This window comes from Micromys minutus, assembly GCF_963924665.1.
Source record: "Micromys minutus genome assembly, chromosome: 13".
Classification (NCBI taxonomy): Eukaryota; Metazoa; Chordata; class Mammalia; order Rodentia; family Muridae; genus Micromys; species Micromys minutus.
The window spans coordinates 11,525,769-11,795,043 of NC_137982.1; the positions used below are offsets into that span (position 1 = coordinate 11,525,769).

Below are 269,275 nucleotides of genomic sequence, written 5' to 3' on the forward strand. Positions count from 1 at the left end.
AAACCCAGAAGCAAGTGCTAAGACAAGCAAACATCCCATACTGTATAAATACTTCTGCATTTACCATGACTTTTGTTGTCTTGCCTAATCTTTCTTCCCAAGACACGGAGAAAGGGTATTTCCCAGTGAGGTGGTCGAGGACCTGGAGCCTTAACAGTCTGTGTAATGGAGGAATAAGTCAGAGGGCCCAAGTCCCTAGAATTCCCAGGTATCCTCTGATGGAAGGGTCAGCTTCCTGGAAGCATGGGCTGCCACGTCTGCCTGACTGAGCTTTGGGTGGGTGTCAGGAAGACTTGGTGATTGTGTTAGGGTTTTACTGCTGTGAACAGACACCATGACCAAGGCAACTCTCATAAAGGACAACATATATTTGGGGCTGGCTCACAGGTTCAGAGGTTCAGTTTATTATTATCCAGGTGGAAGCATGGCAGATTCCAGGCAGGCATGGTGCAGGAGGAGCTGAGAGTTCTATATTTTCATCTGAAGGAAGCCAAGGACAGATTGGGCATCCCATCCTCAAGCAGCTAGGAGGAAGATATCCAAGCCCACTCCCACAGTGACACACTTCTTCCAACAAGGCCACACCTTCTAATAGTGCCACTCCCTGGGCCAAGCCTATGCAAACTACCACAGTGACCATCCTCATCTTCCATGGTTGCTGGGAGGACCAGACAAGAAAACAAATGTAAAAGTATTCACAGCAAACTAACTTCTCTGAACAGGAGACAGGGTAGATACCCACTAGGATCGGGGCCAAGGTCATCCAACCCAGCAGTTCTTGGAGTCCACAGCTGAAGGAGAGGGGTTCTCCCCAGGACCTGAGCTGAAGAACGCATGGAATCTGGCTGTGGAAAGGTTCAAGGGTCAGCAAAGCCATTGCCTATTCATGGGCTCATGGGACAGCCACCATGCTTGGGGTCGCAATCAGCCAATCTAAGGATTTTCAGCCAGTTACCTCAGTGAAGCTTAGAAAGTCATGATTCTTAAGGGCATTCAGAGCATATGCAGAGGTGAATGTCTCCTGCTCAGTTTCCATCCACTTCCACAGGCACCTGCTGGACCAGTGCTCTGTGTCCTAGCAGCTGGCCTGGGTCTGACAGCAAGAGCGTGCCTGACCCTGTAGAGAAGGCGCCACACTTGAGTTCCCACAGGTAAGTTTGACCAAGAAGGTGTCCGGGTTCCTGGACATATATGGAAGGAGCTCATTCTAGGAGGGATGGGAATGGGGTGGGGCCATGGCAGGGTGCTTGAACTGAACCTTGAAAGTTGTTTTCTGTTGTCCAGAGGGATCTGACTGGATCAGGTGACAGTGACAAGCAGCAAGGGTTTGGAGGGGAGTCTGGAGCGGGGGCCTGCCAGTCTTCCCACTTACCGTTTTCCTGACAAAGATTCTAAGGCTTCTAGGAAGCCAGGGAGTCCAAACCAGGACCGTGGGCTCCTCATAGAGAAGAAAGGGGGGGGTCTTGATCAAAGGGCAGTTTCAGCAGAATTTGAAGGCTCTCTGGTGTTCTTGCCCCCTTCAGGATGTTTGGGAGGAGGGGGAGGGGTCTGGGAGCATATCTGAGAGGGACTTGCTTAGATCTGAGCTAGGAAGAAGACATACAGTTCCTAAGATAATATAAGGGGGACCTCCTGTGCCCCAACACTTCTTTGGGGCATGGAAGAGCAGAGCTACAGGAGGCCCTGTTGTGCTGGGATTAGGGATTGGGGTGGGCATTTTGTAGGACCAGCATTGAAACCACTAAACTCAATTCTGTGTCCTTGTAGGTTCCCTTCTGGGACAGGGAAGGGTGGGGGGTGTTGCAGCTCCAGCCTCAGGCCGATGAAAAGTTGAGTCTTGTCTGCAAGCTGGGATACATCTCGAAGGTCCTTGTAAAGAAGGGACCTAGGCCCACAGGCAGTCGCAGTGCATGCAGCACTTGCAGAGGATGCCTGGGTCTGCCTGGGTTCTCTGGCTCAAATCCTTCCCTGCTAGGAGCCATCTGTGTGGTTCTTACTTCCTTCTCACACCTTCCAAAAACCAAGGGCTGGTCCCCAAAGCAAGTAAACACAGTGGTGCCCCTGGGAGAAGAAAGTGGGGGCTGAAATCTATCAGAAAGGTGTTCCCTCTCCCAGAAAATCTATCCAACCGTCCTGGGGCAGGGGCCAACTTGTCAGTGACAGGCTTCTGTAACCTCAGTGTGTGCAACCCACCAAGGTCACGTGCAACAGGCCAATGGGCTCGCTCCCAGGACAGAAAGGCTCTGACACTGTGCGACCCCGGTGGCCTACCTCCGGAGGACAGGCACGGTGTAGAGGCCAGCTCTCACCACGAGTGCTGACATTTTTATATGGCCTCGGTGTGGCTGTGTTCAACCTCTTAAAACCATTCCCCCCTGCCCCTCCCCCAGACTCTGCTCCATGCTGGCGAGCACTTTCTAAAGACTCACTTTGAGAAACAGTGTCAAGTCAAAGCTTTATTTAATAGTTTTCTGCAGCTGTACAGCTCGAGGCTGGTTAAAGAATGTCCCCACACACTTCTCATTTGGGACTTCTGTGGAACCAGCCCACTTGGGTCCCGAGGAGCAGAAACCAAGGCCTTTCACCCCTGCCCCTCGGAGTACACATTTGAGAACACTGGTTCTGGTCCAGGTCACCACATGCTCTATACACACTCCTGCTCGTCCTGGTTCTCATGGGGGCCTTTCCCTCTCCCCTCACTCAGGACTGACAGCACTGTGCTAGGAACACAGTAGCTCTTGGCCATTGGGTCAGTGCCCCCACCATTGCAGGGGTCCCCTGGAACCTGGTCAGGGAGACTAAAGAACCTTACCGTGTTATTTCTTAATTATTTCTTGATTAGTAATAAATCAGACATTGCAGCAACAGGCAAGTTACAAACAAGTGGGGTCAGTCTGTAAAGGACACCCGTGTAGCACATGATCGGGGGTGTCTGCCTTCTTTATATCTCAACTTCGATTCAGGGAATGGGCGGAAGGAACGGCCATGCAGTGATGCTAAGCTCTGACCAGCAGGCTCTCAGGGTCCCAGCAGACCCCGGTGTGACTGCCCTCTACATCCACAGCCTTCGGATGCTCTGCCCTTCACCCTCCCTGCCCCTCTGTTCCCCTGCGGCTCCAAGCACTACAGAAACTGCTCCAGTTGGTGCCTCCCAGGAGCCCAGAATAGTAGGTGCCATCTGTCACATCTTGGATGTCATATGTCCACTGATGATTCCCAAACAGGAGGGGTCACCGTAGGGTGCTGGGAGGGGAGCAGGCAAGAATTGGCCTGTGAGGCCAGAGCCCTTCGGAACACAGAGAGGATGCACAGGTAACTGCAGCTGGAACCCTAGTGGCCCCTTTCAGGTGGGGGGGGGGGAGCCCAGGATACTCAGCCCCCAAGGGGCACACCTTCTTCCAGTGGCCTTCAGGACAGAGTGTGTCAGGAGTGAGAGAGCTTGCCAGCCCCGATTACTCTGGGTGCAGGGCTGCCTGCAGCTGAATGGGTTGGGCGGTTGATCTGGGGGGCGTTTCTTTGGTGGGGTTGGGGCTGGCCCCGACGGCACAGCAAGCGCTTTTCATCCAGCAGGGACAGGTGGTATTCACACAGGTCAATCAAGGACGCCACCTGCTCGTGGAGAGGTTGCAGCTTGAACTTCCTCTGGGCCAGGAAGAAGAAAGCTTCAACAAATGCCTGCAGACACATCCCTGTGGACAAAGAGATGCTGTCAGAGAGCTCATGGTAGCCCAGGTATGCTCAACCCAAAAGCACAACCACTAGCAACAGTCAGACCCGTCTCCCCACCATACCTCTATCCTGGAAATGCCACATGAGGTCAGCACACAGGCTCTTCCATGCTCAGGCACCTGATCTTAAATGGCCCCAGGAAGCAGGTTTTATCTCTCAGAGACGGGGAAACAGTTTCAGAGCAGTGGCTGATCTGAGTAGAAATGGTGGTGCTTGGATTTAAAACTCACCCCAGATCTTATTCCTGGGCACCACAATGAAATATGTTCCCATGAAAGCCCTGCTCCAAAACTTTCGCCATTAGAGGAATCATATCAGCTAAATTATTGACCACAGAGCACTCCACTCTGATGTGGGTCTATGCAGTCAACTTATCTTAAGGGTTGCTTCTTGTAAAACTTACCTCACCGAGTGAAGTAAACCCAACCCCCTTTTCTTTGGCCGTCATGTGAGCCCCCTCCCTCCCCACACACAGCAGACACTTGTGTTGAGTGCTTGGTCTCCAACTGATGGCACTGTTTGTGCAGGTTCTGAAAACTTCAGAGGGTGGCGCCTACTGGAGGCGTTTGTCACTGGAGGCGTTTGTCACTGGAGGCATTTGTCACTGGAGGCATACCTTTGAAGACCATACCTGGTCCTCAGTCCCTCTGCTCCTCCTTTACTTCCTGTCTTCTAAAAGACAGCCTCTGCCACGCACCCCTCCCACTACCACGATGCTTTGCTCACGTATGTGGGACTAAACAACCATGGACTGGTCCCTCTGAAACCGGGAGCCACTCCTTCTCCCTCACCCATCTCAGTCACGGTGACTAGAGGGTAAGAAACACACCAGTGGCGATTATGTTCAGGACACACCGTGTTCCATCCCCACTGAGCCACTGGGACACTCTTCCCGGATGTATTTCATAAGCTCCTACCCAGTTAGAATTAGACAGGACCCCTGCCATTTATGGGGTTTCAGTGCTGGCATGAAGCTTAGGATCCCGGAAGCTGTGAACGCGCCACAAGCATTCTCTCAGAGAACTACATCTTGGCTTCGGCATCCAGCGACAGAGGAGAATTTTGTGAGGTTTCAGATTTATGGACAAATAAACTCAACGCTCCATAGGCCCATGTGTCACACAGCTTGCCACAGTGTGGCCCACTTGTCACAACTGGTCAAACATCCCTGCCCTTGAGCTCCCTGGCTTCCACCCACCCGTGCCTCCTGCACTCAACCTCCATCATTGCCAGAGCTTTGCCTTTGCCGCGATGGCAGGCAGTGTGGCTTGTAGTATTTTTACAGTGGCTTCTTTCATGCAGCAGGCTCATCATGTTCCAGCCTTGTCTCCCTGTGCTCTGGTAGCCCCCTTCCCCTCTTGCAAATTACTTTTTAAGGTTTCCACACAAAGTGATGGGCCCTCTTCAAGCATAGCTTCCATTCTTGTGTTTTGTTCTCAGCTGTTTCTCTCCCTGCACCGCCCTTGCTCATGCTCCTCGCCTCTGCCTACTCCCCTCCCCCAGTTCCTGCTTCCTTCTGCTTTCCATCCATTGGCTCTGTTTCCCATTTCCTTTAAGAATCTTCCTTCATTCTCAAGATGCTCTGTCTAGTTCTGTAATGTCTAAAGACACACACACACACACACACACACGTTTTAATTTTAAATTTAGGTTCTATACGTAAGAGGAAATGTGAGTTCTCTTTCCAAGTCGATTGAATCCATTTCCTTCATATGTCACTGTTTTATTTTTTCTTATCCATCCATCCATCCATCCATCCATCTATCCATCCATCCATCCATCCATCATCATCATCCATTTATCTATCCATCATCATCCATCATCATCATCTATCCATCATCCATCCATCATCATCCATCCATACATCTATCATCTATCCATCATCCATCCATCCTCATCCATCCATCCATCTTCATCCATCCATCAATCCATCATTATCCATCCATCCATCCATCCATCCATCATCATCATCTATCCATCCATCCATCCATCCATCCATCATCATCATCTATCCATCCATCCATCCATCCATCCATCCATCATCATTATCCATCCATCCATCCATCCATCCATCCATCCACCCATCCATCCACCATCATAATCCATCCATCCATCCATCCATCCACCCATCCATCCATCCATTCATCCATCATCATCCATCATCATTCATTCATGGACATCTAAGATGCTTCCATTTATCCACACATCTGTTGATTGACAGCTAGGCTTCGTCAAATTCCCAACTATTTTAAAACTTGAGAGTACAAGTATCTCTGTGTTCTGAGTTAGGGTCCTTTTGGGCTTGGTTTATGGAAGAAGCTCTACACTGAATGACATAGTGACTGCCTCAGTTTACACCCCACTACACCCACTGCAGGGAAGGAGCGTCTTTCCAACATCCTCACCAGCATTTGCTGTCCCACTTCTTTACTTAGAGACAGGGTTTCACAGTGTATCCACCTGCCTCTGCCTTCCAAGTCCTGAGCTTAAAAGTGTGTGCCACCAATCTGACTGGAGGGAGACAGAATCTCAGAGTATTTTTATTTTTGTTTACTTACTGTTTTTGTGTACTTTCATGTGTGTCTGTATGAGAGTGTATAATGTAGTATGCAGGTATGTGTGACTGTGAATATACATATGTAGAGGTCAGAGGTCAACCTTGGTTCGTGGTTTATTTATTTATTTATTTAATGTATGTGAGTACAGTGTAGCTGTCTTCACACACACCAGAAGAGGGCATCAGATCCCATTACAGATGGTTGTGAGCCACCATGTGGTTGCTGGGAATTGAACTCAGGATCTCTGGAAGAGCGTTCAGTGCTCTTAGCCACTGAGCCACTGCTCCAGCCTGCTCATGGTTTATTTTTGAAACAGGGTTTCTCACTGGGACTTAGGATTCACCAATTTAGGCTAAGGTGACTGGCCCGGAAGCCCCAGGAAGCCCCTGTCTCCCCCTCCTCAGCTCTGGGATTCTGATCCTGCACCACCATGCTGGCATTTCCTATGGGTGCTGGGGAACTAACTCCGGTCTGCATGCGTTTCCAAAGGCTAAGGATACCTCTTCAGATACTTCACTTGGCCATTCATGTTTCTTCTCTTTAGATCTGCTGATTCAGTTCATCATCCCATTTCCTGATTGGATAATTTGGGGCTTGGTGTTTTTGTTGTAATCAATAAGTCTTTGTTCGATATTAGTCTCTGTACAGTAGGTGTAGATTCTCTTCGCTCTGGTGATTGTTCTGTGCTGAGCAGAAGCTTCTTCATACCTGCATGGAATCCCAGCTGTCACTTCCTGGGATTATTTCCTGTGCTGTTGGGAGTCCTGTTCAGAAAGTTCTTGCCTGAGCGTCTTCCTTCCAAGCCCTCCTTGCCCTTTTCTCCGCGACCTACTGAAACTTGCTCTGGTTTGTTTTGTGATCCTTCGGCTGCTCTGTGTCTAGCTCATCACTATCTCTGTGTCACTGTCTCCCAGTGACAGGAACCTAGAAGGGGCTTGGTAAAGACACACTGAGGTCGTGAGAAGATGCCTGGCTCACCGGCTGAGCGGACGGAAGAATGATGTGTCTGTCTGTGGTGTTTTAGACAAACTGTTACTGGTCCCCTTGGGGTCCCAAAGAGGCTATCATGATTGCTATACTCTACAGATGAGGAACAGGACAGAGATAAAGTAACTTCATGAGGTCACCGAGAGAGAATAGTGCCTTAGGGGATCAGTTTTAAAATCAACTGTATTGACTTCATGTGTGTTCCCCAGGGATTCTCAGGGAGGTGACGACTGTGACCAGAGACAGTGGGACAAAGTGTGCTAGCGGACACTGTCCCTGCCTCTGCTGCCCCACACCAGCCGATACTGAACTGTAGTGATGACCTGGGACCTGAGGACACCTTTGACTTGCTAACGTGAGTGGGGTAGAAAATGCTTTGGCCTTTTCCACTCGGCTGCTCTTTACTATAGATGCCACACGCAAGTCCCTAATTCCACAGGAGGAGACAGCAAAAAAACATGGGAGTCTTGTGGAAAATCCTTTCTATGTAAACAAAGGCCTGTAGTGGACGGACAGGGAAACAGGAAGCAGAGATGTCCCAAGTTCCAACTCTTGGCTAGGACTTGTTATGCTGTGTGTGTGTGTGTGTGTGTGTGTGTGTGTGTGTGTGTGTGTGTGTGTGTGTTCTGTGTATATGACCATGTATGTGACCGAGCATAAGAGTATGTGCATATGAATCTGTGTGTTACCATTGCTGGATGGAATGATACCCAGCTTTCAGACAGAGAAATTCAATCACCCTCCAACCTCCCAGCTCTGTGGTCTAAACATTTCTTCTCAAAGCCTGGGCCACCATGGGGTCTGTCAGAGACTGTGAGTCTCACTGGCGACCAAAGGTGGTGTCTGAGACAATGCATCTCTGGCATATGGCAAGATAAGGAGCTTAGACCAGAATGTCCTCAGTCACCTCGTGATCATGTTGCTGACTTGAGCTGGCAGTTTTACAGCCAGTTTCGGTCAATAAAGGAAGCAGCCGGCAGTTTATACTCTGGCCCAAGCATATCTCAACTCTCAGTACCTCCAGTGTCCACACACAGCAGTGCTACTGGGCGTTGTAATCGCTGCTGGCTTGCTAATAGGTGAGTTCTGGGATGAGGCTGGAGATATTTGTGTTGTTGGGTCTGGTGGCTGCTAACCTCCGGGCCACTCTTAGCAGTAGGATAGAAACATACAGCACCTTGTAAGTCAGTAGGGATAGCTTTTGTCCCCTCACTGAAGACTGCCTGTGGCTCTAGCTGTCATTCACAGAGGGAATATGACAAGGAAAAGAGCTTGGCTGACTTGTTTGGATGAGGGCATTTGGAAGGAGGAGGGGTGTTTGATCCAGTACCCTTGGCTTCTTTTTTGTCTGTCTTTCCCCATTTCCTAGAGTGAACATGGATACAAAACTATACCCTAAAATGAATTCTGTCCTCTGAGGCAGGTGGGAAAGGGTCTTGGCTTGTAGTCCAGGCTGACCTTAAAATCGTACAATCCTCCTGCCCAGTTTTGGAGTGCTGTGATTGCTTGTCTGCACCCCTACACTTGACTTGCAATGGGAAACTCTAGTGGGCGTGAAGGAGTGACTACAGGAGCATCTGCTTCCTAACGCTGACCCTAACCTCAAAGCTGGGTACATGTGTTGCTTTAAAACAACATTGCAAACACACACACAAACACACACACACAAAGAGAGAGAGACTGAGACAGAGACAGAGAGACAGACGCAGACAGGGAGGGAAACAGAGAGAAACAGAGAGAGACCAGTTACTCTAATTATCTTTGAGGGTGTGTTTCAAGACTCCCCAGAGAATTCTTGAAGCTGAAGCCAATACAAAATACTCTACTGTACATCCTCTATTTCCCTCTACCTGCCCTGGAGCCATGCGACATAGCACCAGAATGAATTCATCTCTCCCTTTTATATCCCCGATGCTACCCTTGAGTCACTATTATTGAGGCATCATCTGTTGGCCCACGGATGATGAGGCACCCGATACCGATGGCTGCTAAGTGACTAATGGTTGGGTAGTCTGTATGGCGTGGGTACACTGGACAGGGAGACGATTCACGGTTCTGATGGGAAGGAACAGGTCATCCTGGGATTCTATCATGTTATTCGGACACATAATTCACGATGTAAGAACTGTTTGTTTCTAGAATCTTTCTTTAAGTATTTCAGGCCCAAAGTTAATAGCAGATAATGGAAGTGGGAAAGCAACACTTGAGGTAAGGGGGGCCGCCACATAAGAAAAACAGAAGCGAAGGATCACGGGCATCAGTGACTCCCACAAGCATGCTGTCCTGACATGTAAGCCAGTAAGGGAAGCTCACAGCCCTCCCCTATAGACCTGTTTACCCCACAGGACTCTTTCTTGGCTCTTTACAACCCATAAGGGCACTGCCATCACTGTGGAGTCCTTGCCCAGAACCATCATGTTACCCAAGAGCTGGGTGTACATGACATCCGAGTCAGTCGATAAGCCACAACGTCAGGACTAGACTCCAGCTCCACCTGTGAGCCCAGGGTACTCCAAACCACACTCACCCCACTCCCAGGAGAAAAACTGAATAAGCCGAGCGTGTGGTGCATGACTGATGATCTCAGAACTTGGGAGGCAGAGTCAGGAGGATTGCTGAGATTTTAAGGCCAATCTGGCCTGTCTGGTGAGTCCCAGGCTAGTGAGGGCTACATAGAAAAATCCTGTCTCATAAAAGACAGACACACAGAGAGAAAGATGGTGGGGGTTGCACACGAGAAAATTCAAGGTTGGAGTCAGGGTTGGCAGGGATAGGGTGCTGATGTTCCCACCAGCAAGGGGGACAAACCTGGGCTCAGGAGGAGTAGCAATTCCTAGATGCTGGAAGACTAGCTTTGTTTGGGACCTTCCTAACCAGCCTGGAAGCAGGCAGAGCCTGTCTTCCTTCTGCCTTATTATTCCCTACATAGAATGTAATGTCAGCAGTAAGTGTAGTGATGTTCCAGCCTATGTTTGTGATGTGAATCGGGGTTGCTTGTGCTCTCTCTCTCTCTCTCTCTCTCTCTCTCTCTCTCTCCCCTCTCTCCTCTCTCTCTCTCTCTCTCTCTCTCTCTCTCTCTCTCTCTCCCCCCCCCCCTCTCAGCAGGGTCTCACTCTGTAGCCCACTCTTGTCCTAGAACCCATTATGTAGGTAGCTCATAGCAAGCCTCCTGCCTCCGCATCCCCAGTCCTGGAATACAGGTGTGAGCAGATGCTTTTGCAGGTGGCTGTGCAGGTGTCAGGACTGGTGTTGTAATGTCAGCACAGCGCTCCGCCAGGTGAGGCGGTGCACACCTGTGGTCCCAGCACTCAGCAGGCTGAAGCTGGAGGCTTGGTTGAGCCCTGGAGTTGTTGAAACAAGCAAACAGCCATTAAGACTGTGTCTCAATGCATCGTTTCTCCACCACTCCCTCTCGAACAATGACTTCTCATACTCGCTGGCTCTTACAGAGAATGTATAATAAGCAATTGATACATAACTGCTTTTATTTCTCATTCATTTTCTAACAATACTCCCCTATGTCAGAGTTGTTGAGGATACAGCCCTATGAAAATCCTCCTGAGAAGATTCACAGATGGGTGAAGATGGTTCTGACTAGTGAATCCTGAACTTCACAATCCCTTGGAGGGGCCAGGAGAGGAACACTGAAACAGATAGAGCCCCCAAGCCAGAACTTCAAGGCAGGGCCTAAAAATCTGTCTTCATAAATTCCAGGGTGAGGCTGGGGACCCGGGACCTCATTTGGAGGCAACCCCTCCCCCAACTGAGCCCTGTCTGGATGAACTTTACTCTGACTGTCCTGAAGTGAGGAGCTTGACTTTGGGCTAAAGATGTTTTTAAAAAGATGTTTATTTTAAGACACTAATCGGAAGAAACCCAACCTGTTGTTTTTAAAGCCTAGTGACAGATCTGAGGACGTATGAACCTCTTCCAGGATCGTCCTGAACCCTCCCCTGGATTCTGAGAGATTGCACACTCTTGATTCCTGTGTGCTTACGGAACTACCACCAAGTGGGAAAAGTTCCATGACCCCCCTGGTCCCCCGATCCCCATCAGACTTACAAGGTGTAATAGGCTAGGAAATTTCTAGAAGACTAGACCAAAAATGGCCCTATTTACCCTGACAGAAGATTTCAGGCGGAAGAAGACGTGAGGCCAGTGGGGAGTTGCGAAGTAACAAGATGGCTGGGTCTCTGGGCTGAGAGCGAATGGTATACGGCTTGAGTGGAAGAAGACAAAGATACCGCACCAGTCCAAACCAAGGGGCTAGCGCTGCCTGGGGCTGCTATAGTCACGGAGGGATGAAGGTATGAAGAACAAGCAGAGTCTAGATACAGTCTAAATACAGCTCCAGTGTGAGCTGAGATCTGCCCAAGGGCTACGTGTAGGTGTGAGGGAAAGGCAAGAGTCCTGGGAAAGCAGAGCCAGGAGCAGGCCTTCTCTTGGTTTTCAAACATTTTATGAACAAGATTATTGGAGGACCTTGTCAGAGATGCAGTTTTTGGCCCCCTTTTCTGGAGGTGGTGTCTGTGGACGGTGAGCATCAGGAGGTGCGCTTGTCACAATGGATTTGGGGGCCTTTTGGGATGAACACTCCTATGTGGCTATGTCTGGAAGGACTCCTCTGGAGGTGTAGTGAGGAAGCTCAGAAGATGCTGTGTGGGAGAGCTAGGATAATATGTACTGGACAGTGATGAGCCCTGAGCATGCTGGGAAAGCTCTTTCCTTTAAAGTCTCACTGCCCGCCATCTCTGTCCTCAGCTGGCCCAGGCTGCCAGCATGGTCAGGCTCTCAGGAGGCCACCTTCTTACTGTGCCTTCATAAGTTGCGGTCAAACTTTTTTGCTGTCTTTTCTGATGAGGGAACTAACTAGTTGGAAGAGGACTCATTCAACACCAGCCATCTCTTTAGAGACAGTATCTCGTTGATCCTCTATCCATCCCACACGAGGTGGGGAAAGGTGTTGCGATCCAGTTAGTCCTGAGCTTCAGTTCAGAAGTCTTCAGTTCAGCTGAGGCGGCCCTGCCACGTGGGAATACTCTCTCCATATCCCTAAGTCTCTGAGTCCCAGAGCCATGTAGGAAGAAGTTAAAACCACCTCACCTCTCTCCCTGCCCCTCCACCTGCTGCAGGGAGGCGTCAAGGCTGGACGTGGGCACTGGAAACATCTCATGGTACTGTCTTTACACGCCTGTTACAGCCGAAGTAACAAACAGCATTGGTTCTTGTTATTGAGTCTTTTTACATTAAAACCCTTAGATAAAAACTGCCTGTATATTATTCAACCAGATTGTGCCAAACTCTTATAAAGCAGGTGTGTTGTTTAAAGCCATTTTACATTCAAGAAACACCCTACAGTCACAGGGCTGGCAGGTGTGACCTGAGCCAACAGCCTCTCAACATTTTTCTCCATTGCTGTTTGTAGTCTTCAAACATCTGGCAACATCAGAGTTGCCCAGGACTGCAAACAAACAACAACAAAACAATTAGTGAAGAAAAGAAAATTCCAGAAGCGAAAAAAAGAAAATTCCAGAAGCGCGACCAGTCTTGGAATGAATATGGGTTGGGTACCATTCATCTCTGCCAGGGAGAGGCAAGAGACACGGGCAAGAGACTCCGGTGTTTGCTGACACGTTTCCGCACACCCGCAGATAAGCTGCAGAGTGGGGTTTGAAACTTCATTTGGGTTGACAGATGTCACTGGAGAAAGCAGCCTGTGAAAGCCTCGGATTGCAGACTCACACCTCTCACGGAAGATGGCTGTTGGATATTGAGCTGCCGCCACTGACAGGACATGGCCTTGTTCTGTCAGTCAGCAGGTGATGGAGGGCCCTCTAGCTCCTGCTGGTATATGGTTGATCCTCTCACACCCAGACAGGCCTGGGACACAACGGAGCTGAGGGGTGCGTGGCCGCCTCATGGCTGGCCTGAGGGGTGCACGTCTTCTAGGCTTAAAGGTAGAAAGAAGCAAGGCCAAGGCCTTCATGTTGCTTTCTGGGTCACGCAGTGGCTCCTTCTTGTCGTCTTTCCTAGAAGTGTTCAGAAAAGGCCACTGGCACACGAGACTCCATCTGAGGCTGAGGGACACATTCCAGGGGCCAAGCAGGCAGACAGGGTGAGTCTCTGGCAGAAGAGGTAGCATTTCAGCCCAGACCTATCTTACAGTCAAACCTGTGCCCCTCCCAACCCGATTAAGCTTTCTCTCCATTTGATGGCTATGTATTATTTTACAGTTTCCAGAACACATTTGCATATTTGATGTAATTAAATCCAAATCATTGTTGACAGCCAGAGCTATCATCCCACACTGAAGATGAGATCGATTTCCCCTCTCCCTTTCAGTCACTGCCTTCACAGTACTCAAATCTTTCTTCATACTCAAGCAGACTGCACTATTCTGTCTCACAGAACTCCTAAGTGGCACACACACACTCCTGTTCTGTTTACATCATTTCCAGGTAGTGAATCGGGATGACTGGGCCAGAGTCACTACAGTGGCCCCTCCCTGCACACCACAATGGCCCCCAGAAGGGCTGTCTGCTAGGAGAGAGAAGTACCAATGTGGTCTGTAACTTCAATTTTTCAAAACTTACTTTTTATGATGGTTCTTAAAAGCTACCATCAGAGATAGTAGAAAAGAAAGGATGCCAGGGTTGAGGGGAGTGGACCTGTTTAGAAATGGTTCTTTGCAGCAACTCCCGTATGTGCTGTTTGGAAATCAGCCCAGGTCAGCAGCGGCGGCTCGACCCACTCACAAACATCCACAGATACACCAGCAGTCAGTTTGGTAGAGTTGGGTTAGCAAACAGATCAGCAGCGGCACTACCCAGCAGCGACAGCCAGGCCTCAGCCTCGACACAAGTCAGACCTTCTAAGCCTCTCTCAGTGAAGCAGAGATCAAGAAAGACCAAGTGTTGTACAACCAGCTCTATAAGCAAGCCAAGCCCGGCCTCTGTCACTGCCTGTGGAGTCCTTCATACCCTCCAAATATCACCTGTCCTCCTGGACTCTTGCCTCAGCGTGTGTCTTTCGTCAGCATGTGCCTCTGTCTTAGATGACATCACTCCACCAATCGGCCCAAGTCTGTTAAAGTGGTACACTACCAGAAGATTTTTGGTGCAGTTCTTTCTGTGAAGTCCCGACAAATGCAGCTCAACTACAAAATGTGAGGCGGACCAATACATGTGTGTAGTTAGCAAAGACTCCTTCATCATGCGTCTTTTCATGTGCTTGCTTTAACAGAACATCGTTTCCCCTGTGTCTGCTTCAGCTAAATGTTCCTTCGAGCATCTGCCTTAGCCTTCCACCTGTGTCTACTTCAGGAAAACAGTCCTTCACGTGTGTGCCCCAGTAAAACACCATCCGGCACAACTGACTTTCCAAAGAACCCTTAAGTTTCCATTTCAGTGCTCCATGACCAACTTCCAGCCTTCTTCCTGTTCCCGTGGTGCCCGGAAGCCTGGCCTTTGGTTTCATGGATCCACCGGTTCCCACCGTAGTCCTTCAGGTCTAAAGCTTGGATCTCATGCTGGGTAGATCAAATCTAGGCAGTTCCTACGAGATGGCAAAGGGCCCAGTGAATGCTGATTGACTCTGGTCCGTATCCCGTCTCTGACACAGCCAAGCTGTCAAAGACTTACTTTTCTCTGTGCCTATGTCTCTTCATCTATAAGGGTCAGTGACATCTGCCCTGAGTGACTTTACAAGGAGCCACCCAGATGAAGGCAACAAAGGACTCTAGAAATTGGACATGGGCCTGTCTCTCTACTTTCCACTTGCATTTCCTGCCTAGAGTGCTAACTCCTGACTCTGGTTTCTCCTTCTATGGCTGGTTGCCCATTGTCAGCCTTCCTACTCATCTGAGCTTCATGAGATCATAGAGTCAGGTCTTCTGGCCAGCCTTTCTAGTGGTTTCTGTCCATTATATATACTTGGTGGCTTTGAGCTGGTCTCTTCTGTTCCATGGGCTGTATGTGCCCCTTCTGTAGATGAAGGTCTCTCTGGATTCTAGAAATACAGGTAGTTGACTATCTTCTGGATGTTTTACAATGGTGAAGTGGTGGTTAACATTGTCAACCTGATAGAATCTAGGATCTCCTGGGAATTATAATGCCATGGGGAATTATCTTGACAGCATTAACTAACTATGCCCACCCACGGTGGGTGGCACCATTCCCTGTGCCAGGGGTTCTGGATTGAACAAGTAGAATGAGCTGAGATCTAGCATTCAGCTGTGTCTTCTGACTGTGGCTGCTACACTACCAGCTGCTTCAGGTTCCTGTTGCCTTGGACAGTGAGCTAAGATAACCTTTCCTTTCCTTAAGTTGTTCTTCTCATTGTATAATAGGAACAGAAAAGTAACTAAAACAAGCAACAGCTAGAAAACCACCAAATGCAATCCTTAGTACGTTCTTCCTGTTAGGACCCCCCATCCTAAGCCCTTCCAGAGGTCCCGTGATAGTCCAGAGAGGTCAGCATGACTATTCTTCATATTGAGGAGGCTATAGTGCTCAACTTAGAGAGGTCACATTCTCCTGGCCAGGGTCACATTTCAGAGATGAATAGTATATTAGTTTGGGTTTCTATTGCTGTGATTAAACACCATGACCAAAAGCAACTTGGGGAGGAAAGAGTTTATTTCAGCTTACAGTTCTTAGAGCAGGAACTCAAACAGAGGCCATTGAGGACCACTGCTTACTGGACCTTCTCGTGGAGCTGCTTGCTTTCTTGTGCAATCCAGGACCATCTGCCCAGGGATGGCAGCACCCACAATGGGTTGGGCCCACACATCAATTACATCAGCCCCTGCCCGCAAATACCCTACAGATTTTGCCTACAGTCCAATCTGATGGAGGCGGTTCCTTGATTGAGGTTCTCCTTCCCGATGGGCCTAGCTTGTACCAAACTGACCCAAACTAACCAACATAGGGTTGGTGCTGGGGTTCCCACTATTGTCCTTTACTCATTTTCTCTCAAGTTGGGATGGGGAGGAAAGCCCCCAAGGCCCAGCCACAAAGGAGGTAAAGGGTGGCAAGCCTGCAAGATCCCTACCAGCATCACAGCAGAAGATGTCCTACCACCGTTGTCCTTGTCCCGACAGAGAAATGAGTAAGCGTGGAGTCAGAGCCATAAATAGACCTTGTAGAAAAATCACTATCTCTTGAAGCCCACGGCACCAATGACAGACAATCAAGGGTGAGAGTAAACATTCCATCTCTCATTAATCACAGGTCACAGGCTGGCCCTGGCAGACTGACCCAAGGTCCCGGTCTCCTTCCATCTGACATCACCCGATTCCACTGTAACAGACGAATGTTTCAGACTCCCTGGGAAGATGGTACATCAGAACTGATCATCCTTCCTTCACTGACTCATGCCATTCCAGAGATCATTTATGTGACCAGTGGCTTCAGGGGTGCTCCGAGGCGCCATACTTATTTCTCAGCAAGTTGTCGACGTCTTTGGCTTAGAAAGAACAACGGAGACAGCATATCCCAGGACCTTACATGGCAATTATGCCTCGAAGGGGAAATACAGACTTCTAGCACTCGGCACAGCTCACTTAACTATCAAAGCAAAATTCTAGGTAGGAGGTGCTCTAGGACCCCCACCCTCTCCCCTCTTTCTTTGGTTGTTCCCCTTTGGTTTGGAGTCCAATTTGTTAGTTGAAGGGATGAGAAGCTGCTGACGGAATGCAACCCTCAACCCACTACGTAGGTGCAGGCCACCTCTGGGACCTGCCTGCCGGAAAGGCAGGGGAGAAAGTGCCTGGGGCAAGGGTAGAAGGGAAAAAAAAGCCTGTGACTTCTTGTATTGCCCTTCGAGGTTCTGAGTCACAGACTATCCTCTCTGACACTGTCACCAGTGGTCATCTAGAAGTGTGTGCTGATTGCTGTCTCTGATATATCCGTGTGGGACGGAACTCACAGGGTTTTCTAGACATCAGTAACATTTCTGTATGATTCTGTGTGTGCCGAGTGCTGCACTTTACTTTTCCTTTTTTTCTCTCTTCCTTCCCTTTCTTCCCCCCCCCCCTTTTTCTTTTTTCTTTCCTTCTCAGACTTCTACTGTGTCACCTAGGCTGGCTTCATTTCTACCTTCCTGCTTCAGGCTCCCCAGTGTTCAGGTTCTGAACAAGGACGGCCACACTCCTGTGCTCTTGGCACCTCCCTGTATCTGCATATACGTGTCCAGTCAGGTTTTTGAGACTGCACAGAAGTTCCTAGTGTGCACATACCTTAAGCTTTAAAGCCCCTCCCACTACAACGGGACACTTCAAATGTTCCTTTTTTCTTCTGTTCTTGGTGCTATGCTCACGTAATGTTGTAATGAACATCTTTGCACACCTATCAGAACACGCCATACTTGAAGGAACCATGCCTTCCATCTGACACTTCTGAGTCACATCCTGCCAAACTCTCCTGGGATTGGGACCCTGAGTGAACAGTTGGGAAACACTGCACAGGAAGGTCTTCTCTTTATTTGCTCGTTTACTTAGAGACACGTTCTTGTGTGGCCGAGCTGGTCTCAAACTTTCGATGCAGTTGAGGATGACCTTGAAACCTACCCCTTGAATGAAGGTTCCCGCCTAAGTCTTCTCTGTCGGCCACCAGCCAGCCTGGGCCCTCTGGAGTGTAACTGGCTGCCTGAGGTTCCATCTTTCTCTCCCTCCTTCTCTCTCTCACACCCACCCCCTCAGCCAAACCTTGAAGGCATGCCTCTGCAATGCCCTCCTTTCTGGATTCAGGAGAGGACTGCTCTGGGCCATTCCGGTCTAGCATACTTTTTGAAGGAGTGGGTGCCTTCCTTCCCCTCCACCTTTACCTCTTCTCAGCTTCTCTCTGCAGCATCCACTGAGTGGCAGCTCCTTATCCCTGTCCCTCGTCACTGCCACTTGGCTCCCTGGTCCCCTTGTGCTTGGGTCCTAAGGGCTCTCACCCCATTGAGTCTCCCTTGTCCCTTTCCCTGTCCTCTCTGAAGTCATTTATTACCAGAGCTTTAAATACCTTCAGTGACTGTGAGGAAACGATGTCTAAATTCCTCCCAGTCCTTATCTGCAGGCCACAGGGGGTTTTTGCCTCCTGGATACCTCATTAGCATCTCAAAGAATCAGTTGAAGGCTTCGCAATCCTGCCTTTTTGCCTACCTAGATAAATGACACCTCCACCTACCTACTTTGGGGAGCCAGAAGCCCGGGGTCAGTTGTGAAACTTCTCCTACATCCCCAGCTTCCTGCAACACCAGGCAACGCCAAGCCCTGCTCTCCACCTGCTGGGCTGTGGGGCACCTGCACCCACCTTCTCTGCCCTCCTGCCTCCACGCACCCCCTCACTGAAACTCTGCAGGGAATCCACTGTGCAAGAGCTGCTCCCAAGCCCCTCACCCCCTCCTCCAGACATCCCAGTCACCAGCACTACCCACGGCTACTACAATGCCCCATCCCTGCATCCCCCATCTTAGCTCAGTTACTACTGACTGGCACCCCCCTCACTGGCCCACCTCCTGTGAGAACCCACTCTTTGTTACTCACATCAAAAGGTATTTTATTTTACAGAATTATCAACAAATGCGTTGATTACAGGAATGTTTCTGTGTTACTTGTCTGCCTGACTGCTCTGAGCAATGCCGCGTGTGACACAGAGATGTCACAGCCACCCAGCCTGGGCTACCAGTCACTATCAGTGAAGGTGGGAAGTGACTCATGCCGGCTGTGTAGCTAGCTTGACTTGTTCGAGAGAGTGAGTGTGTGTGTGTGTGTGTGTGTGTGTGTGTGTAAAACCAATCTGTCTGGCCTGGAGAAGACACCTGTGAATTAAGCTTCCTTCCTAATTAACCCAAGCCAGGTGGGACAGTGGGTCCCCCTGGTCCCCCTGCAGGGCAGCTGCATAGACTCTACGTCCCCTTGTGGTGGTCCTCTATATCCCAAAGATGGCTGGTGGTGTCCTGTTACTCAGCTGCACTTTTGAGAATTTAGAGAAGCTGAAGGCTGGGCCTCCAGTTAAGAAGGTGAGCTGTAGGGGTGATGTCCACTCCCAAGGGGACACAGCCCTACCCTCAAGGAACTCTTCTGAGCCTGCCTGTCACTTGGAGAGGTGAAAGGAGGTAGATCGGTGTCAGAAAGAAGATGGAGCTGTGGGTTTCAGCTTGACTCGCATTACGAAGGAACGTCACATTAGAATACAAAAGCGGGGGAGGAGAAATGCTCCTTTATGCCGGAGTTTATTTTTGTCACCCTGTCAGAGAAAAATTGCAGCCCTGGGGGCATTGGAGCTGCACAGAATTACCCAAAACATTAACATGCAAATTGCCTTCTTTAGAGAGGGTAATTTTATTAGTGCTTGAAAATCAGAAAAACCAGTTTCTTTCTTGTACCTTGCCTGGGAGCAATCCTATCCTGGTTAGAGCCAGCACACCGGGGAAAGTTAAGGAGAGACTTGAACTGGTTAGGGTTTTGTCATCTCCTCTAGTCACACCCTTAGCACAACAGCTGGTGGCTGCTGGGTGGTGCTGCCCGGGATGGAGAGAGCAAGTGACTAACTACCTCATGATTCATCAAACAGCTTCACTAGAACAAGAATCAGCAAAGTGAAGGCCATGTGCCTCAGAGCCCGATGAGCAGCAGGGGACCACTATGGGACTTGGAAGCCTCCGCTCTGAGAATCAGGGGCCACCTGTTCCTGTGGACGCTTAGTCACGTTTATTCTAGAGCACATTTATTCCACTGAGCTAAGTTACAGACTCCAAAAGAGAACTGGGATTGGGCAGGAAGGCACTTGTGGGTATCAGAGAAGAGGGGGGGAGGGGAGGGGAGGGAAAAGGAGAGGAGGGGAAGAGGAGAGGATGCTGGGGGGCGATGTCAGGAATGGACACAGCACTGTTAGGCAGGAAGGGGTTCACAAGGACTGAGCAGAGGGGAAGAGGTGGGAGCCGTGGACAGGAATAAAGGTGCCTAGGGCGGGGGAGGGAAATGGGGGAGGGATGGGAGTGGGGATGCAGAGAGTGAAGACAGGTCAGCAAAGGTGCCTTCAAAGGCTGCAGTGCTGGCTCTGATTCACTCTGCTGTTTGTAACTTGTAGGGCCTGCTTAGAACAGAAGAAACCACGTGCCCCATGGGAGTTTAGGGGGGAGGGGGTTTCCCAGCCCCAGGATGCCAAAATGACAGAAGGTTCTATGAGGCTGCGATTACATAAGGCTGCCTCCTCTTTCTGAAGCAGTGAGCAGGAAAAGCAGGGGCAGAGACGCCCACGGCCACCAAGAAGCTTCTGGGTGATGTCAGGTCTGCCCCAGCAGATCTGTGCTCTCTTCCTGGGAGGCTCCACATCCTTCCTCATCCTTGCCTGGATGGCAGCTGTGGCATTTAGCCATGGTGGGGGTACGAGGAACGTCTGAGAGATGCAGTGGTTGTCTTTGCAGAAGCCCAAGGGGAAGGGGGATTGCTCTGTGCATTTGGAGCCGAGTAACTCTTTGCTGGGGATTCCCAGGGCATCATGGGAGTTTATCGGCACCCCCAGCCACTGCCTGCTGAATGCTGGTGACAATTCTTCCCTCATTGGTGACCACACCCTGATGCTCACACACCAGAGAACCTGGGGTACTGGCTTTAAGCCCTGTGACTTTCTGTGGCCATGAAATGAAAGCACGTTTGAGAAAGGCACCTTGACACTGAGCTTTCTGCTGGGTGAACCTGGCCTGGCTGGGACGCCCAAGACCCCAGCACAGGCTGACCAGATGGATGCCCAGATTTACCCCCAAGATTTCATAGAAAGTCTCTGCCAGTAACACGTATGACATACGCACAGTAACTGCTGGCTGATGGGAGCTGAGTGTGAGCAAGTTCCGGTGGGGGTGGGGTGGGGTAGGGTAGGTGGGATGGGGGTTTGGTGGAGGGTCATGCATTTATGGATGAAGCCCCAGGCCCCCACTGTATCCCAGACTGGCCTTATACTTGTGATCCTCCTGCCTCACCATCTCAGGTGTTGGGGCTACAGGTGTACACCACCAAGCAAAGCAATTCTCAGATGGCCATTGTGCTGGCATCTGCTGTTATCTTCTCTGGCCAGGATGTGGTCTGGATGTAAAATAAACCTGGCTTGTGACCTGACACAAGCCAGAGTCCTCAGAGAGGAGGGAACCTCAATTGAGAAGATGCCTCTGTGTTTTGAAAATTAATGATTAATGTGGGAGGGCCCAGACCATTGTGGGTAGTGGATTTCGGGTCCTCAGCTGGTGGTCCTGTTGATTGTATTTCAATAGTTTATTTAATTTTATGCCTATTCGTGTTTTTGCCCACATTCATGTCTGTGTGAGGGTGTCAGATGTCCTGGGCCCGGAGTCTCAGACAGTTGTGAGCTGCCATGTGGGTGCTGGGAATTGAACCTGGAGGATCAGCCATGAGCCATCTCTCTAGCCCTGGCTCTGGGTGCTACAGAGGGCAGGCTGAGCAAGCCGGTTAGCAGCACCCTTCATCCATCCTGTCTGCAGGTGCCCGCCCTGTGAGAGTCCCTGTCCTGACTTCCTTCAGTGCTGAACTATGAAGTCAAAGCGTAAGCCAGATAAACCCTTCCCTCCCCAACTTGTTTTTGGTTTTGGTGCTTCTCTATACTAATGGTGGTCAGGGCCTCAGTAAGGCAGGGCCTCGGCCTTACAGGGTCCGGCTTCACTGGAGAAGGAAACTTTAGGTAAAGCCAAAGGCAACGGGACAGGGGTGGGGGAAGGGAATAAGACCAAAGACATGTGAGGAAACCCCGGGCCTCTGGCACTGGCAGCCCCAGCAGTGAACACAGCCTGGGCCCAGGCAAGATAAATATAAAACTCTCAGAAAGGAGAACTCGCAAGAAAGTTAAAAATATTTTGAACTAAATAAAAGTGCAAACAGAACACAGTGGAATGTGTGGGACACGGTGTAGTCAGATTCACAGAATCAATACATGGATTAGGCAAGAAGTTCTGAACTGGAAAAAAAAATGTTTCCAGGCCGGGTGTGGTGACTCACACCCTTAATTTCTGTGCCCAGGAAGCAGAGGCACATGTGAATTTGGGCCCAGCCTGGTCTACACAGTGACTTCCAAGCCAGTCAGGGCTACAGAGAGATCCTGTCTCACAGAAAAAAAAATTAACAAAAAGGTTTTATTTTAGGAAATGGAAAAAAAGAACAAATTCAAAATGGCCAAAGAAATAATGGAAATCAGAAAACAAATTGATGAAATTAGACAGGAAATCAATGAGAAAAATCAATAAAACAGAGGAGTTTATCCTTGGGGGGGGGTGGGGGGAATCAATAGAATTGATAAACCTCTAGCCAGCTTAACTGAGGAGAAAAAGGAGATCATTAACTACTAATTATACATTACTAATATCAGCAACTCGAGATTCCTAATGTTAGTATCAGAAGAGTCCCCCTGACTCCAGGACCGTATTAGGTAATATAAATATCATGTATGACATCTATGCCTATAAATTTAGTAATTTAGATGAAATGGACCAGTTCCTTTAAAGATACAGTTTACCAAAATTTATGTAAGGAAGCTTGTGATCCGACGAATGTAATAGCTACTAGAGAAAGTCAGTAAATATTCATAGCTTCTACCCCCAAAAGCACTAGACCCCAAAGGGCTCGCCGGTGAGTCTCCCAGATGTTTAAAAGGAAATGAAGTTAAGTTCGAGTGTTCTGGAACATAGACGGAGCACAGGTTGTTCAGGTGTGTGCTAGCATCCTAGGAGCTTCCTGGCTTTCTTTGTTCTTTCTTCAGTTTAATTCCTTTGTGGTCTGAGATCACCTTATCTAATTCTCTGCTTTCTGATGCCGCAGGTCTGTAATCCCAGCCACCCAGATGCTTTGCTAGTTAGTCTGGGCAACTCAATGAGAGTCTGTCTCATAAAACAAAACAAAACAAAACAGGGGTAGGAGTGTGGCTGTGTTGTAGAGAATTTGTCTAGTATGTAGGAAGCAGGTCCTGGATTCAAGTTCCAGTCTTGAAAAATGTATACACACACACACACACACACACACACACACATACACACACACACACACATACACACACACACACACACACACATACACACACACACACACATACACACACACACATACACACACACACACACACACACACGCACACACACACACACACACACACACACACACACGCACACACACACACACACACATTACTGGAGATTTTATGGCATATAACACAGCACAGTTTGGTTAATATTTCATAAGAAACATGTTAAACACATCAACCAGATCAAGCCCATGAACCAAGTGTTCGGTCCTGTATCCTGACTTGCTTCCTGAGCACTTCCCGAAGGGGCTGCATTCATGTGTGGCACTGTGACGTGAGGGAGAGGACTGACCTTGGGTTTCCTGCTCATTGCCATCTCTGGCCATTTCCCTTGTTCTAGAGCCTGCTCTGTCCAGAGTTGACAAACGCCCACCATCCCAGATTTGGTTTGTGTGAGTGAGTAAATGTCTGTCTTCATCCCTTTTCTTGACTATCTGTGTTTTTAAGGCTTAAATGGTTTTTGTTTTTTTATTATAAATACCATAGAGTGGTTTGTATTTTTATTTTGAATTATCATCATGATCGTGATCATCATCAGTAGAAGCCCTGGCTCTCCTGGAATTCACTCTGTAGACCAGGCTGGCCTCAAAGTCAGACAGAGATCCACTTGCCTCTGCTTCTGCCTCCCAAGTGCTGGGACTGAGGGCAAGGGACACTATAGCTAGTTTGTTTTCTTGTTTTTAAAATCTTCTTGAGAGGTTCCACATTTTAATTGATGTCTTTGATGTGGGATGTAAAACCATGCCAGGAAGTTTGGTAAGGTAGAACAGGTTGAAACCTGGAGACTTGGTGGGCACACTCCTGAGACTTAGGTGACTTCCTGCTCCCTGACAGATTCCTGGCCTGGAACATGTACCGCTCTCCTCACATAAAGAAATGTGTCCTGTGGTCATGTAGGCCCAGAACAGAGTTCTCCATGCTAATGAGGTACCTAGAGGTCTGGAGAGCTTAGCCAATAAGCTTCCCTTCCCAGACATTCCTCTCTCCAGAGGAATTTAGTCTCAGGTCTACCCGGAGAAGGGGTATTTTCCATCATGAACAACCAATAAACTGTTTAGAACCATGGACTGTCTCTTTTTATCAAGATCCGCATGGGGAGCCATGGAAAGGCATTGGACTACAGAGCCACAGCTAAATTCTCTCAAAGAAGGCCTCTGCGCTCCCAGCCACAACTGCCACCAAGCCTGCCTCTGCCAAGCTAAGGACAATCACTACTGGGATAAGCCAGAGCTTCCCTTTCCCTGAGGTATCTCCAGCCCATGGGCCCCAACTCTGTTTTCAGCTCTGCCGAGACTCCCAGCAGAGCTGGATGTCCAAGGCTGTCATGGGATGAACAGTCAAACTCCTCGAGTTTCGACCCCCAAGAGGCCATGCCCAATGGTGGGGCAGATGCGGACTCACAATCTGAGGCTTTCACATTTAAACCCTTGGCTGATATAATTGGATTAATATCTGTCATGGTTGCAACTGCTTTCTATTGATTGCCTCTGATCTTTCTTTTCTTTTGGAATCTTGAAATCAGCCACCTTTGGTTTCAAGCAGGACATTTTATATGGATATTTTCTTCACTTTCTCTTTCTTCACTTTCTCCTTTCTTTCCTCCTTCTTTTCTTCCTCCTCCTCCTTCCCTTCTTCCTCCTCTTCCCCCCTTCTTTCTTCTCTCCTCCTCTCCTTCCTCCTCTTGTCTTAAAGAGAGTAGACCATAGGTGTGTGATACCAGGCTAGTCTAGCTTAAGATGTATGTTTAACTAATAACTCCATTTTCAAATACCAATACGTCACTTCATAGAGAACTGAAAAACATCTAGATGACTTTGCTCTAAAATTTTTGCTACAACTCCAAAAGCAAATCTATTAAAGAAAAAAATGAAACAAGGAAAGTTGGACTTTTTAAATTAAAAACTTGTTTTGATAAAGATATTATTTTAAAAGTGGGGTTGGGAGTATAGATCAGTAGATGAGCACTTGCCCAACATGTACAAGATCTTCAAGTTTAAACCCAACATGAGAGAGGAAAAAATAAAGCAAAGTTAATAGACAAATCATAGACTGGAAAAATATTATATATATATATATATATATATATATATATATATATATATATATATATATATATAATGAAAAACTTGGGTCTACAATATGCAAAGAACACTTAAAACTCAACAATAAAAAAACCTCAAATTTTAAGAAAGAACCAAAGATCTGAAGAGATGCCCCCACACACAAATGTATACAAAAGGCAAAGAAGCATATGAAAATGTGCTCAATATTAAAAATTTGTACTGAGGGCTGGAGAGACGGCTCAGGGGTTAAGAGCACTGACTGCTCATCTGGGCGACCACATGGTGGTCTGTACCGGGATCCGGTTCCCTCTTTCGTTTGACGTTCTCATCTGTTGTGTATGTTATCATGTGAGTGTGGAGGTCAGAAGACAACTTGCAGAAGTAAGTTTTCTCCCACCCTGTGGGTCCCAGAGGTTGAATTCAGGTCATTAGGTTTGGCAGCAAGCCACTTTAACTGGTGAGCCATCCTACTAGCCCCTCACCCTCCATTTTTTATTCTTCCTGGGTCCCCAGCTGATTAGATGGGACCTGCTCCCATCAAGGGTGAACCTTCCCCACTTAGTCCACGGACTCACATGCTAGTCTCCTCTGGAAACACCCCCACAGATATATCCATATCAAGTGTTTTACCAGCTTTTTGGGTGTTCCTTAGACTAGTCAGGTTGACAGCTAAAACTAATCATCATGACCATATGGTCGAACAGCTACATTGGTGGGTATTTGTCTATCCGTGTAAAACACCTCTGTCCACACAAAACCTGCACATGAATATTTATAGTTAATTCATCCCTCACTACTAAACAGGGGGGCAATCAAGACACTCTTTACAAACTGTGATTGTGCCCACTTAATGGATGGCGATTCCAAGACTCAAATGATGAGCTATCAAGAGAAAAGGCATAGAGGATCTTAAAAGCACACTGCTGGTGAAAGAAGCCAGTCTGAACAGGCTAGGCACACTATGATCCCGACAGTCACAACGTTCTGGAAAGAGCAGAATTACACGGAGTCAAAAGCTCACAGTGGATGCCAAGGGCTCCGGGAGTGTGTGTGTGTGTGTGTGTGTGTGTGTGTGTGTGTGGTAAATAGGGCATGGAGAGGCTTGGGGAAGTACAGTTCTCTTCAGTAATGCAGGGCTGATGTCCCAGGTCCTCATGCAGTTGTTAAAACTCATAGGATGTGGGCTGGACAGAGATGGCTCGGCAGCCAGGAGCACCAGCTGCTCTTCCAGAGGACCTAGGTTAGATTTGTAGCACCTGTTTGGCTGCTCACCACCATTTAGGTTTGAGACTCTCTTCTGGCCTCCATAGGGACCAGGGTCTCACGTGATACAAAGACATGCATGCTGGTAAAAGACACATACAAATAAAATACAAAAAAATATGAAGAATTAAAAGAATAGTAAATAGAACGTGCAATGAAAGAGAGCAAACCATCATGTAGAGCCACTGAATTTTATCACTATAGAATAATGGAATAGGATGGTGCTTGTTCATCAGTGGTCGTGTTTGGGGACCTGTGTATGAGGGAAGGGAGGGGAGTCTGCACTGTCTGCTCTGTGCTTGTAGAATCTGGCCCATGGGCAGATCGCTTGTGGTCAGGTTAGGATGTGGCCCCTGGCAGAATCTTTAGTTAGACCTAGTGGGTCCAAATGCTGCTGTGGATTAGGTGGGTGACTGTGGAGGTGGCTCCTCAGCTGTCCGGTCCTTCTTCTCCAGCTTTGAACCGAAAAGAGGAATCTCAGCATATTGGGCACATACCAGAGAGCATTGGTCACAGTAACAGCAATGCAAACATTCCACTGGCTCCTCTGGGGACTGAATGACAAATGACAGAAAGGAGCCCTTATAGTTGAGTGCTTTCTACATGTCTGTCATTGTCACCAGCGGCCTTTGCCAAGACCAGGAACCAGACTGTCACACCAGACTCTGCTCTCCCATCTCCTGCACTGGGAATGTGTGGGGGTGGGGCTGGTGCTCATGCCTTCCAGGGTCTGGGAACTAAACTCAGCCTCCTTCCTTGCTGTCCTTGATGGCCCATGTGAGTGGCCTCTGTTCCCCAAGGTCCGTGTGAGTGATTTCTGTCTTGAGAGCTTTACTCTCGACCTTTTGGAACTTCAGTTCCCTCCTCTGGAACAGGAATAAGACAGAGATTCCTGGGAGGGGGGTATCCTGCTGACAGCTTGGACGCCATCTTCTCATCTGCACAGCACACCTATATCAGGAGTGATGCCAGTTGGAAAAGAAAGAAAACACATCGGATCCACGCGTCCTTATAAATCTTGATACCACCTTCCCCAGGTAGATGTCCAAGGCCCTGTTGCAGGGGCTGCTGAGAGGTGACTCTTCTCAGAGATCTCTGACAGTGACTCCACGGCCTGTTGGCTTGTCCCCTGATTCTGAGCACTGCTGTGGTGGCAGTTCCCAGGAGATATGGGAACCGAGGTGTGAGGCATAGGGAGGTGGCGAGAGGCAGTCAGCTTCCTCCCTTCTGCCCAGTTCTGGTGCTCAGATGCAGTGTTTCCTTTGTGGCCTATGTGACTGAGGATGAGGGAGGCCAGAGACAGTGGGTACGAGCACACATCACAGAGCGGGCAGCTCACGGTGCACCCTGTGTCCCGCAGACCTTGAAGACCCACATCTGAGCCAGGGAGAAGTCAGGCTGGCATTCTCCTCTCACTTGCTTTTATTAAGAATATGTCAGCTACTTTGTGAGTGTGTTGGACATCTATCCAGAGAGAGCTTTTGAGGTAATTTTGAGGTAACTTCAAGGCTGAAGAAAGTGGTCGGTCCCAGGACACCTCCAGGTGGGGTGGGGCAGCCATGTATATGCATGCGGGAGGTCTTGCTGAACATGCCAAGTAAAAATACTTTTAAGTATTTCAGTACATCGTCGACTAAATACGTTTCAGTAGGAGCGCATTCCAGCTGAACAGAGTACAGGCGTCACAAGATTTGCATAAGTCAGCTGAGGAAATTTGGTGAGAGACTGCAGGGAGCTGCAGACGCCCACAGGATGGGCGGGCTGGCAGGGTCTGATCCATGCCATACATGTGTGTGGAGCGTCAACCACGCGCCAGGCACAGCAGTAGGTTTCGGTGGGACACAAGAACCGCCAGCTGTAGCTGATTGGTTTACCTGACAGCAGACACCGCACGGAGGCTCCGTGACTACACACACAGGCTGAGTGGAGCAGAGAGGGGGGATTATCCCTGGCTTTGTGCATGACAGGAGGGGATCTCTGGGAGAGGCAAGGACCCTGGTGAAGAACTTTGAGGTGGCTGGCACTCTGCCTAGAGTGAGGAAGTGAACCCCCTCCCTAGAAGTGGCATGCCCGCAGGGAGGAGCTAGGCAGGTACATGACTGACTTCCTTGTCTGAGCAGAAGGTATTAGCTGATCTCACCCAAGTGAGAGGCCTGGACTCTTGTTGGGCACTAAAAAAGCCCACTGCCATTGTGTCCCACCCTCTGAGCAGACGACTCAAGGGAAGCTTTTCTTCCTACTTGTCTCTAACACCTCGGGGACCTGGTGCCTGGATTAGTTTTCTGAGCACAGAGGCAGACCCTGTTGGCAGCTTCATTTCATAACGTTTTCTTTTTGGCGAGGCAGGCAGCAGGGCCCTGCTCGCTTCACAGGTGTTGGGCAGGGCCTCGGAGGAAGTCAGGCAGCTTGCTCCAGGCCACGGAGCTGTCAAGTTACCATGCCCAGGGTGAGTCCCCCATTCGTCTGACTCTAGAGGCCAGTGGCTTTGAGTAGATTGTCGCTCAAGGGCTCAAGAGATGGCTCAAAGATTTAGAGCACTTGCGGCTCTTGCAGAGGACCTGGGTGATTGCCAGCATCCACATGGTGGCTCACAACCGTCTGTATCTTGCTCCAGTTTTAGGGGGATCCGATTTCCAGTTCTGACCTCTGCAGAAACCAGGCACATGCATGGTTGACATATCTACACACAGGCAAACCACTGGTACACATAAAATAAACTGAATAACTCTAAAAAAGGGAAACGATAGCCACTCGCTCCAGGCCTGCCTGAAGGGTATACGCAGGGACTCCGAGGGCGGTGAAAATCGTGTATTTCATAAAAAGGTCCTTAGCCACACATCAGATATTAAAGTGTGCATTATTAGATTTCTGCCTCTAAGTCTCAGTATGTATGTATGTATGTATGTATGTATGTATGTATGTATGTATGTATGTATTACGTTTTATTGAGATTGGGTCTCCCTGTTTAGCACAGGCTGAGACTCAGGTGTGTGCTGTGAGGCCTGGCATCTTAAACCGGAAACAGACTGTGTTAGAGGGTGGATGCCCAGCTGCTGGGACCCAGTGTGGCTCCTGTGATGAGGACACATTGTATTGCCCGGTCTGCATGCTGCCTTCATCTCTCACCACACAGATGTGCCGTTGGACTCTGGACTCTGAGTGCAATTGATGTGGAACCACTGCATCTCCATCCACAGACGTTTCCTCACTTGGCCCTGGCTGCGGCATCCCGGCCTCGCTGAGACTTTTGTATTCTGCTAGAAATTCTAAGCTTGGAAATTAAAATCCTTCATTTGGGGAAGGGAAAAAAAAAAAAGACAATTACACTGGCAAGCTGGGGAGTGTGAGCTGCACACTGTTAAGTTCCACCAAGCTCCCGAGCAGACTTTGACATTCAGAGAGAATATTTACGGAGGAGAATCCAGGGCACAGACTCCTCGGTGGGGAGAGGAGGGAAGCCAACCAAGGTGGGGAGCCACATGTCTGAGGATGTTACTGTAAAGCTTCTGTTTTGGGTGAAGGGTCTTCTGGATGTTTATTGCATTACTAAAAATAGCTCAGTGCAGGGGCTGAAGTGATCGCTCAGCCAGTGAAATGCTTGCTTTGCAAACAGGAGATCTTTGAGTTTGATCCTGCAGAACACATCTCAAACAAACAAACAAACCTACCAGGTGGTGGCATATACTTGTGAGCCCAGTGAGGGAGGAAGAGATTGGCAGATAGGTGGGGTTCGCTGGACAGCGTACTCTAACCTGCCCCCAGAAATGCAGGCATACTGTATTCTGAAATCAGGGTGGGCGTAGGCTCCAAGATGACAGCTGGGGGTCTCCTTTGCTCTCTGAATTCATGTGCGCACAGGGTACCCCAGCTGCCCACCCAGTACACCACACACACACACACACACACACACACACACACACTATACACAAACATGCTACACAACACACACATACGCAGCCAATATACAACACACACAATGAACAACACAACTCACACACACCCAATACATATCACGCACACACACACACACTACACACACACGATAAACAACACATACCTGCACACAGGTGTTAATACCCATTACGAAGGCCAGATAGGAGCAGGGTGGGCACAGACGTGGCAGAGGTGACTCAGTGTCCAGGGACATCGCTGAGGCCCATTTCCAAACACCAGAGGCACAACAAGGAGAGAATGGCTTGAGGAGCTCTCCTCACAGGAAGTGCTTTTTCTCACTACTTTGGGCTTTTTCCAAGCCACGTTTCCAGTAGCACTTTCTTACTCCTCCGCATCAGTAGCAGAGTCACCTGATGTATGTGACCTTTGTTCCTACGGCCTCAAGTGCCAGAGATGTAGACTGAGCATAGTCTCACGGAGTCTGGGTGAGCTCTGGGGAGGAGCTGATAGGACTTGTGTCCCACTGTGGGTGCTGGGGTGGTGGGCAACCTGTGTCACTGGCTGCTGCACCACACTGACCCAGTCAGCGAGGTCACGGCTCCCACGGGCTGTGCTCTCCTCCCAGTTCTCTGTTCTGAGTATGTGGTAGCCTTAGCTTCATTTGTCAACTTATTAGATACTAGCCAGGACACGCAGACACAGGCACACGCAGAGACACTGAGCTCCAGATGCAGGGACACACAGACACACAGAGAGACCTGGACATACAGACGTACACTGGCCAGCATGTCCTTGGACTAGAAGGAGGCCTGAAGATTCCTTGGCTTCACAAGAGGAAGGGAAGGGGAAGGAACCGAAGAGATGGACAGATGGGAAAGAGAGGGGGAAGGAAGGGAACTGAAGGAGGCAGGGAAGAAGGGAGGGAGGACAGACAGAAGGACTCACTCACTCTCTGGCATTTCTGCAGCTTTCCCGCAGAAGCAAGAACCACACCCAAGCACAGACTTCTGCTCTCTGGGAGCTTGCTGAAATGCCCTGTAAGGCTTTAGCTGTCCTTTCTTGTTCGTCGGTGGGGGTGGGGTGGGGGCTGGGCAACCTTGAGAAGGAGGCAATAATGGTCTGATAACAGGGGCTCCATCTCTACAGCACAGAGTAGCTTCCATCCCTGCCTTTAATTCCCACCCTATTTCCCAGGCCCCCAGCCCCCGCCGCATCAACGGAGACAGGAAAATAAAGTCCAAGGAAGAGGGTAGGGAAGAGGGGAGCTTGGAAGGACAGCCACAGCTCACACACTCCGGTGTCCTTCCGGTAGGTTCTGTGCTGGATGAGGTGACACATGACAACACATTCGGGTGATTAGCGTATCTGTCAGGTTAACATGTCACTTCTCTGTTGTGAGGACCGTACGGCTCTTTGAAACATACAGCGTTATTGTTACTACCCCTCCCTGCCTCCACATCACCTCAGACTCCTGACACACAAGCCCTGTCCCCTCTCTGGTCATACAGGGAACAGACACTGCTTCTAGGTTAGAAACAGTACTTGGGGTAGCTGAGACCCGAGTTCAAATCTTGCCTTTGGCACTCATTGCTTTTGAGTGCCTTTTGCTCTCGGAACCTCAGGACCCTCATCTGCAAAGCTACAAGAAGAGACCACAATAAGCACCTACTTGACCTATACAGATGCAGACACTTGGGGGATCCCTGCCCCAGCTTCACTTGTGCTAAATATACAAATATTTCTCACCTAATTGGCTTGCTCAGCAAAGTAGAGAGACCCTGGCAGACCCCAGAAGCCCTTCGCAGAGCTGATATCGTGGACACCGGCCCTCCCCCTTCCACTTACAGAGAGCGATTTTAGGAGCAAACAAAACACGCAAAGCTATTTGGGTCGAACAATGGGCCAGATGGTAATGCTGGTTGGAAGCAATAGAACATGATAAATAGCTTCCTGCTGCGACTCCTGATCAATTTCAATATTTAATAATTCCACTGCCACCCCTCCCACTGCTCTGGCCCGCTCCACGGGAGCCTGCGACACACAGCTTTAGGCTGAAAGAGCAGGCACTCCTTCCCTTTCTGAGGGTGTCAGCAAAAACGTGATGACACAGCTCAGCTACCACATGGGCTCAATCCATCCTCGAAATGATAATTAACCTGCCTACGTGTCCTGCAGGTGTGCCCTCTTCGGACCAGGGAGGCTGGAAGGCGCTGCCAGCAGATGTAGGCTCACCTGGCTGACTCAGTGACTGCTGGCCTTCCTGGCCTTTGAATTAAGGGGATCAGCAGGTAGACCAGCCATCTTAAGAACCCCTTACCCCCACCCCTGCCGCAAAAACGGGTAGGAGGAATTGACCCAGACAGGAAGCCCAAGTGCACTGATGGTTGAGTATCAGTCTGCCATTCATGGCCTCTTGGCCTCAGTTTTCTCCTCTGTACAATGGACGCAAATTAGACCTGTCTCCAGAACTGTAGCTGGTGTCACACATTGCAAAGCATGCAGCAGTGCTCGGCACGGTGGTAGTATCGGGCATCGTTACCAAACATGACGCTAAAGAGCAAATGGATTCCTGAGTCAGCACTGTGCAGGATGGGCTGGGCTGGCAGCACCCTTGTGGTTGGCATTTCTAGCCCACATGAGGGTGTGGGATGGTCACATAGCCTGTCCAGAGAGTCTCTTCAGCAGCAAGACAGAAAGAATCCACTAATAGAACTAATCACCCTGAGTGGTCGGCAATGACCCCAAATGCATTAGTAGCCACTGGCGCATGAGACCTCAGAGCCGTCCAGGGAACACATGCATTAGTTTTATAGCTGAGGAGCCCCAGGGTTGGAGGTGACATGGCTTTGAGGTGATGTGCAGGAGATGGTAAAACCAGTTCTCATCCAGGTCCCTCAGCTTCTGACTTCAGGCCCTCTCCATCTAACACCAGCAGGTGTGGCCCTTCCGTGTCTGGGGGTGCCTGTGTGCACCCTGTTCACTGTCACCTTGCAACCTCGGTCACTGGAGTGCTGGTCACTGTCTGTGAAGTGAGGCCCCTAATGCCTCTGTGCTGGGTCACGGGGACCCTGAATGAGAGACACTTTACAGCTTTGACCTGTACAAAAGTCAGCTACGTTAACCACACTACTCAGAGGACGGGGATGGGGAAGGGAAACCCGTCCTCTCAAAGGGAGATTCTCCTAGCGGAAGAATCAAAAGGACAAAGAACAAAGCCCGGGCTACCACAGTTACAGCCTTTGGTGTGATGTTCAAAGTCTACCACAACCCCATTTCCTTGCCCATTTTGCTCCTTTGAATCTGGTTGGAGGTAGCTTGGTGTTCATGAATAAGAAGACGGACACTCCCGCCCAGGTCCATCCTCTTCCTGGACACTGGTTTATCCAACGGGTTCTTCCTCAAGAGGTCCTTTGTCCTCCTGGGAGGGTGCACACCCTTCCTAGTCCACTCCCAACCCCTGCTACACCAGCATCACTTCTCACATGGCTCTCAACTCCTCAGAGCACCTTCCGGGCAGGAGCCAAGCTTTCTAGTCCACCCGAGGCCTGGCTGTGGTGATCGGCAGCCTACTTCCAGCAGTGATTAAGCGAAGAAAGGGGAGGCTAAGGGTGGGACTGGGATTTGGGGCCTTGGTAGCACAGTGACTCAGGGTTTAAATTCCGCTACATCCCTCTCCCTCCTCCCCGTGCCTGTCAGGCAAGGTCGCCATCAGGTACCTGTGTCCCGCTGGTCCAGGCTCACCGAGTTCCACCTCCTTGTGATGTCGATGTAGAGGATGTCCACCGCTGCCATGGACAAGCTGCTGCTACTCAGCTTGCAGTTCCTGCCGTGACAGGAGAGAAGGCGCGTTACTCCACGGTGGGAATTCCCTCAGGCTGTGCACCTCTGGAAATCCACAGGTAGGTCCTTGGAGGCGGTCATCTGTGTGGGGCACTAGCAGCTCAGTTAGTGCCCTGTACAGAGAGACTAAGGCAGGGGGAGCTTGCACGAGAAAGCAGCCAGGAGCAAGCCCTTGGCAGGCACCCATGACCTCCCAGCCTGACTGAGAGGGGTCAGCCCCTGCTGTTTAAGACACCCCAGCTGCTCCAATGGGGAACTTGTCTTTGCTCAGGGCACCCTACCCCCATGCCCGGAACTGCCGGAGGTCAGCGGAGGAACAGTGGGATGAAGGTTTCGAGTGGGAACTGGGGATAGAGGCCGTGGCTTTAGTCTGGAGCTAATGAGTGGGCTGTAGAGAGCAAAGCTGTACAGAGAGCCACTCTCCAGTGGCTCTGCCACTGATGGTCACTGAAAAGCCAGGCCTGGGCAGGTCACACCCCTTTCTGCCCTGGGGCTTAGGTGTTCTCTGCGTCAGCTGGACCTCAGACAGCCTGGAAGACCCTGCCCACTCCACTCCCAAACAGAAACCGGACTCTCTTTTTCTTTTGTTTTTCTTTTACACCTGTTTCTTTAAGTGGTGCTGGGAATGGAACCTCGGGCCCCATCCATGCTAGCCACACCCTAGCTTCCGGAACCACCTAGCCAAGAAATACTCCTACGTATGTGTCTGCATCCTATGGATTATATCCAGGGTGTGAGTTCTGCCCTCTCCTGCCAGTGCAGGGCAGCTAGCTGTCTGTGTCGCATTTGCACCATCTGGTAATGAGAGCTCACCGCTGAAGCAGGCAAAGCCATCACTGTGGTACGGGAGCCTTTCTTCCTGGATCTCGCCAGATGAATCCTTGAGATCCAACGTGAAGACAAGGGGCTTGGTGTCTCCTTACTTCACCTCTCTTATCTTGTCGCCTGATAGTTTTATATAAGTACCGAATCAGCCACTCACAGGCCCAGACTTGCAGAGTAGAAAACACAGGCTGGGCCCACTTCACTGGAGAGGCCTTTCCACACTGAGCTGCATGCTTGCTCCTGACCATCTGGAGGCGTCAGAGGGCAGATTCCTCTGGTGCTTCCTCTGCTTAGGTGAGGGGAGTCTGGTGTCAGCAATGGTCCTTTCTGTCTAAGCCACAAAGGTGGCCTTTGGAGCCCTCTCCCCTCCACGGGCTTATTTGGTTGGGAAAAGTGGGTGGGTGAACAGCAGCTAGATGCTCACTTTGGCTTCCTGACTGCTAAAAGGAAACCAAATACCTGTCCACACAGCTACTGAGGATGCGTGTGATGCCTGGTACCCAGGGTCCTGTGAGTCCTGAGTCCTCAGTCCTCACTTTCCATCCCCTCGGGCCACAGACCAAGCTTTCATTGTCCCTTTGAGGTAATGAAACCTAGGTCAAAAGAAAAAAAGCCTAGGGTAGCCATTGGCCTATCTGCCTCCATTAACCACCCCCCCCCCCAATAGACTGTTCTGGAAGGCAGGATTTACCTAAGAGTCCTTAAGAATGGACTATGGGCCAGCTGCCTGGGTGTTGTGGCTATATCTAATGCTCTATGGGCAGTTCTGGTGTATCACATCCATGACCCCAGTTGATGATGAAGTGCTTCTCTGATGTCCCATTTGTCATTATTCCCTGTGTGAAAGTCCCCACGGGTTTCACTGATGAGGTTTTGATTGACAAGCATGACTGGCACCCAGAGGCCCCTCTCCAAATCCAGGTCCACTCCTTAACCACGGTGGCTGGGAGTATGCCCAGCATGGTGTCTGCCTTGGCATACTCGCTTGCCCCTCCCTCCCCTCCCTTCTTACCACCCGTCTGCATTTTCCAGACCATCAATTCACATCCTGCTCGGTACTTCAATCACAAGCTGCCACGGCAGACTTCAAAGCACATCAGCACTCAGTTATTGAGCCTTAGTAACAACGTGTCAGCGGACGCCAAACCTTTCCTGTCACCTGTCACCAAGATGGCCATCTCTATTGGGTTCTGCTGGGGACAGTGCTCCAGTCTCTTGAGTCACACTGTCAATGTATGCTGCTAATTTCCAGAGCTTCATTAAGAAAAGCCCATCGCCTTCTCCTAGTGGCCACACCTGCGTCCTCAGCGGAAGGATGGTGGGCTGCCTGGCTTGCTCCATGGGTTAATGAGGGATAAAAGCAGAAACGGAACTGACCACTGGTATATAGTTATTTTTTTTCCTGACAGGAAGAAAATAGAAGTGTCAAACCTTTAGCAGAAGCTGTAATTTACCAGGGAGAATTCTCCATTTATTTCCTTTCCAAGGTAACCCATCCTCCCCGGCAGTACTGCCAAATGCAGTTGATTACGATGTCTTCAGTTGCAGCAGAGAAGGGATGGCCTGTGTTGGCTGTGGCGGATGGGAAGCGCTTTAAGAGAATTGAGATCCTGTGGGTATTTCTTGGGCAGGCGTTACCTATCTGCAAAGTCCTTTCCTGCCCAAGGTCTCAGAATCCCTCCAAGTGCATGTAAGGGAGGGATCCCTGGTCTCATTTCAGTGTGTGTGGAGAGGATGAGGCACAGAGAATCAACACTTGCCTGGGACTTCAGGTCCCAGGGCACAGTCTGCACCCCATTTCCCCTTGGAGATAAAGGAGCAGGTAGAGGAGCTATGGCCCAGCAAAGGGTACTGGGAGGAGCAGGAGGACAGAGGCACAAAGTCTCAGTTTACTAACCACAGGCCCAGATGCCTGTTGGGGAGTTTTGGGACAGAAGGGTTCTGAGAGATAAGCAGGGCCTCACAAAGGCAGGGTCTCCCAGGTTTGTTCTTTGGTTACCAGATATTCTCAATGAGCTCAAATAGAGTCTTTAGAATGAGGGACTTCAACTACCGAGCCACTAAATAGAGAACTTATCTTCTGCCAGGGTGGGCAGCAGTGTTCAGGGCCCAGTGACAGGGCAGCACAGCTCTCAGGGGGACATGGACTGTGACAGCTAGATAGTTCCCACCATGGGGCGCAATCTCCCCTTAAGCCTGGGACATGGTTTGTCCAATGAATGGGTGGAAGGACAAGCTCTTCAGTGGCGAGAACTCCGAGAAATGGGGCCTGTGCGATGCTGGACATTTTCTAGAAGAAGGACGAAGGTTTGGGACATTGGTTTTGTTGCATGTCCTTGGTAACAGCACAGAAGTTTGTTATGTTCTGTTGGATGGAGACTCCCCACCGGACAATTCCCTAACAGTGATGCTCCACTCGTGGCACATGTGGAGAAGCCTATGACGACGGAAGCCTTCCCCAGTGATGGAGAATCAGCTGAAAGAATTAAGCCCTGTGCGGTTCTTGTTTTTTCCCCCCTCAGAATGGAAGGAATCTGAGTACCTATGATGGGAGAGAGTACAAATCATTCAAGCTCATTAGGAGCCCGAGTAGAGCAGGATTTGAAATGATCATCCCATTTGCCCCTAACTGCTGATGTCTCATGGGAAATTTAGGGACCAACTTTTTCCACTCCACAAAATCCTATTTATAGAATTTCTTTTATGTTCATTCTTTTCTGTGGAGAGAGAGAGAGAGAGAGAGAGAGAGAGAGAGAGAGAGAGAGAGAGAGAAACAGTTTCCCCAGCCCAGAAGCAGTTTCCCCAACCCAGAGAGGTTTCTATAAGGTAAAAGGTATTCAAACAGCCATATTTGTTTATTACAAGAGGAGTGGGCAGCTATCTAAGCATTTGGGAGTCGGGGAATGAGGTGTTTTAAACCATCCATGGTTTTTAAGACTACGGAGCAGTGCACAAGACTTTGGGAAGGAGCGGCCACAGAGGGACAGTTTCAAAGTCACCAAGGAGTTAATGAGAGAGGGGAAAGCTGCCTTCTTACGCTTCTATTCTAGAACATTCTAGTAGACCGTGCCTTTCAGAGAGAATCCCCCCTCCACTGCTGCTCTCCACTATGAAGCACATTAATATCTCCATACAATAAAGGGGAAGTGGGAAGAAAGCAAGGGAAGAACGTGTCCTTTAGTTCAAAAGAAGACACGGGATCAGAGGCATCGGGAGTGGTGGAGCGGGGTTTCAAAGCGTGGTCTCACAGAGCGGGGGGCTGCAGTTTCCCGGGAATGGCCCTGGCTGGGGCCAACTGTTGATTCCCCAGCTGCGTCCAGTGGGAAATGCAGGGCACTATGGAAAAACTGCCTGCCATCTATTATCGGATGTCTCCCCGCTGATCTATCCTCCCACTGATCTACCGGGAGCCTCATACAGATACATTTCTCCCGAAGAAGGCTGCCAAGCTGAAGTATCAATTAGACAGCTTTTATTTCCAGGAGAAATAGGAGCTGCCACACCCTGGCAATTATTATAAAATACATTTTCCAGAAATAAAAAAATAATAATAAAATAAAAGGAGCTCAATTCACGGCGGTGCTATGTGCGATTATCACCCCCCCCCCCCGAGAAAATGGTGCTCCCGGCTAGTTAGAGCATCTAGACAAGAGAATGGCGGTTCCTTATTTCTCATTCTCGGAGGAAGAGAGCGGGAGAAGGTGGCCGGGCGGACATTAGCATAATTCGCCCTGAAAACTGCTGATCTGTGCTGCAGGTTCTGAGAGACGGACACCGGAAATAAATCCCGGCGACTGTTTATTATTATTTTTTTCCTTCTCCTCTTTAAGGAGTGCAGAGAGAGAGTAGGTGGGATTCGAGGGCGAGTTCAACTTTGGGCGTCTGCGGGAGCCGTGAAAGAAGCGTGTGGCGCCCCAGGAATATGTCTGCTTCGAGGCTCTCCTGTGAAGGGCACTTGGTTCAACTCGGCATATGGCATAAATATTATTAATTCATAACGAAGTAACAGTTAAACCGAAGTGGAAAGGAGAGAGATAGAGAACAGTCGTTAGCAGGTGGTGAAATGTAATCCACAAGACTGAACATACCCAGATAAATTGGAAAGCAGAGAATTATCATATTTTGCTATTAAGTTGCCATTGGGGTTTCCTGGGAGGCCGTTAAAGGGGGCGTCTGTGACCTAGTGCAGTTTCACTGCTCCTTCCAGCATCCTTCATTAGGGCAGGCGTGTGCTGGGTAGCCTTGTTGTCTGGGTCCATCTGCTTGAGCTGCCTCTTGGCCACCTGAAGATGCTCTCTTCCTGTCACATTCTGCTGCAGCTCACTGATGGCCCGGGCTGCCCACAGATGGGAAGTGGCGGCTGCAGAACCTGACAGTCCCTCATGGTGAAAGAATCTCGTGCAAACGTGGTTGCTGATGGTGGAGAGAATCACAAAGCCTGTCATGCTTTGCGGGGATATTTTTGCCATAGGCCCATTCCGACCCGAGAGCTATTTAGAAACAATTTTAATTGTTTTCCCTTCGAGATTGTGTGAAATGTGGGGTTTTTCTTAAAGGTGTGTCCTGGGCGCTCAAACCAAGTGTCTGTCACTGGAGGCCTCTCTGACAGCCCTGCTTTGGTGGGGTCCACGAATGGTTAAATTTGTTCTTTCAATACTGAGATTTTACATAAAAATAAATATGCGTAACTTCTTTGGGAGAGGCCCAAAGCTCTGGTGACATTAAGTGTGCTGCTGATGGTCCCCTGAGACAGCATCTCCAGCCACAAAGGTCACCGTGTGTTTGGGGGAAGGGCAGGTGAGGGGAAGTTCTTCATCTCGTGTGCTCCAGAAGCAGCTGAGTCTGGAGCTGCCTGGTGTCTCCAAATCTCTTCCGCGTCTTCCGGTTGAGGAAAAGTTCCCCAGGAGCGGCCAGGAAGCCTCCCAGAATCTATCCCATGTCCTCTCTCGGATCACAGAGCCTCAGGTCCAGCGCAGCCTGAACGCAGCATCTTTCTTCACTTCTCAGCTTGGGCCACAGGAAATCCTTCCGCTGGCTCTTCCTGCTGCCCTGGTGTTTGTTTACTGCTCACCCAATGACAGTAGTAGGGCAAACCCTGCTTCCGCCAGGCCATCGTGGTGGGTAAAACTTCACTGTTCTTCAGTTGTTCGCAGCTTCAGCCGGGAGCCCTTGCTCACAGCCTTAGACGTTGCCGAAGGCTGGTTCTGAAGAGTCTGTTTCTCGTGCGCTGTTAGTTGGGGAGTCCCCGGGGAGGGAAGGGCTTCTTCATCTTGTCTTTGAACGTCCTAGACAGCTTCTTGGGAGGAGATGGGTATGGGACAGATGTCACAGGATCTGTGTTCCTCACGTATTCTGACAGTTCCCCAGATGAAGCTCAGCTAGCACTTTGGTCCCTTCGGTTTTCAATGGAGACTTCTGTGCCGTGGTGCAGAAGCTAGGCAGGCCCAGAGTGTTCTTGTCTTTGCTTTGTCCTTATGCACTTCAGATTAGGGTCCTCTATGTTCTACAGCTCAGATAAGACTCTCCAAGAGGTGGAGAACGCCTAACTACGTGTCTTCTCTTTTGCAGTGTGATGAAACAGTCGTATTTATACATTTTAAAAGAAACACACACACACACACACACACACACACACACACACACACACACCCCTCTCTAGGGCCAATAAGATGTCTCAGAGGACGAAGATGCTTGCCACCAAGCCAGACAACGTGAATTTAATCTCTAGGATCTGCATGATAGAAGGAGAGAATTGACTCCCGAAAGCTGTCCTCTGACTCCCACAGACATGTGTGGTGCATGTCCTCTGACCCCCACAGACATGTGTGGTGCATGTGCTCCTCTCACCTCCACAGACATGTGTGGTGCATGTGCTCCTCTGACCTCCACAGGCATGTGTGGTGCATGTCCTCTGACCCCCACAGACATGTGTGGTGTATGTTCTCCTCTGACCTCCACAGACATGTGTGGTGCATGTGTTCCTCTGACCTCCACAGGCATGTGTGGTGCATGTCCTCTGACCTCCACAGACATGTGTGGTGCATGTTCTCCTCTGACCCCCACAGGCATGTGTGGTGCATGCACTCCTAAACTCACACACACAGAATGAAGGAATGAACAGATATAATACAAAGTTGATTTCCTGGCTTCCCACGTAACTAGAAGTAGCCAGCAAGATGGAGGCAGAAATCATTGCATGTGGTATCCAGGGCATCTTTTCAGGACTCCAGTTCACCTGGTGGAGACCGGTGCTCCCTTCCTCCTTCTTCCATTCTAGGACTCAGCCATGGTGGGTAAATATTGAGCAGCCATCTTGTGACCATAAGGTAACCTTGAAGCCATCAGAACAGGCTTAACATGGGGTGAGCAGAAACGAGGTGAAACACTTGTGATCTTGTGGAGTCATTGACCAGCCCTAGAATCCCACTGCTGGCTTTTGTGTTCTAAGTCACTTGAAGGCGGCATCCTCTGCTGAGCATCCAAGACGAACCCAACAAGAGGCAAAGGCTCACATTTAGCAAATAGCTCCCTTGATCTAGGCCTTGGACCAGGTGTTTTAAGATTCATTATAACCCAGACTCATAATAATACCACCACCCAAGGCAGGAATGCTGCTCACACGAAGGAAGCGGGACTCAGAGACTAATGGGGGATTTTCCAAAGCCACATGGCCAATGAACAATATATATGCTTGGTTGCAAAGCCAGGACTATTAGACCCCAAAGCCTATGTCATCCCTTCCCGAAAGCTCCCACCTCTGAAACAAATGCAATGACCCTCTCAAGCACCTCCCTGCAGCCAGAACTTCATGTTTGTTAACTTGGGAACAGTGGCTGCCAAGATTTGGGTTTGCCATCTTACCAAGAACACCAAATGACTGATGGCAGTCTTCATAAACCATGTCTGGAGAATCCTTGGACAAAACACGGCTTCTAACTCACTGCGTCTAAGTATTTGCCTTCGTGAAGCAAAATGAGGAGTGTGGCCTTGAGATGCAGGACAAGGATGTTAAAACCAAGGACAAGAGGTGACAGCAATGCTGAGGCCTGTCAGAGACGTTTCCTTTTGAGGTGGCAATGCCAGAGAGAACTGCAAATGAGTAACTCCCTGCTGGAGTCAGATCATGTTTGTTGAAGCCATCTAGGGTCAGTGGTTTGGCATAGCTGTCAGGTTTGTACCAGAGCCTGTGCAGGAACTGGCTGTATATGTGTGTGTGTGTGTGTGTGTGTGTAAGAGAGAGAGAAAGTTTATAGAATATATGCATTTTTAATAACAATCTTTAACCACCATTGTAGAAAGAAACTAACACTCATCAATCATCTGCCATATACTAGATGTCTCTCTGTGGTCCTGATTAATCCTATATAACACACACACACACACACACACACACACACACACACACACACACACACGGATAAACACTCCTCTCCAGGTCTATAGGATAAAGACCCACAGGTCCAGGGATAGTAATGATTTTGCCCCGGTTTCTATGGCTGGTGCACTCTCCTGAGTTGTCCCACAGTGCTCCACAGGGTGGAGGCAAATTGAATGAACCATAAACAACTGGCAGTGAGAGGCAGCTGCTTACTGTAGGTTACAGCAAAACCCCCTTTCTTGTTTTATGTTTTACCTTTAAAATTCATGCAAGTTTTGTACAGCATGCATTATAAACATGCTATTTTAAAATCAGAACAAATGTACTATATAATTTATCAGATTAATTATTGAAGTTTTTACTCCAGAAACCCATTATGGAGTGATTTGCCTTTGTGAACTCAGCCACGGCCAGGTTGTTCCTACTGGGAAAACACGCACTAAGAAGCATAAGGCTGGTCGGAGCCCAAGAGCAATTGCTACTGGGTGTTTAAGGACCTGGTTCCAGGTAATTGCTGCATTAGAACAGGGTTTGAGGATGTCGCCCGGTTCTAGTTTCACTGTTGCTGTGATAAAACCCTCTGACAGAAAGCAGCTCAGATAAGGGAAGGGTTTATTTCCTCTTACACTTCCAGGTCACTTCCATCATTGGGGGAAGTCAGGACTAGAACTCAAGGAAGAACTCGATGCAGAAAACACAGAGGAATGCTGCTTACTGGCTCTCTTACTGGCTTGCTCACAGGTTCTGGCTCAGGTAGCTTCTTAATACAGCCTAGGACCACTTGGCTGGGGATGGAGCCCCTTACAGTGTGTCAGACTCTCCTGCATAGATTAATAGTCAAGACAATCCTCCACAGACATGCCTACAGGTCAATCTGATTTAGGCTCTCCTCTCAGAGGACTTTGGGTTGTGTCAAGTTGATAAAATTAGCTAGGGCGTTCCCCCGAGCACTCATGTGTTGGAAGCATGGACCTCGTGCTGCTGAGGAGGTAGCATCTTTAGGAGGCTGAGCCTGTAGATCTTTAGGTCACTGGGCATGTGCCCTAGGAGAGCACTAGTTCTTGTGGGAGCCTGCCTTGTTTTAAGGACGACCTGACTCTTACCTGCTTTCTGGCATCTAGCCACTCTGGACACGCTCTCTTTTTTCTGCACATGCTTCCCTGTGATATTATCTGCCATTAGACCCTTAACCAAGGATCTAACTAATCGGGCTACTTGATCTGAGTTTAAGCTGCTAACTTAACTAAAACTACTATAAGTTATATAAACCCCCTTTCTTTATAAAGTTATCCAAGTTTAGGTATTGTGTCATAACCACAATAAAACATGACTAGTATGGTAGCACATATTTTATTTTGGTGTGTAGGGATGGGTGCAAACACGTGTTTTTTGAGTTGATTTTGAGTGTCTCCCTCTACTGTAATCCTACCTTATTTTTGAGACAGGCTCTTCACTGAATCTGGAGTTTTGTACTTTTGCCAGATCAGTTTGCTAACAAGCTCCTGTCTTGTCCATTCCCCATCCCTGGTGCTGGAATTACTATTGCATGCTGCCACATCTGGCTGTTGTGTGGGCACTGGGGATGTGAACTCAGGTCCTCATGCTTGCACATGAAGCGTCATCTAATCCTGAGTCATCTTCCTCAGTCCCACAACTGCTTGTTTTTAACAATGAACCTGTGGTTTCAGTGTCATGGTCAATATGCGAGGATCATACACATGCTTGCACACACACACACACACACACACACACACACACACACAGATAAAGACTTGCAGGTCTATAGGATCAGTGCCAGCCCTGACATGACTACAGCCTCCTCAAACAGTGTACCAATTCAATACCATGGTCTCCCAAGAGTAGTCACGGGCCATGTGATCATCCAAAGGAGTGACTGGGTTCCATCCTCTCCAAAACTTAAGCTGGAGGAAGCTGGTCTCCACTAACCTTATGAAGGTTCGGAAGCCAGTTGGTCCCAACTTCATCGTCCCCTTGATTCCCAGGAATCGGATAAACAAGTTGGCCATCCTGTCTACCAGACGCAGGTAGTTGAACTGCTTAGCATACTTGGGGAACACCTGCTTGAGGCAAATGGAGGGCAGATGGGCTTCAGGGTTGGAGTCGGAGTCACCGGTTAGCTCACAGTTCAGATCTTCTTTTGAAGTGAAAGGCTTTTCCATCTCCTGAGACCTGAAATACACAAGGAACTCATGACTACTGCCTTCCTTCAATGGCTTCCTTGCTTTAGGATGTACAGTCCCCCAGGGGACTGGCGTTTACAATAGAAAACTGGCTTCTGAGAAGCAGCCTGTCAAGGCTCACACAGCCTCTGCAGAGTGAAGCCAAGACTTGAACCCAGAGTAGAGATAGGATTGGAAACACCGGCTTCCTCCAACTCACCAGCCTGGCTTCCAAGATGGGAGACATCCTCTGCCCTGCTCATGATTCAAGGGAATACCCCATTGTGAGCAGCCTGGGTCTGATTTCAAACTCCTACTTATGTGTAGTAATTGAATAATTAAGAAATAAAAAAATCTCATTGAGATTTTTTGGCAAGGAGCCATAGGCGCAGTTCAGTGAACAACTCGGGAAGACACTTCCATTCTCCGGTCCCAGGGACACAGTTGCTTTTCTGTCTTAACTGCTTCCTTGGAGCTCATACAGAAACATGACGAGAGTTTTGTGACTCCTTAGCCTGTGCATTTTATTCTGAAATTACTCTGATAATCAAGAAAATGAGCAGCTACAGACTTTTACCACCTCTAGCTGGGGATGGTTTTGGTCCCCTCCCCTTTAGCGTGACTCAGCACTCTCCCAGGTGGGAGAATTTAGAATAAATGCCAACTCTTCCTCTGCCTCCATCTCTACCGCTGATTCCCAAGCCAGCTCCTCAGGCCGGTGCTCTTCCACTCTTCCCTGCCTGGACCAGAGTACTATGTGTCTTAGTCACACTTCTATTGCAGTGCAGAGACATGACCACAGCAACTCTCATAAAGGAAAGCACTTAACTGGGGCTGGCTTATAGACTGGAGGTTCAGTCCATCATCCTCACGGAAGAAAGACAACACACAGGTAGACACAGTGCTACAGAAGGAACTGAGAGTTCTACATCTGGATCCGCAGGCAGCAGGAAGAGAGCAGGTGACACTAGGCCTGGCTTGAGCTTTGGAGACTTCCAAGTCCAACTTCCCAGTGACACACCCAGCAAGGCCACACTTCTTGGCAGTGCCCCTATGGGCTTATGGGGCCATTTTCATTCAAGTCACCACACCATATTTCTGGCTTTTCCTTTCCATGGGGGCACCTGAGTGGCTTTCATTTTTTAAATTTCAATTTGAGACAAGGTCTCACTGTGTAGCCCTGGCTGACCCCAAACTTACCATGTAGCCTAGGCTGTGCTAGAATTTTCAGTTCTTCTGTTGCTTTCTCTCAAATGCTGGAATTATGGGCGTGTGCCACCGCGTGTGGCCCCATGGCAACCAGCATACCTTATTGGGATACTTCCTCCCTGACTTTGCCTGAGATGCTGGCCTCTTTACAAGGGCTTCATCCTTCCTGTTTTCTTCTCAGGCTTCCTTGTTTCTAGCTCCCAACTGGCCAGGCACTTCCAGGCTTTGAACGCTGCTATCTATCAGTCGGGTCTGGAACCCAGGCACTTCCAGGCTTTGAACGCTGCTATCTATCAGTCGGGTCTGGAACCCAAGGCTCACTGCTCGAGTTCCCAGCTCCTTCTCTCACTCATTGCCTCTCTCTCTACCCTTTCCTGGCTCTATCCCACCCAGAGCTAGGACTAAGTAACCACCTTCTGTGACCATTCCTCAGACCAAACCTCGAACACACTGGGCGTGAAGATCTGATCCAGGGAAGCACATCTCAGGCTGCTAGGCTCTATCCAGACTTCTGATGTCTCCTTGGCCACACCAATGATACTCTTTCACATCCCACTCCGCTCCCTGGACACGTCTCTGTTCCCCATATATTGCTATGGTTCACAGGACAGCTCCTCAGAGTTCTGCAGGCTCACTGAAGGCACACGCCAACTCACATCTGTAGGACGTGGTGTGTGTTAGGTTCCTAGTGCAGGGAATGGGAAGTGGGGAGGCAGCTTTCGTTCAGTTTCTTGCACTGTGGGGTGGGTTGCATGAAAATGGCCAACATAGGCCCATGGGGAATTGGCACAATTAGGAGGTGTGGCCTTGTAGGAGTAGATGCAGCCTTGTTGGAGGATGTTTATCAATGGGTGTGGGCTTTGAGGTTTCAGAAGCCCAAGCCAGGCCCAGTCTCTCGCCCTCTCTCTCTCCCTCTCCCTCCCTCCCTTTCTCTCCCTCCCTCCTTCCTTCCCTCCCTCCCTCCCTCCCTCCCTCCCTCCCTCCCTCCCTCCCTCCCTCCCCCCCTCCTTGCTGTCTACAGATGCAGATGTAGACTTCTCAGCTACCTCTAGTCTGCTGCATGATACCATGATTCCCATCAGAATGATGATGGACTAAAACTCTGAACTGTAAGCCAACCACAGCTAAATGTTTTCCTTTTTAAGAGCTGCCATGGCCATAGCGTCTCTTCGCAGACTAAAGCGCTTTGGGAGTTTGCTTTTAATAATGACGTGAACTGACAAGGAGAGTGTCAAAGCCACGGTGCTTCATATCCCGTTAAGTGGCCTGGAAATGGCTTGGGAGACAACCATCTTGTTGGAAAGCTCTGTCTAAGCAGTCCCGATCTTGTACCAGCACAAGGAGCCAACCTTCAGGAAGGCATGAGTAGAAAGTTCCAGAAGGCCCAGTCACAGTTTCTTTCAAGTGGATCCTAACACTGGACTCAAAGCAAGGACAGGCAGGAGAACAGAACCAGGACACAGTGAAGGAAGAATCTCTGTAAAGTTCAGTGGTGTGGAGGGTCTGGGTTGCGACCTGCGCCCCTCCTGCACGTGCAGATCGGCTTCCTCAGGAGAGTCGGGTACTCCTGGGATGTGCGGTTAGGCAGAAACACTTAGTCACTGTCACCTTGAACTTCAGACAGTAAATAAAAGCCTGGTGGTGATTCTTCACTGGAAATGAAGTGTGTTCTCTGAGACAGGTGTAGAAAGAGAAATGACGGGGGAGGGGTGTAAACTGACACTCTTCCCAGAAATCAGCTCTTAAATCACTGAATAAGGGTCTGTGGCTGACGTTAGAAGCGCTCAGGAAGTTTTAGGGGACGTGTGGAGGACTCAGTCAGCAAGCCTGAGGCAGTCATCTCCTTTGCTCTCCATGCTCCTCTGAGGAGAAGCCTGTGACCACAGCCTTGCTCCCGATGGGGAGACTGAGGCTGAACACAACAGAGCATTCATCTCTGAGAAATCGGGGTTACAAATCACTTATCTATCACTCTCTGTGTCTAGTGTACCCTATTCTAAAGCACACTATAGTTCACTCGGGGGGCCACAGAACTCTAATACTATTGAGTTTTAAAGAAGATGTTTTTAAAAGAACCATTGCCTTTTATTTTTTAAAAGCAAGGTCTAGTGTAAAAGAATCTGAGGATGTGCTTGAACGTGGGATCCTCCTGCCTCCGGCTCCCCACTGCTGGGATTCTAGGCATGCATCACCACATCCAGTTTTATGTGGTGCTGTGGGATCAAACTCAGGCCCTTCTGCAGGCCAGGCAGGCTGTCTGCCCAATGAACCACATCTTCAGCTGGGAGCTTTACGTTTTAGACAATAATTGTAGACCTTTGGAGAGAAATATGAAGGAATCAAAATGATTCCTAATTTCACAACTTAAATGTAGACACTAATAATGTGCAGACATCTGTATTTAGAGTTAGGATGACAGAACATATAGTTGATACTCTTTTTGCACACCCCAAGCATATTTCTCATGGACATACACATATGTGTGTATTAAGCTAAACTGTAACGGAGTTAACAGTTCCTCCTTGGTTAGAGATTTAGTGGTCACATGACTCACTGCCAAGCGGAGCCAACTATTCAGCCTCCTCCCTGGATGATGTCTCCCCAATGTCAGGGGCTATACTGTGCCAGCGGCAAGTGGCTTTGGAGACCCTTCCATCCAGGGATTTTTGTTGTTATTGTTGTTGTTCTTGTGTGGAACATATCAGAAGCTGCTATTTAAACCATTTTAAAGTGTACAGTTGAAAGGTATTTGGAAGGTTTTCATGAGGCTTTGTCACCATGGCTGCCATCTAGTTCCAGAACATTTCTCGTCGATGTCATTTCAGAGAAGAAATCTTAATCCAGGTAGACAGTATTGGATCTATGTTCAAAGCTGCACATGGCCGGGTGGAAGCCTTCATTTGACCTTCCAGGGACACCTCTGTGGCATCCTGCTTGTCCCACTGTCCAGCATGTGCCCTTCTCCAGCCCTCCAAGGCTCTGTGTACCTCAGATGGCTGCCCACTTATGTCCCTTCCCAGACCCAGAATGGCAGCTTCCCAGGAGAGTGGTTCTCCTCACCGGGGACACAGTAAAGGTGCAGCTGACGTACAAGAGGAAATGAAAGGATGAGCAATAGTGTCTTTCTGGAGATAATTGCAATTATCACACCGAGATCCATGCCATCACAGACACCATAACATCCCGTTTTTATTTAATAGCATTTTAATGGAAATATGAGGCTTTTGGAATGAAAGTGACTGGTGAAGAAAACATAAATCAAGCTTACTAGTCCTTTGGGATCATTTCTGGAAAAAAATATGAATTTGGTATATCCTCGGTTCATTAAAACAGGAGAAAGAATCCTGGAATGTTTTACCTATTATCGTTTTTCAAAGTGGAGTTCGTTTTCATTAAAACTCTTGTGAGAAACCACTCATCTCTATTTTGTCTGGAAACCTCATTGCTAAAAAAAATCACCACCAATGATTGGGGGCCCTTCTACATGTCAATAACTGAGCTAACCAATTTACCTCAGTAATCTCTTTTGTTTCCAATAAACAGGTCTCTGAAGTAGGTGGGAACCATCCCCACCCCCAGGGCAGCCAGGTGACACTTGTCCAAGTCACTGAGGGGTTAGCATCGACAGTGGGCCACCTCCCTCATGCCGAAGCTGAGCTCACTAGACAATCCCTATGCTTATCTGATTTAAATCAAACCAGAGACTTTTCTTCCTCTGTATAAGCTATACACGGTCCTGGAGGTTAACATAAATGGGGAAATATATGGCAAGATCAGATTCTAGCTTCACAGGGGTTGCTTAAGTTCTCTCTAGAGGAATAATTTCCATCTCTTGTTAAGTACACCTTCAATCATTTCCCATTTCTCAGAGACATCCTACACACTAGTATGTCCCAGGTAACTAGGACATATAGGAGGAGTGGACAGAGTCGCTGCCCAGAGGCACGTGACTGGGTGGGGACAGGAAGAGAGTGGTCTGTACATGAATTGAACCACACTGGTAATGTCCTGTCCGGTCAAGTCATGACCCGAATCCTTAGGCAGACATCCCTAGGCAGCATGGGTCTGACTTCTGTTGGATCTAGTAGTGCAGGAGAATGTGGGATGTTTTAATGCAAGGGAGTCAGAATCAGAACTGACCACGGTGAAGGTAACCAGCGATTAGCACAGATTATTGATAAAGTGCTTAGAAAACTCCTGAGATACTCTAGGATTCCTGGAATACTATTCCAGGAAGTCCAGCCTTTTTGGCTTCTCTGAGCCACATGGGATAAGGAGGAATTGTCTTAGGGCACACATTAAATCTAAGTTGTTCGGCTCATGGCCCATCTAGGTTTTGAATATATGTATTTATATGTTTAATTCTTATGACTTTGTCACTTTTGTGACATGCTGTTACATGTACAGAGTTCATGCTTGAGACTCACATAATAGAGTTACAGAAAGATGAAAATAATCTTGTGATGTCTTAAGTAAATTTACAGTTTTGTGTCGGGCCACATCCATAGCCATTCCAGGCTGCATGAAGCCCTTAGGCTGTGAGTTGGAAACCCCTGAAACATCAGCCATCCTGAAAGTGGAGTTGTTGGAGTTGCTGCGATTGTGTTTCCTTGCACTTGATGGAAGTGCAAACTCATGGAAGCTGGCCCTGCCATAGAAACTTTGCATGGGCTGGACCAGTAGTACTCTGGGGGGTTCAGACTCAATGCAGAGTCTGAGACTCTCTATCTAGACAGCACATGAGGTCTATCTAAACCAGGAGCACTGGGTAAGTATGGAACTAGGGAGCTGCTGCAGGGGGCTCCTTAGGCAGACACTGAAAACAGAGAAAAAAGAGGCAGAGAACAGCCAGGTCACATGCTTCTGGCAAAGCTGTGGTCAGACAGGATGCCCTGGGACCTTGGGGGTCTTACAGGACAGAGGGATGTAAGCAGGCCTCTTTCCCTGCTATTCATCATGCCTCCTCCAGCACCGGATTTCAAATGTGCACGTACCATTGCTCAATGAAGAAATGCTAACCATGCACCACAGAGTGCCTTAAATTAGGAGCGAAGCTAATTTAAAGTGTCTCAGGATGAAGTTGCTAAAAATAAATGTAACTTTCAGAAAGCCCAGCTCTGTCAATTGACAAATCTCTGCTGTGACAGAGCCACATTTGCTTGATGGGTGGAATGATGCAATTTGAAGAAAAGGCAGAGATTACAGATGAGCCAGGCAGACCAGGCCAGCGTTCCCAAGAGATGAGGACAGAACTCAGAGAACCCTCTGCCTGATACATTCAAGTCCTCTTCAGAGTCAGGCTGAGGATGCTCCTACCAGAGGTCCAATCCTCTTCAAGCCGACCCTTCCTCCTCCCGCCCCTCTGAACCCATGTCTGGCCACCCCCACTTCATTCGATCGCTTTATTCTGAGGCAGAATGTGGCCTCACCAGCAACGAACACACAGGTGATGCCATTACTGGTGGCCAGTAATTCAGCAGGTTTTAAGTATGCACTCTGTGTAAAATCTCACAAACTGGATATTTCATTCCTACTTTAGAGAAAGGGGATTCAAGACACAGAAAGACAAACCAATTCCTGGTGGCAACAGGATAGAAAAAGAATGCACGTATATCTACGTATATGCACATGCATGCAAAACTAGATTCCATAGGAGAAAAAAATATCATGATATTTTAGGCTTCATTTTAGATCTGAGGGAAATGTGTTCAGAAAAGTCAACTACTTTTCAAAAGTCTCCCCGTTATTAAATTTGAGCCCAGAGCTGTTTGGGTTCAAAGTTGGCGCTTTCCCTCCATTTTTCTCGCTTGTCATTGCTTGGCTCAACTCATTTTCTTCTCCGTTACAGTTGTGGGGAGAATCTCTTTTGGGGTGAGAGAGGCTTAAAGGGACAAAGGTGGGCACAACCTATGCCAGCCCAAATGAGGCTATTGGTTAAGGTCTAAACTCAGCCTTTCTGTGAGGTGCCAAGCTAAACTATGGCCGCTTCTCTGTGACCTAAACGTGACTTGTGGGAGCCTCAATTGCTCGGCTGGATGCAGTTGCTCCATTTTGTTTGCCAGACAAATCAGCATGTTACTCTTCCCTCCAGGGCTCTCGGAACCCATGACACAGGATGTCTGTGGAATGTGCATCAGCGAGGAGGCAGAGGAAGCTGCCCCATCGCTGTCCCTGCCGTGGGACGCTCCTCGGAGCCATGGCCTGAGCTTGAGTGCTTTCTCACTTGGCCAGACAATGAATTGGCAGAAGGACAAACTCAAGGACACAGCATTACAGCCGCTTCCCCGGACCTGAAGGTGAGCCTTTGCAGAGCTGGAGAGCCCGTTAGGGGTCGCGGGGCCCGGCCCTCCCATTTTCAGTTTCCAGACGAAGGATCTGACAGCTCATTTTCTACCAGCTTCCCAATGAGCTTCTTCGTTGGCAGAGTACTGTGTCTTTTTCTGACTATATTGCTGCACAGTCAATAGATGCAATGTCCTGTGTGCAGCGCTCAGGGAGGGACATGGGGCCTGGCGACAGATGTGGAGCAGTTGCATCAGCTCTGCTGCTTAAAGCCATGCGGACCTTAGGCAAGTCATGTAACCTCAATGCCTTATGTACGACAGAATAATGACGGTCCCCGAACCACAGGCCTGATGCAGGCAGCAGTGATCAGAAAGAATGGAGCATGCCCTGAGCACAGTGCCTGGATGCCGGTCAGCTACTTCTGTCCCAGTCACCTGGTGCTTCTTCATCTCCAAGGACTCCACATCCACGCATTAGCCAACCCTGGACAGGCAGATAGTCACCGGGAGATCCCAGCGGGATATGGGCTCCTCCTCCACCTCCCACTTCACATAACTGGACAAAGGATTGTCCCCCACTCCTCCAGCCACTGGGAGAGTTTCATGTCAGCTTCCTAGGTCAGTGAAACATGTCCTCTTGTTCTAGCCTAGGCCGTGCTCCGTAGAGCCTCAGTGAATGACTAACGACACCTTACCTTATGTTTCAATTTTGGTGCAGGATTACTGCCATCATAAGAACCCGGGCTGATGGAAGCATTGCTCCGCCCCACAGTTGAACACCGGAGTTAGAGGACACTGGCAATGATTTGCCTCAGTTTGTTTCTGAAATAACTCAGGGAAGAGGCCAAGTCTTTGCCTGAGGGGAGACATCTAGTGAGAGGCAGGGGTAAGGCCTAATCTCCATGATCCCTTGTTCAGAGTCTAAGTGGGCACATCCAGTTGAACCTGAACACCAGGATGGCCAGAATCCCAGATGAAGTCTGGGCTCTTTGGGTAGGAGGAAAGGTGACACTTCCCAGGCTTCACTCTTCTCTGGAACCCAGAGAAAGTTCCTCAGAGTCTGAGCTTGCCTTGAACGGCGTCCTGTCCTGAGGCACGCTGGGCCTCAGGTGGGCTGCTCACTGCCTGCCCCTCCTCCACACCTACGTTCCCTCGCTTGCCAAATGTGTTTCCCCTGTCACTCATGTGTTCCAGCTTCTCCGTAACTCTTTCCTCAACTTTTGGGGGAAAGCGATCATCCATAACCTTCCTGACATCAACATCCTCTTTCCTGCTGTCATAGTCTGTTTTGTGTTTGGAGACAGTTTTCTCTGTGTTTCCCTGGCTGTCCTGAATCTCAGTCTACAGACCAGGCTGGCCTCGAACTCAGAGATCCACCTATCTCTGCCTCCCAAATGCTGGGTGGGATTAAAGTGTGTGCCAATATGCCTTACTCATAATCACATTCTTGATCATTACCAACATTGTCATTTTCATTGTCACCATAACCATCATCCCACCATCTTCTTCTTCATCATCACCAACATCATCATCTCCATTACCACTAGCAACATATTCCTGTCATCATCATCGTGGCCACCACCATCATCACACCATCTCCATTATTACATCATCTTTACCATCACCTTCATATTCATCACCTTCATCACGATCATAATTTACATCCCCATCATCACTGCCATCATTGTCACCAACATCGCCACCACCATCCGGATCACAAACATGTCTGTCACTACCACCATCGGTGTCACCATCATCCTCTTCACAGTCATCGACATCATCATACCACAATCATCTACATCACCGCCACCGTCCATATTAACCCTACCATTTTTATTGTCATGAGATTCACCGAGAGCTTACTCTCTGACCTGCAAGATGCAAAAACACAGTATACTTGCTTTTTTTTTTCTTTGAAGGACATATCATGCTAACATCACGATTTTTCTAATTGTCTGTGGAGTACCTGTTTGCTCCTGAAAAATTCCAGAAGGGCAGGTCTATAGTGGCTTAATCTATGAGTAAGCCTATGGCCACCGCAGAGCCTCATTGTGCACACATTTTGCGGTGAGAATAGTCACTCTGTGAGCGAGTTCTCCTAACACTCTAATTAACTAGACACCATGCCTACCTGAGTTTATATCTGGTGACCCTGAGGCTTAAGGAGGGAGAGCTATCCTCAACGATGAGGCAGGAATTGGAACTCTACGCCATACTCCATAGTCCCAACTCTGCTTCGGATTGCCAGAATGAACCATTTCTTTTCTTTTCTCTCTTAGTCACTGCAAGCTCCTGCATGCATGCCAGGAGAACAGACACTTCCTAGCGACTTCCGAGAAACTGTGTGACAATTGTAATCAGCGGTTGTATGAGCCCGCTTCACCACCTCCAGAGTTAGCAGGAAAGGCCAACATGAGCTTTCACCATGCAGCTTTGCTAATGAAGGGATCCTCGTAATTACACACTCGGCTCGAGGCTGAGACACAAAACATTATAGTACTTAAACACAGCTCTGCATCAAAGCCCAGGCTGCCGAGTGTGGGGGAGATGCGGACAGCCATGTGTAGATGGCGCTCTGCTGAGACTGCTTTCTTTGGCATCCAGTGTCACCCAAGCCCAGTTCACTGTCTGCCGAGCTCCGATCTCCGTTGACGGCTGTGTGTTCCAGGAGACCTGATTCAGTGATGTCATGAATCACCGGGCCAGAGAGTGGCTTGGCAGACTTCTAGTCAAGTTCACTGGCTGAGCTGCCTGAAGCATAGCTCAACCTGCATAGCATACCTGCCTCAATCCTGAAAGACAAGCGTTGAATCCCAAACAACCTTTCCTCAGTGCCGTGGGACCTACAACATTTGCACCTTATTTTCCTGGTGAGCCACTACTCCGTAGAATTCTGCGTGAGGGAGACCTTATGGGAGGAACCATTCTCGGGCGGGGACATCCTGTGCCTGTGTTTGCAGACCAGCAATTCCACTATATGCTAGCTGTCAATCTTGTGACTTCCAGATCCACACCTCATGCCCAGGGATGGTTGCAGGTGCCTGGATCTGGGAGGCTGACGCCCTATGTGCCTTTCATCCCAGTTAGGTTCTGATTCTGTTGGTCTTTTACAACTCATCTTAGAGGCCAGCCACAACCTCTTTCCCTACCTCCCACTCAGAAGTATGCTCCCTGCACTTCCATGGTGAACGTATCATCTTCTGAACTCGCGTCATGGCCATTTCTCCTGAAAGACTGTTGGAAATGAACTGATTTGTGATCCCCTTGTCTCTTACATCTCATACATGTTGTGAGGAAGGCCTGCTGGTGAATGACTGCATCCACAATGTGCAATGTACTCTTGAGCACAGTAATGGGAAGAATGGCCTGACATTTGCTGGATGTCCTCTTCAGGGAAGCCCTCAGCTTCCTTGAAAGCAAGGCGATGTGGATAACTCATGACAGTCAGAGTAACTTCATCCTGGATCCATTTCCTGACTGGTTTTATGTCAACTTGACACAAGCTGGAGTCATCACAGAGAAAGGAGCCTCAGGTGAGGAAATGCCTCCATGAGATCCAGCTGTAAGGCATTTTCTCAACTAGTGATAAAGGGGGGAGGACCCAGCCCATTGTGAGTGATGCCATCCCTGGGCTGGTAGACCTGGGTTCTATAAGAAAGCAGGCTGAGCAAGCAGGGGAAGCAAGCCAGTAAGAAACATCCCTCCATGGCCTCTGCATCAGCTCCTGCTTCCTGACCTGCTTGGGTTCCAGTCCTGACTTCCTTTGGTGATGAACAACATTGTGGAAGTGTAAGCTGAATAAACCCTTTCCTCCCCAACTTGCTTCTTGGTCATGATGTTTGTGCAGATATAGAAACCCTGACTAAGACAATCGATCTGGTAGTAACTGAATGGGCGTCAGGAAATTGGGTTACTGCTAAGACTCAGTTTCCCTTTGGTAAAAGGGAGATGAACAGTACAGTCTGGCTCCCAGAGCTATGGAGAGGGCACAGTGGGAGTACAAAAACAAGGCGCCAGCATCCTGGCTGAAGCATAGTGTATGAAAGCTTTTGCCACTCATAGGTGTGTGTGTGTGTGTGTGTGTGTGTGTGTGTGTGAACGCAGGTGTGCAGATGCATGTGCACATATGAGTATGCATGAATGATAGAAAGAAATGTAGATCTATAATAGATAGGTAAACATAGTTTTTTGTTATGTAGCTTAAGATGGCCTTGAACTCAGGATCCTCCTGCCTTAAGCTCCCAAGTGCTAGGATTGAGGGCATGTATCAAGTATCCACTCTGATGTGAAGGACATTAAGTTTAGTTCAAGACCACCCCCTTCAGGAAAGTCGACCTTCTCCACTCTACAATCTCATTTTCCCTAAAGAACTCTGGCCCTAACAAAATTAGTTGTTTTTTTTTTTTTTCAAATTAGCTAATAAATTAAGCATGCATATTAGCCTGACTTTTTACTTTATGTGATTTTGAATTCCCCTAAAATATAGTTGTTGTCAAAATCTATTAAAGTATTTAATTTCTCTTGTCACTACTCAATTCCCTGAGCAGACATCCAGACAGTGTGCTGTGGTGTTTCTCACAGAAGCACCGAATGTTTAGTTATGGCGGTACGGTTTTTAGATGATCTCTCCCCATGATTCTAGAGGCCCTAGAGAGACTGCACTGAGTTCAAGCCCAAGGTTACACCAAGGTGGTAGACAGGTAAGAGCTGTAGGCATTGTGGGGATCAAGCAGGTCTGCCTGTCATTCACCAACTGAGTGACCTCAGGAGGAGCACTTAACCGCTCTAGACATCAGCTCTCTCCTCTGCTCAGTGGGGACAGTGCCAAACTGACGGGGTGTCATATGTTCCAGGCAGAGTATCAAATGTAAAGAACCCGGGAGAATGCCAGACGTGTCCTCATACAAGACTGCTTATGTCAAGGACGTGAAGATACAGAGGCTAGGCTTTCTCTCTCTCTCTCACTCTCTCTCTCTCTCTCTCTCTCTCTCTCTCTCACACACACACACACACACACACATACACACATGCACCACAAGCATGCACATGAACACACACGATTCTTCAAGTGGCTGATTTGTAAAGACTGTAACTTGACTGTTTTCCTATTCTGTAAGAGCTGGCTAGCTACCCTTTTCTCTTTTCTTTTCTTTTTTCTTTAGTTTGGACACTTTAAAATTTTATGTGAATGTGTGTTTTGCCTGCAGGTATGTCTGTGTACAGTGCCGAGGAAGCTAGGAGGGGGTGTCAGATCCCCTGAGACTACAGTTACATACAGTTGTGAGCCTTGGTGCTGGGGATCCAACCCAAGTCCTCTGAAAGAGAAACCAGTGCTCTAACTGCTGAGCCAACTCTCCAGCCCTCTCCACTTTTTTTCTGAGACAAGATCTCTCACTGACCTTGAGCTTACTGATTAGGTAGGGACTCACCTATCTCTACTCCCCAGCATAGAAATCAGTGAACTCAACTCTTGATGTAAGCACCAGTGCTTGAACTCAGGTCTTCACACTTGTATAGGGAGAATTTTATCAATGAAGCTATTTCCTCAGGCCCCTTGACATCTTACTAACACCCATTCTTTCAAATAAATTAATATTACTGGATTGGATTCAGTGAGTAGTCAGTTTCCATGCCAACAGGAATATGGTGTGGACCTCATTCCCCAAGGTCAGGGGACAAAGTCTTCACCATTCTGTTTCATTACTAACAAGCAGGCACTGGAGTCAGACTTCACCTCGTTCTTGGTTGTCATAGCAACAACTAGCAACCTACTTCCTCCCTGCAAAACACACATGCCTACATGCTGTAGGGTGGGATGTACAGAAAGTGGTAGTTCAGGAATAACTTCCTGACCATGGCATGAGGCATACTGTCAAAACATGAGGCATACTGATTTCAAAACAAAATCAGCAAAGGTAAACCTTTTGTCAGGAGGAGGAGTTATAGTGTTTAATGTGCAGACAGACTGCTGGGTGATTATGGGAAGATTCAGAATCTGTTATTAGGGCCTTTACTGGAGAGTATCAGAGAGAGACTCCAGGCTGGCTGGGAGAGGCTTGAACACTGGTAGTTGAGTCTTACAGTCAAGCAGGAAGGCCTTAGGGCAGATTGTGTCACCCTGGTCTCTTAGGCTGAGTCTCATCTGGAAGACAGGAATCCCAAGAAGAAAACATGTGACCTCCAAGGGTTATGGTAATACTCAGGTGTAAGCATGCCCTCAGGCAGAGCCCAAGCATTCTGGCCTCTCAGCTTTGACCACCTCACTCAGTGCTTCCCAACCTCTGGGATTCTCCAGACTCAGGGCCTCCAAATGGAAGAGGGTGGGAGCACCTTTGAGGCTGTTCCCTAGAGACCAGAGTGAGGACAAGGAAGAAACGTTTTGAGGCTTGGCTAACGGCAAGAGAAGTTGCCAAAAAACAAGAAAATGGCAAACTGCAGGTTCTGGGAAACAAATTGTGTTCGGCTTGGAACACTGGACTCTCTGGGATGCAGGTGGTGCGTCTGGGTGGGTTTGTCTGGCAGCTGTTAGGCTTAGAAGGTGACTTTTAAAAGCTACATGAAGCCAAAGACTGAGAGGAAGAAAATTAAACCCAATTAGGCAGGCCCCTGTGTTGTCTTTAGCAATGGGGCAGAGAGCAGGCTTAGAAAGTGGAAACTTACTAGCTACACACTCACTGTTTAGTGGGGGTGGGAAGCTCTGCTCTGAGCCTGGGACAATGAGTATCAGCTCTCTCTCTCTCTCTCTCTCTCTCTCTCTCTCTCTCTCTCTCTCTCTCTCTCTCCTTTCTTCTTCCCTCCCTCCTTTGGCTTATCTGAGCCAGGATCTCCCTACTACGTTGTCCTGGCTGGGCCTCAGTTTACAATCCTTTGCCTCCTGAGAGCTGGCTTACACATGTGCACCAGTGCACCTGGCTTCAGCATGGCGGTGTTAAGACCAGAAAGGCTGGACTCCCTTCTCCTGTCTATATGTTGGCACCATGACACTGGAGCTAGCCTCATATATCTGATGAGATGAGATAGTAGTACCTGACTAGGGCTTCACGGAGAGTTCAGCCAAACTGGATTCTACTTCACAGTGAAGAATGCATTTTCCCCTCCTCCTCTTTTCTCCGTCCCCCTCTTCCCCCTCCCCCTCCTCCTCTTCCTCCTCTTTTCTTGTTTGAGAATCTCACACATGCATATCATGTCATTATACTCAAATCTACTTTCATTTTTCCCCATTCCCTCTTCCCCTCCCCTATAACTCCTCCTCTACTCCCCCTTTCCACCCCACCCCGCTATTTTCTCTGAATTTTGTGTGGTCCTTTTATAAAACTCTGAGTTCACTCTGCTGTCTATATGTGCCTGGGTGTGGTCCCTCTACTGGAGCATGGGTATCGTCCCAGGGCCTTCATCGATGAAGAGATCTGAGTCTCTCCCATCACTTTCCAGTAGGTCCTCAGCTGGGGGGGGGGTGGGGTTGTGTCTGACTTGACACTGAGTAGGTTCCGTGCATGTTGTCACAGCCACTGTGAGTTCAGATGTGCGACTGCCCCATTGCAGCCAGCAAACACTACTTCAGTGCAGTCACCCACCACCTCTGGCTCCTGCAATCTTTCTGTCCTGCTCCTTGATGATCTCATAACCGCGAGAGGGGGGCTATGACACACATGTCCCATTTGGAGCTGGATAACCCGTAGTCACGTTGACCAGCTGTAGAGAGAGCATATCTGGCTATATGCTCTTGGCAGGATGACCATGAAGACACTACTAGTTGAGGCTAACGGACTGTAGTGGGCTGAACTGTTGACCACCTTTTGGACATTTCCAGGCTCTAATCCCCAAGACCATGACTGTCCAAGCCCTTACCCAGACAGTCTTTGCAGGGAAAAAAAAATCATGTTAAAGGCTTTGAGATCATCTGAATTTAGAGGGCCCTAAATCTAGTGACAGGTGTTCCAATGTACAAGTTGACATAATGGTGACACGCACAGGCAGAACTGCGGTGATATTACCAAAACAAGCCAGAGCCACCCAAAGCTGCCTCTCTCTACGTGATCAGAAGAGCTGTGGGCCCATGATTTGCACCCTGGGTCCAGAAACAGAGGAGCTCCGTTTCTGTGACATTCCCCTCCCCCCACCCCCGCCCACCCCCCCATATGCCGGTGACTGGTTTGCGGCAGCTCTTAGGAGTGACCAGCAGCCCCCAGTGTTCTCCTCTCTGGAATGGGTGGCCATAGACGGTTATTCTGCAATAATGCCAAAACAGCTTCAACAAGGCCCGGCGCAAAGTGAGCCCTGCATGAAAGTCAGGTGTACAGACTATTCTAGAACATTCCCAGATGATACCTGGGAAGCATCTTCCCGAGGCACACCTGCTAGCTGCTGCCACCCCCGTTCCCAGACTGGTAAACTGTTTAACATCAGATCCTGAGCACTGGACGGTGGCGCATCCCCTGTAAGCCTGGCTGTCAGGGACGAGCACACAGCCCAGAGGCCTTTGTGTCCTTGCAAGGCTGGTGACTAAGTGCTGGCCTATCTCCAACCCAAGATGATGAGCCTGTCACAGTGGGTTTCACAAAACATCTGTTCTCAGGAACAAGCTGGTCGTCTCAGGCCAGCTCTAGAGAAAACAGAATGTTTTCCCTGTACACAGCATCACGAGCTCACCGAAGCCCAAGGTTTCTACCAGTGACCCATTTCTTAAGTGGCTGGAGCCCGTCAAACTCTGCACGCACTGGTGACATGTGGACAGCCTAGGACGTTTCCTTTGTCGCCACAGACCTGAGGCCTGAGGAAACACTGACTGTGGCTTACAGGCACACTGTTGGGAGAACACTGTTAGCACTGTCTCTAAGACTGGTTCCTCTAATGGCTGTGCCTGATTCCGCAAGGGAGTCAGGTCTGTGGGCTTCATGCATATGGATGGCAGCCATGGCTGAATGATAACCTGCAATTTCTCTGCCAGTGCTAATCGACTCCGGTTGCTTATTGAATTTGACTAGGCTACGCTATGCCGGTGCACACACCGATGATTCCCCAGGATCTGAACGCAGCTTTGCTGGATTTGATCCAGTGCCAGCTTGCGATAAGACCGCATAAAGTAGAGTGTCCCACGTGAGATGAGCAGACCCTGCCTTGGCATGAGATAGAGAGAAGACCAGAAGGAAAATGCAAATAGGAGAGAACTGAACGCCCATCCTCATGGTCTGAGAGGCGGGGGAGTGGCCTGGGCCCAGGAGCAGAGACTCTCCCAGGGAGAGGACTGCGAGTGAATAGGGGGGATCCTCAGTGCCTTGGGCACTGGGTCTGGCCCAACATCTGTTATGTTCCCAGGGCAGTTGACTTGTGCCATGACAGCTGTCTGCTATGCTCTTTGTGAGCCAGGCCTCAACTGCTTGGGAACCAGGGGGCCTGGAATGGGTCCTGCTTTCTTCTACCCAGGTCCCCTGCTGACTTGCAGCTGTTGCCACCAGTCTTCTCCAGTGGTCACCAGGAGACCACTGCCCTGTATCTCTGCTCTCTCTTCCCTCTCCAGGTCTCAGTATCCCATGTTTTACCTGGACCCTGTACCTTTCTTTTCCTGGAAAGTCTAATGCTGTGATCCCCAAATGTTTGTGGGGGAGAGCGGTATCAGGCCTATCCTGGCCGACAGGTAAGATCCCAAGGTCAACTGTGACTGGTGCAGAGGGACATGAATACAGTATGATCTCTCTAGTCACTTTACACCCTGAAGTATGTTCTCCCAAAGCGGGGGGGGGGAGCTCTGGGCACAGGGAATTCCAAGTTCAACACTCTTATTCTGTGTGCAGACAAGGACTGAGCTTTAGAGAAGGAACTCTACTTGTCCAAGGTAGCTTGGCATATAGATTTCAAGGCTCAAGGGAAATGCTGATTCCCAGATCTTATAAGTTTGCTGTGACAAAATCCTCAGCTCTCCTACTGGTTCCCAAGAAGCTCTTCACAGACAGCATCTGCCATGGGGTCATCTCTGACTCTCAGGATGGAGCAAGGGGCTCAGTCTAGGACAGTGGCTTGGTACACATTACTTAGGCCTGATATGTGCAAATATATCACCTCTTTGCAAATATATACACATGTCAGATACTAACACACTCCTGGAGTGCAGAGGGGTAATTTCAGGACTCTGCAGATCTGCTCTGAGCCTTTTCTGCCTGTAACATGAAGTAGATTATAATGGATTATACAACAGCCAGAGATACCTTGTCATGTCATACTAACCTCTTCCTGCCTATCTGTGACTCTGCTCACACAATGATAACTGATGCCAGGGGCTACGGCCTGCAGGCCCTGCCCTGGGGGCCTCGTACGTGGTCCTACCAAGTCCTACATCAGCCCTGCCAGGCAGGGGTACCAGTCCCTCTCTACAGGTGGGAACTAAGGTATGGGAAAAGTAAAGGGTTAGCCCAAGGTCACACAGCTCAAGAGCCCTGGAGCAGACTGGCTCTGCCTAAGCCCAGCTATGCGGGCGGGGAGTAGCAAAAGAACTGACTGATGGCAAAGGTTTTGCTCTGTGCTAGGCATCAATAGACGGCTTCAGTTTTCTCCCCAGCCCCATGACTTCACAGGTGAGGAAAAACAGGCTTAGAGAGGCAAGGTGGATTTCCCAGGCGCCCCACACCCAGCTAGACAGAGGCAGAGCCCAAAGTCAAAGGCCAGGTGTGCAAAAGCAGCTTGGGGGATACTCCGCATGCATAATTTTGAGAAAATTGCTTACAAAGCTTTTAATTTTTACTCAGCAGATAAAGGTACTTGCCACCAAGCCTGACACCTTGAGTTCTAGTCTCAGGATCCACAGTGGAAGGAGAGAACCAATTTACACAAGATGTCCTCTCAGCTTTACACATAACACCTCCCAACACACACAAAATAAACAAAATAAGGTGAAAACTTAATTTGCATTTTTTAAAGGGGCTTTTTGTTTGCTTGGGTTTTGTTCGTTTTTTTTTTTTTTTTTTTTTGTTTTGTTTTGTTTGTGTTTTAATTTGTAAACTATTTAATTTGTAAACTAAGGAGTGCAGCTTAGCAACAGGGTGCTTTGCAGAACAGGAGTGAGGTCCTGGCTTTAATCCCCAAGACCTCAACAAGTAAAGCAACATTTGATACACTCCGTATGACAGAAAACATCCCTTTTGACTTATTAAATGTTGCCAAATTTAGTGATGTCAGACATTCTTTGCTGGGTAGCCATCAGCATTACCCACCGCCAGAGCCTTTCCTCTCTCCAAATGGAGACACAGCCCCTGCTTCCCTGCTGTGCAGGCCCGTTCCCCCTTCCCGGGACAGCTCCACAAAAGACTCAGTATTGGCTGTCTTTCACTTAGCACAGTGCTCTCGGGGTTCTCGGTGTGCAGCCTGTGTCAGAACATCCTTCTGTTGGACTGATGAACATTCCACAGTAATGGAGACTACACTGGCCATCGCTGTCTATTTATGATAATGTCTTTGAAAACATGTGTGTACTTGGGCAAGTCACGGGGAAGTTGGTCATTTTTCTTCCCTAGCCCAAGCTTCTAGCCTGTGTGTGTGTGTGTGTGTGTGTGTGCATGCGTGTGCTACAGGTGGGGTTATCTCTACACACCTGGTGACTAGACAATAGAGAAACCGACCAATTCTCCCCCTGCCTTCATAGTATGAGATGGCCAAGTAAGTTCTCTCCCCCCCCTCCTCCCCCTCCCTTTCTCTCTTGTTCCCTCAGGTTCCTATGAGCTAATCTCACCATTTGTCACCACTGAGAGACACCTGAATTATCGTGACGTCTTTGTCAGTCTGGTCACAATGCCCATTCGTCCTATCACATGTAAAGAGCAGAGCCTACCGTGTCACCCCCGGCTGTACCCTAACCCCCAATCACTGTCATTCCTATCGAAAGTTTGTTCAGTTGACTCCTTCTTAGACTGACGTCTCCTGAGCAGTTTGCTGGCACCCTGCATCCTCAGTACTCCAGGGACTTCTCCTTGCTTTGTTTTCAACATGCACTCTTGTTCCTTGAAACTCATTGGGGATGTGGTTCAGGGCCCGTAGTGGAGAGTCTCCAGCCTGGGTCATCAAAGTCCCTTATTGAGAATGGCATGATATTTGCAGAGAACCTGCTCACATCCTCCTGGACAAATGGGGTCCTCTCCAGATGCTGTAGAGAGACTTGATCCACCGTGTTGTTTAGGAGATTGCTGCAAGCGAAATGTTTGCTCATGGCCAGTACAGATAGGGCATTCTCTAGTGTTTCCACTATGTGGTTGGCTGCGCTGCAGGACGCGAACCTGGGAGCGCAAGGCTGACTGGTGCAGCTCTACACCTTCATTTCTTCTCTCATCCATCTCCCACCCTTCCACTCCACACCAGCTCCCAGAGCAGGGGTTCGATGGTGTCCTGTGCCTACCTGCTTCTCGGATTTCACACACAGAGCACTCATAAGCCCCAGTGCAGAATGTAGCTCTGGGTTCATGGCCATCACGTTGGCTAGCAGACCGAGTCTGCAAGCAAGCCCCCAGTTAAGTGCCTTCTTTATAAAATGTCTTAGTCGAGGTGTCTCTTCACAGCAATAAGTTACTACAGTAAGATACTGGCTCAGCACTCAGGTGCAAGGGGTCGGGGAGGAAAATCTTGGGATCATGAGACCCGAGGAGAACCTGCTATTTCTCCTTTAGAAGTCACCTGCAAGTCTTTCCATCCAACCAGTGTCAGCCCCAGGGAGAGTTCCTGTCCTTTCTTGTCTTATCCATCACATTTTGGCAGCTTGCCCTTGAACACAGAAAACATCCAAGTCCTCTCTCCGCCCAGAGTCCACTCTATTTATAATCTGGGAACACGTGAGGACCTTGGGATCCAGCTGTGCCCAGTGCTTGTGTTTGTTTTTAACGCCTGGAAACACAGGTCCAGAGAGGCTGACTGACTTGTTCATATCACAAAGCTGAGGAGTTTCACTCTGTTCTTTAATATAGAATCTCTCTCCTCTCTAGTGTCTTGAAGGTGTCTGGAGCGTTAGGTCTAAAATCCCATCCTGACCAATGGAATCACTGAAGAGAAACTCACTGGAGCCTCAGTCCTTTCCAGTCAGCTGCAGCCAGGTGTTTCCAGATGTTTGAGGCCCAGTGGGGGTACCTTCTCTAACTCCCACACAGAGGAAGCAGATGAGAGCCCCAGCTCTCTCGCTGTCACTGTCCTCTAGGAAAGGCACACCAGCAGAGGGGTGACAGCAATCTGCCTTGGTCTGTGCTGTGCTACATGGAGGAGGGAGGCCTTTGCCTCCCTAGAAGTGAGGGTGCTCTGTGTAGACACAGGAGCTCTATATACACTGTAGACTTAAGTGGGTGGATGGATGGAGCCAACGGAAGGGTGAAGCTGAGCTAGGAGCTGGGGTTGTGGGAGAGTCAGGAAGACAAGTAAGGGGTGGCCTGACAGGAAAAGGACTCTGGTCCCTATCTCTTGGCAAGGGAGCCATGAGTCTTCTACAGCCTCCAATCAACGAATGCACAAGTTCATTCCCAGAGGAAATCGTTACTCCTAATTATTATTATTAGGCATAATGACTAATTAGTAAAAATAGCTACCATTTACACAGTGCCAGCTTACGCCTGCTTCTTAATGTGTATTTTTCCCTCTATTTTATTCTTTCAGGCTTATTTTCTGTCTTCCTAATTATAAAGTCAATATGTGCTCAAGGGAAAAAAATATCAAAAAGATCCAAAAAAGAAGAAACAAAAGGGGCAAAATATTCAGCATTTGGTTCATGGTAAAATATTGGAGGCATCGTTAGCATGTTGCTTGCTTCCCAGCCTTCGTGTTCCATTGTGTGTGTCGGGGGGGGGGGGGCAGACAGACAGACAGACAGACAGAGCTGTAGTGTAAATGTTGAGCCCAAGGGTCCAAAGTTACACATCAGGGGAGATGGATGGACAGGGATTCATATCCAGGCCTTTCCTTTTCTCCCATGTCCACATTCCTCTGCCTACACCAAGGGTGAGCTAGGGATTTGCTTGTCTGGAGGTATCAGCTATAGGTAGCCCAGGGTAGCCTCCTAGGTGCAGGGATTACGGGATTGTGCCACCAGGCGTGGCTTACGTGAGGGTGGTTTTCATTGCCCTTTGCTGCATGCCCTGTACAGTTCCCTGTTCCACACCCCGAGGGAAGCAAAGGCGCGAAGAGACCAGTAGCCCAACTACGCGCACTAGTCAGTACCTGACTACGGAAAGCGAGGAACCCTTACGCTTCCATGAAGACATTCTGTCAGAAACGGGAGGAATTCTGTGTTTTCTGTCCATATAGATATCTGGAAAGCTGAAATCAGAAAGCATAAGGAACTCTTTTTGCAGGCTGCTTTGCATGAGACAGTTACAGTAAGTTCTACAGAGACCCCATGGAGTGGTTCAGAGGACATCCATGGGGGCCCGGCCTGCATGCGCAGAGGGCTGGGGTGTGAATGGGTAGAAAGGGCCCAGGGTCCACTTCCTCCCAAATGTTTGAACAGAACCAAAGGCACTCAGTGTGTTTATTACAAGATTTGTGAGGTGACTTATGTGGCAAGCGCTGTCACATAAGGGGATACAAAATAAACACCACAATGTAGCTCTCGGTGGAGCAGAAAGGGTCTCAGAAGAGCTGTTCCGTAAGCTGAGGTACAATCAGAGAGGAAGTAGGGGAGGGGGTTAAACACACTAAAACCAGAAATAAACCAACCCTCTCAAGATCAGATCTCTTCAAACCTCTCCACGTGAGGATACAGGTCAGAGAAAAGTTACCGTTGGGATGGGGAGGGGCCAACTGTTTAAAGGTTTTACTTTTAACTAAAGTCCTATGTTCATGAAAATATAATCATAAAGACAAAGGTTCGTCTCTTCTCTTTATCTCTCATTTCTTAAGTTTAGTAGCAGTGAGCTGGCACACTTGCTCCCTTGACGGCTCTTCAGCTCTTTCAGGCAGTAATGGCTGTCAGAAGAAGATGCTGGAATTTGCTTTATTTCCCTGCAGATAGTGTTCTTCCAAAAGCTTACTGTGTTCTTGTATATGCGTGTTTGTGTGCTTGTGCACGAGCCTGTGGGCATATCTACTTGTGTTTGCTTACATGTGTGTATGCCTATGTGTTTGTGTGTGAACATGTTTGATTAGTGCATATTTGTATGAGTGTATGTTTGTGCGTATGCATATGTGTGAGAACGTGTTTACGCATGTGGATGTATGTTCGTGTGTCTGTATATTTTCGTGTGAGTATGCTGTTCCATTGTCTAAAGCTGCAGTTATCTCTAAGCAAATAAAAGAAGGGTTGTTGGATTCTGCCCCCGAGACCTATGGGAGAAATAGACTAGGGGAGTGCTGGGAAAGCAGAGAATGCTGGGAATACAAAGGAACCCAATCCAGGCTAGGTTCGTGCTGAGGACATAAAGGTATTTTCTATGCCATGGTAGGACCCATGTGCCCTTTCTTTCTGATCCCTCTGAGGGCAGCTCCACTTGAAGCCTCAATCCCAACCCCTCCCCCACTGTTTTTCTTTTCCACTCCACTTCCCAGTCCCTCTTTCTAACTGTTCCAAACAGAAGTGACTCACAGGCATCTATGTGTGGAAGGACAAATGCCTGCAGAGGGAGACCTGCAGATACCTTAAGTGAGTGCTCTGGAGCTGATAGGGCAACAGTAGAGAAACCCCTTAGCCCTACAGCAGGAGGAAGCATCCAAATGTATTGCTAGAAGAGACTTCTTCCCACTGTACGGGGATGGGAGGACCCCAAAGGAACAGCTTGTAGAAAGGCTCAGAGGCTGCTGCTGTGGGTCACGGCCGGTGCACCAGGCTCTAGGGCTCTTTCTTTAGACTCCTTAGAAAAGGAGCTTTGTGAAATAAATGTCAACTGAGTGCCCACTCAGCAGCTTTGTTCAGGCTGCATTAATTGAATTGGCCTGGCAATCTAGAATCGGGTGGACTTTTTAATATCAAGGGATGCCGTATGGATACAGAAGAGGCTCCCTTGGGAGTCCAAGCTCGACCGCCGCTCACAGGCTGTATGCTTAGGTTAGTTTACCTAAAAATAACTATAATGATAATAATAAATCCTGATTTCTACTTCGCTTTTAGCCTCATGTTAGCTCTGTGAGGCAAGATGTGGGTCCAGGAAGGCTCAGCATCTCTCTGTGCTACGCTTCAAGCCACAGCCCAGTCTTCCCTACTCTGCTTTGCTTCTCTCTGCAGGCCCAGCACTTCTTTTCCTCCCCAAGGTGCTCAGCCTATTGTCAGGACTCTAGTCTCCAAAATGGCCCTGAATAACCTTTCCGGCTTCTGCTTCTCGCCAGCCTCTTTCCCCACACTTCTGTCAGCACCTCATCATCATCCTGAGCAACAGGCACTTGGAGGCATGCAGACGCAGAGAGGGGGGCAGAGAATGTGGTGGGGGCTGGTGGGCTGGAAGCTGTGAGTTGTGTGACCCTGCGAGGCCAGTGTGGCGTCTCGGGTACGTGGGTGTCCTGGTGGACACGGCAAAGGTGGCTGAGTCGGGCTGGGGATCAGCCGCTCTTCAGGGGGTGTCTTAGTTTGCTTTTGGTTGTTGTGTTAAAACACTGACAAGATTCACCTTGGGGGAGGAAAGGGTTTATCTGACAGGTTATGCTCACCACTTAGAGAGGGCAAGATGGGAATTTAAGAAGTTATCATGGAGGAACGAAGCTTTACTCGCTTGTTTTCCATGGTTTGCTCAGCCTGCTTTCTCATACAACCCAGGGCCTCCTGCCTAACAGTGCCCACAATGGGCTGGGCCCTCCCCTTATCAATCATCACTCAATGAAATGCCCCCAGGGGGAACTTGATAGTCTGATTTGGAGGCCATTCCTCAATTTAGGTCCCCACTCCCCAAACAACTCTGTGTCAACTTGACAAAAGTTAACCATCATGAAGGGCAAGTTGGGCTGGCTGGGCTGGGCTGCAGCCTAGGGGCTCAGGTCACAGAGGGTTCTAACCACTCTGCCACACAATCCCTACTCAAGTACTCAGTGGTGTTTTGGCCCTTTGTGGGGTCTGCATAGCAAGATGACTGCACGTGGCTCTCGGTGGGGCAGGGACACTTCACTGCAGTGACATGTGTCCTTAGGTCAGGGTAAGATGCACGTCCAGCCAGCTGCTGGGCTGGAAGGAGTCACACCTGCCTGGGGTTTGTCTTCATGAGGGCTCACTCTGTGTTGTGCTTCCCCCTGCCCTGTGCTCTCAGGAAAGACTATATTGTCATTGTACCTCTGCCCTCTCTTTCTCCACAGTCCCTCCGTCAGGGGACATGCTGTGTGAAGGAGCTGTTATTACACCTCCCATTTCTCTCTGGCTCCCTTGGCTTCATTTCTGCCGGCTATCTTGGACTTGCCTGGGTCAAGTGCTATGCCGGGGAGCTTGTCTATTACTCTGCCCGGCAGGCTGTCCCCCCTACTCTGGCTTCCTTATTCTGCCTCTTCTTCAGGAGGCTCCGCCAAACAATCCCTGACACAAACTGTGCTCTCCTAACTTGCTCTGTATCTTCACTACTTTCCTCTGTTTTCTCCCTCCCCAGAGACACTGCCACTAGAATGTATGAGATTTGGGGTTTCACATTGTTTATCCCCAGCTGATTTTGGGTAAGGTGCACCTCAGATACTCAGTCTCTCTTGGGTAAGTGAATAAAGCAATGGCGATTTGGAACACCACTATGGCTTTTATATTGGACCTTGTTCTGTTCTATAGATAAATGGGGACAATATTTCCCCATGTTATAGGGTGAGAAACAGAAGCCAATGGGTGCTTTGAAGAGCCCGCGTTCGTGCGCTTGGCATGCAGGGACTGAGCCTGGAATAGCCAGTGCTTAAGTTCTTTGCAGCACAGTGACCCTGAAGTCAGTGTCTAACCAGGGCCTCCTGCCCTCAGTGAAGGCATCTGTTGCTCTGAGTTTCCAAGAGTCATCATTAGACAAGTTTGTGGGAAATATGATTCTATGTTATAGAATAGAATCGAAATAATATCTATTCCTCTGAGCATTTGAAGTTATTTCTGCTGGATTCTGTTGTCCCTGTTCAAATGGCCTGGCTGCCTAATTCTCAGTCACTGCCATGAGTGCTGTTCTTCTGTCTTTGGTATTTTGGTTCCTTGCTGTTTCTGAAATTTCTACCTAGATATCTAACTTTATTTAATCAATCAATTAACTTACTTTGAGAGAGAGTCTCACATTGTAGCCCAAGCTCAATTGGAACCCACTTCTTACACCAAAGTGGCCCTCAATTCATAGAAATCCTCTTGCCTCAGCATACAGGCTGAGTCCCCGGTTCTTTTATTAATATCTTGGGACGCTGTGGGCTTTCTGGTCATTTTGCCATTTACTTCTAAGTTTCATTGGGAGATGCTCGTTCTTACTTCTGAAGTCTTCTGCACCTCTGTGGCACCCTCGCTGAAGGTACTTGATTTTCCGCTCACTGTTTTCATGAGACTCTTGGGAACATCTGCGACACATGTTTGATCTCTCCCCACTTAGTCTAATAAGCTAATTTATCTAGCCCATGAACTTCTATTTTGATAATACTAATTTTTATTTCTAAAGGTCGGATTGCTTTTAATAAAACCTGACTTATCTAAATATTTTGTTTGTTTGTTTGCTTTGCTCTTATTTTCTTTCTATAAACTTGTCAGCCTGATGGTGGTGGTTGGCATATGCGTGGCCCACAGAGTGGCACTATTAGAAAGTGTGGCCTTGTTGGAGGAAGTGAGTCACTCTGGGGGTGGGCTTGGAGACACTCCTCCTAGCTGCCTGAGGATGCTCAGTCTGTTCCTGGCTTCCTTTGGATGAAGATGTAGAACTCTCAGCTCCTCCCACACCATGCCTTCCTGGATGCTGCCATGCTCTTGTCTTGATGATAATGGACTGCACCTCTGAACCAGTAAGCCAGCCCCAGTTAAATGTTGTTATTTATAAGACTTGCCTTGGTCATGGTGTCTGTTCACAGCACTAAAACCCTAAGACACGTTTTATTTTTTTCATTTCTTTAAAGACATTAAGTGTATTTATTCAGTTGTATGGATTCAATAATTTTAATTTTCATAGCCGTTGTATGGCTGATTCTCAACTTTGTCATTTTCCCCCTTAGTCTTTTTCATTTGGCCTACTTTCCTGAGTGGTTTAAGTTAACCCTTTCCTTTCTGTTTCAGACCTGCCTTCCTTGGAGCCTCACTGGTTAAGACTGCCCGGTTCCAGATAGAATTGGTCCCATCACTCATGTTCCCAAAAATAGCAGTGACTGAACAGTGAACGTCCTGCTTCTCAAGCCACGCATATAATGAGAATTCTGATTCCCAAACTCTCATGAAGAGGGGTTTATGGATTCTTAAGGAGATAGCCATCACTTCTCGTTCCAGAACATGCCCAGGTGTTCATCCACTGTACACCATAGGTGTGTCTTCTCCAGGTCAACCACTAAAGCTGTGATCCGTCAGGGGTCGGGTGGAGCTCCACAGGCATCTCTGGTCTAACTCCTTTACTGTTTAGGTTCTAGATTTCATCTCCCTTCTTCAAGGATGGGGCCCAAGCTCCAGGCTGCCAGAGACATGCCTAAAGGGGCAACCCAGTTTCCATACCTAGTACTGTGCCTGTTTGTTCAGACCTCTAAGGTTTTTCCGTTTCCTTGTCTTCCAGATCATCTTTACATTAAGAAATTAAGAGAGCTGGAGAGATAGTTCAGCAGTTAAGAGCACTGGCTGATCTTCTAAAGGACCCAGGTTCAAGTCCCAGTAACCCACATGACAGCCACAACTGTCTGTAATTCCAGTTCCAGGAGACCCAACCTTCACATGGACATACATGGAGGCAGAACACCGATATAAATTTAAAAATTAAAAAGAAATTATTTAAAATATTATCCAGTACCAGGAGAATTCCATCAAACGTGTACTTGGTTATATTAAGTAGTCATCAGTCTTGGTCAGAACTCCCCTTCAGTATGAATGTGTCCTCTTGATTTGTTCTTTGGGTTTTTCTTGCATTGCTGTAGTGAGCCTTCCCCTGAATTTGGCTCCTATGGTTCATGGAGGGCCCTACTGTGTACTCAGGACCCTACTGTGTACTCAGAGGCCTACGTGGTAAGGGCCTGGTGGCCAGGCTGGTGCTGTTGGGAGTGGGAGGAGCCTTAAGGGGTGGGCCTTAGTCTTTGGGTCAGTTGAAAGCCCTCGGAACTCTGGAACCCTGGCCAGTTTCTCTTCCCCTCTAGCCTTGGATCTGAGAGGTAAGCAGTTTTGCTTGCTGTATACCTCCCACCAACATATGCTTCCTTATCAGGTCAAGTCAATCACAGACTCAAGGGTCAGAGGCTGGAAGCCAAACTAAGTCTCTGTGAGTTTATTTCCCATGAACCTAAAGTGGTAATAGGTGCTAATCCAGTCCCTATTCTTTCTAGAAGTCATTCTAAGTGACAAGAGTGCACATGTGGGCTGCTGTGTGCCTCGGTAGAGATGGCATTTGGATAAAAGTCTACCTGACTCTGGGTCTTAGACGCTTTCTTGGGGCTGCTGGAGCCACAGTGTTCTCACCAGAAGCTCAGAGACACGACCAAATACAAGGGCAGCAATCACGGGAGTGCACAGAGGTTCCTGGACATGAACCCACGCTGCATGCTTCACATGTGTCAGCGTGAAGCCGCTTAGCCCTTGGAGGTTAAGTGGTCATCACTTTGTTATAGATGAGAAGATCAGGAGCTAATCCTCACTTGGCAGCATCCTAGAACAAGCAGAGAACAGAACCCGGAACCCAGGTCTCTTGCTCCTCCGTCCCGCAGCTTTCCCCTGGGAGTTTAAATGCCAGCAGCACTCTGTGAGGATGCCAAGATGCTTTGTTAAATCTTCAGCAGTCCCATCTATGGACTGGAGAGCTGCCACTGCGGTGGCAAAGCTTGAAGGCGGCAGTGGAGACAGCACCCACTTGCACAATCGGGACTATCAGCGATCATCTATCATGGGAGACGGAAGGGCTCACAAGGCCCCGGAGCTACTGATGGCTAAGGATTGCAGGGAAGAGAGTCAAAGGCTTGGTGGTATAGCCGCGAGTACATTGCCACTACCCAATCAAATAACCCCCAGCCACGCTCATGTAAGCAGTCCTAATTAAACTCAGAGGTTGGAGCACATGCATGCTCACACATGAAGTTATGAGAGTAAAAAGGAAGAAGAAGGATTTTGGTGGGACAGAAAATAAAAGAGAATTAATGGGAGGGGCTTTGGTGGAAGAATTTGTGTACACTATGAATATATGTATTCACATAGATTTCACATAGATTGATGCAGAAGGGTAACAACAGTTCTAAGGAGACCGGGGCTCTGTATAATTATAAATACATAGAAAATTCTGAAAGGATAAATAGAAAGTTTTAAAAATTATATACTTCAAAGGAAAAGAAAAGAGTATCCACATTGGAGTCCAAACAGTTCAAGTCCCGATACTACCACTTAGGAGCTATTCAGTTGCATGTAAGTCATGCGGCTCTTCCGAGCCTCTGTTTGTTTAATTTTTAGGCCGAGAATAATTTCTCCTTTGCAGGGTCACTGTGAGATTTAAGTGAGATTGTGTAAAAATACAAATATTCACCTATGTATATGACGTGACACAGCTCACCTGTGATCCTGGCAACGTGGGGAGCGGAGGCAGCCGAAGGGCCAAAGCCTGCCTTGGCTACAGATTGAGTCTAACTCCGGGTGATGCAATGCAAGAGACTCCGCTTTTAGCATTTAAAGGGATTGGCTCCAGCTCAGTGGCAGTGATCATGTGTGGCACACCTGAGGCCCTGTGTCCAGCCCACATGCAGAAAGACATGCCATGCATGCTAGTGTTACACATACCAAGTTTCGACATTCTTTCCACAGACCGTGAGCTTTCAAGCAGTCGCTGTGGACAGACACACGCATTCCCCTGTCTAGGTGCACACAGTGGCGGGTGGAGGCAGTCTCCAGGCTGTCCAGACATGCAGTGCTACACTTTATGAATCCATCATGAGAAATGGCTTTGCCAGCCAGGTGGAGAGGATTAGATGAATGTAAAGCATTCAGACAAACTCCTGGGCTGTATTTTTCCCTGTGCACATTGAATGCAATGACATGTACCCTGTCCTTCTGTCACATGGGGTTTTCCAGCTAGTGTGGGGGTGTCAAGCATAATGCAGAACAAATATGAACATCGACTCGGAGTTACATGCAGATGGAGTCTGACCAGGAAACTTCAGCTGCCTTCCTTCCCACTCTCTGGTCTTTCTTCTCTTAGGAAATAGCATCTAGTCTTTGGAGACGATTCCAACAGCAGACAATAGTTCCACACTAATGTTGGCCCAGTGGACATTTACGGCTGCTTGGTTGTCTTTGTTACTTTGTCGTGGATGTAGTACACTGTCCATCTAGTGTTACACCAGATATTCCTCTCAGACTTGGTCCCAAAGATGTCTGCAGCCACTACCAATCTACTCAGCCCTGTCCAAGCCCTGAGCTGCTTCTAGCTCAGCAAACAGAGCCCCGGTCTTCTTAGAACTGTTGTTACCCTTCTGCATCAAGCCCGGAATCCTGGCACCTAACAAACTCCCAAATGCAGACAATGCATGTTCATGCCAACCGCAAGCTCACAGGGGTTGGCCGGTTTCATCACAGTAGCCTTTGTCCTTATGTCTGTTTGAAACTGGCTCCTACAAGGACACCCTGACTGTGATCTCTACCCATCTGGCTGGGCCCTGCCAACTCTGTGCTTCCTTCGTCCACACAGGCAGTGGGTTCAAGTCCCTGTAACTTCTTGCAGTCTGAGTCCAGCTGTGAATGACTTGAGCCCATGCAATCACGAGGCCACTTGCACCTGTCTACCAGGGTTGACCAAGGCCTGGCCTTCTGTGTCTGTCCCTCTTCCTATGTTGGACTCACACCTCTGGACTCAGATAGATCCATGGTTTGTCATGGGATTTTCCTTTTCAAGACTATGGCAACCTTTGGTGACATGCTCCTTGGACACTTGAAGTTCACATCCTGCTGGCCCCTGCTGTACCCAAAAGCCTGAGATGCATTACAGAAGGTCTCTCATCTGTGCTTTTAATATCCTACCTTTTGTAGTCTTCTTCTGTGACTATATCTTCCCACCATTAAAAATCACAGTGTGTAATACACACCAGCTTGCAGTGTGGCTCACATTGAACACTCTACTATAAACATTTTAGACATCCTTACAAGGAAAAATGTCCCCTAATTGTCATGTATTAAGACTGCTTCCAACTTTTCCTACTTTGGATAAACTTACTTATGCAAACTACTGTTCTCCTACTTGGGGATTATATCTTTAGAACAAACTTCTGGCAGTGAAATTTCTAAGTCAGCTGGTCTCTAAGGCCCTTAGACATATTACCCGGCTCCATCCAGGGCCTGTATATTGCTGAGGAATGAACTCACAGCATCCCACCTACAATTCTTTGTTTGCCATGAAGTTGGTGACTGTGATCACAATAGAATAGGGTGACATAGTTTGCTATTAATTTTAACATTAAGAACTAAGACTATCTCACACAGAAGCATGTGAAACTGAAAGTCACGCGATTAGGCGATATTTTCAAATGACCCCAATCACTTCCTAATAATAAGAAAGTCACTGAGATTTGTATCTCTAATTATTTTTGTAGACTCTTCTCTCAAAGCTATGAACTTCAAGGTGAGTCAGCAGACTGAGCAATCAGACTGGGGGATGGGGACTTTATTTCTGAGTTTCTTATGTAGAACGTGGACCCAAGACTTTAGCTGCTCAGAATTCCATTTATGCAATACATTTTTAAAGAAAATGTCCATATTCTCCATGATTCTTCCTCAATCTGTGCCGGCAGAATTAATCACTCTCCATCCCATAGCTCATTGGCAGGGCCTCATTTAACACTTACTTTGCTCTTGGTCAAACTGCAGTTCATTGTTCCAATGTCTCTCCAAGCTGGGAGCTACTGGAGAGCACACGTCTAAGGTTCTTTGACATAGCATGAGAGTCAACGCCTAACTGGCAATCATAGATGTGTGGGGAAGGCTTGCCAGTTTGAAAATATGAGCCTGAGGTTGGTCTTTTGGGTATCTAGTGTGACAGCAAAAAGGAGACCCCATACTAGCCCAAAGACTGCTCTCAGAACAGCAGTGACAAAGAAGGACATTTAAAATGGCAGGGCTTGGTTGGTGAGATGCCTGGTGGAAAAAGGTGCTTGTCTCCAGGACTGTTGACCTGAGTTCCATCCTCAAGCCCCACATGATGGGAGGACTCATTCCCAAAAGTTGCCCTTGAACTCCTCCTTTTGTCCATCACTTCAGAGATCCTTCTGGAATGTCTTCTGGGTTCAGACCTGGTGATAGGTGGTGGAAGATTTTTTTTTCCAGGCAGCTGCCAGTCTCCTGCAGCTGTTTCCATCTGGTGGCAACCTTCTTACGGCAGATTTTCCCGGGGACTCTCACATATGTGGTGTCTTGCTGTAGAAAAGGCATGACTTCTAAGTCAGCAAATACTTGAAAATATGCTACATATAACTGGGGGAAATTGCTAAGGCCTAAGGACAGAGATTCATTAGAAGTGGCTCAGGGGATGACTCTGGGTCACAGGCCTGCAGCACAAGCAGGAAGACTTGAGTTTGGATTCCCAGAAGCCCACATACACACCAGGTGGGCATGAGGCAGCCAGTCTGAGAGTGAGGACAGAGGATCCACATGGCAAGCTGAGTATCTAGTGTAGCCATAGCAGTAAGGGTTTTTAGTGAGAGACCATGCCTCAGAGAAATGCACTCCTACACATGTGCATGTAAAACAGGTAAAACATGCACATACACAAAATAAAAGAGGTTCACTAAGGAAAAGCATTGAGTAGTGAACTCCCAGGGGTACAGCAAAGCATCAGAACTTGTGGTTGTTTGAATAGGCTTGGCCCATAGGGAGTGGCAGTATTAGGAGGGGTGGCCTTGTTGAAGAAAGTGTGTCTCTGTGGAGATGAGCTTTAAGGGCTCCTATTGCTCAAGCTCCACCGAGTATGGAAGGGAGTCCCCTCCTGGCTGCCTACAGAAGATAGTCTCTCCACCTGGTTGTCTTCAGATCAAGATGTAGAACTCTCAGCTCCTTCTTCAGCACCATGACTGCCTGTCTGCTCCCATGCTTCCTGCTGTGGATAATGGACTGCACCTCTGAACCTGTAAGCCAGCCCCAGTTAAATGTTGGCCTTACAAGAGTTGCCTTGGTCGTGGTGTCTCTTTTTAGCAGTGAAACACAAACTAAGGCATACCTCTTGTTCTCTCTTATAACGTGTGTGAACAAGGAAGATTGGGTCAGAGAGTAGGGTCTCCACACAGTGTCCTCTCAGGTACCATTCAGTCTTTTGTATCCAGATTAGAAAATTCTGTGGGCCTGACCTACCACACAGAATAAGTAGTTTTTAGGAAAGACCCCACCACCACATGCCAATGTCACATAAGCAATGGGTGGGGATCCCTCTTCCTATCGTGACATGGTTGGGGATTCATTAAAGACTTAAGTAACTAATAATGTCCTTTTCCCGTCCTCTGGTGGCTTTCTCTTCTTATCTCTTCATTTGCTTCTCCATCCAGTGACTTTCGTCAACCAGTGAGAGTGCTTATTATGAGCGTGAGGCAGGCACACTGCCCATCCTCTAGGAGCTGTGCTGGAAGCCTGCCACCTTGGCTGTCTTGTGTCTACACATCATCCCATTGTCTTCTTTTTATGGGTCTCTGTGTGCCCATTTTCTCTTCTTACAAGGACAGCGGCCATGACAAGGACACTGCATTAGGGTCCACTTGAATGACTTTATTTTAACTCAGTTCCCCAGTAAAGACACGATCTCCAAATAAGACCACAACGTAAGTTGCTTGAGGTTAGAATTTAAATCTGATTTTGGAGGCAGAGATAACATGATTCATCTCATTCATTCATTCATTCATTCATTCATTCATTCATTCACTCTTCTAATCATAATGGAGAACAGAGGTTACAGACAGTGATTTGTGTAAAGAAAAAGTAGATCAGACAGCTATGGCCACAGAAAACTTCATACCTGGAGGCACTGTTACCAGACACAACACAGTATAAGCCAGACAGGTCACAGGGATGGTGAGAACTCTTGGTTCACAGGGAGCATTATGGAGAGTTTCTCAGAGGAGTGAGAGCCAAGTGCCAGGCAGGTGGGAGGACTGGAATGCACAGACTAGAGGCAAAGGACCCTGCAGAAGTAACCTTAGAGGGGCAGGAGAAAAGCTACAGGCAAAGGACCCTGCAGAAGTAACCTTAGAGGGGCAGGAGAAAAGCTACAGGCAAAGGACCCTGCAGAAGTAACCTTAGAGGGGCAGGAGAAAAGCTACAAGCAAAGGACCCTGCAGAAGTAACCTTAAAGGGGCAGAAGAAAAGGTGTGTTTTAGAACTTCAGGTGACCAGGATGGAGACTGAGGCATGTGGAAGAGCAAGGGAACAGAGAGGAGGGTCCTGGCAGAGATGGTAAAGCCCACAGGAGCAGAGACATGGCTTGTCTCAGAACTCAGGTGCCCAAGAACCCCCCTGTGGTATGGAACCGTCTGAAGAAACAAAAGCTAGAGAGTCCAGACATGAAAGCTCTCTGACTAAGGTTCACATGGGAAACAAGGGCTGCCAAGAGCCTCTCATAAGACCCACCTGCTCTCACTTTACCTACACCTCTAATAAGTGTGCTGAATTGGCTTTCAGATCAATGCATTAGTGAGAGACACACTGAAAACTAGAAGGGAGGGGACGGGATGTCACAGGCACATGATTTGTGAGGTGGAAGAAACAGCTGCTAGCCAGAAAACAGAGAATTAAGTAGAAAACAAGCACCTGGAAAAGTCATGCTCTCTGAAGACACCGACTGACAGAGAGAACAGTCATCATTCAGACAAAAATCCCCAAGATGGGTGTGGAGACATAAACCTGCCCTCCCAGTGCTTAGACGATTGGGTGTTAAGGATGAGATGGTGCCCAGCCAGGATTATGTGGGAAGCCTCTGAAAGAAGGGGGCAGGGAAGTGAGAAAGGGAGGAAGAATGGAAAGGGAAGGAGGGGGAGGAAGGTAATGAATTCATGGAATGAATAAATTTAATAAGAAGCCTAGATACTTACACCCAAGGTAATTTATAAACAAAAAATTCAAAGGCTCTCAGGGGTCTCTTACCAATCAAAGGTTCACCACGATGCTAAGAGCCAGTCTTGACCAAATTCAAAGTTTACTGTTGGAAGGCACTATAGAAATTTCTTAGACCCAACTGTCTTTTGAGGTCTAAAAAGCAAAATAGAATTCCAATGCGGGAAAGGGACTTTCCCAGAACCATACGGAATGAGCGGAACAGAGCCAAAGAGCTGGACCCAGGTCCTCTGGACCATCCCTTCTGATCATCTAAGACAGGAGTTCTGTGTAAGGGATGCTCTGGGATGGCGGGATTGGAGGGGGTTCTAAAGTACAGCCTGAGACGGTTCTAAACACTAAGCTCTAGGTCATGCCTCATCCTTGCCTGTGAGATCCCAGGGGTATATGGCTATACCCAGTTTTTATAATACCCATGTTTGAATGATCACTTTGCAAGCCAGTTGGGGGATTGCACTGGTGCCTGGGGCAGTAGAGAGGAAGAGTCCTGGTTGCTAGCAATGACCAATAGCAGTGCCCCAGAGTCCTTTGCTGCTGGCCCAACAGCCAACGAGATTTCCTAAGAGAGACTTTGAGTGGAGCTGTATGGAAAGCAATACAGACAGGAGTCTTCCCATGTGCATGCAAGGACTCTGAGGGGGCTGGCTATATTGCCTACAAAATAGAAATTTCAGATACAAAATCAGAAGCAAATATTCTCTGTGGGTACTGGCTGGTTTTGTGTTAACTTGACACAAGCTGGAGTTATTACAGAGAAAGGAGCCTCAGTTGAGGAAATGCCTCCCTGAGATCCACCTGTAAGGCGTTTCCTCAACTAGTGATCAAGGGAGGAGGGTCCAGCCCATTGTGGGTGGTTCCATCCCTGGGGCTGATCCCTATAAGAAAGAAAGCTGAGCAAGCCAGAGGAAGCAAGCCAGTAAGTAACATCCCTCCATGGCCTCTGCATCAGCTCCTGCTTCCTGACCTGCTTGGGTTCCAGTCCTGACTTCCATTGGTGATGAACAGCAATGTGGAAGTATAAGCTGAATAAGCCCTTTCCTTCCCAACTTGCTTCTTGGTCATGATGTTTTGTGCAGGAATAGAACCCTGACGAAGACACTGTGCTTTGCTGGCACTGAACTTCACTCACAGCAGGTGTCCTGGGGCAGAGGAGCAGTGGGGGGACAACAGTTAGCTATTGGGTTTCTGCAAATGCAATTTGCAATTCTGCAGAATACAATTTGGTAAGTCTTTTGTATCATTGCTTTCTCTTGTTGGGTACATCTGGTATTTAGCTCTCACTGGGGCTTATCTACAGCGAGCTTCCAAACTGCTATGGAACAGTCTGCCACCCTGTATGTTGTGGAGGCTTTAGAACTTTCCAGAGCCTTCACAGCTTCCTGTCAGCTGAGTGTAGCAGTTTAGAAAGTGGTGATTTCAGATGAGGGACCAGCCCCAGTCACTTTCTTTAGCACACATTTGTCCTGAACACAAAGGGCTGAGGGCTCCTGGAGAGAGTGGCATGGAGCTGACAAGACAATTAGAAATGTCTGTGGAAAGCATCTTTTCTATCTACCCTGCTCTTCTTAATAATGCTTGCCTCGTGAGTATTCTAATTATTATGAGCATGTTTTAGGTTACATAGTAAGGGGCCTAGACATCTTTGATTGTCTCAGATGTAATCACTGTTTTGATTAACGAGGCAACTTTACAATAGGGAAAAGGCAAACCACCAAATAAGACTGTGGCTCAAGCATCTTCTGAGAGTGTGTGCTGGAATTGGTTGAGATCCTGAAATGGTCACATGGGGATGTATTTTGTAGTGAGTAGGGGAGCAGGTTTTTAAACCAAAGGATAGGTCCTGATCGGTGTATGACAATAGGACCCTGTGTTCTCAGCTCTGCCCCTAGGTTCCCCTCAGCTCTGCGGCTCAGCCAAAGCCAACAATGGGGTTTCCTTCTGAGAGGGACATTGTCGGGTCTAGGGACATGTGGTTCCGGACTCTGAATCACCTGGAACACTTTAGGTCATGTCCTCCAGGGATGTTTGCATACATCAAGAGCTGCTGAACCCTCCAAGTTCTCTCCCTGTCCCCCTCACCACATGACAATACCATGCTGCTTACAATCCTTCAAATCCCAGGCACTACGGGGTTCTCATGTTCTTAGTGTCTTTCAGAAACACCCTTCTGCTCAGGACATCCTCTCTGTCCCGCACGCCAAGCAAGCCTTGCTGGCACTGAGATCTAATATGTGGTAGGTACCTCTTCTGGGTCCACAGATGGCGCATGTCCAGTGACTTTCTTAATTATGTGAACACCTTAGATGGGATGAAATAAATTCCAGGCCTTTCTGGGACCCCCTCTTACCCCCACGATGATGTTACAGGAAGGAGTTGTTTTCTTTATTTGGTGAGCTAGGGGTGGAGGCCCAGGTAAGATTTCCCCAATATTACATGCAGAAAACAAAATAAAGAGGCAAGGTTCGAAGCTAATGGTCTCAGTCTTCCATGGTCTTCCTACTGTGCCTTGCAGACTCGGCTGAATCCCTTCCATGTGTGTCTCTGGTAAAGTCTGATAAAGACTACAAGGGACTCTGACTGGTCACCCATTCTGCACTCATCCAGCTCAGTCCAGACAAGCAAACAGACGCAGGGGAAGCTTGCCTTCCAAGGCTCCTGGTGATTTATGGAGGGTGGCTTTCTCTCTTTCTTGTTTCCCACTGTGCTCACCACAATGTGGGTCCCAGCAGTAAGACTCTGGGAATCTTGCCTCTGAGTTCTGCCTTCCTGGACCAGTCTGACGGGTGATGGAAGTGCTTAAGGACCAGCCCTGGCTGGCTGCCTCATTTCTGTAAACTGTCCAGATGCCTCCGTTGGTGAGAGAACCAGGAGGTGAAGCCAAATCACAGTCGACCACTGCCCCCTGCACACTCATCTCTGCCACTTGTCGGAGAAAACTTACAGCAGACACTGTCTCTTTGAAATGGTTACAGTCCTAGAAGATACAAGCTAAATTTTAAATAGAATTTTGATTTTAACGAAAGCTTCGGGGAGTACTGTTTGTTTGTGTTGCTTATCCTTCATACCTAGCGATTAAGTTAATTTATGCTTAATAGAGAGGGTATCTCTAATCCCCAGACAGACTGAACATCTGTCTAGGACTGTGTTTCTGGAAGCCGTGAGCTGCTAGTGATGGATGTGATGACACCTGTGCGAGGAGGACCAGGGACTTCGTCATGTCCCTGCCCAGTGCCTGTGCTGAAACCAAGTCAACGTCCCGAGCATCTCCTGCCATTCCTTCAGCAGCCTGCCTCCTGCTCTTCCTTGTTATTCCCTGGATGGAGTGGAGGAAAGGACCTTGGGCTGCGGGATCCGGATCTGGCACTAAAGCTAGCTGTCCCTAAACCTCTCCCATGTCTGTGCATGGCTGCACTCCTAGACGCTCCGGCCTGCGTGTCCCTTCTCAGCCAGCTCACGAGTCTGGAGGGAGCAATGATTATCCTGCTTTACATTTTGGGAAGCAAAGCCGCAAAAGTCTGAAATAGCTTGCCTCAGAGACGCAGCTTCTAAGCACTGAAGCTAGTATTAATCCAATAAAATTTGTTCTTATTCTTTCTCCCATAACAATGGATCAAACCACTCTGTTATGTGCTTTTGTAAATAAAGTTTCATTGGAACACAGCCATGTAAGCATTGTCTATAGTTAAATTGCACGTCATAATAGCTGTCTGTCCCTTTGTTTCGTGGCCACAATGAGGTAAGTAGCTTTCTCTCTCCTCATTCCCTTCTTCCGTAATGTTTCTGCTTTGTCATAGGTCCAAAAGCAGTGGAGCCAGCCAAACACTGACTGAGACCTCTGAGACCATGAGCCAAGTAAATTCTTCTTAACTTGTCTCTTCAGTGACAAGCTCACGACTAACACATGGTCCCCATAGTGGCTCCACTGTACCAGGGGCCTGGAACAGATCGTCTCACCTATTCCCTCTCTAACACACCAATTTTCCTGCAAAACCTATCCCTTCCTGTCAGTCACAGAGCAATCTGCTGCTGGCAGAGGCCCAGGACGGGCTGCACCACACATGAGACTAAATGTTCACACTCCATAGTGAAGTGAAAAACACAAGTGTGTGTGTGTGTGTGTGTGTGTGTGTGTGTGTGCTGGTGTGAACATATGGAGACCATGCCTTTATGAATCCATGCTGACAATATTAAGTTCAATCATGTGAAAGTGCAGATATTTTGACACATAGAAGTTCCAATTTTACATTTAATTGGTGATAGTTGGTATTTCGGAATTATTACATGGAGACATAAAATGTTGGCAACTTTCTTCATGTTAGCTCCTGTGTGTGTGTGTGTGTGTGTGTGTGTGCATCCATGCAAATTTTCACCTTTTATTGTTTATGAGGCCCACAAACCTTGAAATTACTTATTTTCTACAAGCAAAGGCTGGCCCCAAACACCCTCATAAATTTTGGCAGTAGCTATCAAAATGTAAAACCACCTATTCTTTGAGCTAGCAATCTTACTTCTACAGATCCAGCCTGCAGAAGGAGAGGCACCAGGGGATTCCTGGCAGCACAAAACGTGGGACAGTGGAACTTACTGACTACTGATTTCCCAGATCAGGGAGGGGGAGTTGGTTATGAAGAGAATGAGAAGTCCCCAGCTCTGGATCTGCGTAGGTGGGGACATGCCCCTGTTGTGGAGAACATAATACCCAAGCCTGAGAATGGCAGACAAGTCACTCAGTGAAGAGTAGGATCCTGTGTCACTACTAAGAGCAGGGTCACTACTAAGGTAAAAGGCTTGGGAGTCAGCAAGCAGTGAACGCTGGGCTCTCACTGGGAGGGGGGCTGGGTAGGCTTATAGGTAAACTGCAGGGCTAATGTGATGCTCAGGTGATGCTGTGCCTGCCTGGATGAGGAGGCCCAGAGTTTGAGCCCTGGCACAACATCTACCAGTCCACACACTTATAATTCCAGTGTGAGGCAAGCCAGGGGCTTCCAAGCTCTAGGGTCAGGAGCAAGTTAGAGAACCACCAAGAACATGAGACCCATCTCAAAACCAAAGCAAACCAAACAACTAGAGCGGATGAATCATTCACACTATTAATGATGGAGAAGCCTGCTACTTTTATAATATTTCCAAATAAAGCAGTAAATGAAGACGCTTAGATATGCAGTGGGTAACTACACACAGCAAAACCAACAAGCAAGATTCATGGCGTTGGGATTCTGACCATGTTTTCAGAGCAGGTGCTTTCTAAGCTGAGGCTTAGAAAGAAGGCTTAGAAGAGTTGGGGGAAACACAGAAGTATGGTGCCCTCTGCCAAGGGACCTGAGCCAATTACAGCTCTCAGGAGGGCAGCTTGTGACTGTCAGGTGGTTGGAAAAGTTCTTATAGGACCAGATCTTCAGTTAAGAGTCTTGTTCATTCAAACAAACGTACTTTGCCCCACCCCCTACCCTGAGCATTGTCTCTTACTTGGAGACTGAGGATGGCGTCATGTTAAGGTTAGGGAGCGGCTGTAGACATGACTAATAGCTCATTCGGCCCCTTTCCTTTGCCTGTCAGGACTCAAGCTCACCCATGTTCCCTGCTCCTTTTACAAAGGTGTGTGCTTCAAGAGAGGCTGACCCCAGCCCAGTCTCGCCCAGGAACAGGTTGCTGTAGGTCCAATCTTATTGTCACTATTAATCTATAGCTGAGATTGTGGAGAGTGTGATGTGTTGGAAATCCTGTTAAGGTATCTTTGTTCTTTTTATTTTCATTTTTTTAGATGAGAAAAGGGCTCATGTAATCCAGGCTGTACTTGAACGAATAATGCCCCTGCCTCCACCTCCCAAGTGATGACCATACCTGACTCCACCTACATTCTTTATCACTCAATATCACCTTCCTTGTCCCCCTTCTAAGTGTTAACTGCACCCCTCTGAGTACTTTTAGGTGACGTCACTTCATATTACATATTGAGACTGTTTAACATTAACATAATCGGCTTACACACAGGAAGACACGTGTCCGTGGCCCTTCGGCCTTGAGATGCTACAGTCTAGGCATACCACATCTGTGGCCAGTGGTGCAGCCAGTCTGTGACTGAGACCACAGTCACTGTGCCCAGGATGGAAGGGATAGCGGGGTGGGAGGAACTCGCAGGTAGGATGATGCCGTTGACCCACTGGGCTCGCTGACTATTAACTGTGCATAACTTCGTGGGAGAGCGGCCGTCCTCTTAATAGCTTTATGCCGAATCCATTACCTGTGGCCAAAAGTATTTAAACTCACTCAGAGAGGCTTTATCCCCAGTAACAAGAGTCAGTCACATATCTGGTTAAACAGGTATTTTCCATGGCATGCCACAAGTTAACTTTAACCACAGTAGACACAGCTCACTTTAAAACCCAGCAAGATTGACAGATGTGAGACATCATTGCGCTTAACAAAGCTAGACTGTACCTCAGTGTCATCGCAATGGTCAACTTTCTGTTGTGCTTATGAGACAGAGAGAGAGAGAGAGACAGAAAGAGACAGAGACAGAGAGAAGGAACACTAATTAAGGATAAAAATGAACATAAGGTCTCTATATCCCTTTTCTTTGTTCAAGACAAAGTTTCTCTGTGTAGGCCTGGGTGTCCTAGAACTCACTCTGTAACTATGATGGCCTCAAAAATCACAGAGATTTACCTGTCTCTGCTTCCTGTGTTCATGGAATTAAAGGCATATACTAACCCATTGCCCAATTAATATCTAACTTTTAAATTAATATTTCTCACTGGACTACAGGAAATAAATTTTACTCAAAAGATAAATCTGGATGGTTGTAGGCGGCAGAGGAAGGCAGATCTCTGCGTCTGAGGCCAGTCTGGTCTCTAAAGTAACTTTCAGGGTGGTCAGTGCTACACAGAGAAACCCTGTCTCAAAACACAAACACCCCATCCGAAACAGTCCATTGGGTAAATTTAACCCACATAGTGGAATATGTAGAGATTCAGGAGAGAAGCCTGCCTTTCACTTTGACTGGGTGATAACAAGCTTGCAGTCATTTCCTAAATTATTATAAAAAGTATATGCATGCACACATGTATATGGAGGTCAGAGATCAATGCTCGGCATCTTCCTCCCCTCCCCATTTTTTTTTCGAGGGTCTCATTCTGAACATGGAATTAGGCTACACTAGATGGCCAGTGATCTCCTGAGATCCTCTGGTCCCCACCTCTTGACACTAGACTTACAGGTGCATGCAGAAATGCCCAGCTTCTTTACATGGGTTCTTGGGGTCTAACCCAGTCCTCATCCTTCCATGGCAAGAACTTTACCAGGTGACCTGCCCCCTGTAACCTTTAGCAGAAGGGAAATACCAGAGGAGTCTCAGCAGACCCAGCCCTCGGTCCAGGCAACAGGGCCCTGCTTGCTTGGCGGACTCCAGACTTCAGTATGTCATGACACGAAATGAATGCTCATCTGCTGAGTAAGCACACTGTGTGTCATCCCAGCTCAGTGCAGGGAAGATCTGCACAAGGACAGTGTAGGGCTGTCTGCGCAGCTCAGCTCGGGGATGGATCTGGCTCCGGAGAAGCATGTCTTCTATTACTTATACTGGGCCCCCCAAACAACAGAAAATAATAGCCAGATACTGAGAGAAACTGCAGCCACCAGTGTCAGCATGAGCAACACTCACAAGATGCATTCAGTTCCATGTAGAGGTGAAGAATGAATGCGCAGCTGCTAAACTCTCCAGTGCCGATGGGTGTCACCAAGTATGACCGAGAGAGGCTGGACACCAAGAACACGGTGAGCACAAAGGCATTTGCATAGGTAGCTCAAAAACCAGGGGAAAGTACCCTGTGGGGGTGGGACTCAGGAGAGCAGTTGCCAGCGTGGAGGAGGTAGCAAGGTCCACCAGTGGACATTTGGAGACCTTGGAGATACTCGAAATGCTGTACATCTCGTCCGTGGTCTGGATGCTCTGTGACGGCTTGCTGGGCAGTGCACCTATTCCTTGGGCACCTTTCTCTGTGAATGGTTGTCTGATCAAAATGCAAAGCCAATTAGACTAGCATGGTTTACAAAGATGAGGCTAAAAGACAGAGGAAAAGGGGGCTCCTTTAATTACAGAATTAAGTATCCACCATCCTTGTAGTTTCTAACAGGATCAGCGCGGAGCAACTTCAAAGACGACAATGAGAATTTCGAATGCCTTAAGATATTGGTTTAAAGAAAAGAAGAAGCGTGCATTTTCTTTGTAAGAAAGGACATGAAGTGTCTTTACTTGGAGATCGTATGATAGATGACAGGCGACAGAGACACTAAACAAAGCAGCGGTAGATGGCAGAAAGCAGATGGCGAACAAGTGGTAGGGACTGGGGGAGGGGCAATATAAAATTCTTGGGATGAGGGATAAGGAGGGGTGGGGAAGGGAAGCAGGAGGAGTGAGGCCCCGGCACGTATGGTGGGTTTGCACAACGATGGCTAGGGTTAGGCAGCACATACATTTGGCTCCGGCCTTCTGGAAAAGCCAAAGGGACGAGGAGAGAGAGTCAAGTGGGGGTCTCCCGGTCTCCAGGTGCCACAACTCAGAAGACGCAGCAGCCGCTCACAAAGTTGAGCTCCTCACAACTGAGAGAAGTGAGGAGACAGTGCACGCTGCTTACGCCAGATGTCCTCTGTAGCATCCTGATGGGCACTAGCCAGGACAGCGATGGTGGTGGCCCCCTGAGAGGCAGCACATTGATACCCTGTGTACCGGGGACTGTGCTCGGGTTCTCTACTAGGAGAAGTGAGGTTAAAATCTGTGCTTCTTACATGACGCCTGGTGTTGGGGGCCATGCCCCAGAGCAAAGGCAAGAAGGCCAGGAGCTTAATGACACATAAGAGCAACGCCAGCTCAAGCTACCTCGGCCCCAATATGTCAAGCTGGTGAACCCTGTATGCTCCCAGGAAATCAGGATGGATATCACGAGGCAGCTTGCAAATGAGGAATCAATCAATCAATCAATCAATTTTTTTTAGGTAGTCATGCAAACCAAAGGTAGAGCTGATATCCTTTTCTGAAGGAGTGACATCTAACCAGATTTGTACCTTCAATCTAAAGAAGCTGGCCAAGGTAATACATGAACAGGTTAGGACTTCCGAGTAGAGGTTTTCAAGTTTCTGATGCACAGACCTGTAGACAAGATGGAGGCTCCCAAGTGTACACCACCCAGCACGGGCATGGTCATTTCAGCCTGGTGTGTGACAGAAATCCCAGAAATGACCACTGATGTCTGTGGTGACAGGGGCAGATCCCAGCTCTTACCCACAGCAGCCCAGGGGTCCCTTTAATCTTTTAGGGACTTTGACTCTGAGAACCATCCCCTTGGCTCTGATGTAGAAAAGGATTTCAGAAGAAGCCAGTATAAAGTAGAGTTAGAATTTACAAAATCTATGGACTTACATGTGTGTGTGTGGGGTTAGTTAAGAACGAAGCACTTGGGAAGTAAGACTTGAGAGAGTACAGTTTTCTCAAAGGAGACTGAGAGCTGACTGCCTCAGTCGCTGACATAATGCCATTCTGTGGCTCTTGAGTGACATCTCAAGGGGTGCTAAGAAACCCCTTTTCTACCCCACCCACCTCAAATAACTGAGATTTGAAGCTGGCTCCAGAGGCTTCTTGGATAGGGCTTACAGTGCAAGAAGATAAGGCAGGAGCCATTTGGCTCACATGGGGGTGGCTAGGGCAAGTCCTGTTACTGTAAATGGGTGGCTGGTGAGATTCCCGCAGCTTCCTACCACAGAAGAGGAAGGCCTTCAGAAAACGCCACTGGTTATTTTGGAATGCTTGATGAGAGGCTTCAGAGGGGTCCCTTCCTTGGCCATTCCTCGAAGAGTGGGCATCCTTATCTCCATGGTCCCTTCTTCCTAGGAAGTCAAGGAAGGCCGCCTGCTGACCCACAGACACTGAGCCTGCCCTTAAAGCTTCCCAACTGCTGCAGCATCTGCCCGCACATCTCTAATAACCTTTCATTAATAACATTAATCTGTGTTAACGGAAGGATTTACCAGAGGATAAATTAAGAGGGGCTAATTTGTTGTGAGACCTTTTAACTATTTACAGGCTGATGGGGGAGAAGGCTTCAGCTGGCCGAGGCAGGGGAAGAGGTTATTGGAGACCCACTGTTCCTTTCCGGGACTGAAGTTTAATGTAACCTGCTGTTCCTTTCAGGGACTGAAGTTTAATTCCCCGTGTGCCGCTTTCTTCTTTCCTTGAATTCACAAATATGGATTTCATGGCTTTTTTTTTTTTTTTTTTTTTTTTTTTCCTGTACCAGGAATTATTTTTAGTCCAGGCAGTATACAGAGGTGTGATGAAGTCCAAAGGGTACTTGTTAATCTGCTCAGATTGAAGGGAGGAGGAGGGTCACAGAGGCGTGGCATCAGCAGACCTGGGAGCTTGCTAAGACTTGTTTTACAAAAGAGCTCACTGTGGGAGGTCTTCTCAGTAACACCCCCTCCTGTTTGCCTTTTAACCACCCCAGGACAGATTTACACACCCTTTAAGACGCACAGCTGTTGCGTAAATTAAACCAGTAATCCCTACCCCCAGCTACCTAGTCCCCCTCAGGAGCCTCTCTGGTACGTGCTGATTTACTTGTGTGCTCTTTCAGCACCTTGAGAATTTCAGCTTTAGGAATCACGAGCTATGAGTCCCTTTGATTAGAGAGTATGAGGGGAAGGGAGAACCCAGGCTGGTGGGGACAATCGGAGGACAGTGGGGGATGACGCGTAAGTGGTCTGAACTTGAACTGGTTGAACTGGTTATTGTGGCCTCTGGTGGGAGAGGAAAGCTGAGAACTCTATAGGAGATGCTGATGGTGTATGCAGGGAGCCATCTGGGTTAAAGAGGTAACATCTTCCAGGTTCGAAAACCTGGCAGTCAGCCAGCCCTGGGCTTCAGCTGTGGGAGTTTGAGGAATTGAACCTCCAGGCTTGAGCCTGCCCAGGTGAGGAGTGCTTCCAAAGAACTTACTGTAACCCTTAGGCTCCTCCAACTAGTGTTTCTGCTCTCCAGGACTTGATCCCTCTTAGGCTTCACTTGGCTGAGAGTCTTTGAAAGGATGTAATGTAAGCCTGCGTTTCAGCCACGGTCTTGGGTGTGTCTGTGTGTGTTCATGCTGGTCACCCCTGCCCTGGGGCCTTCTCACCGCCTTCAATGCCACTGCTACGTTCTTTTACTTTAAGATTTATTTTATTTTTACTTATGTGTATATGTGTGCTGGTGCTCATGGAGCCCAGCAGAGGGCGCTGGATCCCTACCCTGGCGTTACAGGGATGTGGGCGTGTCAGATGGTGCTAGGAACTGAGCTAAGGTTTTTTGCAGGAGCATCCAGTGCCCGTAGGAGCAAGCCGGCCTTGGGCTGAAGGCTCCTGAGACATATCCTGACCCACTTTCCAGTTGTTCTGCATCCCCCACCCCCAGTCAGGAAAAGAAGACCCCTTCTTTCTCCCTGGCTATATATGTTTATCAAACCTTAAAATCCTAAGAGTGGGACTGGAGAGATGGGTCAGTGGGAACTAGAGATTGATATACAAGTGTGAGGACCCCAGTTCAAATCCCCTGCACCCATGTGAAAAATGGGCACGGCCGCACATGCTGCTGGGGAGTTGGGGGACGGAGATAGGAGGATTGACGTTGCTTGATGGTCAGCAGCCTGGCTCCAGGCTCAGGGAGAGACCCTAGCTCAAAGGAATAACGTGGAGAGTGAAAGCTGGCACCCAGCATCCTCTTCTGCCTCTTCATAAACACTGATGCTCACACACATCCTAAGGGCTAATGGACAAGGGGTATAAACATCTAAGTTGCAAATCCCACAAAGTGAAACATATGCAACAAACATAAAGGCCACATGGAAACATGCCCAGCCTCATAGTAGTCAAAGACCCACACACTTTTACATTAGCTGACACTCAGTAAATCGACGACTAGTTTTACACGTGGCAGCCATGGTAACCAGCAGCTACAATTCTTTGCAAAAGCAGGGTAGCACTTGCACCAGGAGCTTTGGAGACACCCACCTTCTTGATTCAGCAATCCCATAGCTCTGTGCTATTTAGAGAAGAGCATAACTGAGCCCTTCGAAAGCATCTGACAATGGGCATAAATTACTGCTTGACAGAGCCTGAGGATGCTTTCCGGTTACCACGGCTGAGGAAGAACACAGTAGAACAATGTGGGATGACATCTGTGCCGTGAAGCCATCGAAGGCCAACAGAATCACAATAGTCTGCGCACTGTGAGATACTGTTGAAGCCCCATTTACTGGTGGGAAAGGTGAACATTAGCAGAAACCTTTTATAGTTTCTGAGATTCAGTTTTGTTTTGTTTTTTAGCATTGATGTCAAAATTAAAGCGAAACAAACTACTTTTCCAGTTTATTCCTAAAATACAAAAGGAATCTTCCCCCAACCGGTGAAGTCAGTGTTGCCTACGATGTCCTTAGGCTTCGCATGTCACCCAGCTGGGAGGATGCTGGCCTAACATGTATGAAGCCCTGGGTCCTAGTCTCAGCGCCATATAAATCAGGTGCAGTGATGCACATGTGTAATCCCAGCCCTCAGGAAGTAGAGGCAGGAGGATCAGAAATTCAAGGTTTCCTTCAGCGATATAACAAGATCAAGACTGGCTTGGTCTACCTGAATCTCCACATCTTAAAAAAAAAAAAAAATCCTCTAACTGGGCATTGTTGTTCCAGATACATTTTGATGACCCCCAAAGCCCAAGGTATTACATGCTTCATGTTATAGGTGTAGAAACTGAGGTTTGATCAGAATACATTTTCGATCTGCTCCTAAGGGTTCCCAGGGCCTCCCAGGTCCCAAGCTTGCTGTGTCTGCCTGCAGTCTGAGCTTCCTTACTGATACCACATCACCTCTCTGGTCTTCCAGGGGGAAACACTTGAGCTTTTCATTCAAAGCACTGACATTCATTTTGTCGCTAGTGAAGGAACTGGCTTGTTGTAGTTTGCTCACGGCAGCTGGACTCACCCTCCCGCTCTCCCCCCACCCCAGACTTAGGTACTCAGTAGACAGTGCTAACACTGAACCTGAGGCAGGGTCCTGTTTCTTTCCCACCCCAAGGCCACCTTGCCTTGCACAGTGATCAGGTGGGTGCAGCCAGCCGGGCTTTGCTTCAGATCTAGAGCCCTGACGGCTGCCAGCCACGTGATGGTTGGTTTGCTTTTATTACAATGCAAGTGAAGATGTAGGAGACGTTAGGAGGGAGCCTCTCGGAGGAGAGCGGAAAGGCCTCTGCAGAGTCACGAGGGTGGAAGGGGCAGGCGAGAGTTCCGAGGCTGAGGAACACGAGTCTGGAAATGAAATGGAGGCATGGCGGGCAGGGGTGGAGCCCTGTGAAAAACTAGGGAGGTCAGGGTGAAATTGGGCACATCCAGAGAAAGGAGAGAGAAAAACCTGAGTTGGGCAATTTCCTGCAGAAATACCTGTGGGAATACAAGCATGGTTTGTTTGCCTGTGCTTTTTTCCCCTTCTCTTCCCTTTTTAAACCCCGAGGAAAACTGTTGAGTCCGGATACTTTTATCATCCACATTTGTTCCAGACATTTCCTCCAGCTTGTGAGAGACATCTTAGGTCCCTGTCACAGCCAACTGTCATAAAGGAATGGAAGGTCTCCAAACTGTCCATAAGCAGGTTAGTGCAGAGGGGCTTCTAGATGGTGAATTGCAAAAACATTGATTTTGTTTCTTTGCTATTTGAATCTGAGTGTATGGCCTTGTGGGAATTCTCTGTCATGGCCACCAAGAGAACAGGTCGGCTCCAGGAGGGAAGGGACGGAATGCTTGCCTTACTCTTCATTTCTCCTCTGAATGAGTCTTGATAGACCTCTAATACTGCCAGCAGGATCTTAGGTCAATTTTCCTCCGGGCCATTTCTGACAGAAAGTCTGAGCTGCGTGACAAATGGAAGGAGTGTGTGTCCCCCACCCAGTGCTGAAGTTAGGGACCGGGGTACTAATACCTCACCCAGCAAAGGTGACTGACAGATCACAGCTCCTCAGAGCCCACACAGGATCAGGGCTAAATGCTGGAACCCTCTGCTAGCCTGACCCCTGCGGCTTAGCTATGTTCCCCTGTTCTCTAGATCCATCAGGCCTGTGGGTGACTCTGGACCTTTCTCTTGCTGTCTCCTGTTCTGGGTATGCCCTTTCTTCTCTTTCTCTCACACATACCTAGTCTTCAAATATATGGGTCTGTTCTTCAGGGAAGCCCTCGGACACTCAGAGGGACAGGCTTCCTTCCCGGGTTCCCCATGACAGACTTTCATGTCAACTGTTAATCCCCTGCTTGTAGCCAGTACACAACCTTTGAGTCTTGCTGTTTACGGAGCCTAATCCAGAGCCTGGACAGGTTTATGGCATGAATGGGTGGATGGACAGATGGATGGATGGACAGATGGCCTCTACTGTCCTACTCCCACTCAGTTCTTTGATCAAGAGCAGCGATGGGGAGGAGGGTGAGAGTCCCTTAATCTCAGGATGAAAGGCACAGGCCGCTCTTTAGAAGATAAAGCACTCTTTATTTTTTTCTTTCTCACTTTGTGGGGAAGATCCTGTCCTATCAGTTTCTCCCACGTGGTTGTGTTCTTCTCACAAGGATCACAGTTTTCCCACGTGAGGGCTCTGGGGTTTTCCGACTCTTATAGGGTGCTTGGATCTTTGGAGCTAGATGAGAATCCTGACCATGTACTTTGAAGTTCCTCTTCATATGGGCCTGCCAGGAAGTAGCCATGAATTTTATATGTAAAGAGTCTTGGCTTCTCAGGAGTTCTGGTTTGGGGCTCAGGGCCAGAGGTATCCCTGAGGAGGCATTGCCCCGTGCTGCCCATGATGCCACCAACAGACAAGGCTCCCCACACAGGAGGACCACAGCACCCTCCACCGGGCTTGCTGATGGCTGGTATTCAGATTCATTTAGAATCCGAAAGCAGCTCCTCTCTCCTTTTGTTCCATGCTATATGGTTTACTAAGGGCTGATTCATGTTCATTAATTCCTTTCTTCCCTAAGATGCTCGGGTAAGGTATCACAGGCTTCTGAAACGGGGCTCTTAGCATCCCTGTAGCACAAGCAGTGGGTGGGAGGTGATCTGAGGCCACTGCCAATCTCCCAGTGAGTTGGTGGCGGGAGGATGGCTGTAAGCTAAGCCTCTCTCAGCAAGCAGAGCTCTTTTGGTCTCTCCCCCAGGCAGCCACTGTGCAGTCTCAGTAGCTCTTTCTCCTCAAGGCTGAAGCAAGAGCCCTGGGTTTGGAGAAGCCTAGCAATGTGCTTCCTGACTCAGCTGTATCAGCTTGGGCTGCCCCAATGGAGAGTCACAGCCTGAGCTGCTTACTGTCAGCACACAGTTATCCCCTCATTTCCCCTGGACAGCCAACAGAGCTGGCAGTCTGGTTGCAGGCTGCTCAGGAGAGCAGGGACTCTGGATCCCCTTTGTGAGACTCTGCTCTCATGGTATGCTCACCTCCCAAGGCTCTACCTCCTGATACCATTCACTGCTTTGGGGGTTCTGAGGTTCATTGGCTATGGCTGTGATAAAAATATCCTAACAAGAGCAATGTAATGGGGGAGGGTGTTTATTCCTGCTCATGGTACAAGGCTGCAGTACATCATGGTGGGGCAGTCACAGTGACAGAGAGTGGCAGGGAGTTTAGGATTCCTTGTGTAGAGGATGGTACCACCCACAGTGGACATACTCAAAGTATGTGCACCACAGGCCAACCTAATCTGGACAGTTCGTCACTGAGTCTCCTCACTCAGGAAGTTCTAGACTGTGTCAAGTTGACAGAGCTAATGGTCACACAGGGCTAGGACTGCATCCTCACCTACCAAGTACCTCCCCTGACAGCTCGTGGTGGAAAGTAACTGAAAGTGCTTACAGCATAGGTCTGGTTCAAGGCACAGGCTGAGCTCTGTGGACAGTAGATGGCTAGATGGCTCTTTTATTACAGTCACCATCTCCCAAATCACCTCAGTAAGTACTGAAGCTCAGAAAATACAGTTGTGCATGTTTGTAGGAAATTCTGATTTCAGTGACCAAACTTAAATTTTGTTTATCAGTGGTGTGTGTACCGATCATCCGACAGGATTTCATTTATGGGGAATAAACACGAGAAGTCAATAAACAGAAGGTCACAGAAGTCTGAGGCTCAGGAGAGTCCCTTAAGGGTGACTCATTCATTAAATTGTTCTCTGAGGAGACTGATACGCAGGGGAGACCTGACTGGCTACAGAGTGAGCTGGAGGTGAAATGACGTGAGCCTCTCTCTCAGCTCCACTTGAAGCTCCTCCTGCACAGAGTTCTGGGATTTGTGTAGATTATGGGTCCAAGCGCATAAAGTCCCCCAGGGACAGAGAAAGGCTTTGAACCTGTGAGGCTTGGCCTCCAGGAGCTCAGCCTCGCTCACACAATTGGAGGGATCCACCGGAAAGGATCATTCTGAAGAAAGCACAGATGTCAACTGCTGTGTTTTCTCAGCCATGTAAATACGAAAACCATGCCCCACAGCTTACAACACACCATCAAATGGCAATGCGGGCTGGCTGGTGAAAGTCTTCAAATTGGATTTCCCTGTCAGTGAGCTCCTATGAGTAGTTTGGGAAGGCTGCCTGTAACAGCAAGAAAATAGCTTGCCTGGGGCCAGTCCTGGCCTAGGAAGGAAAGCCCCAGGGTGGCTTCTGTCCCAGGCCAGCCACCCAACCAGGTGGCCCTGGTGGCACTTGATCCTGACCTTTGTCTCTAAGATGGAGCAGGCATGTCTTCCCTGTTCAAATGCCAACATCCTAGCACCAGGCTTGGCTCATCCTAAGTGCCCTTTTTACGTTCTCAGTAGCTAGTAGTTATTAATGTTATGAGTACCCTAAGCCCACACTGCTCGTCTGTGCAGCGGAGTCGCACTTTGCCTGGAGAGGTAAGGAGGTGGGAGGCACTCAGGCGGGAAGCGCAGCTAGTGGGTTGGAATCCATCTAATTACTCGTTTCACTTTATTCGCCCATTAATTGGGAACATGGTAAGGTTCAAAGACCTAATGATTAGTATTAGCTTCCCCTGTTCAGTCAGGCTGCCTATCTGCCCACTCCACCTGGCTCAGCCATTCCCTGGGAAATTGCCTGAGCGGCAGCTATCCCATTTGTCAAATGCTGCGAGTGCTTGGTAATAATCTAATGTGGCCTGAGCAAAGAGCAGATGCTAACGGCACCAGACTGCCCAGAGTCCTCTGAAATCCTGCTGTGTATGCAGACCTCTCCCAGACAGACTACCAAGGAGGCTGCAGGGCTGAAAAACTACAGCAAGCCACTCGACTGAGTTTCTTATTTGAAGGGGAGTGATGTGTTCTTAAGTTTCTTCAGCCTGACCATCTCCCCCTGCCTTCCAGACTCTATTAAATGCACACAGACCTGAAATGCCTACGAACCACTGAGACATGGTAGTTGAGTGTTGGGAGCTTGCTTCTAGATAATAACGTTGCAAGGACCCTGTGGGAGGGCCCTGTTGCATCTTCAGACGACCTGCTCACCCTGAGTTAGCTGCATGATCCTAGAGGACTCCAGAGTCTCAAACAAAAAGTTTTAGTGTGTACAACGCCCTCCCCCCACCACACACACACCCCTCTTCCTCACTCCCTTCCTCTCCAGAACTTTTCCTTAGCGGTGTTAGGGTGCTTTGATTTCTCTCCTCCCTGGATTCTTGCAGTATTTGTCATTGATCTATATAGTTTAGATTTGACAAAATATCTCCTGCCCCCCATCTCTCTATGTAGACATACTGTACTCCACATACCATATTTTACAGCCTTCCTGCTTCTGCCTCCAGAGTGTTGGGGTGTCAGGTATATGTCACAAGCCTTGGCTAGACTGTCACTATTCCAGTTGGTACCCACTCCCAATTCCTGCCCTAGAGCGTCAGTATATGACGTTCCGTCTCTCCTTCGGGATGGTACCCTCCTAGTGGTGCTTTGGAGCCTGGCTGGTTACACATGCTATGCAGCTCCATCACAAGCCTGTGGACTCTTTGTGTTGATGGGTGACATCCTTCCTCATTTACTCCCACCACATGCTAGGATCAACCAGGGTCCTGGCATAAGGCGGGCAGTCTAGAGTGTTCATGTATGCACACATGTGTATGTAAATGGATATGCACACGTGCAGAGTGGCCATCCTTCTGTAGATGCTTTAGGGTATCGAAGGCACTGCTTTCTCTGGAGAGAAGACCCAGGTGTATTTCCCATCATGTGTCCTTCCTCTGCACCAAGAGTGGCCTGGAGTTTTCTGGACTCTGAAACCCGCTCATCTGACAGAGGGAAAAACCGCGTCCAGAGAGGAGCAAAGGCTCCGGCATCATTTGCACCCGGATATATTTATGACCAGACCTCTCCAAACAAGAGCACAGGTACCGAGGTCTCTTACAAAGCTCTTGTCAGGGTTCCAATAGGAAGATCCTATCACGCCGTTTATCACACCGCAGCAGGACGAGACATCTAGACAGCCCAGTTTTTCCTTTTCAAAGGAGAAGCAAAGGATACAGATGGCTGCTGCTGATCCTGAGCTTAGGTGAGGGCTGGCGCTCAGAGAACAAGATGATGTAGTGAGAAGAGGAGAGGAGTGGCTAGGCGTGCAGAGTAAGCGCACACCTCAGGGGCTTCCAGCAACAGGAGACAGGGAAATTGGCCTCATTAATGAAAACACCAGATGCTTTTCTTCCTGAGCTTAGGAGGAGGAGAAAAACACCAACAAGTGACTAAATTATCCCAGCACCTGTAAAGAGAGGTATATGAGGGCCTCTTACTCTGGGAAAAGACCGAGAGCCGACTGCTCTCACGCTGAAAATGTCGGTTAGCTTGTCCTCTCTCTTCTCTCAGACAGGTGGTGATTAATACGATACAACGGGAGGCAGAGGGGGCGCTTGTAAGATAGGTGCAGGCGGGAGATGATAAAGGAGGGACATAATGAGAATTTCAATCTGAAGGTAGAGATCATTAGGAAACACATTAACATGGAGCCTACGGGGCGGGGGGAGGGATGAAAGCACGCTGGGTAGATGCTGGCAAGGAGAAACCTTCTCAAGCTGCGCTGGAGAGAGGCAGCCCAGGTGGGGAGGGAAGGGCTGGGGTTAGGGTGTCCATCTTTTGGCTCTAGAAACTACATGTGAAGAAGCCTTGAAGCACAGGGCAGTCAGGCTGCGGAAAGTGACTGTGGGACAGACAGAAGGGGTTGGGGGACACCGGAGATACTGACAGTGATGTGAGGGAGGCTGGAACGATAGACCTACGTACAGAGATTAGACCAGCGATCCTCAGGGCACTCTGAAGTCCTTCATACTCCCGCAGCCCATCAGTTTCCAGGACATAAAGTGAGACGGAAAGACATGCGAACTCTTCCAACAATGCATAGCTAACGATAGGTCAGCGAGACAGTAATGAAAGCGAGTGTGTTCGTGAAAATCTCATTTCTGTAAGAAACTGCAAAAGATGAACTGGTCTTGCACATTTGCAAATCTCTTTGATGACTTTATAAAAGAGAGGTTTGGAGAAGCTGGAGTGAACTCAGTTGGTAAAACGTTTGGCCTGCGACCATGCAAACTTGAATTCGACCTCTGGAACCCATGTTAAAACAGCCTAGGAGAGCAATGGAACAGTTTCCCATCCCAGTACTGGGGAGGCAGGGGGGAGGCGGAACCCTGTAGCTCACTTTTCAGCCTGTCTGGCCTAAGGCAAAGCCCAGTCAGCGAGGGACCCTGTCCCAAAAGACAAGCTGGATGGGGCGTAAGGAGCAGTACCTGAAGTTGATCTCTGATCTCCACATACAGCACACTGGAGAGGGGGTGGGGGGTTGGTCAGAGCCACCCCAGGTTTCTATACTGAGTGAGCTGTAATGTTTGGAAAGGGTTATACACCCCTCTCCTTGAGGTGATAGGCAGGGAGAACCTGCGTGGTGTTGACAAACCAAGTGCTCTGTGAGGCGAGGCTCCGCCTTGGACCAACCTCTACCCTGCGGAGCATGGCAGTGTCCTGGTTTGGACGTTTGGAAGACACTGGTTTGTGGGGATCTTCCACATGTGCGTCCAGCACACACTGTCATGACATCATTGTCCTCCATGTGACTTCTGGCTTCAGTAGAAAAGCTCTTTAAGCAGGGAAAATTCACAAGCATACAGTGGCAGGTACAAGGTCCTAAAGATTCCAGATCTCATTTCCTTGAAGTGGGAAGCCAGCTTCTTTGTTTTGAGATAATAGATTGCCTGCCAGTTTTCTTCTCAAGAGAGCCCTACCTCTTGTGGCCACTAACAACTCACGTAAACACAACTCAGGCAAACACAAGGGCAACACATGTGTTTTCATGGATAGCAACAGACGCACCTTGGCCATTGTCACTTGGCCATTTATCAGACACAATATTGCCAATGCCACCAACAGCAACTATAACAAGGGCTGAGATTTAATTTTTTTGAAAACATTTTTATAAAGATGTTTGTATGTATGTATGTATGTATGTATGTATCTATGTATGAGTGCTCTATCTGCATGTACATCTACATGCCAGAAGAGGGCATCAGATCCCATGACAGATGGTTGTGAGCCATGATGTGGGTTCTGGGAATTGAACTCAGGACCTCAGGAGGAGCAGTCAGTGCTCCCAATTTTGATTGTTTTACTATTCCACTAAGGACTGAGTTGAGTGAATCGACATTCTCTTGTTTTAACGTGTGGAAGAAGGTGCCTGCCAACCTAGTAGGAAATATCCCAGTCTCACAGTGAGACAGCATAGGACCATAAAAATCACAAGTACTGTGTACAGTCTGTGGTTAGTATCTTTACAAAAAAATGTATTTCATTTGCATATGTGTATGCATACGAGTGCCGTGTGTGTGTGTGTGTGTGTGTGTGTGTGTGTGTGTGTGTGTGTGTGTTTGTAGACCAGAGGACAACTCTAAGAGTGTTCTCTCCTTCTACCACAGGGACTGAACTCACAGCATTAGGCTTGGTGGACAGGGCCATTCCCTTCTGAGCCATCCTCTGACCTCTCTGTCCCCATCTTAACTGACCCTTAGCCAGAGGTTTTATTCATCACACTGTTTACAGTGGCTGGGCCATTATCAATACCATGAAAAGGGTAAACAGTCTCTTAGTGTTGTGCTGATAACAACAGCTTTCACCTCATAGATACCCTGACAAAGTCTTGGGCAAGCCTGGGGCTCTGAGAACTGCAGATTGAGAACCATGATATACGCTAGACAATGCAAAACCTCGTCTGGTACTTGACACAGTCTGATCTTCATTCAGTGGGGAAATGAAAAGCCATCAGTCACCCTGTTTAGAATGGAATTTTGAAGAAGATCATCCCGGGTTCGGGAGGTGGCTCAGTGTTTAAAGCATTTGCCATGAATATATGAGGATTGGAGTTTGGAGTCCCAGAACCCAAGTCAGTGCCAGGTGGGAATAGTGGCCCACGTAGCTCAGAAGTTGGAGACCGGGGATCCCCAGAGTAAGTTGGGTGATTGCCAGTATCCACATGCCATATCGGTGAGCTCTGCATTTGATTGAAAAACCATAACTCAGTGCATGAATAAGGTGGAAGAACAATCTAGAATGATTCCAAAATGTGTGCTGTGCCTCCACATGTAAACACACACACAGGTGCATATGTACCTACACACACACATACACACACACACACACACACACACACGTATACACACATACTTGATCTCCCATACAAACACAGGCACATGCACACTCGCACAGGTGTGTGCATGGAAATGAAAAAGGCACTGGTTGCTGACAGGAAAGTAGAGCAGAAGTAGGGGCGGGTAAGAAGACAGGTTATTATGAGTTGCTCAGAGCCATCCAGGCTAGAGAAGATGGTGAAGGAGAGAATGACAAACCGGTAGTGGTAGCCTAGCAAGTGTGGTGAAGGAGAGAATGACGAACCAGTAGATCCTGAGGTCAGAAAAGAGTGCTCCCCGGAAGTTCATGGAAAGGGTGCCAACTCTGGCTTAGGTGCCCAGAAGAGCGGAGAGAAGCTCAGGGCAGAGTGCAGTGCCCGCCAGCTCAGGAGGAGCTGTTGACGCCTCTAGGTGACCTCTATGTGAACTCTATGGGTCGCCTCCGAGGAAAGTGTGGGAAGCCACTGTATTCGCCATTACAAGATGGCGCCCAGCCCAAAGGGAGAGTGGCCAGTTTTGAGATAAACAACTTAAGTGCGCATGCACGCCTGCCTGTTTTTGCTGAATCATGGTGACTCTGAGTATGCTAATTAGGGCGCACAGAATGCACCAATCAGGTGGCGGCACAGTCCTCCTAAGCATATATAAGGAGGGCTGGTTTCTGGGCTCGGGGTCTTTCGCTACTTCAATCAAGCCCGCAATAAACGCCTGTAGAAGGATCCTGTTGTGGCGCGTCTTTCTTGCCGGCGAGATAGGCGATCGCTATAAGTGGTGCCGAAAATTCCCGGGAACAAGAAACATCTGAGGCACACGCAAAGACCCCAGTACTCTGGAGGATTCAGAACTATACGGCGTGGGAATAGTCCGGTAAGTATCACGGAAGGTGTACCGGATTGCTCTGAGAGGTATGCGTCCACTTGGTGTAGATCCGCTGTGGGTTGGGTTAGCTTTCCCTGTCTTGGTCGTAATTATGCTGCTTATCTGCTATTGTCTCAATTGTCATCGCCCTGGAAAAGAGTGTATTTGTTTGGTATAGAAAAGCTGGTAACACGAGCATAGATAGACTCGCTAGTCCCGTGTGTAAGTCCTTGGTAGCTAAATAAGCGACATGGGAAATTCACCATCTAAAGCTATGATATCGGCTCTCGAAGCATTACTAAAAGAAAGGGGATTGAAGATTTCGGAATCAAATTTGGAACGTTTTATAAAAGAAATAGATAAGATGGCGCCTTGGTTTGTTACCACGGGTTCTCTCAATTTACCAAGTTGTTCTAAGTTGGGGCGCATTATAGAAAGAGCCGCAGAAGAAGGGACTTTAGCCTCAGGGATAAGGCCAATATGGAAGTTGGTAAAAGCTTGCATGCAAGACAAAAAATGTGAGGTACAAATTAGACAGGGACAAAAAGTGCTATCGGATTACCAGGAGAGCATGTCAGAAACAGAGAGAAAAGAAATTAGGAGCGCACGAGAAAAACCCGTTAAAGGGAAAAGAAAAAAAGAGAGTGCACAAAGAACAAAAAGGACCAGAGGAAGAAAAGTGTGGAGCAAAGCCGCTTTACCCTCTGGCAGAGTTAGAGCTCCTCAAGCTGACGAGTTCTGAGGAGTCTGGGCTTTCTGAAAGTGAAAAAGAGGATTTAGAAGAAGCTGCCGCTGAATACGAAGCGGAGCGCTATAGTCCGGAAAGCCTTGCTAAGATGGCGGCTAGTGCGCCACCGCCGCCGCCGTATCATAATAAAGGTGGAAGTGAGTGTAAGTTCTCCTTCTGCTCAGAAAAGACAAATGTTTTCAGTGTTTGAGGATGCAAACAATGTTAGATTCCACCAACCTTTAGAACTTAAACAAGTGAAAGAGTTAGCAGAATCTGTGAGAACGTATGGCGTTAATGCTAATTATACACAGTCTCAAATTGAGAGGTTAGCAAGTACAGCAATGACGCCTGCTGATTGGATGCGAGTGACAAAGGCCTGTTTATCAATGGCTCAGTATTTAGAATGGAAATCTATTTGGCATGACTATTGTCTAACCCAAGCTCACGCTAACGCGGCAGCGGGACAAGCTGCTTGGACCTGTGACATGTTAACAGGGCAGGGTCAGTGGTCCAACAATCAAATGGCTTTTCCATTGCCAGTCTATGAGCAGATTAATATGACAGCAGTAAAAGCATGGAAAAATCTGCCAAATAGAGGGGAGGTCAGAGGAAATCTTACAAAAATAATACAAGGAGCTACTGAACCTTTTTCGGACTTTGTTGCTCGCATGATGGAAGCAGCAGGTAGAATATTTGGGGATCATGAAACTGCCATGCCTCTGATAGAACAGTTGATATATGAGCAATGTACTAGAGAATGTAGAAACGCCATAACCCCATGGAAGGCTAAAGGATTACAGGCCTGGATGAAGGCATGCAGAGAGATAGGTGAGCCGCTCTCTAGTGCAGGTCTGGCAGCAGCTGTTTTGGCTGCCCAAAAAAGGAAAGAGATCACCTGTTATAAATGTGGTAAATGGGGACATGTACAAAAACAATGTAGACAGGAAATAACTCAGCACAGACAGGAAAAGACTCCGGGGATGTGTCCAAAGTGCAGAAAGGGAAGACATTGGGCTAATGAATGCAGATCTGTAAGAGATATGCAAGGAAGACTGCTTACCCCAAATAATCGAGAGTCAAAAATCGGACAGAGGGGCTCACGTCCCCAGGGCCCGCAAATGTATGGGGCAGTTCAGTCTCCTGTATCTCTCCATCCACCGAATCCCCACGCAGAGCCACTACGGGTTCGGCAGGACTGGACCTCCGTGCCACCACCAGAACAGTATTAACACCCCAGATGGGATGCCAACCTGTCGCTGTAGATTTTAAAGGACCCTTACCAAAAGATACTGTAGGGCTATTACTAGGGAGATCATCTTCTACTTTAAAAGGCTTAGTAGTGCACCCTGGAGTTATTGATCAAGATTTTACTGGACAGATAAAAGCTATGTGTTCCTCCCCACGAGGAATCTTTGCCATTTCACCAGGAGATCGGATAGCTCAGTTATTAGTGTTGCCAAGTTGTCATAGAATGTATCCTAGCTCCGATAAAATTAGAGAAAATCAGGGCTTCGGTTCCTCAGGTACAGATGGAGCTTTCATATCATTACAATTAGATCAACGCCCTACGCTCACATTACAAATTGAAGGCAAACAATTTTTAGGTATATTGGACACTGGGGCAGATAAGAGTATCCTTGCAAGTAAGTGGTGGCCTACCTGTTGGCCTGTAAATCAATCAGCTCATTCATTGCAAGGATTGGGTTATGAGTCCACCCCCTTGATTAGTGCTAAAACTTTAACCTGGAAAGATGCAGAAGGAAGGACTGGTCAATTCCAACCTTATGTTCTCCCTCTTCCAGTTAATCTCTGGGGCAGAGATGTACTAATGGCCCTAGAATTTATTCTGACCAATGACTATTCGAAAAATAGCCAACAACTTATGAGAAACATGGGTTATATACCTGGGAAGGGTTTAGGAAAGACATTGCAAGGAAGATTGGACCCTATCCCAGCCATGGGAAAAACAGATAGTGCAGGACTGGGTTTTTCATAGGGGCCACTGAGGAGCCGCTACCCATTCCATGGCATACAGACAAGTTCGTCTGAGTGCCTCAGTGGCCACTACCCAAAGAAAAACTTGAAGCGGCACAGCTTTTGGCCACAGAACAACTAACATTAGGTCATTTAGAACCATCCCAATCGCCTTGGAATACCCCTATTTTTGTGATTAAGAAAAAATCTGGAAAATGGAGACTGTTACATGATCTTAGGGCTATCAATGCACAGATGAATATTATGGGACCTGTACAAAGAGGTCTCCCTTTGCTTTCCGCATTACCAAAGAATTGGTCGGTTATTATTATAGATATTAAAGACTTTTTTCTCAATTCCTTTAAATGAAAAAGATAGGTGCAGGTTTGCTTTTACCCTACCATCTATTAATCATGAGCAACCGGATAGGAGATATCAGTGGAAAGTTCTTCCTCAAGGTATGGCCAATAGTCCCACTATGTGTCAACTTTATGTGGGTCATGCTATAAGTCCAATAAGAAAAGAATATCCTGATATAAAAATACTTCATTATATAGATGATATTCTGTTGGCTGGCTCCCAAGAAAAGGATGTTATTAATGCTTATACAAAAATTGTTAGTACCTTAGAAGAGCATGACTTACACATTGCATCAGACAAAGTACAATATTTGACCATGGGACACTTTCTAGGAGCCATCATTAAGCCTTTAAGCATTAGACCTCAAAAGTTACAAATTCGAAGAGATCATTTGAAAACTCTAAATGACTTTCAAAAATTATTAGGTGATATAAATTGGCTCAGACCTTTTTTAAAGATTCCTACATCTGATTTAAAACCACTATTTGCCATCCTTGAAGGAGAAACTCATATTTCTTCTCCACGTCGTTTGACCCCTAGCGCCTTGAAGGCTCTTCAACAAGTAGAGACTGCCATCACTAAAGCTCAATTGAGCAGGATAGATCCTGACCTTGAATGGCACTCGAGTGGAACCAACTACCCTTGGAGATTTTACTTCTTGGCTTTCTTCTGCATTTTTCTACTTTAAAGAGTGGGTGGGAGTTGCTATTTTTGGTGCACTAATATGCTGTGGAGGTGTGTCGCTTCTATGGTTGTTGTGCAGACTTAGAGCCCAACAAAGACGAGATAAGGTTATCATTACTCAGGCTCTTATGGCCATTGAAGGTGGTGCTTCTCAAGATATCTGGCTATCCTTACTTAAAGAATCTTAATTACCGAAATGGTCAGCTTCCACAATCTCCAAAAGTAATTTAGGCCCTACACTTCGTCCCTGGGTCCTTGGGAGGAATGAAAGAATGACTCAAGGTAGCCATTCTTGATGACGGGCAACTTCCTCTAGCCCCTGACCAACCTAAGACACGGAGCCTTGAGACGACAAGGTAATCCTACGACAGGTAAGGCTTGGGTTCGAGAGGTCAATCCTAAGACAGAGATGGTTACAAATCGGTCACGTATTCCTCTACCCAGTTTTTTCCCTAGAGGCCTCATAAAAAAGAAAAAAAGGAGATGTGGGAAGCCACTGTATTCGCCATTACAAGATGGCGCCCAGCCCGAAGGGAGAGTGGCCAGTTTTGAGATAAACAACTTAAGTGCGCATGCACGCCTGCCTGTTTTTGCTGAATCATGGTGACTCTGAGTATGCTAATTAGGGCGCACAGAATGCACCAATCAGGTGGCGGCACAGTCCTCCTAAGTATATATAAGGAGGGCTGGTTTCTGGGCTCGGGGTCTTTCGCTACTTCAATCAAGCCCGCAATAAACGCCTGTAGAAGGATCCTGTTGTGGCACGTCTTCCTTGCTGGCGAGATAGGCGATCGCTACAGAAAGCAGCCTCTGGTGGATACTCCTTGACTGGCTTGGACGACCCTGAGGACTGTCACGGTAAACAGAAGATAGAAAGGGCAGTGTTGCCAATGGCTTTATGTCTCCCTGCCCGGAGATCCAGGCCAGCCCTTCCAGCCAGCTAAAAGAAAGGATCTAATGCAATCATCAGAGACAGATAGAGGACCCTAAGGCTATGTGTACCAAGTGGGATTTTGAGGAGAGGAATCAGGACTTGAGTTTCAAAGGCCCCGACTCACGGCTGAAGTTGGGGCTTCGCTAGCTAGTTTACTGGGACTCTGCCCAGCTCTCCTTTCTATGTGCAGCTGACACCCCCTTCTTCACCAGATCAGGACACCGGAGAAACTTGCAGTAGACATAGAAGTTTAAAGAAAAACAATCTACAATCCTACGTGTCAGACATGGTCACAGCTGTTTGGGGATGGGGTAATAGCTCAGGCAGCAGAGGGCTTGACTTATAAGCATGGAGACCTAATAAGTCAGAGACCTGAGCTCAGTCCCCGGCAACCACATTTTAAGAGTCAGCCGGGCACAGCGGTGTACTCCTTAATTTCAGCACTTGGGAGGCAGAGGCCTTCGTGAGTTTGAGGCCTCCCTGGTCTACTTAACAAATTCTAGGACAGCCAGAGTTACATAGAGGTTTGGTTTAAAAAAAAAAAAAAACAAAACAAAGCAAGGCCAAACAGGAGTTGGGTATGGCACTGGGTGGGGGGTGGTGGGCACACAGGCTGGTCTCTGAGGCTCTCTGATTAGTCAGCCTACCTGGTGAGTTCTGGGCAAGCAGGAAATGCTGTCTGTAAAGAGGAGATAGGTGTTGCCTGAATAATACCACCTGAGCTTGACCTCTGACCTCTACATGTACTCACACACACACACACACACACACACACACACACAGGCACATACACAGACATACACACACGTAGTCACACTCAGCGACCTTGGTGTTTTAACATATAATGCCTAGATATTTCTACTAAACAGTCTTTTGGATCCATCCTCTGGCCCCTCTTTTTCAGACAAGGAGGCTATTTCTCTGAATCTTAGGATACATGATTTTAAATTCCTACAGTGACACTTCCAAATGCAGACGAAAATTTGGGCCTAAGCCATCCTGGAGAATGACATTCCCTTTCATCTGCATGGTATTTGACATCGATCAAAGCCCTTTTACATATATTAATAAAAAGCAACATTTTTACAATATTTTACTAAATGTTCCCACATGTGCATGGAACATCTGTCAAATGCTAACAATAATCTATCTCATAAAGCAATTATGGGAACAAATGGAAATATGGATGCAAATAATGACAGCTCCGCTTGATGCATCCCCACTGTCTGCTGGGCACCGTGCTATGCATTTTACACCACATATAGTCCGGTAGACTTTGGGAAGCACGCACTTAATGTCCTGCTTTAAGGGATAAACTGGAACCTTAAACTCACTCACAGTGACATGGTCAGTAACCGACAGAGCCAGAACTGTGATCCAGGTTTGTGTGATCCCAAGCCCTGAGCTCTTGACCCCATGTCACTGTATTCACGGGCTTCCAAGACAGCAGCACTAACTGTGTGACTCCTAAGCCTTTTCTGTCTCTTCAACTTACTGCATTGCCATCCAACAGTGGCATTCGAAATGTTTGGTGACTTCTTGATTGTACAAACCATGAAGGAAGAGATGGCTTTCCCTGAGAAAATGACTAAGCAAAACACAAAATTCCTGGTCTGAGAATATTTAAAAAACAATCAAAGTTTTCAAGAGAATAAACCAATACCTAAGGGAACGGATACATTTGAGAACCAAAGATGTGCTATCCAAAAACAGAGCCAGTAGAATATGAAAAAACAACTATAATTGTGAATGTTTGTCCTGGTACTGCAAACATAACCTGAGAACAGATTCCTGCCAGAACCCATGGCCAACATCATGAAGGCACGGCTAGAGACAGCAAACACTAGAAGATCCCCTTTCAAATTATGAACATAGTCAACATGAGGATAAAATGGTATTTTGAAAAAGAAGGAAGAGCTAGGCATTGTGGCTTATGCCTTTAACAGCACTTACAAGGCAGAGGTAGGTGGATCTTTGAGTTTGAGCCCAGCCTGGTCTATAAAGTGAGTTCCAGGACAGCCAGGGCTACATAGACAAACCCTGTCTCAATCAATCAATCAATCAATCAATCAATCAATAAATTGAAAGGTAAAATTGTCAGTCTTAGCAAACACATGGTAAGGCTGCAAAATTAAAAAGCTAGGAAGAGTCCTACACAACTCTGACCCCAGTACTTGGAAGTAGAGGCAGGAGGATTACATATTTGGGACTACCTGGGTTACATATTGAATTCAAGGTCAGTCTGAACTGCCTGTATCAAAACTAAAAAGGGGCTGGAGAGACGGTTCAACACCTAGGAGCACTAGCTGCTCTTCCAGAGGACCTTACTTAATTCCTATCACCTACATGGTAGCTCACAACTGTCTGTAACCACAGTTCTAAGGAATCTGACACACTCACACCAAAGCACATAAAATAAAAAAATATATGCATATATATATTTATTTTAAAAAGCTAAGATATTTATCTTAAAAAGCAAGCCAATAAAGACTTAAAATACATAAATAAATTGAAAACCTGTACTTGCCAATAGGCAAACCATAAAGTAACAGCCACCGCGGTCCTACATGGCCCAAGCAGCCATCAGACACTTTTTAGTCAGGACAAAGAGAACATGTCTACAAAACTGTAAGGATACAGAAACCACAGAGAAGGCAGACAAGGTAACTCAGAGTGCAAAATCTAAGTGGCTGGAAACTACTTGAAGACAGCCAGGCTCATTAGTAATCCCAGAAGTGCACACGAGGTGACAACGGTGTTGTCCATATGGATCAGACAGGCAACCTACACCATGGTCAGGTGTCGGCAAGACTGTGGGAAATGGAGGTGTTTACACAAACTAGTGGGGTGTCATATGAGTGTGGCCATTCTTTGAATAGATATTTATTGAGCGTATTGTTCTAGGTAAGAGGAATGGAGCAGATAACCAGGTCCCTAAAGTCTTGGGGTGAAAAATTAACATTTTAAGTAACATAATAATATAACATGATGTAATGTAATACATAAGTAGCATTAATCAGTAAAGAGTCCATTTCTACTCTAGCCCCAGTCGAGAGAACCTCTTACACTTCGGTACCAGGGACACACAGGTCATTCACAGTGGCTCTGCTTGGGCCAGTGAAGGTCAGGGGAGCAGCTTGACCCCTCTTTGCTAAGCTGGAGCTAATGAGGGACAGAGAAACTGGGGTTTATCAGATGAAATACTGTGTGTAGCCAGCAGCAAGAACAATGGACACCCGGCAGAGGTCTAAATGTGTCACATGCAGTAAACATCAAGACACAGTGCTGGGGGAAAGACTGGTTAAAACAGGGCAGTGCCGTGTCATTTAGATTAAAAAAAAAAGCTGGTGTAGAAAATAATCACATGTACTGTCTGTGAATGTATGTGTCTTTGGCAAAATGAAGAGAGAGTAATAATTCTTTATGGAACAAAACATAAGTGATGTTTGAACAATAGTTATAACAATAAAAAAAAACCCAGAAATCTGAATTAGATAAGGCAAAATCAAGTCCATCTATGCAGATTACATAGTTATCCATTGTCTGGAGAGTTAAAATGGTTGATGATTAATAATACAGATGTTTCATTCTGTAAAAGCAGGAAACAGACAAAAAGTGCCTGCTCTCAGCATAGAGGAAATCTCTGTTGCTCCATGAGACCAGCCCAGCCTGGGGACTACAGGTCAGCTGATGTAACTGTGGCCCTGAAAGGCATAAGCTGAGGCCCAGCTGGATGCCAGCAAGAAGACCCAGGGAGCATCAGCAGGAGGAAGAGGCAAAGCCCCATAATAAGATAGTGGGGAGGGGGGAGGGGGTTCCCTGGTGGGTACTAAGGGCAACAGTATCTTTTACACTACAGGAAAAGGACCTGTGCAGAAGGACCAGCCCCTTGGCAGCCACCCCTGGCTAGTTCCCTTCCTTGCTGGCCCTAATAACCAAGCTTGTTCTGGGGACCTCAGCAATGGCTCAGATGGCTACCCAGTCTCTCAAAGAACAGATATGAACAAAAGTTGCTTGTTTGTTCTTTGTGATTGATAGTCATAGACCCCCTTTTTAATGATGTTCAGTTGTGTGCTAATAGGGCACCCCACTCTTTCCTAGCCCTCTTTATCGAATCCCCGTGTGCCCCTCTGAGTGGTGTGTTTCTGACATATTTTTCTTCACCCCTCCCCACCTCTCACAGGATTGAACTCAGGCCCTTGTACCTGCAAGGCAAGGGCTCTGCCTCTACGCTGCGTTCCCAGGTCTCTTCATTCCTTCATCTCTCTTTTAGTTCCTTGGAATCTGTTTGGTGCTACCTCCACTAGTCTGCATCTGATCAGACAAGGGGACTGACAAGGTGCCTGTCATACCTGTCCCCAGCATCAGGACTTCATTTCAGATCTTCTCTCTCTTCCTTGGCCATCCCTGTGGTCTGAGTGTGGCCCTTTTAGAGTGGTATCCCCTTCTCTTCAAAACCCGCTGCAAGAGTCCCCTTTGTGAGGCAGACACTTCCTTCTGAACCCTGAGAGCACTTTGACCTCCTAAGCTACCTGTTGGTGTCACGCTAGAGGCCACTGGAGGCCCCAAGCTCTCTGAGAGAGGGCCTGTTTCCTAGGCCACTCTGAAAGCCTGCCTCCAGTTCACTACAGGCTACAGAGCAAGCTTTATAAGACATTTGCTGAACAAGTCACTTTTTTATTTTGCATAAACTGCAAATATAATTTTAATTGGATTACCAACTTATTCAAACACTATTCAACTCTAATTAAACAAAGAGGCCTTTATTCACCATGGAACCCAGAGATGCTGGTTGGCTACAGGCAGTGAGAAACTGGAGGCTCTTCAGAGCCCCGCTCACTACCGGAGAGGGCTATATTTGGGATCCAATTAATTTCACAACGTCGAAAACTAATGCATTTAAGATTCTGCTGTTCACATCCATTTTTCTCCATTAAAACATTTTAGCTGCGCAGTGCCTGTCACTGCCTTGGTGTGTGAGAGCTTTCAAGCAGGGACCTCAGGGTTGCCAGGCATAACTAGGGCTTACACCTCACTTCTGAAATTGCAGTTAATTTTGAGAAACCTTCAGGTTGACACATTGTCACAAACGTGAGAGCTGGGTACTCATAAATGCCTCTGTGCTGGCTTCTAAGAGAGATGCAGGCTTCTCTCCAAGACTCCCTTTCTCTCTGCTGCTCCGCTTTCCCAGAAGACCTCACCTTTAGCAGTGTCTGCAGCTGATGGATGAGCCAACAACTGTGAAAACGGTGATGACCACGGACCACGGTGATAATAGTGACATTTACTGAGCGCTGACATGTGCTTTACAGTTGACCTGTCCAGAACAGGGCTGATTCTCTTCCTATGAAGCTGTTCTTCCTGCTGTTACCCTCCCAAAACTTGCTCTGCTCTCAAGCCTTCGTCTGAGTCCCTGGTCTTCACTGGTGGGTCCTAGCTCCACACCAGCCATCTGAATACAGCAGGGCCGGGGCTCTGGGCTTTTGTTCCAAGTGCTCATTTCTAGCAACTGGTCCTGCAGGCACCTTGCTTCACACTAATCCTGCCCATCTTGGGGACTGTCACCCTTTTCTGTAGGACACAGACCAAGCTCCCCCCATGTCTTCCTCACCCCCACTCCATGGTTGTCTCTGGGAGGTAAGCAGGGAGCCTGCCTACCCTGCTTCCAAACAAATCATGAACCTTCCCAGCACTTCCTCATTCTGCGTACCCACACAGCTGCTGCAGACTGCTCCTATATCCCCAGGCTCCTGTCTATACAGGAAGAATTCTTCAGATGCCACGCCTGTCTCTACCAACTGGTTCCAGAGCAACTTAAAAACAGTGTATGCTACCAGGGCTTCTCTGAACTTAGAACAAACCCTCTGCCCCTTACTTAGCCTCCAGGACTCCGTCCCCTGCTTGGATGGGAGTCCAAGGGCCCTTCAGCAAGTGAGCTGTCAGTGTCTCTACAGCCACTTGAGCTACAGCTACAGAATTTGGAATGGTGTCCCGTGGACCAATCTCCTCAGCCTTGCAGTCCTGAAGGTCACAGGGCACTTAGCGGTATGAGCCAAGAAATGGTAATTGGAACACACCTTGCACGACCTTGGCCCACAAGTCTTTTAGGGAGTATCCACAGAACAGTGCCAGTGTCGAACTCACAGATGCCCAGAGGGTGCATGCGCGGTGACTGTCATGGCCCAACAGTGATACAATTGTTTACTTCGCTGCTTCAAGGCAGGGACAGAGTGGCCTAGCTCTCCTTAGGTGTACAGATCATAACGGACACCATTCAAGGCCATCTGGATTAACTGATGGATTAGATTTTGTGGCCGATCCTGGTGGACATGGGAAAGGCTCATCATTTCCCCAGACTCTTACCTCATCTGCTCACTGATGTTCAAATCATTTTAGCAGAAGACAAAAGCCTTTTACTTTGCAATGAGAGATAGTTTATCGTAGATTAGCAAATTACTGTTTCGCAGATCTTTATGGTTTCCAAGAATGGTTGAAATAGGTCAGATTAGACCTACAGAGGCTCAGAAGACAGAGTATATAAATCTTTCTTCTCCCGTATAACATTCACCTCAAAGAAAAGAGGTTGTCTACGGCTCCATCACTGACCTGTCCTGCTGTGATCTGGACGTGGTTTGTTCCCCGAGGGCCCGTGTGTTGGGGGCTTGGGAAGTCGTAAGAAGCCTTTAGGAGGTGGGATCTAGAGGCAGGACCTTAGGCTGGTTGGGGGTATGCCCTTGGCAGGGATCAGGGCTGTTCTTGGGAGAGCGTGATATGAACCTGCACCCTACGTAGACTCTGTGTATTGAGGCCTGACTGATTTCTCCACTGTTTCCTCTCTGTATAAGAGGCCCCTTACCAGAACTCATTGATGTGCCTTGAACACCTTAAATTGTGAGCTTAAAAAGCTTTAAGTTTTTTCATGTTTATTGATGTTTTGAACCAGGGCTTCGTTCTATGACTCTGGCTCACTTTGAACTCCAGACGATCCTCCCTCCTCAGCCTCTTAAATCCTAGGATTATGGACATAAGCCACACCTGGCTACGTGGCTAACTGTTTGGTCAGCTTTCCTTCACTGCATACAACGCCTGAGATAATGTGCTTAAAAGTCTATCTGGGGTAACAGTTTTAGAGGCTACAGATCATGATGGGGGCTAGGGGGTGGAGATACACTACTTCTGAGCCTGTAGGAAGCAGCACTTTGTAGTGGGAAAGGTGTTCACTCCATGGCAACCAGGAAATAAAGAGGAAGAGGAAGAGGAAGGAGCTGAAATCCTAGAATCTCTCCAGAGAGCTTGTCCTCAATGGCCCAAGACCCCCCACTGGTCCCTACATCTTAGAGCTTCTTCCACCTGACAGGCTTAGACCTAAGCTTACAGGCAAGCCTCTGAGGCATTCCAGATCCCAGAACAGCAAGCACCTGCTGGGACACATCCCAGTGGCTTCTAGAAAATCTTCTTCACGTTTGTTTACGGGCTAAGCCTTTCTTTAGCCTGTGAGACCACACAGGTTGACACTGGCTCTACCACTCCCCTGGAAATTTGCCTCACACATGGGAGGTTTGGAAAGTGCTTGTTTCATGAATGATTCTATAATCCTGGCCATGTCTTTCTTTGTGTCTGCTCAAAGAATAAAAATCTGTCTTCAGTTTATAAATAGCTAATCATGAGAGAACAAAAAAGACCAAAATAATGTGACGTACATAAATCCCTAACCAACGCAATTCCATACAATTACCTTCTTCCTGGAAGGAAGAAAACCTATGACCAAATTAACTAAGTGATAAATATAGCTCAGGAAGGCTGGATACACGGGGTAATCACTGGAGAGCTCAACTCCTGCCCTTGGGGTAATTTTAGACTTTAAGGCTTCACCAGTAGAGCAGGGAAATATCGAATTTATTTTTTCAAGTGAACTCGAGTGGAAAGGCTACTTAATACAAGAGAAGTATTAATAGCACTTAATACAAATCTATAATGTTCTTATGCATATCTTTAAATTATTTTTATTATCTCCATGTGCTGTTTAACTAAAATACAAATTCCTGCGGCATAAAATGCTATCAATTAACCGTAGGCATCCAGGGTAGAGTTTGGAGTTGAGCTGCTGTTCAGCATACACAGGGTCCTGAGCTCTGAGCACAGCACAGTGGGAGAAACAGAACAAACAACAAACTGAGCTTGGCCTTTACTGGGCAGAGGGACCTTAAGCAGTGATCTAACCTCTGAGGCTGGATCTCCTTTGAAAGAGAGCATTTGCAGAGATCTTTCAGATTGCAAAAAAGAGACAGCCACGTACGTAGATAACAGTAATCAGTAATAATAATATGTTGCATTATGGGACAATGAGGCATTGGCAAAAAACTTTCCAGTTAGTTTTCAGGAGTTGGGGAGACGGAGCATCACAGTTTCTTTGCTGAAGGAGATATGATGCTAGCAGCTCATCCCTAAGCTTTTCCTTCTTTACTATGTGCTCATATGGGCCTGAGCACAGAGCTCGGTGGGACAGTGCTTGTCCAGCACTGGCAAATGCAAGGTCCTGGGTTCCATACTTTGTACTAAAGTGCACAGGAACACACACACATACACACATAAACACACACACACACATAAACACACACATAAACACACACACACACACACACACACACACATTCTGAGCAAAGACAGGAACCATTGCTAGCTAGTTTCACCCCAGAAAAACACTACTGAAAATAACCAGAATGATCCTAAGTACTTCAACAACCTCCCATACTCTACTTCAACAACCTCCCATACTCTACTTCAACAACCTTCCATACTCGCCCTCTGTTATTGCTTTCATCCCGAACACTTTTAAAAAATTATTTTTAAAGTCAATGTAAAATTCTTTAAAGACAATGGCCCATAGTGTAATAATGGCCACGAATGTACTCTGCTGTAGGAACGGAATCTCCCTAGAAAGCTTCTGGAAATCAGTTAGTCAGAAAGTCATTCTTGCCATCTCCTTATCCCTCTGAGTCACAGCCCTGAATACACACACGAGGAGGGAATGTCTCACGATCATCCATCCTCCCATCTGCCTTTCCCATACAAGAAGAAACAAAACCACCAAACAAAACCCAAGCCTGCATGCACCGCCCTGTACGTGCAGGGGCACATAAGACTCCCGTGCGGCTCTGACCCTGGAAGGCACAGTCTGGAATCTCTAATCCATTAACCCAGCTCATTCTTTTTTTTTTTTTTTTTTTTTTTTTTTTTTTTTTTTGGTTCACCAGAAAAATCACCAAATAATCACAGAGTCAAGACAAGCAGATAAGCAACTGAAGGCAGTATCATGCCAAGGGTGGGTGCGGAAGCCTTGCTTTGCTTTATGTGTTGCCGAGACAAACTATCTGACCTAAGAAACTGAAAGAAGAAATTAATCTTGGCTCACAGTTCAAGGATGCAGTCCATCATGGTAAAGGGGCAGCTACATAAAGCGTCCATAACCAGGCTGCAGAGAGAGGTGAACGCCCACATTTAACTAACCTTTTTATTCAGTTTAGGACTACGGCTGGTGCTATCCTCAGTTAAGATGAGTCTTCCCACCTCAAGTGACACAATCCAGATACCCCTTCCCCGCATGCCCAGAGGCTTATCTCTTGGGTGACTCTAAGTCCCCAAGAAGCAAATGTGTGCCCTATTTCTTAGGTAGGCAAAGAGGCCTTCAGGAGATGAGCCGGAGCTGGTTTTTGAGAGGTCAAAGGTCACTTGATGGAAACAGAGGAGCATCATGGGGAGAGGGAAGAGTATTGACAAAGATGAGAGAGGGGACGTCACACGTGGGATCTCAACAAGCTTCCCATGGCTAGAGAGTGACATAGTGAAAAAAGATGGGAGGTAGAATCCCAAAGTTCTTGAACCCTCAGCAGAGCCATCCTAACTTAAGAGACAAAACTGGAATAAAATGCACTGGCAGCCCACTGCAGACAGCAGTACAGAACCAGGGGTGGGGGCGTGCCTGCAGAGGGACGGGCTCTGGGTGAAGAAGTGGCACCTAGTGGCCAAGCCATTAGGGTTGAGAAAGATTTTAAAAAAAAAAAAAGAATAGCCCAATCAAAGAACGGCACTCAGGTTGGCACACAGTGCCAGGCTAAGGGTCCGGGAAGCCATTGTGCAGCTTCCACCATGTGTACAACAGCACGTCTCCTCATTCCAAGGCAACAAGGAAGGAGAAAACAAATGTCGGATGGCTTTCTTTGATGTCTGGAAGCAGGTGTATAACAGGAAGATTCTGAGGGGGCTGGTAAGAGGACCAGCAAAGTTGCCTGCCACTCAGCCTGACGTTCCATCCACAGCTACCCAACAGCTTTAGAAACTCTGGTTGGCTGCTGAAGGCACCAGCGACGTTCTCTGATCCCGTGTGGACAAGCTATGGTAGCAGATCAAGTGCCTGTCAGAGGCTCAGCCTTGGCCTATTCAGCCCTTGAGCTTGAGGGTTTCATGTGCCTGCTACTCCTTTGTATTCCTCACTCATGAGGTCACTGTTACCCTCATCAAAAGAATCCCCCTGCCCCAGGTAGGCCAGCTCTCAAGAGTCCCAAAACCAGGACTACCAGGGTTTGGTGGCCTGTCATTTCTGCTGGGCTATGGCTGTGTGCTTCCATTCCCTTACAAGCAGCCTATGAATATGCAAGACCCTTTCTAAGCTGGTTGTTAAGAACCGCTGTGGCAGAGTATTTACACCGTGGGGGAAAAAGCAAACACAACCTGAGGAGCGTGGAGTGTTTTGTTTTGTATTTTGAAAACCAGTTTATTAGCACGTCTCTTCATTCCAAGGCAACAAGGAAGGAGAAAACAAATGTCGGATGGCTTTCTTTGATGTCTGGAAGCAGGTGTATAACAGGAAGATTCTGAGGGGGCTGGTAAGAGGACCAGCAAAGCTGCCTGCCACTGAGCCGAAACAGACTCCCAAGATTTCTCCTGACCACTACACACGTGCTACACATGTCTGACCCCCGGCTCTCACAAATAAATAAACATAAAAAATACTGTATTAAGAGAAAGATTACAACTCTAGCTAAGTAAAACAGATTTTTGTTGCCCCCCTCTTTTTTTTAATTCAGAAAGAGAAGCCTCAGGAGTATGGGAAATGTAATTCTGCAGTTTGAATGAGGCTGCCACACAGGCACAGATGCATTTTGTGTGCTGCTATTGGCTGGAGGAATTTGACTCAATGACTTCCTGACAATGAAAAGGGAAGTGGTGGTGGACGAGGTCCCAGTGGAAACCGTTTCCAGAAAAGAGTGCCTGGCAGCCGGCCCCTGCCTGAGCTGCTGTACGTGATGGGTTGAGTACTGGAACCCTGGTGGGGAGCCACTAACAGAAGTTGCTTAGACTATGGCATTTCTCCTGTCCCCAACATGGTTCAGTCATTAGCAGAGGTCACAGTGACAGGTGCTAATGGAAGACAGAAGGGGAGAGAGAATCGAAAAGGAAGGAAGGAACTTGTGTTTAATGAGCACCTACTTTACCACCTCTCACAGACCCACATGTCCTTAGACGTGTGCCACACAACTGTCTTTTGCTCCATAGTTATCAGACACCAAGTCATACCCCCAGCCCTTAGACGAGCAGCTTGCTTAACCCTCTCAATGACCCCAGGAAGTCGCTGCAAGTCTCGCCCATTTTACAGAGGAGAAAAGGCACAGCCTGCGTTTACCCAGTAAGAACACAGAGGTGCCAAGGAAGAGCCAGGGCAATGACTCTGGGACAGCTTTCTGTCCCGATCAGTGGAACTAACAGTAAAGAAAGGATTGTTATTGGCTGGAACCCTGACCTTCATTTAGTCAATATTTATCAGAAGATAATGTGGCCTCGATATTACAAAGTTGGAGAAAATGGAAACTTTATGAACATTTTTATAATTAGCAAATGATATTAATTATATATAGTGGCTACTGTTACTTGAATAATATCTCCCATATCTAAGGACTACAAACTTGTTGGATGTTGATTTTCTCTACACCCTTCTTTTCTCTACGCCCCTCCCCGTGCCAAGCTCTGGACTTCACAAACATGTAATCTGGACCTTTGCCGTCAGTGGCTGTGGTGGCTCTTCTCCTGATTTATATATGGATACAGAAGCTGAGGCATGAAGGCCACCCTTGCCCAAGGTCACAGAACTGGCAGTGGCTGAGCAGATTTGATTTAGGGATCTATATCTCCACCATCCATTCCCCTAATCTATCTGCCAAACGTGTGGCCTTTCCTGGTGCCTGTCACCACTGCTGAGTCAACAACACAGGGATGCAGCCTGGGAGTGGGTTTTCTGAGTACCCCACAGACAGAAATGTCACGTGATGCAAGCCTCAGGACCTGACCCCCCCTACGCACACCCACTCTCAGCATTTCTCACCAAAAGCATCTGCCCAAGAAATGTGGCGTTCTGGGTGATGTGCGGGCCAGCCCAGCTGGCCTCCCATCTAATGCTGGCATCCTCATCTGTGCCCTGATTGTGCAACATTAAATGAACTCTAATTAGCATGCTTAGTATCCCATTGACTATCACCTTAGGCAGCAGCAGTTAACACACTGAGTCTTCTTTCGTTCACTCAGTGCATTTTAAGTTGGGGACTACTGTGTACCAAGCTTGGGATAAGACCCAAGTTTAAGCTTCAGGGTCAGTTTTTTGAGGAAATTAAAGATTTGCTAATTAATTCCTTCGATAAACATTTACTCTCGTGCGCTAGTATTAAGCTAAAAACTCTAGAGACTCTGAGACTGATTGGTTGGATGACATGTTTACTAGTAACTACAATGAAACCACAGTGAGTGTAGTAATTAACATTTTGCATGATGTTCATGATTTATGAAGCACTTTCACGGTGATGAATCCTGTGAGAGATGGAGATGATCCAGGGGTTGGGGAGATGGCTCTGTGGGTAAAGCCCTTGCTGCACAAGCATGAGGACCTCAGTTCAGATCCCCAGTGCCCACACAGACAGAACGCTGGGGCAGCGGCGTGCACTTCTCATCTGACAAGGGGGAGGGAGAGGATTCTTCGGGCTTTGGAACTGATGAGTCCCAGGTTCCATAAAGGACCTGTCTCAAAAAAAAAAAAAAAAAAAAAAAAAATAGTGTGGAGACTGGTGTGCTCCCATCATTAACCTCTGACCTCCACAAATGTGCACACTTAGACACATATGTACACACAGACATACACTGTACACATGCATATACAAAGAGAAATGAGCGTTCGGGTAGCTTGATGACCTACATAGGATCTGTGGTGTCAAAGCTACTGTTTCAAAATGTGCCATCTGCTTGGACCTGCCAGTGACAGGAAACAAGCCTGCTGGGTCCTCACACCCAGGTCCCACTCTCAGAAAAAACTTGAATTATACCAAGCTTTTTCTGGTGTTAGTCAAAAACAAACAAACAACCCCGTCTTCCATTAGTCCTCGTGTTGGACTATACAGTCATATTAAATAATGCTCCTGCTGTAGAGATGCTTCTTCCAGACTGAAGTACTCCCTCATGAAGGGAGGAAGTTTCCCAAGACTCATAAGATGGGTACCAGCCCCACCCCCACAGTTACATGAGCAGTGTGCGGTTGCAGGGAGAGGAGACTCTCTGGTAAAGCTACCTGCAGTTGCTCAAGAGCTCCAGCGATGCAGCTTTTGCACGTCACCTCCCTCTGGGGTAGGCTTTCAGTTAGACAGCTAGAGCCCCATACTCCTGTCAGGCAGCCCTCACCCACATACTCCTATAAGTCATTCACCAGAGGCCCGTGTGTTGAAGGACTGGCCTCTGGCCGAGTACAGCAATGTACACCTGTGACTATAGCACTCAGGAGACAGAGACTGGAGGGCCATAAGTTCCAGGACAATCTTGGACATATATAATGATATACCATCTCAAAAACAAAACAAAACAAATACAAAATAAACAAAACCCCCAAGTTTAAAAGGCATAGTCTTCAGTTTAGTGCTATTAGAAAGTAGAGGAACCTTTAAGAGGAGGGGCCTAGTGAGAGAAAGTTAGGTCACTGGGATGTGCACTTTTTAAAAGATTTCTTCTTAATTATGCACAGGCCTGTGTATCTGTGTGTAGGTATGTGCTCATGAATGCATATAACCCATCGAAGCCAGAAGAGGGTGTCAGATCCTTTGGAGTTACAGGCGGTTGTGAGCCATCCTACAATGGGGGTTGGGAACCAAACTTGGGTCTTCTGCAAGAGCAGCATATGCTTTTACCCACTGAGGCAGAACCCCAGCCCCTGTAAGAAGAGAAGATTCTTCCATGTGCCCCCCACCACAATGTGCTGGCTCATCACAGGCCCCAAAGCAACAGAGCCAACCCATTTTGTACTGAAACTTCTCAAACCATGAGCCAAAACATGGTGACTTAGGGATTCTTTCTAGCAAGAAAAGCTGACTCATGTATCTGGAGAATGGAGACCGACTCCTCCCTAAGACCACAAGGTGTCGTGGATCGGAGAGAACGCCCTGCTGCTTGGTCAGTTCCCACCTCGCATGGATCAAGAGAGAAAGAGAAATATTATTTTTAAAGGGCAAGGAGTCTGGAGCAACACATTAGCAGTGATGGTTGCCAGGAAGAGGGAAGCTGTTGACCAACACTAAGAAACTACAGTACAAATGCCACACAGACCTTTACGAGACCTTCTCGGGGGATGGAGAAATGTCCCCTTAGCTCCCAGGGAGGCTAACGTGGGATCTGACATGAGCCAAGCCTGGTTCAAACCTTGACTCTGCCCACGTCCTAGGGCGAACATAGAAACAGTCAAATGGCATCGTGACGCTTGGTAGGGTTATGGTCTAAATTAAACCGGAAAGTTCCTGACTGAGGTAACTCGCAGCAAACCCAGTGCCCGTGATGACAGAGGACAGAGGAGCCAGCAGAAGCCCCGGGTGTCCACTTCCTTTCATTCCTGCTCCTCACAGGCTGCCTCTGACACCAGCGCTGTCCCCTGAAGCCTGATGACACGCCAGGCCTATGTCAGATTTTCACCAATGATTTCTCGGCGTGCATTGACTGGCGCAAATACTTTGAAATGGCTGCTACAGAATTCTGTGACAGCCTCCAGGAGAACCTATAAAAATAGCCAGAATCAGAGAAGGGCCACTCCATGCGCAGTGGCTTCTCGTTAATTTAATTTCTTCTTTCCTTCTGCCTTGTGATACTTCTTTGGAAGAGCTAACGAGCAAGAGGGTGGGAGGAAGCACAGGTGCCCCGCCATTGAGATAAGCAATGCTAACAAACAGCCAAAGGATCCCCCGATTAGTTAAAACTATCAGAAGACATAACAGTATTTCTTTATACTTATATGGAAGCAGTATATGTAAATCTGCACCATTTGCCGAGGAAGTCTGTGTGTGCTGCTGTCAGCTGCCTTGTTATTATATTGAGCACTCACAGAGGCGGCACATCGCTGTATTAGCCCTCGCAATTGTCACAGCGACCCACCATTACATTTCTCTCTCTGGATGAGGTGCAGTGTGGGTGGGGAGGTTCACCTGGGATCCCGCAGCTAAACATGGGAGACTACCATTGGAACCCGAATCTGCTTCTGTTTGCAAGGGCCACTGTTCCCTGAGCCTCGTTTCATTCCTAGAGCTAAGCACAGCAGCACAGGGTTGAGCCTCTCTTGGGGGAGAGAGAATGGCTTTGGTGACTGGTGAATTTGGAGGAAGACGGTGTGCAGAGGGGGCCCAGACGCCCACGGCCTCCTCATTCCTACTGCTTACAGGCCTGAGTCTGGATCTCCACAGTCTTGCACATGGGAAAACCTCACTCTGCATTCTTGCCTGAAGATGTCTCTCTCTGGTGTTACCTCTTCCATAAATGAAGATGAGAGTCAGGTTCTTCTCTTTATTCCTTTATCTTATACTCAAATAGTTCTGACACTAGGTGGAAGCAAGGACTCCCTCTGGCTTCCCTCCATGCTCCCATGTAGTGGGTGGATCTGATGCTATTTGTATTCTAATGCTAACTACTGGCTCTCAAGATCTGCCCCCCCCACCATCCCGACAACAAGCAAGTCTTCATGCACACCAAGGTTATCTAAACCTTGTTACCCAATTTAACTGGTCAATAAAAGACTAGAGCCCATGATTGGGAGGTAGAGGGAGAAAGGTGGGACTTAAGGATCAAGGGAGGGGGTTAGAGGGAGAGGGAAGAAGAGAGGACACAGAGAATAAAGGAAGCCAGAATGAGAGGAGAGGAACCACAAGCATGTGACCAAGAAAACAAGTAACAGGGAACATTATAGCTGGGAAATAAGTTAGAATAGCTTCCAACGTAGGCTTATGGTTTGTAATAAAGTAAATAAAATACCTGGATTGTGTGTCTTTTATATGGGCTAGCTAGAATGACGAATCCATATGACTTCCAATTTACAAGAGGCTTACATGTGGTCAAGTGTGTGATAAATAAATATTATGCTGTATGAGGGTAATTTTCCTAACTCAGATTAATCCACATAGTTTAATGGGAAAGGGGGGGCTTGGGTAATATTACAAAAATTGTTGTAAGTGTGAAACAAAGTAGAAGAGAGAACATCAATCCGGATGAATGCACTGTCCATAAAGAAGGTACTAAACGTCCCTCAATTTAGAGCCCGGAATCTAAGGTGCAGTATAAGGTTACCTGAGTACTAGCAAGTGTCAAGAACAGATAGTTCTACCAAGCACAAGCTAAAACCAGTTTATCTGGAGACAAGTAAGTCCTCCTCATAACACACAAACTCCCAAACCCAACAGACCTCATGTGGGGTGCGACCACAGTCACAAGGTAAGTGTACTTACTGGGGCTTCTATAACCTGGAACTTGTCCAGGAACTGCCTGCTGCTGGAGTGGGGCCCTGGGTGATAGCCCAAGACTGCTGTGTGTGCAAGAATCACAGAGCTGATGGACTTCAGGGTCAGAAAGGGCCCTTGGCAGCTGTTCTGGTTTAACATCTCCTGCTGTGGTGAAATGTTCCGACAAAAGCAACTTAAGGGGGGAGCTTTCAAGTCCAGATTACATCCATCACTGAGGGGGGTCAAGGCAGGGCTTAGGCAGCTGGTCCCCACCCACCCACAGCCAAGAGCAGAGACAGAACACACACCTGTGCTCACTTGGTGCATATGTTGGCTACTTCCCATTGCTCTTAAATAGTTCAGGGTTTCACCCATGCAATGGTATCACCTTCACGAAGGATTAGGTCTACCAACCTCAGTTAACAGTCAAGACCAATAGACCAGAGACCAATCTGTCTAGGAAATCCCTCAGTTGAGATGCCCCTCTCAGGTGATGTCAAGTTAGGTTAAAAATAACCAGGAGATGGACCCAGGAGAGAGGACTCTGCAGTTAGGAGCACTGGTCCTCTTCCAGGGGACTCAGGTTTGATTCTGTTACTCCAGTTCCAGGGACCCAAAGCTCCCCTTGGGCCTCTGTGGGCATGGTACACATTTGGTGCAGGGCATGCACACAAGCAAGACATCCCTACACATAAGAAATAAAACAACAGTGCAGCAGTGGAACCCAAGCTCTGAGTTAAGGAGGTTCAGAAAGCCACGCACACACATTATCTTTGCATCTACAGACCCAATATGGCACCTGGTCCATAGCGTGCATCAAAGTACAAGCCAGTGGCACAGCCTGGGTTGCGACTCAAGGTCTCCCTGCTGATCTCGGACTCACGACATAGCTCAGTTTGGGCTTGAACTCATCCTAATTCTGCCTTAGCCTTCCAAAGGAAAGGCTGCTACTGCATGTCTGAGCATCATATCTGGAATATTACTCACAGAGACACTGTTGTCTGGTCACTTCAACAGTATTCATAGTACTGTAATCACAGGTCAAATGAGCAGGCTTCCACCATTAATGGAAAGATGCCTCACAGACAGCTGGCTCATCCTGTGGCCAGACCATGGAAGACACAGAGGTCACATATAAAATATCTAAGTGTAGGGATCGGGACCAATCTCTTCCCTAAATGCACACACTAGCTTGTCAGGGCAGAGGATCCAGGCAAAGCCTTACAGTAGGATCTTTATGAAGCATCCAGATTACAACACTGGGGAAATGGCCTTCTATATCCGCAGCTATTTTAAGAACTACAAATCCTGTTTCTCTTCTTCAAACTAATTAACGTTTATAAGCAGGGTTGAAGTGTTTCTTGTGACTGCCACGGAGAAGCAGATCCCTACAGTTGGAAGCATGTGGCGGGGTGGTGAGAGACTGTCAGAAACACTTCCCGAAAGCACAGCTACAGTAGACAAGAGCCACAGCTCCCAATTAGGCTGCCCTCCAATATCTGGCACCTCATATCTAATGGTTTGGAAGCAACCAGCAAAATTTGCAGAGTCCAAGGGTTTGTAAAAGACGAAATCTTCCTTTTTATTTTTATCTCTCTTCCAAATCATTGTGCTTATAAAAGCTTTGGGTTTTGCAATATGGCAAACAGTAGAGTTGATTAGACCACAAGGGGGTGTGGGAGTGGGGAGTAGAGACTGGCCCAAGGTCAGCTTCAGAGTACACCGCGACAGCGGCAGCCCAGGACCTCGCTTCTGAGCTGGGGCAGAGCTACATTCCTCAGAAGACTGTACTTTTTTTTTTTAGGGTCCCTACCCCTGAGATGTGATTTAAAACTTCATGGACATCAGAGGGATCCATTTTGAATGTGAGGCACGAACGGAGCAAATGCTTTGCGTCGGGGGTCGCTTTAATTAAACTGGAAACATGGGCACGGTTGGCTTACACTGTCCATTTGTTTAAATAAGTTACTATCTTCAAAAAATAAAACACACAGGACTTGAGTGAAGGAAACCTGTATACAGTTTGCCCTCTGCATCTGTGAGGTCTGTTTCCAAGGATTCAACCAAGGATGGGCAATCTTTGGGAAAGAAGCCACATTTTTACTGACTGTGGAGAGCCTATTTTCAAAGGGTCATTTCCTGAACAATACAGTGTAGTAACTGCTCAGGCAGCATTTACACTGTATTAGGTATTACAAGGAATCTGCAGATGATCTAAAGTGTATGGGGGTGTGGGGCTTACACAAAGACATTCTGCTATTCATTCTATTTAAGGGACTTGAGCATCCACAGGTTTGGGTACCAATGGGGGATGCTGGGAAGGCATTTCAGTATGTATCCATTTGTGAGGATGGTAATGCTAGAGATATTAGCCCTGTGTGCTCAGCACTGTGGTAGCAGATGACAGTATAAGGCTAATTATCAAACAATTACCACTCACGAAATGCTTCCTGAATCCAGGCAGTGTATGTGCTGTGGGATAGGCAGGTGGTACGTTGCCATTTCAACACTCCTGATAGGCAACGTTTTACTGATGGTGAAATCAAGGCTCGGGGAAGTAAGTCAACTGCCCCAGATTTCAGAGAGAGCAAGGGGAAAAGCTGTTCTCAAATCTAGGCCCAGAGGACTCTGAAGCCTTCTGCCTCCGGCACCACAGAAGACAGCATCCCGGTCTGTAAAAAAGGGTTGCTTAGAATTCTGTTTCCAGCAAGGGCATTTCGAGATCCAAGGGCAGACTAAAGGGCTGGAGGGTGGCCTGTCCCCCACAGCCATCCCGGCCTTGTCCTGGCAGGGAGCCGAGGAATGCATTGCTCACCGGCCAGGGCAGTCAGATAAAACTGAAACAGAGCTCCAGCGAAATTTGGGAGCAAGGTAGAATCTGTCTACTGGTCCGTCTTAAAATATTCATGAAGCAAAGGGGCACTTCCGAGTTTAATAGTTAGAGGGCTACAATCTGGAACCTGTATTTACTAATCATAAAGGAAGGGCATGCTCCTGGAAGGACTGAGGTTCAATCGGCCGCCTTGCAAGCTGCCATGTTACAGTGTGAAAGAAAGAAAAAAAAAGCTAACCAAACAAATGAGACAAAAGCATTGCTGTTGCCTAGAGAAAAAAAATTTTCCCTGCCACTTGTTCTGCTGGAGAGAAAGGCTGAGTCAAAATTAAGAATGCATCTAGGACTTTGCCTGCAAACCAGCTGCCGGAGAATGAAAAGGGAGGGGGAGGGGGTGTAACTTCTCCCTCATTAGAAGAATTGTTTTAAGTAGATGTGATGGTGCCTTAAAGGTTAGGTTTGACAATCATTAATACTTTGATTGTCTTAAGAAACCCACACAGAAAGGCAGGGAGAGAAAGCAGATGAACAAAACCGTGAGTTTATGGTGTAGCACGTGTTGTTTACAGTGCTCTGGTTGCATCGTGAACAGAGTTCAGTTAAACTGGGGCGTTCCTTGCTCTCGGAGTCATTGGGAAGCTGTGTCCAGGTTGTCCTTCCTCGGGGGCACTGTCCACCTCCTACGTATAGGAATAAGGCAGCCTGATTATCTCAGCGCTAACCTGAAGGATCACTTCCCAGAGGGTGTCTGACAGTGGGACAGATCTAAAGCCAGAGCCGGGTGGGCTAGAGACTCTGTGGCCGGAACTCTGTGTGTGTGTGTGTGTGTGTGTGTGTGTGTGTGTGTGTGTGTGTGTGTGTGTGTGTGTGAACTAGAGTATCTACCCTCATCCTGAAGTGGAGTCAAGAGTTGGAAGAGACAAGCAAGGCTGGCGGAAGACAGGGAACACAACTCTACTCTTTCTAGGGTTTCACAAAGACAAAGGAGTGGGCCTGCATGTAAACTGAGGAGCATGCAAGTCACATGACCCGCATCCCCAGGAAGAACCCAACAGATACTTCTGGAGAGAATTACCCTGAGATCTCTTCTGACCCCTTATTTGCTCCTGATAACTATTGTGGTTTGGATCTACAACGTGTCCCCTAAAGCTTATACGTTGAAGACTTGGCCCCCAGTGTTGCAGTATTTGGAAATAGGACCCAGTTAACCAGACCACGAAGGTCCTGGTCTCACCGATGGGCTGATTCATTGGTAGGTGCACACTTCCTGGGCTCTTGGGATGTGGGATGAACTGAAGACAGTAGAGGCTGGTGGGAAGAAGCAGGTTACTGAGGGCCTGCTCTCCAGGTGATGTGTGTGCCCTTCCTTCTGCTATTATGAGGAAGCTGGCTTTGCTCTAACACATGCTGACCATGAGGGCTCTGAATCACCACAATGGAGTCAAGTGGCTGCAACTCCTCTGAAGCTAAGATTAATAAAACCCTGCCTGCTTTGAGTTGTCTGCCTTAAGCATTGAGTAATACTGCAATCAAATGTCCAATGCCATTCCAGCATCACCCCACTGTAGACTGTGGGAAGCTGGAGTTTAGGGAGGTTAAGCGATTTGCTCTGTCACATGCCCAAGATTTGGTCCCACGTGTACTCATCCCAGGGCTGCCTTTCCTTTGGTTCGTCTTATTTGACCTTGGCTTGGTCACTTCCAGCTGCATGTAACTCATGACTCCTCTGAGTCTGTTGGTAACGCTGCAGGCAAGGGGAAGCTTCTTGCTTTTCCTTTCTTTCACCGAGTTTCACCGTCTAACTTCTAACTTTTGCCTCAGTTCCTTGTTCCACCGCCGGCGCCTTCAGAGACATCATTCCATCTCCCACTACAATCTTTGAAGCTATACACATGGCTTCTGCTCTTGGCTCTCCTCTGAGCTGAGACATCCTCAGTGCATCCCTTTTCCTTCTTAGCAGAGGATTTCTAGATCCTCTACTTAATCAGGCCTTGGAGGACAAAGTCTAGTCTCTGTCCCCTGTGGCATTTTGCAGGGTTCATTCTGTGTAGAAATTGTATTTCGGCTGATTTAGTATGCAGGCTTATTCCTCCTGCCAGCAGGAGAGGGGGGTCCCAAGACTCAGAGCTGAAGACAGCCTTCCTGCACCTTGGATTTTTGACCTAGAGGCTGGTGCTCTGGAGAAGCCCTCCACCTCTGACCCAAAGTTCAGCTCCTTCACCACCCCCACTCCTGACAGACTTGGTGCAATGAGAACATCTGGAGCCAAGTGCCCCTTAAGTATGCCAAAGCTGCTGTGTGGCTCTAAGAGATATCAGTGAGTTACAACCACACAGATGATAGACAGGCAACCACTTCTGCATTGCTGGGATAAAACACCAAAGTACAAAGGAAAACTTAAGGAGGGTTAAGTTCACTGTGGCCTCGGGAGTGTTAGGTGGCTGGTCACTTTGCCCCAGTCGGGAAGCAGAGAGAGATAAATGCTGGGATTCAGCCTCTCCCCTTTTAAATTTAGGGTTCAGGGCCCTAGGCTACATTAAGGATGTCTCTTCCTACCTCAGTTAACCTAGTCTATCTAGATACCCAGAGGTGTTCCTCCTGGGTGCTCCTAGATCTTGTCAAATCAATGATCAATATTAGTTCTCACAGGCACCTTAAAGACGGGGTGTCCCTGTGTCCAGGGACTGAACCAGCAAGCATGTCTCTGAACATGCCGCTGTGGTGCTGTAGGTTGGGCAGAAACTAAGAGCCAGGAGTAAAAGCAGTACCTTCGTCCATGGGGGCACAGATGCTTTTCTAGCTTTCAATTTCCTGAGTGACGTGCCTCTGGACGTTACAGTCCCCATTTTCTGGTTGCCAAGAAGCGTTATTAGGACTGTGCCGGGGCTTCTGCTGAGGTTTCTACGCCACCTCCATTCTGCCTCACATCCGCGGGGGCAGGCCCAGCTGGTCTCCTTCATGGCATTCCTACTGCAGTCTGTACCTCACCAGACTCAGGTGCACCGCTGACCCAGCCTCTGGCACAGGTCCACGTGCACACATGCTCTCCACGCTGCAGGGGGATCACGGTCTGGGGCAAGAGGGGATCCACTCAGTGTTAAGGGAGCCACCCACCGGCCAGGGAGCTGGTCCTGCATCTGGAGGGGGTGTGGAGTAGTGTTCTGCCCACAGGCCCGCCCTGACGTGCAAGGGTACAGGGCTGGATGAGTGTGAGGCCAGATCCCGGTGCTCTGAACTGCTCAGCTCCTGCTCTCTCCCACGCCCTGCACGTCTGCCTCTGCCTTGAGAGTTGCTGAAAGTGAGGGAAGAAATGGAACTCGCATGAAAAGGAGAAGAAAGAGAGCAGCTGGTGAATATTGCCGGCCAGGGGTGTGATAACCCAGGGCTCCGGGGAATGCCGAGGCGGACCTTCGCTCTCATCTTTCATTTCTTTTAATCTAGCAGATAATTAGAGAAAAATCAAATCCCTCCCCACAGCCAAAGATTAACCTGTCACAGGCGTAGCTCTTTCTACTCACTGCACCGCCTCTTCTCCCATACTTTCCCCTTAAACACCACACACACCCCTCACATAGTGGTCCAGTTATTTAAAACTATTCAGATTGGACAGTTCCCATAGCAAAGGCTCTCCCAGGAATCAGCAAGATTTTTCCTCCCTCCAAAGCAAGAGCTTTTCATTGCTTTGCTGATTTAAAAAAAAAAATCCAACTGAAAAATTCCCTTTTATGGACGAAGGAAGCAGAGCTCAGAGTGAGGAGACAAAACCTTTTATGGCTACGAATGGCATCTGACTGCAGAGCCCTGTGTTTATCCACTCCGCTCCCCATCGACACCCGAGAACCACGAGTGGATCTCCGCTCTGACCTCAGTGGCTCTCTCTTCCCTCCGATGACGTGGTAATTATATTCAGAGGGAAACAAACCCCTGTCCAACTGTTGATGAAAATTCTGCCTACCAAGGATTTCTTTCATCTCTACGCCTAGCTTATACTTCAGCCCTTCCGGGTTGGGGTGTTCCTGAAAACCATGAAACTTCCTGGTTGGCTGAGGCTCTTTCTCATACAGAATCACCTGCCCATTTACTTAGCCCACATAAATGGAGAGACAAGTCTCTGCTCTAGCTCACAGTGAAGAAACAGACAGGTCTCCACTTTATTCACTGAGACAGGGTCTCTTTCTCTGAACCCAGACCAGTCAGCGGTCCCAGAGATCCCTATTCCCAGATTCTGGGAATACAGTCCTCTACCATATTCTCTACCATACAGGTGGCCACACCACACCACACCACACCACACCACACCACACCACACCACACCACTGGTTTTTCGTGTGGGTCCTGGCGTCTGAACTCCCATCCTCAGGGCTTACATGGCAAGCACTTTGTCCACAATGTTAACTGACTGCCTATGTCCATCCAGTTTCTCATCTCTACCCTTACAGGGGCGGGACCCTGCGGGACCCTGCATGCCTGTGGTAGAGAGACCCAGTTACTGTCTGATGTCCTCAGGAATGATACTCTTCAGGAAATGCACTTTTCCCATCAGCCTCAGAAGTGGCTCCCTCCCAGACTACACATAGGAGGCTTACTCCTCAGTCAGCATTTCCACATTTTGAGATGGAAATGACTTGGCATGTTTCACACAGAGAAATGCAAGTATCATTAGCCACCTCCTGTCTGTTTTCCCATGGAAACACATCTACAGGTTTCTAGTTTACTGACAACCTACCCGAGCCTGAGACCTTTGAGGACCAGAGAGCCATAGAAGCAAATCACAGTGTCCCCAACCTTCAGAGGGTTGGGTGGTAGAGCCTCCAACTTTGACCTTAGATAATAAAATTCTGGCCTTTTTGCTCCAGGAATGACACACACACACACACACACACACACACACACACACACACACCATACACATACACACACCACACCACACACACACACACACACACACACACACCATACACACACACACACACATACACACACACACACATACACACACACACACACACACACATACACACACACACACACACACACACACACACAAGATCCTGTATCACCTCTGGGGTCCTTGAAGACCCCACACATTCCACTCTGAAACCCAGCTCTGGATTCTTTCTTTTGACAACAGGCTGCCCTCCTCTGGGCTCTGGGTTTCCATGGCCCTTCCTTCTTCCTCCCTTCTCTCTTCTATTCACTTCAGGAACCTGCCTCTCCAGCCTCCCAGAACTCCTCAGAGGCCCCTGCAGAGCCTACCATGGCTGTTTACCCCCCCCCCCCAGGGCCTTCCTTCCTCTTGTCTTTGTGTTTCAAGCCTTACTCTGGCTTCCCACCTCAGCTCAAGTGCTGCCTCTTCATCTGCTTTAACAGTCCTTCCTGCAGGAAATGCTGTCTCCACAGGCTCTTCCTCCTTGACAGTTTCTCCGCGCATTCACTGTACTCAGCCTGCTCCACCTTATAGATCTTTATGTATAGATGGGTCTCACCTCCCCTTCTGGCCCGTGAGCTAATTTGCTCCCGGAGTCCTCCTCTTGACATACAGTAAGTGCTCAACAAACACTCAAGATGAAGGAATCTGGTTCTTCTAATGTTCCCCTGATGCAAATGGTATGCAAATGAACGTTCCAACTTTGACCCAGACTTCTTTTATATAGATGACACCTCCCGAGGCACTGAGTGTGCTGTTCCACAAAGTTCAGCATAAAAAATTCTTTGGCATCAGCTGGACTTCAGCATTTCGACCAAAAATCATCTGTGCATATACACAGATGGACCAATCTGTAGGACAGTGAGATGATTCTTCTGGAAGGGTCTGTCTCCAGAAGCATGACCACCATCAGAAGGATGCCGCCCCTCTTTTAGGATGTGATGCCTGGTGGACATAATTCTGGAGAGGTGGCTCAGGAGTTCAGAGTGCTGTCTACTTTTTCAGACTACAGGAGTTCAATTCCTGGCACTTGCATGTGGCTAGCAACCATCTTTAACTCCAGTTTCAGGGGATCTGACACCCTCTCTTGGCTTCTGTGGGCACTGACTGCATCACAGACACGCAGGCAAAGTGCCCACATACATAAAATAAAAACAATATGTCTTTTAAAAAATGACTGTCTTTCCTATTATTATTCAGCCCTGCCAGTGCAAGTGGGGGCAGTCTGAGTCTATAAGCTCTGATTCATGTGCTTCCTCGACTCTCCTTGGTCACACTCAGAGTCCCAGCTATGCCAACTGTGTGCCTGGGGGGGGGGGGCTGTTCCTCTTCTCAGTTCTCTCAGAATTCCTCACCTTTGTCCTGGGTTCCATGTAGAATCTACCTGCTTTAGAGTTTCGCCTGTTGGTTCTAATGGCAGATGGTTCCAGAGAAATGCTTGTCAAGGTAAGAAGTTAAGAATGGACATCTCCAATCGCACCGAGGCATCAGGCTCTTTACAGCAAACGGGGTTATGATGGTGAGAAGGGGTAAGTAAAACGGGAGTAGACTGTGTCAAGATACTGCGGGAAAAGAGCCTTCTGGGCTTCCGTAAGTCATGTTGCAAACAGCTGTAGCTGAATCAAATCAGAGACAAGCAGAATGTAACCCAGCTTCCAGACACTAGGCGGCATCGCAAGCTCCATAAACTCTCCTCAGACTCCTTCATGCCTACATCCCTGGCACCCTTTATAAATTCTGGGGCTCCAAACGGTTATAATTCCCAAGGAGAGTCCAGTTGCCAGAAAGATCGACATTCAGATAAGAAGAGCAAGTAAAATGGCTCCTCTGGGTTTAGACATACCTTTCCCGAGGTCCCCTGAGAACAGCTGGGGACTGTGTCTGATAGGTTTTCAAAACAAAGACTTGGGCGACCAAAATCTATATAATAGATTATATATAGATAATAATCTACATAAAACTCTGACACATGCTATAGCATGGCTGAACCTCGGGGACATTATACCAACGAGAGAAGCCAATTACAAAAAAGACTGCTTATTGTGAAATTCTGTTTAAAAAAACAAACGACCTACCAAGGGCAGGAAATCCATGGCAGATAGGTATGGTACCCACGGATGGCAGTGGTAAGCAGGGGCTTCAGAGGGAGGGGCATCTGGAGATGCACGGAGTGATTACCGGGATGTAACAACACACGGTTGGAGCTGGATAGACTGCTATCCCTATGACACTGGAGGTGTAACAAATGTCACTAAATATCACTGGATTGTATGCTTTCTGGAGGGAGGGGTTGGTTTGGATCAAATCTAAGACCTCACACACACTAGGCAACTTTCTATCATTGAACCACACCCCAGGCCCTCAAGGTTGTGCTCTTAGAATTTACAGTGCCTGAGCTTTATTTCCACAGTCTTTCTATTTTTTTATGTATATGAGTACACTGTAGCTGTCTTCAGAAACACCAGAAGAAGGCATTACAGATCCCTTTACAGATGATTGTGAGCCACCATGTGGTTGCTGGGAATTGAACTCAGGACCTCTGGAAGAGCAGCCAGTGCTCTAACCACTGAACCGTCTCTTCACAGTCTTAAGTGTCAGCGTCCCTCAGTTCCATGTGCTTAGGGCTCCTCCAGTGAGCCCGAGCATGGAAATCAATAATGTCTAGCGACTAAAAAGTTTCCAGTCAACTTAGTTTGCAGTGGCAGTTGTCTCCCTCTTTACTCCAAAGGTAATTTCTCCTAACCTCCCAAACAAGTCCCAGTGACATCTTGCTTCCTGGAGACAACCCCCACCAGCTGATCTCTCTGGTGTCTGTAGTAGTCATGGTGACTTATGCTGTCACTGGTTTTAAACTCACAATTCTGCAAGACAGAAAGTAACAACCAGTCCTTCCTTTGGCTTGTCTCCTCACTTATCATTAAAACGCACATTAGAGAGAGTCTACCTACTGTCAGCAGTGTGGTGGCACATCACCTACCACTCCAGCCTCAGGAAGCTGAGCTACGAGTACCAAGTACCTGTTCCAGGCTGGCATGGCCCATGTAGAGAGACTGCTTCTCAAAAACCAATACCAAACTAAAACACAGCATTAACTAAATTGCTTCATTTGAATGCAGTTATCATTGATTTATTTACATGTCATTATTTTTTTAGAAAAGGCTCCTGGAGGCTCAAAACAGCTATGCGACTCGCTTACTACAGAGTGAAGACTTGCATGTTGTCTTTTAGCCACAAAAGAAAGCTTTTTTATTTTATTTTATTTTTATTTTTAATTTTTTTAATTTTGAGACACTGTCTGATTCTGTAGCCCAAGCCTGGGCAGGAATCCACTAGGCAGTACAGGTTTTCCTTGAGTTTGTGGCAATCCCTTCAGCCTCTGAGGGTTGAAATTATAGGCAGAAACCCTCATGCCCAGCAAAGAACGTGCCGTTAGGTTTGTTAAGAAGGCAGCCGCCAGGATCAGGCTCCTGTGCACACAGAACACCTGTGACTGTTCTCCATCTCACCAGGAAAGGTTCCAGGGGTTCCAGGACCCGTGTTGTATGGAGGTGCAGGGTGTATGGCACCCTACATGCTGCCACCTTTCCAGGGAAGCCTTGGGGTTGAGGGTCTAGGGACATCTGTTCAATTAAGACTGGGTGGGGCAAATGAAATCCCCCCCCCCCCGTCCCCAGTTCTCTTGATGACAAACACGGTAGGCAGGAACTACAAAGGACCATGCCACTGGCTCTAGAACTGGGCATGGAGACGCACACTTGTAATCCTCTGACAAGGAGTCAGAAACAGGAGGATTGTGAGCACAGGGCCTGCCTAGGCTTCATACTGATACCTAACACAAACAGCAGACAAACAGCAGCAGAAAGGAATGAAAACTCTAAGTACAGGGAGACCCCGGCCTGGAATTCCACGGTGACGTCGCTTGCTACAGTTCTGATGGCGTGGCATCCACAGTTTTTTGTCCCCATATCCTTGCATGTTTTTTAAGGCCCCTACCCTGTGTTTTGTCCCATTACCTTGAGTCATAGGAACTGTGAATAATTTTAGCCTTAAACCTGCTACAGTTACCAAAATAACAATTGCTTATAATTGACTGCAATGTGCTCTCGTGGATGCTGGCTAAAAATAAAATAAAAAGGTGAAATTGAGGGAAAAATCATTAAATGGCACTTAGCTAGTTACACACCTGCTTATGCTACAGGTAAGAGAGAGGAAGATGAAAGGGTTTCTAGATTAGAAATGAAGCCAGAGCCCTGAAACCTCTGTCCCTGGACATCAATACAAACGTCAATGCCGTTTAAATTAAAAATGAGATGCTGCTGCTTATGGCTTGACGAGTTCTAAAATGCCTCTTTCATCCTTCCCAATCGATGGTCCTGGGCTCCTTGGCCATTAAACTTCAGGTCTTCATCTCGTATGGACTGTGTAGGTAACTCGAAACAAGAACCGGGAAGAAGCAAGCCTCGCTGGGCTGCTTCACCGTGACGGGCGGAACGCCTGCTTCTCTGTGCTTGGTCGCAAAGATTATAGAATGCTCAGGCCTCCCACCCGAGTACTAACCTGCCCTGACTCTGTTTAGCCTCTGAGCTCAGAGGAGACCCACGCATTCGGGGTGGTATGGGTGTGGAAGAGCCCTCTGGTGGGCTATCCAATCCCAGGTGATCAGCCCTAAGCGCACATACGGAACAGCAGCACTGCTATGCTTGGTAGATTATATATGTGACTTACATATATATATATATATATATATATATATATATATGGATGGTTGTTGGAGGTAGTGACTGTTGAGGTAGAATGATGGGAAGTGCACGTGAGGAGCTGGAGAGAGTGAATGAAAAATAAAATGCAAAGAACACAAATATAGTGCCCATGCAGGAAATTTGCAAAATTAAAAAAAAAAAAAAAAAAAAAAAAAAAAAAAAAAAACTTTTAATTTAAAATTTCAAAGTATGCTCGGGCCACACAATGGATTTTGAACTTTTTGCTTCCAGTGAAGAAGTCAGAATATAGATGTGTCAAGGTCATCCTAAAATAATCTACACCACCATGCTGCAGAAAGCCACCTACTTCTCTCCGCACGGAGCACAAAGTCTCTTGGGGTCTCGTCTTGGCTGCTGAAATCAATAACCATTACAGAAAAGATTTTTAAGGAGTGTGCCTTATGGCAATTAATCTGACTAGATTGCAACTCTAGTTGGAGATTCTTCTGAGGGTCGGCAGTGTGTATTTAGTCAGTGGTCCTATCATTTGCCCACTGTCACGCCAAAGATGCTCTGAGGATCTGGCGGCCCAAAGATCTCATCTCTGAAGCAGGAGTCAGCGGGGGCCACACAGACAGAACTGGCTAAGCAACCATAGAATTGAAAGTTTGTGGTGACATCGCTCTCAGGACAGATCAGGGGAATAGTTACCACCCAGCCTGACTGAAGATATGACCCATCTTAAAGACTCACATTTCCTGCAAGGTATGTTTGGCTGCCAAGATGCAGCACCTAGGGAACTTGCAAATGTATGGACAACCCTCTAAGCCGTAGCCATAAGAATCAGCGTTGCTGAGGGTGGAGGCCGTTGTGCTGGCATTTTGAAAGCTAATCTGGAAGGTTCTCATGTGCGGTCAAGGGTGAGAAGAAGTGCTATAAGGTGACTCAAGCAGGGGCCAGGCTTGAGCCCCATTGATGAGGAGTCTCAGCAGAGGAACCTACACCACTTGTTGGGAAGTCAACATTCCTCCCTGCCTCAAGCCATGATACTTAGGGCTGAAAGTCTGGGAGCTTTTAGGTCAGTCTGACACATCACGAGATATGGGAAGAACTACTTGAAACACCTGCTTTCTGGTTTTGGCCAGTACTCAGTCAACAATACTCAGTCAACAACAAACACTTTGTGGAAACCTGACGTGTGTGTGTGTGTGTGTGTGTGTGTGTGTGTGTGTGTGTGTGTGTGTGTGTGGTGGGGGACAAACAGAACCAACCGGTAAAATGCCCTTTACATCGAGGGTGCTTGAGTGGAAAGTGAAGGGAGGATGTTCATTGTTCCCCTTGGAGTCCCCATGGGTAGCTGCAGGGACATGGGGGATGGGAATTTAATTTGGACCTATGCTAGAGGGGTCAGAAGAAGATAGCATCCACTCTGCAGACTCAAAGCTCACACCACAAGAGGACAAAACAGTGTGAGGGAGGGCAGAGGCTGCTCTCTCTCTGTCCCGCTGCTGGGGCTTCCCCTGCACGCTGTCACACTCCTGTCCACCAAAGAGCCATGAATTCATCGCTGGGGGGGGGGTGCGAGATTAGGATGTAGACGGCTGTGGGAAATACATCACTGAATCCCCGGGTCACACAACTCCAGCTTCTCAGCAATACAGTTGTGTACTGGTTGGTTGGTTGGTTGGTTGGTTGGTTGGTTGGTTGGTTGCAAGTAGTGCTGGGAACTGGGCTCAGGCTCTCACACATGTTAGGCACATGCTCCACCATTGAGCTATATTCCCAACCATTCCTGATTTTGAGTTGCTGGTTACATGGGACTATTTACAAAGTGCATGATTGATTCGTTTAGCTCTCAAGAAGCTACTTCACCTGCTTGGGACACAGAACAGAGACAGAAAGCAGTGACACACTAGAGACTTACTGGATCTCCTTTTTCTTCTTCAGTGGATCCATGAGGCGCAGCGTGTCTCTGATCACTGCCACCTTTACTTCTTCATCCACCAGACTGGGGATATTTTCAAACACCCCTGGAGAGAGCTTGGAAGGTAAGGATTCCGAGTTAGAGCCACACTGAGACCCAGTTCTGATGATTATCCCTGGCTGCCTCCAACTAGCTCAAATGGTTGTGCGATTACACATCTGGCCTATACAAATCCATAGACGACAAGTTTTAAACCTTCCCTCCATATTAGCATGCAAATTCCATTTTATAAATTCACAAAACTTCTAAAGAGAAACAATGTCTATATGGTTATGCTGTTATTGGCATGGTTTTATTCTGTTAGCCCAGGCTAGCCACTGACTTGATATGTAGCTGAGGATGGAGTGGAACTCGTGTGTGCATCATATGCCTGGTCTTAGTACTGTGCTTCTTGGATTATTTTTGTAAGAGCTGAGTCTGAGAAGAGGGCTGAAAGAAAATTAAAAGAATCCGGATAATCCCCCCAAAGCCCACCAGTAATTTTAGGGGTCTTTCCTCTAGCTCTTTAAATGTGTTGTGAGGGGCGGCGCAGACACTGTTAAATGTACTGCTTATCTTAGTGGCTCAAGAACATCGACGTGGCTAACTCACAGTCATAGAATTTCAATTAGCTCATCTCCTGAGGCTAACTAATTAGTTCATGTCAAAACTGATAGAAAGACTCAGCTGCTTCTAACTTTCCCACCTTAAAAATGAGAAGAATGGCATGCTGGGAAATTACCAAGGGTCAAAAAGGTCTCATATTAATAGACTCTGTTTGGAGCTCGACAGAACTAAAAGTATTTGACTTGAACAAAACTTTGCTGCAAATTTCAAGGGTGGCAAGTCTTGGGCAGCCAAGGGGACGCCCTGCAAGCAGGGGTATGTGCGCTGCAGCCTCACCACCCATGGGGTGCTCAGAAGCCTCATGGCCCAGGACATACTGCAATTACTCACTTCGTATTCATGCTCAATTCTCATGCTGGGGTTTGCGTTCACTTCAAGTAGCATGGGCTTCAGATTTTTCATCAGAAGAATGTCAAAGCCTAGAATCTGGGCAGAACAAACATAACTCAGCATTATTTCCCGGGCCACAATTTCTTCTCAGGAATTAAGTATGGTGTTAGGGACATTAAGGGGAAAATAAATCCCAACTTGGTCTCCAGCCTTGGCCTTGACCCTGATCTTTGTCCTCCACACCCCTGGCTCCCCTGGGCATACTTGTCCGACCAAATGGATAGCAGCCTTTTTTTATGGGAATCTCTGTAATGGGATGCAGCGTTCCCGTAGTGCCTCTCAGCACTATTGGTGTTGTCCCAAGTGCCCATAAAATGATGACCCCTTTCCTTTTAACAGGCTTTTTATTATGTTAAGGACTACAAGCAGTCCATTGACTTCCTTTGGCCTTTGTTCCACTTTCCTCTGTTAAGCTACTCCTTGGCTGCATTTCTGGAAACCTGAGGCCATCTTTCTTAAGCTGGAGAGTAGATGAGTGTCTTGTAAGGTTTCAAAGCAGCTCATCCTACAGGCCATACCTGCGGAATCAATGCCGAGTGCGGTAGTCACCCACCCCCAGGGCGAGCCTGATAGAGCCTCTTGGTGTGTGTGTGTGTGTTCCAGTTCCTAGGACCCCTACTGATGTACACACACACACACACACACACACACACACACACAGCATTAGTAACTGTATGACGTACCAAAGATTGAGAATCTCATCAGGTCCTATGGAAACACTCTCAGACAGAAGCAGAATTTGGGCCTTGGAAAGCACTGTGGGTTTCCTCAGCACCGCCTACCTGAGTGGGTGCGTTGGCTCTCACATATAAACCAATCACATGTGCCTCCAGTATTATATGAGTATGTGTCTCTTTGCTCAAAAACCATTAATACTTTTCTGACAGTGATACCAGAGCATAAAACCAGGCTGGAAAGCCCCTCCAAACAAGGAACCCTGAGCAGGGACTCCACACATCCCCAGCCCAGGTCAGGCTGGTACTCAGGGGTCATTCCATCACTAACTTCTGGACACCTGTGCTTGAATTCAGCACTGACCGGCCCCACGTGAAGCTCTGCCATCCAGCCACCCTTGCCTCTGAACCCTTCCATATCAGATCAGACCGAGCACCTTGTTCTCCCCTTACACAGTCCTCCACCAGTACAATTTTGCAACCTTGACATCCCTCCTCGTGAGGTTCAGACTTGAACTACATGGACCTCAGATTCCGGGGGTGGGGGGTAGGAGGTCCCATTATTTCTAGAGAGGGAAGAACATTAGAACATTTCCAACAACGTTGATACAACCCCAGGTCTCAAAAAATAATGCATGAGGATAAGCAGACAGAAAAGAAAAACGTGCAGTGTAGACGCCTCTTCATCTGTGGATTTGAGAGCAAGAGACGAAGGGAATCCATTTGCTCACCCATATAGAATACACATTAGTTAAATGGTAATTATCAAACTGTAGGTTCATCTATATTAATGAAATCAAAGTCTGGATGGCCATTTTTGGGAATGATTCAAAATGAACTTCTGTCTTGGTGACGGGTAATCAGGATGAGGAACTGGGAAAAATCACCCTTGGACTATTTTTCTTCCCATGGTCATGAAAAGGCAGGAATGGAAATCAGTAGACACGGCATATGTGTCACAGACCTGCTGAATAATAAATGGCACGTGGGTATGAGGGATGAGGCCTTTAAGAGATCTGGTGACATCGTCAGTGTAACTTTGATCCTGGCCCGAGCCATGTGCTGCAGCTGAGGCCGAGGACATCGGCTGGTGCCAGTGCTGGTCATCCGTGATTGTCCTGGCTTTCCGCTGCGTCTTAGAAGTGTGGATTTACACTTTTTCAGACCAGGTAGACTCTTCGATGTCCCAGGCCCAGTGGACTGGTGAATGAACAGGGATGTTGAGAGCTGGAGGAGTGGGCAGTGAAACCTCCTCCAAGCTGGTTGGCACCTACTGATGTCAACCATTCAAGAATCTGAACATGGCTGCGTGGTTTTGAATGTATTGAAGCTTATATGCTTTGGAATCAGAAAGCCGTGGGCTCCAGTCAGTCTCAGCCCAGTTTCCTTCCACTAGCTCTTTAACAGGCGTTAGGGAAGATATTTGGTTTCTCTGATCCCGTTACCTCATTGAAAAATGGGTATAAAATGGAAGCCCTATAGCGTCATCAACCATGTCCATGAAAAGTGGTACTTAGGACTGTGCTCACCATCCAGAAGGTGATCTACGCTATCTCGCTTTCCAGTTTCCATCTAAGCCATCACAAGAAATGGAAATGGCATGGGCATGCTGTAGAGTCACAAAGGAAGCTTTCATGTCCCAGCTCTGCCTTTATGACTGAAGCCAGGCCTCTCAGTGACTCTCGGCCCCACTGTCTTTACCTGTAAAACTGGAATAAGAGCTTTCACTCGCTCATTAGTGTGATATTTACCAAATGGTTTCTACAACCAAGCACTGTCAAGTTGGACTTACAATGGAATTCATTCTCCAAAGCATTTGATGGAACGTATGTCTGAGGAAGCCCAAGCAATATTATAGTTCTTATAAGTTTAGGAATATTTGAATTATTTTCCTCTCAACAAGTTTGCTGATGAACTATCTCAGACTCAAAGGACTGGGAACAACTTCGATTTGGATCTTGCTACTAAAATCCCAGATTGGACCAACTTTGATGTATTTTTAATATAATACTTCCAGGAAGAGACATTTGTGCACTTTTTTTTTTTTTTTTTTTTTTTTTTTTTTTTTTGGCTTTTTGAAAACTCACTGATGTCATCCAGCCTCTTCTCTTAGGAGAGCCTAGAAACCTGCTGCTTGGGAATGGAAGAAACTCCCTCCTGCTGTTGTAGCACGGCAAGTATTGTCAAATGGAGAGGTGGCTTTTCGGTCGTGTGATCTTCTGCCTTATGGAGCCTTTCTACCAACACTTAAGTGGTGAGGCCTCCCGCCTGAAGGGTGCCCTGGCATTTAAAACCATCTGGGCTTCACCGTTGACCTCTAGAAGCTTCAGACTGAGTTGGAAAGGGTCCTGAGTGACCGACTGTAGACTCACACAAAGGCTTCAAGCTACAGTCCACAGAGAGAATGTTCTCTTCTGAGCGATCTACAGACAACGCAAATCAACTATTCTCAACAAGAAGGTCTGGGACTCCTCAAAGTATACACACAACTGCCCATGGCCTATGGACTCTCATGTCCCAATGTGTCCGGTATCCCAGGATTCAAGAGTTTGCACAACCCCCAACCACCCCTACCCACTTGAGTGAAAGTGATGTTTAGTACCTGTTTGTGACAGAAAGAGGAAGAAATGAAGGTGTGCCACTTTCAACATTAAGTTCAAAAAGGATAGTGAGTGGCTTCTGTCTGGGGCGCTCTTCTCCACTCTGAGAGAAGCCGCCAAGCATGCAAGTGAGCAGCCCTGCAGACAAGGGTAGCCACCTGCCAGGCGGGACCCAAGGCCTGTCAACACTGAGTGAACTTGGAGGTGGACCTTCCTCAAGTAGGCAGGCCCTGAGAGGACTGACACCCTGGCCAGCCTGGAGCCTACAGCCAAAGGCACATCAGTTACTCCCAGATTTTTGTTTGTTTGTTTTGAGAAGGGGAGAAATCTCACTGTGTAACCCTGACTAACCTGGAATTTGCTATGTAGACCAGACTAGTCTCTAATTTGCAGAGATCTACCTGTCCCCTGAGTGTTAGAATTATACCCCCAGATCTTTAAAAGTTTATTATGTTGGGGTTTTCAGATGTATTTATTATTTTCTGCGTATTAGTATTTTGCTTGCTTGTACATTTGTGCACTGTGGGTGCCTGGTGCCTTCTGAGGTCAGGAGTTAAAGGAGTTATAAGCCAGCATATAGGTGCTAGGAATCAAACCCAGGTCCTCCGCAAGAGCAACAAATGCTCTTAACTGCTGAGCCAACTCTCCAGCCCCTCCCTCTAGCTTCTTCATCACCAAAAATCCTTGTGATCTAAGGACTCTTGAGGCTCTTTTGAGCTGCTCATTTGTCCACAGCAGTGGATAACAAACAAAGCATCCTTTTCCTGTAAAATCCACGCCCCTTCCTGTATTTCTTATGCAACCGTCAATCAAGTCAAAACATCTCTTTTCACACCTTACAGCTGCCTGGTCACCAGCTCCTGCATGAACTTTCTAGATCTGGCCCAGTTTCACTTCTGGAACCCTACTCTCAGCTCTCACCTCTTTCTGATTTCAAACTCATACTTTTTAAATTAAATTATCTGGCGTGAGACGGCAGGGTAACTTCTAGAATGCAAATAGAATACTGCCATTCCTATGCCTCACTTGCACCGCCCATAGGGGGGTTCAAGTCCTATGATGTGCCCTTCAGTGAAGGGTTGTCCGGACCCTGTCTCACCCTTACCTCCTTCCTCACTCCTGCTCACCATGGGTTCTAATCACACAACTCTAGTTTGCTGTGTCTCTCTGACCCCCACTCTTCTTCCTGGATGGCACTATTTCTTTGTAACTAGGAACAAAGCTACTCAAAATAAAGCTCTGTTGTCTCCAGGGCTCACATTTTTGAGGCAAGAGGGCCATGAGCAAAGTAAGAACACAGAGCCTGGCACAGGGCTACCAGAGAAGGCCTTCCTTAGGAGGAATCTTTTGTCAACTACTGTCTTTTGACTCAGTGTGTGTGTGTGTGTGTGTGTGTGTGTGTGTACATGCCATTCTTCCTTTCAATGGAAGCAGTCTTTATTCCATGGCTCTCTAAAGATGTTGTCATCATTACTGGTTATTGACAGTTTGATTGTCTTATGGTGGGGTGTGGGGTGGGGGTATGAGTGGGGATGAATGACGTGTGTCCTGTTTGGAGTTTGTTGGTGGTTTTTTGTTTGTTTTTTTTATCTTTTGTTTTGTTTTAGCTTTTTGGATTTTGAACTTCTGTTATGTTTAACCAAATTTGGAAAGTTTCTGAGGCCAGTTCTTTACATGTTTTCTGTGCTTTCCTTTTCTCTGCTGTCCTGGGACCCAGATGAACATGTGTTAGGCCTCCTGGTGTGTTCCGTGATTTGCTGTCCTGTACCTGTGTAGTTTTACATAGCTCTGCTTGTGTCCTCAAGGTCACTGCTGCTTGCTTTAGCTTGACGTTTATCCCAGTCTGTGAAACTGCACACCATTAACAAGATTCCATTTTGTATTTCTTGCTGCTTCTTTGCTTTCCTTTAGGACGGGGCATCAGTATACAACCAGGGTTGACCTCCGTCCCTCAGCCTCAGCCTCAGCCTCCCTTGTGCTAAGATCATAGATGTGGACCAGCATGCTTAGTTTGGATGTTAGACTCTTTAGAAGCTTCACTTGCTCTTTTTAAGGACTTCTAGCTCTCTCTTCATTAACACAGTATTTTCCGTGAGTTCTTGTGATCACTATAATTATTTTGTTATTCTTTTCCTGATGGTTCCATTGTCATTGAGACTTGGATCCAGTGAACACTTGTCTGCAGCTCTCCTTCCTGTGTACACTGTTAGAGATTTCTTTAGTTGGGTGCTGGGCATCATGGTGGCACCAATGACAGATGTCTAGAATCTGTCTCAAGACTCTGGGCTTTGTGCTGCAATCAGTCTTTGTGGTTTATTCTAATACCTTAAAATCTTGTTGCTCAGATGGGCTGTGTCAACTGAGGAAGAACCCCTGTGTCAACTCATGGAGACAGAATACCTTTGATGTCGTCATTAAACACTCTCAATAACCAGCAAGGCCTCTGGACTGTGGCTCAGGTCTGGACTGTTCAAGACTAGAACTCCTCTCCATCATGCGTGAGCTTCAGAAAGTCACATTATCAGTTCTGGGTCATTCTGTGCCAGCTTGGTAGATGAACACACACCCCCTCCCAACACACACACACAAATGTCCTGGGACTCTACTAAGACTTCCTGGGCAGATTGACTTAACCAGCAGTTTTCCAGAATCCAGCCCACATGGACAGTCACTTTCCTTGAGGTCACCAGGTCTGTGTGGCACCCCATCCTTGTCCCATGCTCCAGTCACTGCCTCCATCAGAAAACAAGGACATCAATGGGATTTGCTTTGATTCCATCCTTTTTTGGGGGCTCACAGAGCAAGGCCACCTCTACCATCAAAAGCTCAAAACACTTACTCATGTACCTATTTTTAAATGTTCCTGGCAGCCTAGCTGTTGAGGATGAGTCTTTGTGGCTCCATCATGACCAGAACTGTGGATTTCAGGAGGTGACATGTCAACATTGAGTAAAGTAAGAGAGTGAGTCCTGTTTGAAAGGCTGGTAAGAACATTCTAGAAAAGAGCACTTTTGAGTGACAACGTGGATGGACAAAAGGTAAGTGACAGGAGCTGAGCTCAGATAGAACAGAGAGGATGGATTAGACAGCATCTTATAAGCCACATAGCAGCCAGGGCTGTGAGTGCAATGCAGATGCCTTTGGGGATTTAAGCAAGAGAAGTCAATGTCGTCTGACTTGTATTTCTAAAGCTTCTTGTTGGCTACTGCAGGGTTATTTGTGGGTTGCATGTGGCAAGGAGCAGATGGAAGAGCTACGGATGATTCCAGCTTCTGGTCTAAGTGAGTGCTGCTCGCTTCCTGAAACAGGAAGGGCTGTGGATGGCAGGCTGTCGGAAGGGAGGTGCTACTGACTCTGGTGTTTGGTACCCACTAGCTATCCCAGTAGGTAGAGCAAGTGATCGGTGGTATGTGTCAGCCTGGAGCTCCAGCAGAGGTCAAGATTAGCAATATGAATTTAGGATTCAACAGCATTTAGCTGATCCCTAAAGCCATGGGGCAGGATGAGATTATTTAGGAAGAGATGGTAGATGCACAAAGACAAATTTCCAAGAATCTGTCTCCAGGGATCTCCAATATATCTCCAATAATGATAGGCCCAGACAGAGGCTGAGGAAGAGCAACCAGGAAGGTGTCGGGGAAACAGGAGAATGTGGGACCCTTCAATGTCTGCTGGGGACCCTCTTCTTCATGCCTTGAATTCACTTGGGCATCCCCTCCTCTGGGAGCCTTTGGTTGGGCAGCTAACTCTTCCCCTCATCTCGTGTGTGTCCTTGGACAGCACGATGTGTGAAGGAGCAGGGATTATCTCTGTGAGTCTTTCACACTAAATGAAGCACCCCTGAGAGGCCCTGGCCTCACCTTGTCCTTAGCCTCATGCCTCATGCCTATCTCAGGCCTCATCTCAGTGGATGCCCAGGGCATGTGCTGGATTGTGAGGGAGGAAAAGAACACAGCTGTCAGAGTGGTCGGGGGAGGCTTTACAGAGAATGTCTTGAGCTGTACTTTGGAAGGTACTGAATATTGAAACCAATGAATAGGAGAGATCAGACCAGGCCGGCAGAGACAGAGGAAAACCAATGGCACAACCAGGAAGGCACTGGTGGGAGACCACGGGAGAGAAAGTATATCTGGTATGGGAGAGCCAAGGTTGAGGCACGGGGAAGCTAGGGAGCCTGGTTGGAATGTGATAAATGCCAGGCTAAGGGCTTGATTTCCAAACTTGGTTCCAAACTTGTATCACCAATGTTCTAGTTAACATCAAAATGAAGATAGTTGCTGATTTATCGTAACTTCAAGGTCCTTTCTCGTGGGTAGGTGTGAGAACTGTTGTCATAGTAATAAACACCCATCCTCTCACTTATTAAGTGACTGCTGTGTGTTGGAGACTGGTTCACACTGCTCCCTCTTCCTGGAGCATAGGACAACTCCGGGAAATGGCTACAAACAAACTCGCTACGTGAATCTAAGAAATCCAGACTAGGAAAGGCCGACTTATTGAGCTCGCCAGCTACAGTTGCTGTAAGCAAACCCAGTCCATCTGAGAGGGAAACCCCAGCCCTTGACACAACCCGCAACCCATACACCGATTCTCAGCTTCTGCCTGTGCTATGTCTGGGCTGTGGGATAAGAAAGAGGGCAGAGGACAGAGGAAGAGGAGGATTATGCTCGGCCTTAGGAAAGCTCTGTCTCCAGACATCCAACAGGAGGGTCATGGCTGAGGCCAGAATTAGACATGGGGAACAAGAAAAATACACAGTCTAAGCCACAGAGTGTGTTCCCTCTGTGTGTGTTTCTGCCACATGATCGTCTACACCCAGGCTGACCTTGATATTTAAGCCAGGGTCACACTGCTGCCCTCAAGACAGCAGACGTGAGGCTCTGTGGCTGTGGCTGCCTGGGCAATGACAAGGGACAGCCTGGAATGACAGGGCAGCTGTGTTCCTCAGCAGCAGATTACAGGAAATCTGACCATAACAGAGCCCTGCCAGCTGTTGCTTGGCCACCATGTTTTCCAAGTCATTACTGTGGTCATGGCTGGAACAGGGTCACAGTCACATGCCCCAGATGAGTATAATTTGGTTGGCTAGGGTTTGTGCTCTGTATTGCTGCCATGTGGCCAGGCCTTGCTATAAGCAAGAAAGACATACCCAGCTAAGAAACTACCGTCCTGCATTTGTGCAGTCTCAATGGTTTGCAAAGGGTTTCCTACGTAATCCTTGTCTCATGGGAGTTGGATGCCGACCCTGTGAGGCAGGGGAGGAAGCTGAGCTCCTGAAGGGTTAAGAGATTAGGATAGGTCACGTGGCAAATGGACATCAGAACCATACTATGGAAACCTGCTCAAGGTCTGCTCAGGGGTCTGGAGCTCAGCTAAGAGCATTCTGAAAGGTGGTGTGTGCAGACGGAGCAAGCAGGAGTGGACTCAGCTTCGTGTAGAATGTCAAATTCTCCCTCTCGCTGTGTGTCTGAGACACTTAGAGCAACAAATGCTAAGCAGATACCACTTGACACCTTAAAGCCACTTCACCCGCGTCGCTTCCCAGTTCGTGCACACACACACAGGTGTGAGTGTACAGAGGGAACCTAAGAGGTATGTGGTGGTGAGAAAGACTCCAGTACTCATCAAGCCAGAAAAGGGCTTCGTTCCCAGTCTGCCTCTTCATCCTGGAAGCATTTAGTATGTGTGGTCAAGCAGTGGCAAAGGATCACGAGGCTCTGGGCCCATTTGTTAAATATGACCCTGATCTGGACCTTTAGCTGGCCCTGCCCGAACCCTGATGGCTACTGTTGCCTGTCACTGCAGGACACGCACATAATGACCATCCTGGTCCTCCTTGCTAGGCCTCTGTGGTTTGGCCATGGTTGCCTGACCCCATGTGATGCTCCTAGAATAGCTGTCACTGCCGAACATGCATGGCCACACTTGTCCTCAAGGATGAACCCTGGGTGTGACTGTATCACAAGTGTCTCCTCTGCCCTCACTTTGTGTGCCTGGGTCAGGGCTTCTTTGATCTGGCACTGTCTTGCAGTCTTCCTCAGCAGCCCTTTCTAAGCTTCTCCCCATGGCTATTGCACATACCTGCTTAAGAACCGAAGACACGGCGGGTGGGGCTGGCATAGGGCCATGGACGGGACTCTACAGGACAACTGCTACTTCTCCCATTGTCTCCATCCCCATCCAGAGGCTTTCACTTGATGACCCTGCTGATGGGGCCCAGTCCCTGAGTCTCTGGACCTGGAGTTAGTTACCCAGGTTGCTTTGGGGCAGTCAGTAGGCATTCATGGGAGAGACATGGCTCTGATCCCTCTCCTCACTCTTGCCCCTTACCGCCTTTGATCCTTATAGTCTAGCCAGGACACACACAGCTCTCCCTTGACAAAAACAAAGTGATAGACTGATTACTTATGTGACGTATACCAGTGCGAGCAAGGCCATGCCACCAGCCGCAGGAGACAGACTTTGAACCAGTGCCTGTGAAGGAGCGGGTGCTTCAGGAGGTGGGACTTCACACCGGGGCTGTTATGAAGCTCGGATGTCAATCAGAGAATGCATGTCCCCCTGTCTGGGGGGTTATACATTCATGACCACGTGTAGTTCTGAAAATGGACGAAATGACCAGCATAACATTCAGAGCAGTGGTTATGCAGAGGACAGGCTGAGGAAGAGACTAGGGAAGAATTCACATTGGAGCCGGGTCAGGTGTGATCATTACAAATATGTTCTGGGTTGTTTTATTCCTTACATATCACACACACACACACACACACACACACACACACACACACACACACACACAGCTATGCAACAATATCAAAGATTAGGAGGAGAGGATCCCAGAGGTTTATCTTATCTTCTCTCGCCCGGTCTGACAGATTTGGAGACAAGAAGGTGTGCCCAGTGAGTGTCTAGTCTCCGTGCCCCAGTCTCATCCCTAAGAGCTATGATGTTAAAAGCTGTTTTACTCCATTTCCTTCCCTCTCACAAACTGGCTGGCTGCCCGAAACCGTTCTTGCTAGAGTTCCCAGGACAAGTGTTAGTGAATGTAATGGACAGTTCCAGGAATGGTCTTGCCTGACATCCTGGCAATGTTTGAGGCTACAGGCCCGTGCCCAGGTGTTCTCTGAGCATCTCTTCCTTGGCATTCCCAACACATTCCCCTTGACCAAGCACCTCAGTCTCCTTTGTTGTAAAGATGGGGGTGTCACAGGGGTCCTCCCCATACCTCCTCATGCCTTCAGTCACTGCAGCAGATGAGTTCCCAGTTCCTCCTGCAGTTCACCCCCGTCTTTTCCAAATGCCAGCCCGAATATCCACATATATTAACCTCTCCTTTCGACTGCCATACAGGCATTTGCCTCCAGATCCTGCCCCTCCCTGAGACCCTAGTCCTCTACAAGCCTCTATACATCTTCCCAACAGACCAAGACACAGCTCCATCCCAGGAGCTCCTCTTCTCTCTGCTACCATCTTTCTCTTTCCTCCTGCAGTCACCGAGTCTAGCCATCCAACATCCTCAGATGGGATTCAGCCTCACCTTTTCTCTTCATGTCTAACAAGGCCTTCTTATTCACAGCCAGCATCCTCTCTTGCTTATACAAAAGCACACATCAGCAATCTCCTTGCAGCCAATTAATACTTAGCCTGCAGATCATGGAACTGTGTACTTCTGAGCTGAGTGTGATCTGTCCCATTTATAATTCTTTGATGATGACTGCCAATGCCCCCAAGGCTCTCCACAACTTGGGCTTAACCTACTCACCCCCACCTCAACTTTTCTCATATTCTTCCTCTGTGCCTCCAAAAAGCACCCGTAACCACACTGAACTTTTTTGGAATATCTCAAACACACCAGGTTTCTCTCTTACCTCCAAAGCAGCATGTCTTCACCTAGAACATTCTGTGGCGATTACTATTCATTTTTTCCTGCTCCGTCTCTCTCCTCAGCTTTCAGTGGAACTGCCACGTCTTTCAAGAAGACTTTCTGGACTGAGCAGGAATAGTGGATGGGTGCACAACCCTATAGCACCTGGTTCATTTCTTAATTGATTCTACCACATGTAACCCTCTGCGTCAATGGCTTCTTAGTGGCTTTCTCCCGCTATGGATTCTTGGCATTGGGCAGCAGAATTCCCCAATGCCTGACCCCCTCCTAAGTAGGCAGTAACAACTGTCCAATGAACGAAGAATGTATGCATGCTATATGTGCTCTCACAAGAATCTTACAGATTTATAGTTAAATGAAGGAAAGTAGCCTGCCCCAAGTCACCTAGAAAACAGGAAGTTGAAAGTTGGGCTGGGAAAAATGGCCTGGAGTGGCCACCACCTGTGTGTCCCCCACCTCTGACAATGCAATCCTACCCATCCATCATCCCATAGCCAAGGAGTCTGTCCTCAGCCCAGTCAAGGTTAAAACTCAGGATGGCGGCTGCCATAGTTACCTGGAAGCAGGTAGGCCCCGGCCTCCCTGTTGGGATGTCTGACTGGTAGAAAACTTTGAGCTCTGGAGTCAGGGCGATGACAGTCTTAATAACTAAGGAGATGATATCAGACCAGACCTTCTTGATGTCCACACCTTTGGAAGACAGTCTACAAAGAATGCTAGAGAAAGTCCTCTTGCTGCCCGTGCTGGCGCTGTCAGAGTGGACAAACTTGCCACTGTGGATGTTCAGGGAGTAGTTGGTCAAGTGCATAAAGACATGGTGCAGATTCTGGGGGTTGGGTTCCTGATATGGCTCTGTACAAAACCTGGAGAGTCCATCTTTGGCTATATAAATCTCTAAGGGGTCCAAGGACTTCAGCAAGACATACAGACGGATGTCGAACTTGAGTTTGTCGATAAGGAGAGGCTTGCGGATATACTCCTGGACCACTGCCGGCCTGTTGTGGAGGGTCCCAGTCAGGCGACCGTCATAGGGATCTTTAATGAGGTAGATTCCATCACCCTGACAACCACTATCCGGTTTCACAATAAAAGTGGGCCTCCAGGTGGGGTCACCGTCTTTCACTGTTTGGACCTGGAAAGGAGAGAAAAGACCGTTAGAGCTATGTCAGAGATTCCCCTTCCACAGAGATGACACTGCCTGGGGGGACAGTGACGTGACACTCGCCCTCAGCCTGGTACTCAGAGTGAGGTGGAATGTAGATTAGAAAGGTGGCCACAAGACCTGAGTTCAAGTCACTTCACCAGTTCTTACTGTATGCTAGTCATTCATGTAACTAGTAACATGACACCGGCGTAATACAATTGGTGAGTACCTGTGATGTGCCACGCATTGTACCGGGTGCTTTACACTAGTGATCATCAAACCCTCCCAGAAAACATGTTACGGAAGGATGCAGCCGTTGTTACATATGAGCGGAAAGAGTCAGCCTGCCTGGGCTCAAGCTCTAGCGGAGTCATTTACAGGGAGACTATTTCTCTCTACGTTCACTACCTGCCAAAGAGAATTAAGATTTTTTCCCCCACTTTCTGGATCTTGTTTATTTTGAGACAGGGCATCTTGCCTGGCCTGGCCTTGAACTTGCTCTTTAACTAAGGGATGACCTTGAACTCTTCATCCAACCATCTTCACCTTCCAAGCGCTAGGATACAGTTATACCGAATGTCATACCTGGTTTTTGTGGTGCTGGGCTCTGTGAATGCTAGGCAAGCATCCGAGCACCGGAACAGGCTAAGGAGTCAATGAGAAAATAAACGTTTGAGTTTAACTTGGGGAGGCAGCAGATCTGGGACTGAATCCTGGATTGATGACCCTAGAGCCCTGTGCCTTCCTCCTCAGTTTTTTCAACCCCAGCATGTGAGAAACAGGTTTCTGCTTTATTATGTGTGTCTCCAAGACCTGGCCAATCCCTAGATCTGTCTGGACCTTTCAGCAACTTAGGTTCTGTCATCTGCAGCAGCTGCCCTTCTCCCAGATCTGGTCAGCAGGACACACCCAAGGCCATCCAGGCACTTGGCCAGCCCAGATCTGGACCTGTGGCTGTGTATAATTTATGGGTACCTGATTCCTCCAGGCTATGGCTTCCAGGTGTTCTCCTTGGAGCTCACATGCTGGAAACCTAACCTTATATGCATATAGTGATGCTATCTTAAGGTAGAAACTTGGCAGGTAAAGTTGGAGAAGGGTAGAGCCCCCATGACAGCACTAGCAGCCCTACTGAGTGCTGGCTAGCACATTGGATGTGTCTTGTTCTATGGTGCTCTCTGCCACCGTGTGACGTAGTAACAAGGCCCCCCAGCAGCTACCAGCATCTTGACATTGGACTTCTTAGCCTCTGGTGCTGAAAGACACACATTTCTATTCTTTACAAACTCAGAAGGCCCGAGCCACCCAGACACCTTTGTTGGGGTGCTTTGGGAAACTATGGAAGCAGATGGACGGAAATGTTCCAAGAAGAGGTTTCTGGTGGGGACATGTGAAGATGGACATCTTGCTCTCTGCAGCTCCTGGCATGGAAGCTCTGTTCTGAGCCATCACCAAGAGCAGTGCCCAACATGCAGGCAAAGTCGGCGATGGTCCGGTGCTGGCCTCCCGACAGCCTTTGCTGTGTAAAGACAAAGACTGCACTCTAGAATGTACTTATCTCTTTGACTGGCCTATATTTCTAGCTGAGGCTTTTGCCGATTTCTTGGTCTTGTAAAAGATCCTTAACAATGGAGGGACACTCCAGCCTTGATAACCGCTTCCTTCAACTGCTTCCTCCGTGTCAGCAGGATTCCAGAACGGAACTTCAGGAGAGATCAATGCGGGCTCCCTCCCAGGCCTCCACAGAGCCTTTTCTGCAACAGCCACCTTGACACCTATGTCCTTACTTAATATTTGTCTGAAACATCCACATGCATGGCCTTTACAGAAGACATGACTGGTGTGGACGAATGACAGCCACACCAGTGAAATGGATCAGCAAGTGAAAGATGTCAAGTTTGCACTGATGGGTAATTTTTCCCTCTGGAAAGCTTTTTGCCAGGCCGATGATACTAAAAGTTCAATATGTTACCAGGAGTGATATTTTCTCCCTTGAATTCAGGGTATGTGCCTTAAATAAATTAAACTACACGGTCAGTAGTCTCTGTCGTTCATTACACTGTGAAATATTTCTTCCTCTCTTTGCCAGGGTCATCATTGCAAATCAAGATTATTAGTGATTATAGAATCATTGAATTTCCTGAACCAAAAGGATTCTCGGAGACCAACATCATCCCATCTGCTCACAATGCAGAGCGGAAGCTGAGGCTGAGGGAAGGGGCAGGTCTCGCCCAGGTCCCAAAACTGGCTAATGTGGCAGTTAGCGTGAGAACCCAGGTCTCTGATCACACCTCAGGTTTGCTTTGGCATTTTCACTTTTGATAAGATAAAATCAAAGACCTGTTTTTCTGATTCCTATAGCAAAGACTCTCTTACTATCTCAGACATTGCTAATATCTGGTCTCTGACCTCATCCTGAACATGGCTGTCTTGGAACTGCGTCTTTGAAACCTGAGCTGTCTGGAATACCCCAGCTTCAAATCTTCTGTCTGGGTTCCTAACGTCAGAAGTGCCACAGCCTGGCTCAGTAACTGCTGTGGAAGCAGGACCTGAGTCGGATCCCTAGCACCCACATAGGAAGGCTAGACATGGTGGTCTAATCCTGTGATTCCGTAACTAGGGAAGCAGAGACGGGAGGATCCTTGGGGCTGACTGCCCGTTTTGCTCCAGACACAATGAAAGACCTAGTCTTAAAAACAAAAAGGGTAAAGAACAATTGAAAAGGACTAGTGGCTTTGACCTCTGACCTCTGACCTCTGGTCTGCACACACATGCACACACAGAAGCTGGATCTAGGAAATGAGGTTCCTATATTTTCAGTCCTCTCAGCCACTCCTTTAGCCAAAAAAAAAAAAAAAAAAAAAAAAAAAAAAAAAAAAAAAAAAAAAAAATCAGAATTCATATTCTCTGAACCTTCTGGTTTTTCTTAATAGACACCTTTTCGTTCAATGACTGATGTTAAATATAGCTTCTATCTCTGGGCCCGACTGCACTCTCACCTCCCACCGAAATTCTGACTTGATTCTGACTGAAGCCTGAATATGTGATTCTGTCATGTGCACTGAGAACCACCGGACTAAAGTGAATTAATTAAGCCAAAATAGCATCTGAAGCCACTGTCTGAAATGAAGTTCTGTGCCTTAGTGTTGGCTGGAATGTGAGGAAGATGGCTCTTAAACTACAGCTGATGGTATCTCTGGTTTATCCAACTCTGCTGTCGGATGTGAAATCCATTATCTTGTAACTGTATACTAGGATGGCTGAAAGAGATACATAAAGGATGCGGGCTGGGTTGCCCGGCACTCAGAAGGGATACTGAAAATTTTCTGCACCTTTACTGCCCCCTAGTGGTATTCTGGAAAGGCGTCTGAGAAAGCCTGGCCTTTCCTAAGTGGAATATTATGAGCCTTAAAATGGAAGGAATGATAATAAGGCTGAAACATTAAGCACTTTGTATGAAGAAATAAGCCAAACACAAACACGCAAACTCTAGGATGTCCCCCAAGACATCAGATTCTTAAGAAGTGGTAAGATACAGAAGCAGAAGGGTTGAGGGTGGGAGTGGGGTGGTGAGTGGAGTTAGCATTTAATGACAGAATTCAGTCACTCAAGGTTTTTAAAAAATCTACAATGAGATGGTGTCAATGTTTATACCAATAAACTTTACCTTCCAAAAATTATGAATCTAATACAGTCCCTACCACATAAGCATGTGGGCCTGGGTTCTAGCCCCAGCAACCAGATAAAAACCTGGGCATGAGGCCTGTGGCTGAAATGCCAGAATCGGGCTGGGGTAGGGAACACTGCGACAGGGAGATCCCAGGAACTCTTTGATTGACCAGCTTCGTGGAAACAAGGAGCTCCAGGTAGTCTGCAAAGCTAACACTGAGGACTACCTCCGGAGAGACTCTGGTGAATTGAAAAAAGCAAACACCGGAAAAATCTGGATTTTGGCTCCAGTGTTGCTAGGACCTTTCTGGCTGTAATGTGACTGTGGAGAAAGTCACTGGACTTTCTTGTGTGCTCTGCTATGTTCTCCTGTAGAATGGAGGGTTTATTAGATGATCCAGGTCTCAGCCAGCTAGCAAGTGCTGAGCAGGGGTTTCTCTTGACATCACCTCTACTGAAGACTGAGTCACAAACCACCCCTGAGAGGCCATGCTTTACTGACAGCACACCGGATATCTGTGAGAGACGGGTTTACACGGAGATTTATGACGTGTTTGTGGCAGTCGGGCAAGGCCTGTGGGAGAAGCAAGTCACTTGGAGGGAGGAAATTCAACAGCTAGACTAGAAAGCCACAAAGCATTATTAGCATTGGGGGGCAGGCATGGGGACAGGTTATGAATTATGACGACACCAGGGATGTCGAAGCTAGTTAGAGCTATGTTTTGTCACACTGGAGGACCTACATTTCATCCTAACAATCCAGGCCATTGGTGTCATGGGCACAGGTTGTGGATCTTCAGGACAAACAAGACATTGATAGACAAAGTATGTATTGGGCAGGACACAAGGAACCAGTTCTGATGGCTGTGGGCTCTGAGACTCATGCTCAAGGGAAATTCCAACTCTTGATGTACACGGTAATTTCTGAGGCCAGCTAAGACCAAAGCAGTTGTCATTTAGGTGATCCAGACCAAACAAGGAGGGCAACGTGAGCCATCTGAGAGGTGGGGGGGGGGTGAGCAGGGTAGTTGCAAAGAATTTGAGTAGATAACAAAGCAGGAGAAAACAGGAGACATTTAGGAGACTGCCAATAGTGGAGAGCCAAAGGATGATGTCATTATGCGGCAAGGCGGGTCAAGCCTATCATTGGATGAGAAGGAAAGATAAGCAGGAAAAAGTCTAGGAAAGAAGAGGAGAAGGAGCAAGGGGAGAATCAAGATGGAGCAGGAGAAGGAGGATCTAGATCCGGGTAGTATTAATTGGTGATAGGTAGATATGAATATTTTTAAGGGTTTCTATAGGTCAATTTGTCTTATCTAGGTGGGCGGTTTATATCTTTATCAACTGGCTTAAGCTTATTATGTAGATGTATTGTGGATTGAGAATTTAACATATAATTCTGATTGATAAATTGTTGATGATTGAGTCATGATTTAACCAGGTAATTGGGAATTTATACCTTAACTACCAGGGGATGGTTGTTGGGAGTGTGAGCAGTCTGTGGTAGGAAACTGTGATAGGCCAGCCTATGCTGGACTTCTAGAGCCCTGACTTTACTGGGTAGCTAGAACCAAAGAGTTCGCGGCTAGTAGAGAGCGGCCAGGAGAGATACTAACCAGAGATAAATTATGATTACTTCCATATGGCCCTCTGGTGCTGGAACTGACTCTAGAGATCAGCGTGGCAAGGTTGCCACTTTTTAAATATTCACTGCAACAGAGAGCAGCAAGAGAATGATCACTGATGTCAGGCTCCCACTCGTGGGGTCACACAAGAGTCTCTCCCACTCATGAGATCACACAGACTCCCACTCACGAGATCACATAAGAGTCTCTCCCACTCATGAGATCACACAAGACTCCCACTAATGACATCACACAAGACTAACACTCAAGAGATCATACAATATTTCCACTCGTGAGGCCATACAAGATTTCCACTTACAAGATTATACCAGACTCCCACTCATGAGATAAACAGGAGCTGATCAAGACACCGTGGGTAGGCACTGTTCTGCATACTTCATTTCATTTAATCCTCACAATCATCTTATTTTATAGATTGGAAAACAGAGGACCAGAGATGTCCATTAACCTACCAAAGGTAACACAGCCAATAGGGCGTGAAGCCAGAATTTGAATCCAGGCAGGCAGACTCTAGAGTCCATGTCCGAAATGAATAGATCGTGCTTGTGTGTAAGAGGTGAACCTGATCAGAAAGAACCTTGATGAATATCCCTTAGGGGAGTCGGGATGATGAGACTCTGTGAAGGTATTTTCGAGAAGGAAGAAACTCTAATCAATGTGTATTACAATTCAGCTGCTAGATAGAAAATGTCCTGGATGGGGTAGATATCCAAAGACAGAGAGGAAATGCTTGAGCAACATTTTGGCGACAAAACACACAGTTGTGAGCCTCAATCTCTAAAAAGCTAAAGCCTCCCCAGGTCCTTCCTCCTTTCTGTCCTTTAGATCAAGTGTATCATCGCAGTGATGAGAAACCAGGGGCTCATGGGCTGACTTCCAATACTGTGTTAGGGAGATAAGAGGGAAGATTTGGTAGGGGCAGAGGAGGTGGTGAGCCAGACTGAGGGACAAAATGACACACAGCTGGGGAAGTGTTTATGGTTACTTCATGTCTTTACTTTTCTGTTGCTGTGATAAGACATGATGATCAAGGTGACTTGTGGAACAGAGTTCATTTTGGCTTATGATGGCCAAAGAGCAAGCTGACAGCTTACACCTTGAATGACAGACAAGAAGCAGAGAACACAAGCTAGAAATGGCGTGAGTCTTTAAACTCTCCAAACCCACCTCTAGTGATATACTTCCCCCAACAAGGCTGTACCCCTCCTGAACCTTCCCAGAGACTGCCACCCACTGGGGATCAAGTGTTCAAGTACTTGCTCATGCCTATGAGGAACAGACTCATCAAATCCCCAAGCCCAGACACGCCTGTCCAGAATCATGTGTAGTCAAGTGATGATGCCTGCTTCGGAGGCGTGTCCTATTAAAGCTTGGCCTGCAGACAACTGACGGATGTTCCCATGGAGACTGCTGCATGGGAGGTCTGAGACTGACATAAGATGGTGTCACGGCCACAAGAGCCCCGATGGCCTGGACAGGGGCAGAGACAGCGGCACTGAGGCAGAGGGATGACACAGAAGAGATAGGTTGCCGGGGAAACACTGGCTACCAGATGGATATAAGAAGGTGGGGGAGGGAGGGTGGCAAATTTTAGGTTCGGTATTCACGGGGGGGGCGGTTCACATATTAGGGGTTTAGTATTCACAGAGGAGAGCTGTGCCAGGTACAGACTGAGAAATAGCACAGTCTGGGCAGAGGTGGAGGGGAAGGAGTCCTTCTGCCCAGTCATCCTGATCTGACTACCAGCTCTTGCCACACAGTTAATTTCAGCTTTTGCAACCTCATTCCTCGGCCACGTTGTTCAATTCTTCTTCAGGAAAATTAATTTTGATGCAGACACTCTGCTGATCTGAAAAGAGAAACCACGAGGTGCTGTCTGCCAGGATTGAGACCTGGGTTTTAAGCTGAGATGCAGGATAGCTTGTGCTGGGGGGATAGGTCCCGACACCTTCAGCTCTGATGGGATAGGAGCCAGGGACCACATGGAAAGGAGGGTGCCTGCTGTGGCGACTGGCTCTAAGAAGAAGGAGGCCCAGTTAAGAAAGCCTAAGTTACAATTTTTAAGCTGAAGAAAAAAATGCCCCGAAGATACATCACAGATGAGTATTGGTTTAAAAGAAATAACACAAAGTAATCACAAGAAGGAGCTGTTGCTGGTTACTCATGTGAGACACAGCTCACATGGAGAAGCCCTTCTTGGTGGCAGCCCTGACTCACCCATCCCAGCAGCCTCAGTCCCCATTCTTGCCGGGTCCCTCCTTGTTGCCTCCATGGGTGTTTGCCTAAGGCCTCCACTGGACCCTCTCCCCCTCTTCACTTGCAGAATTCCTACCCAGCGTGCACAGCCCATTCATGGGAGGGCTGGCCTGTCTTGCAGTTCTCCAAATGAATCTTTTTTCTTTCCCTCACGCTGCTTCCCTGTGTCCAGCTGTCCTTCCACACTCAGCCCGTTGAGGCCCAGGAAGAAAATGTCACTGCATGTGTATACTGTACACATGTGCGTGCTTTATCAACAGAGGAACCAAGATCAGGAGGCTCAGAGACGTGCCCAAGGCTGTCATATAACTAGCAGCAGGCAAAGAATTAAAACACAAAATCTTCAGACTCCTGGCCTAATGTACTCTCCACCAGAAAGTACTGGGGCGTGGGGGCTCTGAAGGATTTTGGGTGCAGCCCACTCATTCTGAACAACATGTAACATCTGTTGAGTGGTGGCAACGCTCCCGGGCTCTGCCTCGTAATCTGTATTTTTGAAGTCACTGCTCCACAGGAAGCAAGGAAACAGGCCTGGTGAGGTACACAGGGAGCCGGCATTGCCCAGACAGCAGGGGGAATGGAAGCTCCAGCCTGGGCAGGCCTTTTCTTTCGAAGATGCCTTGGGTTTTACCAGGGAACCGGGCACAGCGCCACATAAACTCCTCAGAGAAGCTAGAGCCAAGAATCCTCCACCTGCTTTAGTTCACACTTCTGTCACCGAGGCGCTATAATGGATGCCACTCTTGCTGAGCCTGACTTTATTTACATGGTGCAGAATCTATCCATCATGAGGGAGCAATCAAAACTCTGCCTAATCAGAAGGAATGTGTTTGCCCATTTTCCCAAGGCCCTCCTCAGCACCAGCCCCCTCATACTGCAGCTCATAGCACTGAGGACACCAGCCCTGGGGTCAGCCCTGGGGTCAGCCCTACCTGGCTTTCCTGGCTGCCCCATGGCTCCAGCCCCAGGGAGCTCTCCACCCATCCCTACTTGGTTTCCTTAAAAAGCGGATACTATGCCTGACTTGGGTGGCCTGAAGCATGTCATCCCAAGGCCCAGGGTGATCTCTGAGCACATGAACGGCCTCAGGCTGCCAAGTCCATTTGTCTGAGTGACCACTGGAGACAAGAGGACTACAGGTTATAAATAAGGCTTTGGAGCCAGACACATGTAGATTCACATCTCTGTCGACAGTTTCTAGGAAATTTTGTCTGTTTCTGTTCCTATAGGCTGGGACGTTTATGAAGAAAATTGGTTTATTTAGCTCATAGCTTTGGAGGTTCAAGGATATCTCACATCAGCTCTGGTGAAGGTCTCAGGGCAAATGACTTCATAATCAAGATAGATAGATCACATGGCCAGACAGGAATCCAAAGAGTGACCCAGGAGTTCACGCTGTATTAACATGGTCTTTTGGGAACGCAAGGTTCCAAAGAACCGCCTTAATCTCTTAGTGATCTAAGGAAGTTCTACCAGGTCCAACAAGTCCCAGCACTGAGACACTGGCACCAAGACATCAGCCCGTTGGGGGACAGGCTCAAATAACACTCAGCCTGCCGCACTGGCTGCCGGACCTGACCAAGCTGCTTACCTTCTACTTGTCAATACCCTGTTCAACAAGGACGAGAATAATACAATATTAGCTAGCATTTCCCTTAATACAGATCTGTTCTGTTTGAACTAGAGCCTGCCTTGGTTTCCCCCAGTATTCCTTGGGCTCTTATTGTACAGCCCAACCACCTTGGCTGGGATCTATAAGTACATGCCCTGGCTAGCCCATCATTGACTGAAACCTGTTTACTAACCCTCAGCTGGGTCCCAGTGATGTCAAGCTCATGTTGCCTAGGATCCTGTCCTAGGCCCACTCCCTCCAGGGTTCAGGGTCCCAGCCTGGATCGTGGTCTCATGGGCCCCCTGAGTTTCCTGAGAGATAAGCGGAAACTTCACAGCTTCGCACACCCTGAAACAACTGCTGAGTTCCCCCTCCAGCCAAAGCTGTTTCTCCAATTGCAAGGATTTCCTACTAATGAACTGGCTAAATAATCTTTAGCTCACTTCCAAGTATATACAACTTCATTACAGTCAAGGGCACTTCGGATTACTGGCTCATGTCTTCCTCCCGCCCAACACTGCTGCCCATGTCTCTCACATTCCTGCAGCAATCTGCACGTGAAGCTGGCCAGTGCCATGTTTTCAACATTCCACCCAGGCCCCCTTCATCTCGATGCTCTGCCAGACAATATCGCTGTCTTAGGCACAGGCTGAGATCTGATCCTACAGGGCGAGGAGTAATTCTACTCGGGTGCTTTGTAGCTTGCAGGTTCTCTCAGACTCATGTGATGGCGAGTAGCTGCTAACTCCATAGGGCAGGGGAACTATGGGACATGCCAAGATTCTCCTCCAGTCTGTCCTGCCTTCCTCATCTTTGCATGAGAGAAGAGCGGGACTTGGGTGACGCCTCCGTGAGTGAATGGAGAGCCAACGCCTCCTCTGTTCCGTTCTGTCGCGTTATGTCTCAACACTAACATTCTGTGAATGCTGGGCCTGGGTGACTCTCACTGCATGCAGGTAATTCTTACTCTGCCTGGAGCGATGTTGTCCTGGGCTGCAGACTCATCATGACAAACACACAAGCAATGAACTTGTCTTCCTTCCAATCTGTTCCTCTTGGCGTGCTTTATCAGTGACCACTGCCACTACCCACTCGTGTCCCCGTGCCAGAGATCTGGGATCACCTGCCTTCTCCCTTCATATACAGGCACCCACGTATGCACTCGCACACACACCTCACCCCTCTTACTTCTTTACACACCTAATGGCTCCCTTGGCATCCATCACTTAAGTCACAGCACTAGCTTCCCAAGTCATCCTGAAGACTTCGATGCATTTCCCACACAGCACGTTCAGTTCTTATAAGCAACACTAGAAAGTCGGTGCCAAAGGTCAAGCCGTGCGAACGTGCCCTTTTACTGTGTCCAGACACAGTTCTCTGTGTGCATGTGTGCATAGGTTCATACAGTTCACTGTCCCTGCTATTAATTCTCATCATAAGCCAAACTGGTAGGTTTGGGTGTCTGTGTGGGGGTGTTGATTTTCAAGACAGGGTCTGCATATAGCATTAAAATTTTATGTTCTTTAGTATGTTTGGTGTGTGTGTGTGTGTGTGTGTGTGTGTGTGTGTGTGTGTGTATGCATGTGTGCCTGGCTTTGAACTCCTAATCCTCCTGTCTCTGCCTCCCAAGTGCTGGAATAAATTACAAGTGTTGCACCACCACACCTAGCTTTAAAACTGAGTCTTAAAAGAAAATGTATTTCTCCAAGGTCACATATTTTGTATTCCAGAAAACCAGGATCTAAACATAGGGGCGTGTTCAAAGCTCCAAAGTCATACTTCTTCTGCTGAATTGCATCACCTTTCAGAGTCTGGGGGCGGGGCTAGTTCCTGCTCAGAGCTATGTGCTTTAAAATACATCAATACGTACTGAGAACAGCATCTTCCAAAGCACCTACAACGTACCTTATGTTTGTTATTTTACTTAATCCTTATATTCACACCATGAGAAATCTGCAGGTATTAAATGGTTTTGTTCTTTTGTGCTGTTTGTTGAGAGGTGGTTGGAGACTGCTTTTAGTAATGTTATGAGAGACAGCTCCGAGGCCCTTAGAAGTCAAGTGAGCCTAGACTAACAGAGCCAGAGGTTGGGGGGTTGCCGATAACAAATCAAGATAACTTTCTAGGCTGTCCTGAAAGTCAGTGGCATGGTAGGTGGGTGTGGCTGTCTCGGGTCCTCCAGTAAATGGACAGGGGGAGCAGAGCAGTCAGGACCCTGTGCAGAGAAGGCCTGGGCAGACTGCGTGAGCCTCGGTCAGCTGTCAAGTGTCTAGACCAGCATGGGGACTGTCTCCCCAGATGGTCTCCACCAGCAGAGTGGGGTCAGGATGCCCTGGCACACACCTGGTTCTCCCACATAGGTGAGTGTGGGGTTCAAGGGAAGCCTGCAGGTACGGACATCAGAGAGTACTGCTCTCATGTGCCTTTGATCATCTCCAAAGGAAAGCTGTGGCTGCAAACTGAGCTGGGCACAAAGGCTGGAAGATGAATGTTATTTGTGTCTCTCTTCATTGAGAGGGTGGCAGGTGGACACTGAACAGCCAGATTGGGATCACAGGAAGCGTCCTCCAGTTCTCCTTCCCCACCCGTCTCTGACGTGAACCTTCACCTTGGGTCATCTGTGTGGAAATGAAGACGGGCTACCGAAGACTGCTTTATGGGTGACAGCTGACTCGCCCACCATTCCTCTCAATGTATTTTTTTCCTTTTGGGAGTATCTCACCAGTCACAAATACCGCATTGGCAGGGAGCTCAGGACAAAGAGGGGCAGCTGGATCCCTACTTGACTCAGAACCACACCTACGCCCCAACTCTTATTCCCCAGTATAAAATCAGTAACTCGGAGAGCAAGGGGGAACAGCGGCAAGGGCACACAGCTACATACTTTTCTTCACAAGAGACCCTAACCTCCCTGTGCAAGCGTTCCACGTTCCCCTTGACGGCAGAGGGCAACGTTCCCTAGACCCCGGCACCATAACTAGATCCTCAAGATCCCTGTCAACAGGCACAGGAGGAGTCTTGATTAAAAAAAAAAAAAAAAAACCAAACGATCCAGAGTCTAGTGTCGCCCAGGCTGGTACTGGCACTGAACCTCCTGATTTTCCTCTCCTGCCTCAGAAGTCCTGGAATAGCAGGAATGAGCAGCAAGCCCTGGCTAACCTGCTTTCCTTAGGCCTCACCTAGGACCCACAGGACAGAGCAGCAGTGTCACTCTCAGTAGGACAGCCACCACAGGTGAACGACACACAGAAGAAACGCGTGTTGAAGTGGGGTGCTGTCTGTTACACATCAGTGTTGGGGTCTTCACTTGCCAAGTGGGATCACAATGAGCCTCCCAGGTTCTGCATTTCCCAGGCTTGCACGGCCATAGAGTGCTTGAAGAACAATGGGCACTCACGTCTCTTTAGAGTCATAAAAGTGGATTGATCTGGTCGTCGGTATGAGACATTACCACAACCAGGGAGACTGTTTCCCCTTTTCCTTAGCCTGTAATCCAAAGAAGCAGGTTATGTATGTACCTTGTGTATGTCTGGCCCATGCAATTTAAATATATGTATGTGTGTGTATCATGTGTGTGCACATATGATTGTGGGTGTGTGCATGCCATAGTGCATGGGTGGAAGCCAGAAGACCACCATGCCTTCCACCTTGTTTGGAACGGGGTCTCTGTTGTTCACTGCTGTCTGTTCCCACTGCGTATACCAGGTTCCCTGGCTGTAAGCTTCCAGGATTCTCCTGTTCCCACCTTTCCTTTCTCCTCAGGACCCTTGGGATTACAAACGCGTGCTACTGCATGGTTTGATGTGCACCCTACACCACAGTGTTTACCTGGCGTCTGGTGATTCAGATGCATGCCGTCATGTTCACACTGCAAGCCCCTTATCAGGAGTCATCTCCCAGCCTTTGCCCATGCGCTTTTACAAGTACTGCATGGTTGTCTAGGCAAAGGCTGGAGAACAAGGAAGCAGAGGCGAATCACTTTTATCCCACTTCCCGTGCTGAGTACTAGGAGATTGCTTCAAGCATGTCAAGTTGGGGAAGGAGAGAGAAATAAACTAACATTTCTTAAGCATCGGTGCTGAGGGTGCTACCTCATTCTTATTAAAACTCCATCTCTTGCTATCCTTCCAACAGCCCTCTGAGAGGGTCCTTACTAAGTCCTACTGAGCTGAAGGCAATGAGCTCAGCTGTGGCTGATCCTGTGCAAGGGGGTGGCTTTACTGTGGTGCTAAGGGACATGGGGGTCAGAGCTTGCTGCTTATGTCGTGTTTGCTCCTCACAGAGGACCATGTCAGCTTTGTTCATTTCAGTAATGGTGCTACCACATGCAGAGCGTATGGCCTAGAACACTCAGCAGACACAGAGACCACTTTAGCATTTGTATAGGGTTGTCATAGAAGTCTAAAGGGAATATGAAGGTCGACTGGGACCAAGAGGCCCAAATCATACCCGGAGACGGTAAAAGGTTAGCTGCAGAGGGAAGGATACAACTCAGGTTTATTTACAGTTAGAAACACCCCCCCCCCATGGATGGGTGAATTACCTTGAAACACATCTAGTTGCCCACTTATGAAAAGGCTGGAGTCTGACCCACTTACCCAGGTGGTCAGGGACCCACCCAGAAAGAAAAGTGGCTCTCACGTTCTGAGAGCCTTTCCAGTCACCGGGGGATGTGTTTTGATGCCCATCTCCTCCATCCTAACCCTAACTAGCATTTTCAATTCCCTGAGCATCCTGGCCAAGTCTCATCCCACTCTGGGCCTCAGTTCCCTCATCTGTGCAGTGGAGGCTCTGAGACCCTTCTGAGAACCATTCTGCTTAGAGCTTCCAAGGTTCTTCACTCTTTCTGGCGAATTCGTTATGACGAGCTCACCAGCAAGATGGCTCCATGTCACGATAAGCCACAACCCTCCCTGGGACACTCTGGGTATCAGTTTGGGCCACCTAAGCCAGTGAGCTCAGCTGCCTGCACTCAAGCAGGGAGACAGACCAGGCTCATTTTGATTCAGAAAGTAGAGTGGGAACCAGGCAAATGCATAGCATTAGACACAATTCTGGGCTGTATTAAAAATTAATGCCTCTGAGCAATATACGAGGTTTGCATTTCTAAGGCACTGGGAAGAAATGCATTTGCCTCATGTCGGTTAGCCTGTGGTCTTGAGGAAGTTGGCATTGCCACCTGGGAAGGGTCTTGGAAGTTCCTGGCGGCATTTGTCATTGTCACAGTGACTGGAACATATGACTAGCTGTTTAGTAGGCAGGGTCCAAAGATTCCAGAAATGCCTCATCGTATTGAGCCACCTTCTCATGGTTTCGTGAATGTAAAAGGCTATTTTATAGGTGAAATAAGAACAGCCCAGAACCTTCCTCTGTGTCCAGTAGAAATAGGAAGTCATTTTCTGGTTTGAATTAACACACACACACACACACACACACACACACACACACACAGACTGGGTAGATGGAGGGAATTCTACTATTTCAGGAACACCACCTGAAACGGCACAGTGGCTCATGGTAGCTCTGTCATGCATACAGTATCCAGTGATTACTTATGGAGACAGTTTTAGATATAGAAAATATAGCCAAATGTATAACTATAGAGGATGTAATCAAATATAGGGACATACTAAACAGAGGGAGAGACTTGCTTAATCAAGTATTGCCTTATATCCAAACTTGCTCATTATAGGGTGGGAACCAGCAAGGGGGTGTGGTTCATCTTGTCACATGGTGTAATTGTGAACTCACTGAAGTATGAACCGTTTGCTTATGAAGAATGCTTTCTTATTTGTGTGCTCTGGAGTGCAGTTAGAGGGGTTTGTTTTGTGTGTTTGTTTTGACTATGTGTGCAGGTTACTTATCCGCTATTCTAGGACAGCAAAGAGAACGCCACGATTCATCTTTTCTCTTGTTGGAGTCTCACTGGTAACATGGGCTCGCCTCAAACTGTACTCCCCCTGCTTCCTCCTCAAAGGTGCTGGGATCATAGGTGTGTACCGCCATGCGTCAGTCACAGTTCATATTAATAACAGATGGGAAAGAGGAAGTGCATGTTGTGCAGCAATAAGCACCCAAAACAAAACCAAACACACCTCCCAATATTTATTGGAGAATTGGCAGATTCTATGGGTGGGAAAGGAAAACCCAGCAGGACCCGGAACGTCTTATGGCTGTAGTTATATTTGCACAAAGAATGGCAAGGGCTGCTAACAGTCCCAAAGGGCCCACTGGCCAAATCTTGGATAATTTAAGCATCCAAATAAATTATATTAAAACATTATAACCCAGTGAATAATAGTTCACAGGTGCACACTAACATGCATGTGCACATACATCAATAAGGAAGTGAGAAAACCAAAGTTCTCCTTCAAAGAAAAGCATCACCAGGAGACTGAACGTGGGTGGGTGGCATTACACGACCACCATTGTACAACCATCACCTTCGTAATAGAGTCAAGCAAGTCTTATTAATGAAAGCTAACGCTAGCAAAGGGAAGTTGGTGGAACAACAGGGCTTTCCTTCCATAAATACCTCCCCTCAAGATGTTTACTGATTAGCTGGAGAAATGGTCTTTGCACTGGAAACTTGGCATGCATCACCTTAGCCAAACTATTCAAGTTAATGACCCCAATAATCAGACACATGGACAGGAGACACTTTCAGACACAATACTCCCAGGAAAGACACAGTATGGCTTCTGTGATATTCTGGCCAACAATTCATAATCTGAATCCAGTAATGGGGTAACCTCAGACAACCCTAGACTGAGAGGCAGCCACCTAAATGACTAGCCTGTGCTCATCAAGATGTTGTGTCACTGGACACAGACTAAGTTCCTCCAGGAGAAGGGGAGTAAATGTCACACAAGCGAGTGAGGCCCATAATCCAGAACTTTCTTATCTATGCACCACTGGGACAACCTTGAAAAACAAAAATAAAACCTGAATAGGGTGTAATCAACAGGTGAGGACAGACAATAAAACTGACTGTAGGAAATATTTTCGAGCTGTGCATCCAATAGAGAACACTGTCTCAGAGAAGGAACGCAAACAACTCAAATGTACCCGTGCAAGTGTGAAAATCTGAGTTTGGATCCCTATCACCCACATAACAGCCTGGTGTGACGTCACAGGTCTTACCCTGAGTACTGGAGAGGCAGAGACGCAGTCCCAGGGACTGCTAGTGAACTACTTGAAATTTCGTTTAGGGTTCAGTGAAAAATCCTATCTCGAAAACTGAGGTGGGGAATGGTTAAGAAATCCAATCCTGTGTGTTCCTCCTCATACAACACAGGGACAAATGGCGCACACACAAATGCAAAATGAAAAATACAGCATCATGACTAAGGCTCTGCATAGACATTTCTCAAGTGAAGATGTGCAAAGTATCAGGGATTCGGGCAAATGCTCCTTATCGCCAAGCATCAAAGAATGCAAGCTGAAGTTTTTATCCTCACAACCTGTCGGAATGGAACCATCCAAAGCTCCCAAGACCACCACCCTACAATGTGCTGGGCCCACCCACACAAATCACTAATTAAGAAAATGCCCTCTAGGCTTGCCTGCAATCTTCTGGAGGCATTTTCTCAGTTGCTGTCCCACCTTTCAGATGGTATAGCTTTGTGTGAGGTTGTCATAAAACTAGCCAGCAAACTCAATCTTCCCCCCTTGTAAGTTATCTTGGTTTTTTTTAATTATAGCAATGGAAAGCTAAGACCACAGCTACAGCAAGCAATATGTTGACTCTGAAAGTTGGTGAGAGTAGTTTAATTATGTGCATGTGTACACATGTGTCTGTATGTGCATGTGGATGAAAGCATCGGATCCCTTAGAAATAGAGTAATAGGAAATTAATTATGAGCCACCTGATGTGGGCACTGGGAACAGAACACCAGTCCCGGGCAAAAGCAGTGTACACTCCTGACTGCTGGGCTGCCTCCCCAGCCCAGAGAGGTAGATTACAAGTGTTCTTACCCCCAAAAAGTGATAGACATGTGAGGTAATCCACTCTATTTCACCAGTCTATAATTTATACTTATTTCAATCTATATAGGTGCTGAACAAGATAGATACATAATTTTAATTTATCATTTGGTAAAAAGTACACATTAGTAACTTTGTCAAAAAAAACTGATATTTTATTGTTTCACCTTTATCTTCACATGTTTTCTACAGTACTGGGGATCAGCTCAGGGCCTGGCATATGCTCTCCCACCAGACTCTGCCCCCCAGCCTCTTCACATGTTTTCTACAGTACTGGGGATCAGCTCAGGGCCTGGCATATGCTCTCCCACCAGACTCTGCCCCCCAGCCTTATAGTTAATCTTTCACTGTAAGATTTAATAAAATCAAATGTAGATATCTATTACAAATACACTACTTATTGTTCTTGATTTTCTATATACCAAAGATATAGGTACATATCTGTACACATATACTCTCTATATACAGAAATGCTAATAGAGACACTGTTTATGCATATATATGTAATATACATATCCTGTATACTGTACCCAGAATAACAATGTTGTATGTATATACGTGTCCACTTCTATGGTGTGAACACACACACACACACACACACAGCTGTTCAACAAAGCTGCAGCTTTTGTGTCAGGTGTGGTGCTCACACCTTTAATCTCAGCACTTGGGAGGCAGAGGCAGGTGGATCTCGGAGATCAGCCTGGTCTACAGAGTGAGTTCCAAGACAGCCAGGACCACACAGAGAAACAAACCCTGTCTTGAAAAATCAAAACCAAAACAAATCAAACAACTGCATCTTATTCCAACACAGCACAGGCTTCCATCCTGTGACTTCAGACTGCTAAAAACCTTCATGAGTGGGCACTGATCTGCAGTCTTTATCATCTAGAGATGGCTACCTGATTAAAATAACTTAAAAACATACCTCACTGCACATAAACACATGAATTGAATTCTCTAGCATTTGTTTATTTGTTGGAATAATCCTCTTGTACATTGAGTAAAGGTTGTCTTTGTACTATGCAAATGTTGATTTCTGCACCAGCAGGGAGCTGAGCTGTCTGGACTTTGGTATTGTTATTCTATTTGCTCTGTACCTGCACTGAGTTTTGTAAACATTCTTCTGGGTTGTGTCGACTAGTTTAATAAAGAGCTGACAACCTATAGCTGAGGCAGGATAGAAAAGGCGGAACATCCAGGCAGAGACAGGAACTCTGGGAAGAACTAAGAGGTGCCAGCCAGTCACAGAGAAAGTCAGATGTATGCCGACCGAATTCAAGGTACCGTGCCACATGGCAAATGCTGACTAGTATAAATGGGTTATTAAGTTATAGAAGCTAGTTGGGAAATAGCCTAAGCTGTAAGGCCCAAGCATTCCTAGATAAATATGTCTTTGTTGTTATTGGGGAGTGGTGGACTGAGACAGTCCAGTAATACTTCTTTCCTTTCTTATCTCTGTATCTCTTCAGTGGGACTTTTACTGTGTGGTTGTCAGAATGTTACTGTGTGTGTGTGTGTGTGTGTGTGTGTGTGCTTACTCTGCCCTTTTAAGCCCTGTTTTATGCACTAATATACCGCAGAAGCACTCCCCAATGTCAGTCTACAGCATACTTTCACATATAAATCATTTTTATCATTCAGCTGGCAGTCAGCATGCAAAAGAATGCAAATCGATCCATTCTTATCTTCTTGTACATAGTTCAAGTCCAGGAGGACCAAGACTATCACATAAAACCAGGTGCACTGAAACTAATAGAAGAGAAAGTGAGGAAGGGCTTAGAACACATAGGCACAGGGGAAATTTTCTTGAACAGAACACTGATGGGTTATGGTTCTAAGATTAAAAATTGACAAATGGGGACTCATAAAATTGCAAAGCTTCTGTAAGGCAAAGGACACTGTCATTAGAACAAAATGGCAACCAACAGATTGGGAAAAGATCTTTATCAATTCTACATCTGATAGAGGGATAATATCCAATATATTCAAAGAACTCAAGAAGTTAGATTCTAGAGAATCAAATAATCCAAAAATTGGGGTATAGGGCTAAACAGAAAATTCTCAACTGAGGACTACTGAATGGCTGAGAAACGCCTAAAGAAATATTCAACATCCCTAGTCATCAGGAAAATGCAAACCAAAACAACCCTAAGATTCTACCTCACACCAGTCAGAATGGCTAAGATCAAAAACTCAGGTGACAGCAGATGCTGATGAGGATGTGGAGAAAGAGGAACACTCCTCTGTTGTTGGTGGGGTTGTAAACTGGTACAACCACTCTGGAAATCAGTCTGGTGGTTCCTCAGAAAATTGGACATAGTACTACACAAGGACCCAGCTATACTATTCCTGGACATATACCCCAAAAATGCTCCAACATATAACAAGGACACATACTCCACCATGTTCACAGCCTTATTTATAATAGCCAGAAGCTGGGAAGAACCATATCATCCTGAGTGAGGTAACCTAGTCACAAAAGAACACTCATGGTTTGCACTCATTGATAAGCAGATACTAGCCCAAAAAGCTTGGAATATCCATGAAACAATTCATAGAACTTATGAAGCCCAAAAAGAAGGAAGGCCAGAATGTGGATGTCTCGGTCCTTAGAAGGGGGAACAAAACACTCGTTGGAGGAAAGACAGGGACAAATACAGGAGCAGGGATTGAAGAAAAGATCATCTAGAGACTGCCTCACCTGGGGATCCATCCCATATGCAGCCACCAAACCAATGCACTATTGCTGATGCCAAGAAATGCTTAAAGGCAGGAGCCTGATATGGATGCCTTCTCAAAGGCTCTGCCAAAGCCATACTGATACAGATGAGGATGCTTGCAGCTAACCATTGGACTGAGCATGAGGACCCTGATGGAGGAGCTAGAGAAAGAACTGAAGGAGCTGAAAGGGTCTGCAACCCCAAGGGAAGAACAACATCCACAAACCAAACCCTGCACAGCTCCCAGAGACTAAAACACCAACCAATGAGTTCGAGTGGAGAGATCCAGGTGCACATGCAGCAGAGAACAGCATTGTCTGGTATCAATGGGAGGAGAGGCCTTTGGTCCAGTGAAGGCTCGTTTTCCCAGTGTAGAAAAATGCCAAGGTGCTGAGGTGGGAGAAGGTGGTTGGGAGAGGGAGCACCTTCATGGAGGCAAGGGGTGGAGGAGGGAAGATGGAAATGGGAGGAAAGGGGATAATATTTGAAATGTAAATACAGAGAATACCCAATAAAAAAAGCCAAAAAATCATTTTTGTCATTCAGCATATGCCCCTTTGTGTTTATTCATCATCTAGCATAATTAACAGTGAACAAAATCATCCACACCCACACCTGTAAAACCGAAGGGCAGGCAATTCTTGCAACTGTAGATCCCGCTGGGTGTCTCCTCAAGGAAATAAGGCTACATCCGCTGGCTGTGTGGGATAGCATGTCTGGACCGTGCTGTGAGTCTACTGCTGGCTGTGTTAGGAAGCTTCATTGGCTCATCGCCACACTTATGTGCCATCTATGGGTCCTGTATAGCACCACATCCGAGCGACTGTGACAAAGACTGTGATGTGTAAAACTGAAAACACCCTGGAAGGAGCACGTTGGCAAACTTCTGCATAGAGAATAAACATGTTGTATCATTGATACCACTGCCAAAACCCAAACATTTCAACATAGTATTATCATCTACTAACAAATGTGTCCATCACAGGGCAATTTTCAATATGCCTTGGAACATTCCCTGTCAGATATGTTTAGAGGTTTGATAAACCTATGGGTGTGCGTGCCAGCATACCACTGGCTTGCCTGGTACCCATGGAAACCAGAAGGCATCAGATCCTCTGGAACTGCCTGCCACGTGAGTGCTGGGAATTGAACCCAGGTCCTCTGGAAGAGAAGCCAATGCTCTTAACCACCAAACCCCGTGTTTACATTGAATTGTTTCCAAGGTAATTCTCTCTAGACCTGGAATCTGCTAAGATTTTTGCCAAAAATAAGCATCTTATTTCTATCTTTTGCAGAATTACCAGTTTATGTGATCTTCAAAAACACATAGCTTTTGGTGTCTGATAGGTCAAAGTTCTAAAGGTAAGGGGTCTGCCACACACTGGCTGTTCACTATCTGCCAAGTTCACGTAGGAATCCGTCATCTTTGGCGAGTGACGACAACTCTCCAAGGCTTACTTTTCATGTATAAAATGGTGGTGATGGGTGTTATGCACATTACAGGTTTAATGTAAGAATTAAACAGCAAACATGAATATAATTCAGTCACAGGGCTGTGTGCATACTCGATGAGTGCTCACATGCAAAAGATAACTGCTGATGTCCACTTTCTCTTTATTTACTTACGATAGGATTTTGCCATAGCCCGGGCTGACCTCAAATGCAAGATCCTGCTGCCTCTGCCTCCCAAAGGCTGGGTGTCCTGTAGGTGGACACCAGGATTTCTGATAACCAAAGTAAGTGGGTGAAACTAATTATAGTAGATGGAATAAACTGTGACCACGACTCCATTATGGACAGTGTTGTGCCCATGTGAATTTCACAGTTTTGATAACTACACGGTAACTGAAAAAATGCAGCTGGGCTGCTGGTGCATGTCTTTAACCCCACCACTCGGGAGGCTGAGTTCCAGGACAGCCGGAGCTACACAGAGAAAAAAAATCTATATATGTGGGAGATGCACCCAGAAATGTTTGGGGGATGTTGTGTGTATAAATTGATGTTTAAAATGGTACAGATAGAGAGAGTGGGGCAAATGTGGTCAAATGGTGAACTTTGGTGTTGACTGAAGGAGACAGAAATAATTATACTATTCTCAGAGTTTTCCTGTGAGACTGAAATCACATCAAAGTGAAAACCTAAGGGGCCTGGGAGATTCCAGACATAAGAGGACGTGCAGTGTGAACATGAGGACCCGCCTACAGTTCCCCAGCACCCACGTGGAGCTGGGCGTGGAGGCCTATGCCTGCAGCGTCAGCACTGGGTGGGACTGAAGATGGGAGTTGTTGGGTTCACGGATGGCCAGCCTAGCCAGAAACACAGCTCCAGCTTCAGGAGAGACCCTGCCTCACGGTGGGAGTGATAGAGCATGTACCAACATCTCCTCTGCTTGTGAACACGCACCTACACACACACACACACACACACACACACACACACACACACACACACACGTCTACAAAAGGAAAAGTTAAAGAGAAAACGGAGAGAAGGCAGTAAGACCTCAGGCATAGAGAAGCATTGTTACGAGTTCGTTCTATCCAAGCCCCTTGAGAAAAGATGTGTTTGGGGGGGGGGGAGACATGTAGGACAAGTGAGGAAGGCAAGGACCAGAGGCACGTCATTAGTAAGCCCTGAGCCCGACTGCGCCTGTGCTTCCGTTATAACTGCATTTCTCCTTTCATTAGACCCATCTGGGCTGGAGAGATGGCTCAGTGGTTAAGAGCACTGGCTGCTCTTCCAGAGGTCCTGAGTTCAATTCCCAGCAACCACGTGGTGGTTCACAACCATCTGTAATGGGATCTGGTGCCCTCTTCTGGTGTGTCTGAAGACGGTTACAGTGTACTCATATATAATAAATAAATAAATCTTAGACCCGTCTGAGGTGCAATCACATGGAGAAGCCTTGAACGAGTAACAGAGAGATTTCTCCATTTCTTTGGAGACAAGGAAAGAAAACACAGGCCAGCTTTCATAGTTTCCTTTTGAGGTGGGCACTGAGGTCCAGGTTGGTCCCACTACTCTCAGGCTCAAGCGACTCAGGCACCGTCACCGATGTTTTATTTTTCCAAAATGAGACAGGCGATAAAAAAACAGGAGGGTGAAAGATGACCATTGCTTGCTTTGGGTAAGCAGGGTTTTCTTGGCCTTAAAGACAGTCTCTCCCAGGAAGGAACTCTTTCCTCCGTCACTTCTCCTTCCTGAAAGCTTGCATGAGAGACAAAGACACTAAAGCGGGGACGGGAATGAGCAAGTTTGTCCCCATGCTTCCTGTGATCTATCAGTTCTGTGAAGTAATATGTGGCTGGGGGAGATTGGAGTTTCGAACATGAGACAATAAAACTCCTTCAGTTATGAGTGCGACTATACTGGGGGCTGTTGGAGTGGGGGAGCTGTCTGGGGATGAGATGGAAATCTCCACTAAGCCAAGCCAGGTGCAGTTGGCCAAAAATGCAGCCCTTGCTCCCCATCCTCCACCTCACCCGATGGAGGCAACGAGAGGTAATCCGTCTCAAGATGACAAGTCCACTTCTATACTCCCCCAAAGCCACACATGCCCAGAACGCTAAGCATCAGGTTTTAAAGCTGCATTGTTTGTGTCTCTCACATGCTCACGCTCACCGCTTGTATGCCTGGTGTGTGAGAAGGCCGGAAGAACATCTGACCCCTGGGACTGGAGTTACGGGTGACTATAAGCAGCCATGTTGGTGCTGGGAATCGAACCCGAGTCCTCCAGAAGAGCTGCCAGTGCTCTAACCACTGAGCAGTCTCCCCAGCTCTGCTAAGCATTCTTGTCTTAGATTTCCATCTAGCCCCGTTCAGTAACCATTCACTTCACACATGTCTGAGCCTGTTCTCTATGTCCCTTACTGGGGACACAGCTTCTTAGAGACCCCAGTTTAGCAGGGACTGTAGAGTCAGAAGACTGTGAGACATTTGGTGTGATTCACACCGAGTACAGGGTTAGAAGAGAGCCAGGAAAGGCTCCCAGACTAAGTCTACAGCAACGTCCAATCCCACACTCGCTGTCTCTTAATGGGGAATTCTGAAAATATGTTTGGAAATTTGGGGGTGTCTTATTATTGAGAAAGGGTACAGAACTGAGACCCAGAGGACAGAGTAGTTAAACAAGGGCCAAGATGGCAGCAGACACAGAGATGACATGGGATGTGTGACCACAAAAGGCCTTTATAGCTTGATGAGATCACACAAAACAAAAATGATTCGGACCTGGGGAGGGGGTCTGGGGGTAACTCTGGGAGAGGGGCCCAGGTGTGAAGAGGGTGAAGCTTTGGAAGTGGCAGTTCTTCTGAACGGCCGGCCTCTGGAGGAGCTTCAGGGAGGAAGTGCTGGCTTAGCCAGTATTTGCTTTTCTCGGGCAATTGCTGGTCCTGGAGAGGATGGGGCAGGATCAAGAGGAAAGATCACATGAGGTGTGCTGCCAACTGCCCCAAAACACCTCCATCTACAGCTCTCTTGCAACCCTCACCATCGGCCAGGGCTCTGCAAGCTCCTGGCTATGCTGACTCCACCATTAGCACGATGTATTGCCCAAGGTCCAGCGTGCCTCGACTGAAACCTTCCCACGGGAATCTGCATAGCCCTTTAGTTCCAGCTGCAAGTTTTATGAAAACCCAAACCCACAGTGACAGATCAGAGTGCAGACACCTTGTGATATTCTGGTCTTCTGAAGCCTTTAGGAACAGTGGAACGAGGTGCGGTGACTTGTCCAGTATCCCAGGTCAGTGAAGACAAAGGACTTGCATCCTGCTCTCTTGGACCTGGCTCACTGTTTCCTTTCACGTGGGTGACGGCATCAGCGCTCTCCCTGACTTGCCTGTCTCCCGTACTTCAGCCCTGTATTACCCTGGTTTGCACAGGGCCTGTGCTCATCTCATTGCAGACATCTGTGTCTTAGCTAGGGTTTCTATTGCTGGGATAAAGCACCAGGACCAGCAGCTTGGGGAGAAAAGGGTTTGTTTCATCTTATAGCTTGCATTCTATCATCCTGGAAAGTCATGCCAGAAACCTGGAGGCAAGAGCTGATGCAGAGGCCATGGGGGAGCGCCACTTATGAACTTTCCCCTCCTGGCTTGTACAGGCTGCTTTATTATGCCCCTCAGGATCGCCTGCCCAGGGGAGACACCACATCAACAATCAAACAGTACCCTACAGATTTGCTAACAGGCCAATCTTAGAGTCACTTTCTCAGTTGGTCATGTAGAACTAACCAGCACACTCAGTGCCCTCCACTGAAAGCAGCGATTCACCCCTTGGATGCTGGGTATTTAAAAATCACCCAGGAAATGTGTGTTAAGACTGAGGGAAAACATGCCTGAGTCCAGTGTGTGTCCAAGTTCTGGCTACATGTATGTCAACAGAAGCCAAGACACTCTGGGAAGTTACTCAACATTCAGGACCCCAGCTTCCTCCTACGTAGAATAAATAATAACATGGATTCATAGAAAGACAGTGAGATCAGGACCTCAACTTCTCCAGTGATGGATGGATGGATGGGGGTGGGTAGGTAGATGGGGGTTGGGTGGGTGGGTAAGTGGTTGGATGAGTAGGTATGTGGATGGATAAATGAATGGATAGGTAGATGGATGGGTAGATGGATAGATGATGGATGATCATCCTTCTAGCCTAGAAACCCAAGGGCAAGAACATTTTCAATTTGTTTTGTAGCTTTAATATTAGGTAGATCTCAGGAAATGTCTGTGTACCACAAGGTCTGGGCACATGTGTACGGTGGAAGCTACCTATGCCGGCTGACATCTATAAAAGCACAAGCCTACCACTCCAACCTCTCATCTCTCCTTCTACAGTGATGGAAGCAGCCAACGCCAAATGATGATTAAAACCAGGCCTGTGTGTGAAAAGCCCACAGTAGGCAGTGCAGGCGGCATGACTTGGGTGCCAGCTGTCGCTCAGGCTAATACGTGGGACACGGGCAGACCTCCTCGCTCCCAGAGAAGAGCAGCTACTTGAGCTGGAATGATATCATCATCCTAGGAAATGCACCGGCTGGTGAACAAGGGACAGCATGAGCCAGGGGAGGAGGGTGGCAAGCTATTTTCGGAACTAAGAAGAGAAAACTTGAAGCAAATGGAGAGATGAAGCCATGTGTTTGGATCATCTGACTCTTCTGACATCTGGTTCCCATTTTGCCTCTGTCTCCAGACACTGGACACCACCACCCTGGACCTCAGCCTCTAAGACTGCTGTGTGCCACAAGCAGATGACATCCCATTGTTTATGTCTACCCCCTCTCTTGCTTGTTGATGAGAAAGAGACACGTGACCAGGTGGAGGCTGAGACAACTCCTGGGCAGGTTGGCCAGTGAGTGACGACTTGGGCCTCTCACTGGATGGCATTAAGTCTCCTCTGGCCTAAGTGTGTTCTACATTCCTGGGAGTCATAAAGAAAATAGGTCAGTGCCCTAGACATGGGCAGCGGAGCAGGTGTGGAAGAGAAAGGAAAGGCTTGGCTGGAGTTTAAAGAATTAGCAAAGTTGAGCCAGGTGTAGAGAGGCACATGCCTGTCACCCCAGCACCTGGCCATTGGGAGTGGGAGGGCCAAAAGTTCAAAGCCATCTTCAGCTACCTAACAAATTCAAGGCCGGCCCGCTTCATGAGACCCTGTTTCAAAACAACATGAAGGAAAACAGAAGAATTAACATCGGTCCCATGAAATAGGACAGCACTGGTGACTGAGGGAGTCACAAAGGATGAAGTCCAGAGCTCTAGGCAAAAACATGCCACAAAGAATCACAAGGAGCTGGTACTTAAAAATCTCAAGTATGGTTCTGCAGACGTCGCTCATAGTAAAGTGCTTGACTTGTAAGCAAGAAGACTTGAATTCAACCCAGAGAATTAATTAAAAAATAAAATGGGCACAGAGGGCTCACATGAGATGTAATCTCAGCACTAGGGAGGCAGAGACAGTTGGGTCTCTGGAGCTTTCTGGCCATCCTGGTGTGGTTGGAAGGTGAGAAACATCACCCCACAAAGGTAGATGTGCCTGAGAAATGACACTGAGGTTGCCCTCTGACCTACACACGAGTGTTCACAGACACGCGCATGCATGCGTGTGTGCGTGTGCACACACACACGGCCCCAAAGGAGGAGGAGGGGTTGGAACTGTGAGGGCTGAGGCTACAGTGGTAAGCAGGACTCTCTAAGGCACGTTTAAATGTACAAACAACTGGTGACTCCAAGCAGACCAGATCAGAAAACTGTCTCCATGAAGGAAATACTCTGGCGTCACTCATTGCTAAGGTAAAACACCCTGACAAAAGCAACATGGAGGCAGGAGGGTGTTTGGGGTTACAGTTCCAGGTTGTACTCCACCACTGCAGGGAGGTCTCAGTGGCAGGAGCTCCTGGTCACAGCAGTCCAAAGTCAGAAGCAGAGACATAAATGAATCCGCTCACTTGCTTACTAGTGCTCAGTTGGCTTTCTCCTCTCTTGTATAGTTCAGGGTCCCTAAGCCCAGGGAATGGTTCCTCCCACAGTGGGCTGGGTCTTCCCACATCAGGGAAGGCAACCAAGATGGCCTCCCACTAGCATGTCCACGGGTCAACCTGAGGTAAACGATTCTTTTCTGAAACTTTCTTCTTGGATGAGTCGTGTGTCAAGTTGACAGTTAAAGCCAACCATCGCAAGTAAGTCAGCAGAAGGTTGTAGGCCAGAGAGGAAGTGGCTTTTCCCTGCCTTTACTGGTCCTGTTTAAAACCCAGTAGAGAACACTGTCCTCTGTTTTGTCTTTTCAAACGGTATGCTTGTCTCCACTCCGAGGCGCTGAGTCATGTGAGCTAACTTAGGACCAGCTGCAGGGAAATGGAAGCACTCAAGCTCCACACATCCCTCTGAGAAGCTGCAAGACATTATTGAGCAGGCTTTGGCTTTATTCACTAAAAGTAACAAAGTTAAAAAAAAAAAACTTTGCTGAGAAATACAAACTCTTTCACCGTAATAGATGCTGTTTTGATAACAAAACTGTACTTTTCTCAAATACCCAGATGGAAGACCATATGCAAAAAAAATTTTAAAAAAAGAGAAAAAAAAATCTCCAATGAAATTTTTTGATTGGCCATCTGCTAAAATTGGAAAGCAAGCCAGCATCTTCCTGCAGCCTCTATAAAATCCCCACTGAGAAGTTAATTTGCGGCCACACAGCGCCACCTGCTGGTGGGATGTGGGTAAAGACTATGCATGGACCGCAGGGGAACTGGGTGAAACGCGCTCGCTAGTAATCCGTGAGAGAAATCACAAAGCTCCAGATTTCTTTATTGTTTTACAGTGACTCACACCTCCTCTATCACACACACACACACACACACACACACACACACACACGAGTGGGGGGAGACTGGGGGGCAGCGCTGAAGAGGCACCTTCCTGTGTCTGATGATGCTTTGTGTTTTTGGCTTGCGTGTCCAGAAAGTGCATGCTACGGTTCAGCACGCAGATGACCTATCTGAAAAACATGTCAGCACCCTATAATGAGGGTGTCCCTTATACTGCTATATACTTATATACTGCTTATACTTGTTGAGCACCACACAGCATGAGAACCACCTAACACCAGTCATGAACTCCTCGTACAGTGAAGCGCGCTGGACCTGAAGAGGTGTCTAAAGTGCAGGTAAAAGCAAGCTGATGAAGAGCAGTGTTCGGTATAACCCAATGTCTTCAAGAGAACTCTGCATCTGTCACGTGTATTTGCTTGTACACAGGAAAAAGCCGAAAGGATACACACTAAACTGTTGCTTTCTAGTTGGTGGTACTCTTCTGTAGCCCCCCACACACACCTCATTTCAGCTAATAAGTGGGACTTTAAAACAAACTAACAAACAAGGTCTCACTGTGTAGACTCAGGCTGTCCTGAGACTCAACTCACAGCGATGTCCTGCCCCAGCTTCCCAGGTTCTGGGATTAAAAGCAGGTGCCACCTGCAGGCTTCTTTTCCCACTTTAAAAATAAAAATAAAAATAAAGGATGTGTATAGCATTTAGCTACATGTATGTCTGCATGCCAGAAGAGGGCACCAGATCCACTACAGATGGTTGGGAGCCACCATGTGGGTGCTGGGAATTGAACTCGGGACCTTTGGAAGAGCAGTCAGTGCTCTTAACGTCTGAGCCATCTCTCCAGTCTCCTCTATTCACTTTTTATTTCACACAATCATATATTAGCCGAATCCTTAAAGTGAAGACATTATTTTCTGGCAAACCAGAGAAGTCAATAGAAATAATAATGCCAACTTAAAACTCAGGTTTGTAGCTAATAAGGAATGCCCATCGTTAAACTTCCACTGGATGCCCATATGCACTCTGATTAGGAGCGTTTTCCCATTTAGATATTACTGTTGGACCTTAAAGACCCAGGCTTACAGGACTGATTGACAGCCTGTGGTGCCGTTACAGGGTGGAAAGGGGAAGTCCTCCTGGGCAGATACTGTGTTATCTGTTGTCTACCGTCAAGGGAGCTTGTAGAATGCCAGTCTCTCCTTGTTCTGGTTCCCATTGTCATGAGGTGGGCAGGTCCTTCCCATGTTCCTGCCACAATGTGCTACCGCATAAAAAGCCCAAGGCAACTGGGCACAGCCACTAACTGGGACTTGAATTCCCTAAACTATGAGCCAAATAACCGTTTCCCTGTGCAGGTTGGTTGATTGCCTTATGCACTCGTCCTACTGATGGAACACCAGCGCATGCTGATGAAGTAAGGGGTCTGAGGGACGAGGACAGAGACCCCAGAGAGTATGGCACAAGTGTCGGGCCCAAAGGCAGGAGACGGCAAATCATACCAGAATCTGTCCAGTCCTCAGCATCTCAGCTTCAGCCAATGGGCATTGCTGTTACGGGGCTTAAAATGCTACAACAGGAAGCTACTGGGCCATTTCTTAATCTGACCTCTGACTTACTGTGGAGAAAAGTGTCTCCCAGAATAAATGCAGACAACAGGAAAGCCAGAGGCACCTCCTCAGCCCCAGGGAGGCCATTTTCCATTTTCTCCCTTAACTCAAGCTCTTTTCTGAGGCACCTCACCAGTCTCCACAAGTGTCTAGTCCTCTCCTGGTACCACCTAGTAAATCTTTCTCACATGTAACCCTTCTCTCCTCAAGACCCCTGTTTCCATGACAGTTTAAAGTTCTGAGTTTTATGGTGGCCCAGGCTAGCCTTAAACCTTCAGCCCTCCTGCCTTTACCTCCCAGGTACCAGATCACGCGGTAGCGTCTGCCACCATCCCAGCTCCACGCCAGCATGGTCCTCCTCCTTCTCATTTTACTTCTCATCTCTTGTCCCTCCCGTTCTAAAACCTGATCATCCTCACCCCATCTTTTACTGGAAGCATCCGAGAGGCCTCCACTTGTCCATGGTCTTGAGTGGAGTGTGCTTCCGGTTCACCATACTGTCTAATGCTCTCCTTCTAAACCCGACCAACGCCAAACAGCCCATCATTTCCATGCCAGCCACACGGTGTCGGAAATCTGTGCTTTAGTATGTGCTACTTAGGCTTTGTGATGCTCCGAATGATGTCACCCAGAGGCTCTCGTTTCCGGGCGCTTGGTCCCCAGCTGGTGGTGCCAGTTGGGGAAAGGGATCATCCAGCACCCTGCCCCTGCTGCCGTGCTTCCATGACCATTGTCACGCCTTCCTCACCACGATGGATTCTGTCGCCATGGAACGACAAACCAAAATAAACCCTTTTCTCCTCCAAGGGGCTTTTGATCATAGTACATTTTTATTATCACAACAGAAGAGTAGCTAATGCAGCCTTTGACTAATATTTTACTGATGGTAAACACAACAGTCTAAAGTCTGGTCAGAATCTCCTCTACCAGAGAACTCCCTTGATGTTGAGCCAAGTACAGATCAGTGCACCCGTGTGGAGAAACTAAGATCAAAGAAAGCAGCATCCAAACGTGTTAGAAGTGGCGATGCCTGGTACCCGCACAGTACCACTAGCCAGAATGAGGAACATCAGGATTCAGGGAGCATCAGGTGGACCAAGTGTCTTGCCTTAGTAGAAACGGTACAATTAGACTCATACTGGGTATTGCTATAGAAATAAACCTGTAATCGGTTTCCAAGTCACTTACTTTGTGTCCTACAGCACCGTTTAAGATTTGTGTAAGGATACAACAATCTCCATGACTCACATTAGATTTCTTATGCCCCACCCTGTCCACCCTGTGTGTGTTTGTCTCTCTCTCTCTCTCCCTCTTCCTCCCTCCCTCCCTCCCTCCCTCCCTCCCTCCCTCCCTCTCTCTCCCTCCCTCTCTCTCTCTCTCTCTCTCTCCTCCCCTCCCCCTCCCTCTGTGTGTGTGTGTGTGTGTGTGTGTGTGTGTGTGAGAGGGGGGTGAGGTACATATGGAGATCAGAGGACAACTCTCAGGAGTTGGTTTGGGTTTTTCCCACCATGTTGGTCGCAGAAACCGAATTCAGACTTGACAGGTTTGGTGGCAAGCACCGTTACCTGCGAAGACATCACAGCCACCATTTCAGAATATTTTTAAGTAAATAGAACATCTGTGAACTGGAGGATGGCTTTAAGTGATTTAATATATGTGGAACTGAAGTGCCAAATGAGAAAAGAGACAGAAAAATAAATCTGAAGAAATAACAGTTTAGATATTTTCTACATTTTAGGGAAAATATAAATCCACATATAACTTAATGAATCAGAAACATGAGGGAAAATTATGCCCAGAGCACATTTAATCAGAGTCAGCCATACAGCGAACGAATGTGAGGCAGACAGGAAGGTGGCATTCCCCAGTGGAGACAAGCGGTAAAGATGGTAACAGATTTTACACCAAAAATAATATAAACAAAAAATCCCCAAAGCAAACACACAGGAGGGAAGCCTGCGTGCGTCTCTTGTGTTCAATGTTGTGCGGGAGGTCACCCATAGGGCACGAGTAAAAATTAAAGACGACCTTGGTGAAAGGAGGCGGAAGGCGCCAGCTATTCTCAAGTGATAGAAAGACTGACCTACAATCTCATCCACAGTCCCCGTGCGGTATGGGGGAGGGGATCTAGGAACCACCAACAGTCTCAACTGGGAGGGGATTCTAATGCAAGCAGGCTTCTGTGCTATCTAAAAATATCTACCCCCCACAAGACACTTAGAGACTGCAAAGATGAAAACACCTACTTGCCGGTAGAGAAATAGGGCAGACATTGTAATAACTAATTTAACTGGCACCACGGGGAATATGACAGTGGGTCACATCATCTTTTTTTGTATTATATTTTATAAAAAACATGTAAATTGGATTGTGAGAGAAATCAGATACAATCAAATTGAAGAGCCTTTTGAAACAAAACAAACAAAACTGGCAGTGGTGCTCAGAAAGTCAAGGGCAGAAAAGACAGAGACTGAAGGACTATGGCTGCTCAAGGAGGGTGGCAGAAAATGATGGCTCAACCAGCTCAGGGCTTGCAAAGAGACCCCGGAGCAGAAGAGGACATTGCTTAGTCGTCAACAGTATGCCAGTGTCCCCCAGGTCAGCGGCTGCGTACAGGGCACACCGTCAAGGACACAGGAAACGGAACAAACTGTCCTAACTTTATAACGTCTTATGAGCCTAAAATCATTTCAAATACTTTAGAAACTAAAGGCAAAATACACTTTCAGATGAGATAAGAGAATTTGCCACCGTCGTCAGAGTGCTGGATGTTAAAGATATGTGGTAATTATCAAAGCCAAATATATTCCGTTTTCAGTTTCCTTAAAATAAGCAACTTTTCAGCTGGCCTGGGGGCACATATCTGTCATCTTAGAAGTTGGGGGGCAGGGTTGCACATTTGAGACCAACTTGGACTTCATTAGACAAACAAAACAAAACCTAATTATTGAATAATAGTAATTATTATAACAATTTAAAATGTAGCATTCATGATTAAAGATATTGCAAAAAGCATATAGGTTGAGGGTAGGAACAGGTCTGTGCTACTTAAAGTTACTTGACTTTTAGGAATATAGTAATAATTAATGGAAAATATAAGTTAAAAATGTTTTGAAAAGACTACACTACAGGATTAGAATTAAAAACTGAAACCATTTTTAAATATATGTACTTAATAAGACTAAAGAAGAGACAAAGTAATATGTTTTTAAAAATCAAATAATGTAAACAAGACAAAATACAAGATAATTAGCAAGACTTCAGACCCAAATTCAAGACAACATTACACATTAAGTATAGTGGATTACAAACAATAATTAAAAGATACTTACTGTCAAGCAGGATAAAAGATGATAATCTGTCTAGATACTTTCAACAAAAGCATTTTGAAATGTGGATAGTTTGAAATTAAAGAATAGAAAAGTGTATCATGGAAACGCTAAGACAATAAAAGCTGGAAGGTACCTGTCTGGTAGAATCAGGACATGAAAATCTTCTTAGAACGGAGTCTAACCACTAAACTAAGAAAATTTCAAAATGTTTACACAGAGCACTGACAGAATTTAAAGAAGAAATGTGATTCTAACCATAGTTGAAAATTTTAGTAATTAAGGGAATAAAATATATCAGTTAAGAAGGGCAGATTATTAGAAAAACTAACTCAACCTGACATTTAGAGCATGCTATATCGGCCACACCAGAATAAGACCATTTCAAGTGTATACAAAAATGTTTATCAAGACAACCAAATAGCATATGAATAGAAAATTTCAGGAACTAGAGAGATGGTTCAGAGGTTGAGAACATTAACTGCTCTTCCAGTGGCCCTGAGTTCAAGTCCCAGCAACCACATGGTGGCTCACAACCATCTGTAATGGGAGCCGATGCCCTCTTCTGGTGAGTTTTAAGACACTGTACTGTCAAATATAAAATAAATAAATCTAAAAATCTGTTTAAAAATCAACAACTTTTAAAAGACTGAGGGACCAGCACCATGGTTTAGCAGGAGAAGGTGCCTGCTGCCAAGTCTGACATCCTGAGTTCAATTTTGTGAACAAGGTAGGAAGAAAATATCAACATGTTCCCTCTGACCTCCACACACACCATGACATGTGAGCACCCCACCCCAACATAACACAAACAAATTAATGTGTAATTAATAAATTAACCATGCTGTCTGAGTTAGGGTTTTACTGCCATAAACAGACACATGACCAAGGCAACTCTTATAAGGACAGCATTTAATTGGGGCTGGCTTACAGGTTCAGAGGTTCAGTCCATTATCATCAAGGTAGGAACATGGCAGCATCCAGGCAGGTATGGTGCAGGAGGAGCTGAGAGTTCTATAACTTGATCTGAAGGCTGCTAGGAGAAGACTGACTCCCAGGCAGCTAGAATGAGGGTTTTAAAACCCACACCCACTGTGACTCACTTCCTCCAACAAGGCCATGCTCACACACCTCCTAATAGAGCCACTCCCTGGGCCAAGTGTATTCCAATCACCACGCATAGCATATACAAATTAAAGAGCTTGAGGTGATAAACTATATGATTCCCAACACAAAATAAAATTGAAATCAACAACAGAAAGTACTTTGAAAATATAGAATAATTGGAAAACCAAACAATACATTCATAAATAACTCACATGCAAAAGTCTCAAAGAATAGCAGAGAATACTAAGTGATACTAGACTTATCAAATATAAAACTACCTGAGATATCTTCAAAGCAAAACAGACAGAAAAACGTATTGTCTTAAGGTATTGTCTTAAGCTGGGAGGAAATCATACCATAGAGACCCTGCCTCAAAGCATTGTGGGAAGAGAGAAAGCATTCTGCTTGTCACAGACCTAGCAGAAATAAAGATATTTTTGAAGAAATGCTCAGGCCACACCTTCTGACCAGCACAATGAACCCTGGGAATCTCCTTCTGGGAAAGGAAAAGAACCAGACAGAAGGAGAACTTGTCTCTCAGAAAGAGATTGCACATAACAACTTGTAGACAAGCATGCAAAATGGCACGGAGGAAGCCCAGACAGCGACAGGTCAGTGGTGGGTGGGACCATACTTGGACAGGGCTACTTGCCTGTGTGCAACCTTGACCCTCTACTTAAAATTTGATCTCACACTTCAGCACCTTTGAGGGCGTTGTTCGATCTCTCTGCCCCTCTTCCAGTGGGACCAAACCGAATACATTTCTCTCAATGTTTTTTCTCTGCTTTCAATGTTTGATTTGGCTCTTTTAATTGTCTTACTGAGGAGGGATACACTGGGAGCACAAGGTGTGGGGTAACACACGGTACATCCTCCCACCACAGTTATTCACATAATAGTGAGGTTCTGATATTTGGATATATTACAGGCGCGATGGAATATGCCTTTAATCCCAACACTTGGGGAGCAGAGACAGGTGGACTTCTGTGAGCTCAGTGCCAGCCTGATCTACATGTAGAGTCCAGGACAGCCAGGGCTACGTAGTGATGCTCTGTCTCAGGAGGAGGACCAGGAGAAGGATGGGGAGAAAGGGAAAAGAAACAAGGCTTTAAATATCAAAAAGAACATGAAAAGGAAATATAACTAAATCTGAGCATAGTAGCCACGCTTGCATTTCTAGCACTCACACAGCAAGACCCCTTCTTAGGAAGAAACCAAACAAGGCATTAAAAGGAAACACAGTTATACCCCCCAGAGCAGCAAAAACCAAAAGGCCTTACAGTGTCAAGTATGTAACAGCTACGGCTGTGGAAGCTGCTGGGAGATGAGGAATTGCTACTTCTGCTGGTGAGAACGAGAGTCCCAAAGGTAACATGATCCTAAGATCCCCAGGATCCCGTGCATCTACAAGTAACCTACAGGCTAACAGTCAGGGCAGCTTTGCTTTGTCCCCAGCTGGAAATAAAGGCAAATGACTATCAACTGCAGGATGGGTCTGTGCGGTGTGGTGATTTCACGTCATGGAACGCCTGTCAGCCCTACAAATGCCAAACACACAACCTGGCTGCATCTTAAGGCATTATTGACAGCTTTTATTTACTTTCCTATCTGCAGTGAGAGGCCTGAGGACTGTCCGAAAGGACTCACACAAGGGCTGTGTGAACGGATGGTGGCCCTGCTTGTCTCACTAGGTCTTAAGTACAGCTGGATTTAGACTTAACTGTTTGATCCTTAACACAGAGAGTTGTAGGGACCTGGAGGGAAGGGGGAGCAAAGTCATGAGTGAAAATGGAAGTGCTGATACTATTTTTAAAATTAACTTTATTGAAGCAAAGTTTACACATAATAAATACACCGGAGGCAATGAGTACACAGATTCACATGTTCACCATCTGTCTGTCTGTCTGTCTGTCTGTATCTATCTATCTATCTATCTATCTATCGATCGATCGATCGATCGATCGATCTATCTATCTATCTACCTATCTATCTATCTATCTATTGCAGTGCTGGAGACCAAACCCAGGGTCTCACACACACAGGGCAAGGTATCTACCCATGAACTTCTAGTCCCAGTGCCTCTCTTGAAAAATGAGCAAGCTATTTTTGAGTTTGGTAAATCTTAATCTTATTTCTAGTTCTAGATTTTTATATTAGGCCTCCAAACAACATTAAGGCATTTGAACAGACTCTAGGCCTCAGTATTAGCTCCAGATTTAAATCATACTTCTTGAGCAGACTCCATAATTTCTCAAAGCCTCGGTTTTCTCATCTGTAGAATGGGGAGATTCATAAACCTGATGTCATAAAATCATTTCTAGGGTTACAAGAAATCATGTTAAGCTGCAAGCACTATGCCCAGATTATATAAAACCACTAAAAGTAGCTGATCCATTTGTTGCTCTTAACCTGGAATTCATAGTTACGGCTTGGAAGTCCACCCCTAAGATTCCCCTGAAACGCCCATTCCACCTGTGGGCTCCACACCTCCTCCATCTCCCTGGTTTGCTGGCTCCCTGTCTCCCCGGTCCAGCTCTAGCTCCGCCTCTTTCCAGTTCACCCTCCTGTCGCCCTGTTGGGTGCACAAGCTGTCACTCAGCTTCCTGGTGCCCCAGTAGGCCCCGCCCCAAACTCACGGACTGGGACACAGCTGCAGGACGGTGTGCCATCTACCTGAGTAACGAAGAGCTGGAACTCCTCAGGCAGAATCCACGAGCGGGGGTAGAAGTTGTACTCCTCCGGAAACAGGTTCTGCATGATCCTCAGCGCTCTGCTCAAGGTGATTTTACGCACCATCTCGGTCATGCCTGGGGAGAGGAGAAGTTGTGAGGCTCGACCACTAGGATTAGGAGGATCTTAAAGGAAGGAGAATCAGTAGATTCATTCCCCTTAATCCGGGGGTGGGGGATGGTGTAAGGGCAAGTTTTCCCCTCCTATCTGAGCCTCTGTCTAAGAATATCCTTTGTCATTTTGGTGGGTAATGCAGTGCTATCGTGCACTTAGAACTGAGCCCCCTCTTTAATGCGTGTCCAGCACACATTATTTCTTGGATCTTTTCTATCCTGTTCCCCGGGGAAGATTATCTGGTGGACTCTGGTGGCATTATGAGAAACCTAAGTAAGCTGCTTTGCTTTAATCTTCCGTGGTTATTAAAGGAGTGAAATAGAAAAACACACACCTCTCAGCATAAGATCTCTCTCCTTGAATCAAGGACAGGGAGTGGAAGAGCGTCCATGGCCTAACGTACAGCAGCACTGCCTGTGGAATGGCGCTGAGGGACCGGGTCCTGTCCTGGGCATCTCCCGGCTCTCTAGAATGTTTCTCTTAAGAATACGTGGACATTTTGATCTTTGTGTGTGTGCTCGTGTTCATGCGGGTGGGTGAGCACATCTGGTTGCACATCTGGAAGGCAACCTTGGGTGTGGTGTCATTGCTCAGGAGCTCTCCACCTATGTGTGTGTGTGTAGCCTGTGACAGTTGTTTGAGTCTTCATTGTTCTCCATTTTATTCACTGAGGCAGGGTCTCTCACCAAACCCAGAGCTCCACGATGCGGTTGGTCTAGCCAGCCACTTGGCTCTGGGGATCTTCTGTTTTCCAAGCATCTGGATTACATGTGCGTAGACCACCATGCCCAGCAGATATTAACATGGGTTCCGGGGATCTGAAGTCCAGCCTTAATGTTTACACAACAAGAGCATTTCTTGCTGAGACATCTCAGTCCTACGCCTCATTTTTAAGAAATAGGGTCTCTCATTGATCTGGAGCCCAATTAATTAGACTAGGTGGGTTGGCAGGGAGCCCCGAGGATCTGCCTCCCCGGCACTGGGACTACGAGTACACTCGCTACCACATCTGGCCCTATGATGTAGATTTTGACGAGCAAACACGGGTCTTCACACGTTGTCATGGAGGACACTGGCATCCTTTGCATGCGGCTCAGGTAGATGTGAGGAATGGTGTCTTCTCACGCTGCAACCCTGCCCAGGGTCATCTGGGCTTCCACAGAGGGAAGCTCATGCTCCGAGAATAAATACTTGAACAGAAGTGAGAGAACTGCAGGCTCCGTGTCCTTTAGGCGGCAGGCCCCATAGGCCCCTGTTCTCTGCCTGATTTTAAGACAACCTCTGCTCACTTGAGAGCCTCCCTGGGCTCAGGAGTCCTCTGTGACTTCCAGTGGATGCTCTAAGTCTGCTTTTCTCTGCTAAAAAGTTTGGCTCCACTCCACAGCTGAGGGGTTCTATGTGTCTTTCTGACCTCCGTGTTTGTAACTTATCTTTTGCTCCTTGTGGCTACCTGAGCCACACACAAAGAGCTGAGGCTTTGGCCCCATTCTTTCTCATGTTCCACCTCTGTCCATACTTGTCTCCATTCCTCCTAGCCTGCCCAAAGGGTTAGAATCTCACCACCTATGAGTATAGCTGGCATCAGGGTTCCTGCCACTTACTACCAGACACTTGAGGCCGACCGCCTCCCTGGGTTACTCATAGAGATCTACCCTAAACATCTATGATGGCAGTTCCCCTGACTCAAGCCACAGCTTGACTTGATACCACGTGCTTGCCTCTATCCCTGGGTTCATCTGTTGCAGGCCTGAGGGGGTCTTATCTCCTTGGAGTCAACAAAGAAGAGAGGTTGATCCTCGCATCACACGCTGAGCTATGTTTGAAGCACTGTTCGATCCAAGCACCATTTATAACCATAACTCCTGTCATTAAATTAGGAGTCACGTTACAACTCCCGAACACCAAATAACTCTTTCCTGGCCCGTCTTCTATTTTCATCACTGTAGCTCACCTTCTGTGCTGACAGCACCTCTGCTTCTTACCCGAGTCCATTTCCTCTCTCCATGGCCTCTAATGTGACCCTCTGGCTAACCTTTCTAAAGTGTGAGCTGGCCTATGTCACACTTTGGCTTAAACTGACTTTTGTTGTTTACTTACTCTAGGGCATATGCCATGTGTAGAAAATGCACATTTAGAAAAATGGGATGTGTGTAAAGCAGGAGATAAACCCAGACACACTGTCAGTCGGTCCTGGCTGGAATTGGCCCCCTACCTTGGCAGTTTTCTGTCTGTTCAAGTTGGAGGGCTCAGCAGCACTGTTCCCTACCTGGAGGTTTTCAAGGCTGCCGTGTCATTACAGTTAATTAACTGCTGTTTGCAAAGAGGAAAATTACGTGTTCCAGTCACTGGCATGTTGAACAGAAGAAGGAGCAGGCTTGCCTTTGGAATGAATGTTCTTGTGTGAAGCTGTTCCTTTGGGAGGTCCCCTTCCTCTGTATTTCATTTTCCTTATGTAGACCCTGAGCTACCTCATCCTCAGCCATCGGGAGACAGGACAGAAAGAAAATGGATAGGCAACCTCACCTGATAAATTGTGAATCACTCTGCCAATGCAAAGTGTTTTCTCCCACAGTCCCCCACCCCAAAGTCCATTTGTTGTTGTTGTTTTGTTTTGTTTTGTTTTGTTTTTTTAGCCTTTTTTGTGAGCAGCAAGACAGAAGTAAATAGTAGCTGTTGGGATTCTGTAAACCCCACCCCACAGTTACCTGGCCAGGTATGCTCCGCCCCAGTGACCTGACACTATAAAAGGGGCTGCTCGCCCCCTCCTCTCTCTTGTGTTCTTGCTCTTTGCTCTCCTGCTCTTGTTTTACCCCCACTTCCCTCCTCTCTCCATTCTCTTCCCCCTCTCTCTCCCCATGCTCATGACCGGCCTCTACTTCTCTCCTCTCTTCTCTCTCTCTCTCTCTGCCTCTACTACCCACTTAACTCCCCTCCCCATGACCTGAATAAAGTCCATTCTGTACTATACAGTCTTGTGTCTGGTCCCTCAGAGGGAAGGGATTCCCAACATGGGTCCCCCAGAGGCGTCTCCTTTGTCCTCCCTTGCCCCAGGCCTCGCCGCGCCTCCATGAAGCATATCCACCCCACTCCCTTCATCTCTTCCTAACATTCTATAAAAACATCAGTATCGAGAGCATTAAATCAGTGTGCAAGGACCCTGGCTCTAAGGCTCACTCCTGATAACAAAACCCTTTCTCCTCTCTGAGGATAAATTTGACCTTGGGAAAACTTCTAGCTCTGCTCTCCTCAAAACAAACAAACAAATAAATAAAAATAAAGATGGGGTGTCTACTATGTTGAGAAAGAACAGGGCACACGGTTAGCAGGAACTCGGATTGGTAAGCCATGAGAGCGCCCAGTAGGAAGTCTTATAACAGCACACAGCAGCAAGTCTTATAACTCAGCGTAAGCCTTGCAGAATTACGAAAGATGCTGGCATCTGTGGGTACCCAAGCCAAGTCGGATGTGGACCTTGTCTCCTCGTCTCGCCCTAAGGACTTTCTATCTACTCCCAAGGAGCTGGGATTACAGGTGGGCCACCATGCCTGGAGTGCTGGGGATTTGAACTCTGGTCCTCATGCTTGCACAGGAAGCTCTTAGCCCTGAGCCACTTCCTGAGCCCCTAACTCATGTTCTTGGGCCAGTGGAAACTGTGCTGAGAAAACATATCCTTAACGGGTGAGGGCCCAGTCTACGCCTTCAGACCCTCAGGAGCGTTAGTTCTCAGGACTCCCCATTGCCTTCCTCTCCATGGCAACAGCAAAAGATGGCCAGAGACTCTCAGTTAAGAGTCCTCGAGTTTGATCTGAAAACAGTGCCGTGTTCTTGTGGAAGACTGTACTCTGACCTTGGGTCTAGGGCGACTTCGAAAGGCCAACAATGACTTCAGATACCTGGAAATTTGTTCACTTGACCGGAGAGTATGTCACTGTCGCGGAATGAAACTCCATGCCAGTAGATGTCACAAGGCAAGCGCCGGCCAAATGGGAACTAGAAGAAGAGAGAACATGTGATTCTTAGTAAGAAGAGAGGCGCAGCCGCCACACTGGGGGCTCAGGATTTACAAATGACACTCGGCAAACACCCCACATTTTTATCCTCGAGGCAGGTGTGTAAAGCAGAGGAACATGCTCACACAGGGAACAAGGCTGTAGTGGAGACGCTCCTGGTTTGGCAAGTGCTGTGTTGCCTTAATGAGCCGCATGCTTGCTTTATAAATAATTATTCTCGTTTTACTTATTAAAAACTTAGGAGGGCTGAAAGAAGTCTCTTAATGTGTTCCAGTTCATGCATGGCTTGTGTGTGTGTGTGTGTGTGTGTGTGTGTGTGTGTGTGTGAAGGGGTATGATGATAGTGGTAGTCAGAATTTGATAAGAGAACCCAAATCCTAAGCCCACACCCACACTTCCTTTTCTTTCTCTGAAAATGGCGATCTTTAATCTAGTCTTATAAAGTAAGTGGAGACATTCACTCTCTCCCTCCCCTGCCTCACACACAGCATCTCCTCTCTCCTTCTCCCTGCTCCTCCCCCCACCCCAGTCGCAGGATGTGTCCTCAGTTGGTGAGACAATTCCTGGGCCTAGGTGCAAATGTTTGAATTCATACATGAATGAGCTAGGCGTGGTCACCTGACCCAAGATGAGCTAAAAGAATCTGCCTTCCAGGAATGTGGGGGTCAGAGATGTCAGGCAACCTCTGCTGGCCTGTGGACCCAGAGCAATGAAAAGACAAAGATGAACAGCTGGAGATGACTGCGTGGGAAAAAGAAGGGACAGCCAGTCTGGTGAGAGAGAGAAACGGCCATGTCTCTCAGACACAGATGGAGAGAGGGAGGCTGCTTGGGCCTGGTGCTCTCCCAGCCTGGCTGCCTGTTGTGCCAGTGGCTTTCCTCCTGTAAGTCCTGCCTCTTCCCAGTGGTCTAAGTTCCTCCTTGGCACAAGCTCCAGGGTTTCAATTATTTTCAGGGAGAAAGCCTCTGACTGAGACAAAAAGGCCTGTTCTCTCTGCTCTGTTTGGCCACCCTCAATATCATTAGCGAGTTCTGCATCTGTAGATGAACCTCTTTAAAATGTGACTCCGGCGGCCTCATTAAAGGGGAGCCTAAGGACCTGCCAGCTCATATTTAGAACCTGCTTGTTAAAAGTCTAAATAAAAAGAGATGGTCATACATTAAATGAAGCCCCTCGAGGTTCTCATTTTGAGATGACACTTTGTCAGAACATCTATCTCTGTGAGCTGAGGGCCACATCTGATGGAACTGCACGGCACAGCCGATGAAGAATCGTAAGCCAGACTTCCAACCGTCCCGGTTAACAGCAGGGCCGGGTAGTCGAGGCCTTTAAATCAGCTAAGTGGCTGCAGAGCTGCGCCCCAGCGAGGCATATGCTGCTACATCTACGAGCACAAACAACCTCTATCTATAATTTACAGCTTTTTGTTCATTTTCCTTGCTTCCAGTGGGTGCCCAGTTATTTATTCAGTAGCCATTAGCATGAAGTGTTGGAACATACGCTACCTTCTTTTGGCTGTTAGATGCTAAAATAGAAAGGAAAAGACAGCTGGACGGAGGCTCTAAAATGTGGATTGTCCAAACAACCCGACCATAACTGCAGTGACTGTGGTGCCCGTCATGAGTGACCAACAGCAGCTCTGTGCTAGTCTGCGGCCTAATGACACTTTCTACCAATACCGATACTTGATAACTTTTATAAATCTAGGCATGGTGGCTCACTCCCATACTTGAGGAACTTGGTGCAAGACTGTCATGAGCTTGAGGTCATCCTGGCCTACAGAATTGAGTTCCAATCTAGCCTGGGCTACAGAGTAAGACCTGGTCTTATAAAAACGAAAACAACAAAAGACAGCACAAAACTAAGGAAGGATTAAAAACAAATACCTTTAGCTCAACAAGTCTTGTTATTGTTTTGTTTTGTTTTAAGAGAGGCTTTCTCTGTGTGGCCTTAGCTGTCCTGGAACTTGCTCTGTAGACCAGGCTGGCCTTGAATTCATCAATAGCCACCCGCATCTGCCACCCAAGTGCTGCGATTAAAGGCATGTGCCACCACTGCCAGGAGCTCATTAAGTCTTAAAAGGCCACATTTGTTCAATAACTGTCATGTTCCAGACTCTAATGTAGGTGCTAGGAATGCAGAACAGCACAGATTTAAAGCCGTTCAGAGCTTGAACATATCCAACAGTAAAAGGCTGAGATTGAGAAGAAGGGGAGATCATCCCTGTCCACTCTCCTGCCGTTCAGCACAGGGTTAACAAAACCAGGGCACCAGGCAAATGAAACTAAGGACATTCTCGCTGGGAATGGAGTAGGAAAATGCCCCCGTTTGTGGATGACAGGATTCTGTATATAGGAAACCCTAGAGACTGCATGAAAAGCTTACAGAAAATCAAGGAAACCATGACATGAAACCCAAAGAACAAAATACTTAAGAATTAACTTGGGAAGGGCGTAAATGTGAAAACTGCAAAATGTTCCTCAAGGAAATTAATGAAACTTCAAATAAAGGGAAGAAAATTTCATTTCACAGGTTGGAAACAAAATATTATTTAAGATGTTAATACAGTACTATCCAAAGGGAGCTATAGATTTAATGTCTCTACCAAAACAGCCATGACTTGGTTTGGGCAATAAACAGAAAAGATAATCTTATAGTTAAATGGAATGACAAGAATCTCTAAATTGACCAAAACAACCTCGAGAAAAATAAACCCAGTGGGAGACCTCACACTCAGGATGTCAAAGCTTGAAACAGAGCTACATGGTTGTAAAACAAAATACAGCCACATAGACACCTGCTGGACTGGCCAAATACTGACAAAGGTGTGAGGAACAAGCACACACACTCTCTTCTGAGGCACTGTGAAATAGCATAAGCCACTTTAGAAGACAGGTGGCCGTTACTTAAGAGACAAATGTGCTCTGCCACAGTATCCGGCAATGATAGTTCTTGGTGTTTATTCAAGTGAGTTGAAACAATGCCCACAGAAAAACAGGAACGATAGTGTTTATAGCCAGTTCCATCTTCTTCTGCAGGTAAATGGATATAGACTGCGAGATGAGACACTATTTGGTGCTAAAGGGCCATCAACTTTGGGTCATGACAAACTGTAGAGGAAGCATTGTGCACACCACGGAAAGGAAAAGGCAAATCTAAAATGGCTACATAATAAATTGTTTCCACCATAAGATACTCTGGAAGAGGCAAAACTATGGAGATGTTACAATCATTGGTAGATGTCAGAGGCTGGTGTGGAGGGAGGGGATGAATCCACAGAAGCGCAGAGGATTCTCACGATAGTAAAACTACGTTTAGGCACTGTAGGGAAGAGCACCGGTCATTGCTCATCCCCAAACTCATAGAAACTCGCTACTGAGTCATGCTGGATCTAACTGCCTTCTTGTATTATTACTCTGTGGTGGTTGCAGAGACAACCCTACATCTGCAATCAATAAGCCTTTCTCTTTTATAAGCAAAGTGCCTCCAGAATTTCATTATAGTAATATGAAACTGGCTAATCTACCACTACACACCACATTCTGAACCAGGTATTATAGTCATGTGTCGCACCAATGTAAGGTACTGTAACAAACCTACCCTCATCTATACAGTGGTTCTGACACAAAGAAGTTCTGTGTCAGGGGATACACTAGGACGGGTCCAAAATCTTTCCCTCTCTTGTCCAGAGGACTGAAAGCACACTTCCAAAACAGATTAAAACAAGAGCTAGAGCCATTAAATGTTCACATTTCTGTACTTTGTGAACATTTTCATTCATAAAGCTGCTGTGCAGACAGAAACTTTTACTGACTGAGAATAAGTGTGTAGGTATGTTGTTGTGCAGTGTGTAAAGAGTATCCATGTATTATTCAAATGCTGGTTTCTGTGGCCCCATCTCTGCCTATAGTCCTTATTCTGGGAATCTCCTGCCTCAGTGTTGTGTACATTGCTTCCCAGTTATTTCCTGGTTGATCAATAAAGAAGCTGATCAGCCAGTGACTGAGCAGGAGAAAGACTAGAGCTGGACTTCCTCCCAGCCAGGGGAGGGGAGAGGACAGAGAGGAAGAGGGGATTCAGCCACAGGAGAGCAAGAGGAAACATCATGGAATAAACACACTTGAAGCCTAGAAAGCCACACTAATACTAAAATGCAAGTATCTCCGGATCTTGGCTGGGATGTACACAGATTAGTTTAGAGGATTAGAATGAATCAATGACTGCCCAGGTATTGTGCAGTAAAGCTTGATTATATAAATCTAATATTCTCTGTCTTATTCTTTTGGGAACTAGCCGGGAATAGAGAAATACTGACACGTTTAAAACGAGTTTTACATAGACGTGCGAAACACGCTTTGATACGGGCAAGTACGTGATACAGGCAGGGAGAGCATCCAAACCAGTGCTTTAAATGATGGCCCAAGGGCTGGAGAGATGGCTCAATGGCTAAGAGCATGTGCTCCTTCTGTAGAAGACTTGGGTTTACTTCCAGCACCCACATGGTTGCTCACAGCCCCTTAACTCTGGTTCCAGGTGATCAAACCCCTTCTTCTGTCCTCCATGGGCACTGCACACACATGGTGAACACACATACATGCAGACAACAACACACATAAGTTAAAAAAATAAATAAATCTTTTCAATTGAATATATCCTTCTAGTGAGTGTACCAATTACTACTTATGCTAATTTTCTTGCACATCTGCTTCTATTCTGCACAAGAAGTAGAATCCCGGGGTAGCAAACCCAGAAATGGAAGGCATACTGATCTCTCCCCAAAGTTTGTGCTCTTTACTTCTACTAAGCTACATGGTTTAGCAGCTAACCTGGGTCAAAAATGAGCACCCAGCAGTATGTCTGATACCTCAAGGAAGACGTCATAAATGTGCTTAATACAGCTACAGCCCTGGCATTAAGCTAGACATAAATTATGTGAAGCCCGATGAATAGCACCTAGTCACCTTTGGCTTAATTGAACCTTGCCTTTCATACATGGTTGTGGGTGATCCAACACGCATGCTGTTCATCTTATTGACCCAAACCCAGCACAACTTCAACCACTGGTCAGAAAACCTTATGTTCAAAACTTGGGGAAATAGAAATGATTAAGATTCCTTCTCATCTGCTCTTTAGAAACAAGCCCATCTCTAACCTGAGACGGAACGCCCAAAGGGTGAGTTCCATAGGCCTTAAGAAAAGCGTGGTCCCGCTGTCTCTGCCTTCCTTCTTTCCTCCCACAGTTCTTTGCAGCCTTTGGGCTGCCTCTCTATAAGTGGTGTTTTTGTTTTGTATGTTCATGCCCTCATCGGGCTCATCTCATTCACACATCTCAACCCAACATCTCACTCTGGACCCTGTTCATCACAGCCGTGGCCGTTCTCAGTGAGTGTCTAAGACCCAGCTAGAAATAAACCATACAAATCATACCAAAAGGATGTCGCCCAGGAAAAGACAGGAAATGGACTAAAACTTCACCCCTGAACTTCAGGGAGGAAGCTGACTGGGGGCTGGGAGAAATCTGGGTCCACCTCCCACCACTGTGACAAGTGTCTGAGATGATAAACCTTGAGAGGTAGTGTTTATCTTGCCTCACATCCATGGAGGTTTGGGGACATGGTTGGCTAACAGTCTTGCTTTTGTGCCTGAGGTGAGACAAGAACTTCACAACAAGGAGCACATGGTGAAGCGAATCCATTTATCTCTTAGCAGGGAAGGACGAGAAACCAGGGTTCCTATCTACAACCTTTTCAGATAACCTACACTCTTGCTAAGCCTCACTTCCTACAGGTTCCACTACTCTGTAGTAAGGCCAAGGGCTGAGGATCAGGCCTTTCCCATGTGGCCCTTGAGGGACAATTCAGAGCCAGCCTAGGGTAGCTATCAAATCCTGAGCACAGCTGTGGCTGCCACACATAAGCAGATCAAAGTGAGCCCTGGAAGAGGAAGGCCAGCTCTCTCCACTTCTGCCGCCTGTGTTTCATCCAAGGACACTCTCACCCTCCCAGCAGCCCCGAACTCTGAGAATCTGGGCTCCCTTCTGCTTGTAAGAATGGAGGACTGACAAAGACTTCCAGCTGGGTGACACGGCCCAGCCCCAGGAGAGCCTGAACTTGCAGACCAGTCCCTCTCTTGGAGTCTGAGAACCTGGCTTCAAATCTCAGCCCTGCCAACCGTGATGGGCCGTGATTTCATCATCTGAGAAAGACGAGTGGCACACTGTCCCCAGAGTGGGCTGCTGGAGAGATGGAAACTACCACTCAGGGGAAAGGACGCCCCTGGCACATAGTAGGAAGCTAAATTAGCCCAGTTAGAGACAGTGCTGAGCAAGACTCCCTGGATGTTCTTCCGCTAATGAAGTCCCCTGGTGAGAAAGGCCGAGAGGGAGCCTCCCCAGCCATGGCACAAGACAGACAAAGGAAAAGACGCTCCTCCAGGAATCCTCCGAGGAGCCACCTGCTGACAGGTGTGCAAATGAGTCCTCGTGTCTGGTTAAAGAAAACTTAACCAAAGAGCTTAGTGTGAGGCCAGTGTGAGGTGACATTTGTAAGAGTCAGAAAAGTTGGGCAGAAAGCAGAGCGCCCTGCATGCCTAGGGCTGGGGCTCTGGGGGGGACAAGGCTGAAAAGACTCACAGGTGGCCCACCTCAGCTGAGGAACGCCTAGGCTGGCTAAGGATTAAACCTGGCTCTGCCGGTGCAGGATGGCTGGAGGTGGGAGGGGGGGGCGGACCCCATGAGGAGGCCAACCAGTGCTGGGAGAAGAGAAGGGGCCAGTGTGGTGACTGGGCCATAGACAGGGTATCCTGTATCATCTCCTACAGGATGCAAGCGGCCGAGACTCCCAAGGAGAGGCTCTCACGTGGCTAACTAGTGCTCTGAGGAGCCTTCCAATTTAATAACAGTGCCGTCTGGCTCCAGTGTGTTTCTGGGAACACAGCAATTACTCACCCTCTAATAGAGTCAATAAATACAGCCTGAGGGTGGTTAAATTAACAACCTTTTACTGGAAAGTGGCAATTCTTGTGATCTACAGAGCTTCCTGTTCCTGCTGGCCCCTTCGTTACTTTAGATGCGGTATGACTCTCTGGGCTGGTGTACCATTCACTGCTCACCAAGTCAACGCCAAAGCACAGTGTACTTACATTAAGCCCATTTGTTCTCACCCCCTCCCAGCAGTTACAGCAGGCAGGCCTTCGGGTGGAGGGGGCTCTGTTGTCTACCTCACCTTGGCTTCTGGTCCCAAGTCTTTCCTTAGATCAACATTGTGAGTGTAGGGAGGAAGTGAGCCAGTCGGAGGGGGAGATGAACATGCACCGTCATGACGTCAGCCTTCCCCTCAGGATACCCACTGTGCTAACTACTTTGCCACCCGTGAAGAATCTTATTAGTTGTGATTATATTAGGCAGGAGAAAAACATCCACAAACTTGCATGGCAATTTACATCTTGGCTTGCAGTTTTAATTAAAATTCCAGTTTCTTTAGCAAATAGCTCTGGAAAGATTAGATAGCAACTTAGCCCAATGTTTTCCTCCACTTTCCAATCTATACGGGTGACACAAACAGCAAAAGCTCCATGCTAAATGTCCCCAAGTCTGTCGCATCATTGATCCAATACCAGTGACAAATGATAGCGTAGCCCTGGAACACCCCAGAAGCCATCAACAGCCGTCTCTGCTCCTGACTCCCTCACGGTGGTGAGCTGTCAGTTCATCTAGGTCCCACACTACTGAGGCTCATCCTCACCAAAACACTTATTTATTAATATTATTATTAATTATTAATGTTTTACTTAATTAATAAAGCTGAGGGGCCTTCCATCTCACTTTGCTCCCACCCAGGAAACAGTTTCATCTCAACTCATGCCTGACACCCCTTAGCCAGAACACACACTATGCTGGTTCGGGACTCCCCAGCAGAGGATCCCAGAAGAAAGCCACTGTGTGTGAAGACCGTGGGCAGGACAGAGATGGCACAGTTGGTAAAGCACTTGTCTTACAGGCATGAGACCTGAGTTCTGTCCCAGAACTGATGTTTAAGAAAGAAGTCAGGGGTTGATGAGATATGTCATCAGGTCAAGGGACTTGCTACTGGGGACTGAAGCTACTCGGTTCCTGGTACCCAAGGTAGAAGGAAAGAACTGATCGAAAATGTGTCTGCTGCCTGCATTCACACACATACACACACACACACACACACACACACACACACATACACACACACACACACACACACACATTGTAAAAAACACACACACATATACTGTAACAAACACATACACACTATAACATTCATACACACACACATACTGTAACAAATACTCACCCTATAACACACACATACACACATATACACACTCACACATATACTTAACAAACATACACATACTGCAACACTCACACACACATACTGTAACAAATATTCACACACTGTAACACACACACACACACACACACACTGACACACACTCACACACTTACCCACTGAAACAAAGAAACAAGAACGTCACTATGGTGGTATTCATTTATCATCCCAACACTGTAGTGAGGCAGAGAGAGCTGGATTCCTAAGGTTTGGCTCACTGGCCAGCCTAGTGGATTAATAATCCCACTAGGCAAATTCCAGGCCAGTCTTGAAAAGAAAAACTGGACAGTGCCCCAGGGATAGCACCCCCTCCCCATGTCACAGAAGGGGTTGCTGGGAAGTGGGGAGGTGGAGGGCAAGTCTCCTAATGAGAAGGAGGGAGGCTGCCAAGAAAACTGAGGTAGGCCAGGAGGCAGTGGTACATCCCTTTAATCCCAGCACCCAGGAGGCAGAAGCAGGCGGGCAAATCTCTACAGAGTGAGTTCCAGCACAGCCAGGGCCACACAGAGAAACAACAACAAAACCCAAACAAACCAACCAAACAGAAAAACCCAACAACATAAAAACTAACAACAAACAAACAAAGATGGGAAAGCTCCCACAGGAGGAAACAAAGTCAGAGCAGAGACTAAGCAAGGAGATTGCAAAGCCTGCAGGTCAGCCTCCATAGTCACGGAGCTGCCAGTGACCTGGGACTGCTCCCCAGATCTCGGCTGCTTTCCTCTTCCCTCACAAAGGTTCTCACTATTCAGACCTGCAAAGCCCCGATCCTCCTTCCCTTTCCAATAATTGAGGATGCTCTGGCCTCGTTCTGAAGCACCCAGTGCAGTGAAAATCGTAACCCCAGGGGAGGGGACTGTCCTAAATTTATTTCCTCCTCCTGACCCTGAGTCACGCACAGAACCCCACTGTGATGCCGTAGGTCACATGTTAAGAAAGTGACTCTTATGCCAGTCATTTCTCTCCTAAAAGTCATGGCCAGTGCATACTGAGGTCATGGAATTTGCTGTGTGTTTTATATATGTTCTATTTAACTCACCTTCATGGCAATGCTACAAATGGGTAGAAATGTTATTTCTGTCTGACACGTGAAGAAAACAGAACTCAAAGCAGTTAGACCATCAAGCCTCTGTAATGAACCATGGGGGTAGAATAAGGACTGGGCCCAGCCTCATTAATTCTTAGTCCCTAAATAACTACGCCCAGGAGAAAGAGGCAGAGTTCCTTCAACCACTATAGAATTCTGGTGACCTTATGGGAGGGTAGAAGAGGAACCATAAGGGAACTGCCGACTCCCAGCAGCTCTCCAGAGCTCAGCATCAACAGCACACCTGCGGCTCTGCCTCAGGGCTCTGACTGGCCTGACTCTCGCCCCCTGGTGTCAGTGCCCAGCAGAGTCCGAGAGTGCTAGAGACAGACCTGCATGTGGCTCTGCATGGCTGTCAGAAGTGCGTAACATGCACCAGGGTGGAGCCATTCTCCAGAGGATTGGAATACATGCATGAGAAGAGAAAGAAGCCAAAGCAAACAGGAGCCACAGAGCAGAGGCTGAAGACTGGGTGGGTAGAAAAGCACAAAGATGTAGAAGGAAAAGTATTGGTCCTGAGTCACCCAGGTGATGGGCTCTGGGAACAAATAAGTCAGTTCTCAGCCCCTTGCTGCATTCAAAGGTGTTCAGGAAGTACCACGTTTATATATTGTTTTAACTGAAAAATAAAAATATAGAAGTTACACACACAAGTGAGCCATGTACATCTGCACAATACTAAAATCGGGCTAGACACAGCTCCCACCCAGACACTACACTGTTCATGGTGAAGGTTTTCAAAGTCCTTTGTTAGATTCTTGGAATGTCCAGCGCATTCATTGATAATGATGGTCACCCCACTGCTGAGCAGCGCGCCTCAGGTCTTGTCCCTCTCTAACTGTAATGTCACACACACACAGTTCAGCCTTCCCCAGCTACACCTCACTCGTGACAGTTCCCAGTAACTGCTATACTAACTGCTCTCAGCATCTGTGACATGGCTTTTAGACACCATGTGACTAAGACTTGCTGGTCAATCTGTGCCCGAGTTATTCCTCTGAGTAAAGTCATTTCCAATTCCACCCACACTACAGCAAATAATGGGATTTTGATGCCCTTTTTATTGATAAGTAGTATCCCATTGTGTATACACTAGCACATTTCATTCATCCATTCCTCCATTATGGACATGGAGACAGGCATAGAAATGACAGCAGCAAAATCCAGCCAGCACTTGGCTCTCTGCCAGCGCAGAAATAACTTAAAAATACAGAGGCACGTAGGAGAATGCCAAGGTGCTGAGGTGCGAGAGGGTGCTTGGGAGAGTGAGCACCTTCATGAAAACAGGGGGTGGGGTAGGTATGGGGGTAAAGGGGATAACATTTGAACTGCGCATACAGAGAATAGCCGATAAAAATAATAAAGAAAATAGCTAAATAGAAAAAAATACAGAGACACATCTTCATACAAAGCTAAAAAAAAATAATAAAAATCACCCCAACATCTGATGCCCTCTTCTGGCCTCTGAGGGCACTGCATACACATGGTGCATATTTAAACATGTGGACAAGACACTCATACACATAAGATACAAGTAATCTTTTAAAGAAAGCTTAGAGTGAGACTGCTTGGGTATATGGTAGTCATGGGCAGGTCTGGTCACTGATCTCTCTGGTTAATAGTTGATCAGATCTGACACATCCATCTCCCATAGGCAGACAAAGCCAACGTGAATCAGGAACGATCTTTGCCATGGCCCTGTCCATCATAAGTGCTGGGCTGGTCCAGCTGAAACAGAGCCCACCCTTCTGTTCAGGATTTTAAGGGAACCCTCAGCCTGACAGAAAAAGAAGGGTGGAGATGGAAAGATGGCTCAGTGGTTAAGAACACTGACTGCTCTTCCAGAGGTCCTAAGTTCAAATCCCAGTAACCCCATGGTGGCTTACAACCACCTGTAATGGGATCTGATGCCCTCTTCTGGTGTGTCTGAAGACAGCTACAGTGTACTCACATATAATAAATATGTAAATCTTTTTTTAAAAAAAAGATGCTACACATCCATTAAGAAGAAGAAGAAGGAGAAGGAGAAGGAGAGGAAGAGGAAGAGGAAGAAGGAGAAGGAGAAGGAGAAGGAGAAGAAGAAGAAGAAGAAGAAGAAGAAGAAGAAGAAGAAGAAGAAGAAGAAGAAGAAGAAGAAGAAGAAGAAGAAGAAGAAGAAGAAGAAGAAGAAGGGTGGAGTCTTCATATTGGTGCCGACATCTGGAGCCAACTTTGTCCCTGATGATGGAACCCATGGTCCGGTCCCACCTTCTCACTCCTTATAGTGCAGCTCAGCCAACGGCTGTGTGCAGGAGCATCACCTGCCCTTGCGCTGGCTCCCTCTCAGACAAAGCATTTAAGCAATACCTTTCACTTCACTTAATGAACTTGAAACAACCTGATTAATGGTCCGGCTCAGTCAGCAATGACAGCTGGCATTTCCCTGATGACCAGATAATGAGGCATGTGTGCTATGTGTGTCACCTCAGTCAGTGACGGGCTAGTAAGACAAAGCCAAGGCCAGGGGCGCTTTCGGCTTCCCCTGCCTGCAGGTCTGCAAGCAGCCCTGATGCAGTCCACGTATCCCTGTGTTTGCACACTGCAAAGAGGTGGTGCAGCCTCCCGGAGCAGCCTCAAGAAACTGTGCCGATGGAATCACTTTAGGAAAAACCTGTATCATGTTGCAAGTGATGATCAGTAGAAACTTCAGAGAATTAAGAATCAGACCAAAACTCCAGTCCTAATTAACTTATCTGTGCAAGAAACATTTATACCTAAGATATGTTAGCTTCTAGGCTAAATGCTGGGATATAAAGCAAGCTCTAGCCACTGAACTGGGAGCAGGTTGCAGAACAGGGGGCAGAAAAATCAAAGAGGCCATAGGAGGAGTGGAGTGTTACGGAAGATGTCACGGGAGTTGAGACGGTCTGCACAACCTGTTCACAATCATGGAGCATCGAGAGGAGCCCCTCCCAAGGATTTAAAGGCTCTCAATGGCTGCTGGTGAAAGGAAAGACATTTTCTTCAGTGATGCAGCTGCTGGGAAGTGTACACATGCCTGGAAATAGCCTTCCCTGTGCTGTTGTAGGCAACACATATGCACACACGGATGCACGCACACAGGCATGCACGTATGCATCCAGCTAATGCTAATGTTTGCTTCCCTGTTACCTCTCTTTCTTGAAGGAGCTACCATGTGCACGGGAAGGACGCCAGCTAATTTGCCTCAGTTTGCCCAGGGCGCTCCTGGTCTTAAGACTCAGAGTCTCCCCGGTGCCAAGCTAGTAAGGACGATTGGTCACCTGCATGCCAGGGCAGTGACCGCTTGTCCAAGTCCCTCTTGAAAGCCTGAATTCTGAGTGGGAGGTAGTTCTTGCTCTGGGTAGTCATGTCGGTTGGATAGAGAGGACACAATTTTGAATTCGGATCACCTCACAGCGTCTGCCTGCATTTCACAAAGGCTTGGAGAACGGAAGTCTTCATCGTCTGCACTCTTACTCTCTTCCTAAAGATCCCCAGGAAAAGATTTCCGGAATCTACTTCAAAAGCCTTCCCACTATTCGTAATCTTTAAAACCTTCAAGTCCGGCCTACAATCCTGTTGTTTTTACACAGCACCAGACTCATTAAGGAAACCTTCAGCTTAGCTAGCCATACGATCGGGAATCACTGAACAAAGTAGAAAAATCACAGGAGGAGTCTTTGAGGGGTGTGTGTGTGTGTGTGTGTGTGTGTGTGTGTGCACGTGCACGTGCAATGAGGGAGGCATATTATATATTATAAGACTTTGAGACCACTGGGAAGTTTGTAGACCGTCGGGTTCAGCAGCCAGCTGTGAGGCATAGTTTACAAGCTAGTCTGCTCAGTGTGAGGACACAAGGTCATCACCAAAAGCAGGCAGGCAGCAGAAGGAGCTCACTGTGCGCCGGCTGCTTCCGTGCTCACTGCTTTCACCTCCTGCTCACCCCCACTGACTGACAACATTCCTCCATTTAACAAATTAAAAAACAAAACAAAACAAATGAAGACAAAGTTCCCTCACATTCTGCTGTGTCCAGTGTTGGGCCCAGAATGACAGATGTGAGAGTCATGGTTCTTGCATTGGTGGAGTTTGGAGTCTGGTGAGGAATAACAGACAGACTTGTATAGAAACGTTGATGAACTCAGGGGGACTCAGGGGACTGGAGAGAACAGGGAGGAGAAGAGAGGAGGGAAGACCTCAGAATGTTTTGGCAGAAGGAATGGCACCGAGGCCTTGAGAGAAAGATGTTCAGTGAAGTGACGGTGATGGAGGATATAGATGCTGTGTAGACGATGGGACTGGAGCCCTGAATGTCATGCTTACCTTAGGATTCATGAGCCCTACAATTCAACGTGACCAACTGAGTCTCAAATCTCAAGAGTACACACCACGAATTCAGTTCCCATGCTTGATGCTTAATGTTTCCCAACCTAATCTGACCCTAACAGTGGACTGAGAATCCCCCAGGACTCACCCCTACTGGAGAACTAGATGTTAATAAGGCCCCCAGGTGACTATTTTTTTTTTAATATTTATTTATTTATTATATGTGAGTACACTGTAGCTGTCCTCAGACACACCAGAAGAGGGCATCAGATCTCATTACAGATGGTTGTGAGCCACCATGTGGGTGCTGGGATTTGAACTCAGGACCTCTGGAAGAGCAGTCAGTGCTCTTAACCACTGAGCCATCTCTCCAGCCACACCCCCCCAGGTGACTCTTACATCGGACAAGTTTGGGGAATGTTAGTTAGGCCCTGTCTTCAGAAACATAAAATCCAGCACAGGAGTTTATGGAGCAGCAGTCTCCGGGACGCTTTTAAGAACAAACTGGAATTCCTTAAAGTCACTCAGCTTTCTAGCAAAACAAATGGAGAGAGAGAGAGAGAGAGAGAGAGAGAGAGAGTGTCTTGTAGAGACCAGTCAGCTATCCAGTCAAAACAAAAGGCTGCTCACCTGTCTTTCCCATTCCTTCTGGTCCTTACTTACCCTTTCTCATTCTGGTTTAATCGTGCCGTCTCAGAACAAAGCCCATTCCCACACAGAGGGCTCAGGACAGAGTAGCCAGAGCAACCAGATCATAAGAAACCACTGGCTTCTATTGGGGAGAGACCATGGGTAGGGAATCAAGGCAATCAAAGATCAAATCCCAGACCCACCACTTACAGATAAAACACGGCCACATCATGAACTTCTCTGATCCTCACTCTGTCCATCTGCAAAGAGTCTAATCAGCCCTGCTTTCCAAACTATTCTCAGGAACACAAGATAATGGAAGTGGTGGCCTGATAGTTGGGCCCTTAACAGATGTTGGCCAACAAATAATGAAAGAAGGACATTTATAGCTTAGTAAGAGAGAGACAATGCCGGTGCCAATAGGAAACCAACAGTTAATAAAGATGCTCTGTTCTGTTTTAAAGAAAGAAATGCATGTGAGGAACAAGGCCCTTTCCAGTGAGACAGTGGATGGGACCACAAGTATGTTTTTACCTAGAGGTACAAGGGTGGCTGGTGGCCTGTAATATGCTGAACTTTATTCATAAACAAGAGGTTTGTTCTGGGAACTTCGGGCACTGATCTCGAGTTCCAGAGAAGAAAGCAGACCTCAAATTTCACTGACACCAGCTGGAAAAGTGGAGAACTGTGGAGAAGCCAGGTCAGGGGTCTACAGGCCACATTACTAACATTGCTATAGAACTGAGTTTGGATCTCCATCATCCACGTAAAAACAGGGTGTGGTTATGTGTGTCTGTAACCAAGGTAACAGGGGAGGGGTAGACACAAACAGATCTCTGAGAGCTTACTGGCTACCAGCCTAGTCAAACTGATGACCCTGCCTCAAAAGATAAGGAGAGGTACCAAGGAAGATAGTGTCAGCCTTTGGCCTCCACACATTTGCAGGCATGTGTTCACAAACACATGTACAAAACACGTACATACCTACACATGCTTTCACATATGCTCACGCACATCCATGCATATACGTGAAGAGACTAGAGAAGAGCAGAGACTACTACATCCAAATCAGTGTTTCTGCAAGAAACCGTCCCCAGTGCCGCTATCAGCACGGGCTCTAGGTGGCTGCTTCCTGTCCCTCTGGCCTCAGGAAGAGGCCCATGCATGTGGATTGACAGCATTTTCATTGTTTTATTTCCACATGGACTCTATTTGATTTACTTCAGCAGCTTCTTCCCTGGTGAAGATGAAATACATCACTGGTTGCTTAATAACCTTCCCTGGAAGGAGGCCTTTACTAAAGAGCAGCCAAAATCCCACACTGAGGATGGATGCTGCGCACACATCTCTCCCCACTGCGCCGGCAGACAGCACTCAGCTGCCCCCTGGGCCTTCTCTCTCCCTCTGAAAGGACACTTAGGAGAGAGGGCATCACAGCCTGAGGCACACGTGGGAAACAGCCCTCAGTAGCTGGAGGCCTGGAGAGGCCTTTGGAGTCTCCATTCCTCAGAAAAAAAGGACAGAGATCCCTAAAAAAAAAAAAAAAAAAAACACACACACACACAAAACCAGACTTCTCTCCTTGAACTTCCTAGGCCTAGCCTGGGGCAGGACAGAATGTGTTGCATGGCCCTGCACCAAGCAAAGACCTGGGTGTAGATTCTGCCTTTTGCTTATTTAAACAGACTGGGGAGGAGTCTATTGGTCATGTACTGTAGATCGTGGAGCTAAGGGCAGATGTCTAATTTCACAGAGGCTCAGTAAAGTGCAGAGTGACACTGTCCTTTGCGCTGAGGACTCATACATCTTGCTCTGCCAGTCTCCGTAGTGGGCTCGGTCACCAGAGATTAGAGCTTCCTAGCCGTGTCCCACTCTTGAGATGTTAGTCCAGAGGAGACCACTCTCTGTTCCTAAGGAGGACTTATCTATTCTGTTCACCATCCCACCCTGCAAATATACCTCCACTGCACAGCTCACACACACACACACACACACACACACACACACCTGGATTCATACTTCTTCCTGCAGCAGCTTCCCCAACTCTCAGTCTGAAGTCCAGATGTCTCTGGCTTGGCTACTGCAAGCCAATTCATGTCACTTGACCCTCACATCCTGTGCTCCAGATGGAGATAAGTGTCCTCTCCACCACCTGGCACCACCTCAGCCCTATCCCCTGATAACGGACTCTCCCACACCCCAGACTCAGCTCAGAGGCTCCTCCCAGCTGAAGCCCCTCCCTTCTGCAGCCTTTACTCTCTGCCCTTCCTACTGGATCTCACAACTGACCAGGCTCCCAGGAGGACAGCACTTCTGGGAGCCACTGCTTTGTTTGCCCAGGGCTCAGCGGGGTCTGCGGCACTAAGTCAAGCCTGAGGCAATGTTTGAGGAAGGAGTGGAAAAATTATTCCAGCCAGGACTTTTCAGAATCTGATTCTAGGCTATCACAGGCTTTGTGCAGGGAGTGTGAGGACCCTATAGTAAACAAGAGCAAGTGAGACACACACACCGTGAGTTGAATTTAAAGTCTTCTGAGGAAAGAGAAAAGTCAACAAGCGCTAACAGTAAAGCAGACGCATGCTGTGGAAGGGAAGCCTAGAGAAAGAGCGTCTGTGGCCGGGGTAAGTCTCCTTTGGAAAGTGAGGCTTTAGCTGACAGCATAAGACGGAGGAGGTGTGGGCCAGAGAGAAGAGCAGCACACTCTAAAAATAGCAACACACCAGGAATCTAGACCTGAGCTGGCTTCGTTATTCAGAAAGCAGCAGGAACTGGGCAAGAGGCCAAAGCTGTGGAAAAGCCTACGCACCGCACTCACCCAGGAGCCTCCGCGTTTTTTAACGCACATTACCTTGGATGCCTCCTCGTCAAGCCCTATCTCCTACCGCACCAAGCATGGGCTCACTGTGCGTGCGACTCTTCTCCACACGCTGTTTCTGGGCAGACTTTTGGTAACGTTTGGAACGGTCTTGTTTTAGTTTGGAGAAGGGGGTCTCCCTAAATCTCCTTGGCTGGTCTTAAACTCCAGACTTAGCTGATCCTCTGCCTCCGCATCCAGAAGGGTTGGGTCTCTGGGCTCACGCCACAAAGTCCAGCTTGCAATATTTCATGTTTAAGTCTACAGCACGCGGCTTATGAGCATTGACTTTTATTCGTATTGCCATACTGTCCTAATAAGATGATTTGTTGTTTTATTAAACGATCATCCAGAAACATTCCATCTTGGTAAGCAAACAGGTGATTTTCCATTTGGGTGATTCGAAATTTGCAATGAGGCTTTTCTGGCAGCTGGCAATCTTACTCTAACAAGCCAATTTGACAACCTTGACAAGCAGACGACCCTACTGATCTAACAGCAGCCTGTTTTTCTAAACATGGGGCTGTTTTTACAGGTGGGGGAGGTGGCTCTGGGCTACACTGAAAATCATTGGAAATCCCTCTTTAGAATCAGTGCAGTGGCTAAATTCGAAATTTTATATTGCAACTCTATCATCCTTCGTTTACTTCTGAATTTCAAGTTCAAATCAACAAATACTCCATAGTGATACAACAGAATATTATTTAGTAACCAACATCAACTTATTAACAAAGCACTACCCTGACAAATCGGTCAATATATAGTAAGCAGATTGGCTAGTATATTTTTTCTAGAAGAGGAAGCCCCTTATCTAACTCCCACCAAAAGAAGGTATAAGACAACTGTGGTCCTGGTTTAAAGACCTTGGAGAACAGCTGATACTCAACCCATTTACTTAGCGGTAATAAAGACTTCCCAGGCCAAGGGATTTAAGCTGCCTCTTTATGCTTTATTTCACCTTACTTCTAGAAATGCTCTGCTCGTTCTAACGGAACACTATTGCTTAAACTCCTACAGCAGCAGTCCTCAGTGGCCATGTGGGGCTTATCAAACTGTCACGTGGCAGGGACCATTTGCCTCTCCCACTGAACCCCAGACACAGAGCACCTTAGGAGTAGGGAGTTTTCTGACCAGTAACAGTCATGAGCGGGACAGCTTTGCAGAGTGCCGAGGGACTTGTACAGTTTCCTTGTTTCTGAGAAATGCAGAAAAGTCCAGGAAGGTGGTAGAGCTTTATGTGAGCACTCTCAGACAGCCTGGGACCCCTGATAAAAAGACAAGTGCCCAAGCTAATGAAAACTGTGATCATGGAAAACCAGCCGTGCCGGACGGAAGGCTGCCGGGGCTCTCAACCAGCTGGTTCTTTATTTCTGGTCTGAGCTTTGCAATGCCAGAGACAGGCATGAGCACACTGCCTGGATCGTCATCTGCCTTTAGAGAAAACCGTCATGCTGAAGGTTATCCATGAAGCTGCACCGATGCACGAGTGGTGTCCAGCTCAAGCCCACTGTCACCTTCAGTGCCTTTGTGCCAGACACCTGCAGATGCATAGGACAGACTCCCTTCCATAGAACACCTCACAGTCCAGGAAAACAGTCTCAATTGATCTTCTCATGTGTCACCAACCTATTCCAGGTGTCTTAACTGACTCAGTCTACAATAGCATCTTAGTCTATTTCTCTGCCTCGAGTCTTCCCTGTAATCCATTCTCTGAGGTCAACAGAGCCAACTGAGTAATGGTCTTGCTCCTGTACACTTAGGCAATGGCCTTGCCTAAAGTGCTCTGGCTTCTCCTGTTATCAAAGTGAGAACCGGAACAGAAACTCTCATATAAGTCAGGCCCCCTAAAATGCCATGTCTTCAGTAGGTGAACTAGAAGAAACCCTGTTTTGTTGTGGCTTTGAGGAAAGCAAGGAGAAATAAAGAGGGAAAGGTTTCCCCAGGATGACTATCATAACATTTTCTGTAGAAGAGTCTAGAGACAAAATTCATACTGCATCTAGAGTTTAAAAAGTACAAAAAAACAGTACAACAAAAACAAACATAGTCATGTGCACATACATGCACGCATACACATAGTCATGCATGCATGCATATACACACACATACACACAACAATTAGTATTAAATGTTGTGGTTCATAGAAGCCTCTGCAAGAGCTACACAAAATGAAAATTCTCATTTTTGATCCATACCTCAAAGAACAGCCAGAGATTTAAATTCTAAGCACAAGTATACCATCAGACAATACTTGAGACCTCTGTCAGAACCCCAAAAGAGAAAGACAGCAAAGGGAGACTAGATGAGAGAGAATATTGCAAGAGAAAATGGGCAAGAACTGTCTAGAATTGATAGGATGGTGAACCTCAGAAAATGGCATCCTCCCCAAATTCTCAACAGAACAAAAAAGAAAGCCCCTCTCCTGGAAGGGTTTCAGTGACTCAGGAGACAAATGAAACAAACAGAGATGTTAAAAGAACCCAAAGGAAAAGCAGGCCCAGCCAGCAAAAGAAAAAGGACTTCCAGCTGATCCAACAGCAAAATCGTGAGAAAAGGCAACATCTTCGAAGGGGCAGGATCATGTGACTAACAAGACAGGGTCCACAACACTATCCCCAGGAAAGAGGGAAAATAAAGGTAATTTTTGGCACATTAAACCTGATAGACTTTATTATAAATAGCGCCTCATTAAATTTATCAGAAAAAAGAAAATGGCAACTGTGAGTAAATCCAAAAGATATCAAGCCTAATAAAATAATATCCAACTTTTGAAGTTGTAGAAAGGATAAAATAGCAACAACATTGGCTACAAAGCTTGTAAAAGTATGGCCTGAATGAAGACCCCACGATCACTAGTTACTGAGAGAGTAATGGAACAAGAAGAAGACTCAGCAGTTGGCAGTGCTTGTTGCCAACCTTCATGCCATGAGCTTGATCCCCAGGACCCACATGGTAGAAGAGAACAGACTCCTGCTAGTTGTCCTCTGACTTCCACATGCCAGTCTTAGCATGTGCACTGCCATAGACATAAAAACAGGCAAACAAACAAAAAAGTCAGGCAGTGGTGGCACATGCCTTTTATTACCTGGGAGGCAAAAGCAGGTGAGAATCTGAGTTTGAGGCTAGCCTGGTCTACATAGTGAGTTCCAGAACAGCCAGGGCTACACAGAGAAATGGACAGTCCGGGCTACACAAAGAAACCTTGTCGAAGAAGAAGGAGAAGGAGGAGAAGAAGAAGAAGCTGGAGAGATGGCTCAGCAATTAAGAGCCCATGCTGATCTAGCAGAGCACCTACCAGAGCTCTGCTTCCAATACCCACATTAGACATCTAACAAATGCCTCTAACTCCAAATCCAAGGGACCCATCACCCTCTCCTAGCTTCAGTGGGTGCTGCACTGAATACTCACAAACCCCCACACAAATACATACACATAATTAAAAACAATAACAGTAACCTAGCCAACTGCCCGGGGCTAACGAGGTGACAGAGTTAGAGGAGAGCTGGTGACCACTTTATTAGACTATCATGATTCTTGAAGTGTGCTAAAGCTTACCCTACACCCACAGATAAATGGCACCCCTCATGAAAGAAGCTTCTCTTCACAGAAAATGGAGACCATTACAGAAGCCCACGGATATCAACAGACCATGGGGAATGCAGCTTCAGTGGATACACCTACAACACAACTTCTGCACCTAAGGCTCAGGGAATACAGCAGAAGGGGGTGGGGACAGAAGATTGTGAGAGACAGAGGACCAGGAAGTCGGCTGTGAAACTCTGTCTCCTAGAAAGGACAGGAAAACTATTCATCAGACCACAACAATGTGACCTAACAATGACAGTATCAATAGACGGACTAACAAAGAAGAGGGAAATCACCCCTAGACAAAGAATTACAGGCAACCGTGACTGTTGAGAGACAGAGAACGAGGGAGAATTAGCCTCTCGCAGGAGGAGCTCCTAACTGGTTAACCAGTGCAACACAGTCAGCCGTGAAGTCATCCAAGCCCTGAAATTACACAAGCAACAAAAATGACTCAGTAGGGTGTGTGTGTGTGTGTGTGTGTGTGTGTGTGTGTGTGTGTGTGTGTGTGTGTGTGAGAATAATAAAAAGAGGTTATCTATTTGAGGAGAGGGGCATGGAAAAGTTGAAGGGAAGGGGACATGGGAGGGTTGGAGACAGGATAGAAAAGAAGGGAAGAGATGCAATGGTATTTAAATTCAAAACAATAAATAAATAAAACTTTCAAAATAAGAAAGCTAAATCTTTTTAAACATTAAAAAGAGCACTGTGATCCTCACTTTAAACTATATAAAGTTACATGCATGTCAAATTTTCTAGCATAAAGTTTTATAAGAATAAAAATCAGAATGTGTAACTTCCAGTCTAGTGCAGCAAATGGGGAAAGAAAAAAATAATAAAAAGTAGGAAATCCACAGTTACAGGGAATAATATTAGCATAACTCCAATAAATGAATAAGTCAGACTCAAAACTAAAGCCATAAAACTTTATATAATGCAATTCCCGATGAATCAAATGTCATGTGTGAAATATTACATTCAATAACTAAAGAACACACATTTTCCTCAAGCGTTCATGGAATATTTATAAAAGTTACTGTCTTCATTACTTTCTCATTCCCCAGGACAGGCGGTGCAGCACAGAGGACAGACAACCACATCCCCAGCACAGAGGACAGACAACCATATCCCCAGCTTCCTCAAAGATCCGGGGGTGTGTTCAGAGGGCAGAAGCAGAGGGAAGGGCAGAAAGGCCTGCTAGAACTCACTCCTACATGTCACTAGGTGGCAGCTCACAAACCCAGGGACGCACACATGCTCAAGCTGCTGAGGACACAAGGTACAATGCCCTGCAGCCCCACATCACAGAAACACAGCCAGTGTTCTCTCCATCCCTAAAAATGGCCTTTAAGCGGGATCTCTGGGAGCAGTCACAAGGAGAAGGGGGCCCAAAACAAATTAAAGAAATAGCAAGATTGTGCACTTGTTCACTTCATCAACATTTGTTATAAAATGTAATTTAGGTGTCAGAAATGCATTGGAGATGCTAAACCTACCCCCACGTGTTCAAAGGACCGAGTGCTTGAGTATGACAATCTTCACAACTGTGCTCATTTTTAGCGACGAGGAACCTCTTCAGAGAGGAGAGGCACCTTGTCGGGGCTGCAAATCCATGTGACAGAGGCAGCCATCAAATCAATGTCTGTGGTTTTTCAAGATTCCAAGGAGGAAGCAAAAAAAATCAAAACAAAAATAAGACACACACGGGGGGGGGGGGGAGAGAGAGGAAGTGCACAGTTCTTCCAGTTCATATATCAGCCCTCCAATCTCCCCAGTTAAGCCACCTACTTGTTTGTGAACTCAAAGACAATGGTCAGATGCTGTGCAGATGCTACAATAAGTTTCCTGTGGTAATGAAAATGATGTACAAAGCCAGAGACCCACAATGGAGTCTTTAAAAGCCAATTCTTACAGAATGCATGGAACTTCAAAATTACAATTGATGCCGGGAATGGTGGCTCATGTTTCTAGTCCCAGCCCTGGGAAGGCCTAGGAAGGTAGAATCCCAAATTGGAGGCCAATCTGAGAGCGCCTTATCACACCCCCCCCCAGATACAGCTACTTTTTAGTAAATTAAAATCTATACTACTTAAAAACATTGGAATATGTTCCCCTAACTGGGGGCTGCCTTGTCTGAGCTAGTGGGAGAGGATGCCCGTAGCCCTGCAGAGACTTGATGTGCCCGGGTGGGGGGATACCCATGGGGACCTCTACACTCTCAGAGCAGAAGAGAAGGGGCATGCATAGGGAGAGGGACTTGAGGGAGAATGATAGGGATGTAAAGTGAATAAATAATAAAGAATTAATCCCACACCCAATCATCCCTTTGACCTTTACCCAAATGTCCTCCTTCCACAACCTCTGAGTGTTCTGTTACCTACTGTGAGGGTGACGATCAGGGATTGAGCAACACACACACACACACACACACACACACACACACACAAGACCCTAGGCTTGATCCCCAGTGCTGCAAACAGCTACCAGCACCACCGGATCTGCCATCTGTGATACCACTAGAGCCCAAGTAGAGCAGGGTACATTCGGGTCCCAAATCCCCGTGATGAAGATGAAGAATGGTCTTATGTGCTTGGAATAAACTCAATCAGCAGACTGACATTTCTTTAGTCCTCCTAGCTAATGAAATTGGATTAAAAACAGAGCACACATAAAGACCCATGTCTTCACTGCCCCGTAGAAGGAAAGGAACTCCAACAGAAAACAGCACTATGCCCAGCATTGGGCCAAGGTGATGCCTGAGCCTCCTCCACGCCTCTCACAGACACACTTGACGGGGCAAGTGTTATCACAGCTGAAGACACTCGGGGAGCTAACGGCCAGGATTTTACCCCTTAGCCACCTGGTCCTCCCCCTTGGAGCAGAAAGTTGAACAAGGCCAATTAGCCTTACAATATGCTCTTCAGAAATAGATTTCCAAGGGAAATAAAACGTATGGGTGGATTTTTCCATTCAGCATGAGCTGACAGAAAACCAGGATCCAAAACTGCCCACAAAAATGAAGAGACGGTGCATACCGCATGTGTTCTGCACCTTTAAAAAAAAACAGCCTCGGAAAAGGCCACATCTGCTAAAAAAAAAAAAAAAAAAAAAAAAAAAAGTGGGATAGTTACAGAGCCTGGAATTTACTGTCTTGAAGGGGCTCTTTAAGAAGTTAGTCTGGATGCTGAAGCTATTACATGTATTGTTCAAATACCAGTGGCAGTGAATTGTGATTCTTCTGTGATGACAAGTTTAACTAGCAAAGGGGAAATTCTGGCGGATTAGACGTTAAAATAGCATGTCATCTGAAGGAGAACATTTGATGGAGTGGGGCATAAGCTGTTCTCAAGTACAATGCTCTTTTCAAAAATATGACATAAATTGCACTATCGTTGAAACTGGAAGGGGGGGGCAAAAGCACCGTGGTTTTCATTTTGTACTCTGCCCTTGTCCAGGACTCAAGGAAAAGAGATGCAAATGGCTGGTGGTCTAACATCCCACAGAGGAGCCTGCTGATCGTCAGGGGATCACCTCTGTGCCTCGCCGGACTTGGAAGGAGTGGGTGCTGAGTGTTCTCTGCCACACAGGGTGTGTTTCGGCGTGTTGTGCTTTAAGTGCTATTTGTAAATGTGGGTCTCTTGGCTCTGAGTGATTCTGCTGTCATTTAAGAATTATGGGTTGGATAGGGAAAGGGAGGGATAGAAAGTGGAGAATTATAAAACACCCGAGAAAGGAGTGTTGGAGCACTGCCAACTGCTGGTAAATCTGATTCCCTTGCTTAGACTCTGGGCCTGCTTCTTTCTCTAGCCTTTACCCGGAAGCAATAATGGCGGGGGTGATGGCCTAGTTCCTTGCTTTTAGCAAAGGAATAGCAAAAAAAAAAAAAAAAAAAAAAAAAGGTTTAGGATTGTACCAGCCACTTGCCACTTGTACCTATGTAGCATTGGGCTAGCCCTGTACCAATCACTCTCAAACCTCAATTTTCTCATCTTTACCTTTTCTAAACTGGAGATGATGAGAGACAGCATCTGCCTGAGGTTGGTGTGAGGAAGAGATAAAAAAAAAAAAAAACCACAGGAAGTGTTTCAACTACTTGGTTTTCTTACATGTTTTACTACAATTGTGTGTGTGTGTGTGTGTGTGTGTGTGTGTGTGTGTGTGTGTGTGTGTGTGTGTTTGGCCCACATGTAGTCTGTGCATCACAAGAGTGCCTGGTGCCCATGGAAGTCAGAGGGCATCAGACCCTCGGGAACTGGAGTTAAAGTTGTTAGCCACCATGTGGTTACTGGGAATCAAACCCAGGTCCTCTGGAAAATCAGTCAGTTCTTTTAGCTGCTGAGCTGTCTCTCCAAACCCCGTTCATTCAGTAGTGTGTGTGTGTGTGTGTGTGTGTGTGTGTGTGTGTGTGTGTGTGGTGTACATGTAGAGACATGCCAGAGTGTTTGTGTGGAAGGCAGAAGCAACTTACAGGGGTCAGTAGTCGGTCCTCATCTTCCACCATGTGGGTCCCAGGAACCAAACTCCAGCTCATGAGGCCTAGAGGCAACCTCTTCTACCCACTGAGCCATTATGCCAGCTTCTCAATCCACTCCCTCCCTTCCTCCCTTCCTTCCTTCTTTCCTTCTTTTCTTCCTTCCTTTCTTTCTTTCCTTCCTCCCTTCCCTCCTTCCTTCCTTTCTTTTCTTCCTTCCTTCTTTCTTTTCTTCCTTCCTTTCTTTCTTTTTTTCTTTCCTTTCTCTTCTTCCTTCCTTCCTTCTTTATGTACATGGGCATTTTGTCTGCACGCATGTCTGTGCACATGTCAAACAATGCTGACAGAAGCCAGAAGAGGGCGTCAGCTCTACTGGGACTGGAGTTACAGTTGTGAGCCTCTGTAAGTATGCTCGGAGTTCAATCTGCGTCCTCAGAAGAGCAGCCCGTGCTCTAAACTACTGAGCTGTCTCTCCAGACTCTCAATCTACCATTTGTCCATTTGTTTACTTTTGGTGCTGTCCTGAACTCACTCTACAGACTAGGCTGGCCTTGAACTCAGAGATCTGCCTGCCTGTCTTCCAAGGACTGGGATTAAAGTCACGTGCCACCATGTTCTGGCCTCAATCCACTCTTAATGAACACTAAGTACTTGGTCCCATACCTAGTACATACACCTAGCAAAAAGTACTTCACATATTACAAGTGTTGAGACAGTCATGTGCATATGCTGAAGATTGACAGGGACCTTTCAAGGACACACTGGAGTGTCTGAAACAGTTTACACTGCAAGAGCTCTCAGGACAGGGCCTATGGAAACCACTGCCAACAAATGTCCTCCTATCAAATCTCCCTGTGGCCCCATTCATGTTATGTCATGTCCATGGAATCATGACACTCATACATAATGTCTGTCCCCAAGGAAATCAGCTCACACACTCAACACCTATTCTCTGTGGTATCTTTTCTCCCAGGTCTCCTTTAATGAAGGCGACAAGTAAAAAAGCAAACAAGCAAACAAACAAAACCACATAGGAGATGAGAAGTTTTCCTAGAGTCTCCAATGTGAGCAGGAACCATTGACTCCGTCAGTGGTGATTTTTGGACGTGTGGCTTTCCTTTACTAGCCTGAAATTACTTTATTTGCATCTGCAAGTTTGCAGAGCCACCATCTGTGAATTTGCTCTTGCAGAAACAAATCGAAAACCCTCTATGGGCGCAGGTAAATTAGACCTGCCCTGAACTGAGTGACTGACTTAACCATCAGACTTAGCACGAGAGACCACTGGGCAAGGGAAGCTATGTCTACACAGCCACAAGCTGCAGGGCAGTGTAGACAGGGATGCAAGCTTCTTGAAACGGTCGATAGCTGGCTCTCTGAGCTGCTTTCTGCACCTTTCTGCTTTCCATGTGCTCCCTAATCCACCAGCATGTCGCTCTTGTATCTGGGACCTGCTCCCCACTACCTGCCTTGTCCTCACTGTGTGGGATTTCCTTTGCCCACTCAGATCCCAGGCAGGACTATGGCCATCTGTTTGCAGCTCTGTGCCCCCTCAACGAGAGCCTATTTTCTTCACACCCATTATTGTAGCCTGCAGGTGAGACGAGAACTGAAGCCTGGACTCAGGCAGGGCGGGGTGTCTCTTGCAAATGCAACCTCTGTCTCTCAGTCACTATATGACCCTGCATGAGTTCGCCTTCATGTACTTCAGTTTCCCTATCTATAAAATGAATACAATAATGCACATACTGTAGTGGGTGGTTGGGTTGAAATACTTGTCTGGTGTAGAGTAGGAGCTGCATAAGAGTTCATTACTTCAGCCATCACTATGGGTTTTAGATACACGTGGAACTAAAAAGAAATCAAAAAGGGAAGGGAATGCATATGCCCAATAGCTGGGCATATTTCTGAATTCAAGAGCTAGCCAGCTCACAGCCCCCTGGGAAGTGGACCATGGTGGGAAGGTTCTCCCTACACACCTCAGGGAGTGTGAGCACTCACACTGGCAGTCATAGCCTGCCTTCCTTCCTCTCTCTCTCTCTCTCTCTCTCTCTCTCTCTCTCTCTCTCTCTCTCGCTCTCTCTCTCTGAAACAAAATCTTGCTATGTAGCCCAGCCTAGCTTTGAGCACGTGCGACCACTCCTGGCCATGACCTCATTCTTTTCTGGGCTACCCACTCACCTCCACTAAAGCCAGTCAGCAGGAACTCCCATACTCTTGAGCAGCACAGCTAAACATTCAAGGAACCCTGACACACAGTCACCCCCATCGGCCCCAAGTAGAGGTTCTCCTCAAGTTAGAAAGGGTTTTGTCCAACACCACTCCCATAAACCCTATGCCCTAGTGCATCCAATGACATATCTGTTGTGCCACAAATGTCCCCTGTTCATTTGATAGGTATCTCTTGACAGGGACACCAGTGACACAAGTCATGTTATTCTGCCTTTAGGAAGGGTGGCATTAAGTCACAGAGAAGGCTTTTTGTTGGGAATCAATTATGCTCAAATACTAGAATGTGCATCTTTGCCTACATGCCAACATGGTTTATAAGTGGTGGAAGGCAGGCCTAAGATGGGAGGGGCAGTCGAGGTAGGCTCCTAGAAACTACCTATTCTGCTGGGCTCACTGATGCAAGGGTTTAACATTGTCATTTTGTGGTTAAAGTGGTAGGCTGAGCGCCTGAGTTTTCTAAACCTACCCTCCTTGTTCAGCTAAGCAAACAGGTCTGAAGAAGTCCACTCACTTGCCCACAGTAGTACAGCTGATAGACTGAAGACCCTTGGACTTCTGCGATGGCCTGCAAGGTTTCCCTTCAAGAATGAGCCCAAGTCCGATGACATGACCTGACCCAGCTCACTCCTACCGGTTTATCTCTCACTGTGCCTGCTCCCTGTCTACGATCCAGCCAGTGCTACCACAAAGCGCTGCATGCACGCTGCTTGGCCCATACCACTCCCTCTATCAGAGACCCAAAGGCCACACCATTAAATAACTTTGGTCAACACTCAAGACTCGTTTGGGCTTCACTTCCCCCAGAAAGGTGTCCTGGAGTTGGCCTCCTCTGCCTCCCACAATACACAGAAACACTCGTCACATAATATGTTCATGCAGTCAACAAATATTTATTGAGCACCTTCCATATGCCAGACAACTTTGAGTACAGCAGTAACGAAACAAAATGCCTGCCCTTGAAGAGCTTACATTCTGGGGAACAAAACAGACAATAAGCAAATACAACACAATGTCAGATAGAGAGGTTCATGCTATGAAGCAAACAACAAGGGCTGGAGATGCTGGGAGCATCACCTAGGAGGCCTCTCTCAGGATGTGCTACTTGATTAGCGGTCTCAAGAGGTGACAGAGAAAGCCATGCACATAGCTAGCTGGGAGAGGAGCAGTTAAAGCAGCAGGAGCAGCAGCAAGCAGCAATGGTCCTGCAGACTGGGACTACTTACTGCTAGGCATGCTTGAAGACAAGGGCACATTTAAAGTGTGAGTCCCTAAACCCAGCACAGAACTTGCTATCAACACAGTGGATATTTGCAAAATAAAGGAATGAACCTGGGCTGGGTTGGCTGAGCAAGATCAAGCCTGCTTCCTGTCTCTTCTCAAGGATGAGCTGAGCACAGGCACAGGCTGGCCAGTCTGAGTTCTTAGCCATTTTCTATCCCTAGACTCTCTGCACTAGATCAGCAGTACTGACAAGTCCAAGTTTACCTTCCTGGCCCGCCTATCTCTGGGCTGACATGGAACTTTATGTACAGTTTAGACACTGTAGAATCGAGTCTCACCAATCCACCCCCAGTTTCCAAGGTGTGAAAGTCAAGACTGAGAGGGCTCTGACACCTGGGATTGCCAGACCCCCTCCCCACCTGACTCTTGGTTTCCCTCCAAACCAAACTCTTTCACAGGGACATGGTTCTTCCTGTGGTCATCTCTTCCCAGTCTCCAACTTCATTAAACCACTTTTACCACAGCCTCAGCACAAGGCTCAGAACCTGAGCCCTCAAGCTCTCTGTGACAGTCCCCGGAATCTGCCCCTAGAATCTTTAGTGGACCCACTTGTAAAAGTTCACCAACAGCTGCTATGCTGTAGATAAGGTCAGCCGGCTTCATTTACTCAGCCAATGGAAATAGTTGGTGCTTTGCCCCGCCCCGCCCCCTTAAAGGACTGAAATGAATTCAAGGGTGAGTGATTCATCTCCTCACCCATGCTTTCACTCCCCCACTTACTGTCACCTGCTACATCCCCTGAATCAGTGTCTGCGGTGGTGGTGGTGAGAAAGGAGGGTGATGGAAGTAGGTTGTCACTTGCCAAAACCTTTTGTGCAATCATTAGGCACTAAGCCCCTAATAGGAACGAACCGGCTTCACTTTACCGAGGTTAACGGGGCCAAAGAAGAAAAGCAGCGTGCTCAAGGTCGCACAGCTAAGTTGAAGAGCGTAGTGCGGCGCTGTCGAGTACAAACCTGGCCCAAGAGTGGCTCTCTAAGCACCAAAGTTGATTCAACTTTAAATATAACTTAAATACAAAAAGCGATAGGGGGCTCCTGGCCCCGGGACCAATGGAGGAAGAGACAGACATTATAAACCAGGAGCTTGAAGAGGCCAAAGCTGCAGACTTTTAAAAAGCTGTAGGGGAGCAGGGCAGGGACGGGCTGACCTGACCTGGGAAGTGGCTCCGGGGGCCAGGCCTCCGGACGACCCCCCTGTGCCCACGCGCCGGGGCCGCGGGCCTCACCTCCTTCCACCTGAGCTGGCGAAGGCTGATCTTTAGCGCGTCCAAGGAGGTGCGGGCCTTGGAGCTGTCCACGGTGACGGGCCGCACTGAGCCCGAGCTCCGCCGATGGCTCCGGCCCCGGCTCCGGGTCTTCACGAGCTGGCTCAGGGCCCGCGCCGCCGGCCTCGGCTGGACCAGGGGCAGCGCGGGCGGCAGTCTCCGGAGGCCACGGGCATCTCCTTCCTCGGGCGCGCGGCGTCGCGTCGGGGTCGAGGCCGGGCCTACGGCCTTGGGCTGCTCCTCCTGCTCCGGGCGCTCCGGCTCCCCGGACGCGCGAGCGTCCACGCCCAGCTGCTCCCGGTCTTCCGCCGCTAGCGACTCGGCCGCCGCCGCCGCGTCCGTCTCCCACCCGGCCGCCGGCTCCCGCTCGAGCCTGCTGCGCCGCATGACGCTCAGGGCCGGTGCCGGCGCCACAGCCACCGCCGCCGCCGCCGCTCCGCCGTCCAGGCCCGCGACCAAACTGCCGCCGCCGCCGCCGCCACGCGCTCCCCGCCCGAGCCCGTTGCCATGATCTCTCAGGCTCCGGTTGACAGGGATAGTCGCCGCCTCGGGACGGGGCCCGGCAAGGGACAATCACCTGCCGGGGCCCGGCGACCTCACAAGCGAGGGTGCCCACGTGACCAGGCCTGTCACAGAGGCGGCGGCAGCCATCTTGGAAGAGGGCAGCCAACCCGCTGAGGCCCTGGCACTGGTAGAAGACACAAAGTTTCTGAGCGCTCAGGGCCTAGCCAGGAATGGCTGATATAGTGAGGTTAAGGGTAAAAGGTGTTGCGCTCCTGTCCGGCTCCCGAACTTGGAAAGAGAAGAACTTGTGAAGAGCGACATCTTTCTCAAACATGAGACTCAGTTTCCCCAGACCTACAGGGGTACCTCCAGACCCACTACATTTATCGATTTTTTTCTCTGTGCGTCTCAGACTGAGGTGGGAAACCACCTTTGTCGGTTTTCAAGTATCTCTCGCAGAATGGAGAAGCCCTTCAGATCCCTAGATGTGTAGAGGACAACACGTTTTATCATAATAAAAACCATATAACTAAATGTGCTAATTAACTATTATATATACATACATATATATATATATATATATATATATATATATATATATATATATATATATATATATATCGCCTATATATATGTATGTGTACCATGTATGCGCCTGATGCTGGAGGAGGCCAGAAGAGGGCATCAAATTTCCTGATGTGACCTGCCGTGTGGTGCCAGGTCCTCTGGGAAGGCAGCCAGCACTCTTTTAACACTGAGCTGTCTCTACATCTCTCATTTAATCTATTTTTAATTCACATTTCAGTGGCACTCAGTACATTCATATTATGGTGCAAACTACCTCTCCCATTCGTCTCAAGAACTTTCAATATTGAAAGCATAACCACAAACTAACTCCTGGGATTCCCACCCCAACCCCAGCCCCAGCCACCACAATTCTATTTCACCCTTGAATCTAGTTACTGTGGTACCTCTTGTGTTTGTCTTATTTGGCTTCTCAAGGTATTTTTTTTTTAACATTATAGCAGGTATAAGAATTTCTTCATTCTGTTGTATTCTATGTGTGTGTGCATAATTATTTTTCCATAGACCTATCTGTGGACTTTTTTATTATTTTAATCCCTTGGCTCTTGTGACTAATAGTGCCATTAACATTCATGTTGTTGTTTAAATGGTCTCTTTATGTAGATCTTGCTGTCCTGAAACTCACTGTATAGACTACTTGGTATCAAACTCAAAGGACCTGCCTGCTTCTGCCTCCTGAGTGCTGAACTCCTATGCCCAACTAAAGTTGTCATAAAAATGTAAAGTTGATTTAGAAGAAGGCTCTTCTTTCCTCCTGAAGAAGCCAAAGTCTTGCTTTGGAGATTCCCGGAGCTGTCCATGGTACCCGAAAGAAGTCTCCTCTGCCCAGTCATTCACTCTCCCTCAGGAGTTGTTAGTTCATGGATATGCTTGCAAATGGAAAGTTCTGGAGATAAATGGTAGGACACCCCAAATCCTGTCCCACCTGATGTCTCTGGTGTTAGTTGCCACAACCCTCATTCATTAATGCTTGAAAACTGTCAAGACTTCAACATACCACCTCCCTCCTCTCGTAAAGCTAGTCCATCCCTAAAGTCTTGTGGCTTTTACACTGAGATCTCATTTCTCTTGCCTTCCCTGTCATCGCTGTGTCGGGGCAGCCTCTGCTTTTTTTTCTGAGCTGTTGCAGCAGCTACCGTACGTCTTTACTACATTCTGTCCGTTCACACTGCTCCTTCCAAGCTTAGCGACACCCCTGGTCGCCCAGCTTTTCTAGATAAATTTTGAGCATTAGCCATCTCTTTATATCCTCATTTCTGGAATCACACCCTCTCTTTGTCCCTGTGACAGTTTACACACTGCCCCCCTGACTGAATGTCCCCTTCCCTAGCTGTCTCTTTGAGCAACTTCTCTCAGTGTCCTCAGGAAGAAGTAGCTACAGTCCGTACTGATGGTGGACACGGTAACCCTCTACCACATCCTAACTGTCACATCACAGAGCAATCACCTCAGCCTCCCCCATCAGTCTAGGCAAGGACAAACTTGACCTGATTTCTCTCTAGAAAAGACCAGGCATAGCGGTCTACAGATAGAGAGCACAGGAATGCTCTCTAAGTAATAAATTATTTACAATGTATCAGGCAAAGTGAGATGGCATGGCCGTGGCCTAGTCCAGTGCCTGGCAGAAAGGATGTACTCAGTAACTGTTGTATGAATAAATGAACGGGGAATGAATGAAATTTTACATGGTTCAGATATTCCACACGAGAAAGCAGCTAAGTTAACTTGGCAAATGCTGTCTGCGACAGCCTTAGCCTTAGAGAAAAATGCAAGTGATGTACCATGAAGGGAACCGGCGAGAACACTGTAATTACTGTGTTTAAAAACTGCCCAACATAAAGAGAGCCTGAAAGAATTTAGAGACAAACAGGAACAGCTGTGGCGCTGGAAACACAGGATCTTGCTTGAATTTTTTCTTTCAGTTTTGGAAACTGTAACAGCCTTGTGGCTCTTCATTGCCCTCGAACCCCCAAATCAATTCTATTTCTGGAGATTGTTTCGAGGAATCAGGAAAGACAAAGCTTCACATCATAACCTATTATTGGCAAGTAACAGATCTATGCCCAGCCCTGAACTGATCGATGCAGATGCCCTGCCATGTGATCCTAGGGACAGCTCCAGTGGTCATGTTTCACAGATGGTGCCCAAGTCAGTAATGGCAAAGACAAGATTCTAACTCTGGGTTGGCTCGCAGCACCTGAATGTGTGTATAGAAAATGGAAGAACACTGATTATTGGCTATGAAAAGAATATAATCAGAGAAAAGCCACTGGAAGTTAATATTTCCAGATACTAATGGTGCCCATTGAGTCATATTTCATTTTTATTCTTTTCTGTTTCCCAAATTTTCTGTAATAAGAATGAAATTCCTTTGCTAACTGGAAAATCAATTTTTTAAATAAAATTGACTATTGCTACATCATTTTTACAGCCGGCCCATTTCTGGAGGGGAAAGCCAAAAAGAAGTTGTCTAAGGGAGGGGCAAGTGGGCTACTTTTGTCAGATTTTGTTCCTGTTCCTGTCAAGATATGCCACCAGATGGCGCTCGAGTCTCGACTTTTGAAGATTAGCGGTTGATGGACAGAGAAGGCTGGCACAGTAGCCGGTACTCTGAACAGCTCCCACCTGTCTGCACAAAGGCACACACTAGAGACTTATGATCTTCTGCCTTCCCTTTCACTGTACTTAACCTATCTGCTTGGCTAAGCACCTTACGTTCCAGACTTAGTTAAGTACGTTAAAGTTCAGATACAAAAGCTCCTCTTCTTAGGACACCTGACATTATTTAAAATAAAGTTTAGACAATATCACATTTTAAGGACCCACACTGTCCACTATCTACTTGATGTGAGAATGAGCAATGCATAAAGTCCACAGTGCTTGGACCTGTTCATGGCAGAGGCTTGCAAAATGTCGTGCAGTGGATGACACTTCCTATCCCGGTGTCCTGTGAGCAGGGATGGGAGGGAGCCTCCTGAGGCGGGGATGGAGACGAGAGCTGGAAATCCTGGCAGAAACAATAGTATCAAAAAGTCCCAGGATGTTGAACAGGATGGAAGAATTTGAGGATGGGGTGGGGGTGGGGTAATGAGGGAGGTGAGTGGGGAATGGTATGAACTAGTGAGACTTGCAAAGCCAGGCTCCAAACAAGCCCCTCCGCACGGTATTGATGTGAGAGGGTTTTAAGTGAGGCTGACCCGCCAGGTTTCTTTTCCAGAAGGACGAAGTATGCAGGCAAGTGGAAAGTCACTGTGATGGTTAATTAATGGTCCACTAACTAGGCTCTACTTGATGGCATCTAAAATCAGATCTAGCATCACCAGGAGGCATGCCTCTGGGAACATCTGTAAGGAATTATCGTGATTAGTTTAATTAGAGTGGGAAGAGCTACACTGAATGCAGGCCACACTCTCTACCAGGAAGCTGGAAGATAAGGAAGCTCGGAGGTAAAGGTTTTTATTTTGCCTGCTTCCTTTCCCACCTTGGTGCATACTGCAGCCAACACCCCCAAACACACACACACACACACACACACACACACACACACACACACACACACACACACCACCACCACCACCACCACCACCACCACCACCACCACCACCACTGTCCTTCACTGACACCAGCACCCAGAATCTGTAGCCTTCAAACTTAGACTGAGCAGTGACTCTCAGCATCTTCCAAGCCCACACAAGACTCGATCTCCTCCTTAACTGCCCCCAACCGACCCAACCTTTTCAAGGTCCACTCATTCTAGGATTATGCTTGGGAAAGTGCTGTCAATTTGGGATACCACAGTGCTGGTCTCTGTCCTGAGTCCCTGGACCTTCTCTAGGAGCCTCGAGAATCCTGCTCCCTTTCTAGTAGCCCCTACCACCAGCATCCAGCAGCACCTGATTCTCCTGTGCGTCTTTCTCTGGGGTGCCCTCTCAGAAAGATGAACCTGGTGTTAACTTAGAGTCTAGCCTCCCTCTGTCTCAGAAGGTTACCAGGGGTTTCCGGTTAGGGTTTCTGTCCTGGGAAGCCTCCAGGAGACCCCAAGAGGTCGCAGAGGGTAGAAAGGGAGTAGAAAACAGAACTACAGAGGCCTGATACTTGCTCTAGGAGGGGGGCCTAATTTTGGAAGACCGAAGAGTGAGACTGTAAGAGCAACAGGCAGGAAGTAACACGTTCTTAACACTTCCAACGTGCAGGCGATTTTTCTCTTCAGATCCGTGATCATGCCAAAGCAAAGGAGGTTTAGTGAGATCCGTGAGTTTAGGCACCACGTGGCCTCAGGTATTAAACTCTAAACCTTGGTTCTCAGTTGGGCAAACAGTCCAGCAGGCTCTGGTAGGCAAGTAGGCGACACAGGTGTCAGGCCCCAGCCTCTTCCACGTTGCCCTCCCACTGACCAAAGATTTCATCTTCTCAAAGTTGTTGGCCAACTTGTACTCTGTCGGAACCAGAACACGTTGTTAGAGGAAGCTACTGAGCAGATGCCACACCTCGAGGGATGCTGTTCACGTGCCAGGCTTAAAATGGTGGTCCAACATCATCAGAGACCACCACACAACCAGTCAGCACGCCCATGCCCGCAGCGAACGACTCCAGGTTGCAGGTAAAGAACATATCGATCAGTTATGACAGTACTAGGTAGCAGGGGAGACTCACATACTCCCAAAGTAGCATAGCCAGGAACTGGGGAGGGGAGAGGCAGTGATCCTGGCCCTGGAACTCCAACCTGGGAGAGGGGGATTATGGGATGATAGAACAGGCACAGAGTTGAAGCTTGTTGAGGAAAGCCAGCTGACCTGGAAGGCTGGAGTCTTCCTTTTGTAGCTTAGTCTACTAGATCCTCCAAGGATCACAGTGAGGGTGGGGGATGGCTGCATGGGCGGGGCTGGCACTGATATGGGGAGGGGCCTGTCTTAGGTTGTGAGGCTCCTATTTTGTTTTTTTTTTTTTTTTGCCACAGATCGCCCACGTTGGGCTCAACACTATAGAGGTGAGCCGCATCGTGCCCCTAATTCGAGACAGGTCATGGGACCATGTGAGAAACCCTGGGTCCCATTCTCCAGCAACACACACACACATTTTGAATTAAATCTTTGATTTCCAGTTCTGGAGTTTACAGCTCCTGGAAGCAAAACTAAAGGCAGAGATGGACAAGTAAACATTAAGTAGAGAGGAATTAGCTGGATGTGGTGTCATCCTCGTGAATTCCAAGCTCCATGGAGGATAGGCAGGAAGAATAGAGTTTTTAAAACGTCTGAGAACACAAGGTTATCCTGTCTCAGAAAAACAAAGCAAAGAAAAAGTATGAAAACACAAAGTATGAAAACAATAGGTCTTGTTGTTGTTTCTTAAAAGGTTTATTTTATTTTATGTGGATGAATGTTTGCCTGTCAGTGTTTGTGTGTAAGGTCAGAAAAAGATTTTGATCCTCTGGAACTGAAGTCATAAATAGTCGTGGGCTCTGGGAACTTAACCTGAGTCGTCTGTAAAGTGGCACATGCTCTTAACCGTGGAGCCAGCTCTCCAGTCCCTTGTTCTTTTAAAGATAGGGTCCCGTTACACTAAGCTGGCCTTAAATTGATGTGTACTGACCTTAGATGACATTGAACTCTTGCTCTTTCTGCCTTCTAGCAACTCAACCAACACCTACATCTAACACATCTGTTAGAGCCAACACATCACTACTTACTAACATTCACGTCGTTATAGCCCAAGGGTAAGAGAAGGGAGATTGTGTTGGAGCAAGAGGAAGGAGGCACAGGGGGAAGACAGCACCATGGCCATGGCCATTGAAAAGACCCAGGGAAATCCCATTTGCAGAGACAGGAGCTGAGGGCCAAGCTTGGGAACAGTAAGGCTCAAGAGTCACCCAGTGACAATTGTGTAGGAAGAGGGCTGGGTTGCTGAGGGGTCTCCCTGGGGCCTAGTTTGCCTCAGACTCTTGCCGAGACCTGGCTATATATGGAGGGCGCCTACCCTGTAGGAACATTTTGACATTGTTTCGGCCATAACTAATTTGCTCCACCCATCTTCTCAGGGTAGGGCGGCGCGAAAGCTGGGCAAAGGTGATCCAGGGGAGGTGGAGTCTTTAAGCCCATTGGCTAATGAGAAAGAAGCCTGGTCACACTGCAGCCTGTCACAGGCGTAGTGCAGGTCCTCCACACTGGGTGCGCCTGCAGCTTGAACTATCTTCCTAGCTGATTTCTTTTTACCTCAGACCCCAGAGCCCAGGGGGTGAATGAGGAGCATTCATTCCTTCACAGCCCTTTCCCTCCTCGTGCCTCTGCCCAGACTTCTCTCTCTAGGCATCTCACAACAGGTTTCCACAAGTACCCCCTCCCACAAGGCGAACCTGACTTCAAAGCCCTCCCCCCACGCCATCTCAGCAGCTCGAGTGACGCCCTGGCATCTGGATCCTCCTCCGCTGCGGCTCCCTCACCCCTCGGTGGCCCCATCCTCATCCGCCCTTTCCTTGGGTTCTTCGTCACGAGTGCCCTTCTACTGCTGACTACTCAGAAGCTGAGTCTTCTTCAGCTGCCTCTTGCTCCCAGCTTTCCCTCCTCACCCTGCTCTGCCCGTTTTGTTCAGTCCTGCATACAATTCCCCAATCAGAGAATCTGTCCTCTTCCCGACGGCAACTCCTTTAGTGACTCACTGGCAGTATCTCCTTTATTTTTCTAGACATCCCTAAATCTTAGAATCCTTTATCTATCAAGTTGGGTTTTCTATCACTATTCTTAGTCAGCTCATAACTTAACATCCACCAAAACAAACAGGTTTATTTGGCACAGTTCAAATCCGGCCACGTCAATGTTTCTGCCTCCTCAGCAGAGTGTTGCAGCTCCCAGGGGAGTGTATCCCCCATCTGAGCTGAGGATCTCAGGCATCTCAACCCTGCTTTTTCTTCTTTCTTTTCTTGCTTTTCTTGCTTTTCACTTCTTTTCTTCATTGCTTCTTTTTTTCTTGGCTTTGTCCGATGAGAGTCACATCAGGCAGCAAACCTCATGCAAGAGATGTATTGGAATGGGGAGCGTGTTCAAAATACGGAGGGATGAATCCAGGGATGGCTGTCCTCTGCTGCTCCCAGTGGTGGAGCGCAGAGAATTGTACAAAGGGCAGGGCTTACTTATATAGGAATTCAGGGGGGCGGTGCTTTTTAGGGCAGAGATTTCTAGACTGAGGATTGGTTGAATTTCAAGTACTGAGCTTGGGGGGGGGGCTGGCGATTCATATTATTTCTCCCACATATGCCCACCATCCTATTGGGCCCAGGGGTTAGGGTGGAAGGTCCTTGCCCCAGCAACTGGCTTTGCTGAGGCACCATCTCTGTGGGGCCCCTTATGGAGGCTGGAGAGGAGGTGGTGCCACTGTGGACAGCTCCTGCGGGACAGCTCCTGCAGTGGTGTTTTACCAAGGCTGATGACTGAAAGGAGCTCCCACCCTGGACAGCTCCTGATTCATCTTTCCTTCCTGGCGCTGTCATTATAGACGTGCACTGCCATGACTCCTTAATCCTGTTTTTCTCCATCCAGTATGATGTTGACTCTAGATTCATTATATACAATCTCATATTACATTGAGATGTGTTCCTGTAGTTCCTAATGTTTTTGGGTTTTTACCATGAGGGATCTTAGATTTTTGTCGGTGGCTTTTTCACATGGTTACTGTCCTTAAATCTGGTTACTGATTGGTGTATGTTGAATTATCCCAGCATCTCTGGAACAGTTCTGGAATGAAGCCAATTTTAACATAGTGAATGGCAACCTTTTTTTCTATGTTCTTGGATAAAGTACTTCAACGAGAATTTTTGTATCTCTATCAGAAAGATTGGCTAAATTGGTGTTAGGGTAATATTGGTTTTATAAAAAGAATTTAAAAGCATTTATTCATTTCCTATTTTGAGGAATAATTTAAGAAGTACTAATAAGTTCTCTAGAGTTTTGGTGAAACTGGACAGTAAATCTGTTAGGACCTGAACCTCTTTTAGTTGGGAGATTTTACTACCTTCTCCGTCTTATTGCCCATTAAAGATCTATTGGATTTTTATTTTGCTTTCACTTGGCTTAACTTTGGTAAGTGATACACATCTAGAACTCTATTGTTTTAGGTTTTGCAACTCAGTGGAACATGAGTGCATTAGCTAGTCTCCTCATTCTTGTGATAAATGCCTGACAAAAAAACAACTTAGAAAGAGGAAGGGGTAGTTAGAGAGAGGAAGGGGTAGTTAGAGAGAAGAAGGGGTAGTTAGAGAGAGAAAGGGGTAGTTAGAGAGAGGAAGGGGTAGTTAGAGAGAGAAAGGGGTAGTTAGAGAGAGGAAGGAGTAGTTAGAGAGAGGAAGGGGTAGTTAGAGAGAGGAAGGAGTAGTTAGAGAGAGGAAGGGGTAGTTAGAGAGAGGAAGGGGTAGTTAGAGAGAGGAAGGGGCTTGTTTGGCTCACGCTGTGTTTTGAGGACACAGACCATCATTGTGGGGAAGTCATGACTTCAGAACAGTGAGTGTTTTTTTTATTTGTTTGTTTTTGAGAGAGAGTTTCACTGTGTACCCTTGGCTATCCTGAAAAGCATTTTTAGAGTTCCTCAACTCAGAGATCCACCTGCCTCTGCCTCCAGAAGTGCTGGGATTAAAGGTGTGTGCCACAACTGTCCGGCAGAAAATGAATCTTCTAACTCAGATATTTTCCCTCTATTTATTTGTCAATAGGATTTCCCCATTGGTGAAGGTGGGTATTAAACTCACCCACTATTATTATGACTTTGCCTTTGCCTCTTATGCTATGTGCTTCCATAGTCAAGTGTGTGTGTGTGTGTGTGCATGTGTGTGCGTGTGTGTGTGTGCATGTGCATGTGCGTGTGTGTGTGTGTGTGTGTGTTTTAAGTTTTAATGAATAGGGGAGGTGAGCATGTTCATGTGTGTTGGTGCACACATGTGTTCAGGTACATATGTATACATATGTACACACATGTGAAGCCAGAGGACAGCTTCAGGTGTCATTCCTCGGCATCTATCTAGCTTGGTTTTTGAGGCAGGCTCTCTCACTGGGTCCTGGGCCCCATGAATCAGCCTAAGCTGGCTGGCCAGCAAGCTCCAGGGAGCTTTCTATCACCACACTGTGGGAAAGCAGACAATAAACACCAAATTTCAAGTCACTCCCCTGAAAAGGTCAAAGGACAATGGAATCCGGTGCACTTTCCGAACAAATGGTTCTTTTCTTGGAGAGCGGCTGAAGTTTGAAAATCTGTTAGGGATTAGTCATCTGTAGGTACCAGAGAGAGGCCTCACTGAGGCGTGGAATCAAGAGATGCTGACCATGTGAGCGGAGCTTTGCTGCAGTGGAAAAACCCATACCACTGAGTGCTCTGTGTGAGGCTGACATTAGAAAACAGGTTAAAAAGGAAAACTCCCAGAATTCCAGAGTAGCCCAGTTTGAGAAGGAATCTTCTTCCTTTTAGCCACAAGGAGGAAGTAGAAAAAGAGTGTATCTTCGGATTTTGGACGGCAGATCCCTTTGTTTTCCCAAACCTACCACAACCGATTAGCCAAGACCCCGACTTGCCTCCAGTAGGTTTAGATTTGGAAGCAGTCTGAAGTGTATCTTATCATTTCCCAGAAGGCTGATTACAAGAGCCAGAGAACTGGTTTCAGCGTCAGGTGGCAGCTTCTGTTGAGTTTGAATGTAGGTGTCGGTCAAGACTGCAGGTTATGTTGCAGTAACAAACATTCCCATATCTCAGCTGCGTTTCAGACGTCTACTCACCACACTGTACATCCAGGACAGGGCTCTTTATGTAGTTGTCACTCAAGGTCATAGGCTAACTTAGGCTCCATTTCAACAATCTAGCTTACGTTTAGCCTGACTGTTGTGAGAAGAAAGGAGAAGTGAATCCCATAGTGGCTCCCCCACCTCCGGGCAGAACACTGAATGCAGGGCCTTGTGCAAGCAGGGTCCAGGAATAAATCATTACAGGACTGTAGTGTGGAGTTCAGCAACACCCCTCACACCTAGTGAGGAGAGACAAAGGGGCTAGTGCATGCCTGGTGCACAGTAGGCCTATGAGATGCCTGGTGCACAGTAGGCACACAAAACTGCAGGCTCAGGTGTGGCCCGGTGCTTATCTGCATGAAGCCCTGGATTCCGTCCTCAGCACACCGGGAAGAAGGGAGAAGAGGAAGAGAATCACGGAGAAACCTTAAAGGTCATTTAACCCAAATTCCCTGAAGGAGAGCTGGTAAGAGAAAGCACGGGAGATTCTTCTCACCTGCCTTCTTGAGCGAGCAACGAGGGTCTGCAGCGTAGGGGATGCTCAGGAGAAGACAGAGTCCTGCCACTTCTATCGCAGAAGGAAGCTTTTACTCCAAAGACCTGGCCTGGGGGAAAGGGGGACAAGTACATCAGAGAGAACACGAGATTTTTGTGCCTCCTTCAGACCTATCCTTTGGGGGTGAGACCAGGTCTGGACCAGGATGAGGTCAAAGCCTACTTCAAACTACCTTAGCCAACATGCCCTTCACCTGGTAGTCAGTCCACGTCTGCCTGACCGCTGGGCACTGTGGGAGGCAGAATGTGGGAGGCTGAGCATGGGGAGTTTGTGCTTATCCCAAGCCACCGCCAGGGTGGGTGCTAGGCTGTTCGGAAGTGCCAAGACACCACTCTGTGGGTGGGAAAGCACAGTCTGAGATGTGGGAAACCTGGAGCTGGTTCAGGGATCCCTGGGGTTGTGAAGAGGCCAGGGCCATGGGATTCTCGGGCTCTTGGATATCCAGGTGCTCCTAGGAGTCTTGGGAAAGCAGAGAATGGAGTTTGGGGTCTGTGGGCTGGGAACAGCGTCTAGCCCAGGGCCAGGGGGGTAAGGGGGGTTCTGGCTTGTCCCAGTGGTGGTTGTCCTTTGTTTGGTGGGTGCAAGTTGTGGCTGGAGCACAGAGAGGTCTTCTACAGGAGAATTAAGCTGTGGCTCTGTAGGTGAAGGCCTTCTCCATGGCTCCACGTGGCAGACCTCGATGAAAAGAGACAGTCCATGGTTCCAAACAGTTTATTAGTTGTTCATAGGGAAAATGGATGCATAACGTACTATACCCACTTCTTATAGTAGGTATGAGATTAAGTACCTTCTGCAGTGAGGAGTGTCTGGGAAGGAAAGTTTATCGGCTAAGCACTTTTGCCCTCCAGGTACCTCATTAACATGAGAACTCTGATTTGGGCCTATGTGACCCCATATTTCCTTATGTGAGGAGTATGGCTTGTGTTCCAAGTCAGAAGTCTGGTAGGGAGCTGAGAGTCACCTAAGCTTCAGGTGTGTGCCCACCAAGTGTCCTCGGCCTCAAACTTCCTGGCATGGTTTTACGTCTCACATGATGGGACAAAAGGATGCTCATGTGCATTCAAGATCATTTCTGAAGGAGGAAACATAACCATAGTAGACAGGTTCTTTGACAGTCCCACAGAAAGCATGAGCAGCACACACGTGCGTGTGCACACACACACTCACACTCACGCACACATGCATGCACGCACACACATCGCCATGTGACTAGCTCAGGACAATGGAAAGTATAACATAAGCAAAAGCCTGAGACACTCCTGTCATCAGAATACATCCTCTCAGCATGTCCTATGGAGGAAGTCCAACCCCCACTGTAAAGACTCAGGCCAACTTCACTAACACTACAGTCTTATTCCCATACACTCAGAGACTGTAGCTACCATCCCTCACCAAAGAAGCCACGGGAAACCACAACTGGATACAATGCAGACCTCAGCGGCTCCTGAGGAGCCCAGCCCCAGAGTATTCATCATAGATCCTGCATCTGTCACTCAGAGAACATCATGGAAATGGGGTGAAGAGGTTTCAAAAGCCACAATATCAGGAAGCCTGCTGTGAAAGAGTCTCTCCTAGAAATGGCTTCATAAGAGCAGAACCTAGAAACATGGTGGTATCAAAGGGTGGGTTATCATGGAAAGGACGTTGCTAGGGACCCCACCCCTAGACAAAGAACTAGGAGCAACCAGCAACTGCTGAAAGAAAGGAACTCAGCCTCTCCCAGGGATGAGTTCCTTTATTAGTTTGTGTTAATTTTGCCAACCCAAATTGTGGCCAAATTCAAACAAGCTATATATAAAGCTATATATTTATGTACATGAGACACAGCCAGTGGTTGTCTCCTCCTAAGACAGGATTTAAGAGATCCGTCGTGAACCAGTGTCTCAGGCTCCTTTCATAGGGCGCAGCCATAGGGAAGGGAAACAAGCATGGTTACAGAAGTGAGATCAGGCGGTTAGTTAGGGGAATCTTCCTAGAACATTTGTTACAGAACATTCTGTGGTTACAGGGTTGGGGCACAGCCTAGCTCTGAGGGACAGAAACTCAGAAACTCAACATTTCACAGTAAACAGGAACTTAATTGAACTTGAGTATCAAAATGGCTCCTGATTAGAAATTGGAAATGAGCTGGTCTTTCAGCTGTTCAATGCAGAGTGGCCAGCCTTAAAACTATATACACTTAAGACCATATGCACACAACAAAACAGACTCAACAGGGTATGTGTGCATGTGTGTGTGTGTGTATTATGAATTCACATACATGCATATATGTATATGTAACAATAATAAAACAGCTATCAACTTGAGGGGGTGTGCATGGATGGGGCTGCAGGGAAGGGAGGAGCATTTAAAAAAGACAACCCAGGACAGCAGGGGGTGTGCCATAAAAATTGAGATGTGCCAGCCCCAGCTGACTGTCACTATGGCGAGCATCCTCAGCTACAACACATGGGGTAATACCCAGGAGAGTCCAGCCAGCTCCCCAGATCAGGATCAGCACCAAAGACCACTATTTGAACTGAGTCTGTGTTGGCCATCTGCTGAGTGTCTGGAGATGACGGGCAGAATGACTCCCACCCGGGCAAGATGCATGTGCCACCATATGGGAACAGTGTGTGAACAGGACCTGGACACAGCCAGCCTTCCGCAACAGTCCTTTATGTTTGCTTCTGTGCCCCAGCTCTTTACCGGGAACTCCAGGCAAAAGCCCTGGGGCCTGAAGATAGACCTATCCGTTTACTAAACAGGCGCATCTATAAATAATTTCAGAACTTAAATACTATAACATACACAAAGGAGTTCAGTTGAGCCTTGTGACTTTTGAACATTCCTCTGAAATGTGAATCGTTCATTAGGCAGATGGAATGGGGTCAGGGAACCTTAGGCAGAGGGACCAGCATATGCCAAACCAAAGTGTGAAGCATCAGTCTGGCACAGTTGGCTGCCTGAAAGACCTACAATATGGCTAGAACAGCTATAGATAGCAGTGTGTGGAGAGAGGTGCTGGGGTGGGCTGTTCAGGCTTTTGCAAGCCAGGCAAGCATGGCTGCCATCTCTGAGGCTGGTAGGGCTCAGAAGCCTTGAACAGGGCTACATTAAGAAGGTCCTTTTACTCTGGCTGTTCAGGAGAAGCTGGATTGCAGGAACTGAGTCTACAGCAAGAGCTGGACCTAGCTGACCATCCCAGCAGACACCAATGCTCCAGGTACTATTTGGGGTGTTGGGCACAGTTGGGGAGGGTGGGGGGACAGCTGGGAGTCTGAGGTAGAAATCAACTGTGTTCACTGGGACTGAGGGATGGATGGATGTTTTCCAAAATGGAACCAGAATAAAGTATATTTGGAGAACAGTGGTGTGTTGAGTGCTTAAGAACAGTGGCAGACACGTTGCTTTTGAGATGTTTGAGAACCAGTAAGACCTCTCCCAGTCTGTATCTCCATCATGGGACAGTAAGTCTGGCAACTGGGACCCCTGCTTTCAACTTACCCAGCTCTGAATGTCCCGCCCCTGTGATTTAGATGTGTGAGAAAGGGTGTGTGAGAATTCAGTCCTTCAGTGGCATTAGGGGTCAGAGGACCTGAGCTGTGGGGAGGAATGTGGAAGCAGGTGGAGGAATTCCACAGGCTACTCCAAGGGATGCCTGCAGCAGGGAGCAAATGACTCCTTTCAACATTCTCTGTCTCAAAATTGGTAAAGTTGGTGAAGACTAAACCAGACAGTTCCAGTCAAATTCTTAGCAAGAGCCCGTGCCAGTTAGAACTCATCACTAAGGAATATATTTGGTTTCATTGGTATGTTGGACTCTGAAGGAAGACATAGAACCCAGTCACAGAAGGCTTGGGAAACCCGTCCAGCTCCAGGCCAGTCAGGAAGAATTATATAGAGCCAGGTAGCTTGGAAGGGGCTGGGCTGAAGGGAACCAGGAAAAGGAGAAGGTCAGAGCAAAGGAGTGAGGGAGATATGCAGACCTCCAGGGACAGGCAGACCATATCCCTCAAGTTGACATCTACCAACCCCAACTGTGACTCCTGCTCACAGCTTGGTGCTGGGTCATGTCTCTGCCCGTACATCCACAAGCTCTTGGCATAGTCTCCTTCCTCTCCTCAGGGAACCAGCACCAACAGGCTTAAGGGACACACGGTGTTGTGCATGAGAATACCAACTGGTCACCAGGGAAAGAAAGGGCTAGAGAGGGTCAGAGTAACTCAGGGAAACATGAGGGAAGGAGCCAGTGTGGCTTCTTTAAGAACACGGGGACATCTTGGCACCTAGAAGCCTACAGTTCTCCAATGTATATTGTGACCTGTGCTATGGTCCCTGCCCTACCGTCGGGATTCTTCAAGCAACAACATTCCCTTTGCAAGGTGGGAAATTCTACTTAGGAGTCTGTTTGAAGGCTGTGCTGGTGAGTTCTATATGAACTCGACACAGCTAAAGTCATCTGAGAGGAGGGAGCTTTAATTAAGAACATGCCTCCAGAAGATGGGGCTGTAGGCAAGACCGTAGGGCATTTTCTTAATTAGTGATGGATGTGGGATGTCCCAGCCCCTTGTGGGAGTAATCCCTGGACTGAGTGCTATTAAAAAAAAAAAAAAGAGGCTGAGCAAACCCCAAGAGACAAGCTAATAACCAGCACCCCTCCATAACCTTTAGTTCCTGCCTTCAGGTTCCTGCCCTGTTTGAGCTCCTGTCCTGACTTCCTTCAGTGATGGACCATGATGTGCAAATGTAAGCCAGATATATTCTTTTCTCTTCCACTTGCTTTTTAGTCATGGTGTTTTATCATAGCAATAGTAACCCTAACTAGGACAAAGGCCAAGTCTAGCCTCAACTTACCTTGTCCCTGCCTGATTCTGTCTGTTTGTCAGCCTGGTCCAGACAGTGAGAATGGGGATTCCTCCAGTACCACCATCCACAGGGCTAAGTGACCGGGAGACAATAGATCATGTCAGTAATAGATCATCACCTCAAAGCAGCCTTCCAAAGGAAACCACCAAAACCAGGGATTGAGGCAGGCATCCTACAGATTGACCCTAACTTCCAGGGCTAGCATTGCTCACAGCCTTCAGTAGTAGCATTTGAAAGCTGGCACTTCAATCAGCTCTTCGGTATCGCCCACATGCCAGTCTCTAGGTGGTATATGCATTAGTTTTGTGTGGCCACATACTGTTGTGTAGCTATGCCAAAGTTTATTTTGGTCCGTAGGATCAGTTTCAGGACATCATGATGGGGAAGGCAGGCTAAAAAGCTTCTGTTCATGGTGGTGGAGACATGTGGTAGACATTGTTTATATCCCAGTGGGACAGGAAGCAGAGAGGCCACAATAGGAAGAAGGGTCTGCCCTTGTGACCTACTTCTAACAGCTTATTCCTGCCTCTTGAAGACACCACAGCCTCCCACATGTGGAGACATGACCTATGGGAGAGATTTCAGATTCAAACCATAATTGTGTAGGTGGTGCTGAAGAGGATTCTCCTGATTGGGGAACACCAGTGACAAAGGGCCCTGTGTCTCCTCAGCAGCTATCACTTTTCCTGGTCATTTGTTCTCCTTCCGTTCCTGACTCTAGCATGAAGGTGAATCTCTATAGCTCAAATATGAAATGTCTCCCATGGTCTCATGTGCTGAAGCCTCAGTCTCCAGCTATGCTGGGGAGTGGTGGAAACTTTAAATAGTGAGAGCTGGCAGGAGGAAGCAGGTTCCTGGTAGAGGTGTGTTTGAAGGTTATGCCTTGTCCTTGGTTCCCTTCCTGAATGGACCCATATTGCTCAGAGCCTCCAAGATCAAGTTCTTAGCACAATGGAGATGTATCTGCCCCAGAGGGACAAAGGACAGGGAGTAAGAGACAAAGACAGGTGATAGAAGAAAGGGAAGAAAACAAGGGATTAGGGAAGGAATATTTGTCCTATAGTGGAGGACAAAGGACTGCCTCTGGGTAGAATGATGTGAGCTTCCACACCTTTTCCTCTCGTACTGGTCATACAGAAATTATCCTACGTCAAAGATCAGGCCCATTGGTGGTCCCGTAGAGAGTGAGGGCTCAGGAAGGGTTACTAGACCCTCGCCTAAGAGTTCAGTCCCTCCCTTCTGTGTCTCCCTGCCAGCTCTATATTATTCTGCCCCACCAGCATGTGGTCTTGTGGTCTTGGGAGGTGTGAAAGTATTTAGATTATAGATTGTCATATGTAGATTTTGATTATAGCTGGGGTGTAGTACTCCATGTATGCAGCTAGGGGGAGTCCTCATCCACATTAGGTGAGACCGTTTAGTGAAGGTGATGGTTTGGGGTCATCCATGTTACTGTGAGTCATCCCTTGACCCTACTTCTGTTAGTTTGTTGTTGTTTTGAGATAAGCTTTCTCTGGCTGTTCCAGAACTTGTTTTGTCAAACAGGCTGGCCCCAAACTCACAGAGATCCACCTGCCTCTGTCCTGGAATGCTGAGATTAAAGGCATTAATATGCCACCACTGCCCAGCTCACCTGCACTTTTTAAGTAAATCAAATAAACATCTTGGTTTCCCAGGCTAGAGTGGGACGAATCACTACTCTGGTTGGTCCTACATCAGCCCCCAATCCAGGTGGACAGATTCTTTTCTCCCCGGAGGAGGTTCATGCAATACTGTTCTCGGGTTTATCCATAGCAGGAGTAGGGAAGCTTCCCAATAGGGCCCTGAGCAGAGTCCCATGTCTGAGTCACTGCACAGGTAGCAGTGCCACGTGCCTGATGCTGTGCTTAGCGTGGGTCATGCTCTTCCTTGTTGAATCTATGTTTGAGTCCAGTGAAATTGCCAGGCAGGCCATCGTCACCTGACAACTAGGGAAAGTCTAATAAAGGCAACCACAAAGGCAGCTGGAACCTGAAACAGCCCGGAACTTTCCTGCCCTACTTCAATACAACAACAAAAGCAGGCAGGCCACCTGCCTCTCTGCCTCACCTGCTCTTCCAGAAGGGCCACGGGTCATGACTCTGAAGGCTTCCTTTGCATTGCTAGGTCTGAGCTTCTAGGCAGAGCCAACTGACTAGCCTGTGGTGGTCAAGTTGTCTGGGCTTTGTGTCCTATCTCTATCTGTGCCCTGCAATCACTTGATGCTTTTGTAAAAACTCTGGATTCAGCTGGACACATTCCTTTACCCCAGAAATACTTTGGGCTGGCTGCTTGCTGGCTGGCTGGCTGGCTGGCTCTGCACCTGCCCTGCCCTCAGCTTTTATCACTTACTCTGGCAGGGAGGGACCTAGTGAACCTGGTCAGGTTCAGGGACTTCCTGAAGTTATTTTGAGTTGTTACCTTCCTGCTTCCAGAGCTTAAGGATGCCTCAATCTCAGGAAACTGTTATGCAACAGCAGCTGTGACTAAGGACCTAGTTCTGTTTTGGTCAATTCACACTCTATTTACAGAAGAGACCAAGGAAGTTTTGGTGTGTTTTTCTCCCAACAGAACACTGGGTGGGGTTAGGTTTAGGGGGGGCAAGTAGAGGGAAGGAGGCAGGAGGTGCTGAGAGGGGAATTGTGGGGATGGGGTTTGGGGTACCTTAAGGTCAGTAGGGCCTGAAATTCAAATTATATCGTTGTTGAGAAAGCAAAAGAGCTCCAGAAGGAGAGCAGGACCTCCCCCTTGTGCTGGAGTCTGACTCTTCTGTTGAATCCTCTGCCCATAATAGCCCTGACCTCCCCCGCCCCCACCCTACCCCGTCACATCCTCAGTGGCCTGCTTAGGACAGCCAAGAATGATGTCAGTTGGAAGCCTGAGCCATGATGAGAACTGCTCAAAAAAGACAGGACTATGAGTGGTGAGAGAGGAGCCTTGTTCCTGTGAGGGTCGCATAGGAGCCCTGTCAGGAGGACACGCCCCCCCAGGGTTAATGTTCCCTAAACAATAAAACTGAAGTATGAATGGGAACCAGGTATCAATAGTAACTTTTTTTACATATAAAGCAATATATTTATATTGATAGTAATACTTTAAGAAACAAAGGAATATATAATCTTAAAAAGAAATTGATGTATCTGTACAGTAGATAATAAAGTCACAAAGAAAGAAAATGCTGTTGTACGCTGCATGTATAAGCTTTTGGAAACACTATGCTAACTAAAAGAAGCCAGATAAAAGGTCACATATTAAATGGGTCCATGTATATAAAATGTCCAGAAGAGGCAAACCCATGGGGCCAGTGAATGTCAAAAGCGGTGACTGTGACGATTCTTCTCTGTGTGACATGAACGCTCTAACACAAGCACAGCTGCTCACACTGGAATCCTAGCGCTCGATTTAGGTAAATCACAGGTTCCAGGCCACAGTGAGACCCGAAAGTCAATATCCAATAAGAAGCTCCTCATGCTGGGCTTCTCACCTGGTGCTCTTAGCCTGATCTGCTCATGGTGTTCCTTGGTGTTCATAGATCTTGGTGTTCCAACACAGCACTCTTCTGAATCCCAGGGTAGCAAGGAGGCCTGCCAGAAACTGGCAGCTCCTATCAGCAGACAGGTGCTGCGCATGCGTCTTTTTGTTCTCCAGTGGGTACTGCGCATGCGTCTTTTTGTTCTCCAGTGGGTAGAGCCACAGCTGACTGGGCCTTCCAAGCTGAGTGACAGAAATGTCAGCCAACGGCTGATGCTTGCTATGCTCCCTCCAATCTGCCGGTAACAGCAATCGCTGGCAACTTCGACAACATTCTTTAATTCAAGGGCAACTGACTGAAACGCAGGTACCTCTCAATGCATTGTGCTTGGGTTAAAGGAGACTGGCATCTTTCGCTGTGAATGTCTTGGGCAGCAAGTCTAGCTTCTGACAACTTTTCATCTTCCCATTGGGGGGAAAATTAGTCTTTTCTTTCTCTACAGGCTGAGCAGGCATAAAGCTTTTGTGTTTCTCCTTCCCTTGGCTCAAGACTTCCTTGGCCCGTTTTCAGTGAAACCCTGAGCTTCACAGTTGGAAAGCTCCAAGAGGTAAAATTTAATTGGCTTCCAAAATTTTGTTGTTCATTCTAAGTTCAAAACAACAAAAACCCATCCAATCAGCAAAATAAATTCCGCTAAGAACCTGTCAAAAGGAATCCTTCAGTCCTGAGCTTTCTACCTTCTGCTTACTCCTTAGCCTATCCCCAAAGCAGAGATGTCAACAGCTCTGGAAACAAAACTCCAACTGCCAGGACCTCTCTAGGGTTTATTAAATATATGAAAAACACTTTGTGAAAAAGGGTGTTATTCAAGTATCACACAAGGTAAGGAGGGGCAGAAATAAAAAGAAAGAGAAAAAAAGGAAGGAAGGAAGGAAGGAAGGGAAGGAAGAAAGGAAGGAAGGAAGAAATTAAGAAAGAGGGGGGAAGGGAGGGAGGGAGGGAGGGAGAGAGAGACAGACAGAGAGACACACAGAGAGAGACAGAGAGAGACAGAGAGAGAGAGAGATAGAGAAGCCTCCTCTTCCAGAGCATCCAGCCCAAGTCCCGCATGGCCATGGGCGCAGCCAGCAAGGCTGGGTACAGTGGCTGACCCGCGAGGCCGGAGCCGCGGGGTCCAGGGAAGCACCACCTCCACCCCCGACCCCTACACCCCGCACCCTCCGCGTACCCTACAGTAACTCTTAACAACCTCCAACAAACATGTCCGCAACTGACGTTTGCGAGACGTTTACTTATCCAGGCCGTTGTGTTTGCAGGGAACGAGACTGTGGGGCGACAGGGGCCCTTAGGCAGCACAGAAAAGGTACCAACCCATAACCCTGTAGCCCGTGCTCCGTAGCCTGGACTGCAGTTTCACTAATGAAGCCATCCTAACCCTGTGTTCTCATTTGCTTCTATGGAAGCTACGGCTTGGGTCCAGCCTGGGGTACTGGATTTGTGGCACGGAGAGAGTACTCTGTAACCCAAAGACAGCCTTGAGCGAGTTGTACTGTGACTAAATACCTGACAAGAAACAAATTAAGGAAGTAAAGGCTTATTTTGGCTCAGTTTGAAAACGGATACAGTCCATCAAAGCCGGGAAGCCATCGTGGGAGGAGCATGAGGCTGCTGGTCACATCGCATCCAGTCAAAAACCAGGGAGCAGACCGGAAGTGGGGCCAGGCTAAGACCCAACCCCTAGTGACCACTTCCTTTAGCTAGGCTGTACCTCCAGGCCTGGGGACTAAATGTCCAAACACAGGAGTTTGTGAAGGACTAGCAGGATTTACTTAAGCTGGTACGGAGAACTATGGGAGAGACCGGCAGGCTAATGTCCGGTCTCTCTCAGAAAGGGAAGTTGGGCTGCGAAGCCGAATCTCGGAGAAGCTGAGCTGCAAAGACTCTTGAGAGCGGACCAGCTGCCTCGAAGCAGCAGAAACCAGCTAAGCCGGGTAGACAAGGTTTAGACAAGAGATACCGCCCAGCTACAGGCATCTTTATTTAACAATCAGAAATAATTTGGGGCCCAGGTCACACGGCGTCACTTGGATCTACATGTGGACTCTTACACTTGTCCCTGGGGCATTCGGGCCTTGCACTTAGCGTTGCGGTCCACAGCAACAGAGCAAACCTCGACATCTCCCATGCGCGGAGGCTGCGGCAGTGGACACGCAGCCAGGATTACTGCCCTGGGGGCACTAAGTGACTCATCCTCAGTGCAGAGGGAAGACCAGAGCACTGGAGTTTAGACTTCGGGTAGGAATCAGCTGGATAAAAGCAGGAAAAGAAACAGCCAAGAAAGTCATTTGCCAAGTGATGAGTCAGAAATGAGCAAAACACTCCAGGCAACAGCCAGCGCTCTTCTCGGCACACGGGGCTGCTCCAGCAGCTCCCGTTATGGTGCATCCATACCATATGGAGAATGTACCAGTGTACACCATGGGAGCCCCTTGCCTTTGGGGAGATCAAAAGCCTGGAGGGCTTCATGGAGGAGGTGAAGTTGAAAGCTGGACTTTGGAAGATGAGTGGGAGAGGGTCAGGTAGAAGGAAATGTGAGGTGCATGGCACCTCAGGAGTGAGACTGGGACTTTGCTAGGGTTTAGGGGCCTCACCATGAGGAGAAGAGTCAAGTGCAGGATCAGGGCATGGGCCAATGCTCCGGTAGGACATGAAGAAACCAGCAGAGGAGGAACTAAAGAGAGGAAGGGGTACCAGGAGAGGCGCTGAGGCTGGGCAGCCAGAGCAGACCAGCTGCCAGTAATTGAGGCTCGTTGTCTTCGCCTCCATTCATCCCCAGGCTCTCGGAAGCTGATTAGCAATTGTTCCCCCAGCTTCTTGAGAGGCTGGGGGATTGCAGGGGTGGGTAATGGGAGAGGCCAGGGGATTGCAGGGGTGGGTAAGGGGGGGAGGCCAGGGGATTGCAGGGGTGGGTAAGGGGGAGGCCAGGGGATTGCAAGGGTGGGTTTGTGGGGGAGGCTAGGAGACTACAGGGGCAGGTGGTGAGGGTTGCAGGGGTGGATTAAGTGTGGTGGGTAAGAGGCCAAGGGGTTGCAGTGCTGGGTGTGGGGAGAGGCCAGGCAACTGCAGGGATGTGGAAGGAAGAAGCCAGGGGATTGCAGGAATAGGTATGGGGTGAGGCTAGGGCATCAGAGGGGTGGGTACGGCGCGGGGCAATGAGATTGCAGGGGTAGGTGTGTAGAGGGGTAAGAGACCAGGGGATTGCAGTGGTGGGTATGGGGAGAGGCTGTGGGATGCAGGGGTTGGGGGAGATCAGGGGATTGCAGTGGTGGTGAGGGAAAGCCAGAGGGTTATAGTGGTGGGTGTGGAGAGGCCCAGGGATTGCAGGGGTGGGTGTGGGAGGATGCTAGAGGAACCAAGAGGCTTTCTCAGAAGGATTCACATGTGATCTAGGGGGTGCAAAAGACTCCCCTCTTGGTGAGATACCTAGCTCTCCGGCCCCTCTGCTTGCTCTTTACCCAACCAAATCTGAGGGGAATAACTAAATATACTGAGACCAAGTGAAGGCCGAAAAGCCTTTAAAGCTGAGTTGATAAGGACCAGCAGCATAGCTAAGCAGGCAAAGGTACTTGTTGCCAAGTCTCATGACCCAAGTTTAATCTCCTGAACCCACATGGTAGAGAGCCATGTCCTCAGAGCTGGACTCAATCCCAATCCAACCATGTCTTGTCAGGTTATTTTAGGGCAAGGTGCTTACGAGGGTGTCCTAGTCACCTTCGGGCATTTGGCCACTCTCCTACAGGCCCCTGAGGGAAGTGTGGGCATAATGGCTTCTCAACCATGGTGAAAGTGCCCAAGAAGAGAACTACCCAGGCTGGAGAGATGGCTCAGTGGTTAAGAGCACTGGCTGTTCTTCCAGAGGTCCTGAGTTCAATTCCCAGCAACCACATGGTGGCTCACAACCATCTGTAACATCTGTAAAGGGGTCTGATGCCCTCTTATGGTGTGTCTGAAGGGAGCATCTGTGTATTCAGATAAAATAAATAAATCTTGAAACAGAGAGAGAGAGAGAGAGAGAACCTACTCAGAGAGAGAACCTACTCAAACAGAACCACAGCTATAAAAAATTCTGCTTCCTAGTCTTCCTCCCCCCCCCCCCCAGTGAAGGGGGAACCGGGAGGGGCTGGTAGCAGGCATCAAGCCTGTGGTACATTTCCCACCCCGAGAAAAATAGCAGTGGAGAAGTGTCTGTGGTGTCTAACGAACACAAGAGACTGGTTCGGGAATGCTGCCTATTTTATACTGTAATTTACTGAGTCCGTATAGCCCTGAAACGTGGGTGTTATCCTTCCCATGTTATGAGTGACCAACAAGTTTGACTTCAGGACTGAATGAGACAGTGTGTGGGCCCTCCTGGTGTTATGTGGGACTGTTTGTGTGCTCAGGGATTGGTGGTATTGGCCTCAGCCAGCCTCTAACCCAAATGCCAGTCATTAATATTTCTCAACATTCCAGAGTGCCCACAGTTTTGAGCACAACTTGGGGCTGTAGTGAGCACATTTGATTTTTGTTCTGGATGAAGGTAAAGGCACACAGGAGGACACAGGTATGGGCTTCTCAGAAGGGTCACTGTCACATGAGTATGTTCTACCCCATGAGAAAGTCCCTCTGCAGGTTGCAATGATAAGTTATGGGGGGTGGGGGAGGGGACTGGTGCAGAATCCAGCCAAGTACAGGACCACCCCTGGGTCATGGGGCTGCTGGCTGTAGCACGGCCCTCAGCTGGACCCAGTGCCCTGTGGCATGTTCTCCTTCTTGCTCCTGTAAAAAATTCTTTGAAGAAGTAGATAGAAGGCCAGTGAGGCTGAGGAGGAAGCCAGCGGCAAGGGGACTTGTGCTAAAGCAAACTGGGAAGGCTCGGGGCCTGCAGTCTAAACGGTGCCAAAAAGGAACTGAGGTAAGTTGCTAACGCATGGGAGCTCCCCATTCAAGCCTGCTCTGTGAGCCAGGAGGAGAGCACACCTCTATGATTGCTTGAGAGCGAGGACTCAGATGGCTGTCCCAATCCCAGCTCTGCCACTAGCTTCCTGTGTGTTCTTGGCCAGTATGATAGAATGGGGACGAACAATGGCTACCCCTTTATACGACTGGGAGCTTGTCTCTGGTCCCTAACTCCTAACCCCACAATACCAGGCAAACACACACACACACACACACACACACACACACACAATTTATACAGTGTTCTGCCTGAATATGTGTTTGCAGGCCAGAAGAGGGCACCAGATCTCATTATAGATGGGTGTGAGACACCACACGGATGGTTGCTGGGAATTGAACTCAGGACCTCTGGAAGGGCAGCAGCCTGTGCTCCTGTTCCTAACCTCTGAACCATCTCCCCAGCCCCATGCTGGCACTCTTGCCAGTTAAATGCACTTTGTGCTTTTGCAAAAGACCCCAGTGTGTTTGCATCAGGAGGCTCACAACCGCCTGTAACTCCAGCTCCAGGGTACCTGACACCCTCTGCTGAGCTCAGGCGCCCATTCTAATGTGGAAATACCCACACACAGACATAGCACACATAACTATATAATAGAAAAAGCAGAATTAAAACACTTGAAAGGGAAAAGAAAAGGCAGTAACACCATGCAGAAGTCTGCTCAGGATTTCTGCCTGATTCCGGTTTTTACTTCATCTATCTGGATTTTCTATTCAGAGTGGGAATGCAAAGCCCACATACACAGTACTCCTTGAAAGAAGCCAGACATTGAAATCCTTGCGCAGTGTGGTGGCATTGATCAACATGTTCATCATTGGCAAAGGTAGGACAGAGTGTAGATTGGAGTGGGCAGGGCTCTTGTGGGTCTGAGGGCTTTCTTTGCAGTGCTAAAACATTCTGCAATTAGGTAGTGGTGGTGGTTATACAACTTGTGGACTACTAAAAACCCACTAAAATGTACACTTCAATGTGGGGTTACATTACAATAGTAGGTGAATTACACCTCCATGTTTTCAGTTTCACGGGGTTACCCAGTACCTGTCTGGTCAGGGGTGAGAGGAAGATCAAAGAGGTATGGGTTGTCTGGCCAGGCAATGTGGGCACCCTCCTCAGCACAGCCATCTTGGCCCAAGTAATTCAGGGCAGTTGCCTGGCTCCTGGCCCAGGTTCCTTCCTACTCACTTTCCTGTATGGTTAGGGTTTAAATGGAGCCAAGGCCACAGACTTCTCTGATTCTGCTCAAGGATTTTGCTGGACAAGACAAGGCAGGGCAGGGCAGGACAGGGTGGGACAGGGCCGGGCTGGATAGCTACCATGTGGGTAACAGTTAGCCCTAATGGTCCAGAGAAAGCTCAACTGTGGGCAAGACTGAAAGCTTATCTTTGATGCTCCTCACCTAGGTCTGCCCATTTCCTGCAGGGGGTTGTGTTCATAACTCTGCCCTTCGGTTTCTATGCTAGCTGTCCCATCTCCTCCTAAGAGGGCAGAGCTACACAGAGTGGGTTCAGCCCTTGAGGTACACAACTGTAATCTATGGTAAGAGATTCCCCGGGCTAGCCTCAGCCCCGGGCACCTATAGTGCTTTGACTAGGTATGGCCCCCAGAGTCTCAGGTGTTTGAATGCTTGGCTATAGGGAGTGGCACTGTTAGGAGGTGTGGCATTGTTGGAGTAGGTGTGGTCTTGTTGGAGGAAGTGTGTCACTGGATAGGTGGGCTCTGAGGTTACAGATGCTTAAGCCATCCCCAGTGTGACACACGGTCTCCTGCTATCTTCAGATCAAGATGTAGAACTCTTAGCTCCTTCAGCATGGTGTTGGCCAACATGCTGCCTCATGGTGATAATGAACTAAACCTCTGAAACTGTAAGCCAGCCCCAATTCGGTGTTTTCCTTTACAAAAGTTGCCTTGGTCATGATATCTCTTCATAGCAATGAAACCACAACTAAGACAGCATCCACTTGCTCCCACTGGCTGCTGAGAGCAAGCCAGCCCTTTACCCTTCTGCCTTTTCTAGAATCTTCTATGTACGACACAACTCTCAGGGAAGACACATCCCTTACCCAGGCTGGTGGCCAAGACACTTTCTGTTGATATGGGACCAAGAAAGGTAAAGTTCCTGCTCCAGTCCTGCTAGGGGCTCTATATACTTTATGCCAGGGAGTGGCCTGAAGAAGGATTTTGAACCCAGAGGACATAAATCATGTTTTGCTGGTTCCTGAGTGCACACCTCAGCATCCGTGATCCTGGGCACCTCTACTCATGTATAAGCACGGATAGATGTATGTGCATACCACAGTGGGATCTGTGCGTACATATCGAATTCTGTTTTCCTATCAGTGACTGTCACACACCAGCCTTCAAATACCACAGGGCTCTCCTGTACCCAAGTCAGTCACACGTCTTTTCTGTGGTGCAGAGCCAGAGGAGTACACAACGGCTGTGCTGCAGCCCAGGCCTTGGGGGTATATTTGGACTAAGATTCAGTACCCACTCTATGTGGTAGGTGGCACCAGCAAGCAGCCTAGAAAACACGGGTCCCAGAGAAAGCAAGACTGCGGCCCTCAGGCCCTGGAGACTGCAGAGCCCAAAGAACACAGAAAGGAAGCCTGTAATTCTAAGCCTGTAATGTCCGTTCTCCTAGCACTCCTGGAGCGCAGAGCAGAAGATGGGGAAGGCTGCCCCACAGGAGCACAGACCCGGGGGCGGGGCAAGAATGTGGGCGGGACCAGCACAGCCAGGAAGAGGAGCTTCGGTAGGAAGAATCACCAAAGCCTCAGCCCCGGGCTGCACCAAGCCTCCCTCCCTCCTATTGGCGAAGCAGCTCAATGGGGCTCTAAAGTCTTAGGCTCAGACACCAGAGCAGTAGATTCAGGAAGCAGAGGCTCCTGTGAGAACAGGAGTGCGCAGGTGAGCTGTTGCATGGCGAAAGGGCACCCATCACACCTCGGCTGGCTAGCCCTTCTGGGTGCTGGATCAGGGACTCACAGGAGCCCGTACTTGCCTGTCACTTGGGAAGAAGCAGCTACTTTCATGATTGCAGTTCTAAGACGAATCCTTCTAATTCTCAAGCCAAAATGGTGGTACCAGGACCCAACTGAGTTAGATCACTCCCAAATCTGGAACCATAATGTGTTCTAAGAGAAGGATTGGGTCTCTTGCGGGGGGTGGAGACAAGGTTGCTACTCTGCATACAAATCCTAAGACTCTCCAGAGTCCGTGAGAATCTGTCCAGAACTCTGGGTGTGTTTCCCTGCAAAGTCTGGAGAAGGCTAACCATTGGTTCAAGGTCACACGGTAGGAAAGCTGGTACTAGCCAACTGTCCACTGAGTGATACCCGGCTCCTCTACCCAGGTTGCCCTGTGCTAGCCTTGCTTCTGTGGGAAAAACCCTGTCCTCCAGGCAGGAATTATCTCTCCATGCAGACTCTCTGGCTCTAGACAACCCTGCCATTTCTAATCAACCAAGGCAGACACAGGAAAGAGAAACCATCCTTCCCTTTATCTCTAGTGAGCCACAAGAAGTCCCCAGTACAACGGCCATGGTCAGGTCCTCAACAGGCATCAGAGAACACACAGGCAGTTCTGGGAGGTACCCAAGGATAGACCAGGGCACCTCAGACACCCGAAGATGCTGGGGAAGGAAATTCTGGGTTGTTCAGATGGGCCTTGAGGCCCAGAGATCATGGGAGCATGGACTTATCACAGGGAAAGCTAGGAGTGAAGGGTGCTTCCACATCATCCTGTGTAAGGAAGCCAGGGGCACCTTTAAACACTGTGATCACCCACCGGTTTAACCAGATCTTGTGGGACTGTCTGGTCTTCCCTCTCTCAGCTTGTGTGTACCCATAGGCTCGCATTCTCTGTTCTGATCCATGCTATCTGGGCCTTTGACTGTGGGGACCGCCCCACTCTGGGCAGAGTAAAGGTTTCAAAATATCCTGGTGTCCAGCTGCTTTGCCTTTCAGAAAAGAATCAGGCCCAGGCCGCCCAAGGACACACTACAACTGAAAGCAAGACCTGGATACCTACCAGTCCTTAGATGAAGTAGCCTGGGTCAAGAAAGAACCTGCTTGTGCTGCTCTCTAGTGGCCACATGGTAAACTGCAGTCTATCTGAGCTCTCCCCCCCCCCCCCCATTCCCCCTGTTGGCCTTCTTTGTCTCTTCCCTGGAAAACTCTCCTCACTTCTGCCCTAGGGTGCAATACCCTTCCTTTTTCATATTCTGAAATGTCCTGGAAGATAAGTTCACCGAGATGTCCTCACCTAAGGCTTTTTCCCTTAGACAGACAAACTGGGAAGATGGGCCAGCTTAGACTTGCTGAATAAGTATTAGTTTCAGGGTTCAAATTGTCACACTGCAGCCACAGCTGGACATAATCCCCAAACCTCATTTTCTCTTGTCCTCTTATTCTTGGCATGGCTCTCTTGAAACCCTCCCTATCCTTGGCCTCCGAGATTGACCCCAGCTCCCTGATTGGTCTTCCAGATCTCCTTGTCCCCGTCTGCTGGTGTTTCCTTAGCCTATGGCTTACTGTTCTTGCTCACATTGGCCTCTCAGGGCTCTACCGAGGGGCTTCTCATAGTCTTCCGCCACCTGTCAGACTTTTCCAGGCCTGATGTTACCTGCAGTCACAACCTATACCAGTCACCGTTTATCACTGTGACAAAGTATCTGAAAATTACAAACCACTCCGTGGATGAAGGATTCATTTTGGCACACGGCTTCAGTCTGTGGTCAGCTGTCTCTGCTGCCGTAGGTCTGAGATGGAAGGGTATGGAGGAAAAGGGTTGCCCGTGTCACATGGCCAAAAAGTAGAGAGACAGGGAGTCAGGGACAAGATGTGCACCCCCAGTGACCCACTCTATCTAACCATGCCCTGGCTTATAACAGACCACCCAACTATAAAGTTACATTAACTCACTGGTGCAGTTAGCAATCTTGTGATCCTATTACCTCTCAATAAAGCTGGGGACCAGGACTTGAACCCACAGAGCTTCTTTCTCTAGCATGGGAACCCTTGTTCTGAGTGGGTATCGCTAAAAACAAGTTCTAGTCTGGGGAGGTAGAAGCAGAGAACTGGAGTGAAAAGAACAGACGTCGCCTTCGGGGACAATGGTCCTGTCTGAACACTATGGAGTTCTCTGGGTCTGGGTACCTGCCAGGTCTTTTGTAGTTCTGTGAAGCCAGTCCGAATACAGCAGAACTCAAGAAATCCACCAGAGGGCAGTGGTGCCCCACTCACAGCCCTTGGAAGGCTGTCTTTGTGTCTTGGTATTGAGGTCTTTCGAGGAGAATCAGGTTGGGTGAGTGAGTGAGTGAGTGTGTGTGTGTGTGTGTGTGTGTGTGTGTGTGTGTGTGTGTTGTTACTTTTCGTATCTTCTGGTGGGTTGGGGTGTTTGTGGTGTCCATTGCTCACATCCGTGCCCCCAAATCCCACCACCAGCAAAGAGAATGCTGGTCATTCCGTGGACTTCTAGGCAGGAGGAAACTCAGAACTTGTTACACCATCATTTTCAAGTGTGTTCCAACTCTGGCCCCCAGGCTGTATGTGGCCAAGAGAGCTATGAATTCTGCTCAACACAAAATTTAAAAAATTCTTTAAAACAGTATGGCGTTTGGGGGAGGTGGTTGCTGAGGTTATTTTATTCTGTGTCTCAGTTCTATGATTTTTGTGCCTGAACTTTGTTGATGACAATGCTTTACGGCAGTGTCAATGGGATGAACTCCATCTCTCAATGGAGAGATGGCGCAGCGGTTAGAAGTGCTTGTTGCTCTCTCAAAGGACCTGGTGGGGGACCAGGTGGCTCAAAGACTCCCTGTGACTCCAGTTCCAAGGGACTGGGTCCCTCTGGCCTCCTGGGGCAGCTGCACACATGCGAGGAACATAGACTCGCAAATAAACTAGAGTGATACTTTAAGGGGGCAGAGCCTGAGACTGACTCAGTTGATAAAATGCTCACCCGCTATGGCATGAGTATGGTGGCACATACCTCTAATTCCAGCTTTTGATAGGATGATCTAAAGTTCAAGGCCATCCTCAGCTGCATAAGGAGTATGAGCCAGCCTGGGCAAAAGACTATCTTTAAAAGAAAAGTTGGATACATCTGATGGAGTCTTACTACTTCTGGGCCTCAGGCACCTGTCAATCAGAGCGAAGGCCTTAAGAAGGTCATTCTTGTCACTGGCTAGAGTTTAGGTTGACCTGGTTGCTGGGTCCCTTATAGGCTGGGGGGTTTAAGGCATTTTCTTCCAGTCTTGACCCCATTCGAGCCCACCAAGCCTCAACAGTGCAGATGACGCATAAGCAAGTATGGCGGGGGATTTGTGGGCTTTCTCTGCCCTGGGCCCTTCACCAGGACTCCTGGTGACTCGGCCAGCGCTGGGAGCCTCTCAGGTCAGAGCTATAGAAAAGACGAGTGTACTATGCTAGTAACTATATCAGAACATGCTTGGAAGCAGGGTGTTCCTGGGAGGGAGCTGTCTCCTTCCTGGAGAAGGGTGGATTAGCTGTGCTGGGAAGGATACATGTATGTTGGAAGGATGGGGTGACTGACTATGTAAGGGAGGCGCCAGGCAGAGACACGTCTTAGGATGTGTCTCGTGGGGGAGGGCAGTAAAACAGTCACCCCCCCCTTACTGCCCCCTCTCCTGCTCTCTCCTGAGGCCCAGAAATCCGTGAACCCGGGGAATTTCTGCAGCTGGAACAGGGAGGAGACATGACTAGCATTCCTTCGCGCGTTCCACATTCTATTGACTCATTCTTCTGGTGCTAGGGGCAGCCCCGGGGGTCTAGTGCATGCGAAGCATGTGCTCTGTCTACCACTGGGCCACAGCCCAGCCCGAGTTCAGGTTCTATACCTGGGGGAGGCACACATGGAGCTCTGGGAAGAGTCAGAAGCGTGTGGTCCACACAGAAGGGAAAGAGGAAAGGAAGGAGAGACACCAGGAGAGTGGGGGACAGGGGAAGGGCGGAGGGCAAGACAGGAGGTGGGTGGTGGCCCGAGGAGGGGGCAGGGACAACTTTCTTGGCTTCCCTCTCCTGCCCTCGCGGGCAATCAGGCTGGCAGGAGGCAGGTGGTCCGGGCAGACAATGGCGCGGAGGAGTGCGGAACCTGGGACTAAATTTGGCGTTGCCTTTGCAGGGCTCGGGGCCGCCCGTTCATCTCCATGCAAAGGAGAGACGAAATGAATATGCAGCGCGCGGGCTGTAATTGGGCCGCCGCGGCCGCCGCCGCCGCCGCCGCACTATAATTTTCCAAACAGGATCTTGCAATCAGGGCCTTATTCATTAGCGCATAAACAATTTTGTTTCTCGGCACTCGAGCCTGTCAATCACGCCGAGAGGGAACATCTTGGCCGAAGGCGTGGGCCGTCGCGCGCGCTCCTACGCGCGCCCCCTCGAGCGCCGCCAAGTGGCTTTGTGCCCGGGAGCCCTTGGGTGCTGGGATGGAGGGGGAAGGGGGCTTGCTGCAAAGTCCCCTGACTGCATGCGTTTGGGAAACCCACAAATACGCCTTTGAATCTGCCTCTGACTCACAGCCTTGTCCTACGGGTATTCGTGCTCCTCCTTCCAAGCCTCAGTTTACCCTTATTAGCCGGCTGGACTAGTAAGCAGCTTCAGAGAGAATAAAAATGGCTACAGCATTTGTTGCTGAAGCTCTGGGAGTTAGGGAATGCTGCCGGTCCATCTAGTTATTTTATCTATCTATCTATCTATCTATCTATCTATCTATCTATCTATCTATCTATCTATCTACCTACCTACCTACCTACCTACCTACCTACCTACCTACCTACCTACCTATCTATCTATCTATCTATCTATCTATCTATCTATCTATCTATCTATCTAACTCTCTAACTAAAAGGGGGTGTCAGGGACCCGCAGAGGGCCTTTCTTTCACCCCACTCAAGACAGCCTTCTGAGATACTATATACCTCTACCTCCGACAACCCAAGGGATTCTGGGAAAGCTGAGCCAGGGCCTGGATTATCCCACAAAGGGGCAGGCTTGTTTGTGGGGGTCCTGTGCCTGCTGGCAGTTCTGTTTGCCCTAAAGCACCCGTAATTCTGCAAGTTGCTGTGGGGCTCTGTGCCTGTGGGTGGCTATGTTTGTGTGCACGTGACTAAGTCTGTCCTCACAAGCCCAGGTGCAGGCATGCTTGTGGAAAGGCTGTGTTAGTGGTTGTAGCTGCTGAGTTGTGGCTGTGATGGGAACCCAGGCTGTGGGAACACCAGAGAGAGGGAACCTTTGGGGTCCAGGAGGTCTTGCAGGAACCATGTGTGGAAGCCGGTGGTTTCTCTCAAGACACGCTATTGCTCTCTTGTTCCTAGTTCCTTGTCTAGCCCTTCCCAGTGCTGCCAGCCTGCTTTTGCCCTCTTGGCAGGTTCTTTGGAGCACTCCTTTTCCAGCCTTTCACTTCTTCCCTCAGAGGGTGATTTAGCCCCCACCGCGCCTGATATTGAGAGAGCCCCGGGTCTCTCTGGAATGCTAGGGCCAAATATTCCTGTCAGCAGCTTTACATGGAACACATGTCGGAGCTGCGGGCCCATTGCCTGGATGGAGACACAGAGGCCTGGGACAGGAAACTAGGAAGAGACTGCTTGGGGTGCTTCTGCCAGTGAGGAGCACAGGCAGGGTTTGAATTCATATTCGTCTTTCTATCTATCCTCAAAGCTGGGGTACAAAGAGCTCTCTCTCTCTCTCTCTGTCTCTCTCTCTCTCTCTCTCTCTCTCTCTCACACACACACACACACACACACACCCTACATGCACACATGCACGTACATATGGAGCTACCCACAGCTAGGGTCGACTATGGAGGTGCCCAGAACCCCATACACTGCCCCCTCCACCTCCTATTTCTTCTGCTTTGTCTCTGTCCCCCACCCCCAACAGCTTCCACTTGAAGAGACAAAGAATTTGAGGATGTGCTGGCAGCCAAATGACAGGCCATCAGTCTCTGCCCAGACACTCTCTTCACAGTTCTAGCCCGGATGCCACTCCACCCGATGGTCACCCCCAGCACTGGGCCAGGAAGGGAGGTGGCCCAGGGAAGGGGCTGCAGTGGGAGGTGCGGAGTCCGGAAGGCCAGAGGAACAGTCTTCAACCTGTGAATCCGGCCATGCCTGGCGCACAGCCTCCCTGCCCCAGCCAGTGTCCCCGGATGCACTGATGCACGCTGACCCCAACCCGAGACCTCTGGGACAGATTGTCACCTTCACGTGCTGAGTGAAATCAGAATCGAAGGTCCTGGACAGGAAGCCAAGGTTAAAAGCTACACGGCTGCTTTCCTGTTGGAGCATGTCAAGTGTCTGTGCGTGGAGAAAGCTACTTAATCCACTTGGCATGATAAGACGAGGAAAGCTGAAAGAACACCCCTGAAGCAGAGACTCCAGACACAGGTCCCATGTTGCGCTCCCAAGGAAGCCCTGTCAGGGCCCCCACCTGTTGGACGAAACCAAGTCAGGAGTCAAGGTCTCTGTGTGAAACTTATTGTACTTTCTAGAAAATGGCTTTTTCCAAAGCCTCGTTCCATCCAGCCTTTCTGATGTACCATGTGCTTTTGTGGCCATCATGTATCCCCATCTGGGGATCCCCAGCCCTTTGCTAGAGGGATAGGCTTTCATGCTAGTGACACCCTGGCTGGCTGTCACCCAGCCTCCAGAGCTATGAGATCACATAGATGTAAAGACCTGAGGACCAGACCTGCTTGGGGACATCCATCAGGAGATCATGTCAGGGTCCAGCCTCCTCTCTGTTGAAAGTTTTACTTGTATCTTGGTTACTCATGTCACATGGGGCAATAAAAAGCTGTCTGACCCTGCCCCTTCTCCTCCTAGAAAGTCCCTTACCTTCTCTGGGCATCTGCTTCTTTGCGACTCTTAGGCTGAGTTCTAACTCCAGTACCCAGCTGTAGCCAAGCACATTGGTGTGTGGAGACAGGAGGATTCCTTGGAGCTTGCTCCACACTCAAGTCTAGCTCTAGATTCAGTGATTGATTCAGTTTCATAAAATAAGGTGGATAAGTGCTCAGCTCTGAAGAAGACTTTAATACCACTCCTTCCAGGGCACTGGGAACGTTGCAGAAGAGGGGACAGAAACCAGGAGCTGGCAGATAGGGAGAAAGACAGCAAAGTGCTGTCTTCAGAGCCACACACAACTGTTGCAGTCATGAAATTTCAACCCTGGACCAACCTTGTTCTGCACATGAATGGGTCCATCCACAGCCAGCAAGGATGAAGGAGGAGTTTAACACCCTCATTGCTAAACAGTATCCTACGAATGGATTCAGGGATGAGGCAGCCACTGCTTTCAGCTCTGTGCCCACTAGGGATCCCACCAGGCTTCAGTGGATGGTCTCAGTCCCATGGCCACACAGGTGGTTAATCTAAACGAGTCACGAAACAAACCCAAAGTTAGAAATAGACGGGAGGAAGGTGGGGTGCAGAGATATAGGAGAGCGAGTGAGGGAGAGTAGCCAGACTGTAATTGTGGTATGTGCATGTATGCAATTGTCAAGAACTAAATTAATAAAGGCAGTAACAGGGCAGAGAGCAGCAGAGGGTCTGATGGCACCCACACATGGGCATACACACCTGCATACAACACCAAACACACACATGCGCACACATCTGCACACATGATTACACCAAACACACACATGCACAAACATGTGCACACATGATCACACCAAACACACACATCTGCACACATGATTACACCAAACACACATGTGCACACATGTGCACACATGATCACACCAAACACACACATGCACACACATGTGCACACATGTGCCCACATGATTAACAAGCAAATCCTCTGCTTATTATCATAGCCCTAGCACCTCATACATAGTAAAAGTTCAGTAAGAAATCTATCACACAAGCAGATAGATGAGAACCAAAACAAGCCACAGGGACCCCTAGGGCCTGTGTCCTTCTCTTCACTTCCCTATCCTTAATCAGCGTGGCGTTCCTGTGGCCCCAGAGAAGACCCAGCCCCACCCAGAGCTTCATCGACAGTGGGTGAGCTCCAGAGTCTGACCTGTACTGTCCGATACGGTAACTACTGGCCATGTGGCTACCAGCACCGGGCCAATGCCTAGTGCAAACAGCACACACACCATTTTGTGTCCCAAAGGACGGAGGTGAGACAGCTCCTGGCTGAGTCCATCACTAACCTGTTGAGGTGTTCATGTGACCTGTGGGATGATGTAAAATGAGTTACTAATCTTGCATTATCTGACTCTTCATCCTTTTTTATAGTGCTGTTTACACGGAAAACCATGTTAATGCTCCACCAACAAACTACATCCCTAGCCCTTCCTGCTTCTTCCTAGGATATGTGAGCAGTGCCCTTGAGGCCTGTTCTGTGTTCTATTGGGAGACGCTACAGCCCCCTGCTGCAGAAGGGTCAGGGACGCTCATAGATGGTCACTAAAGTCATCCTTTGTGGCTCTCCTTTGTGGCTCTCCTAATGCACTCAGGTCCAGAAGTGAATAACCCATGGTCTCTGCCTCAGTTGCCCTCTCCAGCCCTCCACTTCTGTCTTGCAGGGACACTTGACCTCTCCTCTGAGTGGGGATAAGACCACCAGCTCAGGAGTGCTCGGAGACCTCGGGTACCCATCTCGAATCTGACTGGGGCCAGAGCATCCTTTTGACTCATTCATTGTGGGAAGCTGGAGGGATCTCATATATAGCCAGACCACCTCCCTGGTTCAAAGCCCTCCCTGGATCCCCAGTACCTCTAGGTTCAGGGCTAAGTTCAATAGCCTGGCATGAAAAACCAGGCTCTGACATACTTGCTCCTCCCTGTTCTGCAAGTCCCTGGCCTGATCTCTAGCGCCCCCTGCGTTTGCTTGTTCGTTCCTTGTGTGGTAAGCTTTACGGCCAGATTCGTGTGTCTCAAAAAACTGTGCCCCAGTTGTACACCTGCAGCCACTGTGGCTCACAAACCCCGTGTGCCTACTTTATGAGCAGGCAAGCCGCGTTTCCACGAGTCTTTCCCTTTCGGAGAGACCCAGTGGGCCTCAGGGGCTGTCCAGGTATGTCTGACTTTCCAGAGCCTCAGCGGGAACTGGCTCTGTGATTCAGGAAGTCGCCATGGCAACCGTTGGGCCCTCGTGCCATCTCCTGCAATCAGCGCTGGGACCCGGACACCCGCTGGGCTTCCTGGAGATTTCGTTCCCCACGGTGGGGAGGCGGGAGTAGGGGGGGTGGGTGCGGGAGTATGAGAAGCCTCTTAGCTCCCCCCTTCCCTCCCTGCCTGACCCCCCTCTTCTCACTCCTCATGGCAGGGCTGGGACTTGAGAGAGAACTGCTCTGGGCTTTTAAGTAGGGACAGAAGTTCTAGTTTCACATAAGTCACCCACATCTTGTGAGGTCGTCTCTCTGCACATCCATCTTCTCACCCCTGCGATGCTTCCTGACTGGCTCTCTGTGGAGTCTCAGGCAATGACATTCCGTTTATCACATTTTCAGTTAATATTCTGTGGAATGAAAGGTGTAGGTCAAACTCTTGCCTTCATAGTGCTTCACGGTCTTCCTACCTTGTTCATCAGTCTGTTAGAAGAAGAATTTAGAGTCAGAGAGGTGGAGGAAAGACCAAGGCCACTAGCCCTGCATGAACAGAAATGCTAACCCGGCTGTCATGAGAAAGGGACATGTATTACCAGCCAACAGGTTACCCAGCCTCCCTTCTACTTCCTGGATCTCTAGTCTTAGGTTAGATCAAGGGAATGGAGAGGGGGGCCCTCTTATCCCAGGACTGTCAGTGGGAAGATCCCCAAGTCAGAAGCCTGCCTTGTCCTGTGGGAAGATATCAATGCCATCACCGGCCTCCCCTGGTGCTCTAGACCAGAGAAGCCTGACCCAGCTACACTTGGCTTAGACTGGAGACCTGCAAGTGTGACAAGTCACAGGTCCAGACCACTACAGCTGTGGGATGAGTCCTGCTTCATGTCTACTCTATAAACAACATTTATCTTCATCCTCCACCCAGACCCTGGGGTTTCTGAATCAGGACCCCTCGGTGTCTGGTTCTCTATCTCCCCACCCCCTCAGTTCTTGCTTGGGTCTGGAAAAAGAAACCACACGTCACTATGCTCCTCGTGTCTCCTTTAATCCCCGCGACTCTGCCAAGTAGCTCTTGCAGCCTGTATTTCATGGGAAAGGAAACAAAAATTCAGAGAGGTAAAGTGATTTTACTCAAGGTCACATAGCTAGTAAGAGACTGGATTTGAACCCAGGGCTGCAGCTCTCAGAGAGAAGGGTATCGATGGAGCTTTGTAGATGCTCCTAGGGTAGGAGAGCCTGGCTGTCAAGCCTGGAAGTTTGGAACTGGCCGGTAGAGAGATGCGAGAGTGCAGTGCAGACACAGGGTGGGGGCTGCATGACCTGGCCAAGTGGAGGGTCAAGCTGCCTTGGCCGGGCTCCCATCTCCAGCCTCAGGGCCAGCTTGTGAGGTGGAGCTGAAACATTCAGGCAGTTTCCTTTCCTTTGTTGGGAGTGATGTCGCCCATTTCCTGGATGTCCAAGAACCCCCGCTTCAAACAATAGTGCTGTCAGGAAGCCAGGAAGGGGCTGCTGCCTTGTTCTTGGTTCTGTCCCATCCCTCCCCACCTCCTGAGACCTGGCCTGGGCATCCTTTATGCTTATCTCTTAGAGTCTGATGTCCCACTCTGCCACCAGCGGGGCTGTATTCCTGTGAATGGGGTGCCTTGCTTCTTGGGGCCTCAGCTTCCCATCTGAAGACCAGGGGACACATCCTCACCTAGCAGAACTAGTGTGGCTGTCAGAGGAATAGCAAGAGCAGCTAACTAACACACTAGACACGGGTAACAGATGCTCTGGAAATCTTTTTTTTTTTTTTTTTTTTTTTTTTTTTTTTTTTTTTTTTGTAGTCTTCCAGAAACTTCCAGTCAGCTCTAAATGATGGGATTGTCAACTCGTTCTTCAAGGACCATGGCTATGTCATCACCTACATATGCTATATTTGAAGAATGAATTAGACCCGTAGCTTAAGGGTCAAACAAAATTGATGGTTAGCTTTGCTGACTCAATACAACCCAGAATCTCCTAGGGGAGATTAATGAGGATTGTCTACACTGGCTGGGTTTGCCTATGGACAACTTGGGCCCCGGTGGGTAGCATCATCCCCTAAACCATGCAAGAGTGAAGAAACTGAACTGGGTACAGCGAGCAAGCATGCATGCATACATTTCTCTCTGCTCTTGGCTCCTGCCATTACAGGCTGTGTTAGACTGTAATGAGGAATCATAAGCTGAAACAGGTCCCTTCTCTCCTACATTGTTTTTGTCGGGTGTTTCATCACCGCAACAGAAATGAAAACAGGACAGGTGAAATCCAGCACTTATGACAGGGGACAATGGTGTGATTTGTTTGAGCTTCAGTTTCTCTACCTATATATAAGGCAGTAACAATAATATTATGTTAGGTGTCCCCGTGAGAAATAAATAGACAGTGTGTGTAAGCCATACGGCTTAGTGCCTGGCCAAAAGGTAGGTGCACACAAATATCAGGGATCTCGATCATCACCAATACATTGTCATTATTTCTACAGTACCACCACAATCCCCTCTCTCGTCTGTGCTCCCAGGGTTTCCCTGTCTGTCACCCATGCATTCAGTTTACCTGTTGTTTTACAATGAGAATTCACTGGCCTCTCTGGGCCCACGCTGCTGTTTTAAGAACCAGTCCAGTCTTCCCGACGCTGAACTTGCCAGTGAGTTGGAGCCTACACCCAGCATTTGACAGCGTCTGTGTCCCCAGTTCTGTAACAGATTGGAATCCTCCCCACAAGAAGGGGAGCTGCACAAATGGTTCAAGCTGTCTCCAGGCTTGGGAGCTGGGTGGGTGCTTTTGTCAAGAAACATGGCCTTTTCATTAAGGCCATTGTCCACCAATTAGCCCAGCACTGACTCACAGGGAACGCGACACTGGGGGCCGCTGTTCAGGCAGCCTGTGACTGCAGCATTGTGTTCTACGAGCCACCACAAGCCAGTTTTTCTGCTGCTGGGGGGTGGGAGGGCTTAGCTGCTTGCCCTCTTTGTTTCCTACAGATAGCATTTCACTGAAACCCTTATAGCATAAGTCCACACACCTCAATCAGCATGTCGGTAGAGTCACTTTACAGGTGTGGAATTATATGCCTGCTTATAATTGTTCTGATATTCTGATAGATACACCGTCTGGACACAGTGCATTGATATGTCCATTATTGACTGCCATATCTGGGTCAATATGTGATATTATCAGTGTGGTGGTTTGAATAGGTATGGCTCTCATAGACTCGTGCATTTGAATGCCTGGCCATAAAGAGGTGGCACTATTAGGAGGTGTGGCCTTGGTGGAGTAGGTGTGGCCTCGTTGGAGGAAGTGCGTCACTGTGAAGGTGGGCTTTAAGGTCGTATATGCTCAAGCTCCGTCCAGTGTGATATACTGTCTCTCCTTGCTGCTTGAGGATCAAGATGTGGAACTCTCAGCTCCTTCTTTAGCACCGAGTCTGCCTGTATGCCACCATGCTCCCTGCCATGGACTGAACCTCTGAAACTGTAAGCCAACCCCAATTATATGTGTCCTTTCTAAGAGTCGCCTTGGTCATGGTGTCTCTTCACAGCAATGGAAACCCTATGACAATCAGGTTCTTATGCGTTTGCTGAAAAAAATAAAGTAACACCCTGTGGCTTTAACTCTGACCGCTTGTCAGACATCTTGCATACTCACTTGTTATACAGTCTCTTCTGCAAACCACTTGCCCATAGCTTTTGTGGATGTCTCTACATCATGGTTATCTCAAGTTTTTGATGGCACATCTGACTTTCTGGCTCCTTATGCCTGGACCTCCTCTAGCAATCCCTCCTGATGAGCCTCACTCCTGCACGACAGTCATTCTGAACCACAGAGTGTCAGCCTCCAGGTTCACTCACGCAGAAGCCGAGGGGCCAAAGCATCTCCCTGACTCAGCTTGGCTTAGTGAGAAGCAGTTCAAGCAGGGGGTGATTTCCAAAAGGTCTCTTTTGGTTTTTAAGGCTAAAGCATCCTAGTAGGGACTGGAGAGACGGCTCAGCACTTAAAAGCACTTGCTGCTTTTTAACTAAAGCTGAATTCAGTTCGCAGCTCCAACATTTGAGGCAGTTCACCTGTGACTTTAACTGAGGCTTCAAAGGAATCTGTCACCCTCTTCTGGTTTCCATGACCACTGACAGGCACTTGTACATATAGTCACACAAACACACACATAGATACAATAAAAATACAACCACTCATATATATACATATAAATATATTTACTCTAAACTAACTCATTCCCAAACAATAACAAAATCACATATAATTTCAATGAGGAAAGTGGATATTGAAACCTCAGAAATTCTTCCATAGCGTCTCCTTCAGATGTCAGTGTGGGTGATCTATTTTAAGAAGGCCCGGTGCTGAGGCGACAGCTCCACCAGCATAGTGCTTTGCTCTGCAAGCTGGAGGGAGGACCTGAGCTTAATCCCCAGGTTCCATGTTAAAATGCCAGGGATGGTGACCTGCCCTTATTTTTCTGGTTTTTGGTTATTCATTTTATGTTTTTGTTTTAGGCATTTAGTCTTTTGAGACTAGATCTATTATGTAGCTCTCGATGTTCTGGAATTCATTCCATAGACCAGGCTGGCTTTGAATTTACAGCAATCCACCTGCCTCTGCCTCCTGAGTGCTGGGATTAAAGGTGTATGCCATCATCCCAGGCCTCTTGGCATGTGCTTGTGAGCCCATTGCTGAGAAACTAAGACAAGATGATCCATGGGTATTGCTGGCTAGCCTAATTGGTGAGCTCCAGGCCAACGAGTGACCTTATCTCAAAAGAAGTAAATGATGTTCCAAGGTTGTCTTGTGTGTGTGTGTGTGTGTGTGTGTGTGTGTGTGTGTGTGTGTGTGTGTGTCTGCACACATGTACATGCACAAAACACTCACATGGATGCATACATAAAAAGAAAATAGAGACCCAAATATCTTTTTTATTTAAATTTCCAAAAGGAATCACCCAGGTGGTTAGATCTAATTTGAGAAAATGATCAGAATCCCAGTTGCCTCTAACAGGTTAGCTAAAAGGCAAAACATGTTACATGACATTCCTTTTGAGAACATTTTTTTAAACTTACCCTTGGACAATTTCATACCTTTATACAATGCAACGTGATAAAATCCCCCCTCCACTCCTCCTGGACACCTGCAAACCTCCACACATATCTGCTCCTCTACCTTTATGTCCCCGTCGTCCCCTCCCCAGCTAGGGGTTGATGCTCAGGACCCTCCCCCTCTAAAGCAGAAGCATTGGCTTGATCTTGTGCAGAAAACTGTAGCTGCTGTGGACCCATGAATACAATGGCTGGCCCTGTTATAACCAGAGGGCAGCATTTCACAGCATCCCCTAATCCTCAGGCTCTCACATGGCTTTACCCCCTCTTCCACAGTATTCCCTGAACCTTGTAGAAGTTGATAGATATGTCTCATGTGGGGCTGAGCACTCAACAGTCACCTACTCTCCAAACTTTGACCATTCACAAATCTCTGCATCGACTGCTGCCCATTACAAAAAGAAGCGTCTCTAACCAAGGTTGAGAACAACACTAATCTATGGGTTTCAGCATAAATATTTAGAAGGCAGCTTGACAAACATGTCTAATTAGCAAGACAATAGGTTCCCCTCCCCAAAGCCTATGGCAGGGTTTTGGATCAGGTCTATAGTATGAGACATACATTCTCTCCTGTGAAGCAGGTTCAAATACAAGTAGAAAACAGTTGGTTACCTTTGTAACAGCTTTGTCTCTATTGTTTCAGGAGGCACATCTTGCTTGGCAGGTTGGTATGTGTATACGCTTGGCCCAGGGAGTGGCACTATTTGGAGGTATGGCCTTGTTGGAGTCATTGTATGTGTCACCGTGGATGTGGGCTTTAACACCCTTATCCTAGCTGCCAGGAAGTCAGTATTCTGCTTCCTTCATCTGCCTTCAGATGAAGATGTAAAACCCTCAGCTCTTCCTGAATTGCTTGCCTGAATGCTGCCATGCTCCAGCATTGATGGACTGAACCTCTGAATCTATAAGCCAGCCCTAACTAAATGTTGTTTTTTATAAGAGTTGCCTTGGTCATGGTGTCTGTTCACAGCAGTAAAACCCTAACTAAGACCGTATAGTAGCATGCAGGGCCCATCACTGTGTAAGTCAAGTGATGACTTTTCCCCACCAGCAGCCCGCATAACATACCTTTTGGCACTATGAAAGCTAGCCATTAGGAAGAAACATTCTAGGTCAATTCCTTTATTTCTTAACTTGCTGTAACCAGACTGTGTTGTGTCTTCAGCAATTGGGTCTTCCTGTCTAGTTCTGGAGGACAATCAAGAGTGATGGCAATGACTTACATGGGGGGCAGGGTGCTCTGGGACCGTCCTAACCAATACTGATACAGGGATATCCCACGTTTGGCACTGAGATTTTCATTTGATAACCCATGTCTTCTGGGGGAAGCACAGTCTACCCATGGTGAGCAGTACTATCCAGATTTCATTTGTTAAGAAGATAGATATTTTAATTCGCCATACGACTCCTTCATACATCCTTAGTTCTGGTTAACTTTTCCCCTCCTTCTCTTCTCACCCATACCCTGGCTCCTAACCTTGCTTAAGCCTTTAAACCCCAGTACCCTTCTCCAGTTTCAAACCATTTGTGACATATATTCTTGGTATGGAAAAAGAGCCCAGATGCTCACTTCTACCATATAGGAAAAGAAGCCGACTCAGATATAAAAGTAGCTTGTTAGGACTGTGTTCTGAATTAGAGACAGAGTGGACAAGATTCCCCTGCCTCAGCATCCTCTTTGCCTCACTGCTTGTTACTCTGATATGGTAGGTGAAACATTAAAGAATTTTCCTGAGAGTTCTTCTACTTGAGTTTACACCTGGGACTCTTGGGTCCTTGGAAGCCACCAGAGTAACATACACTGAGTGTCCAACAGAGGATTAGATAAACAAGGTCTTTAAACCAAGCTGTCATATCCTATAATGCCCCCATTCCGGATGGCAGAAGAAAGGAATGCTATTATCATGTTCTTTTAAACATCAACTCTTCCACAAGAGCAACAGAATTGATTAAAATAAGGCTGGAAGAAAGGGCATGCCTGCTTCATTTGCATTCAATCCTCAAATTAAAGGAACACTGGTATGCAATTATATTTCTTATTACCGTAGCCTACTTTGACCTTTTACATATCCTTCCTTCAGTTCACAGATGGCATTTCTCCTGAGACTGCCACAGGGGTTTCTGAGTTTTGACAAAAAAAAAAAAAAAAAAAAAAGTGAGTTTCCTCCTTTCTTCGGTGATGCCAATCATTAAGTTAACAGTGGTCTTCCCTGTGTGTGCTTGGCACACGGTTCTTGATGATCCAGGCTGCTCTTCTTAAAGGAAATTCGGATTGTAGAAAATACACTCAACAGATACTTCTCAAGCCCTGCAGTGCCTAAAAGGACAGAACAGCGAGGAAACAAGATGTCTTTCTGGCTCATGAACAGGGAGACCCTATGTGCAAGGTGTTCCTGAACAGAAGGAAGACTGTTTCACAGAGGGGCCATGGCAAGAGATGGTCCCCCAAGAAGAGCTGGAGATACTTTGGGCAGAGGCTGTAGTGAGTAGAAATTCACAGATGGGTGTTGGGGTGCAATGGTGAGGGGTGGTCAACTTACAGTTCTGACTCTGGGGACACACTGCACCTGGACTCTGTCCAGCAGAATCTGAAGACATCCATGACAGGGCATGGCTCCGTCAGAATGAAAGCACAAGCCAATAGGCTTCATGTGCATTTGCATACCTGCCTTTTACACACTAAGCCATGCCTCTGCCACGGGATCATTTTGTTCATGCCTCAGGGCTGCCATCCGGCTCTTCCCTCAGACTGGGATGGCTTTCTACCAGCTTTCCCCCAAACAAACCCTCCCCACCTTCAAGCTGCCCACTTGATCCTCGCCATTGTCCCTGTGTAGCTCCTTCTCAGCAGTTTTCATAACCTCAGGCCATCTTGTTTGCATGTTTACCTGTGTGAAGCCCCCAGAACGGAAGCAAGGTCCCCATCTGTCTTGTTTGTTGCCTATGACTACATGGCAACCACCAAACTGTAAAACAGTGGTTTGGCTAAATTATTAATGTATTCCCAGAATTCCATTGCAAATCTGCTGCCTTCCTCCCATTGAATAGAGGAAAATATATTCATATGTTTATGAATGTAAATGAGCAAGCATGGTATTATTTACTTGCAATATGTATGTCTAAGTCATATGCTAGACCAAGTAAAGCTGGTCTAGGGGTAGATAAAATATCAATATTTCTAAAAGGGGTGTTCTGTAGAAGATAGAGACACAGCAAGGAGAGGTGATAGAAATGGGCCAAACTCTCATGGTGTATGGATGCTTACAGGAACCCTTGAAGGTTTTGGAAGAGCATAGATTTGTGTTGCACAGTGGGTGTGAAATGGATGGGTTAAGCGTGCTTTTAATGTGCACCTCAGGCTTGAAGCCTGATGAGCTCAAAGGCCAAGAGTATGGCCACCGGGACCAGGAATCCAGCATTCTTCCCAGATCTACCACTTTGTGTGTGTGAAGCAAATTTTACATGTTTGAAAATCTCAGTAACTGTTTTGAGAACAGCCTTTAGCCTAGGCTGGCCTTAAACTTGTTATGCATCCTAAGATGGCCTTGATCGTCCGTGATTACATTTCCTGTCTCCAACCCCTAAGCTCTAAGATTACAGGTGTATGGTGGTTTGAATCAGAATTGTTCTTCCCCACAGGCTCAGGCATTTGAAGCCTAGTTGGTAGTGCTGTTTGGAGAGGTTATGAGAAGGTGCAGTCCTGCTGGGAGAACGGGGTCACTGGGGGCGGGCTTTAAGAGTTTACATCCTCCTGCTACTCCCAGTTCACTCTCTACTTCCTGTGTGTGACTGAGGACATGAACTCTCAGTTTCCTGCTTCTTCCTATGCCTCTCCACCACAATAAAAACAAAACAAAACAAAAAAAAAATCTCATCCCTCTGGAACCATAAGTCAAATGACATCTTTCTCCTATAAGCTTTCCTGGTCATGGTGTTTTATAACAGTAATGGAAAAGTAACCAATACAGAAGTTGGTGCCGTAGTTGAAGACCCTGACCACATCGTTTGTTAGAGGAATATGAAACACATTGGAACTTTGAACCAGGAAAACAGCTGAATGCTGCAAGCAGAACTTAACAGGGCATTATAGTAGGGTCCTGGCTCTGAGAACAAAGCAGACTCAAGAGGTTTCAAAGGATTCAAGGACTTTAACAGCACCTGGGATAGACAGCTTTCCTATAATAGTCTGGCAAAGGATTGGTCCATCTTCTTCCCCTGCCCTTAGAACTTGCCTAAGACCAATTTCTTTGGAGCAGAAAACTTCAACATAGAATGATGTCAAGTCTGTGGTGTGGTTATTACAGACATTTCTTCCTCCTCCTCCTGCTGCTGCCACGCCTCCACTTGCTGCTGTGCCTCCTCACCATGGTGCACCCTTATTCTTCTGAAACTGTAAGCCCAAGTAACTTCTTCCTTCTGTGAGCTGCCTGGGCCATGGTGTTCTATCACAGCACTAGCAAAGCAATTAATACAAGGTATATGCCAATACACCTAGCTTTTCATTATTACCAAAACACAGTGACTTGGGATTTACGTTACAAATGCTCAGGACCCATAAGAACATCGCAACTTTCCAGGTTTGTTTGTTTGTTTATTTGTTTATAGTCAATGTTGTATTTTGAAACAAGGTCTCAGTCTGCAGCTCAGGTTGGACTTGAGCCTTGCAGTGATTCTCCTGCCTCAGCCTTCCCAGCCCTGGGATTACAGGCATGAGCCACCAGACTCAACTATATAAGCAACTGTTTAAAGCCCAAATACCTCCCTGCTTGTTGTATGCCCTAAGAATACAACCTTCATTATACTCAAAGTGTTTCACCCAGGATTTGCTTCCTATAAAGAAACAATTTAGCGAAAATAAGTTAAACACATTTCTACATGGAAGGAATTTATTGCTTGTTGGGAGATGGGCTTTGGAAAGATGGATGTGGTGGTCAATTAGTCACTTCTTAGATGTCTGTCATGCAGTGGGTATCAGGGCAGACAGTTAGCCCT

General features: G+C 47.7%; 1 protein-coding gene across 1 annotated transcript; it reads right to left on the reverse strand.

Moving 5' to 3' along the window:
• Positions 1 to 2,670: 2,670 nt before the first annotated feature.
• TTLL11 (tubulin tyrosine ligase like 11) lies at positions 2,671 to 222,749 on the reverse strand. The gene is made up of 10 exons (XM_080927546.1): positions 222,301 to 222,749; positions 192,130 to 192,226; positions 188,066 to 188,199; positions 150,559 to 151,134; positions 138,784 to 138,879; positions 137,788 to 137,903; positions 66,456 to 66,554; positions 44,552 to 44,794; positions 34,278 to 34,384; positions 2,671 to 3,689 (listed from the first exon to the last, which is right to left on the reverse strand). The coding sequence occupies exons 1-10, from the start codon at positions 222,724 to 222,726 to the stop codon at positions 3,424 to 3,426; spliced, it is 2,160 nt and encodes a 719-aa protein (XP_080783672.1). The 5' UTR covers positions 222,727 to 222,749; the 3' UTR covers positions 2,671 to 3,423.
• Positions 222,750 to 269,275: the final 46,526 nt, after the last annotated feature.

Excerpts from the sequence above, each read along its gene's own strand:
- TTLL11 (XM_080927546.1), bottom strand. The coding sequence starts at position 222,726 with ATGCGGCGCAGCAGGCTCGAGCGGGAGCCGGCGGCCGGGTGGGAGACG. Across the intron at positions 188,200-192,129 it reads TCAAGTGAACAAATTTCCAG|GCATGACCGAGATGGTGCGT; the intron begins GTATCTGAAGTC and ends TCCTCTCCCCAG. Across the intron at positions 34,385-44,551 it reads GGCTTCCGAACCTTCATAAG|GAACTGCAAGCTGAGTAGCA; the intron begins GTTAGTGGAGAC and ends CTGTCACGGCAG.